This window comes from Phyllobates terribilis, unplaced genomic scaffold, assembly GCF_046119375.1.
Source record: "Phyllobates terribilis strain yellow unplaced genomic scaffold, ASM4611937v1 Scaffold_9__5_contigs__length_417890890, whole genome shotgun sequence".
Classification (NCBI taxonomy): domain Eukaryota; kingdom Metazoa; phylum Chordata; class Amphibia; order Anura; family Dendrobatidae; genus Phyllobates; species Phyllobates terribilis.
In genome coordinates this window covers 281924214-282212571 of record NW_027362769.1, presented here as the reverse complement: position 1 = coordinate 282212571, position 288358 = coordinate 281924214, and the positions used below count along the sequence as shown (strand labels likewise).

The window sequence follows — 288358 nt, the reverse complement described above, 5'->3', positions numbered from 1 at the left end:
TACTGACCTCCATCAGGTTGCAAATTAAAAATAATTTTTTTCTGCATCTAGCTCTGAAAAAATAGTTGGGCTTCTAGCAGTGTGTGGGACTTGGTCTATTAGTCCATCTATACTGACCTCCATCAGGTTGCAAATTAAAAATAATTTTTTTCTGCATCTAGCTCTGAAAAAATATTTGGGCTTCTAGCGGTGTGTGGGACTTGGTCTATTAGTCCATCTATACTGACCTCCATCAGGTTGCAAATTAAAAATAATTTTTTTCTGCATCTAGCTCTGAAAAAATATTTGGGCTTCTAGCAGTGTGTGGGACTTGGTCTATTAGTCCATCTATACTGACCTCCATCAGGTTGCAAATTAAAAATAATTTTTTTCTTCATTTAGCTCTGAAAAAATATTTGGGCTTCTAGCAGTGTGTGGGACTTGTTCTATTAGTCCTTCTATACTGACCTCCAGCAGGTTGCAAATTGAATATAATTTTTTTCTGCATCTAGCTCTGAAAAAATAGTTGGGCTTCTAGCGGTGTGTGGGACTTGGTCTATTAGTCCATCTATACTGACCTCCATCAGGTTGCAAATTAAAAATAATTTTTTTCTGCATCTAGCTCTGAAAAAATATTTGGGCTTCTAGCAGTGTGTGGGGCTTGGTCTATTAGTCCATCTATACTGACCTCCATCAGGTTGCAAATTAAAAATAATTTTTATCTGCATCTACAGTACCTCTGAAAAAATATTTGGGCTTCTAGCAGTGTGTGGGACTATTTGTATTAGTCCATCTATACTGACCTCCATCAGGTTGCAAATTCAAAATAATTTTTTTCTGCATCTAACCCAGCCAATAGTTTTGGCCTAATACCACAGTTTGGCCACTCAGCTCTGCTCGGTTACCATCCATTGTTTTTTTGTGCAAACAACTCCAGAGTTGTGAATTAGTTAACCACCAAAATGAGTGGAAAAAGGCCTGCTGCTGGTGGAAAGGGGAATAGGCGTGTTGGGAAGGGGAAAAAAGGTTGTGTCCGTGGGGTAGGTGTTAAAGCAACAGTAACATCTGCAGAAGAAAGACCATCTTCCAGCCAAACTAAAATGTCTACTTCTTTTAGCGGACAATGTGATAAGATCCCTTTCTTACGGCCACGCCAATCGCTACAAATTCCAGATGAGGCACAAAAACAGCAGGTGCTTCAACGGATATCAAGTGCTCCTTTAAGTGGGCTCTCCTCCACATCAACTTCAACATCACAAATACTCCAGTCCTCAAAGGTGTCACCCAAATCGCACTTGCTTCCTCACAGCTCCCAAATCTCCAGCTGCCCGTCTGAGTATGAGGTAGAACAGATGGTTGAGTCTGCAGAGCTGTTTACTCATACTATAGCCTGGGAATCAGAGGTCGACTCCAGCGCTTCTGTGAATCCAGACGAGGAAATGATCTGCACTGATGCCCAGAATCTTTATGAGTCGGATCCAGGACCAGACGCAGAAGGTTCTGACCATAATGTAGACCCTCATTCCCAAACTGTAACTCCTGTTGGTGGAGACAATGAGGAAGACGATGATAAGACTCAAATACCTGATTGGAGCGACAACTTTAGTTTTTTGTCAGGGCAGGAACAGGTTGGCTCTGAGGACGACGGGTGTGACAACGCACAGGGTGATGATGATGAGGTCGGAGATCCCACTTACTGTCAACCCACAGTCAGCCAAGAGATGAGGTCAGCAGAGGAGGTGGAGGAAGATGCTAGTGACGACGAGGTCAGGTTGCGCCTTCCTGGACAGAGACGTAGTACTGGAAGCACGTCAACAACTGCATCCTCAAACACAACTCTGCCTCTCACCACAAGTCGTGGTGGCTCTTCAGGTCGCATGGGTGCTAAGCCTTGCATAGCCTGGGCATTTTTTCAGATCGATAAAGATGACCCAACTCGTGTTATCTGTAACATTTGTCAGCAAAAGCTAAGTAGAGGCCAAAAAATACATAGTTTGAGTACTTCATGCATGAACCGGCACATGGACATGAAGCATAAGTTGCAGTGGGAAGCTCAGTGTGCTACAATGCGGCCTAGCCGGCCGGGCCAATCACCGTCTGCCATATCTTGTGCATCCGCGGCCTCTTCATCCTCTGTGACTGGGGGGACAGCAGTCACACCTGTTTTGGGGCGCAGACCTGCCACCTCTTTACCCGCAACAGCCAGCGTGATTGGCAGGTCATCATTTTCTTTGGAGGTGGTAACACCAGCTGGTGTTGAGCGCTGTCCGACATCGATAGCACCACCTTTGGATCAAGGCAACCTAACATGTCCGCCTGCATCTTCCTCACAGACCGGCAGTTTGCCGGGGACACCCTTATCAACCCCGTCTAAGCACAATAGCCAGCCCTCGGTCCCTCAGATGTGGACAAGTAAAAGACCATTTCCTCCTAGCCATGACAAAGCTAAGAAGTTGAATTTCACCATCTGCAAGCTCTTGGCTACAGAAATGCTGCCTTTCCGCCTGGTGGACACAGAGGATTTTCGAGACCTTATGTCCGTCGCAGTGCCCCAGTACCAGATGCCCAGTCGGCACTACTTCTCAAAGAAAGGTGTGCCTGCGCTCCACCAGCATGTCGCACACAACATCACCGCTTCTTTGAGAAACTCTGTGTGTGACAGGGTGCATTTCACCACAGACACTTGGACGAGTAGGCATGGACAGGGGCGTTACATGTCGCTGACTGGGCACCGGGTAACTATGGTGACAGCAGGACAAGGGGCTGCTGTCCAAGTCTTGCCGTCCCCACGAGTTGTGCGTCAATCCTCTTTATGTCAAAGTTCCTCCACTGCTTCTGCCTCCTCAACCTCCTCTCGGTCTTCCACCTGCACCCAAAGCCTGTCTGGTCATGCCACAAGCTTTCTAACTGCGCAGAAGGGATCCTGCACACCTCCTTACTATGCTGGCAGTAGGGCTCAACGTCATCAGGCGGTTTTTACATTGAAATGTCTGGGAAATGTGAGTCACACAGCTGAGGAGTTGTGGTCAGCTCTGGAGAACCAATTTCATGAATGGTTGTCTCCACTGGACCTGAAACCAGGGAAGGCCGTGTGCGACAATGCTGCAAACCTGGGTGCGGCCCTTCGCCGGGGCAATGTCACACACGTGCCTTGTATGGCTCACGTGTTGAACCTGGTTGTCCAGCAATTTTTAGCCCACTATCCCAGACTAGATGGCCTTCTGCAGAGGGCACGGTCGCTGTGTGCTCACTTCCGCCGTTCGCATCCCGCAGCTCAGCGACTTACATCTCTACAGAAGTCGTTGGGCCTGCCACTTCACTGGCTAAAATGCGATGTGCCTACCCGGTGGAATTCAACTCTGCACATGTTGCAGCGACTGTGGCAGCACCGACAAGCCCTGGTGCAATACGTTCTGACGTATAGCCTGGGCCAACGAGATTCAGAGGTGGGGCAAATCACGCTGGAGGAGTGGTCTCAGATCAGGGACCTATGCACCCTTCTGCACAGTTTTGAAATGGCGACGAAGATGTTTAGTGCTGACGATGCCATTATCAGCATGACTATTCCGGTGATTTACATGCTGGAGCACATGTTAAACAGAATTCGGAGTCAGGTGGTGGCACAAGAGGAGGTGGAGGAAGTAGAGGAGGAGGAGTTGTATGCGGAAGGGCTAACATCTGCAAGGTCCAGACGGTCGGCAGCACCAAGGCGGCAGGCATGTGAGGGTGGGGGAGATGGTTTTACCAGGGCGCATGGTAGCAGCCAAACTAGTGAGGAAGGTGCAGGAGCCCAGGAAGAAGTGGAGGACGAACTGATGGAAGACTCATCAGATGAGGGAGACCTTGATCACATTTCTGTTGTGCGAGGTTGGGGGGAGAGGACAGAGGAAGGAAGCATGATTGTTACCTCGCCACCAACACAACAGGGACTTGGTGCTCCTGGATGCGCAACACACATGAGTGCCTTCTTGCTGCACTACCTGCAACATGACCCTCGAATTGTGAGAATTAGAAATAATCCTGACTAATGGGTTGCCACACTGTTAGATCCCCGGTACAAAAGTAAATTTGCAGAAATTATTCCTGCCATAGAAAGGGATGCACGCATGCAGGAGTATCAGCAGAGACTGTTGCAGAATCTTACATGTGCTTTTCCACAAAATACCAGTGGTGCACGTAGTGAATCTCACAGTTCCAACTTGCCAACCGTGGGACCGTCAAGTGTTCAGCACTCAAACCGTAACAGAACCACAGTATCTGCTGGTAACATCAATTTTGCGGAATCATTTCACCACTTTTTTAGCCCATCCTTTGCAAGGCCACAGGAGACAAGAAGTCTGACACATAGTCAACGCCTAGAGACGATGGTACAGGAGTATCTCCAAGTAAACATTGAAGCCACGACTGTGTCACTGGACCCTTGCTCTTTTTGGGCTTCCAATCTGGATAAATGGCCGGAGCTAGCCACTTACGCCTTGGAGATCTTGTCATGCCCCGCAGCCAGCGTTCTGTCTGAACGTGTGTTCAGCGCTGCTGGTGGTGTGCTGACAGATAAGCGCACGCGGCTCTCCACTGATAATGTAGACAGACTCACGTTCATAAAGATGAACAAATCATGGATCCGAAACGACTTTTCTACCCCTGTGTCATCCTGGGGAGAGTAAAAGCTTGATGATTAGTTAAAATCACCCTACCAACCGTTTTAAGCTTTCAAATTACTAATCATGTTTATCTGTATCTTGACTGGAAAATAATTTGGGCTTTGTAGCAGTGTGCAGCACTGATCCTATTAGGCCATCTATACTAAAGCTTCACCAGATTTAAAATTAAAAATAATTTTTAGCTGCATCTAGCCCGGAAAATAATTTTGGGGCTCCGAGATGCTCAAGGCACATAAGTGCCTTCTTGCTGCACTACCTGCAGCATGACCCTCATATTGTCAGAATTCGAAGTAATCATGACTACTGGGTTGCCACACTCTTAGATCCCCCAAACTTTTCGATCAACCTTTTCATTTTAATAAAGACCAAAAAAATGGTCATTTTTGAAATTATAAGCATTAGCAGGTTGTTAGAAACTGAAATCAAACAGTTTTCAACTCAAAACTTTATTCTAGGTGATGTTACATTTTCACATAGGACCCCTTGTTCGAAAGGAGCTTCTGAACTCTCTCGTCCATTGAATTTGTCAGGTTTTGGATGGTTTCTGCTTCAATTGTTTTGCATGAGGACAGAATACCCTCCCAGAGCTGTTGCTTAGATGTGAACTGCCTCCCGCCATCATAGACACTCCTTTTAATGATGCTCCAAAGGTTCTGAATGGGGTAGAGGTCAGGGGAGCATGGGGGTCACACCATAAGTTTGTCCCCTTTTATGCCCATATCAGCCAGAGATGCAGATGTTTTATGTGCAGCATGAGATGGTGCATTATCATGCAGAAAAATGATCTTGCTGTGAAATACACGGTTCTTCTTCTTGAACCATGGCAGGAAGTGCTGTTTGAGAAAATCCACATACATTATGGAGTTCATCTTTAGCGCCTTCAGGGATCCTAAAGGGGCCGACAATCTCTCTCCCCATGATTCCAGCCCAAAACATTACTCCACCTCCTCCTTGTTGGCGCTGTAGCCGTGTTTGCGTGGGGTGTCCATCAACCAGCCATCCTCCACTCCATCCATCTGGACCATCGAGCGCTGCACGGCACTCATCCGTGAACAAAACAGTTTTGAAATCAGTCTTCATGTAATGTTTGGCCCACTGGAGCCATTTCTGCTTGTGTGAAGTGGATAGAGGAGGTCGACAGGATGGCGCATGCACAGCTGCAAACCTCTGAAGGACCCTGCATCTTGTTGTTCGGGGGACGTTGGAGGCACAAGCAGCTTCAAAAACTTGTCTGCTGCTATGACAAGGCTTTTTTGCCGCTGCTCTTTCAACCTGACGTAATTGCCTGTAGGAAAGAGTCCTCAATTTGCCCTTATCAGCACGCACACGTGTGTACTGTGAATCAGCTACATACTTCTTGATTGCCAAGACACTTCATCCTGATCATCGCACAATGTTGATTGTAGTCATGCCTTGACCTAAACACTCCACAATTTGTTGCTTCTCAGCAGCCGACACATCCTTTTTCTTTCCCATTTTGGCAGAAAATGTAGGCTGCTTAATAACGTGAGAGAGCCTTCTTAAGTAGTCTTGCCTTTCATTGGACACACCTGCCAAACTAATTAGCACAGGTGTCTGCAATTGCTTACAGTGATATAAAGAGCCCTGACACACATCACCATCAATGAGTTTAACTGACAAACAAACAAATTCTTCCCTTATCACTCCTAAACACTTTTTGTATAATAATTTGGAACGCAGTGTACATGTGCTTTTCCACAAAACACCAGTGGTTCACGTAGTGAATCTTACAGTTCTAACTTGCCAACCGTGGTCTGTATGGAGTTGTTCAATAAAGGGCCCAAAATTAAGATAACATAGATGGGAGAGGTCTCTATGAATAGGAATTCCTAAGTATTTGATACCCTGTGAGGGCCAGGCAAAGGGAAAGTTGGACTGGATGGAATCCTATATGGATTTGGGGAGGGAGACATCGAGGGCCTCAGACTTCGCTGCATTGATTTTAAAATTTTACCATGTAACAAAGTGATCTATTTCAGCCATAACAGCATGGATGGATATATGTGATTGAGTGATATATACTAGGACATCATCAGCAAATAGAGAGCACTTGTATTCGGTGCCTCCCACCTCAATCCACCTAATATTGGGGTTATGGCGAATTGATGAGAGCAGGTGCTCCGTCACTAGGATGTATAAGAGAGGGGACAGAGGACATCACTGCCTTGTCCCATTGGTGATTGTGAAAGGTGATGAAAATGTTCTGACGCACCCCCTGGGCCTTGGGACACCCGGAGCAGGACCCTTTTTGGTGGATGCTGGTGGTTGTAGTCTTCGTGGCGGCGACCCAGTTCCGTGGCTCAGGGCGGTCAAACCAGTGGCGGAACTATTTATGTGGTTTTCATGTTTAAATGTCCGACTACGCCACCCGTGGATTGCGGTCAGAGTGAACCGCCGCTACAGGGCAGACCACTGAGGCTGGTGTTGTGGGTGCAGCAGAGCGTAGCATAACTCCCCACGGGAGGAGTATAGCCTCAGGGCAGTGTATGCGGAGGATGGGGGTGATGGTGCAGGGCAGCAGCAGTAACGACACGGAGTCAGTGATGCAGTTCAGGTCCTTTACTCACAGTTCTTATTATCCAGACCACGTCTGCAGGTAACGGCTGCCCACGTCGTACTGTGCTCACCAGGTGAGGGGCTCAGACAACTCCCAGATAACTTTGGAGCACTTCACAGGACCCCCTTTGTGTGTCCTTTGTCTGGCCTTTCTTACCAGCACTTCTGTCCGGCTGCCTCGGGCCTCCTCTTGGTAAACTTGGCGCCAGTTTCCCTGACCCTATGTGGTGCCTTCCTAGCGGGTGTAGCGAGGGGCTGCGCCACATAAAATGTCAGAGCTTCCGGTTTCTAGCTGAGGGTCGTTTCCTGCCTCCACTAGTTCGGGGACCGGTCTCCCCCTTTGGCCTGACCCCTCCACGCAGGTGGATTCGGGCGTGCGGTGGCGACTCGCCCGTCCGCACCCCTGGGATCCCTTCATTCCTCGTTCCTGGAGCCTTCTCCGCTCCTCTTCCTTCCTTCTCCCTCTTCCAGGCCTGGGCCTCTGTTACTAGGCCCGCCTCCGGAGCAGAGCTCATGCAGAGCCCCTGCTCCCTGCCACTTCTGCTCAGACTTCTCTGCACTGAACTAAGATGGTGCCCACCTTTTATACTCCCTTCTCAATGCACCCAGGAACTGCTTCCTCCCTGCTCCTGCACTACAGGGTTCCCCTTCCTCAGTGTTCCCTCCTCCCACTCCAGCCAGGGACAGGGACTGTCGTGCCCATCTCAGGGGCATATTGGTCGCCCTGCCCCACGGCAATGTGGTGTAATGCATGCAGGTGTCGGGTCCTGATCCACACTCCATCCTTACCTGAGAGTGAGATATCACACCTCTGGGTGAGGTGCAATACGTCTGTAGCAACCGAGCCCTCAGGGTGCTACAGTTCCATTTATCTTCAGCCTAGGTGACGTATTGCGATACAGGGCCGTGATTTTGGCTATAAAAGGGTCCCCTAGACCCCTACCCCAAGCTTTTTAAGAGAATCATATATGGCGTGCCAGGAGATTCTATGGAATGCTTTCTCAGCATCCAACGAGAGTATCTAATTACAAATTTTTAACTGCATCTAGCCCAGGAAATACTTTGTGCCTAGTAGCAGTGTCTGCTAGTGAGCGGATTATCCCGGCTGTTAAGCAAGCTGCACCACCTGTAGTTTAGACACTTAATTTTTTCAAAGGAAATGCTTCGGGACCATGGGATACTTAGTGAAGAGCATCAGGAGGCACCCCAAGGCATAGGGGCTGGGACTGGCAGTAGGATGCCTTGCGGTGGACAGCCGAGCTCGATCCTTATAAAAGCTTTTTAACTGCAGCAGCTTTAGTGGACGCTACTGGAGCTGGAATTACCGCGGCTGCTGGCATGAGACTTGCCCTCCAATAGATCCTTGTAAATGGATTTAAAGTGTATTCATTCAAATTAGAGAGACAATTTAAATTAAAAAGCTTAGAGCTGCCTCCACCACAGGGGGGCTCGCTCGACCCACCAGCGGACAGGCACCAGTATTGGGAGAGGGGGGCTGGCCATCAGGGTTCACCGCGGCTCTGGCACAAACCCGGCGACACGGAGGTGGCACGGGCAGGAGCGGACTGGCCGTGTCGGCTTCTCACTTTTTGGATTTTAGAAGGGCATGACATGCCTATATCTGTGTCTCCCCCTCCTTTTACTCCTCCACCTCTTTTATTTTCGCATGACTATATGTACTTGTCACTTTTCCATGTGTTAGTTATGTCTTCTGAGCAGTTTGTCAGCTTTTGGACACCTTTGAAGGTGTTTTCTATGTGTTTCTATGTGTTTTTGTTTGCCTGCCATTGGTTTTAACGGTGTTCGAAGGTGTTCGACGAACAGTTCGACGAACAGTTCGGCGAACACACGGGTGTTCGACGAACCGAACCGAACTCGAACACTACGGGGGTGGCTCAACACTATTTGTAACCAGCGGTGTAACGACCGTGGTCACAGTGTTCGCCTCTGTGACCAGACCCAGTGAGTCAGGGGCAGGCCGACGCTAGCAAAATCTTCAACTAGATGTGCGTCTGAGGATGCACATACAGTTGAAGTGTATTGCGGCGCTACAATACACGGCAAAGAATACATGCCACAATACACGCTTAGGGCCAATCAGAGGCCAGCAGCTGATGCTGGCGTGCACATGACGAGGGGCATGTCATTGACGTCACACGCTCCTGTCGCACGCTGAAATCAACTGCTGGCTTCACAAGAGGATGCACGTGGAGTGGTAATGAAGGAACAGTGAATATTTATTTATTTTTTTAAAATCAGTGGCCATACTAGTATGGATGACTATGAGGGTGCATTATACTTTATAGGATGACTATGAGGGTGCATTATACTTTAGAAAATGACTATGGGGGTGCATTGTACTTTATAGGATGATTATGGGGTGCACTATACTTTATAGGATGACTATGGGGTGCATTATACTTTATGGATGGCTATGGGCTGTGCATTATACTATATGGAGGACTATGGGCTGTGCATTATACTACATGGATGACTATGAACTGTGCAGTATATTATATGGATGACTATATGGGTGCATTATACTACTATGGATGACTATGGTGGTGCATTATAAAGCTATGGATGACTATGGGGTCCATTATACTACCATGTATGACTAAGGTGGTGCATTATACTTTACAGGATGACTATGGGGGTGCATTATACTTTATAGAATGACTATGGGGGTGCATTATACTACTATGGATGACTATGGGATGCATTATACTTGATAGGATGACTATGGGTGAGCATTATACTTTATAGGATGACTATGAGGGTGCATTATACTTTATATGATGACTATTGGGGTGCACTATACTTTATAGGATGACTATGGGGTGCATTATACTTTATGGATGACTATAGGCTGTGCATTATATTTTATGGATGACTGTGGGCTGTGCATTATACTTTATGGATGACTATGATGGTGCATTATACTACTATGGATGACTATGGGCTGCAGTATAATACTATGGATGACTATGGGGGTCCATTATACTTTATAGAATGACTAAGGGGTGCATGATACTTTATAGGATGACTATGGGGTGCATTGTATTTCATAGGATGACTATGGGGCTGCATTATACTTTATAGAATGATTGTAATAATAATCCTTTTTTTTATTTATATAGTGCCAACATATTCCACAGCACTTTACAATTCAGACAATTTACAGGCATTATTGGCACTGTCTCCATTGAGGCTCACAATCTACATTCCCTATCAGTATGTCTTTGGAGAGTGGGAGGAAACCGGAGAACCTGGAAGAAACCCATGCAAACACGGGGAGAACATACAAACTCCTTGCTTATGTTGTTCTTGGTGGGCTTTGAACCCACGACCCCAGCACTGCAAGGCTGCAGTGCTAGTCACTGAGCCACCATGCAAAGGGGGTGCATTATACTTTATAGGATGACTATGAGGTTCATTATACTACTATGGATGACTATGGGGTGCATTAAACTTTATGGATGACTATGGGATGCATTATACTTTATGAATGACTATGGGGTGCATTATAATTTATAGGATGACTATGGGGATGCATTATACTTTATGGATGACTATGGGGGTGCACTATACTTTATAGGATGGCTATGGGATGCATTATACTACTATGGATGACCATAGGGGTGCATTATACTTTATAGAATGACTATGGGGTGCATTATACTTTATAGGATGACTATGGGATGCATTATGCTTTATAGAATGACTATAGAGTGTATTATATTCTATGGATGACTATGGGGGTGCATTCACATACATTTTGGCAAACTGCAGTCTAGCTTTTTTTATATCTCTGTGTCAGCAGTGGGATCCTCCTGGGTCTCCTGCCATATCATTTTAATTTCATTCAAATGTCGACGGATAGTTCGCGGTGACACTGATGCACCCTGAGCCTGCAGGACAGCTTGAATTTCTTTGGAACTTGATTGGGGCTTCTTATCCACCATCTGGACTATCCTGCGTGGCATCCTTTGTTCTCTACAGTCCATGTCCAGGGAGATTAGCTACAGTGCCATGGATTGTAAACTTCTTGATTATGTAGCGCATCGTGGACAAAGGAATATTAAGATCTCTGGAGATGGACTTGTAACCAGCGGTGTAACGACCGCGGTCACAGCGGCCGCCTCTGTGACCGGACCCAGTGAGTAAGGGGCAGGCCGACGCTAGCAAAATCTTCAACTAGATGTCAGAGGATGCACATACAGTTGAAGTGTATTGCGGTGCCACAATACACGGCAAAGAATACATGCCACAATACACGCTGCAGGCCAATCAGAGGCCAGCAGCTGATGTTGGCGTGCACATTACGGGGGGCATATCAGTGACGTCACACGCTCTTGCATGCTGAAATCAGCTACTGGCTTCACAAGAGGATGCACATGGAGTGGTAGTAAAGGAACAGTGAGTATTTTTTTTTTATTAAATAGTAGCCATGCTAGGATGGATGACTATGGGGTGCATTATACTTTATAAAATGACTATGGGGGTGCATTATACTGTTAAGGGAGGGCAATAATCCTGTTTATTTTGCTTAGCATTTTATATTGTTTTGAGTTTATTAATGTCCACTCATCTACTCCCATACTACAGGCTTGAACCAATGTTAGTACAATTATTACGGAAATACACATATGGTCATATTATCGTTAGTTCGGTGCATGGTGGAAATGTACAAGGTCAATCCTGGCCTAGACTAATTAGATAACAGGAGCGGATGTCTGATAAAATGTTCTTGTGAGAAAATGATTAGTGTGGGAAAGTTTCATGGGAAGAGAAATAAAGAATGTATGTTATGCAAGGAGTGATAATAACATGACCCGCCCGTTCCCCAGACCTGAATCCGATTGAGCACATCTGGGACATCATGTCTCGCTCCATCCACCAACGTCTCGTTGCACCACAGACTGTCCAGGAGTTGGCGAATGCTTTAGTCCAGGTCTGGGAGGAGATCCCACAGGAGACCATCCGCAACCTCATCAGGAGCATGCCCAGGCATTGTAGGGAGGTCATACAGGCACGTAGAGGCCACACACAATACTGAGCCTCATTTTGACTTGTTTTAAGGACATTACATCAAAGTTCGATCAGCCTGTACTGTGTTTTTCCACTTTAATTTTGGGGGTGACTCCAAATCCAGGCCTCCAGTGTTTAATAAATTTGATTTCCATTGATGGTTTTTGGGTGATTTTGTTGTCAGCACATTCAACTTTGTACAGAACAAAGTATTCAATGAGAATATTTCATTCATTCAGATCTAGGATGTGTTATTTGAGTGTTCCCTTTATTTTTTTGAGCAGTGTATATATATATATATATATATATATACATATATATATATACAGTACAGATATGTGTCACAGATATGGCTGTCATCTGTGATGTAATCCTGGAATGTTGCTCAAGTGCACGTAAGCAATAAGATAATTGTTTTGTGCATCCGGGACCAGGCTTTACGGGCAACTTGAGAGACGGGCGGGTCGAGTTACCCACATCACCTCACTTCTGGGTGTGGTTAAGGGGTTAAAATGGAGTCCATTGTTTGGCACATGGTCTGTATATGGAAGGAGAAGGCCTCCTGTGTATTGTTACCTCCAGACTGAGCCAGTGTACTGGAAGCTATCCAGTCTGTGTGACCACAGGACTGGCTAACCAGATATTTTGCCTAAAGGACTGTTTACTTTGTTTTGCCTGCACTAAAGGCTGTTTGTTTTGCTTTTGCTTATGGACGGTTGAAAATGCTTCTTGTTTGCCTCCCGACTCACCCAAGTGAGTAGAAACCCTACAATATATATAATTTATTCAAGATGGGGGGGCCCTGGTTCAAATCTTGCACTGGGGCCCATTAGACTCTAGTTACACCACTGCTTGTAACCTTCAGATTGTTATTGCTGTCCACAATAGACTACCTCAAAAGGCGTAAGCTGAAGGTTTTACAATGGCCCTCACAGTCCCCTGATCTGAACATCATTGAAAATCTGTGGCTAGACCTCAAAATAACAGTGCATGCAAGACGACCCTGGAATCTCACAGAACTCGAAGAATTTTCCAAGGAAGAAGAATGGATGAAAATCCCTCAAACAAGAACTGAAAGACTCTTGGCTGGCTACAAAGAGCGTTTTCAAGCTATGATACTTTCAAAAGGGGGTGCTACTAGGTACTAACTATGCAGGGAGCCCAAACTTTTGCATCGGTCCATTTTCCTTTTTGTAATTTTTAAAATGAAAAAAAAGACAATATATTTTTTTTGCGTAAAATACAAAGGAAATGTGTCATCTTTAATTTTATGCCTTTAGAGATAATTTAATTCCTTTCTGGCCCAGGGCGTACTAATACATATCTGTGCCCTGAGCCTTATGGGCCTGATACGCATTAGTACGCCTTGGCGATTTCGCCGCACACAAGCGGTGCGGGCGAGATCGCAACGGGTGTCAGCTGATTGTCGCACCGAAGTCGATCGCAGCATTGCGGGGGCAAGGGGGAGGTGACCGTTATACTCACCTTTCCTGCCGGCGTCCAGAGATGTCTGCGGCGGCTTCTGGATGTTGTCATGACGACCCGATCTCGTCATGACAACTTCCGGGTCACCAGGAGGCAGGAAGTTACTTTGGTCATGCGCAGTACATGACCAAAGTAATGTCTCCCGTGTGTGCAGCGCTGACAGGCTGCATAGCATAGGGAGCTGCAGCTGATCAGGCTGCAAAAAGTGAAAGTTCCATAGTGGGACCATGTGTAAGAGTAAAAAAAAGTAGAAAAGTGAAGAAAAAAATGTAAAAATATAAAAAAAATAATCCCCGAAAAATAAAAATATATTGAACCCATAATATTTATTTATTCTGAAAAAAAAAAAAAAATAAATAAAAGTACACATATTTGGTATCGCTGCGTCCGGAATGACCTGACCTATAAAACTGTCCCCCTAATTAACCCCTTTAGTGAACACGGTAAAAAAACAACAAAAAAAACGAAGCAAAAACCTATGCTTTATCATCATACTGCGAAACAAAAATGGAATAACACGCGATCAAAAAGACAAATGTAATAAAAATGGTACCGCTGAAAATGTCATCTTGTCCCGCAAAAAACAAGCCGCCATACAGCTCCAACGGCCGAAAAATATAAAAGTTATAGCTCTCAGAATAAAGCGATGCAAAAACAATTATTTTTTCTATAAAATAGTTTTTATTGTGTAAAAATGCCAAAACATAAAAAAACAATATATATGTGGTACCGCTGTAAACGTACTGACCCGAAGAATAAAGCTGCCTTATCAATTTTACGACACGCAGAACGGCATTAAAAAAAACAAAAAAAAAATTCCTGAATTGTTGGTTTTTGTTTATTCTGCCTCCCAAAAATCGGAATAGAACGCGATCAAAAAATGTCACGTGCCCGAAAATGGTACAAATAAAAACATCAACTTGTCCAACAAAAAAACAAGCCATCACATGACTCTGTCGGCTGAAATATGGAAAAATTATAGCTCTCAAAATATGGCGATGCAAAAACTAGTCTTTGCAAAAAAAAGGGTTTTTAGTGTGTGACAGCTGTCAATCATAAACACCCAATATGAATCTAGTATCGCTGTAATTGCACCGACACGAAGAATAAAGTCGTCTAATCACTTATACCGCACGAGGAACGGCGTAAAAAATAAACTAAAAAAGGGTTAGGTTTGTGCTAGGGTTAGGGTTGTGCTAGGGTTAGGGTAGTGCTAGGGTTAGGGTAGTGCTAGGGTTAGGGTTGTGCTAGGGTTAGGGTTGGGCTAGGTTTAGGGTTGGGCTAGGGTTGAGCTAGAGCTAGGGTTAGGGTTGGGCTAGGGTTAGGGTTGTGCTAGGGTTGAGCTAGGGTTAAGGCTAAGGTTAAGGCTAGGGTTGTACTAGGGTTAGGGCTAGGGTTGTGCTAGGGTTAGGGTTGGGCTAGGGTTAGGGCTAGGGTTGGGGTTAGGCTTGTGTTGGTTTTTTTTCAGAAGTAAAGAAAAAAAAATGAGGACGATATGGCGACTAATGTTGAGCGCAAGTGCTCGCTACTTGAGTTTGCATCGGGTGCTCGGGTATACAACAAGTATAGCGGGGGCTCGAGTGACATGCTTGAATCTCCGCCCAAATGTTTTGCAGCTGTTATACAGCCAAAAAAACCTTGCGGGGATTGCCTGCCATGCACGAGCGATCCCCGCATGTTTTTTTTGGTTGTTAAATAACCGTGAAACATGTGGGGCGGGGACTCGAGCATGTCACTTGAGCACCCGCGATACTTGGTGCATACCCGAGTACCCAATGCAAACTCAAGTAGCGAGCACTTGCGCTCAAGGCTAATGACAACTTATTCAATATGATGACCTAATGTTATCAAATTATGTGTCGTACCGCTGGGTTCAAAATGCTAACTATACCCCTTGATAAAATCCTTGAGGGGTCTAGTTTCCAAAATGGAGTCACTTGAGGGGGGTTTCCACTGTTTAGGCACATCAGGGGCTCCCCAAACGCAACATGGCGTCCGCTAATTATTCAAGCAAATTTTACATTCAAAAAGTCAAATGGCGCTCCTTCCCTTCCGAACCCTGCCGTGCGCCCAAACAGTGGTTTTCCCCCACATATGGGGTATCGACTTACTCGGGAGAAATTCCACAACAAATTGCATGGTGCAATTTCTCCTGTTACCCTTATGAAAATGCAAAATTAGGGGCTGAAAAACATTTTTGTTGATAAAATCCTTGAGGGGTCTAGTTTCTAAATTGGGGTATCAGCGTACTCAGGAGAAATTGCACAACAAATTTTGTGGTTCATTTTTAATGATACCCTTGCGAAAATAAAAAAATTGGGGTCTAAAGTAACATTTTTGTGAAAAAAATTTTTTTTTTCTTCCACATTCCAAAAATTCCTGTGAAGCACCTGAAGGGTTAATAAACTTCTTGAATGTGGTTTTGAGCACCTTGAGGGGTGCAGTTTTTAGAATGGTGTCATTTTTGGGTATTTTCTGTCATAAAGTCCCCTTAAAATCACATCAAATGTGATGTGGTCCCTAAAAAAAATGGTTTTGTAAATTTTGTTCTAAAGGGTAACGTCCCCTTTTTTCTGAAGAGGCAATTTGCATAGTAAATTTTGTTGTAAAAATGAGAAATCGGTGGTCAATTTTTAACCCTTATAGCTCGCTAACAAAAAAAAATGTTGGTTACAAAATTGTGCTGATGTAAATTAGACATGTAGGAAATGTTATTTATTAATTAATTATTTTGTGTGACATATCTCTCTGATTTAACGGCATGGCAATTCAAAGTTTGAAAATTGCAACATTTTCAAAATTCTCGCCAAATTTCCATTTTTTTCACAAATAAACACAAGTGATGTCGAAGAAATTTTACCACTACCATGAAGTACAATATGTCACGAAAAAACAATCTCAGAATCAGTGGGATCCGTTGAAGCGTTCAAGAGTAATTACCTCATAAAGTGACAGTGGTCATAATTGTAAAAATTGGCCTGGTCATTAACATGCAAACCACTCGCGGGAGTAAAGGGGTTATTCTTCAACTTGCTTAACTGTTCACAATCACAATAATTTTGACCAGGGGTGCCCAAACTTTTACATGCCAGTGTATGTGGGGGCTCATACTATATACACATTTGGTCAAAATTGTTGGTACCCCTCGTTTAATGAAAGAAAAACCCACAATGGTCACAGAAATAACTTGAATCTGACAAAAGTAATAATAAATTAAAAATCTATGAAAATTAACAAATGAAAGTCAGACATTGCTTTCAACCCCGCTTCCACAGAATTAAAAAAAAAATTAAACTCGTAAAATAGGCCTGGACAGAAATGATGGTACCCCTGAAAATAATGTGACAAAAGGGACATGTTAAATCAAGTTGTGTCCACTAATTAGCATCACAGGTGTCTACGATCTTGTAATCAGTCAGTGGGCCTGTATATAGGGCTATAGATACTCACTGTGCTGTTTGGTGACATGGTGTGTACCACACTCAACATGGACCAGAGGAAGCAAAGGAAAGAGTTGTCTCAGGAGATTAGAAAGAAAATTATAGACAAGCATGTTAAAGGTAAAGGTTGCCGTGACAAGTAACAAGACTTGTCTCTCTATATACGCTGATTGTATACCAAGGTTCCGCGGATGGTAACAAGATAATGTCTCTTTGTATAAACTACTCGTACACCATGGATGAAACCATGGCTGATAATAAGATGCCATCTCTCTTTATATACTGCTTGTAAACCATGGAACGATGACTGGTAACAAGATGACATCTTCCTCTATACACTGGTTGTACACCACCAAACCACATCAGATAACAAGATAACATCTGCCTCTATAGACTGCTTGTACACCACAGAACCACAAATGAAAATAAAATGTCAGCCTCTATGCAACGCTGATACACTAGGGAACCATGGCTGAGAATAAGACAATATTTCCCCCTATAGAGTGCTTCAACACAATGGAACTACAGTGTGTTGATCACAAGACGACACTGCTCATACATAATAGGGCTCAATAATATATTATTAATTATAATATTATTATTAATATATTATACAAATCTAAGGTCCAGTAACAAGATCAGGAAATCAGACACAGAGCAAAGAACATACATCACTGAGCAAAGCTACAGCTTTGTTCATAGCTAGCTGGAGGAAAGCCTCAGGCTAGGCCAGATTAAGCAGCAGGGCTGTCAATAAAAATGCTGACAGTATGGGCTGTCACTCACTATACTGACAGCACACACCAGATCCTATAGGGCAACTTAGCCGTCACTCACAGCATCCCTAAGCCATAGTGAGTGATGAAACCGTGACAGTCAGGTTCAATTATGAAATGAGCCATTTCTTAATGATTTTGACCTGCTGAATTCAAATCTAACAATGAAAATGTTTTTTTTTTAATCAAGTAAATTTTTATTAATTTTATAACAGTTGCATATATACAAATAACATTCTCAACCAATGTGTTTAATCCCCTCCCCTATACCCTGACCTCCCCCCCAACATATGTTATTCAGAATAACATATTATAGGTATATGTCCACACAAAACAGAATAAATTAGGCCGATCAATACCAGCCAAGTCGAAAGGCACAGAGCCGTTTGGCATTTGTTAACACCATGTGTAGTGATTATCAATGAAAATGTTTAGTTGGCTCTTGTTTCTATGATATAAAAGAGTTTTCCTTTTACTGCTACATATAATTAATACATAAAAGTTTCAACACTTTGAAAAATTTTGTTATGACAATTTCTGATATTTATTTAGAGGAAACTTAGCAACAATTCAAACAACTAAAACATGTCTAAACACTATTGTGAATTATAAACAGTTACAGATATTGCACTTGGTCCTCATTCAGTGACAACTCTTTTTTGCTTGTCTCTTGTACTCCTGCATCGGATCATCTCTTACAATTGTAACAACAGTAATCTGCAAGCATTGATGGATTCCATTTTCCTTGATTTCTTTTATCCATAGCCGCAATATCTTGGTGAAATCTCACCGTGCTCTTCGCTCACTGCTCTGCAGTTTGGTGGAAAAAAGTCTAGATGTAAATGTAAGAAATTAATCTTTAGGGACATGTTACAGCCAAGATCCTTATATGTTTTGAGGAGATTTTCCACCAACACTTCATAGTTATCTGCTCTTGAGTTTCCCAAAAAATTAGTTACCACTAATGCGAATACAGCCTTTTCTTGCACTGCAAAAAAAGAAACTCCTCATCTTGAAGAAGCTTATACGAATCTGAGGTCCAATAAGTACTCCTTTCTTTATCTTTAATTCACTCAACCTTGGAAATTTATCAATGAGATACTTGAATGCTTTTGCATTTTTATCCATTGCATCTAAAAAGTTCTTTATTCGGCCCAACTTGATATGCAATGGTGGTAACAAAACCTTATCAAGTGCTGGACACAGGACATTTTTACTCCCTGCCTGAAGTGAATGTTGGAGAGGCCAGTCCATTTTAATGTAATGATATTCTTTTGCACGACTATCCCACGCACAGAGAAAGCAGCTGTACTTTGTGTATCCGCCATGGAGACCAAGTAAGAGGACAACTAGCTTTAAGTCACCACAGAGGGGCCACAAATGTTGGTCATAGTTCATGCACCTCAACAACTGTTTCATATTTTCATAGGTTTCTTTCATGTGCACTGCATAACCAACTGGAATTGATGGTAGCGCATTGCCATTATGCAACAAGGCGGCTTTTAGGCTTGTTTTGGATAAATCGATGAAGAGTCTCCATTTCTCTGCATTATGACTTATCTTCAGAGCTTCCAAGATCACCCTACATTAAGAAGTATTGGACAAGATCTTTATCACGGTTGTGGAATGAAATCCAAACATAAACCGCTAGGAGATTCCACTGTTGTAGCCTTGAACCTAAGGGCTCAGCCTTACTCTTGGGCACAGGTTCGGACTGGGCGGGGATTTCGCCAGTGGGCCCCGCCCCCTGCTGCAAAGGAGAAGGGGAAGAAGAGAAGGTGGAAAAAAAAAGAAAAAAAACAAAACTGCGGTTTAAGGCTATGTGCCCACGATGCAGAAATGCTCAGGATTTTTCCCTGAGCGTTTCTGCATCTCCCTGGCAGAAAAAAACGCATGCGGATTGTACATGCGTTTTCCTGTCAGGGTCATGCGGAAGTCAAACGTTCTTCACTTGCATTTCCGCATGCGGGTTGACAAGCGTTTTCCAAGTGATTTTAGCATCACTTGGAAAGTGCTTGTCAACTTGGTCACACTATATAAATCCATGCAACCGGCGTTGATTTATATAGTGTGACCGTAAAAGAATGGTAAAAAATAAAAAACAAATATATACTTACCCTCTGATGGCCCCCGGTGTCCTGCTTCCCTCCGTTCTCCCTTGCCGGCAGCGGTACACTGAAGGACCTGCCGACGTCAGCGTCGCGTGACCCGTCACATGGCTATGACGTCAGCGCACGTCCTTCAGTCCATCGCTAGCTGCCGGCATGAAAGGAGAGTGCAGCGGGGGCCGACAGAAGGTAAATATAATCTTTTTATTTATTTATTTTATTTTTTTTACAGTTTCTATGGTACCCGGGTCCGGAGGAGAGTCTTCTCTCCTCTAGACCTGGGTACCATCCGCACATTGGAACGCGTTCATTCCGCATGTCCTTATCTAGTGAAGCGGAATGCACGCGTTCTAATGCAAGTCAATGGCGGCGAAAACACAGCACTTCCGCAAAATAATTGGTAGTGCTGCGTTTTTTTCCGCAATAATAATCCCTAGCGGAAATTTCCGCACCATGTGCACAGCACATGCGGATTATCATTGGGGAACATGGCAGGCCTTCTACCATGCATTTTTTAAGCGTTTCTACAGCGTTTTTGCTGCTGCGGAAACGCTTAAAAAACGCAACATGGGCACACAGCCTTAAGTGGCACAGGCCCTTTAAAAGAGCAGGCAGAATGTATGCAGGGACAAGCACACGCGGCGTTCATTACCTGAACTGCCGCGGCGCACATCGTGGAGAAGCAGCTGAAGCTGTGCGTCTCCCTTCGCTGGCCGGCGTATGACGTCATCGTCATGCGCCTGCTGCGAAGGAAGTGCACAACTCAACCGCCAGCCTCTGCTACCAGTGCGCTGGATCTCAGCAGAGGAGGACACCACACGGCCCCGGGAGCGCAGGAAGATAAGAGGAACCTTTTTTTTTTTTAGCGTGTGTGAATGCAGAATGGAATGGAGGTCTGGCTGGACACATAAGGGCGGGCCTGGCTGGACACATGGGAGGGAGGCCTGGATGGACATATAAGGGGGGCCTGGCTGGACACATACGAGGGGATCTGGCTGGACACATAAGGGGGGCCTGGCTGGACACATAAGTGGGGGCCTGGCAGGACACATAACGGGGGGCCTGGCAGGACACATATGGGGGGGCCTGGCTGGACACATGGGAGAGGGGCCTGGCTGGACACATGGCTGGAGAGCTTGGCTGGACACATGGGTGGGGGGGCCTGGCTGGACACATATGGGGGGGCAGGATGGGTATATGGGAGGGGCAGGCTGGACACATGGGGCCTGGATGGATATATGGGGAGGCAGGCTGGACACATGGACCAGTAAGGAAATATGGGTGGGCAGGCTGGACACATGGGGGCCTGGATGGATATATGGGAGGCAGGCTGGACACATGGGGGTCTGAATGGATATATGGGGGAGCAGGTTGGACACATGGGGGCTAAGATGGATATATGGGGGGGGACAGGCTGAATACATGGGGGGCAGGCTGGTCACATGGGGGCCGGCATGGATATATATGGGGGGACAGGATGGATATATGAAGGTGGGCAGGCTGGACACATGGGGGCCAGGTTGGATATATGGGGGTTAGGCTGGACACATGGAGTCCAAGATGGATATATGAAGGGGGCGGGTTGGACACATGGGGGCCAGGATGGATATATGGGGGGCAGGCTGGACACATGGAGTCCAAGATGGATATATGAAGGGGAGCGGGCTGGACACATGGGGGCCAGGATGGATATATGGGGGTACGTCAAATGTCATCTACTATGCTACCTGCAGCTGCTCACTTATTTATGTCGGTTTGACATCAAGAGAGCAGCGAGTATGCATAAGAGAGCATGTAAGAGACATTGTGGCGGCCAGTTCAGCAAATGACCCAAGTCAACTTAAGACGATACCACGCCATTTTAAAGCCAAACATGATTGCAATCCCCGCTCTTTTATGGTGCGTGGCATTGATGTAATACACATGGGTATCCGGGGGGGCAATGTCAGGAAGACACTTGCCCAAAAAGAGTCACAATGGATCATGCGCTTGAACACAGTGACACCCAATGGCTTGAACGAGTCTCTAAGTTTCTCTCCTTTCCTATAGCCGCAATTTTATCCTGTACACCTCCATTCCCACATGTATGTATTTACACATGTGGGTTGGGTGATTTTAAGAGGATTAATCCATATGTGGTTTTAATTGGTTTTATTTGGTGTTCATTTTTTCCTAAAGCCTAGACGGGGGTTATGATTACTAGGAGTGTTCGCCAGTCACGCATATATGATCTTTTGGATATATATATTTATAATTGTACTGGTACTGTTTTGAAAATGATTCTGTTATTCAGTATTTATATACCTGGCTTCTCTTTGAATATGTCTTATCTGGCTTGCTTCCTTTCCTGCTGGTATCCCCCCGTTATATCCAACCTTTCACAAGCAGTGATTTATGCTGTTCTTTGACGTGGTTGATCGCGCGCCTGCGGTGTGGGTGGCGTCGCTCGCGTGCCTGGCCGTCTGCTGGCCGCCCTGCGCCTGTGTGGGATTTTCGTTCTCGCGCATGCGCGGTTGGTGGTCTGACGGCCGGGGAGCGCGAGCGGTGCGTTCCCTGGGCCGCGCGCGTGCGCCGTACATGGCATACCGGCCCCACGTCATGTGATCCACGAGGCAAGCCCCCGGCACAGCTGGCCACTTCCGGGTACGTGCCTCGCCGATCAGCTGTTTGCACTCCGGACATTTAGGGATTTGACATGTAAATATATGCATCCTGGGATAGTGTAAGGACATTACTCTTTGCCCTTGATAAAGCGGCCTGGGACGCCGCGAAACGTGCGTTGGGCTTTCACCTTAACCACTTCCTCTCCTCCATTTGTGCTGTCTCTTTCTTCCAGGTAACTAGTTTGTAAGAATAATTTGATCCTTTGGCATATGGGTTGGGACATAGAATCCCATATCTATTAGACTGTTCCACCTTCACTTTTGTTTATCTAATAAGCCAGTGGGACTATGTTATATGTGCCTATTTTGTGATTGTCATTCACCCGCTTTAATTTACTAGTTTTCTACTGCTTGAATTTTAATTACTAGAGTGGGTGATAATTTATGAATTTATTATAGGTACATTATATATACTTACCTGACTTGTCAGCACTTTTTCATCTGATTACCTCATTGTCTCTATTTTTCATGTGTTTTATCGTGCACTATTGAATAAATACACTTTTGCAATTTATGCTGAATTCTTCTCCTTTATTTATGCTGTTTCAGCATGCAGGTGGACAGACATCTGTATTACAGATTGTTGCCCACTTTCTCTGTATATTAGATGGCATTTTTGGTATTCTGGATATATGGGGGGCAGGCTGGACACATGGAGGCCAGGATGGATATATGGGAGGGCAGGCTGGACACATGAGGGCCAGGATGGATATATGGGAGGGCAGGCTGGACACATGGAGGCCAGGATGGATATATGGGGGGACAGGCTGGACACATGGAGGCCAGGATGGATATATGGGAGGGAAGGCTGGGCACATGGAGGCCAGGATGGATATATGGGAGGAGGCAGGCTGGACACATGGAGGCCAAGACGGATATATGGGGCTGGACATTATATGGGGGGGGGCAGGATGGACACATGGAGGCCAGGATGGATATATGGGGCAGGCTGGATACACGTGGGCCAGAATAAATATATGGAGGGGCAAGATGGATATATGCAGGGGGAAGCCAGGCTGGACAAGGGACTTAATTATTGTTTGGGGGCCAGATTTAGGAACATACTTTATTAGTTTATGGTGGGAAACATTATTACTTTAGAGTCCAATTAGGGACATTATTACTTCTGTAATATAATTTACTTTTAAGGAAACTGTTTTCCATGGGAGGGGACAAAAGGGGGGTCCTGTTACTGTGCAGTGCAGCACTATGTTGCTTTTTTTCTTCAACTGGTGTAGTGTAGAAGTCGGGGGGGGAGTGGGAATGTGCTCTAGAAGAGATCAGTTATTGATAACTGTGTGTTATTTTCTTCAGAGATGAGTCCTGGCTGGAAGAAGTGATGGTGGTCTGTGCCAGATGAAGAAGAAAAGCAAAGATGAAGGACTTCACCTAGAGACGTCACTGGTGAGTCAGTGTGTTACATGTACACTTACACTATATAGTATATACAGAGCTCCTATGTATGTCACTGGTGACCACTGTGTTATCTATACACTATATACAGAGCTCCTGTGTATAATGTCACCGGTGATCACTGTATTACCTGTACACTATATACCGTGTTCTTGTTTATAATGTCACTGATAATTACTGTATTACCTGTACACTGACACGATATACAGAGCTCCTGTTTATAATGTCACTAGTGATCACTGTATTACCTGTTGTAATGTACACGCCCGGACTGGCTGGCGTGTGCGTGTTTAGTGGTTCCACTGTGCCATGAACTGGAGAGTGCCTGGAGGGGCGTAACTAAGTATCTGCCTGATCCGACCAAGGTCACACGACGGCATACGACGCCAGTGCACCAGGGAGGAACCGAGCAGAGGGACCAGGGTCTACTCCAGGTCAGACTCCGGACATGGCTGTTGACCCACACCGGGGAATACAGGAACAGGCAGACTAGAGCGCAGGCTGGGTAGGGTCCAGTACAGACTGGGAGACAAATTCAGAGCCGCAGATGCGGTAAACAAACAAAGTAAAGCGAAACCGCAGGTGCGGTAGACAAGGCTGAGCAGAGCAGAGCAGAACCGCAGACGCGGTAGACAAGGCTGAGCAGAGCAGAATCGCAGACGCGGTAGACAAGGCTGAGCAGAGCAAAACTGCAGAAGCGGTAGACAAAGCTGAGCAAAGCGAAACCGCAGACGCGGTGGACAGGGCTGAGCAAAGCGAAACCGCAGACGCGGTGGACAGGGCTGAGCAAAGCGAAACCGCAGACGCGGTGGACAGGGCTGAGCAAAGCGAAATCGCAGACGCGGTGGACAGGGCTGAGCAAAGCGAAACCGCAGACGCGGTGGACAGGACTGAGCAAAGCGAAACCGCAGACGCGGTGGACAGGGCTGAGCAAAGCGAAACCGCAGACGTGGTGGACAGATCTGAGCAAAGCGAAACCGCAGAGGCGGTGGACAGGGCAGAGCGGGCAAGAACCGCCGGAGCGGTAAGCAAGGCAGAGCAGAGGGGACAGGGCTCTGTTCACACGGAACAGACTGGAAGGGAAAGGCAGAACCAGGTACACACAGGATACTTGCAATGAAGTAGCGAGTGGACTCTAAACTCACAAACGGGAGTACAGAGGCAACGAGTAGGAGATAGGTACGGGATCAGATTCTGCAGGAAAAGGGAAGGTACGGACATAGAGAAAAACAGGAAACAGGCTAGGAGAGTATTCAGACAAGAACAGACACAGCAGCAAGATACAGGAGAGGGTCTAGGTATGCGGCCCCTAGAAGGCGGAACGAACAGGCTAGGAGCGTGTACACACAGGCCTGGAAATACAGCCTCCAGGATAGGCAGAAGACAACAGGCTAGAAGATAATACAGATAGGACACAGTTCAGACACGGGAACTGATACCGAAGGCAGGAAACATAAACAGGACCTGGCATATCAGTGACCAGAAGCCAACTGAAAGAACACAATGCTCAGGCAGGGTTTCTTGGGAGGAGCTGGGTTAAATACCAGGTGACAGACAGCAATAGGCTGAGGACGCACAAGGGGTGTGTCTGCAGCAGGTACAAGAAACAGGAAGTGATCGGGCGCTGCCCTTAAGCATCAGAAACAGAGGCAAGCAGACAGCATGGAGGGAAGCCAGGCTAGCAGACTGGACTGGAGATCAAGTGCGCGCTCTTGCACAGTGGAAGATGGACCACTATGCAAGGACGCCACCAGGTATGTTACAGTACCCCCCCTTACGCCCCCTCTTCTTCAGGCCTGCCAGAATGTTCCGCAGGGAATTCGAGGGCCAATCCTTCACTTCAAGGAGATCACTTCCACTGTCCACAGGAAAAACTGGTCTCATCTGGGTAGCTAGGTTGCTACCTCCTATCCAGCCATCCTCAGCAACAGACGAAACGGGTGGAGTACCAGGAACAGCACACAAGGAAGTCTCTCTCCACTTATTATCAGGTAGCACCCCAGAGGGTTCAGGAGACAACTGGAAGTCCTCCGCCGGGTAGGAGGGGTGCAGAGACTCGGGGGTAACCTCTGCTTCGGGGTAAATCTTGTCAAGCTCACAGGATGAAATGGGCGAGGTATCAGGTACAAGGTGTAAAAAAGTCACTGTCTCTTGGTTATCTGGTGGTACCCCGGAGGATTCAGGAAACAACTGGGGGTCCTCCGCCGGGTCGGAAGAGTGCAGAGACTCGGGGGCAACCTCTGCTTCGGAGTACACTAGGTCGCGCTCGCTGGAAGAAGCGGGCGAGGTATCAGGTACCGAGTATAGGAGAGTCCCTGTCCATTTGCTATCAGGTAGCACCCCGAAGGGTTCAGGAGACAACTGGAGGTCCTCCGCCTGGTTGGAGGGGTGTAGAGACTCGGGGATAACCTCTGCTTCAGAGTACACTAGGTCGGACTCACTGGACGAAGCGGGCGAGGTATCAGGTACAGAGTATAGGGAAGACTCTGTCCATTCGCTGCCAGGTAGCACCCCGAAGGGTTCTGGAGACAACAGGAGGTCCTCCGCCTGGTCGGAGGGGTCTAGAGACTCAGGGTTAACTACCGCTTTGATGTACCCATTGTCAGGCTCACAGGACGGAGCGGACGAAGTATCGGGTACCGGGTGTAGGGAAGTCTCTCTCCATTTGTCATTAGGTGGTATCCCGCCAGGTAGTATAGATGCACAGACTCGGAGGTAATCACTGCTTCGGAGTACCCTTGGACAGGCTCACCGGTTAAAGTGGGTGAAGCATCAGATATCGGGTGCAGGAAGTCCTCCTGTGTGGATTCTAGGTGGGCAGAAGTCTCTTCGGGCAGGAGAACTGGTGCGCTACCCACGCACATTACCCGTCGGGGCTGCTCCGGGATACAGGGAAGTGAAGCTTCAGCAGGGACTTCAAGGTTGGGGTCAGGAGGTCTTTGGGAGGACAGACCCTGGCGTGACGGCTTGCCTCTACGCCTAGCACGTCTGGACTGCCTCTTGAGGTTGGGAGAAGTATTCCGGAGAGCGTAGTCATCCTGTGTGGATTCTGGGTGGGCAGTAGTCTCTTCGGGCAGGAGGACTAGTGCGCTACACACACACATTACCCAACGGGGCTGCTCCGGGTTATTGGGAAGTGAAGCTTCAGCAGGAGCCTCTGGATTAGGGTCATCGAAGACCATTAGAAAGGCCACCAGGAAGGCCTGAAGGTCCAGGAGGATAGGATCCTGTGCTTCCCATAGGGGGTTGACCCATTCCAAGGCATCACCCATTAGGTAAGACATCATGAATCCCACCTTAACCCGATCGGTGGGAAAACAAAGAGGGTAGAACTTGAAGTGTAGCATGCATTGCTCCACAAATGCACGACTCAGTCTTGGATCCCCATAGTACCGTGGCAGATCCGCAGGAACAAGTGCTGATAGATCCATCTGGACGGGTGCGTAATACGCCTGAAACTCAGCTGGTAGCAAAAAAAAAAAAAAATTTCTTCTAGAAGCACGTATTCGCTGGAAAACGTCTCAGAGAGCGAAGGCCGTGGGGCTCAACGGGAACCATGGCCTGAGCATGCTGTAATGCGCACGCCCGGACTGGCTGGCGTGTGCGTGTTTAGTGGTTCCACTGTGCCATGAACCGGAGAGTGCCTGGAGGGGAGTAACTAAGTATCTGCCCGATCCGACCAAGGTCGCACGACGGCTTTCGACGCCAGTGCACCAGGGAGGAACCAAGCAGAGGGACCAGGGTCTACTCCAGGTCAGACTCCGGACACGGCTGTTGACCCACACCGGGGAATACAGGAACAGGCAGACTAGAGCGCAGGCTGGGTAGGGTCCAGTACAGACTGGGAGACAAATTCAGAGCCGCAGATGCGGTAAACAAACAAAGTAAAGCGAAACCGCAGGTGCGGTAGACAAGGCTGAGCAGAGCAGAACCGCAGACGTGGTAGACAAGGCTGAGCAGAGCAAAACCGCAGACGCGGTAGACAAGGCTGAGCAGAGCAAAACCGCAGACGCGGTAGACAAAGCTGAGCAAAGCGAAACCGCATACGCGGTGGACAGGGCTGAGCAAAGCGAAACCGCAGACGCGGTGGACAGGGCTGAGCAAAGCGAAACCGCAGACGCGGTGGACAGGGCTGAGCAAAGCGAAACCGCAGACGCGGTGGACAGGGCTGAGCAAAGCGAAACCGCAGACGCGGTGGACAGGGCTGAGCAAAGCGAAACCGCAGACGCGGTGGACAGGGCTGAGCAAAGCGAAACCGCAGACGCGGTGGACAGGGCTGAGCAAAGCGAAACCGCAGACGCGGTGGACAGGGCTGAGCAAAGCGAAACCGCAGACGCGGTGGACAGGGCTGAGCAAAGCGAAACCGCAGACGCGATGGACAGGGCTGAGCAAAGCGAAACCGCAGACGCGGTGGACAGGGCTGAGCAAAGCGAAACCGCAGACGCGGTGGACAGGACTGCGCAAAGCGAAACCGCAGACGCGGTGGACAGGACTGAGCAAAGCAAAACCGCAGACGCGGTGGACAGGGCAGAGCGGGCAAGAACCGCCGGAGCGGTAAGCAAGGCAGAGCAGAGGGTACAGGGCTCTGTTCACACGGAACAAACTGGAAGGGAAAGACAGAACCAGGTACACACAGGATACTTGCAATGAAGTAGCGAGTGGACTCTAAACTCACAAACGGGAGTACAGAGACAACGAGTAGGAGATAGGTACGGGATCAGATTCTGCAGGAAAAGGGAAGGTACGGACATAGAGAAAAACAGGAAACAGGCTAGGAGAGTATTCAGACAAGAACAGACACAGCAGCAAGATACAGGAGCGGGTCTAGGTATGCGGCCCCTAGAAGGCGGAACGAACAGGCTAGGAGCGTGTACACACAGGCCTGGAAATACAGCCTCCAGGATAGGCAGAAGACAGCAGGCTAGAAGATAATACAGACAGGACACAGTTCAGACACAGGAACTGATACCGGAGGCAGGAAACAGAAACAGGACCTGGCATATCAGTGACCAGAAGCCAACTGAAAGAACACAATGCTCAGGCAGGGTTTCTTGGGAGGAGCTGGGTTAAATACCAGGTGACAGACAGCAATAGGCTGAGGATGCACAAGGGGTGTGTCTGCAGCAGGTACAAGAAACAGGAAGTGATCGGGCGCCACCCTTAAGCAGCAGAAACAGAGGCAAGCAGACAGCATGGAGGGAAGCCAGGCTAGCAGACTGGACTGGAGATCAAGTGCGCGCTCTTGCACAGTGGGAGATGGACCACTATGCAAGGACACAGCCAGGTATGTTACACCTGTGCACTGACACTATATACAGCGCTCCTGTGTATAATGTCGCTGGTTATAATAACAGTGTTGTTAGTATTGTGCTTTGTATTCATGATCAGTATGGTAGTATTTGGTCACTATGTGGTGGTAATATGTGGTCCAGTCATGGTGTGGCAGTATTTGTTCCTTGTATGTGGTATTGTTCGGTCACTTTGTGGTGGTAATATGTGGTCCGGTCATGGTGTGGCAGTATTTGTTCCTTGTATGTGGTATTATTCGGTCACTTTGTGGTGGTAATATGTGATCTAGTCACTGTGTGGCGGTATTTGTCCCTTTTGTATGTGGTATCATTGGTGCTGGTATAGTGGATTGTGTTGTGTATGGCGGTCATTTGTTCTCGCTGATATTAACTAGGAGAAAAATTTTTTCCATTAGGACACAGCCCGAATATCAATATTTGATCACTATTCAGTCAGTATTTTTTCTCAGGAGTGGGTGATAAATGCAGAATTGGTGACTTGTTTCTATTATACCTTTTATCTGATTGTTCCTCACCTGGTCTTGGCTCCCACTTCTGAGAAAAAATACTGACCGAATACTGATTATGGGGCCGTGGCCTTACAGATTAAATACTTGGACCAGAGCGGCAGAGATGCACTTACAAGGGTTCTCCGGTGAAAACAAGTAATCACCTCTCCATAGGATAAGTGATTTTATTTATTGGTGGGGGCCTGACAGCTGGGACCCACTCGGAAGAATGTGGCACTTTTCTCCCCATTAGACTGAAGCTCATGTGCGACTCGACCACTGATCCGTTCATTCCCTCAATGGCCGTGAGTGCTGCTCTTTTTTGGAAGCCCCAAAGAGAATGAATGGAGCTGCGATCAGATGTCCAACCTGTCGATGCATTTTAAAATGGAGATAAGTGTCCTGTCAGGGATAAAACTTCCCCATTCTTCCAATCGGTGCGGTTTGCAATGTTCAGACCCAAACTATCAATAAGTGAACACCTATCCTGTGGAGCCCATGGATCGGTGATAACTTGTTTTAACCAAAGAAGCTCTTTAATACAAACTACCGTAATTGTACATCACAGTTATGGTATGTGCACAGTAGATGTGCAGGAGCCGTCAGTCAATTCTTCATTATAACAGGGATAACGGATAACAGATATTTGCATATTGCTGTAGGCGGGCCCCTAGAGTCAATTCCCCCTGTGGGCCCCAGATGCCCCAGTCCGACCCTGCTTGGGCAGGTCCAAATCTCTAACAAGATTGTTCAGCTCACTTTCTGTTATAAGATGTGGTTCAGTTTAGATTGCTGACCGAAAGTCTGGGTCGTGAGAGGAAGATACTTCATGACACCAAGTGTCATCTTCTTCCTTACTTGACTCAACTGAAAATGTTTCTGGTGAATTTGGAACTGGCAGTTCTTCTGTATCTGGTACTGGGTGTATTGCAGATGTAATGTTTGGATACTGTAAAGTCCACTTCTTTTTCCTTGAAACTCCTTTCCTAATGGGGGGCATCATGCAGAAATAACAATTGGTAGTGTTGATTGGTTGGCTCTCTCCAGATCATTGGGACTGCAAAAGGCATAGATTGCCTCTTCCCATGCAACCACTGGGTAAGGTGTGGTGCACATCTATTGCAGCATATGTGTGGAGCCCAACTCTTGTCCTGATATCCTATTCTGTAGCCAAAATACAGGTTGTATGCTTTCCTTATCATGGTAGTCACTTTTCGCCATTGTGACGCAAAAATGACTTCTCCGCATATGTAGCAATATGTAGCAAAAACTATCCACTTTGTTAATGCAAGAACGAGGCATATCTGAAATAAACATATAGAAACATGTCAATATGCTCCGAAACTAAGCTAAGAAATCCAAAAACTGTATACCTTGCACAGAGAGGCTTTATGAAAGTTGAGTTGGCGTTTTTTGATTGGTCACTCTAAGTTGATAGAATACTGAAGGCTCAATACCGTATTTTTCGGACTATAAAACGCACATTTTTACTCTAAAATTTTGGAGGAAAGTAGGTGGGTGTCTTATAGTCCAGATGTATGGTGGATAATCAGGCTTTAGATGGGGGGGGCAGCGGCGGAAGAGTGGGTCACTCTAGGCAGGAGCCGCCTGCTGCAGCTAACACTGTGTCTGCTGCTAAAGAGAATGAATATTCACTGCTACTATGGGTGTGGAGAGCAGTGAATGTTAATTTTCCATAATAGTGGACACACTGTTAGCCGCGGCCGCCGCTCCTGGAACTGCTCGGCAATCACATGTGCCAGCTATTAAAGAACATGAATATTCACTGCTTTCCACTCCCATGGGCATGGGGAGCAAAGAATATTCACTCTCTTTAATAGCGGGCACATGTGAACGCCCAGCAGCTGCGGCTAACAGTGTGTCTGCTATTAAAAGGGTTGTCCACTAGTATTGAAAATAGCCCAATGTATTTTTATGATGAATAGAAGCTTCTTTGTAAATACGTTTCTCTGCTGTTTCTGCCTGTGAGTGACGCTATCACTGGCCGCTCACAGGCATCACGTGACCCCCGGCTGCAGCCAGCTCTGACATTCGCTGATATCACGTCATGGTTCCAGATGCAGCCAGGGGTCTCTCTCTTCTGCACTCCACGGTGGATGCTGAGTTGTGGGAGGGGTTACCCCGTGCATCACACCTTGGATCCACCGCACGCTCTCTCTCTCCCCATTCATTGGGAAAGCGAGCGGTGGATGCTGGATGTGACACGGGGGGTAACCCCGTCCACAACCCAGCAGCCACCGAGGAAACCCCAGCGCTGAGTCATGCCTCACTTGACGTGACGTCAGCGGGGGTTCACGTGCTGCCTGCGAGCAGCCAGTGATAGCGCCGCTCAAAGGCAGAAATAGCAGAGGATACTTCTATTCATCATACAAATACATTGGGCTATTTTCAATAGTAGTGGACAACCTCTTTAAGGAAAATAAATATTCACTGCTCCCCACGCCCATAGTTCCGGGCGTGGGGAGAAGTGAATACTCCGGCAGCTGACCTCAGCGTGTCAGGGCGCATGTCAGAGACGTCATGCACTGCTTACATGCTGATGTCAGCTGCCGGCATCAGAACGGGATGCCACTGGAGCAGAGGTAAGGTGAGTAGAATAATTTATTTTTTATGTGTGTGGCGTGATGGACCCATTTATACAAGGATAGGGATGGGGGGGGCAATGTATATCAGGATGGGAGGCCATATATAACAGAATGGAGGGCCATGTATACCAAGATGGACATGGGGGCCACGTTTACCAGGGTGGGGATGGTAGCCATGTATACCATGATGGTAAGCCATGTATACCAGGATGGGGATGGGGGGCCATGTATACCAGGATGGGGTCCATGTGTACCATGATGGAGGACCATGTATATCAGGATTGGGGGCCATGTATATCAGGATGGGGGGCCATGTGTGACATGCAGAAGTAGTGCTGTTGCTTCAAAAGCATCCTGCAACAGTTGCAAATAACACAAGCACAGGAGACAGGAAGTGTTGTGCTTCAGAAGCATCCAGCAACTAGATGGGTTAACACAGTCACAGGAGACAGGGAGTGTTTTAGCAGAGCCCCAAGGGGATTGTGGGGAACTTGTTATTGTAGTCTGGCTGAAGCCGAAGAGAAAGGTGGTGTGTTATCTGGATCTGACAAAAGGCAACTGAACAGGATTCAGATCAGGAGAGAAACTAAACAAAGGTCAGATAAACTCCCTGAACTAACAGTGCAGAATATTATCAGGCAGGAAGATAAGGACTGGAAGGAATTGTGTCACAGGGATCATCTCCCTCATCAAACCATCCCCACCTCATCTCCATGCAGGATAAAGAATGTTGTGTACTATTGTGTCCTTGTGAAGGAAAAGCCTGTGGTTGTGTATGCATAGAAGTGTGCTGCTAAGAGATCTAATCTATGCTGAATTATGCTACTGAAGGGACTGTAATACTGTGCCTTGTGAAGAAACTACTGTATTGTCACTGGAGCTGGTTGCTCAAGAAACTCAGACTGTATTGTAATGAAGATTGTTGTTGTAATATCCCTGAATTGCACTGGCCATGCTTCAGATTAAATTCCACTGTTAAACTGTTGAAAAAGACTCTTGTCAGATGTGTCTGGTCAGCAAGTGAGTTCATCGTGTGTCTGAGAGAAGCTACAGCCTATGGTTGCCCTGAGTAACTGTTCCCCCAGGATTCCAAAGAATTCATGAAACCCGTCTCGCCCTATCTGAACCTAGCGGCGTGCATGTAACACATGTATACCATGATGGAGAACCTTACCAGGATGGGGATGGGGGGCCATGTATATCAGGGTGGGGATGGGTGTCATGTATACCAGGATGGAGATGGAAGCCATGTATACCAGGATGGGGATGGGGGGCCATGTTTGCCAGAGTGGGGATGAGGGGCCCTGTATACCAGAATGGTGGCCATGTATACCAGGATGGGGGGGGGGCATGTATACCATGATGGAGGACCATGTATACCAGGATGGATGGCCATATATATCAGGATGGGGGGCCATGTATACCAGGGTGGGGAAGGGGGCCATGTATATCAGGATGGGGATGGGGGCTATGTATACCAGGATGGGGATGGGGGCCAAGTATCAGGATAGGGGTTCATATATACCAGGATAGGGACATATACAGGGTGGTCAAAAAGTAGGTAGACAGAAAATAATAACATTTATTTTGATTTATATATACAATTATATTTACTAACACAAGCATAACATTGACAATTAAATTTTATTCTGAACAATAATACAAAAGCCCTTAAATTTTATCAACGCAGGTGCTCAAACTGTTTTGAATTACAATTTGCACAGCTTTGAAGTCTGCCTTTTACGCTTCGATAAACTTTTTTGCACAAGTCTCTTTGGGTATTAATTTCTTGAAATGCATCTGTTATGTAATTTTTCAAATCACTGACACTTTTGGGTTTTCGACTATAAACTTTGTCCTTGAGTACACTCCAAAAGAAAAAATCCATTGGGGTCAAGTCTGGTGAACGTGCCGGCGAATCAAGTGGGCCTCTTCGGCCAATCCATTTATTAGGAAATGTTTCATCAAGATACTCGCGGACTACTCTTGAATAATGTGGAGGGGCCCATCTTGTTGGAAATAAAGGTCATTTGAATTAGGCTGTTGCTGTAACTGGGGAACAAATTGATTCATTAGAATTTCGAGATACTTATCTCCTGTGACTGTTCCATCAAAAAATATTGGTCCTAAAACACCAAAACTTGAAATACCACCCAAACATTGACACCAGGCTCATTTAGTTGTTGCTCTAATGTTAAATGCATGTTCTCATTATACCAGTAAATACAATTATATCTGTTAATATGGCCGGATAATTTGAAAGAAGCTTCATGACTCCACATAATGTTATCCAAAATTACTGGATTTTGTTTGATAAATCTCCCCCTTCATAACCTTATTACACTTTCTGTCCACCTACTTTTGGACCACCCTGAATATATACCAGGATGGGGGATATTAGCACAGAATTGGGGTACATTACCCCTATTACAGTGTTAGCAGCAGACCCCCCATAACAGTGCCAGCAGCAGACCCCCCATAACAGTGCATCATGACCACATTTTTAGCTGCAATTTGTTTTTCTATTTTCCTCCTCTAAAACCTAGGTGCGTCTTATGGTCCGGTGCGTCTTATAGTCCAAAAAATATGGTAGATGATGTAATAGACTAGCTACTAACAATGTAATAATGCTGATGAAATAATAAAGATGCAATTTTTCTATAAGCCTGCATGACAGGTGTCATACGTAATTTCAACCTCCTCTGGATCTTGAAAATTAGAGCCAATCAGCAAATTTAAACATCATATTCGTTTTCAGAACCACAAAACTAGTTGAGCGCAAATGTTTTTGTCTGTGAACCAATTTAGCTGTAGAACAATGTTATCATCCATAGTTCCATGGTGTACAAGCATTGTATTGAGGGAGATGTCTTATCAGCCATAGTTTCATGGTGTATGTACAGCATGTATAGGAAGTCGTCGTCTAGTTACTGTGATTTCATGGTGTACAAGAATTGTAAAGAGTATGCATTTCTCTTGTTATAAGCCGTAGTTGTTAGAACCCTCCTATTTGTTTTTTCCATCTTGTGTTTTGCGGTCACGTGACCATCTGCCTTTATATTCCAGCTCCGCCCTTGTGGCTGCGCTGGACTTCAGTGTTTGACTGTTTCTCTAGCCTGGTGCTTTGGTGCCTTTCCTTGTCAAGTTCGCTTGGTCCTCTTGGACCTCTAGTACATTTTTGTCAGTTTGTCTTTTTGTGTTCTGCAACAACTTCTCTGTTTAGGAGGTGTCCCATTTTTGTCCCAGTCCTTAGTTCTTTTAGGGACCCTCCCTTAATTCTATAGGTCTTCGTTCAGACTAGCCGAGGACTAAGGCGGGTCTGTTCATTAGGAACAGGCTGCCCGCTACATCGTAGGGATTCAGCTTAGTCTTACTTTATGGACAGCTTTCCCCTATCTTTCCTTAGTACTTGTTGCAGATCATAACAGTAAGTCCAGACCAAAAAACTAAAAGGAAACAAATTCGGGGATCAGCATGGTTTCCGTCCAGGATTTGGCTCAACGCCTGCAGGGATTGTCTCTGGAGGTGGCCGAGCTTCAGCAACACGTGAGTAGCTGTTCTGGAGCATTTTGTCGAACCCAAGGTAGGACTGCCTGATGTTTTTTTATGGTAAACAGCAAGATTTTTTTCCTTTAAAACTGCTTGTTTTTTATATTTTCGTTTAAGACCAAGGTCCTCTGGGAATGAATCACAGCGCATTGGTTTTATTATGTCACCTTTGCGCAAAGAACCACAGGGGTGGGCCTTTTCTCTCCAGCCTAATGATCCGTGTTTAATGTCTGCTGAAGAATTTTTTTCTGCTATGGGGCTATTATATGACGATCCTGATCGAATCTCATCTGCTGAATCAAAACTCAGTCGCTTGAATCAGGGGTCAGATGATGTTGAAAATTATTGCACACACTTCAGGAGATGGGCTTCAGAAGTTAAGTGGAATGATCCTGCGCTGAGATGTTTATTTCTTGCTGGTCTGAGTGAAAGGGTTAAGGATTTGCTAATTGCATTCCCTGCACCTGAGACTCTGCAGGATGCTATGTAGTTAGCTGTTCGTATAGACAGGAGACTGAGGTGCAGGCTCAATGAGGTAAAGACTCCTGTAATGTCAGTTCCTAGTCCCCAGAAAATCTGGTCTGACGGCGGAGAACCGATGGAGGTTGGGGCGATGTCACTCCACTCTCAGGAAAGAGACCAGAGGTTCGCCGAGGGATTGTGTCTTTATTGTGGTAAAGCTGACCATTTCATTAAGTATTGTGAGAGTCGTTTAAGTAAAGAAAAAAAAGGTCAGTTACGCCCGTATAGCTTGTTTACGCTCTGCAGGAGTATTTCTTTCTGGGAGTACTACTTTGCAGGGAGATTTGAATGAATTTCAGGTATTTGTGGATTGTGGTTCAACACTTAATGTGATTGATAAAGGGTTTTGGGAAAACCTTAAATTGAAATCCAAACCTTTGTCACCACCTATTTCTGTGATTGCAATTGATAACACTCCTTTGAAATGTATTACTCACAAGACTGCTGCATTTCCCCTCACTATCAATGGAGTTCACCAAGAAATTTTGGATAATTTACCCTCTCCAGTTGTTCTAGGATTGCCTTGGTTAAAACTGCACAATCCTTTATTGGACTGGTCTACTAATGTGATTAAGTCTTGGAGTCCGAAGTGCATTGATAAATGTTGTAATGGTCGCATTGCGGCTGTGAAAAAAGGGGAATTACCGGTACCTATTCAAGATTTTTGGAGGGTTTTTTTCAGAGGAGAAGTCACAAGTTTTACCTCCTCATAGGGATTATGATTGCGCCATTGAGTTTGTTCCGGGAGCTACTCTTCCCAAAAGTCGCTTGTTTAATCTGACTATCCCTGAAAGAAAGGCCTTGGAGGAGTACATAGAGACTAGCCTGGCTGCTGGTCACATTAGACCTTCTAAGTCGCCTGTGGCAGTTGGATTTTTCTTTGTTAAAAAAAAGGACGGCGGTTTACGTCCATGTCTCGATTTTCGTGAAATTAATAAGATTACTGTACGCAATTCCTACCCATTGCCATTAATTCCTGACTTGTTTAACCAGTTAGTGGGGGCCAAGTGGTTCTCCAAAATTGATCTCCGGGGGGCATACAATTTGTTAAGAGTGAAAGAGGGTGATGAATGGAAAACTGCTTTTAACACTCCAGTAGGTCATTTTGAGAATCTGGTGATGCCTTTTGGTCTTACCAATGCACCTGCATTTTTTCAGAACCTTATTAATGACATCCTGAGACCTTTGATTGGTAAGAATGTGGTTGTGTATTTGGATGACATTTTGATTTACTCACCAGATCTAGAGTCCCATTGGCAGAGTGTACGTGAAGTTTTGCAGTTATTGAGTGATAATTCACTCTTTGCTAAGCTGGAGAAATGTGAGTTCGCTGTGCAGAAAATTAGTTTTTTGGGCTACATTGTCTCCAGCGAGGGCTTTGAGATGGACCCTGTGAAGGTTCAGGCTGTGCAGGAATGGCCTAGGCCTATTGGTTTGAAATCTATACAGAGATTTTTGGTTTTGCCAATTATTAGAGGAAATTCATTAAGAATTTTTCTGTAATTGTTAAACCTCTAACCGATCTCACCAGGAAAGGTGTGAATACGTCCCAGTGGACTACTGAGGCCATTGAAGCGTTTGAGTATCTCAAAGAGAGGTTCAGTTCTGCCCCTATCCCTATGCAGCCTGATGAGACCAAGCCTTTTTTGGTCGAGGTCGATGCTTTATCGGTGGGGGTCGGAGCAGTTTTGTCTCAGGAGAAAAAGGGTGGAGTACATCCTTGTGCCTTCTTTTCGAAAAAATTTTCGGTAACCGAACTGAATTATGATGTTGGAAATCGGGAGTTTCTGGCTATTAAACTTGCGTTTGAACATTGGCGTCATTTTTTGCAAGGCGCTAGATTTCCTATTCAGGTTTTCACAGATCATAAGAATTTGATCTGTCTGGATGCTGCCAAGCGCTTGAATGCCCGTCAAGGTAGGTGGGCACTTTTTTTTTCTCGGTTTCATTTTTCTGTTACCTATATCCCTGGTACTAAGAATGTTAAAGCCGATGCTTTATCTCGCAGCTTCTCTCCTATGGTCGGCGCCGAGGAGGAGGAGAGCATTTTACAGAAAGGAGTTGTGGTGGCGGCATTGGACTCCATTTTGGAGAATGGGATTCTGAAAGCTCAAGATGATGCTCCATCTAACACTCCCCATGGGAGGTTGTTCATGCGTAGAGCCTTTAGGAGAGATTTGTTTGTGGAGTGTCATGAGTCTCGGTTGGCAGGTCATCCAGGAATTTCGGAGACTAAGAGACTTATCAGTCGCAGTTTCTGGTGGCCTGGATGGCAGAAGGAAGTCATCAAGTGGGTGCGTCAGTGTACTGTGTGTGATAGGTCAAAGGCTTCACATACTCCTGCTGCGGGGTTGCTTTGCCCTCTGGAGGTTCCTAGTGTGCCTTGGACGCATCTCATAATGAATTTTATTACTGATCTTCCTGTGTCCGAGGGTTTTACTGTCATCTGGGTGGTCGTGGACCGTTTTAGCAAGATGTGTCATTTGGTTCCATTAATTAAGTTGCCCTGCGCCAAGACACTTGCTAAGGCGTTTGTTAAGGAGATTGTCAAGCTCCATGGTGTTCCCACGGATATTGTTTCTGATAGAGGACCTCAGTTTGTGGCTCTCTTTTGGCGAGCTTTTTGTGACAGGGTTGGAGTCCATTTGTCATTTTCTTCTGGTTTTCATCCTGAGTCTAATGGACAGACTGAAAGAAAGAACCAGGATGTTGAACAGTTTTTGCGTTGTTTTGTGGCGGACAATCAAGAGGTGTGGTCTGAGTTTCTGCCTCTCGCAGAATTTGCTCTTAACAATCATACATCCTCCTCTGCTGGGTGTTCTCCTTTTTTTTGTTGTACTGGGAGACATCCGTCTTCTGGTTTGTTCTCCAAATTGGGGTCGGCGGTGCCGGAGGAGGAGAATTTTTCCGGTGATTTGGAGAGAGTTTGGACTAATGTACGTTGCAACCTTCAAGAGGCTAACAAGAAGTCCAAGAAGTATTTTGACAGGAAACGTAAGAAGGTTCTGTTTACTGTGGGTGACATGGTTTGGTTGTCCTCGAAGAACCTGCTGTTGAGGATTCCCTCTAAAAAACTGGGTCCTAAGTTTGTGGGTCCATTCAAAGTGCTTCAGGATGTTAACCCATCTGCTGTTAGGTTGGATGTCCCTACTTCCTGGAAGATTAATCCTGTGTTTCATGTTTCCTTGTCGAAAAAGGCTGATGTATCTGATAGGGATGCCACTGTCACAGTTCCTCCTGTTGTGGAAGACGGCGAATATGAAATTTCTCGTATCTTGAATTCTGGAAGGGTTTCGGTCCCGAAGACAACTCCTGGGTAAGGACGGATGATGTCTCTGTTCCTAGGTTTGTTAAAGCTTTCCACAGGAGGTTTCCGGATAGGCCTGGGCCTGGAGGATCCGGAGGATCCTCATAAAAGAGGGGGTACTGTTAGAACCCTCCTGTTTGCTTTTTCCATCTTGTGTTTTGCGGTCACATGACCATCTGCCTTTATATTCCTGCTCCGCCCTTGTGGCTGTGCTGGACTTCAGTGTTTGACTGTTTCTCTAGCCTGGTGCTTTGGTGCCTTCCTCTGTCAAGTTCACTTGGTCCTCTGGGACCTCTAGTACATTTTTGTCAGTTTGTCTTTTTGTGTTCTGCAACAACTTCTCTGTTTAGGAGGTGTCCCATTTTTGTCCCAGTCCTTAGTTCTTTTAGGGACCCCTCCCTTAATTCTATAGGTCTTTGTTCAGACTAGCCGAGGACTAAGGTGGGTCTGTTCATTAGGAACAGGCTGCCCGCTACATCGTAGGGATTCAGCTTAGTCTTACTTTAGGGACAGCTTTCCCCTATCTTTCCTTAGTACTTGTTGCAGATCATAACAGTAGTTCCATGATGTACGAGCAGTGTATAAAGGGAAAGTTTGTCTTATCAGCTGTGGTTCCATGGTTTAGGAACAATGTATGGAGAGAAACATCTCCTTTTTATCATCCGTGGTTCTGTGGTATCAACGGAGTATATAGAAAGATGTGTTGTTAGTAGCTGTGGTTCTATGGTGCATGATCTGTCTATAGTGAAAGACTTTGTCTCGTTATCAGCTGTGTTTCCATAGTGTACAAGCAGTGTATAGAGAGAGACATCATGTCATCATATGACGACATCTTTCTTTAAGCACCATTCTTACACTACAGAACTAAGGTCGATAATAAGACATCTCTGTCTATACACCACGGAAACCTGGCTAGTAACAAGATAACCTCTCCATATACTGCTCTACATCATGGAACTGTGGCTGATAACAAGACGACATCTCTCTCTATACACTGCTCATACACCACAGAACCATGGCTGATAAAAAGAAGTTATCTTTCTCAATAGAATGTTCGGAAACCATGGAACCACGGCTGATAAGACAAAGTCTCCTTCTATACTCCGCTCGTACATCATGGAACTATGGCTAATAAGATGACATCTCTCTCTGTACATTGCTTGTATACCACAGAACCATGGCTAGTAACAAAACAACGTCTTTCAGTTTGAAATTGTTAGAATCTATGTTGTTTTTACTTTTGGCCATCTTGTTGTGGTTTGCTTGTTTCTAGTCTTTTCCTCTGGTGTGGGGTTTCTTGGTCACGTGATGTCTGGACTCTTTATTACCCAGGACCTGGCCCCCATTCCCTGCTGGACATCAGTGTTGTATTGCTCGTGCTCTGCCTAAGTAGCCTTGTTTGGTTCTTCTTGCTTTTGACTATAGTTATCCTGGGACTTCTAGTTCTACCAGTTTTGTTTTCTTTTATTTTCGTTTCTGCAACTAGCTTTCCTGTCAGGAGGTCTCCTGCTTTTGCTCTCAGTCCTTAGATCTTTTAGGGACCCCAATCCCCTTCCTACAGGTCTTCTTTTGAGTTCAGTGCAGGAGTTTCGGTGGGGCTATTCAAAAGGAATAGGGCACCCACCTCAGTGTAGGGTTAAGCTTAGTCTCAGTGCAGGGACAGCTTTTCCCTCCTATTCCTTAGTTTTAAGTTGCAGAACATCACAGCAATGTTCACACACTGTAGAATCACGGCTAGTAACAAGACAGTGTCTCTGTGTATGCTGCTCGCATACCACGGCTAGTAACAAGATAACATCTCTATATACACTGCTCGTACACCATAGAACCACAGCTGATAAAGATGACATCTACCTCTATACACTGATCGCACACAATGGTACGGCTAGTAATAAGACGTCTCTCTCTATTATTATTATTTTATTATTATTTATTAGTGATGAGCGAGCACTAAAATGCTCGAGTACTCGTTGCTTGGGTCGAGCAAATTGGAATACTCGGGTGCTCGACCCAAGCAATGAGTCCAATGTAAGTCTATGGTAAACTCGAGCATTTTTCAGGCGGCTCCCCCCGGCGGTCTGCAGAGGGCCTAAAAATTGCCCAAATCGATGGGAACAGTGCTCAAATGACATGGGAACAGTGTGGGGAAGACCCCTGGAAGCATTTCTGACTCCCAGGTCACTGCTGTTAACAACGTTGTCAGAGTATTACGTCACTTTTACGGACTCACAATAAAACATACAAAAGCTAAACCAAAATGGATTTTCCTGGGAAATATGTTAAGGAACATCCTTTGCATGGTAATGACTTATATATAAGGCAAAATAAATAAACAAAACCAAAAATACTCCTCCACACCTTGGGCTATGTTCACACGTAGCGTTTTTGATGCGTTTTTGCACTTTTGCATTGCTTTCAACCAAGACAAATGTATTCACTGGGAAATGTCATTTTAACATTTTACAACCTTATCTGGCCATGTGGTATGTGCGATATCATCAGACACATGCATACAGTGCTAAAAAGACATGGGAACAGCATTGGGAAGACCTCTGGAAGCATTTCTGACTCCCAGGTCACTGCCTAAAAGTGTGCCCATCATAAGTGATCCTTGGCGCTTGCGAAGATGCCTCCCACCATGCACCTGTTATTGCAGACTTGCAACAATCACCGTCCACGTCCTTTTCCCAGTGCAGCGTTCAGTTGTCTCTACCCCATTCCTTGGAATGCAAGCACAAGTATGCAGCCAGCCACCCACCCACCCACCCACAGGCTGCAATACTAAATTGCCAAATTTTTGACAGCTGCTTGCATTTGAAATGTGGCCTTTTAGGCTTGTGGAGGCAGAAGCTTTTCATAACATCATGCCGGCAGCGGCCAGGTGTCCATACTCGGTCCCCAGCCGCCACTATTTCTCCCAGTATCGCCTCCGCCTTCCACAAGCACGGGTCCCACAACATTACCTGTGCCCTCCCCAGTGCACTTACTGGGAAGGACCGCCTAACCACAAACACGTGGCCAGGGACGGTACAGAGCCAGTCCACAGCTTTTTTTGCTGAGAGTTGTATTTAGCTCAGTGAAAGGACGGGCATAAAGGGAAACCGTATCTACTCTGGGTGTCATTTCTCCTAGGAAGTCCTCTAATGCAGCTTGTTGCAGAAGCAATGGCAGCACGTCCAACATCAACTCGCACTTGTCGGTGGTGCTTTGACACACAAACATCTTTCTTTGCGCATTTAATTTCATGACTACAGAGTTGGGCAATGGCCTGACCTTCAATGCGGTTTGAGAAATAACATGCATAAGCACGTCCAATCCACATTAAAAAAGCAGCCATAGAGTGTCCGTGAACCTTCCACCACACTTTTCTTAGCCAGGGCTGCTTCTCGGCAGGGTTGGACGGGCCCACCAGAGAACCGGAGACTCCTCCCGTGGGCCATGGCTTCTCCTTCAGGAAAGTTCATAGTGCCGAGGTAAGGCCATGATGATGATAGAGACCACCATCTGCTTAGTTTTCTGTTACTTGGAGTGCAAGCGCAAGTATGCAGCCAGCCACCCACGCACCCGCCACAGGCTGCAATACTAAACTGCCAGATTTCTGGGAAGCTGCTTGGACTTGAAATGTGGCCTTTTAGGCTTGTGGATCTGGAAGCTTTTCGCAACCTCATGCCTCGTGTCCATGCTCCCGGTGTTGTCTCTGAACATTACTGCTGGTACTTTTCTGTAGGAATTTGCTTGCATCCTACAAGCCTGGAATATTTCCAGTAAACTATGGTACGACGCCATGGTATTAGCACTGCCCCCAGTACCAGGAGAGAAGCCATCCCCAATTTCCTTCTCAGGAATATTATTTGGTAGACTGAGTGGCTGCCCAAATACATTAGTTTCTCACAAAGGAGCTGAAGATAAAGTGGCAGTAGGTGCAAGTTTCTCCAGCCTGTTAGATATTAGAGGGTGAACGGCAGCAAATTGGATCAGTGGTTAGCACTGAAGCCTTGCAGCGCTGGGATCCTGGGTTCAAATTCCAGCAAGGACAATATCTGCAAGGACTTTGTATGTTCTCCCCGTGTTTGCCTGTGTTTCCTCCTCAGTAAAAAAAGCAGCCATAGAGTGTCCGGGAACCTTCCCTTACACTTTTCTTAGCCAGGACTGCTTCTCGGCAGGGTTGGACGGTACCACCAGAGAATCCTCTGATGTGCCCTAGCTTCTACCTCAGGAGAGTTCATGATAGTGCTAACTTTGCAGCTGCTATGGGGCTCTTGAGCGGGGGAGAGAGGTGAGCCCTCAGAATCAAATCCTCTGGCTGGCGCAATGTTTTTCAATCTGAAATAGATTCTCAGTGGAAGTTGTATTTCACCACAGCCATATTCTTTAGCTCGGTGAAAGGACTGGCATAGAGGGAAACCGTATATACTCCGGCTGTCATTTATCCGTCACCAGGTTCCGCCCATTGTCACACAGGACCATGCCTGGCTGTATGTTCAGCAGTGAGAGCCACAGATCAGGCTGCTGTGTTACAGCTTTCAACAACTATGCAGCGCTGGGCGGTTTGTCACTTAAGCATTAAGCATGTTATCTTAAGCACAGCCTGTTGCTGCTTGGCCGAGGCAGTGCTGTCAGCTTGTGACTGATGTGGTCATTTCGGAGATGGAGGAGGAGGTGCAGGAGCTGAACAATGTGATTACATTGAGGTTAAATTAGCGACACTGTTTTTATACTAAAGAAAGATCCTAATGTTTTGGGGTTTTTTGCGTTATTTTTTAAGACAAATGCATTCACCGGGAAATGTAATTTTAACATTTTACAACCTTATCTGGCAATGTGGTGTGTGACACATCATCAGACACATTCTGTTTCATTTATGATGGAGGGACTCTGAAAGTCATAAAGCCTATTTTTATAGGGCCATCAGACGGCCCTTACTATTCTTAAAAGGCCAGCAGTCAGCCCTCGCTATTGTTAGAGAGCCATCAGCCGACTATGCTTTGTTGTTCCCATTATTAACAAGTGGGTCTCTTATACTGTTATTGCGTATGCAGTGACTGCAACGGCTGCCAAAAATTTGGACGCAACCCAATCCCCCTTTGAAGAGACATAGAGGAGGGTCTCAGTAAAAAAAAAATGTTCCCATTATAAAGGAGCAGGTCTCCTATAGTGGTAATGCCCATGCTGTGACTGCAAGGGCTGCCAAAATTTGGGAAAAACCCCACTAAGAATTTAAAGACACACAGAGCAGGGCCACAATAACGACAAATTCCCATTAGAAAGGAAAGAGTCTGTTATACAGTTATAGGGTATGCAGTGAGTCCAACGGCTCACCAATTTTAGGAAAAACCCCACTAAAAATTTAAAGACACATAGAGCAGGGCCACAGTAACAAGTACGACATGTTCCCATTAGAAAGGAGAGTGTCTGCTATACAGTTATAGGGTATGCAGTGAATCCAATGGCTGACCAATTTTAGGAAAAACCCCACTAAGAATTTAAAGACACATAGAGCAGGGCCACAGTAACGACAAATTCCCATTAGAAAGGAGAGAGTCTGCTATACAGTTATAGGGTATGCAGTGAGTTCAACGGCTGACCAATTTTAGGAAAAACCCCACTAAGAATTTAAAGACACATAGAGCAGGGCCACAGTAATGACAAATTCCCATTAGAAAGCAGAGAGTCTTCGATAGTCTTGGCCAATGCAGTGAATGCAAGGGCTGCCAAAAATTGGGAGGCACTCCAATGCCCCTTGGAAGAGACTTAGAGGGCCTCATAAAAAAAATGTTCCCATTAGAAAGGAGCGGGTCTCCTATATTTGTAATGCCCATGCACTAAGTATATGGGTTGTCAAACATTTACCTCTGGGTGGTATACATGAACATACTGTATAAAAACATTTTTTTACGGGCATCATAAACACCCTTTAAAAAAATTCTGTGGGTGTTGCATCACGGACCATGGTCAGCCTGGTGATATGGAGGTGGAGGATGAGGATGAGAAGGAGGCGGACAAGAGCAAATAGCCAAAATCAGGAAGCGTATACCCATGTGTGGGTGTGAAGAGGTGCATGGGAATACACCTCCCAAAAAAAGACACTGGATTTGAGTTTATGTTACGCTGCTATCATTCGGTGGTGTTAAGAAGTCTTGCCCAATCCAGCCTTTGTTCATTTTTTTGTAAGTGTCAGCCTGTCAGCATTTTCAGTTGACAGGCGGATGTGCTTATCAGTTATAATTCCACCAGCGGCAATAAAAACCTGCTCTGATAAAACGCTAGCGGCAGGGCAGGCCAGGACCCCCAAGGCGTAGAGAGTCAGTTCATTCCTTGTATCCAGCTTGGATACCCAATAATTAAAAGGCACAGAGAAATTACGGAGGACGTTGGTACGGTCGGCAAGGTACTCTCTCAGCATCTTCCCAAACTTTGCACTCCTTGTGGGAGTACCCCGCACCTCTGGGCCTGTGCAATGGGAGGGTCTGAGAAAACTGTCCCAGAACTTTGACAGTATTCCCCAGCCTCTGCTGGATTGCATTTGTGTCTCTCTTGCCTGTACTCATTGGTTGTCCAACGAACTGTGACCTCTGCCGCCAGCGTTTTCAGATGGGAATTTTTTTAATAGTTTTGCAACAAGGGCCTTCTGGTACTGCCCCATTTTTGTAGACCTGTCCGCCTCAGGAACAAGAGATATAAAGTTCTCCTTGTAGTGTGGGTCTAGAAGTGTCACAAACCAGTAATGACTGTCACCCAAAATTTTGAGAACGCGAGGGTCATGGGAAAGGCAGTGTAACGTAAACTCAGCCATGCGTGTCAGACTGCTGACAGGCAAGACTTCCGTGTCCTCACCAAGAGGATGACTGACCATGCTCTCCTCCTCCTCTCTGTCATCTGGCCATCCACGCTGAACAGACGGTATGACAGTTGTGCAGGTAGTACTGTCTACAGCGCATGAAACTAGCTCCTGTTCTTCCTCTTCCTCATTGTCACCCAATCCATGTTGGGATGAGATGAGGCTGGGCTTTGTTTAATCACCCTGTATGGTTCCTTGCTCCATCTGATCGTGCTCTGCTTGCAATGCATCCTCTTTGATTGTTAGCAGAGAGTGTTTCAGGAGACAGAGAAGCAGGATGGTGACGCTAATTATGGCGTCATCGCCGCTCACCATCTTGGTGGAATCCTCAAAGTTTTGGTGGATGGTGCAAATGTCTGACATCCATGTCCACTCCTGAGGTCTTACGTGTGGAGTCTGAACTGAATACCGACGGCCTTGTTGATGCTGGTACTCAACAACTGCCCTCTTCTGCTCACAAATCCTTCCCAACATCTGCAGTGTAGAGTTCCAAAGCGTGGGGACATCACATACCAGTCTGTGAGCCGGAAGGTGCAAACGCTGCTGAAACACGGCAAGGGCGGCGGAAGCTGTAGGTAACTTTCTAAAATGGGTACACAGGCGGCGTACTTTAACAAGCAGATCTAGCAGCTCCGGGTAGGATTTGAGAAACCGCTGAACCACGAGGTTAAGCACATGGGCCAGGCATGGTACGCGTGTGAGGTTGCCTTGCCTCAGAGCCGCCACCAGGTTCCGACCCTGGTCACACACGACCATGCCTGGCTGTAGGTTCAGCGGTGTGAGCCACAGATCTGCCTGCTCTTTCAGAGCTGTCCACAACTCTTCAGCGTTGTGCAGTTTGTCACCTAAGCATATTAGCTTCAGCACAGCCTGTGCTGCAGTGCTTCCAGCTTGTGACTGATGTGGTAATTTCAGAGATGGAGGCTGAAGAGGAGGAGGGGGCTGAGGAGGATGAGGTGCAGGAGCTGTAGACTGTGGGTGCAACCCTGATTGACCTAGAGCTTGCAATCCTTGGCGTCGGGAGAGCGTGTTCCACCCCAAGCTCCAACTGGGTCCCGTCTTACACTATGATAACCCAGTATGCCGTCAGCGAGATGTACCGTCCCTGCCCACAAGCACTTGTCCACGTATTCGTGGTTAGGTGGACTTTCCCGGTAACTGCGTTGTTGAGGGCATGGCTAATGTTTTGGGATACGTGCTTGTGAAATGCGGGGACGACACACCGGGAGAAATAGTGGCGGTTGGGGACCGAGTACCGAAGGACGGCTGCCATCAAGTTGCGGAATGCTTCCGTCTCCATGAGCCTAAAAGGCAACATTTCGAGCACAAGCAGTTGTGAAATGTGGGAATTTAGTACTGTGGCCTGTGGGGCGTTGGCTGCGTATTTGCACTTGCATTCCTAGAACTGGGGTATGGATAACTGAACGCTGCACTGGGACAAGGACGTGGACGTGCTTCCTGATGCTGCTACTTGAAAGTGTGCAACGACAGGTGCAGGGCAGGAGGCATCTTCGCATGCACCATGGACAGGGGGTTGGCTTGCATGCACAACAGTGGAAGAAGCAATGGTGCCACCTGCAGACACTGTTCCTGGACCCTGGGGTTCGGCCCACAAAGTCGGGTGCTTTGCTGCCATGTGCCTGATCATGCTGGTGGTGGTCAGGCTGGTCGTTTTGCCACCCCTGCTGATGCTGGCCTGGCAGGTGGTGCAAACTGCCTTTTTGGGGTTTAGTGTTGAGCCACCCCCGTAGTGTTCGAGTTCGGTTCGGTTCGTCGAACACCCGTGTGTTCGCCGAACTGTTCGTCGAACTGTTCGTCGAACACCTTCGAACACAGTTAAAAACAAAGGCAGGCAAACAAAAACACATAGAAACGCATAGAAAACACCTTCAAAGGTGTCCAAAAGCTGACAAACTGCTCAGAAGACATAACTAACACATGGAAAAGTGACAAGTACATATAGTCATGCGAAAAGAAAAGAGGTGGAGGAGTAAAAGGAGGGGGAGACACAGATATAGGCATGTCATGCCCTTCTAAAATCCAAAAAGTGAGAAGCCGACACGGCCAGTCCGTTCCTGCCCATGCCACCTCCGTGTCGCCGGGTTTGTGCCAGAGCCGCGGTGGACCCTGACGGCCAGCCCCCCTCTCCCAATACTGGTGCCTGTCCGCTGGTGGGTCGAGTGAGCCCCCCTGTGGTGGAGGCAGCTCTAAGCTTTTTAATTTAAATTGTCTCTCTAATTTGAATGAATACACTTTAAATCCTTTTACAAGGATCTATTGGAGGGCAAGTCTCATGCCAGCAGCCGCGTAATTCCAGCTCCAGTAGCGTCCACTAAAGCTGCTACAGTTAAAAAGCTTTTATAAGGATCGAGCTCGGCTGTCCACCACAAGGCATCCTACCGCCAGTCCCAGCCCCTATGCCTTGGAGTGCCTCCTGATGCTCTTCACTGAGTATCCCGTGGTCCCGAAGCATTTCCATTGAAAAAATTAAGTGTCCAAACTACAGGTGGTGTAGCTTGCTTAACAGCCGGGATAATCCGCTGACTAGCAGACACTGCTACTAGGCACAAAGTATTTCCTGGGCTAGAAGCAGTTAAAAATTTGTAATTAGATACTCTCGTTGGATGCTCAGAAAGCATTCCATAGAGTCTCCTGGCACGCCATATATTATTCTCTTAAAAAGCTTGGGGTAGGGGTCTAGGGGACCCTTTTATAGCCCAAATCACGGCCCTGTATCGCAATACGTCACCTAGGCTGAAGATAAATGGAACTGTAGCACCCTGAGGGCTCGGTTGCTACAGAGGTATTGCACCTCACCCAGAGGTGTGATATCTCACTCTCAGGTAAGGATGGAGTGTGGATCAGGACCCGACACCTGCATGCATTACACCACATTGCCGTGGGGCAGGGTGACCAATATGCCCCTGAGATGGGCAAGACAGTCCCTGTCCCTGGCTGGAGAGGGGGGAGGGAACACTGAGGAAGGGGAACCCTGTAGTGCGGGAGCAGGGAGGAAGCAGTTCCTGGGTGCATTGAGAAGGGAGTATAAAAGGTGGGCATCATCTTAGTTCAGTGCAGAGAAGTCTGAGCAGAAGTGACAGGGAGCAGGGGCTCTGCATGAGCTCTGCTCCGGAGGCGGGCCTAGTAACAGAGGCCCAGGCCTGGAAGAGGGAGAAGGAAGGAGGAGGAGCGGAGAAGGCTCCAGGAACGAGGAACGAAGGGATCCCAGGGGTACGGATGGGCGAGTCGCCACCGCACGCCCGAAAAAACCTGCGTGGAGGGGTCAGGCCAAAGGGGGAGACCGGTCCCCGAAACTAGTGGAGGCGGGAAACGACCCTCAGCTAGAAACCGGAGGCTGTGACATTTTATGTGGCGCAGCCCCTCGCTACACCCGCTAGGAAGGCACCACATAGGGTCAGGGAAACTGGCGCCAAGTTTACCAAGAGGAGGCCCGAGTCAGCCGGACAGAAGGGTTGGTAAGAAAGGCCAGACAAAGGACACACAAAGGGGGTCCTGTAAAGCGCTCCAAAGTTATCTGGGAGTTGTCTGAGCCCCTCACCTGGTGAACACAGTACGACGTGGGCAGCCGTTACCTGCAGAAGTGGTCTGGATAATAAGAACTGTGAGTAAAGGCCCTGAACTGCATCACTGACTCCGTGTCGTTACTGCTGCTGCCCTGCACCATCACCCCCATCCTCTGCATACACTGCCCTGAGGCTATACTCCTCCCATGGGGAGTTATGCTGCGCTCTGCTGCACCCACAACACCAGCCTCAGCGGTCTGCCCTGTTCACTCTGACCGCAATCCACGGGTGGCGTAGTCGGACATTTAAACATCAAAACCACATAAATAGTTCCGCCACTGGTTTAACCGCCCTGAGCCACGGAACCGGGTCGCCGCCACGGAGACTACAACCACCAGCATCCACCAAAAAGGGTCCGGCTCCGGGTGTCCCAAGGCCCAGGGGGCGCGTCAGAACATTTTCATCACATTTCATAATCACCAATGGGACAAGGCAGGGATGTCCTCTGTCCCCTCTCTTATACATCCTAGTGACGGAGCACCTGCTCTCATCAATTCGCCATAACCCCAATATTAGGTGGATTGAGGTGGGAGGCACGGAGTACAAGTGCTCTCTATTTGCTGATGATGTCCTAGTATATATCACTCAATCACATATATCCATCCCTGCTGTTATGGCTGAAATAGATCACTTTGTTACATGGTCAAATTTTAAAATCAATGCAGCGAAGTTTGAGGCCCTCGATGTCTCCCTCCCAAAATCCATACAGGATTCCATCCAGTCCAACTTTCCCTTTGCCTGGCCCTCACAGGGTATCAAATACTTAGGAATTCCTATTCATAGAGACCTCTCCCGTCTATGTTATCTTAATTTTGGGCCCTTTATTGAACAACTCCATACAGACCACGGTTGGCAAGTTAGAACTGTAAGATTCACTACGTGAACCACCGGTGTTTTGTGGAAAAGCACATGTACACTGTGTTCCAAATTATTATGCAAAAAGTGTTTAGGAGTGATAAGGGAAGAATTTGTTTGTTTGTCAGTTAAACTCATTGATGGTGATGTGTGTCAGGGCTCTTTATATCACTGTAAGCAATTGCAGACACCTGTGCTAATTAGTTTGGCAGGTGTGTCCAATGAAAGGCAAGACTACTTAAGAAGGCTGTCCCACATTATTAAGCAGCCTACATTTTCTGCCAAAATGGGAAAGAAAAAGGATGTGTCGGCTGCTGAGAAGCAACAAATTGTGGAGTGTTTAGGTCAAGGCATGACTACAATCAACATTGTGCGATGATCAGGATGAAGTGTCTTGGCAATCAAGAAGTATGTAGCTGATTCACAGTACACACGTGTGCGTGCTGATAAGGGAAATTGAGGACTCTTTCCTACAGGCAATTACGTCAGGTTAAAAGAGCAGCGGCAAAAAAGCCTTGTCATAGCAGCAGACAGGTTTTTGAAGCTGCTGGTGCCTCCAACGTCCCCCGAAAAACAAGATGCAGGGTCCTTCAGAGGTTTGCAGCTGTGCGTAAGCCATCCTGTCGACCTCCTCTATCCACTGCACACAAGCAGAAAAGGCTCCAGTGGGCCAAACAATACATGAAGACTGACTTCAAAACTGTTTTGTTCACGGATGAGTGCCGTGCAACGCTCGATGGTCCAGATGGATGGAGTGGAGGATGGCTGGTTGATGGACACCCCACGCAAACACGGCTACAGCGCCAACAAGGAGGAGGTGGAGTAATGTTTTTGGCTGGAATCATGGAAAGAGAGATTGTCGGCCCCTTTAGGATCCCTGAAGGGGTAATGATGAACTCCATAATGTATGTGGAGTTTCTCAAACAGCACTTCCTGCCATGGTTCAAGAAGAAGAACCGTGTATTCAACAGCAAGATCATTTTCATGCATGATAATGCACCGTCTCATGCTGCACATAACACATCTGCATCTCTGGCTGATATGGGCATAAAAGGGAACAAACTTATGGTGTGACCCCCATGCTCCCCTGACCTCTACCCCATTCAGAACCTCTGAAGCATCATCAAAAGGAGTGTCTATGATGGCGGGAGGCAGTTCACATCTAAGCAACAGCTCTGGGAGGGTATTGTGTCCTCATGCAAAACAATTGAAGCAGAAACCATCCAAAACCTGACAAATTCAATGGACGAGAGAGTTCAGAAGCTCCTTTCGAACAAGGGGTCCTATGTGCAAATGTAACATCACCTAGAATAAAGTTTTGAGTTGAAAACTGTTTGATTTCAGTTTCTAATAACCTGCTAATGCTTATAATTTCAAAAATGACCATTTTTTTGTTCTTTATTAAAATGAAAAGGTTGATCGAAGAGTGTGGGGGATCTAAGAGTGTGGCAACCCAGTAGTCAGGATTACTTCGAATTCTGACAATCTGAGGGTCATGTTGCAGGTAGTGCAGCAAGAAGGCACTTATATGTCTTGCGCATCTCGGAGCCCCAAAATTATTTTCCGGGCTAGATGCAGCTAAAAATTATTATTAATTTTAAATCTGGTGGAGCTTAGTATAGATGGCCTAATAGAATCAGTACTGCACACTGCTACAAAGCCCAAACTATTTTCCAGCCAAGATACAGATAAACGTGATTAGTAAATTGAAATCTGGCAGAGCTTAGTATAGATGGCCTAATAGAATCAGTGCTGCACACTGCTACAAAGCCCAAATTATTTTCCAGCCAAGATACAGATAAACATGATTAGTAATTTTATATCTGGTGGAGCTTAGCATAGATGGCCTAATAGAATCAGTACTGCACACTGCTACAAAGCCCAAATTATTTTCCAGCCAAGATACAGATAAACATGATTAGTAATTTTAAATCTGGTGGAGCTTAGTATAGATGGCCTAATAAAATCAGTACTGCACACTGCTACAAAGCCCAAATTATTTTCCAGCCAAGATACAGATAAACATGATTAGTAATTTGAAAGCTTAAAACGGTTGGTGAGGTGATTTTAACCAATCATCAAGCTTTTACTCTCCCCAGGATGACACAGGGGTAGAAAAGTCGTTTTGGATCCATGATTTGTTCATCTTTATGAACGTGAGTCTGTCTACATTATCAGTGGAGAGCCGTGTGCGCTTATCTGTCAGCACACCACCAGCAGTGCTGAACACACGTTCAGACAGAACGCTGGCTGCGGGGCATGACAAGATCTCCAATGCGTAAGTGGCTAGCTCCGGCCATTTATCCAGATTGGAAGCCCAAAAAGAGCAAGGGTCCAGTGACACAGTCATGGCTTCAATGTTTACTTGGAGATACTCCTGTACCATCGTCTCTAGGCGTTGACTATGTGTCAGACCTCTTGTCTCCTGTGGCCTTGCAAAGGATGGGCTAAAAAAGTGGTGAAATGATTCCGAAAAATTGATGTTACCAGCAGATGCTGCGTTTCTGTTACGGTTTGAGTGCTGAACACTCGACGGTCCCACGGTTGGCAAGTTGGAACTGTGAGATTCACTATGTGCACCATTGGTGTTTTGTGGAAAAGCACATGTAAGATTCTGCAACAGTCTCTGCTGATACTCCTGCATACGTGCATCCCTTTCTATGGCAGGAATAATTTCTGCAAATTTACTTTTGTACCGGGGATCTAACAGTGTGGCAACCCAGTAGTCAGGATTATTTCTAATTCTCACAATTCGAGGGTCATGTTGCAGGTAGTGCAGCAAGAAGGCACTCATGTGTCTTGCGCATCCAGGAGCACCAAGTCCCTGTTGTGTTGGTGGCGAGGTAACAATCATGCTTCCTTCCTCTGTCCTCTCCCCCCAACCTCGCACAACAGAAATGTGATCAAGGTCTCCCTCATCTGATGAGTCTTCCATCAGTTCGTCCTCCACTTCTTCCTGGGCTCCTGCACCTTCCTCACTAGTTTGGCTGCTACCATGCGCCCTGGTAAAACCATCTCCCCCACCCTCACATGCCTGCCGCCTTGGTGCTGCCGACCATCTGGACCTTGCAGATGTTAGCCCTTCCGCATACAACTCCTCCTCCTCTACTTCCTCCACCTCCTCTTGTGCCACCACCTGACTCCGAATTCTGTTTAACATGTGCTCCAGCATGTAAATCACCGGAATAGTCATGCTGATAATGGCATCGTCAGCACTAAACATCTTCGTCGCCATTTCAAAACTGTGCAGAAGGGTGCATAGGTCCCTGATCTGAGAGCACTCCTCCAGCGTGATTTGCCCCACCTCTGGATCTCGTTGGCCCAGGCTATACGTCAGAATGTATTGCACAAGGGCTTGTCGGTGCTGCCACAGTTGCTGCAACATGTGCAGAGTTGAATTCCACCGGGTAGGCACATCGCATTTTAGCCGGTGAAGTGGCAGGCCCAACGACTTCTGTAGAGATGTAAGTCGCTGAGCTGCAGGATGCGAATGGCGGAAGTGAGCACACAGCGACCGTGCCCTCTGCAGAAGGCCATCTAGTCCGGGATAGTGGGCTAAAAATTGCTGGACAACCAGGTTCAACACGTGAGCCATACAAGGCACGTGTGTGACATTGCCCTGGCGAAGGGCCGCACCCAGGTTTACAGCATTGTCGCACACGGCCTTCCCTGGTTTCAGGTCCAGTGGAGACAACCATTCATGAAATTGGTTCTCCAGAGCTGACCACAACTCCTCAGCTGTGTGACTCACATTTCCCAGACATTTCAAAGTAAAAACCGCCTGATGACGTTGAGCCCTACTGCCAGCATAGTAAGGAGGTGTGCAGGATCCCTTCTGCGCAGTTAGAAAGCTTGTGGCATGACCAGACAGGCTTTGGGTGCAGGTGGAGGACCGAGAGGAGGTTGAGGAGGCAGAAGCAGTGGAGGAACTTTGAGATAAAGAGGATTGACGCACAACTCGTGGGGACGGCAAGACTTGGACAGCAGCCACTTGTCCTGCTGTCACCATAGTTACCCAGTGCCCAGTCAGCGACATGTAACGCCCCTGTCCATGCCTACCCGTCCAAGTGTCTGTGGTGAAATGCACCCTGTCGCACACAGAGTTTCTCAAAGAAGCGGTGATGTTGTGTGCGACATGCTGGTGGAGCGCAGGCACACCTTTCTTTGAGAAGTAGTGCCGACTGGGCATCTGGTACTGGGGCACTGCGACGGACATAAGGTCTCGAAAATCCTCTGTGTCCACCAGGCGGAAAGGCAGCATTTCTGTAGCCAAGAGCTTGCAGATGGTGAGATTCAACCTCCTAGCTTTCTCATGGCTAGGAGGAAATGGTCTTTTCCTTGTCCACATCTCAGGGACCAAGGGCTGGCTGTTGTGCTCAGACGGGGTTGATAAGGGTGTCCCGGCAAACTGCAGGTCTGTGAGGAAGATGCAGGCGGACATGTTAGGTTGCCTTGATCCAAAGGTGGTGCTATCGATGTCGGACAGCGCTCAACACCAGCTGGTGTTACCACCTTCAAAGAAAATGATGACCTGCCAATCACGCTGGCTGTTGCGGGTAAAGAGGTGGCAGGTCTGCATCCCAAAACAGGTGTGACTGCTGTCCCCCCAGTCACAGAGGATGAAGAGGCCGCGGATGCACAAAATGTGGCAGACGGTGGTTGGCCCGGCCGGCTAGGCCGCATTGTAGCACAGTGAGCTTCCCACTGCAACTTATGCTTCATGTCCATGTGCCGGTTCATGCATGAAGTACTCAAACTATGTATTTTTTGGCCTCTACTTAGCTTTTGCTGACAAATGTTACAGATAACACGAGTTGGGTCATCTTTATCGATCTGAAAAAATGCCCAGGCTATGCAAGGCTTAGCACCCATGCGACCTGAAGAGCCACCACGACTTGTGGTGAGAGGCAGAGTTGTGTTTGAGGATGCAGTTGTTGACATGCTTCCAGTACTACGTCTCTGTCCAGGAAGGCGCAACCTGACCTCGTCGTCACTAGCATCCTCCTCCACCTCCTCTGATGACCTCATCGACTGGCTGACTGTGGGTTGACAGTAAGTGGGATCACCAACCTCATCATCATCACCCTGTGTGTTATCACACCCGTCGTCCTCAGAGCCAACCTGTTCCTGCCCTGACAAAAAACTAAAGTTGTCGCTCCAATCAGGTATTTGAGTCTCATCATCGTCTTCCTCATTGTCTCCACCAACAAGAGTTACAGTTTGGGAATGAGGATCTACATTATGGTCAGAACCTTCTGCGTCTGGTCCTGGATCCGACTCATAAAGATTCTGGGCATCAGTGCAGATCATTTCCTCGTCTGGATTCACAGAAGCGCTGGAGCCGACCTCTGATTCCCAGGCTATAGTATGAGTAAACAGCTCTGCAGACTCAACCATCTGTTCTACCTCATACTCAGATGGGCAGCTGGAGATTTGGGAGCTGTGAGGAAGCAAGTGCGATTGGGGTGACACCTCTGAGGACTGGAGTATTTGTGATGTTGAAATTGATGTGGAGGAGAGCCCACTTAAAGGAGCACTTGATATCCGTTGAAGCACCTGCTGTTTTTATGCCTCATCTGGAATTTGTAGCGATTGGCGTGGCCATAAGAAAGGGATCTTATCACATTGTCCGCTTAAAGAAGTAGACATTTTAGTTTGGCTGGAAGATGGTCTTTCTTCTGCAGATGTTACTGTTGCTTTAACACCTACCCCACGGACACAACCTTTTTTCCCCTTCCCAACACGCCTATTCCCCTTTCCACCAGCAGCAGGCCTTTTTCCACTCATTTTGGTGGTTAACTAATTCACAACTCTGGAGTTGTTTGCACAAAAAAACAATGGATGGGAACCGAGCAGAGCTGAGTGGCCAAACTGTGGTATTAGGCCAAACTATTGGCTGGGTTAGATGCAGAAAAAAATTATATTCAATTTGCAACCTGATGGAGGTCAGTATAGATGAACTAATAGACCAAGTCCCACACACTGCTAGAAGCCCAAATATTTTTTCAGAGCTAGATGCAGAAAAAAATTATATTCAATTTGCAACCTGATGGAGGTTGTGGTGTTGTTATGCAGACGAAAGGAACTCCAGAAGGCCACACAGAGATGCTGGATGGTAGGTTTAAACAGCCATACTTTTATTCTCCTGCTTCCGTTCCCCTCTCTCCCCGTTACCCACGCGCTACCCTCCTTCCGCCTTGTCCCCTCCTCCCCATTACATCATCGTTACTAGGCAGAAACTGAAACAAGGATAACAGCCAACCAATCACAGATGTAGTAACAACATCACATCTCTCCTCTTCTCACAAAACAAAACAACAATAGAACTGGATAACGGTTCAAAAATTCACATTAGTACAAAGGTTTTTTTTTTTTTTTCTTTTTTTTCTTTTTACTGCAGAACATAGTCCAAGAGGTGGGCTGGCGGTCTTCGATTTGCCCTCGCTGGATAGCGGTGAGACATCTCAGTCCCAGATGAACTTTCCGAGTCCTCTGAGGTATCCTCCCTTGGAACTGCTGAGCTCTGGGGACCCGGCAGGACGTCATCGCCATCTGCCTCGTCTGTTTCTGGGATATAGTCACAAAGTTTTTTAAAATGTGACACGTTTCTTGTGACCTGGCGACCGTGATCTTGAGCAGTGACCATGGTGCCTTTGACTTGTGTGACCTGAAAGGGTTCAGGATAGTATCGTGATGCAAACTTGTCACTAGGTCATAGTTTTTTTACAAGGACCCAATCTCCCACCAAAACTTCCGGCGGCTTGCAACGATGACTGCTCTTATCTGCATACCTCTTCATCTTCTGTTTGGATATGGCATCCTTAGTAGCAATTGGTGTTTGAACAGGACTCAGCGGAACGCTCGGGAGTTTGACACGCATAGGCCTGTTGAACAGCGCAGTGGCGGGTGGTACCCCGGTAGTAGAATGGGGTGTAGCTCTGTACTGTCTAAGAAATCTGTGCAGCTCTTGCTGTAAATCCTTGTGCTCCATGGTAGCGATCCTCAAAGTTTTGTTGATTGATTGCATGAACCGTTCCACTTCACCATTGGCCTGAGGCCAGTAAGGAGTTATTTTCCTGTGAGTGAAACCCAGATAGGTTGCGAATGATCGAAAGTCTGTGCTATTAAAAGGTGGTCCATTGTCGGATTTCACTGTTTCCGGTATGCCATATGCCGAGAAGATCTTGTCTAATTTTGGTATAACAGCCCTGGCAGAGGTTGTCGAAACATGTTCAATGACTGGGAACCTCGAATAGTCATCCATGACAACCAGCAGATAGGAGTGATCCGGTAAAACACAGAAGTCAACACTAACAGCAGTCCACAGGCCCTCTGGCAGGGGTGTCATTTGTAAGGGTGCGCGTCTATGGTCAATTGTAGTTGCTTGGCAAGGTATGCAAGTTTCAATAAGTGCCTCTACTTTTTTGTCTAGTCCTGGAAACCAGACTTTCTCTCTCAGTAATTGCTTTGTTTTCACCACCCCTTGATGAGCCTCGTGGGCCAGATCCAGTACTCTGCTTTGAAGCTTCTGGGGTATCACCAGCCGATTGTTACGCAACAGTAGATTTGAATCAGACACGGAGAGAGCATGTCGTGCATTAAAGAAAGCTGTCAAGTAGGTTGTTTGATCTGGTGTTTGGAGGCGGGCTTCAGCAAGAAAATTGCTCTAATTTTTAGATCGAACAGTCTCTATAACTAACTGAAGTTGGTGATCGGAATCCACCGTTTGTTGTATTTCCTCCATAGTCATGGCTTTTGGCACAGAATGTGCAACGATAAAATTGATATGTTCCTCTGCAAGGATAGTTGCTGGGATGTCGTCCTTGGTAGTTTGTGGTGTTGGGTGTCTCGAGAAGTAGTCTGCCGGATTACCAGCTCCTGCCTCGTATCTCAACCGAAACTGGTAGTTCTGTAGGCGCAGCAACCAGCGTTCAAGTCGTGGGGGAGGCTTTGAAGAATGTTTGTTGAAAAGCGGAATGAGCGGTTTGTGGTCACTTATCACTGTGAATTTATGTCCCATAAGGTACAGATGAAAATGAAGGCATCCCCATACAACCGCAAGAGCTTCCCTTTCAGTTTGTGAATAGCGTTGTTCTGTCTCTGTTAAGGCTTTGCTTGTATAGGAAATGGTAGAGACGTTGCCTGCTTTGGACACTTGTGTGAGAATTGCACCCAGGCCCACCGGACTTGCGTCCACGATAAGCTCGGTGGACTTTAGAGGGTCAAAATAGGCCATGACGGTGTCGCCAGTTAGACTGGACTTCATGGAGTCGAATGCTGCTTGGTGTTCAGTAGTCCATGTCCAAGGAGTGTCTTTTTTCGTGAGTAGTCGCAGGGGTTCGGAGACCGTGGCCAGATCAGGTATAAATCGTCCACAGTACGTGACTAGTCCTAGAAAACTGCGAACATCTGACACATTTTGAGGTTGGCTAGCTGACTTTATGGCAGAAATTTTCTGAGGATCTACTGAAACTCCTTGCTCAGAAAAGATATATCCAAAGAAGCTTAATGACTTTTGGTTAAACTCACATTTTGACGGATTGACAGTTAGATTGCAGGCTTGCAGTCTCTGAAACACTTGCTCTAAGTGACTGTCATGCTCCTCTTGGGTTGTACCATATATAAGAATGTCATCACTGACGTTTAGGACTCCTGCTATTCCAGATAGAACCTGACTGATAACGTTCTGAAATATTTCTGCCGCAGATGAGATACCAAAGTTCAACCTCTTGAATCGTCGTAAACCCACGTGGGTACTAAAAGTTGTAATGTATCTGGAATCTGGATGCAACTCAAGTTGATGATAACCTGATTTTAAATCAATTTTAGAGAATACTTTTGCACCATTCAGGTCTGCGAGAATGTCATCAATAGTGGGCGTGATGTGCCTTTCTCTTTGAATAGCCAGATTGGCATGCCGTATATCCACACATAGCCGGATTTTACCAGGCTGCTTTGGTTTTGGTGCAACAACAATGGGCGATACCCAAGGGGTCGGGCCTTCAACTCGTTCAACAACATCAGACGCTTCCAGATCTTGCAGTTCTTGCTCCACAAGTTTGCGGACATGAAATGGGATGCGCCTGTGAGGTTGAACAGACGGCTGTATTGACTGGTCAATATGCAATTTTATCTGAACGTCTTTTAGCTTACCGAGACCTTTAAAGAGATTGGGGTACCTCTGCATGATGTGTTGGGCCGAAGGACCCGTGACGCTATTGACCAGGTTGACCAGACCCAGAGATATAGCAGTACTGCAGCTGAGAAGCGTGTCTGCGGAGCACTCTACTACATATACAGTGTCGGTGATGGACTTCTCGTCAGCTGCAAGTTCTGACTGAAATTTGCCGCACAGGGGTAGTTCCGATGCTGAACCATAAGGAAAAATCTTTAGGCAAGTGCTTTGTAGAGCAGGTCTGTTCGGGAGTCGGCTATAGACTGCACGGCTGATGACGTTTACTGACGCCCCCGTGTCTACTAGGGCTTCCACCGGACTGCCATTTATCAGGATAAGTCGCCTTGGACTGGTAAGTGCGTGCAGTGTTTGAGATCCCTCTGCAGTTACTGAGAATAGATAAGTACTGTGAGGCTCGTCAGTAAGCTGCAGCGTTTGGACTTTTTGTGACCTGGGTTGTACTGTGGGATGAGGGGATTGTGGTTTGGATCTACACACTTTTGCAAAATGGTTTTATTTTCTACAATTATGGCAGGTCCCCCCTTTTGCTGGGCAGACATTCTGGTGAGGATACGACCCTCCGCAGTTGTAGCAAGTTGCCCCCTGCGTACGAGGCACAGGCGGTCTCTGTGTTAGCTTTGCTATACAAGATGGTGCTTCCGCCTCGCACTCAATGTTCTCTATGAGTTTAGCTTGTTTTTCGGCGGTATCATTTACACGTGCTGTTTCAAGCAATTTTGCTAAAGTCATGGTGGGATCTCTGAGTGCTTGTCTCCGTAATTTAGAGGAGATGCAGCCTTGTAAAATCTGCATTTGGATCTCTTTGTCGACATCTGCAAATTCACAGTAAGCTGCAAGGTGCCGTAGTCGGACATGATATTCATCAATATTTTCTGTTGCTGACTGCTTTAATTGTCTAAACTTGAAGATTTCAAATGCCGCATTTCTGTGTGGGGAGAAGTATTTGCTTAATGCTGCCTTGCTGAGCTCATAGTCTTTGTCTTCTCCAGTATTAGGCAGAGTAGTGAAGATATCATAGACTTGTTCCCCTGCATAATGTAATAGCATGGCTTTCTTCCTGGTATCATCTGATATGTTCATGGCTTGTAGGAATATATCAAAACGCTTCAGCCATTTCTCCCAACATGCTGCTAGGTTAGCTGGGGACTGATGTACATCAAAAGCAGGGAAGGCAGGTAAACAGGCCATTGTTGTAGAGCTGAAATACCTTTAGTTGATGATGAACGCTTCCTCGTCGGCAGTTGTGGTGTTGTTATGCAGACGAAAGGAACTCCAGAAGGCCACACAGAGATGCTGGATGGTAGGTTTAAACAGCCATACTTTTATTCTCCTGCTTCCGTTCCCCTCTCTCCCCGTTACCCGCGCGCTACCCTCCTTCCGCCTTGTCCCCTCCTCCCCATTACATCATCGTTACTAGGCAGAAACTGAAACAAGGATAACAGCCAACTAATCACAGATGTAGTAACAACATCACAGAGGTCAGTATAGATGGACTGATAGACCAAGTCCCACACACTGCTAGAAGCCCAAATATTTTTTCAGAGCTAGATGCAGAAAAAAATTATATTCAATTTGCAACCTGATGGAGGTCAGTATAGATGGACTAATAGACCAAGTCCCACACACTGCTAGAAGCCCAAATATTTTTTCAGAGCTAGATGCAGATAAAAATTATTTTTAATTTGCAACCTGATGGAGGTCAGTATATATGGACTAATAGAACAAGTCCCACACACTGCTAGAAGCCCAAATATTTTTTCAGAGCTAGATGCAGAAAAAAATTATATTCAATTTGCAACCTGATGGAGGTCAGTATAGATGGACTAATAGAACAAGTCCCACACACTGCTAGAAGCCCAAATATTTTTTCAGAGCTAGATGCAGATAACAATTATTTTTAATTTGCAACCTGATGAAGGTCAGTATAGATGGACTAATAGAACAAGTCCCACACACTGCTAGAAGGCCAAATATTTTTTCAGAGCTAGATGCAGAAAAAAATTATATTCAATTTGCAACCTGGTGGAGGTCAGTATAGATGGACTAATAGAACAAGTCCCACACACTGCTAGAAGGCCAAATATTTTTTCAGAACTAGATGCAGAAAAAAATTATATTCAATTTGCAACCTGATGGAGGTCAGTATAGATGGACTAATAGAGAAAGTCCCACACACTGCTAGAAGCCAAAATATTTTTTCAGAGCTAGATGCAGATAAAAATTATTTTTAATTTGCAACCTGATGGAGGTCAGTATAGATAGACTAATAGACCAAGTCCCACACACTGCTAGAAGCCCAAATATTTTTTCAGAGCTAGATGCAGATAAAAATTATTTTTAATTTGCAACCTGATGGAGGTCAGTATAGATGGACTAATAGAACAAGTCCCACACACTGCTAGAAGCCCAAATATTTTTTCAGAGCTAGATGCAGAAAAAAATTATATTCAATTTGCAACCTGGTGGAGGTCAGTATAGATGGACTAATAGAACAAGTCCCACACACTGCTAGAAGCCCAAATATTTTTTCAGAGCTAGATGCAGAAAAAAATTATATTCAATTTGCAACCTGATGGAGGTCAGTATAGATGGACTAATAGAATGATGCTATGCCCAAAAGGTTTTACTTCACTAGGTGCAGTAAAATAATTGGTATTCTATACACAGGTGGTGTAGCTTGCATCACAGATAGGCTACTCCACTGAGTAACACATTCTGCAATAGGTCAAAAAGGATTAGCTTTGCTAGATTTAGCCAAATGCTGTGAAAAAAAACTTGCACAGCACTGGCACAGACCTGCCTGGCAAAAACTGATAGGAACTGATGTAACTTAGTCCTGAAAAGGACTGCAATTACAATTAGTCTTTACTCCCAACCTATCTATTTAAGAGCACAGACCTGCCTGATAAAAGTCGTAGGAAATGCTGTAACCTAGTCCTTAAAAGGACTGAAATCACAACTATTCCCTACTCCCAAGCTATCTGTAGATTTATGCGAAAATTGGCTTGAAATTAACAAGGTATAGCGCACACAGCAACAGCGGTGCCGTCTAACACGCAGCTGCAGCAGTGAGAAAATGGTGGCGACGGGGAAAATGGCTGGGTCTTATAGGGCAAGGACATGTGACATACACTGCCAATGACACATGCCCTTGCTTGTGTGAAAAAAAGCAGTTCGCTCCGTGTGTGCGCTGCTGATAGGCTGACAGATTGCACCTCCCCACTGTAAATGCGGGAAAGAGAAAAAAAAATGGAGATCTTCATTAGTCCTGCAGAGATCCATCCCCTGCCCCTCCCCCCGCCCCGCTGTACACTCAAACTGCGTATTAACATTAATTTTCAGCATTACTGAGAAAAAATCCAGTTATGATTTTGGTGCACGAACAGTTATCGAACATAACCTCGAACAGCCGAATTTTTTTCAAATCGTTCGTGTTCGCCGAACGGCTCGAACACCGCCCAAAACAGCTCGAATTTGAAATTGGCGAACAGTTCGAGTCGAACAACGCTCATCTCTATTGGGGTTATCGGCAGAGTCTTTAAAAAACAACCAGACTGGCAGCTTCCTTCATGTTTGTGTTACGGGGAACGGTTGCCTGCCTTCTTTCTTTGGCCACCACACTGCTTATTCCTGCCTGTTTGGGTGCTCTGCCTCCCTCCCCCAGTGTGCTCCTCTCCTCGCTCCGCATGTCCCCCTGCCAGGTTGGGTCAGTTACTATATCATCCACCACCTCATCTTCCACTTCCGCATTCTGGTCCTCCTCCTGACTTTCTGGCAATTGTGTCTCATCATCGTCCACGTCTTGTGACACTTTCTCACCGTCGCCTTCGTGTGACTGTGGCTGCATAAATATTTGGGCATTGCTACATGAGATCTCCTCTTGCCCCGCTTCAAGTGGACCGGGTGAGAGGCCAGAATCTATAAATGGAAAAGCGAACAGCTGTTCGGAGTGTCCAAGCATGGGCTCAGTTGTCTCTGGGCACTCGGCATGGTAGGAGGAAGGAGGAGGTTCAGGGTGAGGAATATGTGGTCCAGACTCACAGCTACTGAGACTTGACCGTGGTGGTGGTGGTGGCTAAGTGACTACAAGAATTATCTGCTATCCAACCAATAACCTTTTCACACTGCTCTGTGTTCAATTGTGGTGTTCTGCGGTCCCCTATTAATTGGGACAGGAAGGTCGAGCGAGAAGATGTGGGTGTTTGTTGTGGCACAATTTCAGCTTGCCCACTGCCTCGGCCTCTGCATGCACCATAACCATCACGTCCAGTTCCCCATCCCTTGCCACATGCCTTGCCAATTTTAAATGTAGGAGAATATCTTCCACCCTCACAACAAATAACTGAATTTGGAGCGAACTTATATGTGATCCGTGTGACGGACAAACCACAGTTTTAAATACCTGACCTGTAGGTAACTATTTTGAACAGCAAACTGGTGTCAATTGCTTCGCTGACACACTGAAACAAATTTTTAACGGAGGTCAGAAATGGCAGTATTTTCTGAAAATGTATATGTGATCCGTGTGACGGACAAACCTCAGTTTTAAATACCTGGCCTATAGGTAACTATTTTGAACAGCAAACTGGTGTCAATTGCTTCACTGACACACTGAAACAAATTTTTAATGGAGCTCAGAAATGGCAGTATTTTCAGTGCAATTATATGTGATCCTTGTGACGGACAAACCACAGGTTTAAATAGATGGATTTTTAGCGCTGCAATATGAAAAGGATCTGGCTGTATTCTGCAGTGCCAACAAGCAAATGGCGCAAAAAAACTGTGTTCCCTGGATTGCTTTTTAATCAAATAATGACGATTAAGATCCCCAAAAAAAATTATTCCTGGCCCCTGAGACCTGGGCCTATTTCTAGAAATATCTAACTGCAGCAGCAGACAAAACTGGAATGCAGCCTCTTGTTCTATGTGCACTGCAGTCAGCTATATACCCTGCCTGCCTATATATACTGCCTGCTATCTCTGCAGATGGATTAGTCATCAGAAGGACTGTTTGTTGAGATGGATATGTGTCTCTAATATAGTTTGATACACCTACACTAACTAGAAACAAGCAAAACTCTCCCTAGCTCAGCTGCACCTCTCCCTACACTGTCTGATTCTAGAGTGACTGTGATGAGCATGGCGGCGCCAGGTCTGATATAGACCTGATGACGCTGTGCGGCCAGCCAATCACTGTAATGCCACAACAAACATGGCTACGGCATTACAGTGAGTGGCAGGCAATCCCTGCATGTTCATTGGCTCTGTAAAGAGCGGCAAACATGCAGGGAGGAGACCCGAGGGATACCCCAGCTGCGGAAGAGGAGTAGGAGGGGTGTGCCATGGTGGGGGGCAGAGGAGGAGCGTGCCAGTTGGAGGAGTTTGGCAGAGAGCCCATGTGCAGGCACGGAGGCCGGCGGTCTGCAATTCGAGGTCTCGCCCCTTGTCCCGCCTTGCGCCCGGCCCACCGCTGCTACTGTGCTTTCTGGGGTTGGAGGGGAGGAAAGGAGGGGGCGGGTCTCAGCAGAAGGCAGCAGGGAGGATGTGACTCGCCCCCTGGGCCGTGGGGCACTCGGATCCGGGCAACAGGGCAATAATGGGGGTAGTAGTGGCAACCCGGTCCGTGGCTCAGGGTGGTCAGACCAGTGGCAGTCTTCTATATGTTTTGCAATGTCCGACTACGCCACCCGTGGATTGCGGTCAGGGCTAACCGCCGCTGCAGTGCAGACCGCTGGGGCAGATGTGAATGTGCAGCACTGAATAGTACAACTCCCCACGGGAGGAGTATGGCCCCAGGGCAGTATATAATGGATGATGGAGGGGATGATTCCGACCGCGATAGCCAGGAAACGGAGGCCTCTTAAACAGTTCAGGGTCTTTATTAGAACAGGTGAAATGACCCAAAAACAGGCCCGGCTAGGAAGGGGGCCTGGATGTCTGAGAACAAGTGGGAAGCTGGCCCTGATCAGGGTGAGGGTGTAGGCCTACCGTGCTCTCTGCGCTCTCTCTGGCTATTTCCCTCCTCGTGGTGTAATAGCCCACGTTCCTGAGCTCACCGTGTCTTCTTGCCCGTATGGCTGGCGACTTGGGTCCCTTTTTACTCTTGGCCTGGTGTGGCTTCACTGGTCCCTTCTGCTGTGGCGGAACCTCCGGGCTTCTTAGGCCAAAGGACATACAGTCCCCTGCGGACTGGTTATTTGCTGTAGGACTTGGAATCCTAACAGCCTCGGACAACAGAGTCTGGTGGATTAGCTTCTCTATCTGCCAGGACAGGCTCGCTTCGCCTCTTGTCCCTGGCTCGTGGCTCTCCTACTGCCACACGGCCTCTTAGGCTGCAACACAACTGTCTGTCCCTGCTCTGGGACACCTCTCAATCCAGAGACAGGTTGTCCTGTTCTCTCTAACCCTGCCCCCAGTTCCAGCTTTTATAGGGGCAGCCTGCTCCCCCTACTGGCCTGGGACAGGAGGCATTGCATGCTAATGGTCCTTGACCAGAGAACCTCCCCCTTGCTCTCAGACACAGCTTTATTATACATTTGTGGCATCCAGGCCAGGGTGACACAGATGCATCCAGCAATTGTGGTGGTACCACAGGGCCCAGCGGTCCATGTGCCGGCGCCCCGTCCCTTGTCCCGCCCACCGCAGCGCTCGGCACTGCTCAGAGAGACCTGGCAGGTGGGATAGGAGCGCTGAAGGCAGGTGAAGCTATGGATTTGGGAAGCATGTCCCAAGAAGTGGAAGTGACCCCAGTGGAGCAGCCTGCCAGCACTGCCCAGGAAGAAATAACATACTCTGGTCTGCGTCCTTAGCAGGTGGCGCAGCCTTCCTCAAGTACATCGGAGGAGGAAGACATGGAGGAGTCCTCGGGGTCCGGGGGGCTCATGGCGGCCATCAGGTTGCAGGAGTCTCCTGTTGACCTACAGCATTTCTGCTCCACAGATGAGGATACGGGACCCGGGAAAGAGAGGAAGAGACACAAGAAGAAGGCACAGGTGGCGGTAAGTATGCATTATGTATTTAATAATGATGCTGATGCGGCTGCCGCCTCCTGTGTAACCCCCGTCGGGCAGGGGTGCCTGGATCATGAAGTTAGTCTGCGGTGCAGGTCCGGTGGGGAGAGTAAAGGCAAACAAGTGAGAGGCGATGGTGTGGTGATCCCTACGGATAACAGTGGGGATGGCAAAGGGTCGATGCAGGTGGTGGTGCCAAACTTATCCAGTGTGACGGAATTCCCATCCCTGTCTCCCATGGTCTCCGGGTCACGGGCAGACGGGGGTGGGGGGTCTTAGCGGTGGCATAGGCTGTGTGGCATTTGCGGAAGTCCTGGCTGAAGTGAGGAAGATGGTGAGGGAAGAAAGAGCCACTACTTCCGTACCTAGTAATGCTGCTGGTGGTGAAAAGAATACGGCTAAGCAAAAGGTTGAGGGGCTGTATGCTGGGGATAAGGGTGTCGGGGGTGAGCAGGATGGTGGGCCTGTGTCCAAGGAGTCTGCGAAGCCTGGCACTCAGAATCCCGGCCCCAGTGACACCCAGGCCAAAAATGTTGGAGGGTCCAAAGTGGCGGAGGGGAGTAGGGACAATACTACGGCTTCTGTAATGACAGTCCTGAAACCCCCCCCCAGTGATGCCGGGACCGTAGATAAAACTGTTGGTAGTACCCCACCTACTTTGACTTGCGAGGGTGGGGTGCATGAGGACACTTTTTTCAGAGGTAGTCAGAGTAGGTCTAGAATAGATAGGTTTTATTTGAAGGAGGAGGCAGTCTCTTCACTTTTATTAGTGGTAGAGGTTGAATTCTCTGATCACTGTCTGATTATGTTTTCTATGAATGTTCCCCTCGGATGGGAAGAGGTCTTTGAAAGCTGAATTCGTCACTCCTGAAGGAAGCAGCTATAAGACGGTCCTTTGAGGATTTCTTTCAAAGTCAGGTACCATTGCTGGGTCTTAGTAACACTAAGTCGGAGTGGTGGGAGATCTTAAAACATTGGGTGGCGAGATTCTTCCGCCAGCTTTCTAACCTCAGAAGCCTGAACAGGGATAACCTGTATCAGAGCCTGAGGAGGAAACTCACGCAGTTTGTCTCGACTGGGGGTGGCTGAGAGGACATCACCAGGGTGAAAACCTTGCTCAAGAGATGCCAATATGATAGGCACACATCTATGGTTTTTGAAAGGGATTTCAGGAAGTACCGCTCGCCCAACCCCTACAGAAGCTGTAAGATGTCAGTGAGGAGTAAGGTAGTGGTGGGTCTGAAGGACAGCACAGAATCCCTGATTAGGTCCAGATCAGGAATCTTGGAGTTCATCAGATCCTTTTACTAGCATCTCTTGGGGAGGAAGGAACTGGACTGAGATGAGACGTCGGCTTTCCTGGCTGAGGCCATTCCTGAACCAGGGGTAGACCCCTCGCTTGGCATTTTGGTGGATGTGATCAAAGAAGAGGAAGTGAGACTGGTGATTGAGGGGCTTCAGCTCAAAAAATCGCCAGGTCCGGATGGCTTAACGTCTGAGTTCTACAAGACCTTTAAGGACCTTTTAGTCCCCTTATTGACTCAGGTTTTTAATGAGTGTCTTTCCTCGGGCACTCTTCCGAGATCAATGAGGAGGTCAGCTTTGATCCTTCTTTCAAAGGAGAAAGATCGGTCGCACAATGAGAGCTGGAGGCCCATAGCACTTCTCAATGTGGACAGGAAGATTCTGGCTAACTTACTCTTCAACAGGTTGGTGTAGATAGACTAATAGAACAAGTCCCACACACTGCTAGAAGGCCAAATATTTTTTCAGAACTAGATGCAGAAAAAAATTATATTCAATTTGCAACCTGATGGAGGTCAGTATAGATGGACTAATAGAGAAAGTCCCACACACTGCTAGAAGCCAAAATATTTTTTCAGAGCTAGATGCAGATAAAAATTATTTTTAATTTGCAACCTGATGGAGGTCAGTATAGATGGACTAATAGACCAAGTCCCACACACTGCTAGAAGCCCAAATATTTTTTCAGAGCTAGATGCAGATAAAAATTATTTTTAATTTGCAACCTGATGGAGGTCAGTATAGATGGACTAATAGAACAAGTCCCACACACTGCTAGAAGCCCAAATATTTTTTCAGAGCTAGATGCAGAAAAAAATTATATTCAATTTGCAACCTGGTGGAGGTCAGTATAGATGGACTAATAGAACAAGTCCCACACACTGCTAGAAGCCCAAATATTTTTTCAGAGCTAGATGCAGAAAAAAATTATATTAAATTTGCAACCTGATGGAGGTCAGTATAGATGGACTAATAGAATGATGCTATGCCCAAAAGGTTTTACATCACTAGGTGCAGTAAAAAAATTGGTATTCTATACACAGGTGGTGTAGCTTGCAACACAGATAGGCTACTCCACTGAGTAACACATTCTGCAATAGGCCAAAAAGGATTAGCTTTGCTAGATTTAGCCAAATGCTGTGAAAAAAAACTTGCACAGCACTGGCACAGACCTGCCTGGCAAAAACTGATAGGAACTGATGTAACTTAGTCCTGAAAAGGACTGCAATTACAATTAGTCTTTACTCCCAACCTATCTATTTAAGAGCACAGACCTGCCTGATAAAAGTCGTAGGAAATGCTGTAACCTAGTCCTTAAAAGGACTGAAATCACAACTATTCCCTACTCCCAAGCTATCTGTAGATTTATGCGAAAATTGGCTTGAAATTAACAAGGTATAGCGCACACAGCAACAGCGGTGCCGTCTAACACGCAGCTGCAGCAGTGAGAAAATGGTGGCGACGGGGAAAATGGCTGGGTCTTATAGGGCAAGGACATGTGACATACACTGCCAATGACACATGCCCTTGCTTGTGTGAAAAAAAGCAGTTTGCTCCGTGTGTGCGCTGCTGATAGGCTGACAGATTGCACCTCCCCACTGTAAATGCGGGAAAGAGAAAAAAAAATGGAGATCTTCATTAGTCCTGCAGAGATCCATCCCCTGCCCCTCCCCCCGCCCCGCTGTACACTCAAACTGCGTATTAACATTAATTTTCAGCATTACTGAGAAAAAATCCAGTTATGATTTTGGTGCACGAACAGTTATCGACCCATTTTCAAAAACCATTGGCCCTCAGGGATTGCCCAAGTTGGGATCTGGAGGTGGGGTTGCGTCTTTTAAATTCAAAATGGATCCCTTCGAAGTATTGGGACTTGACTTGGCGCTGCTTTCAGGGTAAGCTGTATGTGAGAGACAACTTGAAGTACAGGAACTTCAAGGATAGGAATTGTCCTCGTGAGAGTTGTGCTGACATGCTTGAGAGCATGGAGCACTTTCTGCTTCAGTGTCCCTTTAATGCAGAGGTATACAACAGGGTGGGCGCTTCCATTGGCTGGCCTAGGTTGGCGGGCGTCTCCTACTCTGAGTGGGCCTATGGGGCGTTCAGAAACCTTGGTGGACGGAACCAGTGTTAGCCTAGTGGTTAGGTTTTCGACCTGGAATGCACGGTGTCTAGTATCGACGAGTAGTAAAATCCTCCCAGTGGGTGAGGTGTGTAGTAACATCCTTGGTGACCTGGTGAAGGTACGCTCCTTGGAGTATGGAAGGCTAGGCGCGTCGGGGGCCTCTCATCTCTGGAGAGGTTTCTCCTTTCAGGAGCCCTAGTTCTGGATTGCTCCAAACTTCCTGGTGGTGGGCTAAGTTCCCACTGTAGCTTTTTGTTTTGGAAAAGCAGAATATCATGAAAAGGGTTTGCAAGCACTGAACCGATGCAGTGGATATGGTTAAGGGCATAATTTGTCCTTTTTGTTATTATTATCCTTGTTATTATTGTTATTGTCCTATTATTGTTTCTTTTACTTGGGGGTTAGTTAGGTGGGGTGCGAGTTTCATGTGGGGTGGGGGTTGATGTAGGCATGGACATGAACTTGGACTGGCCCAGGCCCAAAATTGTTGGGGCCGCCCGAAGTCCAGAAGGACTTTTTCGGAACTTGGAGGCCGGTTCGGGTTGGGGGGTGTGTAGTTAGAGTTGGGGTAGTGTATGTGTTATTTATGTGGTATTTATGATTTATGTGTTATGCGTTATTCTATGTGGTTTCATACCTTGTTGCTATATGTATATGAAAAGTAATATATATATATATGTATTGTTTACATTTTTGGTTTATGTTGGCAGCGGAACCAGGAGTAAGTTTGGGGTATGTTTGTTTAGGCTATGGTTGTATGGTTGTTCGGTATAGTTGTCAGGCAGGTGGGGTCCTTTGTATATACAGTTAGGTCCATATATATTTGGACAGAGACAACATTTTTCTAATTTTGATTCTAGACATTACCACAATGAATTTTAAACAAAACAATTCAGATGCAGTTGAAGTTCAGACTTTCAGCTTTAATTTGAGAGTATCCACATTAAAATTGGATGAAGGGTTTAGGAGTTTCAGCTCCTAAACATGTGCCACCCTGTTTTTAAAGGGACCAAAAGTAATTGGACAATTGACTCCAATGCTATTTCATGGACAGGTGTGGGCAATCCCTTCGTTATGTCATTCTCAATTAAGCAGATAAAAGGCCTGGAGTTGATTTGAGGTGTGGTGCTTGCATTTGGAAGGTTTTGCTGTGAAGTAAACATGCGGTCAATGGAGCTCTCCATGCAGGTGAAACAAGCCATCCTTAAGCTGCAAAAACAGAAAAAAAAACATCAGAGAAATTGCTACAATATTAGGAGTGGCAAAATCTACAGTTTGGTACATCCTGAGAAAGAAAGAAAGCACTGGTGAACTCATCAATGCAAAAAGACCTGGGTGCCCACGGAAGACAACAGTGGTGGATGATCGCAGAATTATCTCCATGGTGAAGAGAAACCCCTTCACAACAGCCAACCAAGTGAACAACACTCTCCAGGAGGTAGGCGTATCAATATCCAAATCTACCATAAAGAGAAGACTGCATGAGAGTAAATACAGAGGGTTTACTGCACGGTGCAAGCCACTCATAACCATCAAGAATAAAAAGGCTAGACTGGACTTTGCTAAAAAACATCTAAAAAAGCCAGCACAGTTCTGGAAGAACATTCTTTGGACAGATGAAACCAAGATCAACCTCTACTAGAATGATGGAAAGAGAAAAGTATGGCGAAGGCGTGGTACAGCTGATGATCCAAAGCATACCACATCATCTGTAAAACACAGCGGAGGCAGTGTGATGGCTTGGGCATGCATGGCTGCCAGTGGCACTGGGTCACTAGTGTTTATTGATGATGTGACACAGGACAGAAGCAGCCAAATGAATTCTGATGTATTCAGAGCCATACTGTGTGCTCAGATCCAGCCAAATGCAGCCAAACTGATTGGTCGTCGTTTCATACTACAGATGGACTATGACTCAAAACATAAAGCCAAAGCAACCCAGGAGTTTATTAAAGCAAAGAAGTGGAACATTCTTGAATGGCCAAGTCAGTCACCTGATCTCAACCCAATTGAGCATGCATTTCACTTGTTAAAGACTAAACTTCAGACAAAAAGGCCCACAAACAAACAGCAACTGAAAACCACTGCAGTGAAGGCCTGGCAGAGCATCAAAAAGAAGGAAACACAGCGTCTGGTGATGTCCATGAGTTCAAGACTTCAGGCAGTCATTGCCAACAAAGGGTTTTCAACCAAGTACTAGAAATGAACATTTTATTTACAATTATTTAATCTGTCCAATTACTTTTGGTCCCTTTAAAAACAGGGTGGCACATGTTAAGGAGCTGAAACTCTTAAACCCTTCATCCAATTTTAATGTGGATACCCTCAAATGAAAGCTGAAAGTCTGAACTTCAACTGCATCTGAATTGTTTTGTTTAAAATTCATTGTGGTAATGTCTAGAACCAAAATTAGAAAAATGTTGTCTCTGTCCAAATATATATGGACCTAACTGTATTGTTTGTATAGATTGTCCTGTATATTGCTGGAAATTGGTTTGTTATTGGCTTGTCTTTGGAAGTGTTTTTATCTTTATAATAAAATAGAGTTCCAGTTCTGTCTGCTGGTGCTTTTACAGATATTTCTAGAAATAGCCCCAGGTATCAGGGGCCAGGAATAATTTTTTTTGGATCTTGATTCTGATTATTTGCTTCAAAAGCAATCCAGAGAACACAGTTTTTATGCTCCATTTGCTTGTTGGCACTGCAGAATACAGCCAGATCCTTTTCATATTGCAGCGCTAAAAATCCATCTATTTAAAACTGTGGTTTGTCCGTCACACGGATCATATATAATTGCGCTGTCAGCAAAGTTATTGACACGAGGTCGCTGTTAAAAATAGTTACCTACAGGCCAACTATTTAACCCCTTCGTGACCAGAGCATTTTCCGTTTTTGCGTTTTCATTTTTTGCTCCCCTTCTTTCCAGAGCCATAGGCTTTTTATTTTTTGTTCAATATGGCCATGTGAGGGCTTATTTTTTGCGGGACAAGTTGTACTTTTAAACGCCATCACTGGTTTTATCATATCGTGTACTGGAAAACGGGAAAAAAGTTCCAAGTTCGGTGAAATTGCAAAAAAAAATGCAATTCCACGGTTGTTGTTTTTTTTTTTTACCACGTTCACTGAATGCTAAAACTGACCTGCCATTATTATTCTCCAGCTCATTACGAGTTCGTAGACACCAAACAAGTATAGGTTCTTTTTTATTTAAGTGGTAAAAAAAAATCCAAAGTTTGCTACAAAAAAAAAAAGATGGCGCCATTTTCAGAGACCCGTAGTCTCTCCATTTTTCAGGATCTGGGGTCAAGTGAGGGCTTATTTTTTGCGTGTCGAGCTGACATTTTTATCGACACTATTTTGGGGCAGATGTGATGTTTTGATCGCCTGTTATTGCATTTTATTTCAGTGTTGCGTCGACCAAAAAAACGTAAATCTGGGGTTTAGAATTTTTTTCTCGTTACGCCGTTTACCGATCGGATTAATTATTGTTTTATATTGATAGATCGGGCGATTCTGATCGCGGTGATACCAAATATGTGTTCTTGTTTTTTATTATTTTATTTTGAATGGGGCGAAAGGGGGGTAATTTAAACTTTTATATTTTTTTTTATTTTTCTCATATTTTTTTAAAATTTTTTTTTCCACTTTCTGCATGCTTCTATAGTCTCCATAGGAGACTAGAAGCTGCAGTTGTCTGATCGGCTCTGTGTAGCAGAAATGCTCATGTGCTATGAGTGCCGCTCATAGCAAGTGAGACATGACAACCACAGGAGTCTGCTGCAGACCCTGGGTTGTCATGCCAACCCATCGGTGACCTGCGATCACGTGACGGGGTCACCAATGGGCGGGGCTATTGCAGTTCTTCCGGCGCAGCGATGTTAAATGCCGATGTCAGAGATTGATTATCGCGATTCCATCCGCGGCTGTTGCGGGCACATATCAGCTGTAAGAATCAGCGGGCTCAGCGCCGGAGCCCCTGCTGAACCGGGGGTGATGGCCTGGGGCGTATTAATACGCCCCAGTCCAGTAAGGGGTTAAAACAGAGGTTTGTCCGTCACATGGATCACATATAATTGCGCTGAAAATTCTGCCATTTCTGGCCTCCACTGAAATTTTGTTTCAGTGTGACAGTGAAGTTATTGACACAAGGTCGCTGTTAAAAGTAGTTACCTACAGGCCAACTGTTTCAAAACTGTGGTTTGTCCGTCACACGGATCACATATAATTGAGCTGAAAATTCTGCCATTTCTGGCCTCCATTGAAATTTTGTTGCAGTGTGTCAGCGAAGTTTTTGACACGGATCGCTGTTAAAAATAGCTACCTCCAGGCCAGCTATTTAAAACAGTGGTTTGTCCGTCACACGGATCACATATAATTGCGCTGAAAATTCTGCCATTTCTGGCCTCCATTGAAATTTTGTTGCAGTGTGACAGTGAAGTTATTGACACAAGGTCGCTGTTAAAAATATTTACCTACAGGCCAGCTATTTAAAACTGTGTTTTTCCGTCACACGGATCACATATCACTGCGGTTCAAATCCAGCCATTTGTACTGAATGTGGAAAATATTGTCCTCCATTTAAAATGGGCAAGGCGCGTGGCAAGGGATGGGGAAGTGGACGTGATGGTGATGATGGTGCATGCAGAGGACGAGGCCGAGGTCGTGGGCAAGCTGAAATTGTGCCACAACAAACACCCACATCTTCTCGCTTGACCTTCCTGTCCCAATTAATAGGGGACCGCAGAACACCACTATTGAACATAGAGCAGTGTGAAAAGGTTATTGGTTGAATAGTAGATAATGCTTCCAGTCACTTAGCCACCACCACCACCCTGTGTTCCACACGGTCAAGTCTCAGTAGCCGTGAGTCTGGACTGCATATTCCTCACCCTGATCCTCCCACCATGATGACTTCCTGTAGACAACTGCCCGGAGACAACTGATCCCACACTTGGACACCCCGAAGAGCTGTTCACTTTTCCATTTATAGATTCAGGCCTCTCGCCCAGTTCACTTGAAGTGGAGCAAGAGGAGATCGCATGTAGCAATGCCCAAATATTTGAGCAGCCACAGTCACACAAAGGCGACGGTGGGAAACTGTCACAAAAGGTGGACGATGATGAGACACAATTGCCAGAAAGTCAGGAGGAGGACCAGGGTGCGGAAGTGGAAGACGAGGTGGTGGATGATATAGTAACTGACCCAACCTGGCAGGGGGACATACAGAGTGAGGACAGCAGCACACAGGGGGAGGGAGGCGTAGCACCACCACAGGCAGGAAGAAGCAGTGTGGTGGCCGCAGAAAGAAGGCGGGCAACTGTTCCCAGTAACACCAACACGACAGAAGTTGCCAGTACAACTGTTAGGTCTTCCCGAGTCTGGTTGTTTTTTAAAGACTCTGCCAATAACCCCAAAAAGGCCATTTGCACCACCTGCCAGGCCAGCATCTGCGTGATAAGGCACATGGCAACAAAGCACCCGACTAAGTGGGCCGAACCCTAGGGTCCAGGAACAGTGTTTGCGGGTAGCAACACTGCTTCTTCCGCTGTTGTGCGTGCAAGCCAATCCTCTGTCCATGGCGCATGTGAAGATGCCTCCTGTCCTACACCTGTCATTGCACACTCTCAAGTAGCAACATCAGCAAGCATGTCCACGTCCTTGTCCTAGCACAGCAATCAGTTGTCCCTACCCCAGTCCTTGGAGTGCAAGCGCAAATACTCAGCCACCACAGGCCTCACTACTAAATTCACACATTTTGTGACTGCTTGCGCTCGAAATGTTGCCTTTTTGGCTCGTGGAGATGGAAGCTTTCCACAACATGATAGCGGTGGCCGTCCCACGGTACTCAGTCCCCAGCCGCCACTATTTCTCCCGGTGTGCCGTCACCGCATTACACGAGCAAGTGTCCCTCAACATTAGCTGTGCCCTGAACAACTCAGTTACCGGAAAAGTCCACCTAACAACGGACATGTGGACAAGTGCTTGGGGGTAGGGATGGTACATCTCGCTGACGGCACACTGGGTTAACATAGTGGAAGCCGGGACCAAGTCGGACCTTGGGACGGAATACGTCCTCGCGACACCAAGTATTGCGGGCCCTGGATCAATCAGGGTTGCCCCCACATTCTACAGCTCCTGCACCTCCTCCTCCTCTTCAGCATCCATCTCCAAAATTACCACATCAGTCGCAAGCAGGAAGCACTGCAGCACTGCCTCGGCCAAGCGGCAACAGACTGTGCTGAAGTTAATATGCATAGGTGACAAACCACACAACGCTGAAGAGTTGTGGACAGCTCTGAAAGAGCAGGCAGATCTGTGGCTGACACCGGTGAACCTACAGCCAGGCATGGTCGTGAGTGACAATGGTCGGAACCTGGTGGCGGCTCTGAGGCGAGCTCACACACGTACCATGCCTGGCCCATGTGCTTAACCTCGTGGTTCAGCCGTATCTGCTTGTCAAAGTACGCCGCCTGTGTGACCATGTCAGCTACAGCTTCTTGCCATGTTTCAGCAGCGTTTGTAGCTTCCGGCTCACCAACAGGTGTGTGATGTCCCCACGCGTTGGAACTCTACATTGCAGATGTTGGGAAGGATTTGTGAGCAGAAGAGGGCAGTTGTTGACTACCAGCATTAACAAGGCCATCGGTATTCAGTTCAGACTCCAAACAGGAGTGGACATGGATGTCAGACATATGTATCATCCTCCAAAAGGACTGAGGACTCCACCAAGATGGTGAGCGGCGATGACGCCATAATTAGCGTCACCATCCCGCTTCTCTGTCTTCTGAAATGCTCTCTGCTCACAATCAAAGAGTATGCATTGCAGGCGGAGCACGATGAGATGGAGCAAGGAACCATACAGGGTGATTACACACAGCCCAGCCTCATCTCATCCCAACATGGATTGGGTGACAATGAGGAAGAGGAGGAGCTAGTTTCATGCACTATAGACGGTATTACCTGCACAACTGTCATACCATCTGTTCTGCGTGGATGGCCTGAGGACAGGGAGAAGGAGGAGGAGTGCATGGTCAGTTGTCCTCTTGGTGAGGACATGGAAGTCTTGCCTGTTAGCAGTCTGGCACGCTTGGCTGAGTTTATGTTACGCTGCCTTTCCCGTGACTCTCACGTTCTCCAAATTTTGGGTGACAGTCATTACTGGTTGGTGACACTTCTAGACCCATGCTACAAGGAGAACTTTCTATCGCTTATTTCTAAGGCGGACAGGTCTACTAAAATGGGGCAGTACCAGAAGGCCCTTGTTGCGGAATTGTTAAAGAAAAATCCCATCTGAAAACACTGGCGGCAGAGGTCACAGTTCGTTGGACAACCAAGGAGTACAGGCGAGAGACACAAAACTCCAATCGGGCCAGACTTCTCAACACCACCGCATGATAGGAGCGTAACCTAAACTCAAAAACAGTGTCTTTTTTTGGGAGGTCTAATTCTATTCCCATGCACCTTTGTCTTCACACCCAGACATGGGTATAAACTTCCTGATTTTGTCTATTTGCTCTTGTCCTCCTCTTTCTCCTCATCCTCCATCACCATATCATTCACCACCATATCTACCATATCACCTCCTCTACGTGTCTTGCAAGGGGCATTGGAGCTTTTGCATTCACTGCATAGGCAAACACCATGGGAGACCCATTTTCTAATAATGGGAACATTGTTTTTAGTAGGCTCTCTGATCTCTACGTCTCTTGCAATGGGCATTGGAGTTCCTCCAAATTTTTGGCAGCCGTTGCTTCACTGCATAGGCAAACACTATGAGAGACCCACTTCCTAATAATGGGAATATGTCGTTACCGTGGCCCTGCTCTAAGTGTCTTTAAATTGTTAGTGGGGTTTTTCCTAAATTTTGTCAGCCGTTGGACTCACTGCATACCCTATAACTGTATAGCACACCCGCTTCTTTGTAACGGAAACATGTCATTACTGTGGCCCTGCTCTATGTGTCTTTAAATTGTTAGTGGGGCTTTTCCCAAATTTTGGCAGCCCTTGCAGTCCTAGCATGAGCATACCTCTATAATAGACCCGCTCCTTTTATAATGGGAACATTATTTTTTACTGAGACCCTCCTCTATGTCAAAGGGGTATTGGGTTCCGTCCGATTTTTTGGCAGCCCTTGCAGTCACTGCATATGAAATATGGAACAGGCTGGAGAAACTTGCACCTACTGCCACTCTATCTTCAGCTCCTTTGTGAGAAGCTAATGTATTTGGGCAGCCACTCAGTCTACCAAATAGAATTCCTGAGAAGGAAATTGTGGGTGGCTTCGCTACTGGTACTGGAGGCAGTGCTAATACCATGGCGTCGTACCATAGTTCACTAGAAATAATACAGGCTGGTAGGAGGCAAGCAGATTCCCACAGAAAAGTACCAACACTAATGTTCAGGGACCCTTGCTTGTGGAAGGCGGAGACGATACTGGAAGAAATAGTGGCAGCTGGGGACCAAGTATGGACATCCGGCTGCTGCCGGCATGAGGTTACGAAAAGCTTCCGCCTCCACGAGCCTAAAAGGTCAAATTTCAAGTGCAAGCAGCTTTAGAAGAGTTCCTGGGAGAAATGACAGCTGGAGTAGATACGTTTCCCTTCACTGAGCTAAAAAATATGGCTGTGGTGAAATACAACTCACCGACAAGCTGTGGACTGGATCCGTCCCGTCCCTTGCCACATTCACTTGATCACGTGTTTGTGGTTAGGCGGTCCTTCCCAGTAAGTGCACTGGGGAAGGCACGAATAATGTTGTGGGCAGGGTTGGATTAAGGGTAGTCAGGGCCCCGGGCAGTCTAGAAGGCGTGGGCGCCCCCACCCCACTCCAGGGAGAGCACCGCACGCCACGCAAATTTTTTCCTTACGAACAGAACTAAACATAACAGAGCAGGGGTCGGAGATTAATTTTCCCAAGGGGCTGAAATTAATTCTGCTCAATATTAAAGGGATATATACATATATCTACTATATAATTGGCTTATCCCGTCTGTCTGTCTGTCCAGGTAATCCCCTGTCGCTGACTGGTCCGGCCGCGGCCAATCAGCGACGTGGGATTTCAGAACAAGATGGCGGCCGTTAGCGGCTCATCTGCCACACGGAGGTCAGCGGCGATGCAGCCGGGAGATGACCGGCGCTAGCCCGTCATCTCCCGGTTGCTCGCAGCAGAAGTACCCTGATCGGCGGCCTAGGCGGCGCCGCTCCCCTCTTCACACTTGCCTTTGGGAGATCAGCGGCCCTAGCGCTGATCTCCCGACGGTAGCCGGATGGAGGTCAGCGGCGATGCAGCCGGAAGATGACCGGCGCTAGCCGGTCATGTCCCGGCTGCTCGCAGCGGAAGTACCTGCGCAGGCAGCGCCGCTCCCCACTAACACCAATCAGCGATATTGGCGCCAAATTTAAACACTGCTCTGCTGATTGGTCGTGATGTAAGTGGAAGCAAGAGCCGGCTGCAGCCGGGGTATTACGTGCTGACTATGCGTGGTCAGCGATGTTGTCACAAGCAGTATTGACAACATGACGTAATTAAAAAATTCATTAGGGGCCCCGGGGGTATACATTGGGGGGTTAATTTAAAGTAGTACACAACCCATTTAAATACTGCTTTGCTGATTAGTCGTGCCCGGTCGGCCGCATACATATTCTAGAATACCTGATGAGTTTTTGAGTTTTTGCTCTTCCCCTTTTATGCAAGTCATTACCCTAGAAAGAATGTTCCTTCACATATTTCCCAGGAAAATCCATTTTGGTTTAGTTTTTGTATGTTTTATTCTGAATCCGTAAAAGTGGCGTAATACCTCTGACAACATTGTTGACAGCAGTGACCTGGGAGTCAGAAATGCTTACAGGGGTTATCCCCATGCTGTTCCCATGTCATTTGAGCACTGTTCCCATTGATTTGGGCAATTTTTAGGCCCTCTGCAGACCGCTGGGGGGGAGCCGCCTGAAAAATGCTCGAGTTTCCCATAGACTTACATTGGGCTCGTTGCTCGGGTCGAGCACCCGAGTATTCGACCCGAGCATTTTAGTGCTCGCCCATCACTAGAGGGGAGTAGAGAAGGAGATTTTGTGAAGATCGGAGGTTGCATGTAGGTAAGTATCGGGAGACTAGGTCACAGATGTATGGGAGAGACAGGTTGTGGATCGCTTTGTATGCCAGGGTTAGGGTCTTGAAATTGAGCCTCTGGGCAATGGGGAGCCAGTGAAGGGATTGACAGAGGGGATAGGCTGGGGAATAGCGGGGGGACAGGTGGATTAGTCGGGCAGCAGAGTTTAGGATAGATTGGAGGGGGGCGAGAATGTTAGAAGGGAGGACACAGAGTAGGAGTTTGCAGTAGTCAAGGCGGGAGATGATGAGGGCATGCACTAGTGTTTTTGCAGAGTCTTTGCTTTGAGGAATGAGCGGATCTGGGAGATATTTTTGTCGACAGGAAGTTGAGAGGGTTTGGATATGAGGCTTGAAGGAGAGATCAGTCAAGAGTTAACACAAGGCAGCGAGCTTGTGGGACTGGGGAGAGTGGGCGGCTATTAACTTTGATGGATAGGTCAGATGGGGGGGTTGAGTGAGGTAGGGGAAAGGTGATGAATTCAGTTTTATACGTGTTAAGTTTTAGAAATCTAGCAGAGAAGAAGGATGAAATAGCGGACAGACATTGTGGGATTCTGGTTAGTAAAAAGTTGATATCAGGTCCAGTGAGGTAGATCTGTGTGTCATCAGCATAGTTGTGATATTGAAAGCCGTGAGATTCTATAAGCTGTCCCAGGCCAAAGGTGTAGATGAAGAAGAGCAGGGGCCCTAGAACTGAACCCTTGGGGGACACCGACAGAGAGGGGGCGAGATGAGGAGGTAGTATGTGAGTGGGAGACACTGAATGTCTGGTCTGTTAGGTATGAAGAGATCCAAGATAGGGCCAAGTCCATAATGCCAAAAGATGAGAGAGTCAGTAGTAAGAGTGAATGGTCCACTATGTCGAAGGCTGATGAGTGAATGGTCCACTATGTCGAAGGCTGATGACAGGTCCAGGAGTAGGGGGACGGAGCAGTGTCGCTAGGATTTGGCAGTTAGTAGGTCATTGGTGACTTTAATCAGGGCAGTTTCAGTGGAGTGATGCGGTCGAAGAGGGAGCATGAGGAGAGGTGGGAGGACAGTTCAAGGTGGACGCGTTGTTCCAGTAGTTTTGAGGCATAGGGGAGATAGCCAGTCAGAGGATGAGTCGAAGGAGGGCTTTTTGAAAGATGGGTGTGATTGAGGCATGTTTGAAACATGAAGGAAGACACTGGTTGTTAGTGACAGGTTGAAGAGGTGGGTTAGGGTTAGAGATGAGGTAGGATGGGATTGGGTCAGTTCACAGGTGGTTAGGTGTGATTTGGAGAGTAAAGAGGAAACTTGATCTCTAATGATGTAGAAGTTAGTTTTGGTGGAGGAGGGTTGAGTAGATATGAGGAGGGGCTGAGGGGACTTTAGGCAAAAGCTTTGTCTGATGTTGTCGATCTTCTGTTTGAAGAATGAGGCAAACTCTTCAGCTGAGATGAGAGGAGAGGGAGGAGGCGCTGGAGAGAATTGAAAGTGTTGAATAGCTGTTTGGGGTTGTGGGACAGGGAGGATATGAGAGATGAGAAGTAGTTTTGTTTTGCTGTAGTGACTTGAAAATAGTGAGGGATTGTTTGAATGCAATGAAGTGCTGGTTTGAGTGAGACCTTTTCCATCTCCGCTCAGCAACCCTGGAGGCCCTTCACAGTTCTTTAGTCAGGTTGATGTGCCAGGGTTGCCTATTGAATGTGTGACCTTTGGTATGTGTGAGAGGAGCGACTGAATCAAGAGCTGCAGCTGTTGTGGCGTTATATAAAAGCAACAACATCTGCGTCCTGTAAGGAATTTATGTCTGTAACAGGGAGGAGGGATTCAGAGAGTGAGTGTAGGTCAAGGTGTTTGAGATTTCTGCGAGGGTGTGAAAGTTTGTGGAGTGGGGATTGTGGACCTGGAGAGGAGAGGGCAGAGAATGTAAGTAGGTTGTGGTCAGAAAGACGGAGAGGAGAGTTAGAGAGGTCAGATACGGAACAGAGACAGGTGAAGATGAGGTCTAGTGTGTGGCCATCTTTGTGACTGGCAAAAACAGACTATTGAGCAAGGCTGAAGGAGGAAGTGGGGAAAAGGAGCTAAGAGACAGATGAATGGGGAGTGTCAATGGGGATGTTGAAGTCACCCATGATGATTGTGGGGATGTCAGTGGAAAGGAAGTGAAGCAGCCAGATGGTGAAGTCGTTGAAGAATGTGGTGGTTGGCCCTGGGGGGAGGTAGATGACGGCTAGTTGGAGGTTGGAGGGGGAGTAGATGCGCACACAGTGCACCTCAATAGAAGGGAGAGTAACGGAGGGCGGTAGTGGGATTTGGGTGAAGGCGCAGGTATCTGAAAAGAGAAAACCTATGTCTCCACCATGTTTGCCGCTGGGGCGGGGGGTGTGGGAAAGGGGGAAAATGCCATACAAAAGTGCGGCTGGAGAGGCCTTGTCAGAGGGGGTGAGCCAGGTTTCGGTGATGGCGAGGAAGGAAAGTTTGTTAGTAATGAAAAGATCATGAATGTAGGAAAGTTTGTTGCAGATGGAGCGAGCATTCCATAGAGCTCCTGTTAGGGCAACTTGGGAAGCAGGGACTGGGTGGATGGGTATGAGGTTAGAAAGGTTGTGAGAGTTTGTGGTAGAACGTGGATAGGAGGTAGAAGTGACTATGGGAATGTGGTGAGGAGGACCATGATTTGGAGAGATGTCGTCAGCAGTGAGGAGGCGCAGAGAAAGTGTTAGTAGGTGGGAGTAGGAGAGGGCATGAGGTGGCTGTCTGTGTTTGGAGACACAGGATTGAATGTTGAGGAATAGTTCTGAAAAGGAGGTCAGAGGATGGGGAGGATGGAGGGAAAGATGAAAAGTTCATTACTAGGTGTAGGAATTAAGGGGGTTAGTAGAAGTGGAGGACTATAGGGGAAAGAGTGGAAACTAACAAAAACATAGTTAAATGAGAGAAAGCATTCAAAGTGTGGTTTACCTGAATCTTGCCCTGACTAACTGCCTCTGAAATAACTGCCACTTATCGCCGAAGACACTTTGCGCAAGAGGACGCGTGCAACTAACACACATGCGTGCACCCCATAGGCAGCTTCTGTTTTTTTAGGGAAGTCTGTAGCATTAGGTGAGGGGTATTGTGGGAGCTGCTTGTGGCTAAATTAGCAGCTGATCAGCACACCAGGAGATGGCTCAATGATCAAAGACAGAGCAAAGACCATGTAGGCTACACAGAGTAACACCTTCTGCCATCAGATAATGTCTGCAATGAGGGAGGTACAGACATGTATCAGTGAGTATTGAATGGAATGTAACAGATGGCATGGCTTAAATACAGCAGAGGAATTTTGCAGCAAGCAGAAATTGTACCATTAAGCTGTTTCAGGGAAGCAGAGCAATAGATGACACATACAGCAAGCAGAGGAATTTTGCAGCAAGCAGAGATTGTACCGGTGACGTCTCTAGTTGAAGTCTTTCATCTTCGCTTTTCCTCTTCATCCAGCGCACACCGCCATCACTTCTTCCAGCTAGGACTCGTCTCTTTATTATATGCAAAACCGAAAGGTCCATATACAATCCACCACACAGATGATAAAATAGTCCAGAAGCATGAATGTAGTCCGGTAAAGGGACAAATGCCCCGGGAGATGAGGGTCCAACAATCCAGCAGACATAGGATAACATAGTCCATATACTTCTCATTATATATCCCTCCAGCAGTAGTTCCAAGCTAATCCAGGTTTCTCCAATTCTCTCTGAAGTGCTGTCCTCACCTCATCACCCCACACAGAATCACTCAGTCTCTATACATCCTTTGTACGCTGTGGAGAAACAGCTGATAACATGACGACATCTGCTTCTATACACTACTCATACACCATGGAACTAAAAATGATAACAATGTCTCTTTCTATACATCTATACACTGCTTTTACACCACAAAACAGCAACTGATAACATGATGACATCTCTCTATATACACTGTTCGTATGCCACGGAACCATGGCTTTTAACAAAAAGACACCCGTCTCTATACACTGCTCGTGAACCATGGAACCAAGGCTGATAGATAACAAGAAAACGTCTCGCTCTATAAACTACGGAACCACAACAGGTAAGAAGATGAAGTCTCTCTCTATACATTGATCATGTCATAATTTCAACATTAACTGTGGCCAAGGAATGCTGTGAGTGACAGCTCAACCGTCCTCTGGGATCTGGAGTGTGCTGGACTGTCAGTTTTTGGGAGTGACAGTGAAGTCATCCAATCTGATCCAGGAGCATGCTGGGTTGTCAACATTTTGATTGACTTGACAGCCCTGCTGATCAATCTGGTCTAGTCTGCGGGCGGTTCCCCAGGTGCCTCCCATCCTTAATCATTTGCAAGGTATTTAGGTGACTAGCTGTCAGTAGTCAGTGTCAGTTGCAGCTTTGCTTAAGTTAAGTGTGTTTGCTTAGCTTGTAGATTATCCCTCCTACTATTGACGCTCCCTGACTTCAGGTATCTGAACCCTGGACTTGGCCTCTGACTATTCGTTTGTTTTTCTCCCTTGTCTTGACATACCCTTCGGCTTTTGACCCCGGACTGTTACTTGACCATGCCTTTGTCTTACTACGAGCCCTCCTGGTATCTGACCTCGGACCTCGTGACGTCCCTCAGTAGAATAGAAGGACAGCATCCAAACTTGAGTGAAGTAAAAAATCTTCCTTTTATTCTTTATCAAGCACTGGTATTGTCGAAATGTTGCACTGTATTTGGCAGAATAAAAAGATTTTTTACTTTACTCAAGTTTGGATGCTGTCCTTTCAATCCAAGTGAGTTCCTTGAAGATCGGGACGCTACATCTGTGTGGGTATGATGACCTGGTTCCTGGAAGTTCTTATAGAGTGCTGTGGTTAACTTTCTATTTTCTCTTGACTACCCTGCCTCACGGTTTGTCCGTCAGTAGAGACTCAACGTCACAGATCATACATCATGGAACCAAGGCTGAAAGAGAACATCTGCCTTTATACACTGCTCATACACCATGAAACAACAGCTGATAACAAAATCACATCTTCCTCTATACACTGCTAGTACACTAGGGAACCACTGCTAGAAACAAGAAGATGTCTCTCTCTATACACTGGTCATACACCATGGAACAACATCTGATAACAAGATGACATTTCTATGTATACACCGTTGTACACCACGGAACCACGGCTAGGATCAGGATGATATTTCTCTGTATATACTGCCCATACGCCGTGGAACCACGGCTTGAAACAAGACAAAATTTATCTGTATACACTGACTGTACGCCACGGCTAGTAACAAGACAATTTTTCTCGGTATACATCTCCCGTACACCATGGAACCATGGCTAGAAACAAGTTGACAATTCTCTGTATACACCGCCCATACACCACGGAACCACAGATAGTAACAAGACAATATTTCTCTGTATACACTGCCCGTACACCATGAAACCATGGTTAATAACAAGATAACATTTCGCTGTTTACACCACCAGTACAACACCATGGTACCACGGGTAGTAACAAGATGACATTTCTCTGTATACACAGCCTGTACTCTACGGCTAGTAACAATACATTTCTGTATACACTACCCATGAAGCATATTACCATGACTAGTAACAAGACAAAATTTCTCTGTGTACACTGCCAGTACACCATGGCTAATAAGAAGACAACATTTCTCTGTATACACTGCCTTTACACCACAGAACCACAGCTAGTAACACAACTATATTTATCTGTATACACTGCCCGTTTACCACAGCTAGTAACAACACATTTCTCTGTATAAACCGCCCGTACACCATGGAACCACAGCTAGTAACAAGGCTAAATTTCTATGTATACACTATCCGTACACCATGGCTAGTAACAAGACAACATTTCTCTGTTTACAATACCTGTACACCATGGAACCACGGCTAGTAACAAGATGACATTTCTCTGTATAGACTGCCCATACACAATGGAACCACGGCTACTGTAGTAACAAGACTACATTCCTCTGTATATATTACCAATAGTGTTGAGCATTCCGATACTGAAATATCGGGTATCGGCCGATATTCGCGGTATCGGAATTCCGATACTTAATTCCGATACTTTTACAATATCGAATACCGGAATCGGAAGTTCCCATAATGCCTGCGCTGTGCAGTGTCTCTGAAGGATGACAAGCTGAATGGCAGCGCTCAGCTGCGATCCAGCCTGTCATCAGAATGCCATCCCAGCGTGAGAGAATTCTCCTGATTGTTTAAAAGCCGGCGGGCGGTAAAAAGCCGCCGGCTTTTAAACAATCACACAGCCCCATACTGCTTCCCCGCAGCCTCCCACCCCGATCCTCAGCTCCCCTCGCCACCTCCCATCCCGATCGTAAGTTAGGACCGGGCGGGGAGCGCAGCACCAAGGAGCGGGGAGCGAAGGACCCGGGCGGGGAAGCCGGCAGTGAAAAGACTTCACCGCCGGCTTTCCCGTTCTGTGCTGCGCTTTCCCGCCGGTTATTTCAAATGAACAGCTGAGGTATCAGGTGATGCCGATCAGCTGTTCATTTGAAGTAGCCGCGGTGCCCTCGGAGGGTTCATGTGAGTTCATGCTTGACTGCATTGCATGAACTCACATGAACTTTCCCACGGTCGCACAGGTCAGCCTCACCTCCCAGACCCGTCATGATTAGTGTGTGTGGGTGTCTGTGCGATGTGTGCGGGTGTGCGCGGTGTCTGTGCGATGTCTGCGGGTGTGTGCGGTGTCTGTGCGATGTCTGCGGGTGTGTGCGGTGTCTGTGCGATGTCTGCCGGTGTGTGCGGTGTCTGTGCGATGTCTGCCGGTGTCTGCGTGCAGGCAAACATAGGCCGATGTGACACTACTACTCCCATCGGCCTATGTCTGTCCCCCGTCCACTCGTGCCAGCAGGATCAGCTCGATGGGAGCAGTAGTTCCCATCAGCCTGATCCTGCTATTTAAACTGCCCCATGGTCCCCAATAAATTTTAAATACATGTCATTGGTGGCCAGTGGTTACCTACAATAAATTAGTTTATACATTACCTGTCCCCGCCGATCGCCACCTAAAATAAAGTAAAAAATAAAAAACTACACCTATACTCACCTAGACACCTAATTCCCCGAAGCTATCGATCTCCTGTAATAAAATATAAAATAATAAACCACAACCTTATCCTTACCCCTCCGTAGTAGTCCACGAGTGTCCCACGAAGATCTCCAGTTTAGAGCAGCCACATAGAATGTGACCGCTCTGAACCGCTGCCACCGCTAGAGTGATGGGGCCGTAAAGCAGCACCGTCACTGCATAAGCGGGTTCGCCGGAGTTCAGGCAGCGCTGCTCCGGTTAGCTGCTTTACGGTCCCGCTGTACCGTGAGAAATTCCCTCGGTACAGCAGTGCCGTAAAGGAGGTCTCCGGAGCTGCGCTGACTGAATGCACTCCGGTGACCTCAGTCAGTGGCTCCCGCTGCCGGGAGCGGACGTGTTCCCGGCAGTGTGAGCTTACAGCAGCAATGACAGCTGTCACATCTCCAGATGTGACAGCTGTGCATGGGAGATCAGCGCAGGAACGTGGACATGACGCGCCCCCTGGGCCAGTGCTGTAGTGCGGCGCACGTGTGCGCGGGGTAATACCCGGAGCCAGATCCGATGGGGGTAGTGGTCTCCGAGTGGCGGGGACCCGGTCCGTGCCCAGGGTGGTCAAACTAAGTGTGTGGCAGTCTTTGTAGATGTTGTTTAAGTGTCGACTACGCCACCCGTTGATTTGCGGTCACAAGGCCGCCGCTGCAGAACAGTCCGCTGAGGCCGGTGGTATGTGTGCAGCAATGGTGGTATAACCCCCAACGGGAGAGGTATGGCCTCAGGGCAGCTGGTGCGGGTGAAGGGGGTGATAGAAAGGGCGTCCCGGTACCTTTAGTGCTGGTAGTGCGATGGAACACAGAGACTGATTGCAGTTTTCAATGCTTTACTCACAGATGTTATCAGTGTCAGTCCTGCAGGTGATGACGACCCGAGCCGTGCTGCGTCCACCAGGTACGGGGCTCGACCAACCCCCAGGCAGTTCCAGAGTGTGACCTTGAACTCCTTTCTCCGTTCCTTTCTCTGGCCGTCCCCACTAGGGACCCACCCATGTCCAGCTTCCTCGGGCCTTCTGGTGGCGAAACCTATCTCCGGTTTCCCTGACCCTATGTGGCGTGCCTTCGTGGTGAGTGTAGTGAGTGGTCGCGCCAAGACGTGGCCACGACCTCCGGTTCCTGGCTGAGGATAAGTGGCCTCTACCAGTTCGGGATCCGGTACCCTGATCTGCCAACCCTTCACCCGCTGACTCCTAGCATGTTCGGGTTCCCTCTTCCTTCATGTCTCTGGGCCTTTCCTCTTGTCTTTCTCTCTCTTGCTCCCTTCAGGAGCAGCACCCAGACAGGGCTGCTGCTCCCTGTCACTACTCTTCTCCTCTTCTTCTGTCTGACTGAACTGAACTCCTAAGATGGTGCCCACCTTTTATACTCCCTCTGACACCCGAGCCCAGGTGACTAGCACCCAATGGGCTCGTTCCTATGCCCAGAGTCCCTCCCCTCTCTGCTCCTGCACCACTGGGATATTCCTCCCCCCCTCCCACTCCAGCCAGGGACAGACGCTGTCGTACCTGCACATCTATCTGGTGGGAGTACCGTTGATCTGTCCCCCGGAAATGGGATGTATGTGGTGCATGCAGCTAACTGAGTTCTAGTCCACACTCCATCCTTACCCGGGAGTGGAATACCACACCTCTGGTTCGAGGTGCAATACCCCTGTAGCAGCCGAGCCCTCGGGGTGCTACATTCCCCCCTGGTAAACCACAGCACGTCCTCGGGCTGAAATAGAGTAAAAACAATTTTTAAAGTGTACGTACACATAAAACACATCAACTTTCATCCATCCCTTTATGGGAGGTTTTCTCAACAGCTGGCTAATGCCACCGGAACTCTTTTACAAAAACACTATGTAAAACTTTGGCATCATATCAAATTTCACATTAAGGCATTCTCAAATAAAACATTCTTGAATTCTCGGGTTCTTGGGATCTGGCCGCTCTCAGTCTTCGGCCAGGTAGAGGGAAGGGATGACCGCTCTCAGTCCTCGGTCAGGTTAGGGATTAGGGCAAAAATAGGCAACAGTTCTCTTTCTGTCCCAACGGGGACCACACTCTTAGTGGAAACAGTCCCACAACAGTCCTTATACCCGGTCGGGTAACTATTTACATCTCCTCTTTTACCGTTTACGATTAACGGTGTGCTCCACACGCTCCTTTCTCTTCCTCAGGTTCAGACCCGTCCGGGCCCTCTTTCTCCTCCTCCTCCTGGTACGATTGCTCCTCTTCTTCCTTGACCCGGTGGACATGAAGGGCGTACCACCCCTTCACTCCCTTATGCCTGGTATAGGTGACGGTATCTCCAGGCACCAGGTCCCGTCCACTGTGCCCCTCCGGTAGGTGGGACTCTACGTCGCTCCTGTTTACAAACACCTGGCTTATGGTCTTCAGGTCTTGAATGATGCCCCAGCCACATGCCATGTGAAACTTAACAACAGTCCCGGTGACTCGGGGACCGTGAGCTGTACGGGGGGGTCCTGGCGGGTCCTTGTCTTCTGCTCCACGTTTTTAATGTGGAGCCACTCCTCCTTCACTTTCCTCTCTCTCCGCTCCCGCTCAAACGTTGCCAGTTGTTGGCGGCAGGTCTCATAGCGCCGGGCGGCGCCCGCCCGGGTCTCCTGAGTGAACCCCATCAGGTCTTCTCCAGTGGGGTCCCCCTCGAATTGGGCGTCCTCCAGCGGGGTGAAGAGAGGTCCACGGGCTCCGGAGCTGGGATTAGCGGTTCATCTGGGGCCCTTGCTCCTACGGGATGACTCTTCCTGGAGCGGGGGTTGGTGTACTCAGGCGGCCAGACGAATGGTGTCCCATCCGGGCAGGTGTGCTGCTTATACAGGTCTTTCCCCAATGATGGCACGACTGGGGGCCCCGGCTGGGGTGCAGCGCCCGCGGGCACTCGGCCTTTTAACCAGGCCGGTGACTTTCTGATCGTGCCCGGTGTTGGGGAGCACGGTTCAGGGCGAGGCTCCGCTGCAGAGCTTGCTGCTGGAGGGCTGACTACTGGTGGTGGAGGTACGGTGGGCGGTGCGGCACCCAGAGCTTCGGGTCCCGCGGCGGGAGGTAGGGGCAGGTCCGCGGCCTCAGGGCCCGGAGTAACGGCGTTCCCCTTACTTGTCGTTGCGGCCTCCCCCGCGGCGTCGTCCCCGGCCTCCGGTCCGCTTCTGCTGCCTCTCGGGTTCGACGCGGTGCTGGATGGTGGCTGCACCTCCGGTTGGCAGGTCAGCGTGCGCCGGGTCAACTCCTCCTTCCACCCGGCGAGCACGTCTCGTTGCGCCCAGATCATCCTCCTGTTCAGCTCTTCCAGCGCGGCCTGCGCGTACTCCGGTTCTTCCTTCTGGAGCACCGCTAGCAGCTCTGCAATCTGGTATGACGGCTGTGGCGGTGAAGCTCTCCTCCGTATCCGACATCCTCCTCCCCCCTAGTGGACCGTGGCCTACCTTGCGATGATCCTCTTCCGTAGGCCGCGGCTCCGCAGTGGATCGTCAGGGTTGAGGACCTTCCGTCGCGCTCCTGTGACGTCGGCGTCACTGGGCTCCTTCCAGGACCTTACGCAACGTCCGGACGTGAGGCGGGGCTTCAGTTCTCGCGGGCTTTCGGAGTCCACACCCCTCTTCTTCCCGCGCGGCGTCCTCAAGATGGCGCCCAATGGCGGGAAAACTCCACGGATGGCGGGAAGAAGGCAGAAGATGGCGTCGGATGGCGGGAATCGGCTCCGGATGGCGGGAAACGACTCCGGACGGCGGGAAACTTCACCACAGGTAAGTAAAAAGTCTCCTTTTCAGGCACGCAGTACCCGGTGATTACGGGCACGAGATCCTGCCGACTACGCCAAAGTTGACGCGCCCCCTGGGCCAGTGCTGTAGTGCGGCGCACGTGTGCGCGGGGGAATACCCGGAGCCGGATCCGATGGGGGTAGTGGTCTCCGAGTGGCGGGGACCCGGTCCGTGCCCAGGGTGGTCAAACTAAGTGTGTGGCAGTCTTTGTAGATGTTGTTTAAGTGTCGACTACGCCACCCGTTGATTTGCCTCTTCCTTCATGTCTCTGGGCCTTTCCTCTTGTCTTTCTCTCTCTTGCTCCCTTCAGGAGCAGCACCCAGACAGGGCTGCTGCTCCCTGTCACTACTCTTCTCCTCTTCTTCTGTCTGACTGAACTGAACTCCTAAGATGGTGCCCACCTTTTATACTCCCTCTGACACCCGAGCCCAGGTGACTAGCACCCAATGGGCTCCTTCCTATGCCCAGAGTCCCTCCCCTCTCTGCTCCTGCACCACTGGGATATTCCCCCCCCCCCCCTCCCACTCCAGCCAGGGACAGACGCTGTCGTACCTGCACATCTATCTGGTGGGAGTACCGTTGATCTGTCCCCCGGAAATGGGATGTATGTGGTGCATGCAGCTAACTGAGTTCTAGTCCACACTCCATCCTTACCCGGGAGTGGAATACCACACCTCTGGTTCGAGGTGCAATACCCCTGTAGCAGCCGAGCCCTCGGGGTGCTACAGACAGGTAACTATTTTTTTTTTAGTAAGCCAAGAATTAAATAAAATGGTGTGTTTTATTTCAAATAAATTATTTTTTTCTGGGTGTAGTGTGTGTTTTTTATTTTTAACACTTTGTAGGTTAGTGATGGGGGTGTCTTATAGAAGAGCGTGGAAGAGCGAGGCTAAGTGCCAGAATTGGCGCATCCTATGGATGCGCCATTTCTGGGGCGGTTGACGGCTGGGGTTTCTAGCCTGGGAGGGGGCCAATATTCATGGCACCCTTCCTGGGCTATTAATATCAGTCCCCAGCTGTCTGCCTAGCCTTTGCTAGCTATTAAAATAGGGGGGACCCCACGTCATTTTTTGGGGGGGTCTCCCATTTTAATAGCTAGTAAAGGGTAGGTATTCAGCTGGGGGCTGATATTAGTAGCCTGGGAAGCTCCGTGGGTATTACCCCCTTCCCAGGCTTCAAACATCTACCCCAGCCATCTGCTTAACCTCCGCTAGAGACTAAAATTATGGGGGATCCCACGCCAATTTTATTTTTAATAAATCCTTTATTTTAACACTAAATGATACTTGAGGGGTTAATAAAGATGCAGTCCCTAAATTATTATTTATTTTTTAATTAATTTTTCCCAAAAATTTTGATGTGGGCTTTGCCATATTTTTGTATGCCAGCCAGGTACAGCAGGCAGGAACGGGCTGCCCCCAACTCCCAGCTGCCTATTTGTACCTGGCCGGACACAACAATATAGGGAAGCCCTTTTTTTTTAATTATTTCATTAAATAATTAAAAAAAAATTGACGTGGGGCTTCGCACTATATTTGTGTCCAGCCAGCTACAGCAGGCAGGAACGGGCTGCCCCCAACCACCAGCTGCCTATTTGTACCTGGCCGGACACAAAAATATAGGGAAGCCCTTTTTTTTTAAATTATTTCATGAAATAATTTTAAAAAAATTGACGTGGGGCTTCGCCCTGTTTTTGTGTCCAACCAGGTACAACTAGGGAGCTGGGGGCTGGAATTCGCAGCGCTGGGAGGCCAAAGCTTTCTGGGCCACCCGCGCTGCAAATTGCAGCCCGCAGCCACCCCGGAAAATGGCGCATTCATAGAAGCGTCATCTTCTGGCGCTGTACCCAACTCATCCAGGGCCCTGGTGCGGTGGCTCACTGGGTAATAAAGGGGTTAGGGCCAGCTAGGCATTATCAGCTGGCCCTAAGCCCGAAATTCATGGGGTCACGCCAATATTAGACATGACCACCATGAATTTCTAGTAAAGTATTTAAAAAAAACACAACACCCAGAAAAAAGTCCTTTAATTGAAATAAACACACAATTCTTTATTGTTCTAAATTAAACTATACTTACCATCACGCCCATTCCAGCTGAAGCCAATGATCTCCTGCAATAAAAGAAAAATAATAAAGCAACCTCATCCTTACCTTTCCATGGTTCCCACGACAGCTTCAGCTCTGCTACATCGAGATGACAGGCTGGACCGCAGCAGAACGCTGCCATCCAGCCTGTCATCCCGCAGACACTGAGAAGCGCAGGCATGCTTGCGCTCCTCAGTGTCTCGCTGTGACGGCATAAAGATGAGCCGAGGTCATGTCCAAAGAACTCGGCTCACCTCATGCACGTCACTGACAGCGTGGGAAAATTCTCCTGCACTCAGCGCTTCAGTGTGAGAATTCTCCCACGCTGTCAGTGACGTGCATGAGGTCAGCTGAGTTCATTGTCGGCTCATCTTTATGCCGTCACAGCGAGACACTGAGGAGCGCAAGCATGCCTGCGCTTCTCAGTGTCTGCGGGATGACAGGCTGGATGGCAGGAGATCGTTGGCTTCAGCTGGAATGGGCGTGATGGTAAGTATGGTTTAATTTAGAACAATAAAGAATTGTGTCTTTATTTCAATTAAAGGACTTTATTCTGGGTGTTTGTGTTTTTTTTTTTACTTTGACTATGGGGTTAGTAATGGGGGTGTCTTATAGACGCCTCTCCACTACTAACCTGGGCTTGATGTCAGCTGGCATTATAAGCTGACATCAACCCCAGCCCTATTACCCCATTGCCACCGCTACAGGGCAGTGGGAAGAGCGAGGCTAAGTGCCAGAATTGGCGCATCCTATGGATGCGCCATTTCTGGGGCGGCTGACGGCTGGTGTTTCTAGCCTGGGAGGGGGCCAATATTCATGGCACCCTTCCTGGGCTATTAATATCAGCCCCCAGCTGTCTGCCTAGCCTTTGCTAGCTATTAAATTAGGGGGGACCCCACGTCATTTTTTTGGGGGGGGTCCTCCATTTTAATGGCTAGTAAAGGCTAGGTATTCCGCTGGGGGCTGATATTAGTAGCCTGGGAAGCTCCGTGGGTATTACCCCCTTCCCAGGCTTCAAACATCTGCCCCAGCTGTCTGCTTAACCTCCGCTAGAGCCTAAAATTACGGGGAACCCTACGCCAATTTTTTTTTAAATAAATCCTTTATTTTAACACTAAATTACAAGTACAGTAATCAACACTATCACTGTACTTCATATATATGTGACTGACATGTTTCTATCTATCTAATCTTTGTGTGATTCTCTATTCTAAATTGTCGGGTACCGCTGCTGAATTGCCGGCTGGCTTTTTTAAAGAGACAGTGCACGAAAACACTATTATTTTTTTTTATAAATCCTTTACACTAAATGACAAGTACAGTAAGCAACACTATCACTGTACTTCTTATATATGTGACTGACATGTTTCTATCTATCTAATCTATGTGTGATTCTCTATTCTTTCTATTCTAAATTGTCGGGTACCGCTGCTGAATTGCCGGCCGGCTTTTTTAAAGAGACGGTGCATGAAAACACTATTATTTTTTTAAATAAATCCTTTACACTAAATGACAAGTACAGTAAGCAACACTGTCACTGTACTTCATATATATGTGCCTGACATGTTTCTATCTATCTAATCTATGTGTGAAGCTCTATTCTTTCTGTTGTAAATTGTTGGGTACCGGTGTATGCCGCTGATGCCGGTGTATGCCGGTGTATGCCGCTGATGAATTGCCGGCTTTTCGCGTAATACATTCTACATTATTCTTAGTTGTTTTACTTCATGTAGAATTAACCTACAAGGAAAGAAAGGGTTTATTTTCATTCCGATATTTGTGTCCCATTGACTTGCATTGGTTTCCGGTATCGGAATCGGCGATATCCGATATTTTTTGGGTATCGGTCCGATCCAATCCGATACGATATTTCCTGATATCGGAAGGTATCGCTCAACACTAATTACCAATACAGAATGGAACCATAGCTAGTAACAAGATAACATTTATCTGTATACACAGTCCGAATATGAAGGAATCGTGGCTAGTGATGACTAAATTTCTCTGTATATACATTGCCTGCACACGATGGCTAGTAACAAGATGACATTTCTCTGTATACACCCCCGCACACCATGGAACCACGACTAGTAACAAGACTAAATTTCTGTCATGGAGATACCGCGACAAAGAGGGGCCAGAAAATCACACTGTCTGGTCAAACGAAATCCTGCATTGATAAGAACTGCTTCACCATCCTATTAAACAATGCAAGTTTTTCCCTTGCTCTGTTATGGCAAGGGTTAATCAGTTCAGTTGATCTCCTGGAGCTCTCCATCCTGAATTGTCTCAGCTATTCTGTATTGGCCACTTCCCTCTGCTATATATGCTGGCCACTGGCACTTGGGAATTTCTTCCTAGTTAGGTGTTGGAGGAGAAATTCAGTGTTTGGAGTAGGCGGTTGGAGAGTTATTCAAGAGATTTCTGCTTAGAATTGGTTTGCATGCTTATCCCCATCCTATCCTATTTGGTTTATCCTACGTATCCCTCTCCTGTGTTCCAACCTGTTGTTTGATTTTTGTATGATTTGTAGTTTTCTTTCATCCCTGTCTGTCTTCCCTTGTCTGTAAGGTTAGTGTAATCCTATACACTTAAGCCTCACACCTCCCTGGGTGGGGGAGGGAACAGATAAGGTTTAAGATAGGAGCATATTAAGGTACGTGACTCCGGCGTCTCCACCTTCAGGGGTAATCCGGGTGACAAGAATAGACTAGGGCCCCACCTAGTTTGCAGGATAAGGTAGGCGCCCACCATCCCTAGTCAATACGTAACAATTTTGCCGTATACACTGCCTGTACACCACGGCTAGTAAGAAGACAATATTTCTCTGTATACACAACCAGTAAACCATGTAATCACGGCTAGTAACAAGACTAAACTTCTCAGTATACACCGCCCGGAGAGCATGGAACCACGGCTAGTAGCAAGACAACATTTCTCTGTATATACTGCGCATACACTATGGAACCATGCTAGTATCTTTAGCTATGTTACTTATGTCTGTTGTATATGAACCTCTGAATTGTAAAGCGCTGCGGAATATGTTGGCGCTATATAAATAAAGATTATTATTATTATTAACAAGATGACATTTCTCTGTATACACAGTCCATACACCATGGAACCAAGACTAGTAACATGACATTTCTCTGTTTACACTGCTTGTACACCATGGAACCATTGCTAGTAACAAGACTAAATGTCTCTGTTTAGAGTACACATACACTACGTCTATTATTAAAACAACATTTCTCTGTATAGACCACCTGTACACCACAGAGCCAAGGTTAGCAACAAGGCAACATTTCTATGTACTGTATATACCGCTCGTACACCATTTCTCTGTATACACCACCTGTACACCATTTCTCTGTATATACCGCCCATGCACCATGTCTTTATATACACTGCCCATACACCATTTCTCTGTATACACCACCTGTACACCATTTCTCTGTATATACCGCCCGTGCACCATGTCTTTATATACACTGCCCATACACCATGACTCTGTATACACCACAGGTACACCATTTTATTGTATACACCGCCCGTACACCATTTCTCTGTATAAACTGCTAGTACACCAGTTCTCTGTATACACCACCCATACACCAGTTCTCTGTATACACCGCCCGTACACCAGTTCTCTGTATACAATGCCCGTTAGGGCTGTGGAGTCGGAGTCGAGGAGTCGGTGTCCATTTTGGTGGAGTCGGTATAAAATTGACAGATTCCAACTCCTAAAATATACACTGCTCAAAAAAATAAAGGAAACACTCAAATAACACATCCTAGATCTGAATGCCCTCCATTTGCTCGCCAGAGGTAGCCTGTCTGCCATTAGGTACCGAGATGAGATCCTCAGACCCCTTGTGAGACCATATGCTGGTGCGGTTGGCCCTGGGTTCCTCCCAATGCAGGACAATGCCAGACCTCATGTGGCTGGAGTGTGTCAGCAGTTCCTGAAGGCATTGAAGCTATGGACTGGCCCGCCCGTTCCCCAGACCTGAATCCGATTGAGCACATCTGGGACATCATGTCTCGCTCCATCCACCAACGTCACGTTGCACCACAGACTGTCCAGGAGTTGGCGGATGCTTTAGTCCAGGTCTGGGAGGAGATCCCACAGGAGACCATCCGCAACCTCATCAGGAGCATGCCCAGGCGTTGTAGGGAGGTCATACAGGCACGTGGAGGCCACACACAATACTGAGCCTCATTTTGACTTGTTTTAAGGACATTACATCAAATTTGGATTAGCCTGTAGTGTGTTTTCCACTTTAATTTTGGCGGTGACTCCAAATCCAGGCCTCCATTGGTTAATAAATTTGATTTCCATTGATGATTTTTGTGTGATTTTGTTGTCGGCACATTCAACTTTGTACAGAACAAAGTATTCAATGAGAATATTTCATTCATTCAGATCTAGGATGTGTTATTTCAGTGTTCCCTTTATTTTTTTGAGCAGTGTATGTATATCGTCCGGACACCAGTTCTCTGTATACACTGCCCGGACACCATTCCTCTGTATACACCGCCCGCACACCATTCCTCTGTATACACCGCCCGGACACCATTCCTCTGTATACACCGCCCGCACACCATTCCTCTGTATACACCGCCCGCACACCATTCCTCTGTATACACCGCCCGCACACCATTCCTCTGTATACACCGCCCGCACACCATTCCTCTGTATACACCGCCCGCACACCATTCCTCTGTATACACCGCCCGCACACCATTCCTCTGTATACATCGCCCGGACACCATTCCTCTGTATACACCGCCCGGACACCATTCCTCTGTATACACCGCCCGGACACCATTCCTCTGTATACACCGCCCGCACACCATTCCTCTGTATACACCGCCCGCACACCATTCCTCTGTATACACCGCCCGGACACCATTCCTCTGTATACACCGCCCGCACACCATTCCTCTGTATACACCGCCCGCACACCATTCCTCTGTATACACCGCCCGCACACCATTCCTCTGTATACACCGCCCGGACACCATTCCTCTGTATACACCGCCCGGACACCATTCCTCTGTATACACCGCCCGGACACCATTCCTCTGTATACACCGCCCGCACACCATTCCTCTGTATACACCGCCCGGACACCATTCCTCTGTATACACCGCCCGGACACCATTCCTCTGTATACACCGCCCGCACACCATTCCTCTGTATACACCGCCCGCACACCATTCCTCTGTATACACCGCCCGCACACCATTCCTCTGTATACATCGCCCGGACACCATTCCTCTGTATACACCGCCCGGACACCATTCCTATGTATACACCGCCCGCACACCATTCCTCTGTATACACCGCCCGGACACCATTCCTCTGTATACACCGCCCGGACACCATTCCTCTGTATACACCGCCCGCGCACCATTCCTCTGTATACACCGCCCGCGCACCATTCCTCTGTATACACCGCCCGGGCACCATTCCTCTGTATACACCGCCCGGGCACCATTCCTCTGTATACACCGCCCGGACACCATTCCTCTGTATACACCGCCCGGACACCATTCCTCTGTATACACCGCCCGGACACCATTCCTCTGTATACACCGCCCGGACACCATTCCTCTGTATACACCGCCCGGACACCATTCCTCTGTATACACCGCCCGGACACCAGCTCTCTGTATACACCGCCCGGACACCATTCCTCTGTATACACCGCCCGGACACCATTCCTCTGTATACACCGCCCGGACACCATTCCTCTGTATACACCGCCCGGACACCATTCCTCTGTATACACCGCCCGCACACCATTCCTCTGTATACACCGCCCGGACACCATTCCTCTGTATACACCGCCCGGACACCATTCCTCTGTATACACCGCCCGGACACCATTCCTCTGTATACACCGCCCGCACACCATTCCTCTGTATACACCGCCCGCACACCATTCCTCTGTATACACCGCCCGCACACCATTCCTCTGTATACACCGCCCGCACACCATTCCTCTGTATACATCGCCCGGACACCATTCCTCTGTATACACCGCCCGGACACCATTCCTATGTATACACCGCCCGCACACCATTCCTCTGTATACACCGCCCGGACACCATTCCTCTGTATACACCGCCCGGACACCATTCCTCTGTATACACCGCCCGGACACCATTCCTCTGTATACACCGCCCGAGCACCATTCCTCTGTATACACCGCCCGGGCACCATTCCTCTGTATACACCGCCCGGACACCATTCCTCTGTATACACCGCCCGGACACCATTCCTCTGTATACACCGCCCGGACACCATTCCTCTGTATACACCGCCCGGACACCATTCCTCTGTATACACCGCCCGGACACCATTCCTCTGTATACACCGCCCGGACACCATTCCTCTGTATACACCGCCCGGACACCAGCTCTCTGTATACACCGCCCGGACACCATTCCTCTGTATACACCGCCCGGACACCATTCCTCTGTATACACCGCCCGGACACCATTCCTCTGTATACACCGCCCGGACACCATTCCTCTGTATACACCGCCCGCACACCATTCCTCTGTATACACCGCCCGGACACCATTCCTCTGTATACACCGCCCGGACACCATTCCTCTGTATACACCGCCCGCACACCATTCCTCTGTATACACCGCCCGCACACCATTCCTCTGTATACACCGCCCGCACACCATTCCTCTGTATACATCGCCCGGACACCATTCCTCTGTATACACCGCCCGGACACCATTCCTATGTATACACCGCCCGCACACCATTCCTCTGTATACACCGCCCGGACACCATTCCTCTGTATACACCGCCCGGACACCATTCCTCTGTATACACCGCCCGGACACCATTCCTCTGTATACACCGCCCGCGCACCATTCCTCTGTATACACCGCCCGGGCACCATTCCTCTGTATACACCGCCCGGACACCATTCCTCTGTATACACCGCCCGGACACCATTCCTCTGTATACACCGCCCGGACACCATTCCTCTGTATACACCGCCCGGACACCATTCCTCTGTATACACCGCCCGGACACCATTCCTCTGTATACACCGCCCGGACACCATTCCTCTGTATACACCGCCCGGACACCAGCTCTCTGTATACACCGCCCGGACACCATTCCTCTGTATACACCGCCCGCACACCATTCCTCTGTATACACCGCCCGCACACCATTCCTCTGTATACAGCGCCCGCACACCATTCCTCTGTATACAGCGCCCGGACACCATTCCTCTGTATACACCGCTCGGACACCATTCCTCTGTATACACCGCCCGGACACCATTCCTCTGTATACACCGCCCGGACACCATTCCTCTGTATACACCGCCCGGACACCATTCCTCTGTATACACCGCCCGCACACCATTCCTCTGTATACACCGCCCGGACACCATTCCTCTGTATACACCGCCCGCACACCATTTCTCTGTATACACCGCCCGCACACCATTCCTCTGTATACACCGCCCGGACACCATTCCTCTGTATACACCGCCCGCACACCATTCCTCTGTATACACCGCCCGGCCACCATTCCTCTGTATACACCGCCCGGACACCATTTCTCTGGACACCACGGAACAACAGCTGATAACAAGACGGCGTCTCCCAGGTCACATGACGTGCTTTGCACTCACTACAGTTCGTACAGTGCTATGCGGGGCGGCTCGAAGAGGGCGGAGCTATGCAGATATCTAGAGGCCCATTGGCTGCCGCTCTCGCCGTGTGCAGCCGTTCTTCGGTAGCTCGGCTGATTCTATAAAAGACTGGACAGGAAAGCTGGAAACAAAACAGCGGAGGTCGCGGTTTAGGTGTCCGTGAGGGGAGCGCTGCAGAGGGTCGCGGATTCCGGTTCTCCGGTTTCCCTTCTTTTCACACTTTCTATACGGCCATCACTTTCCAACTTCAGCTACAGTGATAGCTAAGTTTGGAAAGAAAGAAGAAAGGAATTCGCTTCTTGTCAACCTTGGATTTGACGTTAATCGGAGCCGGTCACTGGTCCTGGACATGGCAGATTCCCGGGATGCGAAGTGTGCTGGATGTGGTGAGCGGGGCGGGCGGCTGTCACTGTCATGTCTGCAGCCGGGCGCTGTCAGTGACACCGAGTCTTCTCTTGCAGGGTCTTGTGGCAGCTACTTCACCTCTGCGCGGTTCCTCCTGTACCTCGGCCACTCGCTGTCCACTTGGGTGAGTAGCCGGTCTCCATCCCTCTCACTACATGATGTCTCACCGACTTTTTGCCTCTTTGCTATCTGTTAAACCGGCTTCATCTCCTCCGTTTTATTTGTCATCTGTACTTGTTTCCGCCCATTCTGGTCATGTTTACAGGGGTTCTCAGGTGTAAACACTCCATCCCCTGTTAGTCGAGGGTCCTGACACCGGCCAGGGGCTCTTCTCTCTCTAGTCAGTGTCCGGCTGCAGCGCTGCTCTGCTCCTTCCCTGTTGGCTCCTTCGCTGCTCTGCTCCTTCCCTGTGCGGCTCCTGCGCTGCTCTGCTCCTTCCCTGTGCGGCTCCTGCGCTGCTCTGCTCCTTCCCTGTGCGGCTCCTGCGCTGCTCCTGCCCTGTGCGGCTCCTGCGCTGCTCTGCTCCTGCCCTGTGCGGCTCCTGCGCTGCTCTGCTCCTTCCCTGTGCGGCTCCAGCTCTGCTCCTGCCCTGTGCGGCTCCTGCGCTGCTCTGCTCCTGCCCTGTGCGGCTCCTGCGCTGCTCTGCTCCTGCCCTGTGTGACTGGAGCTCTGCTCTGCTCCTGCCCTGTGTGGCTGAAGCTCTGCTCTGCTCCTGCCCTGTGTGGCCCCTGCCCTGCTCTGCCCCTGCCTTGTGCGGCTCCTGCCTTTTGAGGCTGCAGCTCTGCTCCTGCCCTGCGGCTCCTGCCCTGTGCGGCTGCAGCGCTGCTCTGCTCCTGCCCTGTGCGGACCCTTCCCTGCGCGGCCCCTGGCTGCTCTGCTCCTGCCCTGTGCGGACCCTTCCCTGCGCGGCCCCTGGCTGCTCTGCTCCTGCCCTGTGCGGACCCTTCCCTGCGCGGCCCCTGGCTGCTCGGCTCCTGCCCTGTGCGGACCCTTCCCTGCGCGGCTCCTGGCTGCTCGGCTCCTGCTCTGTGCGACCCCTGCCCTGCACGGCTCCTGGCTACTCTGCTCCTGCCCTGTCTGGCTCCTGCGCTGCTCTGCTCCTGCCCTGTCTGGCTCCTGCGCTGCTCTGCTCCTGCCCTGTCTGGCTCCTGCGCTATGCGGCCCCTGCCCTGCACGGCTCCTATGCTGCCCTTCTGCCCTGTACGACCCCTGCTCGGCTCCTGGCTCCTGCGCTGTACGGCCCCTGCCCTGCGTGGCTCCTATGCTGCCCTTCTGCCCTGTACGACTCCTGCCCTGCGCGGCTCCTGGCTGCTCTGCTCCTGCCCTGTCTGGCTCCTGCGCTGTGCGGCCCCTGTCCTGTGCGGCTCCTGCGCTGCTCTTCTCCTGCTCTGTGCGGCCCCTGCGCTGTTTTGCTCCTGCTCTGTGCGGTCCCTGCTCTGTGCGGTCCCTGCTCTGTGCGGTCCCTGTCCTGTGCGGTCCCTGTCCTGTGCGGTCCCTGTCCTGTGCGGTCCCTGTCCTGTGTGGCTCCTGCTCTGTGCGGCTCCTGCTCTGTGCGGCTCCTGCTCTGTGCGGCCCCTGCGCTGTTCTGCTCCTGCGCTGTTCTGCTCCTGCGCTGTTCTGCTCCTGCGCTGTTCTGCTCCTGCGCTGTTCTGCTCCTGCTCTGTTCTGCTCCTGCTCTGTTCTGCTCCTGCTCTGTTCTGCTCCTGCTCTGTTCTGCTCCTGCTCTGTGCGGCTCCTGCTCTGTGCGGCCCCTGCTCTGTGCGGCCCCTGCTCTGTGCGGCCCCTGCTCTGTGCGGCCCCTGATCTGTGCGGCTCCTGCGCTGATCTTCTCCTGCCCTGTGCGGCTCCTGCGCTGATCTTCTCCTGCCCTGTGCGGCTCCTGCGCTGATCTTCTCCTGCCCTGTGCGGCTCCTGCGCTGATCTTCTCCTGCCCTGTGCGGCTCCTGCGCTGATCTTCTCCTGCCCTGTGCGGCTCCTGCGCTGATCTTCTCCTGCCCTGTGCGGCTCCGGCGCTGATCGTCTCCTGCCCTGTGCGTCTCCTGCCCTGCGCGTCTCCTGCCCTGCGCGTCTCCTGCCCTGCGCGTCTCCTGCCCTGCGCGTCTCCTGCCCTGCGCGTCTCCTGCCCTGCGCGTCTCCTGCCCTGCGCGTCTCCTGCGCTGTTCTGTTCCTGCCCTGTGCGTCTCCTGCGCTGTTCTGCTCCTGTCCTATGCGGCTCCTGAGCTCAGCCCCATAACATAATGCACTAGTTTGTAACATTGGTTAAAGTTCTCCGTTCGGTCCCAGCGCTTCGACCCCCACAGATCAGCAGGTGAACGCCTGCACTATGGATGGATAACATGTAATCAGGCAACCCCTGTAAGAGCATCAGACACAGGCGACATACGGGGAGTGACAGGCGACATATGGGGAGTGAAGGGCTGTGTCTTATGTCTTTTCATTTTATTGACAAGAATAAGTGGCCCAGTTTCTCATCCTGACGAGCGTATAATCGGTCCACATGTGCCACGGCTCGCATACCAACCCATTAGGCTGTGCGCCCACCATGATCTTTTGGTGTGTTTTTGACGCTGTGTATTTTTGCGGTGTCATAAACGCAGCGTCTTACAATCCCAGCACAGTAGATGGGATGTATAGAGATCTCCTGCCCACTGGGCTTTCGTTACTCAGTGTACACTGCGCTGTGCTGCATGCCTCACATCCTCAACATGTCAATTTCTCTTGTGGGTGCGCTGAGTTTTCTGTGCAGATTTTCCCATAGACTTATATTAGATGTGGAAAATCCGCAGTTAAAAATGCACATGCGCTTTTAGTGCGTCTCCACGGCAGAAACACATAAGCATGTTATGCCAAAAAGAGACAAAAACCACAACGTCAAAAACGTGATGAATACGTATGTAAAACAAAAAGCACAACCAAAAGCTGGTAACGTAGCCTCAGTCAGTGAACTAATGCACATGGCCGACTTTCTACACAGACTATTTGTCTGCATGGAAAAAAAATTGCAGCTTGCACTATTCTGGTCTGTGTGCAGAGGAGCAAACTGAGGCAGTCACGTGTGCAATTTGCAGACATGAGGGGCCGGTTCTCAGTACGGCAGTGTGAACCCGACCAAACTCTTCTCTTGTCTGTTCATTTGTTAAGTCCGTAAATTAGGTCTGTGCAGTCAGATCAATCTTTGTAAGAAAGATTTCCTGATCTGAAGTCAACAATTTTTTAAGCACCTTTGAAAGGACAGGAGCGTCTGGAGTGTGGGATTTTTCTTGCTGACCTTGTGTTTCATATATCCGTGTGCAGACTTCAGCAAGTTCTGGATCTGCTCTACGCTACACATGGAATAGAAACCACAAATGGTGTAAGGGAACGAACACAGAAAGAACATTCTTTTGCACATTTACATCTGTTCCGTATACAGCACAGACTTCATCCTATCCCCTGTGAAAGTCCACAGAATATATGACGTGTTGGGAACCCTCAATCAGTTTGCCGTTTTTCAAAGCGATTTGGTAAAACCTCATCTACTTTCCTACTCTAATATGCAGCCGATATTCCACCCTTGATTCTAGTGGGAAAATATGCAGCTTATTTGTGTGTGTGAAATCTAATGGTATTTTTATATAGGAAAAAAGAATATTTGATTTATAGGGGAAAAACAATTCTAGATTGGCTTATTAGGTTTTTGTCTGTTTTTATTTTGTTTGTCTATTTTTGCCTCTTAGGCATTCATCTATGTATTGTAAGGAGATTAATCTTTTTAGGAGACTAATTTTTTACTAATTAACCCATTTTCAGGGGGATATATGAGGTGCCATTTACTAAAATTGCACAAGGGGAAAAAAAAATACACTAATGATGCAGACTCCTAAATAAAAACAACTTTTATTGGTGTACAAGCATAAAAATATATAAAATATCAATGAAATAACTAAACGCACATAGTCAGGTGCTAACATGGGCCAAAGTGACATACCAAAAGGTAGACATAACAGCATAATAATGCACCGTTTGTTATAAATATTGCTAGCAATGGTACATAGAATTAGTATAAGCCATGCATGATGCTTATAGAGGACACCAAATAATATCCCAATAATCCTAAAGAATAAAGAACTCTATCCCTCATAAGTGACACCAAAGCATACTGGAGATGAGCTACAGAAAGATTGAAATATACTATAAGGTGCAATATGTAACCAATGTAATAAATCTCAGATAATATAATAATTAATAGTAAACTCAACTAGCTGTAGCCAAATGTATCCACTTGTCCAACAATAAATAGACACAGGAAAAGCCTGTAGCAGGTATATAGAGAGGCTTATAAGGTTATTATAGCCACATATGAAAAATGCTCATAGATGCGTATCGCTGTAGGTTACAGCTTCATCAGGTAAACTTTCCACTTTCCCTGATGAAACAACCTACAGCAATACATGTGGGGTGTCTGGCCATGGGCCTCTATGGGTGACATATTTTCTGTTGCTTAGCATATTTTGGATAGCATGGGGTACCTTATTTAGCACTAGGCACTTTAGCTATTGCAGCTTTGGCTAGGAATAGTCTGAGTGTTTTTCATATGTGGCTATAATAACCTTATAAGCATCTCTATATACCTGCTACCGGCCTTTCCTGTGTCTATTTATTGTTGGATAACTGGATACATTTGACTACAGCTATTTGAGATTACCATGAATTATTATATTATCTGAGATTTATTACATTGGTTACATATTGCACCTTATAGTATATTTCAATCTTTCAGTAGCTCATTTCCAGTATGCCTTGGTTTCCCTGGTGTGGGATATAGCATACCATTTATTTATTCTTTAGGATTATTGGGGTATGATATGGTGTCCTCTATAAGCATCATGCATGGCTTATACTAAATCTACAGTGCCTACAAGTAGTATTCAACCCCCTGCAGATTTAGCTGGTTGACACATGCGGAATTAACTTGGCATTGTGACATTTGTACTGTAGATCAGCCTGGAAGTGGGAAATGCACTGCAGCAAATTTTGTTTTTGTTTTTTTTTAAAAAACGTTAAAAGTTAATTCAGAGTGTCATTTATTATTCAACCCCTCAAACCACAAGAATTCTGTTTGGTCCCCCAAAAGTATTAAGAAGTAGTTCAGGCACCAAGAATAATGAGCTTCACATGTGTGGATTAAAGATCTCTTTTGCCAGCCTTTTCTGACTATTTAAGACCCTCCCCAAACTTGTGAACAGCACTCAGACATGGTCAACATGGGAAAGACAAAGGAGCATTCCAAGGCCATCAGAGACAAGATCGTGGAGGGTCACAAGGCTGGCAAGGGGTACAAAACCCTTTCCAAGGAGTTGGGCCTACCTGTCTCCAATGTTGGGAGCATCATCCGTAAGTGGAAGGCTTAAGGAACTACTGTTAGCCTTCCACGGCCAGGACAGCCTTTGAAAGTGTCCTCCCGTGCCGAGGCCAGGCTTGTCCGAAGAGTCAAGGCTAACCCAAGGACAACAAGGAAGGAGCTCCGGGAAGATCTCATGGCAGTGGGGACATTGGTTTCAGTCAATACCATAAGTAACGTACTCCACCGCAATGGTCTCCGTTCCAGACGAGCCCATAAGGTACCTTTACTTTCAAAGCGTCATGTCAAGGCTCGTCTACAGTTTGCTCATGATCACTTGGAGGACTCTGAGACAGACTGGTTCAAGGTTCTATGGTCTGATGAGACCAAGATCGAGATCTTTGGTGCCAACCACACACGTGACGTTTGGAGACTGGATGGCACTGCATACGACCCCAAGAATACCATCCCTACAGTCAAGCATGATAGTGGCAGCATCATGCTGTGGGGCTGTTTCTCTGCCAAGGGGCCTGGCCATCTGGTCCGCATCCATGGGAAGATGGATAGCACGGCCTACCTGGAGATTTTGGCCAAGAACCTCCGCTCCTCCATCAAGGATCTTAAGATGGGTCGTAATTTCATCTTCCAACAAGACAACGACCCAAAGCACACAGCCAAGAAAACCAAGGCCTGGTTCAAGAGGGAAAAAGTCAAGGTGTTGGAGTGGCCTAGTCAGTCTCCTGACCTTAACCCAATTGAAAACTTGTGGAAGGAGCTCAAGAATAAAGTCCACATGAGACACCCAAAGAACCTAGATAACTTGGAGAAGATCTGCATGGAGGAGTGGGCCAAGATAACTCCACAGACCTGTGCCGGCCTGATCAGGTCTTATAAAAGACGATTATTAGCTGTAATTGCAAACAAGGGTTATTCCACAAAATATTAAACATATTGGTTGTATAATAATTGACCCACACTTTTATGTTTAAAATTTAATAAAATTCAACTGAGCAACATAACTTTTTGGTTTGTAAGATTTATGCTTCTGTTCATAAAACCTACTCTCGTTTGCAGTTTGAAGGCTCTAACTTATTTGCATCTTATCAAACCAGCTAAATCTGCAGGGGGTTGAATACTACTTGTAGGCACTGTATGTACCATTGCTAGCAATTTTTATAAAAGATGGTGTACTATTATGCTGTTATGTCTACCTTTTTGGTATGTCACCTTGGCCCATGTTCGTACCTGACTTTGTGTGGTTCAGGTTGTTTCATTGTTATTTTATATTTTTATGCTTGTACACCAATAAAAGTTGTTTTTATTTAGGAGTGTGCATCATTAGTGTATTTCTTTTTTTTTTTTCTCCTTGTGTCGTATACTCTTTGATACACGAAGCAGCACTCTATAGTGGTTATTTAGGCGGCGTACCCATTTTTTTATGTTTTTACACTTACTAAAATTGCAATACTAAGGTAGATCAGACAAGTCACTGAGCTCAATGATTGGCTGTAGTGGTGATGTGTGCTGTAGAAGTAATGTCACCGCTGCAGCCAAAACACAGAGACCTGAGTTGCAGCGGGTAGTCGGTGCTGGACCTAAAAGGGTGATTACTTGCTCTATTTGTTATTTTTGATATTTTAGATTGTTCGGGGTCCACTTTCCTGAAAGTGGTAAACACCTTTAATAAAGATTGTGATATAAAAACAAAACATTGCCAAACAAGAAAGAATTCATATTAAAGAAGCACTCCCATCAAAATTTTGATCCTATTATTATGTTGCAGTCATCATATTATATAACACTGTTTACATACAATTGCTCATTTTGCCTTTCTACCCAGCTAATTCTTCTCTTTTCCATTAGGTCTATGACATCACACGATTAAAAATGGACTAGCTGAATCCTTCTAAGCTCTATGTAGAAACAGGGGGTCAGTTTTCTCTGTATGAGTAATTAGACACTGCAAAAGTCCCTGGTAGGGGGAGGAGGGAGCAGGGAGCATCTGGGTCAGAAGTTGAAGGGGGAATGAAAATTGCAGGGAAAAGAGACTTCCTGTTTCTACATACAGCAGGGAAAATAGAAGAATTAACTGGGTAGAAAGGAAAAATGAGCACTTGTAAGTACACAGCGCTGTATAATATGATGACTGCAATATATTAAGAGGATAAAAACTTTGATGGGATCAGTGCTTCTTTGACCCAAAACCTTGATTTAAACCAATAGATCATTTTCTGTTCACACATTCCCTAAATAAAACCATCTATTGCCAAGTTCCTTTTTATCTTCGCAAAATGAGCTTGTATACAATCCTGCAGATCTCATATATTCTACTACCTTATATACATAAAACATTAAACTTTATCGTACTGCTCCGTGGAATGTAAAGCATTATACGGTGTCCCTGAAGTCATGAACTTGTAAAAGCTCCTTCAAAAATTGCTGCATGGTATAGTGTTAGGGTATGTACACGACATCATATAACCGCTGACTAACACCACCCCCACCCTCAAAGATGGCTCTTCAGGAAATAATGGCATCTTTTGTGTCATTTCTGTGAGCTTTCCCGTTGACTTGTATTGTAAAGAATAAACGTCCTCCGAGTGGCGTATGCCAGAAGAATGGACCGGTCACTCTTTTTACCGCTTGGCATTTGTAGACATCTGACGTTAAAAAGTCTGCATATAAGAACAGAAAGTCGGTTTTATGTAGCAATGCATACACACGTGGTCAAAATTGTTGGTACTCCTCGTTTAATGAAAGAAAAACCTACAATGGTCACATAAATAACTTGAATCTGACAAAATGAATAATAAATTAAAAATCTATGAAAATGAACAAATGAAAGTCAGACATTGCTTTTCAACCCCGCTTCCACAGAAATTAAAAAAAAAAATTAAACTCATGAAATAGGCCTGGACAGAAATGATGGTACCCCTGAAAATAATGTGACAAAAGGGACATGTTAAATCAAGTTGTGTCCACTAATTAGCATCACAGGTGTCTACAATCTTGTAATCAGTCAGTGGGCCTGTATATAGGGCTACAGATACTCACTGTGCTGTTTGGTGACATGGTGTGTACCACACTCAACATGGACCAGAGGAAGCAAAGGAAAGAGTGGTGGAGGCTCTGTTATGTTCTCGGGCTGCTTTGCTGCATCTGGCACAGGGTGTCTTGAATCTGTGCAGGGTACAATGAAATCTCAAGACTATCAAGGGATTCTAGAGAGAAATGTGCTGCCCAGTGTCAGAAAGCTTGGTCTCTGTTGCAGGTCATGGGTCTTGCAACAGGATAATGACCCAAAACACACAGCTAAAAACACCCAAGAATGGCTAAGAGGAGAACATTGGACTGTTCTGAAGTGGCCTTCTATGAGCCCTGTCCTAAATCCTATTGAACATCTTTGGAAAGAGCTGAAACATGCCGTCTGGAAAAGGCAACCTTCAAACACGAGACAACTGGAGCAGTTTGCTCATGAGGAGTGGGCCAAAATACCTGTCGAGAGCCGCAGAAGTCTCATTGACAGTTACAGGAATCGTTTGATTGCAGTGATTGCCTCAAAAGGTTGTTCAGCAAAATATTAAGCTAAGAGTACCATCATTTCTGTCCAGGCCTATTTCATGAGTTTATTTATTTTTTTTAAATTCTGTGGAAGCAGGGTTGAAAAGCAATGTCTGACTTTTATTTGTTCATTTTCATAGATTTTTAATTTATTGTTACTTTTGTCAGATTCAAGTTATTTCTGTGACCATTGTGAGTTTTTCTTTCATTAACCCCTTAACAACATTAGACGTACTAATACGCGTCTGTGCCCTGGGACTTAAGAGCCAGACCCGTATTAGTACGTCATCGCGATCGCGCGCGCACACAGACCGTGCGGGCGCGATTGCTGCCGGGTGTCAGCTGATTGTCACAGCTGACACCCAGTACTATGTGCAGGGAGCGGTCCTGCACCGCTCCCAGCACATTAACCCCCGAAATGCTGCGATCGAAGTTGATCGCAGCATTGCGGTGGCAAGGGGAGGTGATCGCAGATACTCACCTCCTCTTCCGGCCTCCAGCGCTGTCTGCTGTGGCTTCCAGGATGTTGCCATGACGACCCGATGTCGTCATGACAACATCCGGGTCACCAGACAGCAGGAAGATTTTTTTGGACATGCGCAGTGCATCTCCAAACTATCTTCTCCCTGTCCAGCACTGACAGCCTGCACGGCACAGGGATGGTGCTCCATTCCTATGCCATGCAGGCGATCAGAATAAAAAAAGTGAAAGTCCCAGAATGGGACAGAGTAAAAAAGTGTAAAAACTGTCAGAAAGTGAAAAAAAAATTGGAAAAATATTTAAAAAAAAAATAATCCACCAAAAATCAAAATATAATGTACCCATCAATAAATATTATTATAAAAAAGCAAAACGATAAAAGTACACATATTTGGTATCGCCGCGTCCGGAACAACCTGACCTATAAAACTGTCCCACTAGTTAACCCGTTCAGTGAACACGGTAAAAAAAAAAAAAAAAAAAAAAAAAAAAAAAAAAAAACGAAGCAAAAAAACAATGCTTTATCACCATACCGCCAAGCAAAAAATGGAATAACACGCGATCAAAAAGACGTATATAAATAAAAATGGTACCGCTGAAAACGTCATCTCGTCCCGCAAAAAACAAGCCGCCATACTGCTCCATCAGCCGAAAAATAAAAAAGTTATAGCTCTCAGAATAAAGCTATGCTAAAAAATAATTTTTTCTATAAAATTGCTTTTATGTAAAAGTGCAAAACATAGAAAAACTATATAAATGTGGTACCGCTGTAAACGTACTGACCCAAAGAATAAAGCTACCTTATCAATTTTACCGCACGCAGAGCAGAATAAAAATAAAACAAAAAAAACAATTCCTGAATTGTTGTTTTTGGTTTATTCTGCCTCCCAAAAATTGGAATAGAAGGCGATCAAAAAATGTCACGTGCCTGAAAATGGCATCAATAACAACGTCAACTCATCGCGCAAAAAACAAGCCGTCACATGACTGTCTGCCAAAATCTGGAAAAATTATAGCTCTCAAAATATGGCGATGCAAAAACTAGATTTTACAAAAAATGTGTCTTTTAGTGTGTGACAGCTGTTAGTCATAAAACCCCATATGATTCTGGTATCACTGTAATCGCACCGACCCGAAGAATAAAGTCGTCTAATCACATATACCGCACGAGGAACGGCGTAAAAAATAAACTCTCGGGTTAGGGTTGGGCTAGGGTTAGGGCTGGGTTTGGGGTTAGGGTTGTGATGGGGTTGGGATTTTTTTCAAAAGTAAGAAAAAAAGATGACAATATGGCGACTAGTGTTGAGCGCAAGTGCTCGCTACTTGAGTTTGCATCGGGTGCTCGGGTATGCATTGAGTATCGTGGGTATTTGAGTGACATGCTCGAGTCTCCGCCCCATATGCTTCGCGGCCAAAAAACTTTGCTGGGATTGCCTGCCATGCACGAGCGATCCCCGCATGTTTTTTTTTGGGTGTCTAATAACCGTGAAACATGCGGGGCAGGGACTCGAGCATGTCACTCGAGCACACGCAGTACATGGTGCATACCTGAGTACCCGATGCAAACTTAAGTAGCGAGCACTTGCGCTCAAGACTAATGACAACTTATTCAATATGATGACCTAATGTTATCAAATTCTGTGTCGTACCTCTGGGTTCAAAATGTTCACTATACACCTTAATAAAATCCTTGAGGGGTATAGTTTCCAAAATGGGGTCACTTGTGGGGGAGCTCCACTGTTTAGGCACATCAGGGGCTCTCCAAATGCGACATGGTGTCCGCTAACAAATTGAATGGAAAATCTGCTCAAATTGTTAGCGGACGCCGTGTTGCGTTTGGAGAGCCCCTGTGTGCCTAAACATTGGAGTTCCCCCACAAGTGACCCCATTTTGGAAACTAGACCCCCCAATGCACCTATCTAGATGCATAGTGAGCACTTGGAACCCCCAGGTGCTTCACAAATTGATTCGTAAAAATGAAAAAGTGGAAAAAAAAATACTTTTTCATTTTTACGAATCAATTTGTGAAGCACCTGGGGGTTCCAAGTGCTCACTATGCATCTAGATAGGTGCCTTGGGGGGTCTAGTTTCCAAAATAAAGAGGTCACTTATGGGGGAGCTCCAATGTTTAGGCACATCAGGGGCTCTCCAAACGCAACATGGCGTCCGCTAATTATTCAAGCAAATTTTACAATCAAAAAGTCAAATGGCGCTCCTTCCCTTCCGAGCCCTGCCGTGCGCCCAAACAGTGGTTTTTCCCCACATATGGGGTATCTGCGTGCCCAGGGGAAATTGCACAACAAATTTTGGGGTCCATTTTTTCTTGTTACCCCTGTGAAAATAAGAAAAATTGGGTCTAAAGTAACCTTTTTGTGAAAAGTTAAATGTTCATTTTTTTTCTTCCACATTCAAAAAATTCCTGTGAAGCACCTGAAGGGTTACTAAAGTTCTTGAATGTGGTTTTGAGCACCTTGAGGGGTGCAGTTTTTAGAATGGTGTCACTTTGGGGTATTTTCTGTCATAAAGACCTCTCAAAGTGATTTCAAATGTGATGTGGTCCCTAAAAAAAAATGGTTTTGTAAATTTTGTTGGAAAAATGAGAAATCGCTGATCAACTTTTAACCCTTATAGCTCCCTAACAAAAAAGCATTTTGGTTCCAAAATTGTGCTGATGTAAAGTACACATGTGGAAAATGTTATTTATTAAGTTTTTTGTGTGACATATCTCTCTGATTTAAGGGCATAAAAATTTTGAAAATTGCAAAATTTTCAAAATTTTCGCCAAATTTCCGTTTTTTTCACAAATAAACGCAAGTGATATCTAAGAAATTTTACCAAAATCATGAAGTGCAATATGTCACGAAAAAACATTCTCAGAATCAGGGGGATCCGTTGAAGCGTTCCAGAGTAATTACCTCATAAAGTGACAGTGGTCAGAATTGTAAAAATTGGCCTGGTCATTAACGTGCAAACCACCCTCGGGGGTTAAGGGGTTAAACGAGGGGTACCAACAATTTTGACCATGTGTGTATATATGTATTTTAGGTGGTTTCCACAGTGGACTCTGAAAGAGCGGTGCTATGCAGATACCAATATTAGAAATGTGGGGGGGTTTTTTTTCATTGGTACAAAGACGTGCTGTCCATACCTTTTTCCATAGCGTTTTTTCTCCACCCTATTTAAATATGGAGTTCCTCATACTGAAATTAGGAATGAGTATCTGGAAGAGTGAGCGCGCTTATTCACTGGCCCTCTGCTTAATAGGTGGATGAGCACATCGATGTACACTTAGATCAGCACGTGGCACTCTACAATGTAAGCCAAGGCTATTACTGTACTCTTTTTAGTGGATCATTTTTAGATATTTTTAACATATAAATGGCAAATAATTATTATTTTATTTCGCCATACATGTACGGTATTGTTCTAAACTGTCACCGCACTAAATTGCTACTGACAGACCAATCACATTGAGGCAAGCTACTGTAGCCTGCTTTTCCAGGTCTAATCTTATCGGTGTTGTCAGAGAAGATCAGAGGCGGCTGTTAGGTACTGATCATACACCCTTCTGCCCGGTCATGATCGGTGTTATCACCAAACATGGTCTTTTTACCTCCTAAATGCTGCTGTCAACTGCGACAGTGGTATCTATTGTTTGGACACACGGCAGGGCTCAGTAAGGGAGGAGCACTATTTGATTTTCGGAGCTCAAATTTGACTGGAGTAGACTGCAGACACCATGTCGCATTTGCAGAGGCACCAATGTGCCAAAAAAAAGCAGAAACCCTCCTAAAGTGACCTCATTTTAGAAATTTCACATATAAAGGAATTTATGTAGGGTTGTGATGATCAACTTGAACCCAATGTTTCTTTACAGAACTTTATAATATTGGACTGTGAAAATGAAATATTACGTTTTTTTCCATGAAGATCTTATTTTAGCCTCAAATTTCTCATTTTCACTAGTGTAACGGGAGAATACGGACCCCACAATTTAGTGTGCAATTTCTCTTTAGTACACCAATACCCCACATATAATCCGAAACTACTATATGGACACACAGCAGCCGGCAGGGCTCGAAAGGGAAGGAGCGCTATCTGTGCTACCAGTAAAGTGGAAAGTCCCTATATTTCCATTAACAGATGATGGACCTGAGTGAGGACTTGTCTTTTGTTTGTTGAGATGAAGTTTTTATTACTGGCATTTTGGTGTACATAATATTTTGGATCCATTTTGAGGCAAGGCTCACAGTTATCCTGTGCTCTACACTGAGCACTTACAGCTGAAACCAGAAGTTTACATACACTATATAAAAAGACACATATGCATGTTTTTCTCAATATCTGACATGAAATCAGAATAAACCTTTCTCATTTTAGCTCAATTAGGATAACCATAATTTTTAATATTTGCCAAATGCCAGAATAATGAGAGAGAGAGAATGCTTTAAGACATTTTTATTACTTACTGCAAAGTCAAAAGTTTACATACATTTCATTAGTATTTGGTGCCATTGCCCTTAAACTGAATGACATGGGTCAAAAGTTTGAGATATCCTTCCACAAGCTCACAATAGTTGGTCGGAATTTGGGCCAATTCCACCTGACAAAACTGATGTAACTGATCCAGGTTTGTAGGTCACCTTGCTCGCACTTGCCTTTTCAGCTTTGCCCATAAATTTTCAATAGGATTGAGATCAGGGCTTTGTGATAGCCACTTGAAAACATTGACTTTGTTATCCTTAAGCCACTTTGTTACCATTTTGGCAGTATGCTTCGGGTAATTGTCCATTTAGAAGACCCATTTCCGCAAAGCTTTAACTTCCTGGCTGATGTCTTGAGATGTTGCTTCAGTATTGCCACATAATCTTATTTTCTCATGACGCCATCTATTTTGTGAAGTGCACCAGTCCTTCCTGCAGCAAAACAACCCCACAACATGATGCTGCCACCCCCATCTTTCACAGTTGGGATGGTGTTTTTAGGCTTCCAATCTTCTCCCTTTTTCCTCCAAACGTAACGATGGTCATTATGCCCTAAAAGTTCAATTTTAGTTTCATCAGACCACAGGACATGTCTCCAAAAATTAAGACTTTGTTCCTGTGTGCTTCTTGACAGAGTGGCTTTTCAGCCCTTGTTGATACAGTGTTCGTTTCACTGTGAATATTGACACAATCTTACCAGCTTCCACCATCATGTTCACAAGGTCTTTTGTTTTTATCCTTGGGTTGATATGCACTTGTCGGACCAAAGCACGTTCATCTCTGGGACACAAAACCTGTCTTCCTTCCTGAGCGGTATGATGTCTGGACATTCTCATCTTGTTTGTACTTGCGTATATTTGTTTGTGGAGATGAACGAGGCACCTTCTGGTATCTTGAAATTGTACCCAAGGATGAGCCAGACTTGTGCAAGTCCACAATTCTCTTCCTGATATGTTGGCTGATTTCTTTAGACTTTCCCATGATGCTACACAAAGAAGCAGTGTGTTTCAGGTGTGCATTAAAGTACATCCACAAGTGTGTCTAATTAACTCAGATGTTGCCAAAAAAAACTATCAGAAGCTTCCAAACACTTGACATCATCATATGGGCAGTCCAGTATTGTTTAAAGGCATAATAATCTTAGTGTATTGTGACAGAGTCACTAGCAGGTTACTGGGGAGAGAGATGTATAGCACTGATATTGATAGCTGCATTGATTGTGCATAGTGAAAAGTTTACACGAGTAGGTTAAACCACCATCTTGGTTCTAGGGTGATTAAAGCACCTGTAGAAAGGGAGGAACTAGGAGGATAGAAAAACACAACCTTGCAGAGCATTTTAGTGTGTGCTGGGCTGGAGGAGGGAGCTCTGAGCTGATTGTGGCACAAATCCTGGATATATGGAGATTGCAGGTCTCCTGATGTGAATTCCTTTGTCAAAGGACATGGACGCTTGATTCTAAGCCAGGTGGGCTAAACAGCACTATTGTATGGACTTGTTATTTTATGTTTTACCTTTTCCCGGACAAAGGCTGTATTTTCGTTTTCTGGTGACATGATTTATGAGGACTGCAATAAATCAGCCGCACTTTAAACAGAAACGGTTCCTGTGTCTGCCTGTTTAAGAAGCCGAATGAGTCGATCTACTACAGTTAGTGGAGAATGCGGGCAAGATCCCCAGGAAGCAAGTGTGACTGCTGTGGACAGACTGCATGTCCTGGGTGAAGGCGGCTATGAGCACTGAACAGCGTTCAGAAAAAATGGATTTGCTGATCAAGCACCTGGTCCAAAGCCAACACCAGCAGCACCTGCAACAGCTGCAGCAGCATCGGGAGCAGCATCAGCTCCAACATCAGCAACAGCACCAGCAGCCGCTCCGACAACAGCAGCAGCAGATTGATTTACTCACGGAGGCGGTTCGTGGCACAGCAGTGGCTCTGTCTCCAATGTCAGCTGATGATTTCTCTGTCCGGAAGGCGGTGAGGAGAGTCTTGCAGAAAATGACCCCGGGTAATGACAGAGGCCTTTTTAACCGTTTTTGAAAGGGTCGCCGATAGAGAGAAACTCTCGCCAGAGCAGTGGGCGGAAGTCCTGGCGCCGTACTTAACGGGGGAGCCACAAAAGACCTACTATGATTTGGCCTTACAAGACGCCAAAGAATATGAAAAATAGAAAACAGAAATTTGACGCGCTTGGGGGTGACAATGTCTGTCAGGGCACAACTGGTCCATCGCTGGGTATATCACCGTGACAAACCCTCTCGCTCCCAAATGTTTGATCTGCTGCATCTCGTCCAAAAGTAGTTACAGCCGGAGTCCTCAACCCCAGCGCAGATAGTGGAGCGAGTTGTAATGGACCACTTTGTGCACTCCCTTCCGAGCTCGATGCAGACTTGGGTTGCCCAGGGAGATCCCCGATGACTTGGTCGAAAGGTATCAGGGTGTCGAAGGGTCCCTGGGGAGGCAACCCATTCCATACTGGGGGGCGGAGGTAAAAAAAAGGGGTGGCCCGTCCAAAATCCAAGGGGGCGACGGAGGTCATGCCAAGACCCTCTTGGGGGGATGGAATTTGCTGGAGAGGTCACGGTCCAGGTCATATAGCAGCCCATTGTCCCCTGACCACCGAGCAAATGGACTGTAGCATGGGATGCCAATGTTCCTTCTACGCATATCCAGCTTGCAGTGTGGACTGTCCATACAGCAAGGGGCACCAAGCTTGTCCTGAAACAGTGAATGGCCTGCAAATGACTGGACTACTGGACTCAAGAAGTTTGGTGACCCTCATGAGGGACACACTTCCTCTCCAATTGATCCCTGGAAAGAAGGTTGGCGTCCGCAGCATTCACAGGGATGCTAAAGACTATCCGGTGGCCAGAGTGGTCATTGAGACTGCCCGAGGTACGGAGTCCCATGAGGTCGGCGTGGTCCCGGATTTGTTGCACCCAATCATCATAGGCCGAGACTTTGTGTTGTTTTGGGACTTGTGGGGGAAGGGTGGAGACCTGCATTACTCTGGTAAGAAAATGGTTCGCCCTAAAAAAGTCTCACCAACCCCAGAGTCTGACGGGTTTTCCTTCTGTGTAATGGGAAATGAGGAGAAAGTAGTATTCCCTGAGGCAGACATTCCTGAGATAGGGGTGACCAGACAAAAATTGGGGCTCACCCAACATAGAGACCTTTCACTAAAAGACGCGTTCAATAAGTTAACCGTCATAAACGGCATAGCACAGATGTCAGGGGCTGACACAAGGTTTCCCTATTTTATTTTGAGTGGAGACTTATTGTACCGAGTTACTAATGTGAGGGAGGAGATGGTGGAGCAATTATTGGTACCAGTACCCTATAGACAAAGGGTGTTGGACAGATCCCATTTACATGTTTTGGGTGGTCATCTGGGGGTGGCAAAAACTCAAGAACGGGTCATGCAGAGGTACTATTGGCCCAGTTCTCACCGTGAAATCCTAAAATATTGGAAGTCCTGTCCCACCTGCTAGTTAACTGCAACCAATTACTTCTCTATTCCAAAATCCTCTCATGCCACTATCCGTCAAGGCAGGGCAACAAAGAAACCAAGTTGAAACTCCATGTGGGTTGGACAGACCAGAAGGTGACATTAATGGCATCCCTGTGGCAGAAACACTGTCACCAGCCCAAAAACACCAGTGCCGAGAACTTCTTCAGTGGAACCGGGACCTGTTTTCGGAGCTACCAAGACGTACGCAGGTTGGTGAGCAAGAAATCCTGATGGAATCACATGTGCAGGTGAACCAAAAGCCGTACAGAACTTCCGAAGACCGTCGCAAGGTGATTTTGAAGGAAGGGGCTAAAATTTATGCGTATCCGATACCCTGCGACGTTGAACTCAGATCGAAGCTAGGTTCAGCTAGGTACATCACCTCCCTGGACCTGACGAAGGGTTGCTGGCAAATCTTCTATCAAAGTGCCAAGAAGAAGACAACCTCCTTTTCACCTGATGGTTGCTTCAAGTATACCAGAAGCCCATTGGGCCTGTAACAGTCCCAGTTACCTTCTGGAGGGCCATAGACTGGATCTTGGCCCCTCACAAAAAGTACGCCACCGCCTACCTCGATGATATTGTAGTATTCAGCCCGGATTGGGGAAGTCATCTGCTGAGGGTCCAGGCCATGCTGGATGCGCTGAGGAAAGTGGGGTTTACCATAAACCCAAAGAAGAGTGCCATTGGGAAAAAGATGGGAAAATTTCATGCTTCATGTGAACACAGGCCTGGGAAGCTGCATAGTAACCCAGATGCCAGTTTAGACTCCCCTGTTTGGTGACTGAAGGTGCCAAAGCCAATGACTTTGTGCAGAGGGGGGGAATATGTGACTGAGTCACTAGCATGTTACTGGGGAGAGAGATGTATAGCACTAATATTGATGGCTGCATTGATTGTGCATAGTGAAAAGTTTCCAGCACACAAGTAGGTTAAACCACCATCTTGGTTCGAGGGTGATTAAGGCACCTGTAGAAAGGGAGGAACTGGGAGGATAGAAAAACGCAACCTTGCAGAACATTTTAGTACAGTGGTGGCCAAAAGTATTGGCACCCCTGCAATTTTGTCAGATAATACTCAGTTTCTTCCTGAAAATGATTGCAATCACAAATTCTTTGATATTATTATCTTCATTTAATTTGCTTGCAAGGAAAAAACACAAAAGAGAATGAAGCAACAATCAAATCATTGATCATTTCACACAAAACTCCAAAAATGGGCCAGACAAAAGTATTGGCACCCTCAGCCTAATACTTGGTTGCACAACCTTTAGCCAAAATAACTGCGAACAACCGCTTCCGGTAACCATCAATGAGTTTCTTACAATGCTCTGCTGGAATTGTAGACCATTCTTCTTTGGCAAACTGCTCCAGGTCCCTGATATTTGAAGGGTGCCTTCTCCAAACTGCCATTTTGAGATCTCTCCACAGGTGTTCTATGGGATTCAGGTCTGGACTCATTGCTGGCCACCTTAGAAATCTCCAGTGCTTTCTCTCAAACCATTTTATAGTGCTGCTGGAAGACCCATGACCTCTGAGGGAGACCTAGCTTTCTCACACTGGGCCCTACATTATGCTGTAAAATTTGTTGGTAGTCTTCAGACTTCATAATGACATGCACACGGTCAAGCAGTCCAGTGCCAGAGGCAGCAAAGCAACCCCAAAACATCAGGGAACCTCCGCCATGTTTGACTATAGGGACCGTGTTCTTTTCTTTGAATGCCTCTTTTTTTTCCTGTACACTCTATGTTGAAGCTTTTTGCCAAAAAGCTCTACTTTTGTCTCATCTGACCAGAGAACATTCTTCCAAAACGTTTTAGGCTTTCTCAGGTAAGTTTTGGCAAACTCCAGCCTGGCTTTTTTATGTCTCGGAGTAAGAAGTGGGGTCTTCCTGGGTATCCTACCATACAGTCCCTTTTCATTCAGACGCCGACAGATAGTACGGGTTGACATTGTTGTACCCTCGGACTGCAGGGCAGCTTGAACTTGTTTGCGTGTTAGTCGAGGTTTTTTATCCACCATCCGCACAATCTTGCGTTGAAATCTCTCGTCAATTTTTCTTTTCCTTCCACATCTAGGGAGGTTAGCCACAGTGCCATGGGCTTTAAACTTCTTGATGACACTGCGCAGGGAAGACACAGGAACATTCAGGTCTTTGGAGATGGACTTGTAGCCTTGAGATTGCTCACGCTTCCTCACAATTTTGTTTCTCAAGTCCTCAGACAGTTCTTTGGTCTTCTTTCTTTTCTCCATGCTCAATGTGGTACACACAAGGACACAGGACAGAGGTTGAGTCAACTTTAATCCATGTTAACTGGCTGCAAGTGTGATTTAGTTATTGCCAACACCTGTTAGGTGCCACAGGTAAGTTACAGGTGCTGTTAATTACACGAATTAGAGAAGCATCACATGATTTTTCAAACAGTGCCAATACTTTTGTCCACTCCCTTTTTTAGGTTTGGTGTGGAATTACATCCAATTTGGCTTTAGGACAATTCTTTTTGTGTTTTTTCATTGAAGACAAATTAAATGAAGATCATAATACCAAAGAATTTGTGATTGCAATCATTTTCAGGAAGAAACTGAGTATTATCTGACAGAATTGCAGGGGTGCCAATACTTTTGGCCACCACTGTATGTGCTGGGCTGGAGAAGGGAGCTCTGAGCTGTTTGTGGCAAAAATGCTGGCTATATGGAGATTGCAGGTCTCCTGATGTGAATTCCTTTGTTAAAGGATGTGGATGCTGGATTCTAAGCTAGGTGGGCTAAACAGAACTATTGTATGCACTGTTATTTTATGTTTTACCTTCTGGCGGACAAAAGTAAATTTGGAGGAAAATACTTAGTATTATACAACCCCTGGCAAAAATTATGGAATCACCGGGCTCGGAGGATGTTCATTCAGTTGTTTAATGTTGTTGAAAAAAAAGCAGATCACAGACATGGCACAAAACTAATGTCATTTCAAATGGCAACTTTAGGGCTTTAAAAAACACTAAAAGAAATCAAGATAAAAAATGTGGTACTCGGTAAGGGTAATTTTTTTCAGACCAAGCAGAGGGATAAAATTATGGAATCACTCAATTCTGAGGAAAAAAAATTTGGAATCATGAAAAACAAACACACAAAAGAACACTCCAATACATCACTAGTATTTTGTTGCACCAGCTCTGGCTTTAATAACAGCTTGCAGTCTCTGAGGCATGGATTTAATGAGTGACTAACAGTACTCTTCATCAATCTGGCTCCAACTTTCTCTGATTGCTGTTGCCAGATCAGCTTTGCAGGTGGGAGCCCTGTCATGGACCATTTTCTTCAACTTCCACCAAAGATTTTCAATTGGATTGAGATCCGGACTATTTGCAGGCCATGACATTGACCTTATGTGTCTTCTTTCAAGGAATGTTTTCAGTTTTTGCTCTATGGCAGGATGCATTATCATCTTGAAAAAATGATGTCATCATCTCCAAACATCCTTTCAATTGATGGGATAAGAAAACTGTCCAAAATATCAATGAAAACTTGGGCATTTATTGAAGATGTAATGACAGCCATCTCCCCAGTGCCTTTACCTGACATGCAGCCCCATATCAATGACTGTGGAAATTTGCATGTTCTCTTCGTGCAGTCATCTTTATAAATCTCATTGGAACGGCACCAAACAAAAGTTCCAGCATCATCACCTTGCCCAATGCAGATTCGCGATTCATCACTGAATATGACTTTCATCCAGTCATCCACAGTCCACGATTGCTTTTCCTTAGCCCATTGTAACCTTGTTTTTTTCTGTTTAGGTGTTAATGATGGCTTATGTTTAGCTTTTCTGTATGTAAATCCCATTTCCTTTAGGCGGTCTCTTACAGTTCGGTCACAGATATTGACTCCAGTTTCCTCCCATTCGTTCCTCATTTGTTTTGTTGTGCATTTCCTGTTTTGGAGACCTATTGCTTTAAGTTTCCGGTCTTGACGCTTTGATGTCTTCCTTGGTCTACCAGTATGTTTGCCTTTAATAACCTTCCCATGCTGTTTGTATTTGGTCCAGATTTTAGACACAGCTGACTGTGAACAACCAACATCTTTTGCAACATTGCGTGATGATTTACCTTCTTTTAAGAGTTTGATAATCCTCTCCTTGGTTTCAATTGACATCTCTGGTGTTGGAGCCATGATTCATGTCAGTCCACTTGGTGCAACAGCTCTCCAAGGTGTGATCACTCCTTTTTAGATGCAGACTAATTAGCAGATCTAATTTGATGCAGGTGTTAGTTTTGGAAATGAAAACTAACACTAACAATAAATTTGTAAAGTTGTGTGCTGCCCTAGGTATCACCATATAACAAGTCTAATGGAGTCCCACCAAACCTGTAGTAGACAGTTAAGGTACAAAATATAATGCCAAAGTGGAGGGCAGAGCCATGGATAACAATTTCCCAAACTTGGGATAGTAAAGCATAATGACTCAGCCTCTATCTCTCACACAATAAGCAAGAAAAATCAATAGGTAAATGCATTTACATTGTATCAATCAAGTGATATGTTCGCAACCTACCCAGGTAGCAGGACAGCCTAAAGTATGGGAGGCTGACACACAAGATTCCCCTAAGAGACCCCAGGAGCCGCTGCAGGTTTTGATGCTGCGTGTTTATACAGCGTCAAACCCAGATGTTACAGCATAGTGGATGGGATCTCTAGAAATCCCATGTCCACTATACATGCATCAGAGGCTGCGAATCACCCGTGGACAGTGACATGCGGTGCGTCTTTCAGGACCGCAGCATGTCTAATTCTCTTGTGGAGTCGCTAGTCTCCGCAACAGAAATTTGACCACTAGAAAGTATTGAATGTGGTAAATCCATATGGTTCAGTGAACACATGTGAATTTACCTGCATTCAATAGAATGCAACGTTTTGGATGCAGAAAAAAAATTGCGTCCAAAGCGCTGCTTTGTCGGAATTATGGGCACAGAGCTTAAAATTTAAAATAAAAAATGACGTGGGCTCCCGCGTCATTTTTATAACCAGCAGAGGGAAAGCCGGCCTCTGGGGGCTCATATTAGTAGCCGGGGAAGGGGCCATTAGCCAACAATGTTCCCTGGTTATTAATATCAGCCCACAGCTGTTTGTTTAGCCTTTACTGGCTAGATTGCAGAAATTGACGTGGGGTCCCCCTATAAAATCTAACCTGCAAAGGCTAAACTAGACAGCTGCGGGCTGATATTAATAGCCAGGGAAGGGGCCATGGATACTAGCCCCCTCCGCGCCTATTAATATCACCCCTCAGCAGTCCCAGAAATGGCGCATCCATAAGATGTGCCAAATTTGGCACTTAGCCTCGCTTTTCCCACTGCCCTGTAGCGGTGGCGAGTGGGGTAATGTGGTTGGGGTCCACGTCAGCCTTGTATTGGCGGCTGACGTGAAGCCCAGGTTCGTAATAGAGGACGTCTATAAGACGCCCCCATTACTAACTGCGTAGTAAAATGGTTGCTGCTTTTTCAATAAAAGAGACAGCCAGTATAAAGTATTTTAATGAAATAAAACACACACACGGTTCTACAATTTTTTTTATTACCCTCCATCCGTGAAGCCCTCGATCTCCTGAAAAAATAAGTTAAAAAACAAAACCATATTCCTCACCTGTCTTCCGTCAACGACGCAGTCCACGATTACGCGGTGTGTCCCATGGTGATCTGGGTCACTTCTACAGCAGTGACATCAGGCATCACTGTTGTCACTGCTGTAGAAGACAGCACTGTATACGGACAGGGGTGTAAAATCACTCCTGTCAGTATACATGCTGCAGAAGGTCACTAGGGTTGATCAGCTGATGAGCCCCAGTGAGCTTACCACCCTGGGAACATTCTTGCCCAATGTTCCCAGGGTGAGCATCAGCTGATGGTCATGTGACTATCAGCTGATCACTGCCGGCACTGATCAGCTGATGGTCGATTGACAGCATCGCGGGGGACCAGGAGGACACCGGGGGCTGCCGGACAGGTGAGTATAAAGGTTTATTTTTTTATTTTCACCTTAGGTACCCATGGTTATGTCCACTGATAAAGTGATAGTTAGTTAGCTACAGTAGCTGCTAGTGGTCATAACCATGGATACCTAAGGTCCCCCAATGCCTGCACAAGAGGAAAGAGATGGCGAATCAGAAAAACTATTCTACATTTCTAATTGGAGGTATTTGCTAATATTACTATTACTACACATACTATATATTGGGACAGGATCTTTGAGATGGGAATACCCCTTTAAGTTCTAGCTCTCAGCATATGGTGATGCAAAAAAAATATATATATATTTTTGTAAACTGTTTTGTTGCAAAAATAGCAAATTATAAAATTACCAAATAACTGGCATCACGCCAATCATACAGAGCAGAGGAATAAAGTTGTCTTAATCCTTTATCATATGATGTACAACATAAAACATCGTAAGATAAAAAAGACCAATCCTTAATTGCTGTTTATTTGTTTATTTTGTCTCCCCAAAAAATGGAATAAAAAGTGATTTACGCCATCAGTAGCCTCTTTCTTTCGAAAAAAAAAGGCCTAACAAGGATGCTGTGGCCTAGAACAACTAACATATTTATATTTTATTTATTTATTACAACACAAAAGTGGCACTGTGACAGAAATGTGATCTAGTCCATGTTTTTCTTAGCGCAGTTCTTTTTTCATATTTGGATTGCATAAGTACGGTAAATACGAGAGGAGATAAGAAATTAGCTTACTGCAATACCTAGACATTTATTTTTGCAAAATTACTTTGTAACTACCCCCCTTCCATGTTTATAACACTATTACTTTTACTTTTTATTATCGTCAATTTCACTAGAGCATATAATGTTTTAAAAAATGTTGTTAATGACGTCAGCTAAGGCCATTTTGACCTTTTCCACACATCCTTGTCTAAGTACTGTAGTCAGCTCCTCTGTTTGTGCAGAATGATTTAAACCCCCTACCGCAAGAGGTGCACAGCTCAGGAGACAGGTGCACGTAGCCCAGAGTCTGGATTCACTAGAAATCAAAGGTTTTAACTAGTAATGAGCGAGCATGCTCGTCACTACTCGTTAATTGTCCGTGTATCACCATGCTCGAGATGCTCGTTACTCGGCGAGTATTTTTTGAATGTTCGGGCGTGAGCTCAAGTCCCCGCCCCACATGTTTGGCTCATATTAGGCAGCCAATTACCATGCAGGGATTGCCTGACGGTCACTGTAATGCTGTAGCCATGTTGGTTGTGGCATTACAGTGATTGGCTGGCCGCATAGCTTCATCGGGTCTATATAAGACCTGGGACCCTATGCTCGTCACAGTCTGCCGGTCAAACAGGCAGAGTAGGGAGAGCTGCAGCTGAGCGAGGGAGAGAATTGGCGCTTATTTTAAACAGGGATTCCACACCACTATTATTAATCTCCACTAACTGTCCTTGTAAGGGCTCATTCATGAATATTAATCCTTCTGATGGCACTAGTTACTCAGAGTTTGTGGAGACCTAGTATATTACAGAATAGGGTCCATTGCACGTTCTTTCTGCTGCTGGAACTCGTGTATCAATAACCTTAGATATCAGGGCTAATAATATTCTTTTTCTCTGATAATTTTGGTGAAAAGCAATATAATACACCATTTTTACTGCTCCATTGCTTTTTAACAGCATACAGCCATATTTAGTTGATTTGAATAGAATTGCTGTATTGTGCAAGCAGAGAAACTTGTTCATCATCTCAGGTGGTGAAATATTACAGCAGTATTAATCCAGTATTTTTTTTGGAACAGATATTATTTTCCATTTAAAGTGTGGCAGTTGTGCGTTGAAAACCTATCCACACTTGTTCACTGACCAATAGCATCGCTATACCGGCACTGCATAAAAAAATTGGTCATCAGACGTGATCAAATATTACTGCTGTTATACACCGGACATTTTTTGAAAGCTACAAAATATTCTACTCTATTTAAAATCTACAAGTTGTGTGTCCAAAACATACAGTGGTGGCAAAAAGTATTGGCACCCCTGCAATTCTGTCAGATAATACTCAGTTTCTTCCTGAAAATGATTGCAATCACTAATTCTTTGGTATTATTATCTTCATTTAATTTGTCTTCAATGAAAAAACACAAAAGAGAATGAAGCAAAAATCAAATCCTTGATCATTTCACACAAAACTCCAAAAATGGGCCAGACAAAAGTATTGGCACCCTCAGCCTAATACTTGGTTGCACAACCGTTAGCCAAAATAACTGCGAACAACCGCTTCCGGTAACCATCAATGAGTTTCTTACAATGCTCTGCTGGAATTGTAGACCATTCTTCTTTGGCAAACTGCTCCAGGTCCCTGATATTTGAAGGGTGCCTTCTCCAAACTGCCATGTTGAGATCTCTCCACAGGTGTTCTATGGGATTCAGGTCTGGACTCATTGCTGGCCACCTTAGAAATCTCCAGTGCTTTCTCTCAAACCATTTTATAATGCTTTTGGAAGTGTGTTTTGGGTCATTGTCCTGCTGGAAGACCCATGACCTCTGAGGGAGACCCAGCTTTCTCACACTGGGCCCTACATTATGCCCCAAAATTTGTTGGTAGTCTTCAGACTTCATAATGCCATGCACACGGTCAAGCAGTCCAGTGCCAGAGGCAGCAAAGCAACCCCAAAACATCAGGGAACCTCCGCCATGTTTGACTGTAGGGACCGTGTTCTTCTCTTTGAATGCCTCTTTTTTTTCCTGTACACTCTATGTTGATGCTTTTTGCCAAAAAGCTCTACTTTTGTCTCATCTGACCAGAGAACATTCTTCCAAAACGTTTTAGGCTTTCTCAGGTAAGTTTTGGCAAACTCCAGCCTGGCTTTATGTCTCAGGGTAAGAAGTGGGGTCTTCCTGGGTTATCCTACCATACAGTCCCTTTTCATTCAGACGCCGACAGATAGTACGGGTTGACACTGTTGTACCCTCGGACTGCAGGGCAGCTTGAACTTGTTTGGATGTTAGTCGAGGTTCTTTATCCACCATCCGCACAATCTTGCATTGAAATCTCTCGTCAATTTTTCTTTTCCGTCCACATCTAGGGAGGTTAGTCACAGTGCCATGGGCTTTAAACTTCTTGATGACACTGCGCACGGAAGACACAGGAACATTCAGGTCTTTGGAGATGGACTTGTAGCCTTGAGATTGCTCATGCTTCCTCACAATTTGGTTTCTCAAGTCCTCAGACAGTTCTTTGGTCTTCTTTCTTTTCTCCATGCTCAATGTGGTACACACAAGGACACAGGACAGAGGTTGAGTCAACTTTAATCCATGTTAACTGGCTGCAAGTGTGATTTAGTTATTGCCAACACCTGATAGGTGCCACGGGTAAGTTACAGGTGCTGTTAATTACACGAATTAGAGAAGCATCACATTTTTCAAACAGTGCCAATACTTTTGTCCACCCCCTTTTTTAGGTTTGGTGTGGAATTATATCCAATTTGGCTTTAGGACAATTTTTTTTGTGTGTTTTCATTGAAGACAAATTAAATGAAGCTAATAATACCAAAGAATTTTTGATTGCAGTCATTTTCAGGAAGAAACTGAGTATTATCTGACAGAATTGCAGGGGTGCCAATACTTTTGGCCACCACTGTATCCACACTTGGTCGCTGACCAATAGCATCGCTATACCGGCACTGCATAAAAAAATTGGTCATCACATGTGATCAAATATTACTGTGATAATAATCTTGACATTTTTTTGCCAGCTGCAAAATATTATACTCCATTTAAAGGGAGCCTGTCATGTCCTGTGTAGTATCTAAACTGACACCCTTTTTTCATTAAAATCTGTGCTAATCTCGTGTAAAAAACACTTTATATACTTATATCATACCTGCTCTATTAGTTATAGTTTGAATTCTGCCCCCGGCTTGCGCCAACGTCGGCGCTTGCTCAGTATATCATGGCCAGACGCGCTTTTAGCTCTGAGAGCCGCGCATGCGCTGTGATGAGTGGCTCCCCACGTGTGCGCAGTGAGGCTGTGTATAGTTCCCAGCTTCACTGTGTGCGGATGGAGCCGCTTATCACAGCACATGCGCGGCTCACAGGGCTACAAGCGCGGCTGGCCATGATATACTGCGCAAGCGCCCCATAGTGACGTTGGCGCTAGCCGGGAGCAGAATTCAAATGGCGTGGGCGGCGCCAACCCTAACTAAATGCAATGAATCACACCCCTATGACTAAAAGCGCAGGTAGGATATAAACATATAAAGTGTTTTTTACACATGAGATTAGTGCGGATTTTAATGAAAAAAAAGCATGTTAGTGATGCACATTGCATCACTAACAATGCAGTGGGGGCAGTTTAGATACTACACAGGACATGACAGGTTCCCTTTAAAGTCTGCCAGTTGTGTGTCCAAAACATACCCACACTTCTGAGCAATAGCATCGCTATACCGGCACTACATAAAAAAATTGGTCATCAGACATGATCAAATATTACTGCGGTAATAATCCTGACATTTTTTGCAAGCTACAAAATATTAAACTCCATTTAAAATGGGAAAGGTGCTTGGTAAGGGACGGGGAAGTGGACGTGATGGTGCATGCAGAGGCCGAGGTCATGGGCAAGATAAAACTGTGCCTGTTAAGGGAGCACAACAAGCACCCATATCATGTCGACCTAGCTTCCTGTCCCGCTTTCTAGGGGGCTGTGGAACGCCACTCTTGAAGCCAGACCAGTGTGAAAGGGTTGTTGGTTGGATAGCAGATAATGCTTCCGTCATTTTGCCACCACCACCACCTTGTCTTCTACACGGTCCAGTCTAAGTAGCCGTGAGTCTGGACCACATATTCCTCACCCTAATCTTTCTTCCTTCCATCAGGCCGAGTACCCGGAGAAAAGTGATCCCACACTTGGACACACCGAAATTCTGTTCACATTTCCATTTATAGATTCTGGCCTCTCACTCTGCCCGCTTCAAGCGGGGCATGAGGAGATCGCATGTAGCAATGCACAAATATCTGAGCCGCCAAGGTTATACGAAGGCGACGGTGGGAGAGTGCAATTACTGTCACAACAGGTGGATGAGGAAGAGAGACAATTGCCAGCAAGTCAATAGGAGGCCCAGAGTGCATACGTGGAAGACGAGGTGGTGAACGATGAAGTCACTGACCCAACCTGGGAAGGTGACATGCATAGCGAGGACAGCAGCACAGAGTGGGAGGGAGGCGTAGCACCACAACTGGCAGGATGAAGCAGTGGGTTGGTCACAGACACAAGGTCGGCAACTGTTCCCCCAAACACCAATATGAGGGAAATTGCCAGTCCAACTGTTAAGTCTTCCCAAGTCTGGCGCTAAAGACTGTCCAGTTAACCCAAAAAAGGCCATTTGCAAGATCTGCCATGCTAGCATCAGCTGGGACAACAAAACTACCAGCCTAACCACCACCAGCATGCTCAGGCACATGATGGCAAAGCACCCGACTAGTTGGGCCAAAGGCCAGGGTCCAGAGACTGTGTCCGGGTGTGACACCACTGCCTGTTCCGCTGTTGTGCGTGCATGCCAATCCCCTGTCCATGACGCAGGCGATGATGCCTCCCTCCTTGCTTCTGTCGTTGCACACTTGCAACCACCACCGCCAGCAACCACGTGCACGTCCTTGTCCCAGCGCAGCGTTCAGTTGTCCCTACCCTAGTCCTTGGAATGCAAGTGCAAATACGCAGCCGCCCACCCACAGGCCACAATACTACATTGTCACATTTCTCGACTGCTTGCACTGGAAATGTTGCCTTTTAGGCTCGTGGAGATGGAAGCTTTCCATAACCTCATGGCGGCGGTCCCCAGCCACCACTATTTCTCCGGTGTGCCGTCCCCACCTTACACAAGCACATGTCCCAGAACATTACCCGTGCCCTCACCAACGCAGTTCCTGGGAAGGTCCACCTAACCACGGACACGCGGACAAGTGCTTGTGGCCAAGGACTGTACATTTCTCTGACGGCACACTGGGTAAATATTGTGGAAGCCGGGACCCAGTCAGACCCTGGGGTATTATAACTGATAGGCGCATCCACCTTTGAATTGAAAATGCTGACTCTTATAAAAAATGAACAAGCGCTGAATTGGGTAAGACTACTCCACACCACCGGATGATAGCAGCGGAACATAAAGTCAAATCCAGTGTTTTTCTTTGGAGGGTCTATTCCCACGCACCCCTTCACACCCAGAAATGAGTATACGCTTCAGGATTTTGTCTATTTTATCTCGTCCTTCTCCTCATCGTCCACCACCATATCACCAGGTGACCATCATGCAAAATCCACATCATTTTTTTATGGGTGTTTATGATGCTCGTAGGAACTATTTTTAGAGCCTACCTCTGACATTCTATAAAATATATATGTATACACCCCAGGAGTAAATGTTTTTCAGTCCATGCACTTAGTGCATGGGCATTACCAGTCTAGGAGACCCACTCCTTAATAATGGCAAAAAAAATTTTGACTGAGGCCCTCCACTACGTCTCTTCAAAGAGGGATTGTAGTGCGTCCTAATTTTTGGCAGCCCTTGCACTTACTGCATACACTAACAGTATAGCAGACCCACTCCCTTGATAATTTTTAATACGATTCTTCTGAGGCCCTTTACTATGTCTCTTCAAATTGGTATTTGAGTGCCTCCTAAATTTTGGCAGCCCTTACACTTACTGCATAAGCAATAACAGTATAGGAGACCCACTCCTTAATAATGGGAAGGCCAATTCAAATCGATTCTATATTCTACAATATTACTTCTCTTATCTGCAATTCGTGTATGGGTGAGCTATCGCACTATGGATAGCGTGTTACACGCATCCAGACAGGGATTATTGCCTTATACTCTTGCTGCTGCAAGAAAAAAAAAATTCTATTCCTTATTAATACCGCTGTTACCTAGCACCTGTCCCTATTCTAAATGCTGCTATCATCAGCTGTAAACGAGTGTTCATTCTGTTCGCACACATCTCTTACACTGTCTGTAACTTGATTGCTTTTTTCCAAAAATCATTGACAGATTCAAGTTTTTTAATATAGTCTGCACTCAAATTCATCAAAGCAGGCATGGTTGCTTGCGTTTCTCCATAGTTTGGTGCTGCCATGTACCAAAAAAAAAAAACCCTTCAGGGCTAGTTAAAATGTATTGTCTATTGTACAATATTACCTCTCTTATCTGCGATTCTTGTACGGGTGAGCTATAGCAGTAGAGATAGCGTCTTACAGGCATCTAGTCAGGAATTATTGCACTTTACTCCGTGCTGCAAAAAAATAAAAAATTATATTCCCTATTGATACCGCTGTTGCCTAGTAAATGTCCCTATTCGAAATGCAGCTATCATCAGCTGGAAATGAGTGGTCATTCTGGTCGCATACATCTCTATAACAATCCATAACTTGATTGCTTTTTTCAAAACATCATTTACGGATTCATGTTTTTTTTTAATATACTCTGCACTCAGAAATTCATAAAAACAGGCAGGGTTGCGTGCGTTCCTCCATCGTTTGGTGCTGCCACGTACCCCAAAAAAAAAACCTTCGGGCTGGTTAAAATCAATTATTTATTGTACAATATTACCTCTTTTATCTGTGATTCATGTACGGGTGAGCTATAGCAATAGCGATAGCGTCTTACAGGCATCTAGTCAAGGATTATTGTCTTATACTCCGTGCTGCAAAAAAAAAAAATCTATTCTATTCTTTATTGACACCACTGTTAGCTGCATTTACAACAGGGACAGGTGCAAGGTATCATCAGCTGGAAATGAGTGTTCATTGTCGTCACATACATCTCTTCCACAGTGCATTACTTGATTGATATTTTCCATGCACTCATTGACCGTTTCATATTTTTTAACGGTGATCTTTACTCACGAATTCATGAAAGCAGGCAGGGTTGCTTGCGTTCCTTCACAGTTTGTTGCTGCCACGTCCAAAAAAAACTCTTCAGGGCCGGTTAAAATCTATTTTATATTCTACAATATTACCTCTCTTATCTGAAATTCGTGTATGGGTGAGCTATCGCACTATGGATAGCGTATTGCACACATCCATCCAGGGATAATTGCCTTATACTCCGTAATCTTCCTGCATAAAAAAAATCTATTCTATTCCCTATTAATACAGTTGTTGGCTGCATTTACAATAGGGACAGGTGCTAGGTATCATCAGCTCAAATTAAGTGTTCATTCTGGTCACATACATACATTATCTTCCACAGTACATAACTTGATTGATTTTTCCATGCTCTCAGTGACTGATTCATAATTTTTACAGTGATCTGTACTCAGAAATTAATCAAAGTTGACAGAAATGTATCATAGTTGATAAAAATTCATCAAAGTTGCCAGAAGCTTTTCAAATTTGACAGAAATTAATCAAAGTTAAAAAAATTACTGATTTAATGTGTTCATTCGCAGTTTCTCTGAAGCTTCTGAATGTAAGAAGTGGTGGGAGACTTGACGATACTGGAGCTGGAATTACTACTTCAGAACTCCCCAGTCCTGTGTTTCCATCCATTTCTGGGTGCTTCTTAAAGTATGTTTGGAGTCATTGTCCTGCTGGAAGCCCATGACCTTGGATGCAAACTCAGCTTTATGACACTGGGCTCTACATTGCGACTCAAAATCCTTTGGGAATCTTCACATTTCATGATGCCTTGCACACAGTCAAAGCACCCTGTGCCAGAGGCAGCAAAACAACCCCTAAATATCTTTGAACCTCTACCACAGTTGACTAAGTACTGTGTTCTTTTAATTGTAGGCCTCATTCCATTTACAGTAACCAATTGAATGATGTGCGTTACCAAAAAGCTCTATCTTGGTCTCCTCTGTCCCCAAGACGCCTGCTGGCCCTCTAAAAGTAATGGAGGCTGCCTGCTGGAGCTCTACAAATTGTGAGGGCCACCTGCTGGGCATCCAAGTTTCAAACTTTACAGAATATATACGAAAAAGAAAATTCAAGCACCTCAGATGGATGCTTTATATTGCAGTAGCAATATACGGCTGATGGCCCTCTAACAATAGTGAGGGCCGACTGCTGGCCCTTTAACTGATGGCCCTGTAAAAATAGGCTTTGTGACTTTTGGAGTCCCTCCTTCATAAATGAAACTGGATATGTCTGATCATGTCTCACACATTACATGGCCAGATAATGTAGTTAAATGTTAAAATTACATTTACTGGTGAATGTATTTTTCATCGTTGAAAGCAATGCAGAAGTGCAAAAACGCATCAAAAACACTACGTGTGAACATAGCCCAAGGTGTGGAGGAGCATTTTTCTTTTTGGTTATTTATTTTGCCTTATACAGTGGGTACGGAAAGTATTCAGACCCCTTTAATTTTTTCACTGTGTGTTTCGTTGCAGCCATTTGGTAAATTCTAAAAGTTCATTTTTTTCTCATTAATGTACACTCTGCACCCCATCTTGACTGAAAAAAAAAACAGAAATGTAGAAATTTTTGCAAATTTATTAAAAAAGAAAAACTGAAATATCACATGATCATAAGTATTCCGACCCTTTGCTCAGTATTGAGTAGAAGCACCCTTTTGAGCTAGTACAGCCATGAGTCTTCTTGGGAATGATGCAACAAGTTTTTCACATCTGGATTTGGGGATCCTCTGCCATTCTTCCTTGCAGATCCTCTCCAGTTCCATCAGGTTGGATGGTGAACGTTGGTGGACAGCCATTTTCAGGTCTCTCCAGAGATGCTCAATTGGGTTCAGGTCAGGGCTCTGGCTGGGCTAGTCAAGAATGGTCACAGAGTTGTTCTGAAGCCACTTCTTTGTTTTAGCTGTGTGCTTAGGGTCATTGTCTTGTTGGAAGGTGAACCTTCGGCCAAGTCTGAGGTCCAGAGCACTCTTGAAGAGGTTTTCATCCAGGATATCTCTGTACTTGGCCGCATTCATGTTTCCTTCAATTGCAGCCAGTCGTCCTGTCCCTGCAGCTGAAAAATACTCCCATAGCATGATGCTGCCACCAACATGTTTCACTGTTGGGATTGTATTGGGCAGGTGATAAACAGTGCCTGGTTTTCTTCACACATACTGCTTAGAATTATCACCAAAAAGTTCTATCTTCGTCTCATCAGACCAGAGAATCTTATTTCTCATAGTCTGGGAGTCCTTCATGTGTTTTTGAGCAAACTCTATGCAGGCTTTCATATGTCTTGCACTGAGGAGAGGCTTCCGTTGGGCCACTCTGCCATAAAGGCCCGACTGGTGGAGGGCTGCAGTGATAGTTGACTTTGTGGAACTTTCTCCCATCTCCCTACTGTGAGGTCTTATATAGACAGGTATGTGCCTTTCCAAATCAAGTCATATCAGTTTAATTAAACACAGCTGGACTCCAATGAAGGAGTAGAACCATCTCAAGGAGGATTACAAGGAAATTGACAGCATGTGACTTAAATATGAGTGTCTGAGCAAAGGGTCTGAATACTTATGACCATGTGATATTTCAGTTTTTCTTTTTTAATAAATTTGCTAAAATTTTACATTTCTGTTTTTTTTCAGTCAAGATGGTGTGCAGAGTGTACATTAATGAGAAAAAAATGAACTTTTAGAATTTACCAAATGGCTGCAACGAAACACAGTGAAAAAATTAAAGGGGTCTGAATACTTTCCGTACCCACTGTATACAAGTCATTACCCAGGAAAGAATGTTTCTTAAGATATTTTCCAGGAAAATCCATTTTAGGTTTGTTTTATTGTCAGTCCGTAAAACTGGCGTAATACTCTGACAACATTGTTCACAGCAGTGACCTGGGATTCAGAGATGCTTCCAGGGGTCTTCCCCATGCTGTTGCCATGTCATTTCAGCACTGTTTTCATCCATTTGACCAATTTTTAGGCTTCTCCAGACCTCCGGAGGAAGCCACCGGAAAAATGCTTGAGTTTCCCATTGACTTACATTGTACTGGCTACTCGAGTCGAGCACCCGAGCATTACGATTTACTCGACCCGAGTAACGAGTACCCGAGCATTTTAGTGCTCGCTCATCACTAGTTTTAACTCCTTCCTGACATATGATGTACCAATACTTCATATTTTGCAGTGACTTGCCGACATATGACGAACTGATACGCACAATTACCGCCGGGATTTCGGCTTAAGTGACAGCTGAGCTCCAGCTGTAACAGCCATGACGATACCAGCACCTCCCCTGGCTGTTTAACTCTCTAGATGCCACAATCAATAGCGATCGCAGCATTTAGAAGGTTGAGATGTGATCTCAGGGCCCTGATGTTGGTAATGGCAGCCTGAGGTCAAATAATGACCTCTAAGTCTGCCAGAGACGATGGCCTGTTAGACCATGCCAAGAGCAGGGTCTAAAAGGCGTTTTACTAGTGTAGCACTGACCGGTCCAATGCATGGTAATGCATTAGATCAGTGATCAGACTAATAAAAGTTAGAGTCCCTTAGAGCATGTGAAGGATCCCCACCCGCCTGACATTGCTATTCCGTCAGAGGGATCACGTGATATGGGTCCGCACATTTGCACCAACGTGATGTTCCGCACCCCTTGGAGACATTTAAGGTCAGATTGGTACAGTTTTTTACACAGACACCCCCTGTCCACACGGGTTCAGGAAGGTACTGCGAGTGAGAAGAGGTGGCCCACTCAGTTAGTGACGTGGCACCACACACACACCTGAGAGGCCCCTTTCACTGACTCCAGTGAAACAGCCTTATCAGCTCGGTAGAGCCGCCACCAGTTCCTGTTCAATATAAGCCCCGGTCCGTTAACGGGAATTATATCAGGCCAGAATCCAGTAGCATCATACGTAGCCAAACAGATGTGTGGATTCGTTTATCGAGCTAAAAGAGCAGCCCAAGGTTAAATTATATATTTAATTGCCTTAAGGGCACACTAGACAATACACTATATACACAAGGGTTATACATATATAAAGGTCAGAGATGCAAATACAATAGTAGTGGTACAAAGGTATGCAGATATTAAAAGTCAGCTACCATTCAGATGAAAGGTCTGGTTTGCGGGAGAGGGGCTGCCACATGGGAGGTTTGTGGTCCCCTCTGTTGCGTGACTTCTCCAATACGATGTGACGTCGTGACCTCCCTGAGAAAAAGCACTAGGCCGATATCTGCAGGAGCATTTAACCCCTCTCGGTTACTCCCCTCCTGCCCCTGGGCTGGACCTAAACCTCCACCCCTGGCCTCTAGCAGCTAGAAACTGCAGAACATAAGATGGGTCAGAACTCCTTAATGGATGGTCCTAGGGGGGCAGTTCTGGTGCCATCGGATCCGGCCGGGCCCCTGCTACGCGTGAAAACTAAATACCGCTGTATTATCGGTTTCTGACTACCTGTGCTATATATTTCCCTATTCCTATGTGCTAGACTGGGTCGAGACCCAGGCGGACATTCACCATGTCCTGGGGATCTCGGAAATCTATTAGATGTATGGCTATAATGCATAGCATTTCCATAACTCGATATGGAATTATAGCTGTCTGAAACAAAGGAGACCGCATGGCTTGGATCCACAGGGGATCTTCCTGTAGTAGCTTACCTGCTAGCTTGTGGGGCTGTAACTCCTGTGTTTGAAGCTGGCCAGGTGTCTAGCCACAACTCCACATGCTTACATGATGATTTTAAGCTGCCATTACATCCCACCATCCTTCACAGAGGGACTAAGTGAAAAAGTAAAAAGAAAAGTTTAAAAGAAATTGTAGAAAAAACAAAAACAAAACCCCACAAAATAAAGAACAAAAAACCTATGGCAATAAATACACACATTTATTCAAGAACTAAAATAAACAAAAAAAATATTACACTAATTTGGTATTGTCGCATCCAAAACAACACAATCTATAAAACTGTTACAATTTTTAACCTCTTGAGTGAACACCATAAAAAAAATTGGAAAAAATTATGCTTTTTCATTACACCACATTACGATATAGAGTTGCAAAACCCTTTTTTTTTTTTAGAAAATTGTTTTTATTGTATAAAGGAGGCTAAATATATAAAAAACGCATAAATATGTTACCAATGTATTTGTACAGACACAAGGAAAAAAAAGTGTATATTTTTATTAATATTTTTATTGAAAGTTTTTTTTAAACAATAAAATCAACATTATCAGCATAGTAGATTGTATCCAGTGTGTAGACTAGCTGAATAAGGTTATTGAATACAACATATTTATCATTTTACTTAAGATCTCTTCATAAAATAGTAAAGAACTCATGCAACAAAAAAAGAAAAGAACAATTGAAGTTAACATTCTGATAAACCATAATATAAGCCTTCGTAGAAGAGGAATATAGGAGCGAAGATTCCCTATTCACTAGCCCAGTCAAGCTCTCTTATCTCTCAAATATTAATGGGGAGTTGACCTAGGTTGTCTTTTAGGTCCTTTAGGATGGTACCAGGTAGTTGAGACCGTACAGTAATAAACTTTACACTTCAAGAGGAATTTAACTGCTTGTGACTCTTTATTTATAATTGGGTACAAAATAGGGGACAAATAGAAGGCTTGGAAGGGATACAGTTAAGAAAATAAGTATTTGATACACTGCCGCTTTTGCAAGTTGTCTCAACTACAAAGAATGGAGAGGTCTATAATTTTTATCGTAGGTACACTTCAACTGTGAGAGACAGAATCTAAAAATGAAATCCAGAAAATCACATTGTATGATTTTTACATAATTTAATTGCATTTTATTGCATGAAATAAGTATTTGATCACCTACCAACCAGCAAGAATTCAGGCTCTCACAGACCTGTTAGTTTTGCTTTAAAGCGCACCTGTCAGCAGGATTGTGCTTAGTAAACCACATACACTGTCAGGTGGGCTCCGTTACACTGAGTAAAATAATAGCAAGTACGAGCGGCGGGGGCCATATTTCTGCAGGTAAATTTATTTTTCCTCCAGCAACATGGCCGCTGGTGCAGTAGCATCTATAGCCAAGCGATAGATGCCACTGCGCACGCGCGGGTGCCATTTTGCTAGAGGAAAAAAAATTGCCTGCAGCAACATGGTCCCCGCTGCCCGTGCTTGCGCAGTTGCATTTCTCGGTTGCCGAGAGATGCTACTGCGCATGAGCGGCGCCATATTGCTGCAGGCTAATTTTTTTTCCTCCAGCGAAATGGCGCCCGCGCGTGCAGTAGCATCTCTCGGCAACCATAAGATGCTACTGCGCACTCATGGGCTGCGGGGGCCATTTTGGTGCACGTAAATTTCACATTTGTCACAGAAATTACACAGGCAGCATTTAAAATAGTAGGCAGGTCACTGAAAGCACAGTGACCTGTCAGAAGGCAGAGATATGAATACATAGCAGTGCACCAGTTAAAGCCCCTCCCCAAAGGCCCGCCCCGAAGCACAAGCATATCATTATGACAGAAATGAAAATAAAGATTATAAAAGAAACCACTGGACAGATTTCATCAACAAAGGTATCATTTTACTCAGTGTAACAGTGCCCCCCTGACAGTGTATGTGGTTTACTAAGCACAATCCTGCTGACAGGTGCGCTTTAAGAAGCCCTCCTACTCTGCACTGATTACCTGTATTAATTACACCTTTTTGAACTCATTACCTGTATAAAAGACATCTGTCCACACAATCAATCACACTCTAACCTCTCTACCATGGCCAAGGACAAAGAGCTGTCTGAGGACACCAGGGACAAAATTGTAGACCTAAACAAGGCTGGGATGGGCTACAGGACAATTGGGAAGCAGCTTGGTAAGAAGGCAACAACTGTTGGCACAATAATTAAAAAAATGGAAGAAACACAAGATGACTCAATCTTCCTCGGTCTGGGGCTCCATGCGACATCTCGCCTTGTGGGGTAAGGATTAGTGATGCGCTAACGTGCTTGGATAAGGGGTTATCCGAGCACGTTCAAGTCCTAACCGAGTTTCCTCGGCATGCTCGGAAAACATGTTCACGTCGCCGTGTCATGCAGCCACGGCAACGTGAACATATTTTCCGAGCTCGCTAAAAATACTCAGGACTCAAGCGTGCTCGGATAACCCCTTATCCGAGTACGTTCGCGCATTACTAGTAAGGATAATTCTGATAAAGGTCATGAATCAGCCCAGAACTACACGGGAGGACCTGGTCAATGACCTGAAGAGAGCTGGGACCACAGTCTCAAACATTACCATTAGTAACACACTTCGCCATCATGGATTAAAATCCTGCAGGACATGCAAGGTCCCTTTGCTCACACCAGCACATGTCCAGGCCCGTTTGAAGTTTGCCAGTGACCCTTATATACACTGCTTAAAAAAATAAAGGGAACACTCAAATAACACATCCTAGATCTGAATGAATGAAATGTTGTCATTGAATACTTTGTTCTGTACAAAGTTGAATGTGCTGACAACAAAATCACACAAAAATAATCAATGGAAATCAAATTTATTAACCAATGGCTGCCTGGATTTGGAGTCACCCCCAAAATTAAAGTGGAAAAACACACTACAGGCTGATCCAACTTTGATGTAATGTCCTTAAAGCAAGTCAAAATGAGGCTCAGTATTGTGTGTGTCCTCCACGTGCCTGTATGACCTCCCTACAACGCCTGGGCATGCTCCTGATGAGGTTGCGGATGGTCTCCTGTGGGATCTCCTCCCAGACCTGGACTAAAGCATCCGCCAACTCCTGGATAGTCTGTAGTGCAACGTGACGTTGGTGGATGGAGCGAGACATGATGTCCCAGATGTGCTCAATCGGATTCAGGTCTGAGGAACGGGCTGGCCATTCCATAGCTTCAGTGCCTTCATCTTGCAGGAACTGCTGACACACTCAACCCACATGAGGTCTGTCATTGTCCTGCATTAGGAGGAACCCAGGGCCAACCGCACCAGCATATGGTCTCACAAGGGGTCTGAGGATCTCATCTCGGTACCTAATGGCAGTCAGGCTACCTCTGGTGAGCACATGGAGGGCTGTACAGCAATACAAAGAAATGCCACCCCACACCATTACTGACCCACTGCCAAACCGGTCATGCTGAAGGATGTTGCAGGCAGCAGATCGCTCTTCACGGCATCTCCAGACTCTGTTACGTCTGTCAAGATGTGCTCAGTGTGAACCTGCTTTCATCTGTGAAGAGCACAGGGCGCCAGTGGGGACTTTGCCAATTCTGGTGTTCTGTGGCAAATGCCAAGCATCCTGCATGGTGTTGGGCCGTGAGCACAACCCCCATCTCTGGATGTCGGGCCCTCATACCACCCTCATGTAGTCGGTTTCTAACCGTTTGTGCAGACACATGCACATTTATGGCCTGCTGGAGGTCATTTTGCAGGGCTCTGGCAGTGCTCCTCCTGTTCCTCCTTGCACAAAGGCGGAGGTAGCGGTCCTGCTGCTGTGTTGTTGCCATCCTATGGCCCCCTCCACGTCTCCTGGTGTACTGGCCTGTCTCCTGGTAGCGCCTCCACACACTACGCTGACAGACACAGCAAACCTTCTTGCCACAGCTCGCATTGATGTGCCATCCTGGATGAGCTGCACTACCTGAGCAACTTCTGTGGGTTGTACGGTTGGTCTCATGCCACCACGAGTGTGAAACCACAACCAACATTCAAAAGTGACCAAAACATCAGCCATAAAGCATTGGTACTGAGATGTGGTCTGTGGTCTCCACCTACAGAACCACTCCTTTATTGAGTGTGTTTTGATAATTTCCAATAATTTCCATCTATTGTCTATTCCATTTGCACAACAGCTTGTGAAATTGATTGTCAATCAGTGTTGCTTCCTAAGTGGACAGTTTGATTTCACAGAAGTTTAATTTACTTGGAGTTATATTCTGTTGTTTAAGTGTTCCCTTTATTTTTTTGAGCAGTGTATATCCTTCACTTTTATATTGAGCACTTACATGAAGGTTTCTGTGTAAATCTCTGAAAAATGTGATTCAGACAAAACTCCTGACAGAATATTCATTATAATGAGGCAGGTGGAGTCACTTTGACCTATGACCTGGCAGTGTCCGTCTTTTTAGGCATGCACAAAAGCATGGTCAATAATTGTTTTAAGCACCACTAAAAAGATTGTCACTGCTGAACAGAAGGCAGACAGAGTCCAGAATAACTCCTCATAGTAAGTGTATCCATCAGGACTTCTGTCTGAATTACGTACTTTGGATATTTAAATACAAAGCCCGATGTAAGTGCTCAGAGTGGAGCACAGGATAAATGTGAATCGAGCTTTAAAAATGATTCAAAATGTCACATACCCCAAAATTCTACCAATAAAAGCTTCAACTCAACCCACAAAAACAAGTCCCCATTAAGGTCCATCATCTATTAACGTTACTGGTAGCACAAAGACTCTGGAAAAATGACATAGCTCCACCCAAAAGAAATTCCCCTCTCCCTTCTCAGCTCCAGACTGTGCATAAATTGCAATTATCATCCACATGTTCGTATTGGGCACTACATTGGCATATTTGCAATTTTCGCTCTGTAACATCCACTGCCCTTGTTTCTGGAATACACCTAATCAGTCAAAATCATTGTTGGACGTGCGAACGAATTCCCAGATGAATGGGGTCACGTGAGGGGATTTTCTGCTGTTCTGACACTTAGGGGCTGGGTCATTCCATTTCAAGTGATCCAAATCTGAATATTTTTTTTACCTGACATCTTAGGATATTTATTTTCTTTGGTATTTTTGTAGTGCTACTTTAGTGAATTAAAAATATTAAGTTTTGAATTTTTATCTTCATTAGTTAATTTTTTATAGATTTCTAAAGTTTTTAAAAATCCTGAATTTTGGGCTTGTATGACCTTACATTTTTTTTTATCATATCTCAGGCTAGAATAAAGATAAAGATATGGGAGGGGGCAACATCTTGTTCAGAATTGTACAGGCTTTAATTTGATATGTCACAAGACTATTTCTGTTGATATTTTGTTTTTGGGGAGTCAAATTCTAAATTTTGTTGGGCGTTTTCTTGAAAACGCCATGTTATAATTTTTTTTAAAAAATGCGTATGTATCAATAGCTATCAAAGATAGATTGAGAGCTCAACTAAAGGACACCAAATAGTATCTCCTTAAATGCATTGAAGGTTGTGTCCGGATTCCATAATTTCTAGCTTTTTTGGGTAGGACGCAGAGGGGAGTGAGAGGGAGGGGGGATGGGGAATATAGAATAAGTAAAGTTTGAATAAGATTCTGGTTGTACTAAGTTATATGCATATCAACATGGAATGTAATTGACCAAAAGACATAAAATTCATGATATGCTATTGGATTAAGCTGTATTGCTTGAAAACAATAAAAAAAAAGTTTGAAAAAAAAAATGTGTATGTGTTAGTTGTGTTCTTGGTTACATTTGTTCAGGGATTCAATTTAAGATCATATTTCGAAGCATGAGTTTCTAAATATAGTCTCATCGTAATGATATATGTTTAATACTAAATTAAAAGAATCAATATTTTTAACACCTTTTTAAATATACATGTAACAATTTTTTTATTATTACATCACTAGACTTGTCCTTTTTCAATTTTTTTAAAAGAATAGTACAGTAGTTAAATCATCAAGCTATAAAATGAAATATTAGTCTTAACCATTAATAGTAAGTCTTTACACTGAGCTTTTATCATCAATTTGTCCCTTTTACCGAGTGAAATGTAATCTTGTCCACAATCTCTTACTAACAATGGCCTTGTGTCAGTTTGTACAGCTGTTATAAGGTTTGCGTCCATCTGAGTTAATATCTGATTTTTGTTTAATTTTATAATGTTTGGTTTTCTTGGATACACAAAGGCCGATGATGAACCAGAAGAATGCAAAAAAGTCACTTCTACTTCTTCATTACCATAATCTTTTTAGAGTATATTAGCCAGCCATGTCATATTCACAAGTCAGTTAACCAGTTATGTCATCCATTGCCAATCTTGTGCCACCTTCAATCACTTCATGGACTTCACTGTTGTTGCCGAATGAAAAAATTCTTGTTTTTATTTCTTTTTCCCTACATGGAATGAAAGTGTGGCAGCTGAGTCCCTTTGAAGGGTTCTGCTTCCTGTAAACAATGTTTTAACAAACTCTCCTCTTCATAGTCCTGTTTTGTACAGAACATGAACTGGATGTTAGGAATATTTTTCTCACTCCAGTTGAAAAGTTGCATGGGTGTAAAGATTTGGTGTGAATATGGTCTCTTGAGACTAGCTCGAGCTGCAAGACACTTCACAGTGCCTCCTAAACCTAAAGTGCCATTCAGCTTCCACTCCAAAGTCTTTCTTGTGATGGCATACATTTATAAAGTTTCTCTTGATTTTATACTGTGCAGAAGAGCCATCTGAGAAGTTGCTTGGTAGGATGTCAGTTTTTATCACTGAAATCAATTTTTTTGGGAACAAATGAACAGATATTGAATCATGAAGTAAGCACTCGTATCATGACTACACTTTTGTCTTTTATTTCTGACTGTGCTTCATCCTGAACAACAAAGGAACAGTTCCCTGAAAAGTCTAAGCTTATTATTTGTTACACTCCCCTTGCTTTGTTTGCCCCCCTGAAACGAAGTGTCACCAGTAAGGCTGTGTGCCCACTATGCATTATTTTAAGTGGAAACGCTTAAAAACCGCTTGGTAGAAGGTCTGCAATGCTCCCCAATGATAATCCGCATGTGCTGTGCACATGCTGCGGAAATTTCCTCTGTGGATTATCATTGCGGGAAAATTCGCAGCACTACCAATTATTTTGCGGAATCGCGGCGTTTTAGCCGCCATTGACTTGCATTGGACCGCATGACATCCGCATGACTACACGTGCACATGCGGATATCATGCGGTTCAATGCGCGGATGGTACCCGGGTCTGGAGAAGAGGAGACTGCAAGGACCTTCCGTGACGTCATTTAGTCATGTGACGGTCACACGACCGCTGATGTCAGCAGTCAGGTGATGGTCGCGTGACCATCACATGACTAAATGACATCATGGAAGGTCCTTTTTAGAGCACCAGGAGCCGCCGAAGATACCGGATGCATCTCTAAGGAGACCGGGGGCCATCAGAAGGTGAGTATAATGGTTTTTTTTTTTAGTTTTTTTTTACTATTGATGCTGTATTTGCAGCATCGTAACTTGGTCACACTGTATAAATCCATGCCGGTTGCAAGGATTTATACAGTGTGACCAAGTTGTCAAGCACTTTTTCAAGTGATGCTAAAATCGCTTGGAAAAGCGCTTGACAACCTGCATGCGAAATCGCATGTTAAAAACGGTTCACTTACACTTCTACCTGGCAGAAAAACTGCATGTAAAATCAGCATGCATTTTTTCTGCCAGGGAGATGCGGAAACGCTTAGGAAAAATCCGGAGCATTTCTGCATTGTGGGCACATAACCTAACACTCGTTTCAGGGGCTCGGCCTGCTCTGTCCCTGCGATGTCTTCTTTGTGCAGTATCTCCCCCATGCGCAGTCTCCCCCTGTGTCCTGGGCAATGAGCATAGTGTCCGTGCTGTTGTCTGCTTAGATGAATAAGCTGGAAGCTGAGCGACAAGAGACCAGTGACGTCACCTGTGGGGACGGCGCAGTAGTTCTCCTGCACACCGGGTATAGTGACACTGCTCTGCTGCCGGCTTATTACCATTCAGGTAAGCAGACAACAGACCGGATGCCTAGCTCATCACACAGGGTGGCGGTGGAGACATTGCGCAAGGGAGACAGCGCAAGGATCAGCCCCTGAAACGAGCGTCACTGATGATGCTTCGTTTCAGGGCGGCCAACAAAGCAAGGGGACTGTTGGGATGTCCCAGTCAACCCCCCTCCCGATGACGCTTTGTTTCAGAGAGGAAAGGGGAGTGACAGCAGTTTGTGCCAGCAGATAGCGATTTGTTTGAGTATCCCATCATGCACTGGGATTCTCAAGCGAATCGTTATAGGAAGTGGGTAATATAGACAGAACCCTAAATTGTAGTACAGAGTGAATGGTAGGGAATTTTACCATGACTTTAAAAACGAATAACTCCTGTAATTTAAAGGGAATCTGTCACTACTTTGGAGTTATCAGACCTCTACTATGGGCATACAGGGTATAGAAAAGTAAATCTATACATACCTGTATGGCCCATAGTAGAGGTCTGAATGCTGAGAAATGTAGTTTTATCTCCTTGGTTTTTCACAGGCTTGGCATCCCCTGGATGCCAAGCTATCCCCACCCATCTGCTTATTATTCCACCAATTCCCCTCCAATGTCCACGCTTACCATATTCCCCCCCCCCTCCCCACACGTCACAGGTCCCTGTGACGTGCGCTTTTTTCCCTCACGTCTCGGCGCATGTTCAAAGCGCGGCTCACAGGGAGCGCGCTTTGTTTCCTCCCAGGCCCGTTTGGCTGAGCACAGTGCTGTATCGCGCAGGCACCGGGGAGTGTCACTGTGGACTCCCCGGCGCCTGCGCAATAGAGCACTGTGGCACTGTGCTCAGCCAAACGGGCACGGGAGGAAACAAAGCTCGCTCCCTGTGAGCCGCGCTTTGCGCATGCGCCGGGAGGTGAGGGAAAAATTTAATAATTGAAATTTATTTTTGGGTTACGGACTAACCCTAGGACTATTAGCTAGCCACAAAAATGTTCTACACAGTCTAATGCACTTTTAGAAACTGTCAAAAGTACATCTGTCAACAGATATCCACTGTTTAGAAGTTATACCAGTGATGGCGAACCTTTTACGGACCGAGTGCCCAAACTGCAATCCAAAACCCACTTATTTATCGCAACTGCCAACATCAAATTAACCCGAATACTGAGGTTTTAGTTTAGAAAAAACAACTCCTACAGAGAGCAGACAAGGGTAGCATAGAGCAGCCACAGAAAGGAGCCGGGGTATGAGACTGCAGAAATAAAGAATGTGCTCAGCCCCATCTTGTTATATGCCCCCATCCATGTATATATGCCGCCCTCCCCCAATCCATGTATATATGGCTGCCCTCCCCCAATCCATGTATATATGGCTACCCTCCCCAATCCATGTATTTATGCTGCCCCCCCATTCCATGTATATATGCTGTTTCCCCCCATTCCATGTATATACGCTGTTCCCCCCATTCCATGTATACATGCTGTTTCCCCCCCCATTCTATGTATATATGCTGTTCCCCCCCATTCCATGTATATATGCTCCCCCCCATTCCATGTATATATGCGGTTTCCCCCCATTCCATGTATATATGCTGTTCCCCCCCATTTCATGTATATATTCTGTTCCCCCCCCATTAAATGTATATATGCTGTTTCCCTCCCCCCTCTCATTCCTTGTATATATGCTCTTTCCCTCCCCCTCCCATTCCATATATATATGCTCCTTCCCTCCCCCCTCCCATTCCATGTATATATGCTCTTTCCCTCCCCCCTCCCATTCCATGTACAGTACAGACCAAAACTTTGGACACACCTTCTCATTTAAAGATTTTTCTGTATTTTCATGACTATGAAAATTGTACATTCACACTGAAGGCATCAAAACTATGAATTAACACATGTGGAATTATATACTTAACAAAAAAGCGTGAAACAACTGAAAATATGTCTTATATTCTAGGTTCTTCAAAGTAGCCACCTTTTGCTTTGATGACTGCTTTGCACACTCTTGGCATTCTCTTGATGAGCTTCAAGAGGTAGTCACCGGAAATGGTTTTCACTTCACAGGTGTGCCCTGTCAGGTTTAATAAGTGGGATTTCTTGCCTTATAAATGGGGTTGGGACCATCAGTTGTGTTGTGCAGAAGTTTGGTGGATACACAGATGATAGTCCTACTGAATAGACTGTTAGAATTTGTATTATGGCAAGAAAAAAGCAGCTAAGTAAAGAAAAACGAGTGCCCATCATTACTTTAAGAAATCAAGGTCAGTCAGTCCAAAAAATTGGGAAAACTTTGAAAGTGTCCCCAAGTGCAGTTGCAAAAACCATCAAGCGCTACAAAGAAACTGGCTCACATGAGGACCGCCCCAGGAAAGGAAGACCAAGAGTCACCTCTGCTTCTGAGGATAAGTTTATCCGAGTCACCAGCCTCAGAAATCGCAGGTTAACAGCAGCTCAGATTAGAGACCAGGTCAATGCCACACAGAGCTCTAGCAGCAGACACATCTCTACAACAGCTGTTAAGAGGAGACTTTGTGCAGCAGGCCTTCATGGTAAAATAGCTTCTAGGAAACCACTGCTAAGGACAGGCAACAAGCAGAAGAGACTTGTTTGGGCTAAAGAACACAAGGAATGGACATTAGACCAGTGGAAATCTGTGCTTTGGTCTGATGAGTCAAAATGTGAGATCTTTGGTTCCAACCACCGTGTCTTTGTGCGACGCAGAAAAGGTGAACGGATGGACTCTACATGCCTGGTTCCCACTGTGAAGCATGGAGGAAGAGGTGTTATGGTGTGGGGGTGCTTTGCTGGTGACACTGTTGGGGATTTATTCAAAATTGAAGGCATACTGAACCAGCATGGCTACCACACATCTTGCAGCAGCATGCTATTCCATCCGGTTTGTGTTTAGTTGGACCATCATTTATTTTTCAACAGGACAATGACCCCAAACACACCTCCAGGCTGTCTAAGGGCTATTTGACCAAGCAGGAGAGTGATGGGGTGCTATGCCAGATGACCTGGCCTCCACAGTCACCAGACCTGAACCCAATCGAGATGGTTTGGGGTGAGCTGGACTGCAGAATGAAGGCAAAAGGGCCAACAAGTGCTAAGCATCTCTGGGAACTCCTTCAAGATTGTTGGAAGACCATTTCTGGTGACTACCTCTTGAAGCTCATCAAGAGAATGCCAAGAGTGTGCAAAGCAGTCATCAAAGCAAAAAGTGGCTACTTTGAAGAACCTAGAATATAAGACATATTTTCAGTTGTTTCACACTTTTTGTTAAGTATATAATTCCACATGTGTTAATTCATAGTTTTGATGCCTTCAGTGTGAATGTGCAATTTTCATAGTCAAGAAAATACTGAAAAAGCTTTAAATGAGAAGGTATGTCCAAACTTTTGGTCTGTACTGTATATATGCTCTTTCCCTCCCCCTCCCATTCCATGTATATATGCTCTTTCCCTCCCCCCTCCCATTCCATGTATATATGCTCTTTCCCTCCCCCCTCCCATTCCATGTATATATGCTCTTTCCCTCCCCCCTCCCATTCCATGTATATATGCTCTTTCCTTCCCCCTCCCATTCCATGTATATACAGTACAGACCAAAAGTTTGGACACACCTTTTCATTTAAAGATTTTTCTGTATTTTCATGACTATGAAAATTGTACATTCATACTGAAGGCATCAAAACTATGAATTAACACATGCGGAATTATATACTTAACAAAAAAGTGTGAAACAACTGAAAATATGTCTTATATTCTAGGTTCTTCAAAGTAGCCACCTTGTGCTTAGATGACTCCTTTGCACACTCTTGGCATTCAATTGATGAGCTTCAAGAGGTAGTCACCGGAAATGGTCTTCCAACAATCTTGAAGGAGTTTCCAGAGATGCTTAGCACTTGTTGGCCCTTTTGCCTTCACTCTGCGGTCCAGCTCACCCCAAACCATCTCGATTGGGTTCAGGTCTGGTGACTGTGGAGGCCAGGTCATCTGGCGTAGCACCCCATCACTCTCCCTCTTGGTCAAATAGCCCTTACACAGCCTGGAGGTGTGTTTGGGGTCATTGTCCTGTTGAAAAATAAATGATGGTCCAACTAAACGCAATCCGGATGGAATAGCATGCCGCTGCAAGATGCTGTAGTAGCCATGATGGTTCAGTATGCCTTCAATTTTGAATAAATCCCCAACAGTGTCACCAGCAAAGCACCCCCACACCATCACACCTCCTCCTCCATGCTTCACGGTGGGAACCAGGCATGTAGAGTCCATCCGTTCACCTTTTCTGCGTCACACAAAGACACGGTGGTTGGAACCAAAGATCTCAAATCTGGACTCCTCAAACAAAAGCACAGATTTCCACTGGTCTAATGTCCATTCCTTGTGTTTTTTAGCCTAAGCAAGTCTCTTCTGTTTGTTGCCTGTCCTTAGCAATGGTTTCCTAGCAGCTATTTTACCATGAAGGGCTGCTGCACAAAGTCTCCTCTTAACAGTTGCTGTAGAGATGTGTCTGCTGCTAGAACTCTGTGTGGCATTGACCTGGTCTCTAATCTGAGCTGCTGTTAACCTGTGATTTCTGAGGCTGGTGACTCGGATAAACTTATCCTCAGAAGCAGAGGTGACTCTTGGTCTTCCTTTCCTGGGGCGGTCCTCAGGTGAGCCAGTTTCTTTGTAGCACTTGATGGTTTTTGCAACTGCACTTGGGGACACTTTCAAAGTTTTCCCAATTTTTCACATGACTGACCTTCATTTCTTAAAGTAATGATGGCCACTCGTTTTTCTTTACTTAGCTGCTTTTTTCTTGCCATAATACAAATTCTAACAGTCTATTCAGTAGGACTATCAGCTGTGTATCCACAAGACTTCTGCATAACACAACTGATGGTCCCAACCCCATTTATAAGGCAAGAAATCCCACTTATTAAACCTGACAGGGCACACCTGTGAAGTGAAAACCATTTCGGGTGACTACCTCTTGAAGCTCATCAAGAGAATGCCAAGAGTGTGCAAAGCAGTCATCAAAGCAAAAAGTGGCTACTTTGAAGAACCTAGAATATAAGACATATTTTCAGTTGTTTCACACTTTTTTGTTAAGTATATAATTCCACATGTGTTAATTCATAGTTTTGATTCATTCAGTGTGAATGTACAATTTTCATAGTCATGAAAATACAGAAAAATCTTTAAATGAGCAGGTGTGTCCAAACTTTTGGTCTGTACTGTATGGGGTATTGCCACGTTCAGTAGAAATTGTGTAACACATTTTACTGCAATTGATACCTATTTCCCCTTGTGTGAATGTTAAATCTGGGACTAAAACAACATTTTAGTGGTAAAAATGTAATTAGTTTTTTCTTCACCGCCCAATGATGTTAAAGGGAATCTGTCACCCCCTGGGACATATCAGACTGCTAATATGGGCATACAGGTAATATAAATGTGAATCTATGCTTACCTGTATGTCCCATTAGCAGTCTTGTGGCTCTTTATTTCATGTTAGTTACGCTGTGTTCCCATCCGGGGGACGGGAAGAAATCCCGCCTACTTGTTTAATTAAAATATTTCTCCCCTACCCTGCATGTTGCAGGGCCCTGTGACGTGCAGTCTTTATGGCCTTATCCCGCAATCTGTTCCAGCCAAAAATTCAAATAGTGCTCTCTCCCATCCGAGCCCTGGCGTGTGGTAGTTTCCAACCCATGTGAGGTATCAGCTTAGTCAGGAGAAATTGCACAACAAATCATGTGGTCCATATGTTCCTCTTGTGAAAATGAAATACTTGGGGCTAAAGCAACATATTTGTGGAAGATAAAAAAATTTCATGTTTAGTTTATACTTTGTTAAATCTCATATGCTTCACAGGAATTAAAACAAAGTTCCTAAATAAGTTTTTAAATACATTAGAAGGGTGTAGTTTTAAAAATGGGTTTACTTTAAGGCACTTTTCTGACATATTGGCCCCTACGGCTATATGCCCATGATGAATTTTTGGTTACAACGCTGCATACTTTTGCTTCATCAAACTGCCACATTCACGTTTACACGTTCAGGAGTGGAACAATCAGAGGAAAAGATTATGCCAAAAAGCTCATATGGAAGCCAGCCCAGTTCTAGAAAAACTTTTCTTGGACCGATGAAAATAAGATCAACCAGAATGATGGGAAGAAGTAAGTATGCAGAAGACTTGGAACGGCTCATGATGCAAAGCACACCACATCCTTTGTAAAACATGGTGGCATGGGCATGCATGGCTTCCAATGGCACTGGGTCACTAGTGTTTACTGATGATGTGACTGAAAACAGAAGCAGCCGGATAAATTCTGAAGTGTACAGGGCGATACTTTCAACCAAATGCGGCAAGGCTGATTGGTTAGCACTTCACAGTACAGGTAGACAATGACCCAAAACATACTGCAACAGCAACCCAGTAGTTTTTAAAGGCAAAGAAGTGGAATATTATGCAATGGCAGAGTTAATCACCAGATCTTACCCCCATGAGCAGCATTTCACATGCTTAAGACAAAACTTAAAGGGGTATTCCCATCTTCAAGATCCTATCCCAATATGTAGTAGGTGTAATAACATTAGCAAATACCTACAATGAGAAATGTAGTGTAGTATTTTTGATTCGCTATGTCTCTTTCCTCATGTGCAGGCATTGCAGGACCTTAGGTATCCATGGTTACGTCAATTATGGTAATTCTAATTGACCTAAAAGTGGGAAAGGTTTATTCTGATTTCATGTCAGATATTGAGAAAAACATGCATGTGTGTCTTTTTATATAGTGTATGGAAACTTCTGGTTTCAACTGTACCTAAAAAGTGCAGAAAATCTGCAACATCAAAAACTCACCAAAAGTTCATTGTAGGAACTTAAAAAAAAAGTCACTTCAGATGTGAAGTGGTCCCTAATAAAATAGGTTTTGTACATTTTGTTGGAAAAATGAAAAATTGTTGATAAACTTTTAACCCTTCAGCATTTCTAAGAAAAAATGATGCTGATGTAAAGCAGACATGTGGAAAGTGTTACTTATTAATATTTTTAGTGGCATAACTATTGTTTTAAGGGCATAAAAATTCAAAGTTTGAAAATTGCTACATTTTGCAAAATTTTCATCAAATTTTAATTTTTTCCCATAAATGAACACTAATCATATCAACCTAAATTTACCACTAACATAAAGTATAATCTGTTATACAAAAAAAAAAAAATAATCTCAGAATCACTGGGATTTGTTCAAGCGTTCCAGAGTTATTAGGTTAAATGTATAATTGGTGCATTTGTTTCTATTATACCTTTCCTCTGATTGTTCCTCACCTGATTTTGGCTACCACTCCTGAGAAAAAATACTGACCGAATACTGACCAAACACTGATAGTGGTGCCATGGCTTTACAGTATTGCATGTGGATGTGAACATGTGTGACTTTGTACCCCTTTAACTTCATCATCATTTAAAAAGGTCTTCTGTAGATCAAAGTTATAGTTATATTATTCTGGCTTTCAGGAAATGTATGTACCCTGATACATGAAAGCAAATAGGCCAGATTTCTGGCATAAATTGTTTAAAAAACTCATAAAGTGTTTGCGCAACACATAGTTGTGCAAAAATGTAGCAACTTTTGGCGTTTCACACCAATTTCTGTAAGCACTACCAAAATGGGAGGAGCTGGCGTGGGACTGGGCCGTGATGCCATAGCTCGTCTAATTCACGACTAATTATGACCATCCTTATGCCAGAAATCTTACTCCAGTCAGGGATTAGAGTAAGATTTGTTGGGAGGCGCACGCCACTCGTCAGACAGTCCCGACTCATTAAAGAAGTTGTACAGTACTTTATATTACCCCCCCCAATGTATCCCCCCGGGGCCCCTAAGACTTTTTGTAATTACCTTACGTTGCTGATAATGCCTGTTAGCTATCGGTGGCCACTCACAGGCATCACGTGACCCCGTGCTGACGTCACAACAAGTGAGGCGTGACTCAGTGCTGGAGTCCCCACGGTGGCTGCTGGGTTGTGGGCGGGGTTACCCCCCCGTATCACACCCAGCATCCACTGCGCGCTTTCCCAATAAATGGGGAGAGGCAGAGCACGCGGTGGATACCGGGTGTGATGCGGGGGGTAACCCCGCCCACAGCCTGGCATCCACCTGGAATGTGGAAGACAAAGACCCCCAGCTACTGCCAGCACTTGTCGTGACATCAGCGGATGTCAGAGCCGGCTGCAGCCGGGGGTCACGTGATGCCTGTGAGCGGCCAGTGATAGCTCCCCCTCAAGACCAGCCTGAACAACGCTGGTACAACAGTTTTTGTCCTCAGGAGCTTAAAGGTCGGGTTACAGGAACAATATGCATTAAAAAAAACGCTTTCATTTGCCATAAATGTGAAAATATCTTTTGTAGAAAGGAAAAGAACTGGACTCTTAGGGTATGTGCACACGTTGAGTGTTTGATTGCAGAAATTTCTGCAATCAAATACTGCATCTCTTGGCAGGAAAACACAGCCACAAAAACGTTGCAGTTTTGGCGCGATTTTAGCCGTGTTTTTTACCTGCGTTTTTTCAGTGCATTCAATGGGGAAAAATGCACAAAGAATTGACATGCTGCAGATTATTTTCTATACCAAATCTGCAAGTCAAAAATACTCAACGTGTGCATGACATTTCAGGTTTCTCATTCACTTTGCTGGCATCAGGTTTTGCTTAAGGTTTTGTCACAAATCCGAGCAAAAAAAATGACGCACCAAATCTGCAACGTGCGCACACAGCCTTAGTTTCACCTATTGGATGTAGCAATCCTAATTGTCAACATCAACTGTTCACCCCTTCACAACGTATGATATATAGGTACGTCATAGGTTGTTTCCCTTCCTTTGTTGCGGATTTCAGTGCTGAGCCCTCATCTTTCCAGGCACATGATTTCTGATTTGATGTGCAGCACAAGCAGATCAGATGAACTTCAGCTTTAAGTCTTTTAAGGGGACTGTTGAAGCAAGTAAAAAGTAAAAGAAAATGTTTTAAAAAATCAAAACATTTTTTTATAAAATATAAAAGTTTAAATCCCCCTCTTTTCTCCCCATTCAAAATAAAAGAATTAAAAAATACACCTATTTGGTATCTCTTTCAGAAACTCCCGATTCATCAAAATATAAGCTAAATTAATCCGATCGGTAAACTATGTAACGAGAAAAAGAATCAAAACGTCAGAATTACGTTTTTTTGGTCTTTGCAATAAAATGCAATAATAGGCAATAAAAACATTGTATCTAACCCAAAAGGGTATCAATACAAACATCAGCGTGGCGGACAAAAATGAACCCTTACACAGCCACAGATTGCAAAAAATGGAGACTCTAAGTGTCTCAGAAAATGGCAATTTTTAAAAAAAAATTTTTACCACTTAAATAAAAAAGAACCTATGCATGTTTGGTATCTGAGAACTCATAATGACCTGGAGAATAATAATGGCAGGTCAATTTTAGCATTTAGTGAACATGGTAAACAAAACCCCAAAAAACAAGTGTGGAAGTGCACTTTTTTTGCAGTTTCTAAGGACTTGGAATTTTTTCCCCGTTTTCCAGTACACTATATGGTAAAATCAATGGTGTCATTAAAAAGTACAACTCGTCTCGCAAAAAAACAAACCCTCACATGGCCATATTGATGGAAAAAAAAATAAAATATGGCTCTGGAGAGAAGGGGAGCAAAAAACAAAAATGCAAAAATGGAAAATCCCATGATAGTGGTTAACAAGCCTTGCCACATGACTCTGGATAAGACGCTAAACCTGAAACTCTATTTGTATACATATAATTTTCCCATCGCCATGGAACCACCATAAGAGAGGGTCCTCAGTAGTTTCCTGTCCTAGGACACGAGACCTGTAGGACCCTGGTGTTACCTGGGCATGGAAGTGGGGGATAGTTTTTCCTTTGGTTTTGTTTTCTGTGGTCCCTTATCAGGGTATAGAGCAGTTGTTTAATCTGCCCTCATTCATGCAGCCCTTCTGAGGAGGCGGGGAAGCCTACCTTGATAGATGGGTGTCGTCACAGGATGTGATGTCTTAGAGGTCGTAGAGAGGGCCACACTGACCGGAAGTGTGTCACCAGATGCGGCCGGAAGTATATGGAGCGTGGCGATGCTGGAGATCGCCATTTTCAAACACTCACTCTTTTACTGATGGGACGAGGAGGGAAAATTAAAACCAGCCAACCTGGTGATCAACTATGCTTTAAAAAGGCAGATACAGTTTTTTGGTGCGGCACAGTCACAAATGGAGATAAATGGTTTTTGGGGGATGGTTGAGTGACTTAGGCCAGGGTCATTTTAATCCATTTTTTTCTAATTCTAGCCTCATTGTCTTTGTGTTAACTTGCAGTATAGACCTAGAAAGGCCACTGCAAAAATGTAAAATAAGGAATGTGCTGTATGTAAAGCTAACTAGCCTCATGTTATTTTAAATTTCTTTTAAAAAAAATGTATTTATAACTCTGTGCTTCGTTTGACCATCCCAGCATGCACTGGGATTCTCAAACAAAGCGGCATATGAAAGGAAGTAGGGAAAAATATAAAAGAACAGTTGGATAGTGTAGTTAGGGAAGGATAGTGAATTTTTAGTCTGAGTATATTACAAAATAGTTTTGATTATGTCATCAAATAGTTAGGGATTTAGAATGAATATTACTTTGCCTTCGAACCCCCCCTTAAGTCCCCATGACTCATATTTTAGTCCTTCTTCAGTTGGGGTTGGGAAAGGGGCTAGCTGTCACTACCTTTAAGTGCAGATGTCAGCCCTTGGCTCTCTATTTCAAACTTAAAGAGGTTGTCCACAACAATTAACATTGCCCGCATGGATTTAAATTGTGGCAACAAGTCTTTTTGTAAATACCTTGCGTGTTCTTTATTACCTATGAGCGGCGCTATCGCTGGCCGCTCACCAGGCATCGCATAACCTCGGCTGCAGCCGACTCCGACATCCGCTGATGTCACTTCAAGTTCCGGCTGCAGCTGGGCGTGACCCAGTGACGTGCTTCCCCCTGATTGATGGGCTGTGGGCAGGGAGTTTCACCTCGCATCACAGCCCATCATCCACCACGCGCTTTCCCAACTAAAGCACAGGAGAGGGAAAGCGCGCGGTGGATGATAAGATATCCTATCCTGATGAAGAAGTTGGAGAAAACTTTGAAACGCGTTGATTTTAATTTGTAAAATAACATGAAATAAAAAATCCTTTATTGGAATATTTGGATCTCAGGCGGCCTTTCCACGTGGTTGACCAGCAGCGCAGAAAAAATGTTTGTACTCCACATCATATAGATTTCCCCCATGGGATCTGAATTTGTTTTTGAATACTGTTACTAAAACCCATTAACAAAATTCCCATTAAGTTCCTTGCGCTTAAATGCATTTTATTGGTTGCAATCAAGTCTGCCAGAAGACTAGGAGAACTGCTGGCTATATCCATCAAACCTCTGTCATGCCGGCATCTTCACGCCTTCTCAGCGCTAGCCTACTCACGACGTTCACCACTCTGCTTCCGCAGTGTTAGACTTACCTAGCTGACTTATGCTCACTGCCAGCTCTGCTCCTAGCGAGTCTCCATCTGACTATAAGGAGGCGCAGCCAGATCCTGCAGGTTTTGGCTTCTCCAGCCTTTCCTTAGGCAGCAGGGGCTGTATTAGGCAGCTCCTCCCACCACTCATTGCCCAATCGTTGGTTCCCAGTTGCTTGTCTCAGGATCCAGTGGGTGCTTGTTTGTTCTGTCTCTCCCATTATCTACCCGGCTCGTATACCCGTCCTGTCTGACCTCTTTGATCCTGACCTCGGCTTTATATTCTCATCCTGTGCTGCCTTCCCTGACTCCGTATTGTCTGACCACGTCTTTGCCCTCGTCCTCCTGTAACTCGTACCCATGTCTCTAACCCCCAGTCAGCTGCTGCAGACCCTAGGACTGCTCTAGAGTGGTACTTGGTGACTACCTGCGGCCAAGCCTATCCTCACCATCTGAGGCTCTAGTGAATACCAGGTAGTCACTTAGTTACGCCCCTCCTGGGTAAGCCCGGCCCATGGCATAGTGGGTCCACACCCACCAGCGTTACAGTACGATCGGGCCTTGGACCCCGCTGATAAAATCAAGACCCAGTGACCCCAAGTCTCTAGTACAAGACTTGTATGAGGAGGTCCATTCCAGCTGCCACTTCTGTCCCACTTCAATGGAGATCCCAAGGAGAGCCACGGCTTTATTAACCATTGCCAAATCCACTTCACTCTCCACGCCCATCTCTTTTCTTCAGACCAAGCCAAGATAGTGTTCATTGTCTCTGCTGTCTGAACAAGCCCTGACTTGGGCAAACCCCATTTGGGAGCGTGGTGGACCAGAGACCCGTGACATAGAGAGATTCCTTGAGATGTTCAGAGCAGTATTCGAGGAACCTGGCCTCACCTTGTGTGCTGCCTCATCTCTGCTGACTCTAAGACAGGACATGGATAACATGGCTCATTATGCTTTATGGTTCCATACTATGACGGTGGAGCTGGCCTGGAATTAAGAAACCCTGGTGTCTACCTTCTGGCAGGGCAGTCTGGTCGCATTAGATCCGCTACCAACCTCATCCACCTGGACCTAGTTCGTCAGCTTCCTATGCAACAGCTAGATCATCCCCTGGTTGTTTCCTCCATAGACGGACAACCCCTGGCGGAACCTATTCGTCATGTCACCCTGCCAGTCACCCTGCTGATTGGAACCCAGCCCTCTGAAAGAATCTCTTTTTAAGTGCTACCTAGCTCTGTAAACTCTGTTCTTCTGGGTCTTCCATGTGTCAGTTTCATAACTGGCTGTGGCCTGGGGAATCTGGAGTGTGTTGGACTGGGTTTTGTGGCATTTCCCAAGGTGCCTCCCATCCTCAGATGCTTTGCTACGTATTTAGCTGGCTTGCTGTGAGCAGCAGGTTGTCAGCTGTAGCTTTACTTTAAGTAAGAGTGTGTGCTTAGCCCTGTGTCTTGACTTCTGATCTTGTTTTTGACCTTGGATCTGTTGTGACAATTCTCATGGATTATTCCTTCTGCTTTTGACGCTCTCTGACTTCAGGTATCTGACCCCGGACTTGGCCTCTGACTATCCGTTTGTTGTACTCCCTGGTTTTGATGTACCCTTCTGACATTTGAGGTGCTTCAATGGGGTCAGGTGCTTCAATGGGGATCCTCATGTTCTAACAACTGCCTTGCCAAGTGCCCAAGTCACCGCCTTCCATGCCTTCGGACCTGCCTTCACTGCCTGAGACTCGTGTCTTGTCTCAATCCTTTAACGCATCTGATTCTGAGGGGGTATCACAGCACATCTGTAAGCCAGCTAGGATTGTTGAAGCGACTCCTATTGTAAAAGAAGTCCCTCCGGATAAGACCTTTGCTTCGACTAGAAGGAGAATTCTGTCCTGGAGACATGAATCCAAGGATGCTCGGGACTTTGCAACCGCCTGTACACAGATTTCTAGTAATAAGTCCTCCAGGATTAAGCCTGCCGAAAACATCTGCTCCCCTTCCATTCATAGAAGGTTTTCTCGGCAGTCTGGCCTAAAAAGGGGGGGGCATGAAGGGAGTACTGTCAACCTGGCGTCTTGCAAGCCATCTCAGTGCTGCTTTACTTACTGCGTTCACCGCTCTTCTTCCCCAGCGTCAGACTATCTCCCTGAGCTGCCTTGTGCTTACTTCCAGCTATGCTCCTAAAGCGTCTCCACCTGTCTGACCTCTCCTCTCCTGATCTTGGCTTTATTCTTTGATCCTTAGCTACCTGCCCTGACGCTGGATTGTCTGACCACATCTTTGCCCTAGTCCTCCTGTACCTCTTACCTGTGTTTCTAATTTTCCGGTCAGCAGCTGCAGACTCTGGGACTGCCCTGGAGTGGAACCTGGTGTCTACATGTGACCAAGCCTGTCCTCACCATCTGAGGTTTTAGTGAATACCAGTTTACCCTCCAGGGTAAGCCCAGCCCATGGGTTCACACCCACCAATGTTTCACCATCCCTATACCTTTATCCTTGAAGACAGGATAGAGATCAAGCCTGACTTAGCCTTCCTCCCTAAGGTAGCATTAGAATTCCATCAATATCAAGATTGTTCACCATCCTTTGGCAGTAGTGTTGAGCGAGCGTGTTTTGTTAACCCTTTTAGCGAGCACGCTCGGGTGGTCGCCGAGTATTTTTGGCGTGCTCGACAACTATGTTAGTCCCGCTGCGGCTGCATGTCTCAGGGCTGTTTGACAGCTGTGACACATGCAGGTATTGCCTAACAAACAGGCACATGCAGCTGCGGCAGCACTAACATAGATGCCAAGCATGCCGAAAATACTTGGCGAGCTCCCGAGCGTGCTCGCCGAAAGGGTTAAAAACACACGCTCGTTCAACACTAAGTCTGACGGGCAGTTTTATTGCCGAGATGTTAGGAGATGTGTGGTGGAATACTTATCTGCTTCTTGAAGGTTTAGAATAGATCCCTGTTTGTATAGTTTGAGGTGATGAATAAAGGGAAATCAGCTAGCACACTGTCCCTAGCTAAGTGGATTAGATACGCTATTTTTCCACCTATGAGTCTTGCACTTTCCAAGTACCTGGAGGTGTCAAGGCCCATTCCACTGGAGCTATTTCCCCCCCATCAGCTGAGAGCCAATGCCTCTATAAAATTAATTTGTAAGGCTGCAACCTGGTCCATACTTTCAACCTTTTTCAGACACTATTGGCTGGACCTGCCCTCTTACAGTGGCTTGTGAAAGTATTCACCCCCTTCTCTTTTTCTTGTTTTGCTACCTCACAACCTAGAATTTCAGTTTGTTTCTTTGAGGGTTTGCATCAGTTCATGTAAAGAACATGCCTACAACTGTGAACATTTGGTTTTCATTTTATTGTGAATCAAGCAACAAATAGGACAAATTAACTGAAAACTTCAGTGCTCATAACTATTCACCCCCCTAAAGCCAGTGCTTTGTAGAACCTCTTTTATGGCAATTACAGCTGCAAGTCACTTTGAATAAGTCTCTATGAGTTTTCCACATCTTGCCACTGGGATTTTTGCCCATTCCTCAAGACAAAACTGCTCCAGCTTCTTCAAGATAGATTATTTCCTCTGGTGAACAGCAATTTTCAAGTCTGACCAGAGATTCTTAATTGGATTAAGGTCTGGGCTACTCCAATACATTTACACATTTCCCCTTAAACCACTCAAGTGTTGCTTTAGCATTATTCTTCAGGTAATTGTCTTGTTCGAAGGTGAACTTCCGTCCCAGTCTTTAAATCACTGACAGACTGAAACAGGTTTTGCTCAAGGTTATCACTGTATTTCGCACCATCCATCTTCTTCTTGACTCGGACCATTTTCCCTGTCCCTGCTGTCGAAAAACATCCCCACATCATGATGCTGCTACCACCATGTTTCACTGTGGGGATGGTGTTCTTGGGGTGATGACTGTGATGGTTTGGCACCAGACATAGTGTTTACCTTGGTGGCCATAAAGTTCAATTTTGGTCTCATCTCACCACAGCACCTTCCTCCATACATTTCCACATGTCTTTTGGCGAACTCAAAACGAGCCTTAAAATTTTTGTGCATAAGTAAAGCTTTTTCTCTGCCTACTCCTCTATAAAGCCTACATCTATCGAGTGTACTGCTTATTGTGGACGTATGGACAGATACTCCAGTCTCTGCTTGGGAACTCTACGGCTCCTTCAGGGTTACCTTTGGTCTCTGTGATGCCTCTCTGATTAATGCCCTCCTTGCACAGGCTGAGAGTTTTTGTGGGCGGCCCTTTCTTGGCAGGTTTGTTGTGGTACCATGTTCTTTCCATTTGACGATAATGGGTTTGATGGTGCTCCAGGAGATTATCGAAGATTGGGATTTTTTTAATAACCCAACCCTGATGTGTACTTCCCAACAGCTTTATCCCTGACTTGTTTGGAGATCTCCTTGGTCTTCATGGTGTTGTTTGGTTAGTGGTGCCTCTTGCTTAATGGTGTTGCAGCCTCTGTGGCCTTTCAGAAAAGGTGTGTATATACTGACAGACCTTGTGACACTTAGATTGCACACCGGTGGACTTCCTTTCACTAAGCATATGAATTATGAAGGTAATTTCTTGTACCAGAAATTTTTAGGGGCTTCATAGCAAAAGGGTGAATACATAAGCACATGCCAATTTTTAGTTATTTGATCCCATAAATTAAATTTATGACTATATTTTTCTCACTTCACCAACTTAAGACTATTTAGTGCTGATGCATCACACACAAATCAGGTTACAAAAATATTTAAACACAGGTTGTAATGTAACAAAATAGGTAAAAAGCCAAGGGGGTGAATACTTTCGCAAGACATTGTACTCTGATCTTTCCTTTAGGCGTAAAGTCTTACAGGCTGTGGTCCTGCACTAACATTGCACTAACTGGTAATTTGATTTTCTGGAGACCATGACAGCACCCTTTTTCTTTCCTCCCTTTTATATCCACTTCTAGGTTTTGGGTGTCTTCCATAGTGGTAAAAAATTTTTTTAACAATGTGAAATGCAGCTATATATATAACTTCATAGGAGACTGCAGTTTACACTATATACTGCAATACTGGGGTATTGCATTAGATATGATAAGTGATAGGACTATTTCATGTTCAGTTCCTGTAAGTGGACTAGAAAATGTAGAAAAAAGAAAAAAAAAGAAAATTAAAATAAATCGAATCACTCATACCTTCATACATTTAAAATAAAGAAATTAAAAAAATAAACGTGTTATCATAATATAAAAGTAATTAACTTGTATGGTAAATGCGATAAAGAGAAAAAAAACCTAAAAATGGCAGTAAAAAAAGAAAAAAATATCTATTGGTCGTGGGCACCAATTTAATAGGGGTTTACTTTGAAGTTTGTAAAGTCAGTTAGGGGTAAACCTTGCATGCCATAAGACTCTGTTTGAACTTGTTTGTCGTGTTTGGCCAGTGTTTAGCCAGTAAATTACCGGCACACACTGTTTGAATGACCCTTTCTTAGTGGGTTACTTTCCAAAAGACTAAAAATACATATAGTGAAGCAAAAGCATTTTTGCCCCCAGCAAAAGAAAAAAAAAAAAAGTAGCTTTAGATCAGGGATGTCAAACTCAAATACACAGAAGACCAAATTTAAAAGCTTGGACAAAGTCATGGGCCAACCTTGATATTTATTACAAAAATGTCTACAATTGAGGAAGTTTTTCCTTATCATCAAATATAACAATGAACTTTTTCATATGTAAACCAACTTAAAGAGGTTGTCCAACGAAAAAAGTACAGTACATTTTAATTGATCTTAGAATAAAATATTGAAATAGTATAATATGTTATGTAAGAGCAGTAAAAAGCATATGGTCCAATGACCTAATGTAAATATGTAATAAGAAAGGATAAAAAACTTTGAATAATGCAGATAATAAAGTATGATGCAAACAAAAGTGCCCCGAAGCACAATATGTTACCCCCATAGTAAATTCCTCCACATGCACTGTATGGAGATCCCATCACAGTATGATTCTTTCGGCAACAAAAGTTCTCCATACAGTACAATGGGCCACACATAGTCCTCCATTCAGTATAATGGCGACAAAAAGTGTTCAATACAGTACAATGGCGACAAAAAGTGCTCCATACAATATAATGGCCCCACATAGTCCTCCATACAGTATAATGGCCCCGCATAGTCCTCCATACAGTATAATTGGGCCCTACATTGCCTTCCATACAGTATAATGGCCCCACATAGTCCTCCATTCAGTATAATGGCCCCACATAGTCCTCCATTCAGCATAATGGCCTCAAAAAGTGCTCCATACAGTATAATGGTCACAAAAAGTGCTCCCTACACTATAATGGGCCCCACATAGTCCTCCATACAGTATAACTGGGCCCTGCATTGCCTTCTATACAGTACAATGGCCACAAAAAGTGCTCCATACAGTATAATGGTCCCCATAGTTCTCCATACAGTATAATGGCCCCACATAATGCTCCATACAGTATAATGGCCCCACATAGTGCTCCATACAGTATAATGGGCCCCACATAGTGCTCTATACAGTATAGTTGAGCCCTGCATTGCCTTCCATATAGTATAATGGCCTCAGTTAGTGCTCCACACAGTATAATGGGCACCTTGTAGTGCTCCATACAGTATAATGGCCCCACATAGTGCTCCATACAGTATAATGGCCCCACATAGTGCTCCATACAGTATAATGGCCACCACATAGTGCTCCATACAATATAATGGCTTCATATAGTGCTCCTACTGTATGGAGCACTATATGAAGCCATTATATTGTATGGAGCACTATGTGGTGCCTATTACACTATATGGAGCACTATGTGGTGCCCATTATAATGGGACCCACATAGTCCTCCATACAGTATCATGGCTCCACATAGTGCACCATACAGTATAATGGCCACAAAAAGTGCTCTATACAGTATAATGGTCCCACATAGTCCCCCATACAGTATAATGGGCCCAACATAGTGCTCCATACAGTATATTGGCCCCACATAGTGCTCTATGCAGTATAATAGTTACCACGTAGTGCTCCATACAGTATAATGGCCCCACATAGTGCTTTACACAGTACGGTCACTGCCAGCTTCACGATACCCCAATTATGATTATTCGCTGCCACCACCGATCAGTTTTAAAATACTGATCTGACGTCTGCTTGCCTGCTTTCTCGTAGCTTATGGCTTCGGGGAAGGAACAATTACAGGACAGAAGAAGCAGAACTATTAAATTTTATATTTAATCCAAAAGGGAGGCAGTGTTAATGAAAAATATACAAAGGTTTTACAAAGGGAGACGATACAGTACAGAATATACAGTTACACAAAATGAAATGGGATTAAAGAAGAGCTTACTATACAGATCGCAGAGACGATTCAGTTTAGCTGGAGGGGAGGCACTCCAATTCTTGCCGTTATCGAACGGGACCCCTGCTATAAAATATATATTTCCGGCATGAGTATGGACCCATCTTCAGCTGGATCTTTTATGCCAAAGGGGGGACCTGCCCACACACTCCCCTGCGATGATCTCACGTGGGTTGATCTCCGCCCTTCATGATTTTATTAAAATCTCTAACTTCTCGCTGGTTGATTGCAGAAGTTCGCAAGTGACACTATATTTTTTATTGCGAATTTACCTTTCTGTAGAGACCAGACATGACATGGCTGCTGTCCGTTATTTTGGTACTTTTGCGCCACAGCTCACCAGAAGGGCTCACACATCCGGAAAAATATGTGTATTGTTCCTTCGCTGACCCTGCCGCTAAAAATGTGTCCCATTATTATCGGAAGCATAGAACTTCCGATATTGCATATTTTGTGTCGGTGCCTATGAGACTGGTGAGCAAAGGAGTTTGCAAATGATGATGACCCTGCCATTGTATGGAGTGTGATAGAATTTCTTTGAAGCTTAATGAGCTGTTTCCTCTTTTTATCACAGGTCTATGCTACTACAAGCTACATTCTTATGTTAATTAGAATGGACAATTGAGTTTGCCACCTCTCCTGTAAACTGCTAATTTGCATAGCAGCAACTGGTTAGAGCATTAGCTCTTGCTCCTTTGACAAATAGTATAGGGGAGGGATGATGAGGGGTTTGGAGAGAGAGATTCTTCCTATTTTCTATGACAATGATCATTTTACTTTGCCTGCAAAGAAGCTTTACAATGACATATGGTATAGTATAGTTGTCGTATCAGTCCAGCATTTCGGCAAATTATTTTTATTAAGGGAATTTTTAAAATAATCAGAGAAACAGGAAAAGAAGAAAAATGCAAATCACAAAGTCCAGCATTTCAATACAACAAATTGTATGAAAACATATCTAGTGAGACCAAACCTCTGGTGCAACCTGGGCAGCTGCACTGGGGCCAAAGAGGCAAGGGGGGTCATTTCCACCTCCAAAGCAGGTGGAATTGTACATTATGATGAGCTACTGGACTGTTAAGGGCCCATATACTGCTCTTACACAGGAGCCTCTTCTGTCTGTCCACCACTGAAGATATTTGGTTACAGAATTTGTTTGGATCTGTGAAAAATAAAACCTAAAACATGTACTAGATTTTTCCTTGATTAAAAAAATGTAATATAAAATTTATATATAAATATATGTTTTAGACGTTGTAATAATTTTATTTCTGTTTGTTACAGGGAGATCGTATGTGGCATTTTGCAGTCTCTCTGTTCTTGGTAGAACTGTATGGGAACAGCTTACTCCTCACTGCTGTTTATGGACTTGTGGTTGCAGGCTCTGTCCTTTTTCTTGGAGCTATAATTGGAGACTGGGTTGATAAAAATCCACGTCTGAAAGGTAATATATCTTCATTAAATACAAGTGTGTTTGCATTATATGTTATTTTACCAATTTTGGTTCAGTCAGAGCAAGATCGCAGATCTGTGAAACCTGGACCGTGATCAGATCGCTTTGTCTCCTGGGCGTAAATAAGATGCCTCATGTAAGGAGACCGGCTATTGAATGGGTGTGTGAAACTGGGCTAAATGTGTGTTTTAGGTGGCCAGTTAATCTGCATTTCATCTGTACTTTCAGATATCAGATATACTGTTCAATCAGGGTATTATCAGTGGAAGGCAGGTTTCAGACATCTGTATAACACAACTGTGCTCAGATTGCCATACCTGGCCCCGGAGGTCGCAATGACTCTTCTACAAGTGTCTATGATGTCAGTAAATCCATTTTTACGCTTTTACATCCGCCTCATGCGTACACATGCAACTGAATGTGACTCGCACCCTGGGCCGTGGGGCACTCGGAACCGGGCAGTAGGGAGACGATGGGGGTAGTAGTGGCGACCCGGTCCCATGGCTCAGGGTGGTCAGACCAGTGGTAGTCTTTTAGATGTTTTAAGTGATGTCCGACTACGCCACCCGTGGATTTGCGGTCATTAGGAACCGCCGCTGCAGGGCAGACCGCTGGGGCTGATGGTGGGTGCAGCTGGGGTGGTGTGACTCCCCACGGGAAGAGTGCAGCCCCAGGGCAGTGTAGTGAATGGTGGGAGTGATGGTGGTGAGAGTCCCAGTACCGGTAGTGCTGGAGGCGCGAAGGAGCACACAGACAACAAGTTACAGTCCAGGGTCTTTACTCACAGTTCATTTGTTCCGGGTCACTTCTGTCAGCAGTGACCGCCCGAGCCGTGCTGCGTCCACCAGGTGTGGGGCTCGGTCAACTCCCAGGCAGCTCAGAAGTATGGCTCAGGACCCCCTTCAATCCTTCCTCTGGCCTGCCTCACCAGTGACCCACTTTTGTCCAGCTGCCGCGGATCTGCGCGGGTAAACGTGGGCCCCGTTCCCCGCTGTCCTTTATGGTGCCTTCCTAGCAGGTTTGATGAGGTGCTGCACCAATAAATGGTCACAGCCTCCGGTCTTTGGCTGAGGGTTGTTTCTCCTCCTCCAACTTGGGATCCGGTACCCTTAATCTGCCTGACCCTTCACCCTGTATTCTCGTGGGTTCTTAGGGTCCCTTCCACCTTCTTGTTCCTGAGCCCCTCTGTTCATCTGTCTCTTCTTCTCCTCTTTTCTGTTCCTCCTTCTTCTCCTTTCCCGTGGAGCTGGGCTGAGAAGTAATCCCAGCTCCCCTTCACCTCCTCTCTCTCTCCACTCTCCTCCTCGGCCTTTCTCTAGGCCCACTCTGGAGTAGAGCTCCTACAGAGCCTCTACTCCCTGTCTTCTCCTCTCTCTGCACAGACTGTCTGAACTCCACCCAGAGCTAAGATGGTGCCCACCTTTTATACCTCCCTCTAGCCATGAGCCCAGGTGACCAGCAACCAATGGGCTCCTACCTACGCTTAGGAACCAACCCCTATCTGCTCCTACATCACTGGGTATTCCTCCCCCCTCCCCACTCCAGCCAGGGACATGGTCTGGCGTACCTGCATTTCTGTCTAGTGGGAGCACCGTTGAGCTGTCCCCCGGAAATGGGGTGAATGTGCTGTATGCAGCTAACTGAGCCCTGGTCCACACTCCATCCTTACCCGGGAGTGGAATATCACACCTCTGGCAGAGGTGCAATACCCCTGTAGCAGCCGAGCCCTCGGGGCGCTACAAATGCGGAGCAGAAGCTGAGTGAGGAGCTGAACACCGGTGTGTGCCCACCGGCAGGAGAGACTGACAAGTGTTAGGCCACGTGCACACGCTGAATAGTTGCTCAGTATTTTACCTCAGTAGTTGTAAGCCAGAACCAGCAGTGGATGAAAACTGCAGACGTGGTGACGTGTTACTATTATACTTTTCCTGGTTTGGACTTACAAATACTGAGGTAAAAAACTCACTAAATTCTCAACGTGGCCCTTACTGTGGAACGGATGCAGCAGTGTGAAAAGTGCCATCTGCCGCACCGTATGCCGGGTTTCCTGTGTCTGATATGTTGTCATTAATACTACAGAGCCCGGGAAGTGGAAACGATGTGCCGGGAAGTCAGCAGCTCTATAGTATGGCTGATCATAAGTCCATCAGGGCACAGTGGGGGGAGTGATCAGTGAGGGAGGGGGGATTATTACGGCATTTGTTACTGAGCATGGCTGCACATACAGGAGAAGCAGCACTCCATGCTGGCTGCAGAGCTGGTCCGCACACTGAGTGACTCCTTGTGATCACTGCCACACATCTGAGACCTGTGCTTTTTCACTCTGTGCTGCTTTTTCCATGCTGTGCATAGATAATACATTTCATATACCTAAGGCTGCATTCAAATGTTTGTTTTACATGTGTTGTATGTACAGTATGTATAATACCCCTTATGGTCAATGGAGCTATTCACAAGTCCACGTTTTATTTTTTATTTTTATTACAGACGACGTGTGCACAAAAAATCACAGAGACTTGATCTGTGATGAGGATAAGAAATGAACATAAGTACCCATACAAGTCTATGGGTCCGTGAAAATCGCAGACAGTACACAGATGTCATCAGTGTACAATCCATGTCCTGTCCACAGTCCCATATTTGCCACTAGGCATCGGAGGTCCAGTGCCTAGGGCGGCAAGTTGCAGGGATCAAAATTAAAAAAAATATCATTTATTTTTAAATCAACCTTCCTTTCCCAGACTCTAAGAATACTGGCATCTTTCTGGAGGAGGGAGGCAGCACTCTGCATTCATTTGTATTTGCATCTTTAAGACGTGAATACAAATGATCCTCCGTCCACTTCCGGGGTCAGTGCTGCTCTAATCAGCTCCACTGACTCCTCGTGCAGTGGTGTGCGCACACTGCTGACGTCACGGCAGCCCGATAAGGTGACCTCATCATGCTGCCGACATCAATGCAGAGTGACGCGGAGGAGTACAAGCTGGAGACTGGAGCAGGTAAGCACTCACAGAGCCAAAGATACGAGGGAGGGATGGGGGGCACTGTATGGAGAACATGAGGGAGTCAGTGGAGGACTATGGATGGAGTATATAGGTGGGGGGAAGCTTTGTATGGTGAACATTGGGAGGAAGGGGGGATTGCGCTGTATGGAGAACTTGGTGGGGGGTTCAGGGGAGAACTCTGTATAGAGAACATGGGGGGAAGAAAGGGGGATTGCACTGACTGTCCGTGATTAACCTAGTAATATGTAGAAGTTGCGCAAATTAATTTTATTTATTTTTTTCCATACCTGAAAATCACTGCTAAAACTTCAATGGTAAAGACTGATACTGGGACCGTGTTTATTTTGTCTCTGCATACATGAAAAAATAGCATACATGACAAATTACTGATGTCTGAATGAGGCCTTAACTGTTATGATCTGCAACATGTACTAAGGAAAGATAGGGGAAAGCTGTCCCTACAGTAAAACTAAGCTGAATCACTACGATGTAGCGGGCTGCCTGTTCCTAGTGAACAGACCCGCCTTAGTCCTCGGCTAGTCTGAACGAAGACCTATAGAATTAAGGGAGGGGTCCCTAAAAGGACTAAGGACTGGGACAAAAATGGGACACCTCCTAAACAGAAGTTGTTGCAGAACGCAAAAGACTAACTGACAAAAAGTACTAGAGGCCCCAGAGGACCAAGCGAACTTGACAGAGAAAGGCACAGAAGCACCTGGCTAGAGAGACAGTCAAACACTGAAGTCCAGCACAGCCAGAAGGGCGGAGCTGGAATATAAAGGCAGATGGTCACATGACCGCAAACCACAAGATAGAAAAAACAAACAGGAGGGTTCTAACATTAACTTCATATGCAGCATATAGCCTCTCTCCAGCTGAGTGACACTAATTGTGCATTGTTTTTATTGTCTTAAGGGGTATCTGAAACATTGTGACCCCACATTTCTGCTGCGATGCCTACATGCAGGATGCTTACGCATGTGTGGTCAGCAGGTATGTGGAGGTCATAATGTCATCAGCACCCTTCACCACAGATGCAGAAATGAGAAGGACCAGAATTTCACTTTTAACCCCTTAGTGACTTAGCCAATTTTAACCTTAACTCCTTCACCCCCCCCAAGCCTGTGTACTCTTTCGTGACCTGGCCAAATTTTACAATTCTGATCAGTGTCACTATATGTAGTAATAAGGCTGGGTGCCCACGTAGCGTTTTTCAAGCGTTTATGCTGCGGAATTTCCGCAGCGTAAACACTTGTTAAACGCTAGGTAATCCGCTCCCCATGGTCCCCAAGGGGATTCCGCATGTTCTATGCACATGCTGCGGATTTTTCCGCAGCGTTTATGCTGCGTACAAAAATCCGTAGCATGTCATTTAATTTTGCGGAAGCGCAGCGGAACTCCCGCCATTGACTTGCATTGAAACGCATAGAAACCGCGACTGTACATTTTTACAAGCGGCTTCTATGCGTCTCTATGTGCGGATGGTACCCAGTTCTCTAGGAGAGGAGACTCTCATCCAGACCTGGGTACCATTGTACCTGTAAAAAAAAACTAAAATAACAAATAAAGTTATATTCACCTGTCCGGCGGCTTCTCTCTGAATGCCGGCATCGCTTGAGGACCTGCGGTGACGTCACAGTCATGTGACTGCAGGCCCTTCACCGCTCTGTCTCGCGATATGCCGGCAGCCGGGAACCAGACGGGAACGAGCGCTGCTGCACACACCAGGGCCTCGGGGGTGAGTATAGCTTTATTTGTTTTAATTTTTACGGTTCACACTGTATAAATCCATGCCGTTTGCATGGATTTATACAGTGTGACCTAGTTGTCAAGCACTTTCCAAGTGATGCTATCGCCTGGAAAGCGCTTGTCAATCTGCATGCGGAAACGCATGTGGATCCGCATGTATTCTGCAGGAAGATGCAGAAATGCTGCAGAAATTTTCTGCTTCATTTCTGCATCGTGGGCACATAGCCTAACTCTGGAACACTTCAACAAATCCCACTGATTCCGAGATTGTTTTTTTTCGTGACATATTGTACTTCATGATAGTGGTAAAATTCGTACGATATGACTCATTTATTTGTGAAAAAATCTGAAATTTGGCAACAATTTTGCAATTTTTAAACTTTTAATTTTATGCCCTTAAACCAGAGAATTATGTCACGCAAAATAGTTAATAAATAACATTTCTCACATGTATACTTTACATCAGCACAATTTTTTAAACATATTTTTTTGTTTGTTAGGAAGTTAGAAGGGTTAACAGTTGACCAGCAATTTCCCCAACAAAATTTACAAAACCATTTTGTTTAGGAACCACATCACATTTGAAGTGACTTTGAGGGACCTATGTGACAGAAAATACCCCAAATTGATACCATTCTAAAAATGTCACCCCTCAAGATGCTCAAAACTACATTCAAGACGTTTATTAAACCTTCAGGTGCTTCACAGGAATTAATGAAATGTGGAAGCAAAAAATTAACATTTAATTTTTTTTCACAAAAATTTTACTTTAGAGCCAATTTTTTTTTATTTTCACAAGGGTAACAGGTGCAAATGGACCTCAAAATTTGTTGTGCAATTTCTCCTTGGTATGCCAATACTCCATATGTGGGGGAAAGCTACTGTTTGGGCTCATGGCAGGGCTCGGAAGAGAAGGAGCACCGTTTGACTTTTTGAACGCAAAATTGTCTGAAATCGAGAGCAGAGGCCATGTCGCGTTTGGAGAGCCCCTGATGTGCCTAAATAGTTGAAAACCACCACAAGTGACCCCATTTTCGAAACTAGACCCCTCAAGGAACTTATTTAGATGTGTGATGAGCACCTTGAACCTCCGGGTGTTTCACAGAAGTTTATAACTTAGAGCCATGAAAATAAAGAAAATCACATTTTTTCCCACAAAAATATTATTTTAGCCCCAAATATTGCATCTTCACAAGGGTAACAGGAGAAAATGCGCTGTACAATTTATTGTGCAATTTCTCCTGAGTGCGCCAATACCCCATATGTGGGGGAAAACTATTGTTTGGGCGCACGGAAGGAGCTCCATTTCACTTTTTGAATGCAAAATTTGCTGGAATCACTAGCGAACAGCATGCCGTATTTGGAGAGTGATGTGCCTAAACAGTGGAAACCTCCCACAAGTGACTCCATCATTTTTTAAACTAGACCCCTCAAGGAATGTATCTAGATGTGTGGTGAGCACCTTGAACCCCCAGGTGCTTCACAGAATGTTATAATGTAGAGCCATGAAAATAAAATATCTAATTTTTCCAACAAAAATGTTCTTTTAGCCCCAAATGTTTTATTTTCACAAAGTTAACAGGAGAAATTGAAACCCATTTTTTTGTGCAATTTCTCCTAAATAAACAGATACCCTATATGTGGGGGAAAACTACTGTTTGGGCGCAGGACTAAGAAAGGAAGGAGTGACGTTTTGGAACTCTTGACATTGATGGAATGGTCTGCGGGTGTCATGTCACGTTAGGAGAGCCCATGATGTGCTTAAACAGTGGAAACCACCCACAAGTGACCCCATTTTGGAAACTTGACCCCTCAAGGAATTTATCTAGACGTGTGGTGAGCACTTTTAACCCCCAGGTGCTTCACAGAATTTTACAGCGTAGAGTCTGGAAAATGAAGAAAAATTATTTTTCCCACAAAAATGTTGTTTTAGCCCCATTTTTTTTATTTTCACAAAGATAGCATGAGAAAATGGACTCCAGAATTTTTGTGCAATTTCTCCTGAGTACACCGATACCCTATATGTGGTCGAAGACTACTTTTGAGGCACAGTGCAAAGCTCAGAAGGGAAGGAGAGCCATATTGGAGTTCAGATTTTGCTGGAATGGCTTGAGGGTGCCATGTCACATTGGCAGAGCCCATGAGGTGCCAGAACAGCAGAGACCCCTCATATGTGAACTCATTTTACAAACTAAACCCCCCAATGAATTCATGCAGGAGCATTGCTATGCTTTGTAATTGTCAGTGCTGCACTGACACAAGTAAGGGCTCGCTCTCACTTGCGATTAAATCAGACGAATGCAATCCAATAAAAATCGGATTGCTTTCGGTTTAGTATTAATCTTTAAGTGTGTGGTCATATGTGGTTTTTCTTTTCCCACTCCAATCGAATCGCGATCGGACTGAAAAAAAATGCAGCATGCTGCAATTGCATGCTGAATTCATATCGCACGCACCCATATAAGTCTATGGGTGCGTGTGAAACATCCCACTGCACTCGGATATCACCCGAGCCGACGCCAGCAACAGAGGAGATGGAGAAATTAATGTCTCCATCTCCTCTGCAGCTTTGCTGTGATCCTCCCATGCGAGAGAATTGGAGCACAGAGCACTGACACTCAGCAATGACTCGCAGCAGAGCTGGAGCCGAGAGTCATTAGCATATCACATCCGATGCTCTCGCGTTGGCTGTGATACGCTAGTGGGACCCCGGCCTTAATTAGATTATGCACTGCACGTGATCTAACTTACTTGCTAGAGCCTGGTGACCCGGATGTCGTCATATTGACATCAGGTCACCATGGCAACGATCGGGCCCACACAATGATGTCACGGGGGCGCCGATTGGAGGCCCTGATCCTTTATGTTCCCTCTCTCTGCCTGCCTTCTAAATGCTGTGATCGATATCGATAGGGTTTTAAACTGCCGGGAGCGGTGCAGGCATTGCTCCTGGCAGTGAGAGTCGGGCGTCAGCTGTGATATCAGCTGAACACCCAACGGCAATCGCGCACCCACAGCTCCTGTGCACGCAAAATCGCCTGGACGTATCCAGTGCATCCAAGGTTGGGAAGGGGTTAATGACCAAGCCAAATTTTTAAAATCTGACCAGTGACACTTCATGTGGTAATAACCCTGGAACGCTTCAATGGATCCCAGTGATTCTGAGACTGTTTTTATGACACATTGTATGTTATGTTAGTGGTAAATTATGTGGCCAGAGACATCTGTTTGGACAAAAGGTAGGGCTCGGAAGGGAAGGAGCACCAATTGAATTATGGAACACAAATTTGTCTGAAATAGATTATGGGCACCATGTCGCATTTGCACGGCCCCTAAGGCATCCAAACAGCAGAAAAGCCCACACGTGACCTTATTTTATCAAGTACACCACTGAAGGGGTCTTGTTTCCAAAATAGAGTCACTTGTGGGAAGTGTCTGACTTTTTGGCACGTAAGAGGCTCTGCAAATGAGACTTTACATTCACAGTCTATTCCAGAGAAATTTATACTCCAAAAATTAAATAGCGCTTTCCTTTCCGAGCACTGTCATGTGCCCAAACAGTACTTTTTGACCACATATGGTTCGTCTTCGGCAGAAATTGAGTAACAAATTACGGCGTCCATTTTTTCCTATTATCCATTGTAAAAACTACAAATTTGGAGCGAAAACTACATTTTAGCCAAAAAAACATAATTTCTGTTTTCACATCCACATTTTAAAAAGTTCTGTGAAGCACCAGTTTCAACAAGCTCAACACACTTCTAGGTTAATTCCTCAAGGAATTCATCTAGGGGTGTCCTGAGCATTTTTAACCTACAGATGATTCACAAAACTATAACATTTAGATGTGAAAACCAAACATTACATTTTTACATTTTTTCCACTAAAATACTGTTTTAGCACCAAATTTATAATTTCCACGAGGGGTAATAGGATAAAATGGACCCCATAATTTGTTATGCAATTTTATTGAACATGGCAGTACCCCATATGGGGTTGCACACTACTGTTTGAGCACACGGCGGGGATCGGATGGGAAGGGAGCGCTACTTGGCTTTTAGAACGCAAATTCCGTTTGAATAGGTTGTCGGCTTCATTGGCAGAAGCCATGAGGGGCCAGGTCAGCAGAAACCACCACAAGTGACTCCATATTGGAAACTTCACTGCTTTTTTGTGTTTTTTTTTTCCTTTTTTGCACATTTTATTTATTTTTTTTTTAACTTTTTCACTTAGTCCCACTGTAGGACATATATATTTTTTTTTACTTTGATTGCTGGTCTCATGCATTGCAGTGCTTGTGTACTGCAGTGCCATAGACCTGTCAGTGATTCACTGACAGAGCCTGCGAGACTGCTAATTGCAGGATCTTACATGTCACTGTGTCTCTGGGGGCATTTAACATCTTGCGTGCCATTTATTCTTTGGGATCAGACTCATTCAAGACTTCTACAGTCCAGTCTTAAACTTGTGGAAGAAACCTCAACCTCCTAAACTCCAAGATTCTTATTCCACAAAATACTCTTCGAGAATTACAATGATGGCAGGATGTAGTGAATGTATTCAAGGGCGGTCCGTGGAAAGTTGTAGACTCTCCTTAGTGATTACTATGGATGTCAGCCTCACGGGGTGTAAGGCTCATACGGGTTCACAAGTCGTGAAGGACAGTTGGGACTGATCCCTCTCTAGGACTTCTTCAAATCTAATAGTACACAGAGCCCTACAGGCTTTCCTCCCCAAAAATGTAGCATTTTAATGTCAGAATTATATCAGACAACATAACATTTGTAGGCATAGGTCACAATTACGTGTGTACAAGTTTCACTGACACCTCTGCCAGCTGCTTTACTCTTTTAGAAAAGTCACATGCATATTACTATGCATGAGTCCTGTGCTGCTTCTCTTCTGTGCCCTTTTCTCTCTTAGGTGTCTCCAAGTGGGCAGCACAATCCTGCAGAGACACGACTCAGCCCAAGGCCACGGCCCCACTATCAGTATTTGGTCAGTATTCGGTCAGTACTTTTTCTCAGGAGTGGGAGCCAAAACCAGGTGAGGAACAATCAGAGAAAAGGTATAATAGAAACAAGTCACCAATTCTGCATTTATCACCCACTCCTGGTTTTGGCTCTCACTCCTGAGAAAAAATACTGACCAAATACTGATAGTGGGGCCGTGGCCTAGGGCAGTGTCTATTTGCACGGTACACAGTGATGCTATGGCTATTGCCATATTTGGCAGCTACAGACGCACTATGTTTTGTGTAAATGGCAGGGACATCACACTCAGCCCTGCATACTCACGTGAGGTCTCCTTCTGGCTCCCCAGTCCTCCTCTACAATGCCAGTAGGGGCTGTGGAGGAGGTTATCCCTCTGTTATCTACCCTGCATCCTGCCTACTATTGCCTTGGGGCAGAATCAGAGAACACTTTGGGCTTATGAAGGGACAGAGACTAAACCATAGCTAGCACCCGTCCCACATTCAGCAGGACTATACTGATTTGAGAGCTCAGTCCTGACTTCTAATATTCACCTATCGAATTTTTGGACCTTCGGTTATTTGGAGAAGAATGAAAAAAACTTTTACATCCAAATTTAGAAGAAAAAAAATCGCAGGTAACAGTATTTTGCATGTGTCCAGTCACCACCCTGCGCTTACAATCAGAGCTATTCTGGTAGGTGCGTTTTCGAGGGCTAGAAGAAATTGTAGTACACAGGATTTGTATGATGGTGAAATAGCTGTTATTGAACAAAGACTCAAAAATAGGGGTTATCAAAAATGGTTGTTCACTAGAGCCAAAAAAATAGTATCCAACAAGCCGAGATTTAAAGTGCCTACTGTTTAAGAAAATAAAATAGATCCCAATATACCACCTTGGTTTTGGAATTGAGTAATCGGTTTTCCATTATCAAAAATATTTTTTTAAAGATCTGTCTATTTTAGAAACATGATAAAACAGCTAAAATATTACAAGAAGGTATCATATAGTGTCATATAGAAGGTATATAGTGTCTCACCGTGCCCCTTCCCTCTGAAAACTATTTATTCTAATATCACCACAAGTACCAATTGGTTAGCTACAAAAGGTTTTTTTTAGCTGCGGTTCTCGCTCATGCAATAGCTGCCCTTTTGTAAAAAAACAAAAGAAAGCATTCTCTGACGACAATAAATTTTATGACATAAAATCTTTTCTCAATTGTTCTTCCACTTTTGTCATTTATATCATAGAATGTACTTACTGCCATCTAAAATATTTGGGATGCTCCTCCATACGTTTTCAAATTCATGGGTCTGTGCACTTGTCAGTGTGTTTCTACAGACCGTGTGTCCGTGTGCAAAACACGTTGACATGTCTGTCTTTTGCTGGCAGCACGGTCTGAAATACGTCCCGCACACTGATGACACACGGATGAGATCACCGTGACCAGGCGACAATGATGAGAGTTGGAGTCAGCACCCTCTGTCTGTGTATAGCGTATATTACATAAATAAATTGTTTAAAAAAACGGCATGGTGTCTTCCTTAATTTTCCTAACCAGCTGAGAGAAAGCAGACAGCTACAGGCTAGTGTTAATACATTGCATTATTAAATTTGGTATTTTTTATTATTTTTCTGGTTATTTGTTGTTTCTGATGCCTTGTTTGTGAATATTATTTGGCTTTCTTAGGTCATTATCACATATTTTGCTATTACATGTGTAGATATATTTGCTGAGGATTATATTTTATTTATGTTTATTGATTATGCTTTATATAAGGTATCTTTGTTTCAGCTCTAATGTTTAGCTTACATGGTTATTTTACTGACAAGAGCTGCTGGTTTGTTACTTGGTATATTTACTAATCAGTTAAACCATTTCTGTGCAGAACTACACACGTTTCATTTACTGACCTTTGTTACTTGGTATACTTACCAACCAAATCTATTACTGTACAGAATCCCACACAGGTCCTATTTACTGACAAGAGCTACTGGTTTGTTACTTGCTAAGAGGTGCCGAGGCAAAAAGAAAACAATCATATGGCCCATTGTAGTGAAAATATGAAAAACTTTATTGTAAATATTGCACAGGAAATTTGGGGGGAAAGAGAGCCAAAAATACATACATTGGCATTAAAAATACTTAAAAACAAACAGGCACCATGTCAGATGCCGGTATAGCACCTCTCTGGAATCATGCTATGCCACAACTATAGTGCAGTAAAGAAAGTGCTGCCAACAAAAAAGAGGTAACATATACACATGATGTATATCATATAATTACATTTCTTATCAATATCAATGTCCCTCATATCCAATATGGCCACCATCTGCCGTCATTACCTTAATAGGAGAAGCGAAACCTGCACTGCATGTGTTTCCCCGACGCGCGTTTCGGCGCTTGTGCTTTTTCCCATGGGACTTATGTAACCTAGTGCTCTGTTCTAATTTCCACCCTTGTGGTTTGTTACTTGGTATACTTACCAACCAAATAATCTTATTATTGTACAGAATCACACACAAGGCCTATTTACTGACAAGAGCTGCTTGTTTGTTACTTGGTATACTTACCAACCAAATAATCTATTATTGTACAGAATCACACATTCTAATCTATTACTTTGAAGTACCACACACAGGTCCTATTTACTGACAAGAGCTGCTTGTTCGTTACATGGTATATTTATCAATTAATTAATCTACTTCTGTGCAGTACCATCAGGCTGGCTATATAAGATTGTCTTATCCCAGTAGTTAGTATCATGAAGGGTGCTATTGCACCAGAAATGCGTTAATACAATGGTTTTAATTTTATTTATTTCTTGCACATTTTTATTATACCTTGCACAGTCTCATAAAATATAACTTTCAATAAGTAATAAATGCACAATAAAAACAGGAATAAAGTATAAAAACAGGGAAAGCCCCAATGGAGGACCACATGAATAAATACATATGCTGTATATTACTATATATCTAAATAATTAGCCTTCCCAGGGCAAAGTGCTAATGAGATGGCTATATATACTGCCAGAGCAAAACAGGACTATACAGAGTACAATATGTAAAGAATGTGAGTGAGAGTATATATGTATAAAAAACCCTCTTTAAAGGTAACAAAGGGATACCAGTATAAGATTACACATATGCCACCTCTAGTGGGGAAATAAAACTGTCTGAGGCAGGGGTGGGCAATAAATTTTCCCGAGAGACTGTGACTGTTGTGGAGGGACGAACCGATAGGCTGAAATTAATTCTGCTCAACATTAATATTAACATATTAGTTATAATTATATTATTAATATATATAATAATAATAATTGTATCACTTAATATTGGGCAAAATTAAGTATGCTGACATCCCCCTATATACCGTTTGAACCCGAATACAGCCCCTTCTATATATTGTATGAGTCCCCACACAGACGCTTATATATCTTGAGAGCCCACACATAGCCTCCCTATATACAGCATGAGCCCCACAAAGCCTCTGAATATGCACCATGAGCTCCACACAGCCTCTCTATATTAAGCATGAGCCCCACACAACCTCCCCATGTCCAGCATGAGCCCCAAACAACCTCCCCATGTCCAGCATGAGAGACCCATAGCATCCCTATCTCCAGCATGAGAACCCCACAGCCTCTCCATGTCCAGCATGAGAACCCCACAGCCTCCCCATGTCCAGCATGAGAGCCCCACAGCCTCCCCATGTCCAGCATGAGAGCCCCACAGTCTCCCCATGGCCACCATGAGAGCCCCACAGTCTCCCCATGGCCACCATGAGAGCCCCACAGTCTCCCCATGGCCACCATGAGAGCCCCACAGTCTCCCCATGGCCACCATGAGAGCCCCACAGTCTCCCCATGGCCACCATGAGAGCCCCACAGCCTCCCCATTGCCACCATGAGAGCCCCACAGCCTCCCCATGTCCAGCATGAGAGCCCCACAGCCTCCCAATGTTCAGCATGAGAGCCCCACAGCCTCCACATGTCCAGCATGAGAGTCCTACAACCTCCTCTTGTCCAGCATTAGAGCCCCATAGCCTCCCCATGTCCAGCATGAGAGTCCCATAGCTTCCCCATGTCCAGCAGGAGCGCCCCATAGCCTCCCCATGTCCAGTATGAGAGCTCCATAGCCTCCCCATTTCCTGAATGAGAGCCCCATAGCCTCCTTATGTCCAGCTTAAGAACCCATAGCCTCCCCATGTCCAGCTTAAGAGCCCATAACCTCCCCATGTCCAGCATGAGAGCCTCTTAGCCTCCCCATGTCCAGCATGGGAGCCCCATAGCCTTACCCATGTCCAGGATGAGAGCCCCATAGCCTCCACATGTTCAGCATGAAAGCCCCATAGCCTCCTCATGTCCAGGATGAGAGCCCCATAGCCTCCCCATGTCTAGCATAAAAACATCAGAGTCTCCCCATGTCCAGCATAAGACCCCTATAGCCTCCCCATGTCCAGCATGAGATCCCCATAGCCTCTTCATGTCCAGGATGAGTCCCTCATAGCCTCCCCATGTCCAGCATAAAGACCCCATAGCCTCCCCATGTCCAGCCAAACATCCCATACACATGAAAAAAAAAAAAAGAACAGCACATACTCACCAATGTAGTTAGCGTGGATGGAGAAAGTGGAGAGAGCAGTTACAGTGGGCAGGCAGGCACGGTGCCACTGTTTTCAAGCCCTTTGGCTGTCTCGGTCCGCAGGCCGGACTGGAACAGCCAGAGGGCCGGATGTGACCCGTGGGCCACACTCTGCCTAGGTCTGGTCTAAGGGATGATGTTAGAAAAGTATTCACAAATAATGATGTGGCAGATGAGCGCATGTGGCGTGGCCCCAAAGACCACATGTTCTCATCCGCCTGCAGCGTCGAGCACACCAGGGACATTATTGGTTGGCAATTGCGTATTCCTGTGTGTAGTGCTTGTACTTGATACTGAATAAATCGAGATATTTTGAAAATTTTGTTTCCATTTTTTTTATAATTTGCGTATTAACATGTCTATCCATCCTGTGATTTTCATAATTTCATGACTTGCAATTCCAATGTGTGTGGAACACAGCAGAAGCAGGCGGCCATAGGAGAAGGGAACCGGGACTGGTTGACACTATCAAGATTCCCTAGTATTTCTGGTATGAGCGGGGAGGTCACGTCAGTATGTATGCAATTTGCATATCTGCAGTCTCGCGCAGACTAGATGTATTTGGCTTTTCTCAATGCACTTCTATTGAGAGAGGCTGAGCACAACTAGGCTGCACATGACCGCAACTAAGTAAATCACATTCATGCAGTAATGTAACCGCCCTCTCATATCGGTAGTACCCGGGAATTTTGACAGTATGCTCACCACACACTGTCACAGAAATCTGCAGTCACATAGACTGACTACAGACTTTTGTGTTAAGACTGGACAAACGCACTACTGCTCTCCATTGGTGATAAAGTGGCAGCGGCGCCGGTCCCGTGCAGGACTTCAGAGTTGGGGTTGTGACATCAGTGCATTGGTCTGCCCGAGCCTCGCCTATGTATATATCAGAATTCTGGATTAGGTTTTTGAATTTTATTAAAACTTGTGGTGTGACTGTGGGGGCATCATAAACAATGGGGGACACTGAAACAATGTGTGGGGGTCCCTCATAAAGTGTGGGGGCCATTATACAGCATGGGAGTTAATGTGTGGGCCATTATACAGTTTGGAGGCTACTCTGGGGCAATTATACAGTTTGGGGCTAATGTGAGGGCCATTTCATAGTTTGGGGGTTAATGCGGGGGGACATTAAATAGTTTGTGGGCTAATACGGGGAACATTATATGGTTTGGGGGCTAATGTGGGGGCCATTATATACAGTAGTTTGGGTGCTAATGCGGGGGGACATTAAACAGTTTTGGGGGTCAATGCAGGGGCCATTATACAGGTTGGAGGCTAATGTGTGGGCCATTACACAGTTTTGGGTCTACTATGGGGGCAGTCGTACAGTGTGAGGACTACTGTGGGGGTCCCTCATACTGTGTGGGGCTCTCATATTGTGGGTAGGCCCCTCATTCATTGTAGGGACATCTGTGGGGGTTTCTCTTAAAGTGTGGGGGACATTATACAGTATGGGAGCTAATGTTGATACCATTATACAGTTTGAGGGCTACTGTAGGGGCCATCATAAAGTGTGGGAACAACTGTGGGGGCCATTATTGCAGTGTGAGGGCTACTGTGGGGGTCGTCATACTGTGTTTTGGGGGAGCAGTGAGAACATCATACTGTATTTATTGAGCTGTGCGGCCATTATACTGTGTATAGGGGAACTATGAGGGCATTATAATGTGTATAGGGTAGCTGTTGGTCAATTATACTGTGTAAAAGGGAGCTTTTGGTCCATCAAACTGTCTATAGGGGAGCTGTGGGCCCATCACTGTGTACAGGGAAGCTGTGGGGGCATTATATTGTGTATAGGGGCGCTATGGGACCATCATATTGTATATAGGGGAGCTGTGGGCCAAGGATACTGTATATAGGGAGCTGTTGACACATCATACTGTATATAGGGGAGCTGTGGGACCATCATACTGTGTATATAGGGTGCTGTGGACCCATAATACTGTGTATAGGGGAGTTGTGGGGAAATTATATTGTCTATAAGGTAGCTGTAGGCCCATCACACTGCATATAGGGGAGTTCTTGGCCCAATATGCTGTGTATACAGTCATGGCCAAAAGTTTTGAGAATGACACCAAAATTATATTTTCACATGATCTGCTGGCCTCTGGTTTTTATTAGTGTTTGTCTGATGTTTATATCACATACAGAAATATAATTGCAATCATATTATGAGTACCAATAGGTTATATTGACAGTTAGAATGAGTTAATGCAGCAAGTCAATATTTGCAGTGTTGCCCCTTCTTCTTCAAGACCTCTGTAATTCTCCCTGGCATGCTCTCAATCAACTTTTGGACCAAATCCTGACTGATAGCAGTCCATTCTTGCATAATCAATGCTTGCATTTTGCCCGAATTTGTTGGTTTTTGTTTGTCCACCCGTCTCTTGATGATTGACCACAAGTTCTCAATGGGATTAAGATCTGGGGAGTTTCCAGGCCTTGGACCCAAAATCTCTATGTTTTGTTCCATGAGCCATTTAGTTATCACCTTTGCTTTATGGCAAGGTGCTCCATCATGCTGGAAAAGGCATTGTTGGGCGCCAAACTGCTCTTGGACGGTTGGGAGAAGTTGCTCTTGGAGGACATTCTGGTACCATTCTTTATTCATGGCTGTGTTTTTAGGCAAGACTGTGAGTGAGCAGATTCCCTTGGCTAAGAAGCAACCCCACACATGAATGGTTTCAGGATGCTTTACAGTTGGCATGAGACAAGACTGGTGGTAGCGCTCACCTCTTCTTCTCCGAATAAGCTGTTTTCCAGATGTCCCAAACAATCGAAAAGGGGATTCATCAGAGAAAATGACTTTGCCCCAGTCCTCAGCAGTCCACTCCCTGTACCTTTTGCAGAATATCAGTCGGTCCCTGATGTTTTTTCTGGAGAGAAGTGGCTTCTTTGCTGCCCTCCTTGAAACCAGCCCTTGCTCAAAGAGTCTCCGCCTCACAGTGCGTGCAGAAGCACTCACACCAGCCTGCTGCCATTCCTGAGCAAGCTCGGCACTGCTGGTAATCCGATCCCGCAGCTGAAACAGTTTTAAGATACGGTCCTGGCGCTTGCTGGTCTTTCTTGGGCGCCCTGGACCCTTTTTGACAACAATGGAAGCTCTCTCCTTGAAGTTCTTGATGATGCGATAGATTGTTGACTGAGGTGCAATCTTTGTAGCTGCGATACTCTTCCCTGTTAGGCCATTTTTGTGCAGTGCAATGATGGCTGCACGTGTTTCTTTAGAGATAACCATGGTTAACTGAAGAGAAACAATGATACCAAGAACCAGCCTCCTTTTAAAGTGTCCAGTGATGTCATTCTTACTTAATCATGACTGACTGATCGCCAGCCCTGTCCTCATCAACACCCACACCTGTGTTAATGGATCAATCACTAAAACAATGTTAGCTGCTCCTTTTAAGGCAGGACTGCAATGATGTTGAAATGTGTTTTGGGGGTTAAAGTTCATTTTCTGGGCAAATATTGACTTTGCAAGTACAGCAATTGCTGTTAAACTGATCACTCTTTGACATTCAGGAGTATATGCAAATTGCCATTACAAAAAATGAAGCAGTAAACTTTGGAAAAATTACTATTTGTCTCATTCTCAATACTTTTGGCCATGACTGTAGGGCAACTGTTGGGGCATTACAACCCCTGGCAAAAATTATGGAATCACCGGGCTCGGAGGATGTTCATTCAGTTGTTTAATGTTGTTGAAAAAAAGAAGATCACAGACATGGCACAAAACTAAAGTTATTTCAAATGGCAACTTTAGGGCTTTAAGAAACACTAAAAGAAATCAAGATTAAAAATGTGGTACTCAGACCAAGCAGAAGGAAAAAATTATGGAATCAGGAAAAACAAACACACAAAAGAACACTCCAATACATCACTACTATTTTGTTGCACCAACTCTGGCATTAATAACAGCTTGCAGTCTCTGAGGCTTGGACTTAATGAGTGACAAACAGCACTCTTCATCAATCTGGCTCCAAATTTCTCTGATTGCTGTTGCCAGATCTGCTTTGCAGGTTGGAGCCTTGTCATGGACCATTTTCTTCAACTTCCACCAAAGATTTTCAATTGGATTGAGATCCGGACTATTTGCAGGCCATAGCATTGACCTTGTGTGTCTTCTTTCAAGGAATGTTTTCACAGTTTTTGCTCTATGGCAGGATGCATTATCATCTTGAAAAATTATGTCATCATCCCCAAACATCCTTTCAATTGATGGGACAAGAAAACTGTCCAAAATATCAATGTAAACTTGGGCATTTATTGAAGATGTAATGACAGCCATCTCCCCAGTGCCTTTACCCGACATGCAGCCCCATATCATCAATGACTGTGGAAATTTGCATGTTCTCTTCATGCAGTCATCTTTATAAATCTCATTGGAACGGCACCAAACAAAAGTTCCAGTATCATCACCTTGCCCAGTGCAGATTCGCGATTCATCACTGAATATGACTTTCATCCCCAGTCCACGATTGCTTTTCCTTAGCCCATTGTAACCTTGTTTTTTTCTGTTTAGGTGTTAATGATGGCTTATGTTTAGCTTTTCTGTATGTAAATCCCATTTCCTTTAGGCGGTTTCTTACAGTTCGGTCACAGACTTTGACTCCAGTTTCCTCCCATTCGTTCCTCATTTGTTTTGTTGTGCATTTCCTGTTTTGCTTTAAGTTTCCGGTCTTGGCGCTTTGATGTCTTCCTTGGTCTACCAGTATGTTTGCCTTTAACAACCTTCCCATGTTGTTTGTATTTGGTCCAGATTTTAGACACAGCTGACTGTGAACAACCAACGTCTTTTGCAACATTGCGTGATGATTTACCTTCTTTTAAGAATTTGATAATCCTCTCCTTTGTTTCAGTTGACATCTCTCATGTTGGAGCCATGATTCATGTCAGTCCACTTGGTGCAACAGCTCTCCAAGGTGTGATCACTCCTTTTTAGATACAGACTAACGAGCAGATCTAATTTGACGCAGGTGTTAGTTTTGGAAATGAAAATTTACAGGGTGATTCCATAATTTTTTCCTCAGAATTGAGTGATTCCATAATTTTTTCCATCTGCTTGGTCTGAAAAAAATTACCCTTACTGGGTACCACATTTTTAATCTTGATTTCTTTTAGTGTTTCTTAAAGCCCTGAAGTTACCATTTGAAATTACTTTAGTTTTGTGCCATGTCTGTGATCTGCTTTTTTTCAACAACATTAAACAACTTGAATGAACATCCTCCGAGCGCAGTGATTCCATAAGTTTTGCCAGGGGTTGTATACTGTGTATAGGAGAGCTGTTGGCCCAATATTTTGTGCATAGGGGAGCTGTTGACCAATACTGTGTATATGGCAGCTGTGGACCCATTATACTATGTATTGGGGAGCTTTGAGCCCGTCATACTGTGTATAAGTGACCTGTGGGTCCATCATACTGTGTATAGGGGAACTGTGATGGCATTATACTGTGTAAAGCGGAGCTTTGGGTCCATGAAACTGTGTATACGGGAGCTCTGGGCCCATCATACTGTGTACAGGGAAGCCCATCATACTATATATAGGGTTTGTGAGGACATCATATTATGTATAGGGGAGCTGTGGGTGCATCATACTGTATACAGGGGAGCTGTATGCCCATCATACTGTGTATAGGGGAGCTGTGGGCCCATCATACTGTGTATAGGGGAGTTGTGGGGAAATTATGCTGTCTGTAAGGGAGCTGTAGGCCCATCCCACTGCGTATAGGGGAGCTCTTGGCCCAATATGCTGTGTATAGGGCAGCTGTGGGGGGGCATTATACTGTGTATAGAGGAGCAGTTGGTCCAATATACTGTGTATATGGGAGCTGTTGGCCGATACTGTGTATATAGCAGCTGTGGGCCCATTATACTGTGTATTAAGGAGCTGTGGGCCCATCATACTTGTGTATAGGGGAGCTGTGGGCTATTCATACTTGTGTATAGGGGAGCTGTTTGCCGAATATACTGTGTGTAGGGAGCTGTGGACCCACCATACTGTGTATAGAGGACCTGTGCATTGGGTGGGAGCGATAAGTGGGCACTTAAAAAGCATTATTGTTATAGGGGAACTCAGATAATTTTGAAATATTGACCATCAAAGATGCACAGGGAGAATTATTATTTTCTATGGGCAAAATGTGGACACTATTTTCTAGGGGGCAATGGCAATTTTACCGTCTAGAGGCCACAAAAGAGGCATTATTACTATGTAAGAGGTTCAGTGGTGGGCATTATTATGTGGAGCAGTAAGAGGAGCGCTGTTATTGTCCCACACAGCAATTGCAATAATAGGGACACATACGACAGCAGCGACTCAGCACTGCGTTGAGTAGTTTGTGAAGGTTCGGAATAGATAGAGACAGTGCAAGAAATGTGAGAAGTCAAATGTGTCTTTGTTGTAAACTCTGCAGACGAGTCGTGGCTGGAAGAAGTCATCATGTTGGTCTGGACCAGATGGAAAAGACGGGAAAAGTGAATGACTCCCATCAGAACGAACATCAGCTATAAGTCACCATCTATAACTGAACTCTAATCACTTGTATCTTCTGTAGGACTGGTGTCTACCACTATATGGTCACCGTATGGTGGTAATATCAGGCTTTGTCTTAGTATAGAGATTTATTTTCAGTTACAGAGCGGTCATCTGCTGAAGTTCCCCTGTACACACAATTAGGATGCACCACCATAGTTGTAATCAGGGTTACTGGTTAGGGGCCCACTCAGATGTTTCACCCCCCTTTGAGTTGAGTCCCTAGCTATTTGTCTGGTGTGGCTGAAGCCCTCTTGCACTGTGACAACCTGCTGACTTCAAGGGAATCTGTCACCAGGTTTTTGCCACCTGATCTGAGCGCAGCATGATATAGACCCTGATTCCAGCGATGTGTCATTTAGTGGGTTGTTTGATGTAATTTTCATAAAATCACTGTTCCATTAGCAGGAAATAGAGGACTAGTAAACCTGCTGCAATGTAGTCCTCCGCATTCATGAGCTCTGTATAACCCCACCAACACCACTGATTGGCAGCTTTCTGTGTTCACTATGCATAGGCAGAAAACTACCAATCAGTAGAGTAGGCGGAATTATACAGAGCTCAGCATTCAGATAACTGCTAGATCTGCAGCAGAGAAAACAGTGATTTTATCAAAACTGCAGCAGTCCAATAAGGCTGCGTGCCCACTATGCATATTTCAAGCGTTTTTGCCATGAAATTTCCGCAGCGAAAACGCTTAAACGCTTGGTAATACGTGCCCCATGGTCCCAAATGATAATCCGCATGTGCTGTGCACATGCTGCAGAAATTTCCGCTGCGGATTATCATTGTGGAAAAATACGCAGCATGTCCATTAATTTTGCGGACACGCAGCGTAATTGCCGCTATTGACTTGCATTGAATCGCTTAATATCCGCATGACTACATGTGCACATGCTTATATTAAGCAATTCAATGTGCGGGATGGTACCCAGGTCTGGAGGAGAGTCTCCTCTTACCATAGCACCTGTTAAAAAAAAGAATTTAAAATAAAAAGATTATACTTACCTTCTGATGTCCCCCGGTCTCCTCAGCGATGCGTCTGGTCTCTTGTACGGCTCGCGATGGTCTAAAAGGACCTTTCATGACGTCATTTAGTCATGTGACAGGTCACGCGACCGCTGACGTTGGCGGTCACGTGACCTATCACATGACTAAATGACGTCATGAAAAGTCCTTTCACACCACCGCGAGCCGTACAACAGACCGGAAGCAGTGGAGAAAACACCGGGGGCCATCAGAAGGTAAGTATAATCTTTATCTTTTACCATTTTTATTCTTTTTTTTTTTAACGATTAACTTGGTCACACTTTAAAAATCCATGCCGGTTACATGGATTTATATAGTGTGACCAAGTTGTCAAGCACTTTTCCAAGTGATGCTAAAATCGCTTGGAAAGCGCTTGAGTACTGTTACTTTTATTTTGTGTGTGAGGAAAGGGTGTGTAAATGAGTGTGGTCTGCAAAATATGGGGTCGAGGTGGCGTATGGTTTCCAAAAAAATGGGTGATGGTTTATGTCCATATAAAAGTGGTCCATTTATGATTTTTAGATTTACTTATCAGGAAATCTAAATAAATAGTATGTTGGCATCTTTGGCCACAGTGTCCATGTTCTATGTGAGCAGCCACTTGTTCAACAACCATTCAGTTGGCTCCCCTTGATGCTGCTGGCATTACAATCAAGTACAGGGGTGTGCAATTAATTTTCCAGAGGGGCCACATGAGAGACCGTGACTGTTGTGGAGGGCCGAACCAATAGGCTGAAATTAACTCTGCTCAGTATTAAAATTACCATATTAATTATAATTACTTTATATTAATATTAATATAATCACTTAATATTGCGCAGAATTAAGTATGCAGACATCCCCCTATATACCGGTTGAGCGAACACACACACAGCCCCCTATATACCTTAAAGGCCTCCACACAGCCTTCCCATGATCAGCATGAGACCCCCATAGCCTCCGCATGTCCATCAACAGACCCCCAATGTCCAGCAAGAGACCCCCATAGGCTCCCCATGCCCAGCAACTGACCCCCATAGGCTCCCCATATCCAGCAACAGACCGCCATGTCCAGCAACAGACCCCCATAGGCTCCCCATGTCCAGCAACTGACCTCCATAGGCTCCCCATGTCCAGCAACAGACCCCCATCGACTCCCCGTGTCCTGCAACAGACCCCCATAGGCTTCCCATGTTCAGCAACAGACCCCCATAATCTCCCCATGTCTAGTAACAGAACCCCATAGGCTCCCCATGTCTAGTAACAGACCCCCATAATCTCCCCATGTCTAGTGACAGACCCCCATAATCTCCCCATGTCCAGCCACAGACCCCCATAGGCTTCCCATGTCCAGCCACTGTTTTCTGCCCTCGGCTGTCTCGGTCCGCAGGCCGGACGGGGACAGCCACAAGGCCAGATGTGGCCTGCGGGCCGCACTTTGCCCAGGCCTGATCTAGCAGGTTACAGAGCACATTTGCACACATTGCACATCTGCTCAAGACTCATCCTATTTCCTGTCAGGCTTGTGTGCTCGTGACTACACACCGCCTGTGGGAGAAGAGCTATCTGCTATTGTGTGAATTTGTCACCACCATTACTGAGATGGGATATTAATGTCTGTCTGCAATGTGGTATGTTGTGAATGTAAATTCAGACCTTACTAATTTACTAATGTGGGAGACCCTCAAATAATTCATTTTTACAGATTCGGGAGAGAGATAATTACTGCACACATCATTGATAATGATATTTTAATAATGATCTTTTTCTTGACTGGGGTGGGACACATTGTTAGGGGATGAGGGGAGGTGGGCACCATTTCAATGATCGCCTCAGGCAGCAGAAAATCTAGAATCATCCTTACTTGTCCCACATGCAATACACACAAACATCAAGGATTCTTGCTCTCCTGTCTCTAAATAACACATATTCAGAAGCAGCATATAGAGCTTATACAGCAGTACTCAGTAGTGTAGCTGTGACTGCAGTATAGTGTGTGATTCACTAGTAAGCAGTAGCATTGGTCTGTATATGTCTGTGTCTTTCACTTGCACTTTGCTCCTTCAAACCCCTCTACTATCCATAGACTGTATGGAGAGTCATCTGATGCCTCAGTGTGCTGTCAGTCTGCCTTGTCTTGAGCAGGACGGATTTTAGCTTTTTTTTCCTAGTGAATGATGTTCAAGAGGAAAGGATGTGGCTCAAAAGTGGAGAAAGAAGCATATTTCTCTGATAAGATATACTACAAAGCTTCTAATATTCACTTGTACTATTGATTTATGCACATTTTGTTGAGACACTAACCATTTAAGATGTTGTGACAATGTCTAACTTAACTTTCTCACTTTTTTTTCTCCCCTTTACAGTGGCACAGACTTCCTTAATTGTGCAAAATGTTTGCGTCATAATTTGTGGAATAATCCTGATGGTGGTTTTCTTATACCAGACTGAACTTATGTCTATGTATCAAGGATGGCTCTTGGTTAGTACCTAATACTGACAATATTACTATTCTATAGCTGTAAAATTTCTATAAATTTCTATAATTATTTAAATATATTTATATTTGTGCTGTCATGCTACCTGATACCTCAGTCCAAAGTGTCACCCAGGCGGTTGCATTTTGCCGCCCCTTGGAGAGAGATTTGGCCATTCTCAGAGCCGGCTGTCACAGAATGCATTTATTATCGTGGGAAATCCACTTTAAGGGCTCGCTCACACTGGTGAGTAGCTTCCAACAAGTCTCTCATGCTCGAGAATCAGATGCTATATGCATATGTCAAACTCTGCTGCGAGCGTGAGCCGAGCATCATTTTACTGTGATTTGTCCATCTTCTCCATTCTGTGAGTCGGCGTATATCGGACTGCACTGAGATGACATCCTAGTGCAGTCCTATGTTTTGCACGCATCCATAACTTCCGACTCTGCAAGAGAAAATAAACGCTAGTCAGCACTGCTCCAATGTTATACTATCACTTACAGTTGAAACCCGAAGTTTACATACACTATATAAAAAGACACATATGCATGTTTTTCTCAATATCTGACATGAAATCAGAATAAACCTTTCCCGTTTTAGGTCAATTAGGATTACCATAATTTTTAATATTTGCCAAATGCCAGAATAATGAGAGAGAGAATGTATTAAGGCATTTTTATTACTTACTGCAAAGTCAACAGTTTCCATACATTTCATTAGTATATGGTACCATTGCCCTTAAACTGAATGACATGGGTCAAACGTTTGGGATATCCTTCCACAAGCTTCTCACAATAGTTGGTTGGAATTTGGGCCCATTCCTCCTGACAAAACTGGTGTAACTGATCCAGGTTTGTAGGTCGTCTTGCTCTCACCTGCCTTTTCAGCTTTGCCCATAAATTTTCAATAGGATTGAGATCAGGGCTTTTGATGGCTACTCCAAAACATTGACTTTGTTATCCTTAAGTCACTTTGTTACCATTTTGGCAGTATGCTTTGGGTCATTGTCCATTTGGAAGACCCATTTCCGCCCAAACTTTAACTTCCTGGCTTATGTCTTGAGATGTTGCTTCAGTATTGCCACATAATCTTCTTTTCTCATGATGCCATCTATTTTGTGAAGTGCACCAATCCCTCCTGTACCGAAACAACCCCACAACATGATGCTGCCACCCCTGTGTTTCACAGTTGGGATGGTGTTCTTAGGCTCCCAAGCTTCTCCCTTTTTCCTCCAAACGTAGCGATGGTTATTATGCCCAAAAAGTTACATTTTGGTTTCATCAGACCACAGGACATGTCTCAAAAAATTAAGGTATTTTTTCCTGTGTGCATTTGCAAACATTAATCTGGCTTTTTTATGTTTCATTTGGAGTAATGGCTTCTTCCTGGCAGAGTGGCCTTTCAGCCCATGTTGATACAGTACTCGTTTCACTGTATATATTGACACAATCTTACCAGCTTCCGTCATCATCTTCACAAGGTCTTTTGCTTTTGTCCTTGGGTTGATATGCACCTGTCCGACCAAAGCACGTTCATCTCTGGAACACAGAACCCTTCTCCTTCCTGAGCAGTATGATAGCTGGACATTCCCATCTTGTTTGTACTTACATATAATTGTTTGTACAGATGAACGAGGCACCTTCAGGTATCTTGAAATTGTACCCAAGGATGAGCCAGACTTGTGCAAGTCCACAATTCTCTTCCTGATATCTCGGCTGATTTCTTTAGACTTTCCCATGATGCTACACAAAGAAGCAGTGTGTTTGAGGTGTGCATTAAAATACATCCACAGGTGTGTCTCTAATTAACTCAAATGTTGCCAAGAAACCTATGAGAAGCTTCCAAACACATGACATCATCATATGGGCAGTCAATTGTTTAAAGGCATAGTAATCTTAGTGTATGTAAACTTTTGACTTTGCAGTAAGTAATAAAAATGCCTTAAAACATCCTCTCTCTCATTATTCTGGCATTTGGCAAATATTAAAAATTATGGTAATCCTAATGGACCTAAAACGGGAAAAGTTTGTTCTGATTTCATGTCAGATATTGAGAAAAACATGCACATGTGTCTTTTTAGTTATCCTTGGCAGGAGAAGATAGAAGGAGGAAAAAAAACAGAGAGCGCTGTCTGAGCGTAATTAAGTGTAACACTATGGAGAGGTGACGTGTATGTAATGAACTCACCCAAAATGGTTGTGCTGGACAGGCACAACACTGGCAAAGAATTTAGAAGAGGACTGGAGTTTCTCCTCCGGTATGCTGATCATCCCATTCCGTGGTAGTGTGCTTTTCCTGGCCCTGAAGCCACTCCACGTGGAGGTATACAAGGAGAAAAGAACTTGGGATGGTGCTTCCATTTGAATGTGGAGATCACAGTCCATATATCCATATTAGATTTATTGGTTTTAAAAACAGATTTTGCTGTCAAACCACATTTACCATAAAAAACTTTTAAAAACACAACGCGTTTCAACTTCTATGAGTCTTCATCAGGTGTAAAAGAAATAGTGACATATAGAAACTTTGATATCTTATACTTAATTAGTGGTGGGTGGAGTGTTCCCTCTCACAAATCCCAGTCATCAGTATCTAAAATGGCATCTGATACAAGGAACCAGGTATATATACTCCCCAGACAATGTTATTAAACCGGAACGATACTGGTACAAATATAAAATGCATAAATACATTAATCAAAACAAAAAAACACATATTAAAATTAAAAGAAAAAAAAAAAAACTACCTATGTTGGATTCTCCATTTGAGTATTAAAAATATAAATATCATGAGCATTTTACAATGACAACATAGACATACAGTGACCTAACTCAATTATTAAACACGGTAACTCTTATATTATATTATAACAACAATTTTTTTTTTTTAAAAATGTATTCATTTTTTTTTTTTTCTACTATTTGTTACATGCTATACTAGGTGAGGTGTATGGTCTGTCAATGGATTTCTCTGAATATTCGTTTTGTGTATGAACATTTGCAAGGAGACCCTCTCAAATTCCATCTCACGTTCACATCGGGTGTGGCTCAGGCAAAAAAACAGTCTCACCGAACCAGTGTAAATGTGAACTGAGGGGAATTAAGTCCAAAGGGTTCTCATGCTCACATCGAATGTGGTTCAGGGGAAAAAAAAAGACAGTCACATCAGACCAAGATGAATGTGAACAGAGGGGAATTAAGTTCAAAGAGTTCTCAGATGGATTCTAATACCTCATTGAGTGCCTCTGGATGTAAACTGCCCAAACGATAGATCCAATAGGACTCTTTGGTATTAAGAACTGATCTCCTATTGAGAACAGTCATAGGAATTTGCTCTAAAAGGGTAACCCTTATAGAATTAAAATTTTTATTATGACTCAGTGATATGCTTGGACAAGCTCTGTTTTAAAAAAAACTATTTTCATGTTGTGTCTGTGACTGTTTTTACAGCGGTTTGGGACCATGATGGGGACTCGGGTCGTCCCAAGTATTGCAAATTTGTTCATGGGGCGATTCGAGTCCCTGTCGCCAATCCTGTCCGACAAATATGCTGATTAAGTGTTTTTTTACCGTCGTTATATAGACGACTTATTTATCATATGCAAGTGTACAAAAACGGGGCAATGCTATTTGTAAACAAATTAAATAAAAATGTCCTCACTATCCTAAATGGAAAAAGAATATTCCGCCCAGCCAATTTCGCCGAATCAGGCAAAATTGTATGTCTGTGACAGACTATATAAAGCAATCTGAAATACTGCTATCCAGATTTAATGAGAAGGGGTATCCAAGGAAACTTGTATAAGAGAAATAAAACGATCCGAAGTATACTTAATAAATACTGCTATCTGTTAAAGAAAGATCCAATATTAAAAGAACTAATTCCTCTGAAACCCAATATTGTGTTTCGTAGAGGAAAAACTATTAAAACAATATAGCGCCCAGTTTATTAAAGAGCAAACTAAAATCTACCCTGAATACCCCTAATAGTATTAAAACCAAAAGAGTGGGAGCATATAGATGTGGAAATTCACATTGTGACCTGTGATTGTGGACTCAATTATGTGGGATTTACCGCACAAACATTACATAGCCGCATGAACGGTCACAGACACAACGTGAAAATATATTTTTTTTAAACAGAGCTTGTCGAAGCATATCACTGAGTTGACGCGCCCCTGGGCCGCGTGTGAAGGGGAAATACCCGGAGGCGGGTCTCTGTATAATGCTGGGGGTTGTAGTCTCCGTGGCGGCGACCCGGTCCCGTGGCTCAGGGTGGCCAAACCAGTGGCAGTCTATTTATGTGTTTTTTATGATTAAATGTCCGACTACGGCACCCGTGGATTGCGGTCACTAAGAACCGCCGCGGGCAGACCGCTGAGGCTGATGTTGTGTGCGCAGCAGGGGGTAGTATAACTCCCCACGGGAGGAGTATAGCCTCAGGGCAGTGAGTGCAGATGATGGGGGTGATGGTGCGCGGGAGCAGCAGTAATGACTCAGAGTCCAGTGATGCAGTCCAGGGTCTTTACTCACAGTTTTACACTCCAAGCCACTTCTGCAGATTATGCCTGCCCACGTCATGCTGTGCTCACCAGGTGAGGGGCTCGGCCAACTCCCAGGTACCTTTTGGAGTGCTTTTCAGGACCCCCTTCGTGTGTCCTTTCTCTGGCCTGTCGTACCCCACAAGTGACCATGTTTCTGTCCAGCTGCCTCGGGCCTTGGCGGGCAAACATATGTTCCGTTTCCCTGGGTCCTATGTAGTGCCTTCCTAACGGGTGTAGTGAGGGTCCGTGCACGTACAATGCCACGGCCTCCGGTTACTAGCTGAGGGTAGTTGCTCTCCTCCACTAGATGAGGCATCCGGTTCCCTTTTCTTGGCCTGACCCCCCTACTCTGGTAGCGGCGGGCGTGCGGTGGCAACTGGCCGGTCCGCACCCCTGGGGTCCCTTCAATCTTCTCCTAGAGCTTCCTCCATTCTTCTCCCTTCCTTCCTTCTCCTCCAGGCCTTAAGATTTGGCCTGCCTGCGGAGCAGAGACTGTGCAGAGCCTCTGCTCCCCGCCTCCTTCTCTCTCTGCTCTCTCTTCTCTTCTACTACTTTCTCCCCTGACTCTAAGATGGTGCCCACCTTATATACTCCTCTATACAGTGCACCCGGGATCTACTCTCCCCACCCACACACTACCGGGTTCCCTCTTTCTAGGTGTTCCCTCCAGCCAGGGACAGTTGTGCTCATTCTTGGGAGCATTGTCGCCCTGTCCCCCGGATATGTGGTGTAGTGCATGTGGGTGTTAGGGTCCTGAGCCACACTCCATCCTTACCCGGAAGTGAGATATCACACCTCTGGGTGAGATGCAATACCTCTGTAGCAACCGAAAACTCGGGGCGCTACAGAGTCATAATAAAAATTTTAATTCTATAAGGGTTACCCCTTTAGAGCAAATTCCTATGACTGTTCTCAATTTGAGATCAGTTCTTAATACCAAAGAGTCCTATTGGATCTATCGTTTGGGCAGTTTACATCCAGAGGCACTCAATGAGGTATTAGAATCCATCTGAGAACTCTTTGAACTTAATTCCCCTCCGTTCACATTTACCCTGGTTCGGTGCGGCTGGTTTTTTGCCTTAGCCACACCCGATGTGAACGTGAGATGGAATTTGAGAGGGTCTCCTTGCAAATGTTCATACACAATACGAATATTCAGGGAAATCCATTAACAGACCATACACCTCACCTAGGCTAGAATGTAGCAAATAGCAGAAAAAAATAAATAAATTCAGATTTTTTTTTAAAACAATTTGTTATAATATAAGAGTTACCGTGTTTAATAATTGAGTTAGGTCACCGCATGCCTATGTTGTCATTGTAAAATGCTCATGATATTTATATTTTTAATACTCAAATGGAGAATCCAACATAGGTAGTTTTTTTGGGTTTTTTTATTTAATTTGTGGGTTTTTTTTGTTTGTTTTGTTTTGATTCATGTATTTATGCATTTTATATTTGTACCAGTATCGTTCTGGTTTAATAACATTGTCTGGGGAGTATATATACCTGGTTCCTTGTATCTGATGCCATTTTAGATACTGATGATTGGGATCTGTGAGAGGGAATACCTATGTGATCCACCAGAGCTGTGCTGCGCCTACCCCGACGCGCGTTTCGGCGTAACTCGCGTTTCGACGAAGGTGTATGCCAGTGGAAGGCAGCACATTTCCCCAATGTACATCATTGTTGTGTGAGCGTCTCTCTATGCAGTGCCACCTAATGGCCTAACCATGATTCATTAAAGGTTTTTTAAGGAATATTGTCTACTTTTTGATCTTTTTTGTTCGGTTGCTCTCTATTGGTTAGCTTATGTTTCCCGAATTGATTTAGTCCGATGCATACTTACTTGTATGGGCATTAGTGATGCATACAACAAATCTGATAAATTCAGTTTTTGTGCCAAGTATAATAATCTGTACATTGTGGGACAGTGTAGAGAGAACACAGGACATGACAGGTTCCCTTTAAGGTATCGGACAACCCCTTTAAGTAATTTTAGTGATGTTTAATGCAATCTAAACATCAGCAGAAGAAATTGACTCCATAGTATGTGCATCCAAGTATAAATGTCGGCATTATTTCTAATGTTTATGTTAGTTTATTAGAGCTTATTTTCGCAGGGAAAAAAAGTAATATGTAAGTAATGGCTGTAATTTCTAAACAGTTATTCTAATCCACCAATCAGTGTAATGCTCACTTAGTACTGCAGAGGAGGGCAAGGAATATATATATTTTTCCCTCTTTCTGTCTGCTCAATGCACAGGGACTATACCTAACCCTCCAACCCAAAAGCTGCCAGTTTTTCTATCAAGTCTTCTAAAGGCAGCAAAGTGTGTTACATTAATTTATTAATTCTTTTATAGTTGGTGCCGCCCCTCTGTAAGGTGCCACCACAGAAAATATGACCCTGGTTAATAAATTATACATAGACAACTGATAACACAAGATCATCCATCACAATAGGTGACGTCACATCTGACTCTGCTCCCCCTCACTTCGCTCAGCTGACCCTGCTCCCCCTCACTTCACACAGCTGACCCTGCTCCCCCTCACTTTATACAGCTGACCCTGCTTCCCCTCACTTCACACAGCTGACCCTGCCCCCCTCACTTCACAGTGATCTTTGCACAAGCTCATTAGATGCTCCAGAACAAAGAAAGGATCAGAGTCTGTTCATTGTAGCTAATGTCCATGTGGATTTCCTAAAACAGGAGGTTAGAGTCTAAAAAATTCCAATGGTCAGTGTGAAAATTGCAAGATTTAAATTTTTTTAAAATACATTTCACACAGTTTTCTGATGACACATTCCCTTTAACCCCTTCCTACTTAAGCCAGTTTTCATCTTCCTGGCCAGATAAAATTTTTCATAACTGACATGTCACTTTATGTGGTAATTCTGAGGCTGTTTTTTGTGACCCACTGCAGTTTGTTACTGGTAATGTAGATATGATTTGCATTTATTTCTTAAAATATCTCAGATTTGAAGAAAAATTAGCAATTTTCAACCTTTATAGAATTAATACAATTTCAATGTCTTTAAAACTGTAATTCAGCTTAAAAAATGTAAAAAAAATTACCATATGCCTTCTTTATATCTGCATCATTTTTGAAATTTTTTGTTTGTTAGGATGTTAAAAGACTTTAAGGCGTTATATGGGATTTTTTTTTTCTTCATCAGTTGCCGGGGTGGGCAATTCATTTTCTCGAGGGACCACATAAGAGACCATGACTATTGTGCAGGGCCACACCAATAGGCTGAAATTAATTATACTCACTATTAATATTAACATATTAATTACAATTAACATTAAAATAAAATAATTATATCACTTAAGCAGAATTAAATATGTTGTCATCCCCCTATACGTATACCATATGACCCCTCACACAGTCCCCTTATGTACCGTATGGGCCCACACACAGCCCCCTATATACAGTATGTGCCCCTACATACAGTATGAGCCTCCACATAGCCCCTCTATATACAGTGAAAGTAAAAAATAGTTTTCCAGCACACGATATAGAAAAATTAAAAAAAGCCTTTATTTAATCCTTCATTAAAAAATACAATTCCAACAGAGATAAAAGCATGTGTAGGCTTATGCGTTTCGGATCATATTTGACCCTTAGTCATAGCATAAAGTACTGAATAAATGTTGCGTCAAATATGATCCAAAACGCGTAAGCCTACACATGCTTTTATTTCTGTTGGAATTGTATTTTTTAACGATGGATTAAATAAAGGCTTTTTTTAATTTTTCTACATCGTGTGCTGGAAAACTATTTTTTACTTTCACTGAGGATTTTTCTCCCAGATGGGGATGGATTAATTCCGAGCACCGAGATCATGGAAAGGAGGACTGGGCAGGCTGGGCCAGGTGAGCTGAAGATCTTTTTCCCCTCTATATACAGTATGAACACCCACATAGCCTCCTATATACAGTATGAGCCCACACATAGCCTCCTATATACCGTATGAGCCACCACATAGCCTCCTATATACTGTATGAGCCATCACATAGCCCCTTATATACAGTATGAGCCCCCATATAGCCCCCAATATACAGTATGAGCCCCACAGAGCCTCCTATATACAGTATGAGTTACCACATAGCCTCCTATATACAGTATAAGCCATCATATAGCCCCCTATATACTGTACATAGCAGTTCCTTCCTTTCCACCTTGCACTGTCGATTGAGTATCATTGACAATGTCTGGCTGACAGCCAGCTCCTCATTGTATAACTCAGCACACGAGCCCTGAGTTAATACAATTGATGTTGAACTGCTGATTTGCCAGCTCATGCAAAAAGTTCTGCAAGTGACCCTGATTTTCAAGACCTAAGCTGGGTATCAGTGTCACTAAAAAACTTATTTCACTACACTGCTCATAGAATGTAAATCACACTAACTCAGCACGCCTTTGCGCAGTTAGGCTATGTGCCCACGTTGCATTTATGAAGCAGAAAATTTCTGCTGCATAAATGCAAGTCCTCTCCCGGAAAAACGCATGCGGAATTCCGCACGCGTTTATCGCGCTTTTTTCGCGCGTTTATCACGCGTTTTCCACATGCGGAATTGCCTTGCGTTTTTTATGCATTGAACAAAGGCAATTCTGCTTGCGGAAACGCAAAATTAAATGACATGCTGCGGATTTTTGAACGCAGCATAAACGCTGCGGAAAAATCCGCAGCATGTGCATAGAACTTGCGGAATCCCATTGGGGACCATGGGGTGCGTGTTACCAAGCGTTTTACAAGCGTTTCCGCTGCGGAAATTCCGCATCAAAAACGCTTGAAAAATGCTACGTGGGCACACAGCCTTAAACAGCAGGGAGCCAGTAGTCAATCAGCATGACATCATCAGTGACTGCCTGTCCATATAGAGCAGAGTGTAAGAGAGTTCTGTTGATGTGACGTCCCAGAAAGCAAAAGAATTGCCGCCAGGAGCGGTTCTGTGACTGTTCTGAGCTGAGAAAGTGCTCTTATGGTGAATTAGGCAGCAGGGAGCCAGCTGCCAACAATTACTTCACTTTATATATTACTGGTTCACTTTATACACTTCCAGAAGCGGCATTACCAAATATTTGTACTCTTCCTATTATTGTGTCTTCAGAATTAATGCAAAAACAAAATTTTGGGGAGGACTTTTTTTTTTACACTTAATTTTTTTTTTTTTTCATTTTTAGAATTTTTAAAAACTTTTGTTTAGTTAGTCTCACTTACAGTTAATCTGAAAGGAGGCCTGTTGGGCCTTGCTTAATAGACCATCATACTTGACAGACCCAGAGGTCATTGTTTACCTCTTGTTGCCATGGTGACCATCGACACTCAAGCGATTGTGTTGCAGGTGTGCTGATGGAGCCGCCGCCATCCCACCTGTATCCAGTGCAAGTGGCTCTGGGGTCTGCACAAGACAGAAAGTGGTGATGTCACTGCGTCGCTGGACCGCTGTGACCTGTGATTGACTGAAGAGGTAAGATGACTTGAGCAGTGCATTGTAACATGTTTTTTTATTATGTACTGCCCAAAGTCACCTGACCGCTGTAGCCAATCACAGGCCACAGCAGTCTGGCAGCTAGTGGAATGGTGTCATCACCACCTCCAGTCTCTGCATGGACACTGGTAGGTGAGTATGATTGAGTCTATTTATTTTTTACATATGCCGTCCTGTGGGCCAAGTTTTATTTTGTCTGGACAACCCCTTTAAACTTTTAATCCAAGCATTCCTTTTAGTAAAATAATTAAATAATAGATTTTTCAAAATGCAATTACATTTTTCTAAAAACATGACAAGATTCACACGATTTCTGTGAGAAACAAAAGAAGGCACACAATCCAGTGATAAATGATAACGAATCTGACTATAATCAACAATTGAAAAAGTAACCTCTTTCATTTTGATAATCTACAATCTACAATAAATTTGCAGTCCCCCAAAACTGTCAAAACAAGATTCCTTGTCTGCCATTCGCAAGAGCAGCTGGACTCTTTCTTTCCAAATCTAAATTGTTTTGTACGATTCTAAAACATGTGAATTGTGTCTGCTTCTCGTGTGTTACATTTATCACTAACTGAACAAATTGGTGAACATGATTTATTGAAATTTTGTGGAATTCCTTGTATATGGCCACCAGTGCCTATCATCCACATTCCCAACATCAACTCTCCTCATAGCCTTTATTTTGTGTACAGTTTCCTTAACCATCCAGGCAACTCTTTAATGACTTCAGAATTTCAGAACTAAAAATTCTAAATCAATATTTTTCAGAAGTACTCAAATATGCATGCTTCGACTTGAAACATGTGAAAAGTGCGGAATGAGGTAAATTATTAATCATTTATAACTCATCAAAAGTTAAAGGGGTATAACCCATCTTCAAGATCCTATCCCAATATGTAATAAGTGTAATAATGATATTATCAAATACCTCCAATTAGAAATGTAGTATAGTTCTTCTGATAAACTATGTCGCTTAACCCATGTGCAGGACATTGCAGTAGCTTAGGTATCCATAGTTATAACCACTCATATAGTGACAGTTAATTGTTAGTAACCATGGATATCTAAGCTACTGCAATGCCCTGCACATTGGGTAAGCGAACATTGCTAATCAGAAAAACGTTACATTTTTAATTTGAGGTATTTGGTAGTATTATTAGTATTATTATTACACCTACAACATATTGGGATAGGATTTTGGGAATATCCCTTTAACAAAGAGCCACATAGAAACAAATATGATTGTCTAACTGTAGCGCCGGCGTCCCTGCCCTCTGCTAGGCAGGAACGCTGTTCCCCTCACCCCTCTGCTCCGAGCCCGGCGTCCTCCTCCCGCTCTGCTGGCAGCGCGCGCTCCTTCCCGGCCACTGTGCTTAGGGCGCGCGCGCGCGCTCCCTCCCTCTTAGAGGGGCCGCGCGCGCCGTCCTAAGGAGTCCCCGGCCAATGGCCGGAGGACTTCACCATATATAAGGCACCTCCTCCAAAATGGAGGTGCCCGAGCAATGTTGTTGCACTGTTCACTACTCTGCTTCAGCCCTCAGGTCCCGTTGCCAGTTACCTGCCATTTACCTGCCAGAAACCTGCCAGTTTGCTGTCTGTTTCCTGCCTGACATTCCTCCTACCTGCTTGCTAGCCTGAGGTCCGACGGTCTGCCTTCCTACTCCTGTCAGTCTGTCTATGGACCAGCTTGCCCGCTCACCTGGGAGCGCACATCTGCTACCTGCCTGCTAGCCTACCTGGAGGCTCCGCCGTCACGTGCTGTGACCACCTGCCATTCCAGAGACTCCTGCCCGCTCACCTGAGAGCGCACATCTGCTACCTGCCTGCTAGCCTACCTGGAGGCTCCGCCGTCACGTGCTGTGACCACCTGCCATTCCAGAGACTCCTGCCCGCTCACCTGGGAGCGCTCATCTGCTGCCTGTCTGTTGGGCTACCTGGAGGCTCCGCCGTCACGTGCTGTGACCACCTGCCATTCCAGAGACTCCTGCCCGCTCACCTGGGAGCGCTCATCTGCTGCCTGTCTGTTGGCCTACCTGGAGGCTCCGCCGTCACATGCTGTGACCACCCGTTTCTCCAGAGACTCTCGCTTGCTCACCTGGGAGCACACATCTACCATCTGCCTGCTAGCCTACCTGGAGGCTCAGCCATCACAGGTCGTACCTACCCTTTACCCAGAGACTGCCCCGGTCACTTGCCGTGACCTCCTGCCCGTTCATCCAGAGACTGCCCCGGTCACTTGCCGTGACCCCCTGCCCGTTCATCCAGAGACTGCCCCGGTCACTTGCCGTGACCCCTGCCCGTTCATCCAGAGACTACCCCGGTCACTTGCCGTGACCTCCAGCCCGTTCACCCAGACACTGTCCCGGTCACCTGCTGTGACTGCCTGCCCGTCTTCCCTGGTCGCCACCCGCTCCCTTACAAGGACCGCCCCCTTGTATAGTAGCTCAGAGGTTCCGCCTCCCAGACCCGTTACACTAACTATATTACAGTTATATCAAAAATGTACTATTATCTTATCAACTTATCTTAAATACATAATTATTCATAGGAACTGCAATCCAAAAACATGTCAATCCCTTGTAAAACCTTTAACATGTAATATGGGAAAAAGTAGACTTTATAAATGACCCAGTCCCTGCTCTTATTTACATGAAAGGAACCAACCTTTAAACCATAGTAAATATTTCCCTGCTTACCAAATCCACCAACTTAGAAAATACTTATGTGCCGCCAATTCCCCCACCTTATAAAATGTTGTAATAGAGTAGCCAAAAAATACAAAATATTTGGGCTCTCCACATCCCCCTTCTTCTGTAGGTCTTGTGAGCGTATTTATTTCTTACCCTTTTTTGTATTTACTCCAAATCAAGTGATTAAAAATCTAATCAACAACACCCCAACTTTTTGGGGTCTCCACACTGGGCAATTTAGAAACAATGTCTTGGGGAGCAGAACTATCTTATTGAGAAGCACTGTGGCAGGACTGGACAGCAGCATCCCACTCCATACTCCTACCTTTGCCGTCAGTAATTGAGAAATACGTTGTTTAAAATATGCCTGTGGGTTTTTTAAGATCTCAACACCTAAGTATGATGAAGTCCAAACTATTTCAATTCCTTTTTACATTTTAAATTGCATATGCTAACGCACCCTAAAGCAATATTGATTTTGACTAGTTGATTTTTAAGCCAGACCAACATCGTGTTACGCTCACGGCCGGACTGACTGGCGTGAGCATGGTTAGTGGTTCCACTGGGCCACGAACCGAGGAGTGCCTGGAGGGGCGTGACTAGGGGCCTCGCCAGATCTGACCACGAACGCACGGCGGCTTAATCGACTCCGTGGTCTGAGGAGGGATGTGGGAGGTGGCCCTGGTGCTACTCCAGATCAGACCCCGGTCACAGCTGTTGACCCACCCCGGGGAATGCAGGAACGGGCAGGCACGGCTGGTATGCAGACAGGCGGGTACTGGCTGGCACAGCTGGAATGCAGACAGACGGGTACTGGCAGCTATGCAGACAGGCGGGTACAGGCTGGCACGGCTGGTATGCAGACAGGCTGGATAGGGACCAGTACAGACTGGGATACAGGAACAAACCGCAGGTGCGGAGGACAAGCAGAGCAAAGCGAAAACCGCAGGTGCGGAGGACCAGCAGAGCAGAGCGAAAACCGCAGGTGCGGAGGACAAGCAGAGCAGAGCGAAAACCGCAGTTGCGGAGGACAAGCAGAGCAGAGCGAAAACCGCAGGTGCGGAGCACAAGCAGAGCAGAGTGAAAACTGCAGTTGCGGAGGACGAGCAGAGCGAAAACCGCAGTTGCGGAGGACAAGCAGAGCAGAGCGAAAACCGCAGGTGCGGAGAACAAGCAGAGCGAAAACCGCAGGTGCGGAGGACAAGCAGAACAGAGCAGAGCGAAACCGCAGGTGCAGAGGACAAGTGAGGCAGAGCGAAACAGCATGTGCGGAGGACAGGCGAGGCAGAACAGAGCAGAGCGAAACCGCAAGTGCGGAGGAACAAGCAAGGCAGAACAGAGCAGAGTGAAACCGCAAGTGCGGAGGAACAAGCGGAGCAGAACAGAGCAGAGCGAAACCGCAGAGCAGAAGGGGCAGGCAGACAAGACAGGGCACTTTTCACATGGAACAGACTGGGAAACACAGGAAGATAGTTAGAACACAGGAGGTAGATACGGAGGCAGGGAAACGGGACAAGTAGAACCAGATACACACAAGGTACTTACAATGAAGTAGCGAGTGGACACCAAACTCACAAACAGAAGTACAGAGACAACGAGTTGGAGTTAGGTGCAGGTTCAGACACTGCAGGAAAAGGGAAGGTACAGACATAGAGACAAACAGGTAAGGGGCTAGGACACAGTTCAGACAGGAACTGAACCAGGAACAAGATACAGGAACGAGCCTGGGAACTCAGCCCCCAGGGTGGCAGAAACAGACTAGAAGTCACAGATACAGGTAACGGGCCTGGGTATACAGCCCACAGGGTGGCGGAAACAGACTAGAAGTCACAGATACAGGTAACGGGCCTGGGTATACAGCCCCCAGGGTGGCAGAAACAGACAAGATACAGGACAGGACCTGGCAACTCAGTTGCACAGAACACACTGAAAGAAAGTGTTGCTCAGGCACCTCCTACTGGGTGGAGGAGGTTTAAGTATCCAGTGACTCACAGCAATAGGCTGGGGAGGCATCAAGACTGTGCACACTGTAACTTTAAGAATCAGGAAGTAACAGGGCCGCCGCCCTAAGCAATCAGACAAGAGACATGCACACAGCAAGTAATGGAGTAAAGTGTGCAGTCTGGACTGATAGGTAAGTTGGCGGTCTTTCATGGTGGGAGATGTAAAGCCATGCCAGCACACCGCCAGGGATGTTACACATCCAAACGAATGCTGCATATTCTGAGCCTATCAGAGTTAATGAGGATATAAAAAAAAACAGAATATCATCAGCATACAATGAAATCTTGTCTTCATATTTACCAAATCTGAAGTCACCAATAGCTGGATTTTCTTTAATTCTAAATGCAAGCACCAGGTGAAAGGGGATAACCCTAATATGTACACCTAGTCAATGCAAAAGAATCTGAGATTCACCTCCACCCTCTTCTTGAGACCTGTTTGCAACAGCATTCCCGTATCCCCAAATCTCTTTAACGTTTTCACAAAAAATGCCACTCAACCGTGTCAAAGTATTTTTTTAATATCCAAAGACAGTATATCACCCTGATTTATATAAAAAAATGTTTGCGTATGGCTTACTCCCAAATACCCTATGAATTTATAGGAGAGAGAATTTTTGGGGTAGGTTGGTTGGGAGATAAATCTTGCTTGGTCAGTGTAACATCTGTGCCATTTCCTGTCCTGTGCTTCTATGTTTTGTCCTGATTGTTCCCATTCTTTGACCTCAGCTTGACATTTGACTACCCACTTGTTTTATGATTCTATTCCTGATGCGACCTCTTTGCTTTAACCCTGCTTGATGACTATTCCTATCTCTGGTTCGCACTTTCAGACAGCAGCTTTTTCGTGGTAGCAATCCACTGGATCCTGTTGTAAAACCAGATCCCTGTATAGGGGTTAAAGAGTATCGGGGCTCCTATGAAATCTTCCAGACTGAGTGGCTTGTGCCAAGTCTGTCTAAGGTTGCCTTTTTGAGCCAGTGGCTTTAGGCAGACGTGACAGTCAGGATGTCCAACTGACATTCTCCTTTGCTAGATGATTTGCAAGAAACTCAGCCAGGACTTTTATATCTGTATTCAAGAAGATGGGAATATTTGAATTCAACTTTTTTTGGGAAATACAAAAATGAATGCCTCGATCGCCAAGTCTAGTATCTTCTCATTAATTGGGGCCTCATTTCAAGTATTTAACCCCTTCCTGACCTTGGACGTACCCAGTACCGATCATAAGCTGGAATCTAGCAACGCTAGCATCACCAGGGCCAGCTCTGATTGATGCCATCAGACGATGATGGCGATCTTATCATCCTAGCTTCGGACGTGTGCTGAGCGGTCATAGTGCTGTTCTGCCGCGCTGTGCTGCGCCTTGTGGTGCAACAGACTTTTTGAAGTCATCACTGCCGGTGTTGCTGCTGCGGTTTTAGAAAGAAGAAAGCAGATGTTCCTGATCCCTAGCTTTTTCATAATACACCCCAATCCCCATCTTCCCCTCTCCTCCTCTCCCTAACCCCCTCCCCCACTTCTGTGTTTTATTTTACCAAATTTTTATATTCTGTTTATTTTATTTTTAGCTTTTTCTTTCTAGATTCTTTTTTTTTTCTCTTCTAAATAAAAAAAGTTTACACCAAGCACCCACACAAACATCTGAATAAAATTTGGTCTGGTCATGAAGGTGATAACAGGCTTGGGTGATAAAGGGGTTAAAGGGAACCTGTCACCAGGAAAACCGCTATTAACTTGCAGATATGGGGTTAATCTGCAGGTTAATAGCATTATTAACCTGCCCACACTTAGCCGAACACTGCTGGGAGAAAATGAACGTTATTCTCCCTGGCAGCATTTGTTATCAGTCACGGGGGCAGCACCAATGCTGGTTCAGTCATCGCTCTTAGTATAGGAGAAGTTGATCCAACTCCCAAGACGCCAAATAATTAAAAGTTTGAATTTTTATTAGTCAAATCGAAAATCCATCCTTATAAGTGCAAATCATGTGTAGTAACAGGGGAGACATGGGATAAAGTGCTAATTACCAGATGCTTTTCGAACAACATATGTTCTTAGACTTGGAATAGATTTCTGCTGGGAACAGGTGTTTAACTCTGCTAATGGACTTGGTATATATAGGGTTCCTCCCTACTTCCCAGCAGAAATGCTGGTGACAGGTTCCCTTTAACAATGAAGGCATGAAAATCTCCCCATGCTCTTTATAAAGTTTGATGTAAATGTCATCCAATCCAAGAACTTTGTCCCTAAGGGACTCCTGCAAAGCCATCATCACTTTCCCCAGGGACAGTGGACCATCGATAAATTCTTGATGAGCATCAACAAAATATGGAAATCACACATTTTTAATAAAAAACATCACTCTTTGTGAGAATTTTTCCAGTGTGTAGAGCATAGCATCTAAATACCTGCATAATAGTATCAGAAACAACTGACCGGCTAGAGACTGTATAGCAACAATTGGTTCAGATGCCTCCTGATTGAAAATAATTGTAGCTAAAAACTTTCTGGCCTTTACTTCCTCCAAAAAATAATGTTTTCAAATTAGGTTTGTACTGTAGGGCATGGATTTATAATAAATTCTAATATCCTATCTGCACCTATTGACAAACCTTTTACAGAACAGTTGAAGCGTCAGCGATAAAAGCAGATTCAGTATCAACAACCTGGGAGGCCGCTGTACTTAATTTAATTGCACCCTTTTCCCGTTCACGGCACAAAAAAATTAATTATATCTCCAAAAAATAAACTTAAAAATATATTCACTAATCCAATGGGAGTAAATATTAAAATTAAAATTTTATTGTAGATAGTTAAAATCAAATAATAATCAATTGAATAAAAGATTATTCATATCTTAGTATCAAAATCAAAAATAGGGGACAGTTAGGGTCTTGAAGAATATATCCCATTCACATATTGGTATATATCAGCATATAGTGTTTATAACAACTATAGCTGCAATTTTAAAAAACACATAATCCTAGCACTCTCTTATTTAATATTACGTGCTGTATTAACAACTTTAAGGTCCAAAAGACCCAGACATTTGAATGGGAATTTTCAATTAAATTTTTTAAGAATTTTACAATCCTTTATTTACACACGTGGTCAAAATTGTTGGTACCCCTCGTTTAATGAAAGAAAACATATTAATGGTCACAGAAATAACTTGAATCTAACAAAAGTAATAATAAATTAAAAATCTATGAAAGTGAACAAATGAAAGTTAGACATTGCTTTTCAACCCTGCTGCCACAGAATTTTCAAAAAAATTAAACTCATGAAATAGGTCTGGACAGAAATGATGGTACCCCTGAAAATAATGTGACAAAAGGGACATGTTAAATCAAGTTGTGTTCACTAATTAGCATCACAGGTGTCTACAATCTTGTAATCAGTCAGTGGGCCTGTATATAGGGCTACACATACTCTCTGTGCTGTTTGGTGACATGGTGTGTACCACACTCAACATGGACCAGACGAAGAAAAGGAAAGAGTTGTTTCAGGAGATTAGAAAGAAAATTATAGACAAGTATGTTAAAGGTAAAGGTTATAAGACCATCTTCAAGCCGCTTGATGTTCCTGTGACTACAGTTGCACTTATTATTCAGAAATGTAAGATCCATGGGACTGTAGCCAACCTCCCTGGACGTGGCCGCAGAAAGAAAATTGATGACAAATCAGAGACGGATAATACGAATGGTAACAAAAGAGCCCAGGAAAACTTCTAAAGAGATTAAAGGTGAACTTCAAGCTCAAGGAACATCAGTGTCAGATCGCACCTTCCGTCGTTGTTTGATCCAAAGTGGACTTCATGGGAGACGACCAAGGAGAACACCATTGTTGAAAAAAAATCATAAAAAAGCCAGACTGGAATTTGCCAAACTACATGTTGACAAGCCACAAAGCTTCTGGGAGAATGTCCTATGGACAGATGAGACAAAAATGGAAGTTTTTGGCAAGGGACATCAGCTCTATGTTCACAGACAGAAAAATGAAGCATATCAAGAAAAGAACACTGTCCCTACTGTGAAACATGGAGGAGGCTCTGTTATGTTCTGGGGCTGCCATGCTGCATCTGGTACAGGGTGTCTTGAATCTGTGCAGGGTACAATGAAATCGCAAGACTGTCAAGGGATTCTAGAAATGTACTGCCCAGTGTCAGAAAGATTGGTCTTAGTCGCAGGTCATGGGTCTTGCAACAGGATAATGACCCAAAACACACAGCTGAAAACACCCAAGAATGGCTAAGAGGAAAATATTGGACTATTGTGAAGTGGCCTTCTCTGAGCCCTGACCTAAATCCTATTGAGCATCTTTGGAAAGAGCTGAAACATGCCATCTGGAAAAGGCTACCTTCAAAAACACGAGACAACTGGAGCAGTTTGTTCATGAGATGTGGGCCAAAATACCTGTCGAGAGGTGCCGAAGTCTCATTTACAGTTACAGGAATCGTTTGATTGCAGTGATTGCCTCAAAAGGTTGTACAACAAAATATTAAGTTAAGAGTACCATCATTTCTGTCCATGCCTATTTCATGAGTTTAATTTTTTTTTTAATTCTGTGGATGCAGGGTTGAAAAGCAATGTCTGACTTTCATTTGTTAATTTTCATAGATTTTTTATTTATTATTACTTTTGCCAGATCCAAGTTATTTCTGTGACCATTGTGGGTTTTTCTTTCATTAAACGAGGGGTACCAACAATTTTGACCACGTGTGTATAAACTAACTATGTGCTTCCCCACAAGTGGTATTCAACCAGCTATACGGACTAAGGCTGCTTTTTTTTCTGCCAGGGAGATGTAGAAACGCTCAGGAAAAATCCGGAACATTTCTGCATCGTGGGCACTTAGCCTAAATGTTTGTCTGGCCACACTACTCACTGATGGAATGAGGGCACCGTAGCCAGAGACTATCCACAAATTCCATATATTTTATCAGTGCTGGTTGACAACTGCACTGATTTTATTCAGTTAAATTCAATTGTAACGATGGCACAATGACTGTCCAGCATTACGATGTACTATCCTCAGTGTTAGTTCACATCTGCCCTGCTTTTGTGAACTCAATTAGGTCAGTACTATAGCACAACGGCTATCTAACTGTTTTTTCTACTCGCAAGTGTGATTAGCGAAAACCCTCAGAGCAAATCACACCTGTAATCAATTAAATGGATTAATATCAGTTTATATAGTATACTAGTATCTATTAGGTTACTTTATTCACCCCCAACAGCTCATAGGTGTAGCGGCAGTTAACATCAGCGCTTTATGGTAGCACAATGGCTATCAAACTGCTTATCTTAGCTCCACACAGCTAGTATCTGCAATGCTGATTTGCATATAAGTTCAATGCTATAAATTCACTGCCCTATCCTACATTAAGTCCCAACTAGTTTGCCAGACTCCTAACTCTTAGGCTATGTGCACACGAAGCAATTTAAATGCGTTTTTGCAGCGTATTGTCAATGCGAAAACGCATTAAAATAGCTTCTAATAGGTCTGCCATTTACTGCAATGCAAATCCGCGACGCTGGGAGCAGACCGAGGCCGCCAGAAAGGTGAGTATAAGGTTATTTTTTATTTTTTACGTTCTAATTCTTTTTTTTTAACACTATGTTGGTCACACAATATAAATCCATGCCGGTTGCATGGATTTATATCGTGTGACCAACTTTCAAGCACGTTTCCAAGTGATGCTAAAATCGCTTGGAAAGCGCTTGACAAAAGCATGTGAAATCGCATGCTAAAAATGCTTCACAAATACTTGTCCCTGGCAGAAAAAACGCATATAAAATCCGCATGCTTTTTTTCTGCCAGGGAGATGCCGAAACGCTCAGGAGAAATCCGGAGGATTTCTGCATCGTGGGCACATAGCCTTTTTCCTTACTTCACATGATATTTGTTTTATAAACACTACAGGTGCATCTCACAAATTTAGAATATCATCAAAAAGTTCATTTATTTCAGTTCTTCAATACAAAAAGTGAAACTCATATATTATACAGTCATTACATACAGAGTGATCTATTTCAAGTGTTTATTTCTGTTAATGTTGATGATTATGGCTTACAGCCAATGAAAACGCACAAGTCATTATCTCAGTAAATTTAAATAATTAACAAAAACACCTGCAAAGGCTTCCTAAGCGCTTAAAAAGGCCCCTTAGTCTGTTTCCGTAGGCTCCACAATCATGGGGAAGACTGCTGACTTGACAGATGTCCAGAAGGCAGTCATTGACACCCTCCACAAGGTCCCAGAGTTCCAATTTACATTTGGAAATCAAGGTCCCAGAGTCTGGAGGAAGAGTGGAGAGGCCACAATCCAAGCTGCTTGAGGTCTAGTGTGAAGTTTCCACAATCAGTGATGGTTTGGGGAGCCATGTCATCTGCTAGTGTAGGTCCACTGTGTTTTATCAAGACCAAAGTCAGCGCAGCCGTCTACCAGGAAATTTTAGAGCACTTCATGTTTCCCTCTGCCGACAAGCTTTTGGGAGATAGAAATTTCATTCTCCAGCAGGACTTGGCACCTGTCCACACTGCCAAAAGTACCAATACCTGGTTTAAAAACAACAGTTTCACTGTGCTTGATTGGCCAGAAAACTCGCCTGACCTTAACCCCATAGAGAATCTATGGGGTATTGTCAAGAGGAAGATAAGAGACACCAGACCCAGCAATGCAGACGAGCTGAAGGCTGCTATCAAAGCAACCTGGGCTTCCATAACACCTCAGCAGTGCCACAGGCTGATCGCCTTCATGTCACGCCGAATTGATGCAGTAATTGATGCAAAAGGAGCCCTGACCAAGTATTGAGTGCATTTACTGAACATACATTTCATTAGGCCAACATTTCGGATTTTAAAAACATTTTTCAAGCTGTTGTTATAAAGTATTCTAATTTACTGAGTTAATGACTTTTGTGTTTTCATTGGCTGTAAGCCATCATCATCAACATTAACAGAAATAAACACTTGAAATAGATCACTCTGTTTGTAATGACTCTATATAGTATATCAGTTTCACTTTTTGTATTGAAGAACTGAAATAAATTAACTTTTTGATGATATTCTAATTTTGTGAGATGCACCTGTATATGCTGATATATACCAATATGTGAATCTATATGGAACAAAAACCATATAATTTCCGGAAATGCATTCAGATCTTTTAGAGCAGCGGTGGGAAACCTTTTTTCTGTGTAGGTCTATTTGGTAATTCATATCATCATTCAAGGGCCATATAAAATTAGCAACTTAACAATTATACTGGTCATACATTTAATTAACTCAACCTTATGTGATGACTGGAACTGTTTCTCTTTGGTGAGACATATGATGTTAGGTGGTATTAACCCCTTTCCAATCCATGACGTCTTAGTACGCACATTTGCGTACCCCCGGTTCAGTGAGGGCTGCTGCGCTGAGCCCTCACTGAACCGAGCACATGTCAGCTGATTCTTACAGCTGACATGTGCCCGCAACAGCCGCAGGTGGAATCGCGATCCACCCGCGGCTGTTAACATTTTAAATGCCGCTGTCAATCTCCGACAGCGGCATTTAACGCGCGCTTCCGGGTTGCGCGTCATAAGCCCCGCCCATCGGCGACCCCGTCACGTGATCGCGGGTCGCCGATGGGCGTGCATGACAACCCAAGGTCTGCAGCAGACGCCTTTGGTTGTCATGATCTGGTCGCTATGAGCGCCACCTAGTGGTCGGCGCTCATAGCACAGGACCATTTCTGCTGCATGCAGGGGATCTGCTCGTCCCCTGTATGTAGCAGAGACGATCAGACAACTGCTGCTTCTAGTCTCCTATGGAGACTATTGAAGCATGCAGTAAGTGAAAAAAAAATGTTTTTAAAAATATAAAAAAAATATAAAAGTTTAAATCACCCCCCTTTCGCCCCATTCAAAATAAAATATAAAAAAAAAAAAACACATACACATATTTGGTATCGCCACGTTCAGAATCGCCCGATCTATCAATATAAAAAAAGAATTAATCCGATCGGTAAACGGTGTAACGAGAAAAAAATTCTAAACGCCAGAATTACGTTTTTTGGTCGCCGCAAAATTGCAATAAAATGCAATAACGGGCGATCAAAACATCGGATCTACCCCAAAATGTTATCAATAAAAACGTCAGCCCGGAGCGCAAAAAATAAGCCCTCACCCAGCCCCAGATCACGAAAAATGGAGACGCTACAGGTCACGGAAAATGGCGCTATTTTTTTTTTTTTACCAAATTTTGGAATTTTTTTTCACCACTTAAATATAAAATAACCTATACATGTTTGGTGTCTACGAACTCGTAATGACCTGGAGAATAAGAATGGCAGGTCAGTTTTAGCATTCAGTGAACGTGGTAAATAATAAATAAAAAACAACTGTGGTATTGCACTTTTTTTGCAATTTTACCGCACTTGGAATTTTTTTCCCGTTTTCCCGTACACGATATGGTAATACTAGTAATGGCGTTGAAAAGTACAACTTGTCCCGCAAAAAATAAGCCCTCACATGGCCATATTGTCCAAAAAATAAAAACGCTATGGCTCTGGGAACAAGGGGAGCAAAAAACGACAAAACCCAAGGTTGCGAAGGGGTTAATGATGTTGCTCTTTGCAACTACTTTTCCAGGTTTCTGTCAGTCTGGAGCGCAGTGGACTATTTACAATGGTAAATTTAGAAAAGACCTGCTTGCAGCAGTAAGTTTTTCCTAATACAAATGCATATGTACAGTTGAAACCAGAAGTTTACATACACTATACATATAAAAAGACACATGTGCATGTTTTTCTCAATATCTGACATGAAATCAAAATAAACCTTTCCCTTTTTAGGTCAATTAGCATTACCATAATTTTTAATATTTGCCAAATGCCAGAATAATGAGAGAGAGAATGTTTTAAGGCATATTTATTGCTTACTGTAATGTCAAAAGTTTACATACACTAAGATTACTATGCCTTTAAACAATTCTGGTCTGCCCATATGATGATGTCATGTGTTTGGAAGCTTCTGATACCGCTCAGGAAGGAGAAGGGTTCTGTGTCCCAGAGATGAACGTGCTTTGGTCCGACATGTGCATATCAACCCAAGGACAAAAGCAAAAGACCTTGTGAAGATTATCGCGGAAGCTGGTGAGATTGTGTCAATATCCACAGTGAAACGAGTACTGTATCAACATGGACTGAAAGGCCACTCTGCTAGGAAGACGCCATTACTCCAAAAGAAACTTAAAAAAGCCAGATTAATGTTTGCAAATGCACACAGGAACACAGACCTTAATTTTTGGAGACATGTCCAGTAGTCTGATGAAGCTAAAATTGAAGTTTTTGGGCATAATGACTATCGTTATGTTTGGAGGAAAAAGGGAGAAGCTTTGAAGCCTTAAAACACCATCCCAACTGTGAAACACACGGGAGTGGCAGCATCATGTTGTGGGGTTATTTTCTTGCAGGAGGGACTGGTGCACTTCACAAAAAATAGATGGCATCATGAGACCCGAAGCATACTTCCAAAATGGTAACAAAGTGGTTTAAGGATAACAAAGTCAATGTTTTGGAGTGGCCATCACAAAGCCCTGAACTCAATCCTATTGAAAATTTATAGGCAAAGCTGAAAAGGCAGGTGCGAGCAAGGCGACCTACAAACCTGGATCAGTTACACCAGTTTTGTCAGGAGTAATGGGCCCAAATTCCGACCAACTATTGTGAGAAGCTTGTGGAAGGATATCCCACATGTTTGACCCAAGTCATTCAGTTTAAGGGCAATGGTACCAAATACTAATGAAATGTATGTAATCTTTTGACTTTGCAGTAAGTAATAAAAATGCCTTAAACCATTCTCTCTCTCGTTAGTCTGGCATTTGGCAAATACTAAAAAATATGGTAATCCTAATTGACCTAAAACGGGAAAGGTTTATTATGATTTCATGTCCGATATTGAGAAAAACATGCATATATGTCTTTTTATTTAGTGTATGTAAAGTCCGGGTTTCAACTGTATGTCTCCTATTCAAAGTGGGAATTTCATCACTTCTCACGTAATGTTTATACAATTCAAGCAGTGAGAGGTCTGCTGTATACATCACATAGGAGACACCAAGATGGCTTTATATACATCACCTAGTGTCTCCTATGTGATGTACAGTACAGACCAAAAGTTTGGACACACCTTCTCATTTATAGATTTTTCTGTATTTTCATGACTATGAAAATTGTACATTCACACTGAAGGCATCAAAACTATGAATTAACACATGCGGAATTATATACTTAACAAAAAAGTGTGAAACAACTGAAAATATGTCTTATATTCTAGGTTCTTCAAAGTAGCCACCTTTTGCTTTGATGACTGCTTTGCACACTCTTGCCATTCTCTTGATGAGCTTCAAGAGGTAGTCACCGGAAATGGTTTTCACTTTACAGGTGTGCCCTGTCAGGTTTAATAAGTGGGATTTCTTGCCTTATAAATGGGGTTGGGACCATCAGTTGTGTTGTGCAGAAGTATGGTGGATACACAGCTGATAGTCATAGTGAATAGACTGTTAGCTGCTTTTTTCTTGCCATAATACAAATTCTAAGTAAAGAAAAACGAGTGGCCATCTTTACTTTAAGAAATGAAGGTCAGTCAGTCTGAAAAATTGGGAAAACTTTGAATGTGTCCCCAAGTGCAGTTGCAAAAACCATCAAGCGCTACAAAGAAACTGGCTCACATGAGGACCGCCCCAGGAAAGGAAGACCAAGAGTCACCTCTGCTTCTGAGGAAAAGTTTATCCGAGTCACCAGCGTCAGAAATCGCAGGTTAACAGCAGCTCAGATTAGAGACCAGGTCAATGCCACACAGAGTTCTAGCAGCAGACACATCTCTACAGCAACTGTTAAGAGGAGACTTTGAGCAGCAGGCCTTCATGGTAAAATAGCTGCTAGGAAACCACTGCTAAGGACAGGCAACAAGCAGAAGAGACTTGTTTGGGCTAAAGAACACAAGGAATGGACATTATACCAGTGGAAATCTGTGCTTTGGTCTGATGAGTCCAAATTTGAGGTCTTTGGTTCCAACCACTGTGTCTTTGCGCGACACAGAAAAGGTGAATGGATGGACTCTACATGCCTGGTTCCCACCGTGAAGCATGGAGGAGGAGGTGTGATGGTGTGGGGGTCCATTGCTGGTGACACTGTTGGGGATTTATTCAAAATTGAAGGCATACTGAACCAGCATGGCTACCACAGCATCTTGCAGCGGCAAGCTATTCCATCCGGTTTGCATTTAGTTGGGCCATCATTTATTTTTCAACAGGACAATGACCCCAAACACACCTCCCGGCTGTGTAAGGGCTATTTGACCAAGAAGGAGAGTGATGGGGTGCTACGCCAGATGACCTGGCCTCCACAGTCACCAGACCTGAACCCAATCGAGATGGTTTGGGGTGAGCTGGACCGCAGAGTGAAGGCAAAAGGGCCAACAAGTGCTAAGCATCTCTGGGAACTCCTTCAAGATTGTTGGAAGACCATTTCCGGTGACTACCTCTTGAAGCTCATCAAGAGAATGCCAAGAGTGTGCAAAGCAGTCATCAAAGCAAAAGGTGGCTACTTTGAAGAACCTAGAATATAAGACATATTTTCCGTTGTTTCACACTTTTTTGTTAAGTATATAATTCCACATGTGTTAATTCATAGTTTTGATTCCTTCAGTGTGAATGTACAATTTTCATAGTCAAGAAAATACAGAAAAATCTTTAAATAAGGAGGTGTGTCCAAACTTTTGGTCTGTACTATATATATGTATATCACATAGTATACACAGACTACTGTATGTACATCACATACGATACACTGAGACTGCTGTAAATACATGACATACGATACATTAAGAATAAAGTAAACATAAAATACACTAAGACTACTGTATACATCACATGAACAGCAAGACTGCTGTATGTACATCACATAGGAGACACTAAGACTGCTGTATGTACATCACATAGGAGACACTGAGACTGCTGCATAGGAGTCAGTAGCGGGGCAGGAGAGCAGTGCGCAACCAACCATGGCCACAAAGCACGTCCTAGCACTGGCCAGTGTCGGACATCCCAGATTTGCGTGCGCCACAGTGGCATTCAGTAGTGAATTCTGGGTGTGTGTGTGCACACTCTGTAGGAAAATTAAAGGCCTGAAAAACTGGAATGGTGGCCTAAGCAATGCGGCCCATAAGGAGTCTGCCGGAGGGCCAGACCAAATGACATCTGCCTGCTTTAGAATAACAAGAGAGTTATTTTTCATAAAGGTGTTGAAGCCTCCATTTGTCCCGAAGACCCAACTTTCCCAACACCTTACCATTTGTTTTTCCTGTGCAGAAACGCACATCATTAATTTTGTCCTATTTTTCTGACATCACCATATTGAAATTGCGCTAGATAATAACTGGCCAATTTTGTTTATTTGTTTGTTATTTTGGTTGGTATAATATAGCTTTTTTACTCCAGGAGAAGGGCTTAATTGCATATATTTACTCTTTTAGCATTGCTTATAAAAAGGTCTTCATACACTGTGTCCAATTCATCAAAGCTTTCACGCCAGAATTCTGGTGGAAAAGCTTTGAAAAGTCGCACAATTCGAAGCTGCGCCTAAATGTTATGATTTCTGGCATCTTCACGCCAATTTCTCATGGCTCCGGAAAAATGAGTGGATGGGGGCAAGGCGCCCACCGCTCTTCAAATTCATGATGACCGGTGTGGTTCATTAAGCTACAAATTTTACTCCAGCAGAGATTGGAGTAGGATTTGGGGCAAGGCGCATCCAAAGGTGTACGCCACTTGTCTGATGCCTTTTCATGAATCAGGAGCGTCTGACTCCAGCACAACCTCTCATCAAGACTGGTGTGAACAACGCCGGCCTTGATGGATCAAGCCCCCATGTCTCTTCAATGAGAGACAGTTTTCTTTTTAAAAAGTTGTTTTAGAAAGTATATTTTAAAGCTCTGTTGAAGTTTGTCATATTTCTTTCACAAAAATAATAATCTTCTTTATTATTTATATGCAAGATATAAGTGGCATCTAACTCTTCATTTATGTTGTGTTTCTAATGCAGACCGTCTGCTACATCCTGGTTATTACTATAGCAAACATTGCAAATCTGGCCAGCACAGCTACAGCAATCACTATACAGAGGGACTGGATTGTTGTTGTTGCTGGAGATGACAGGAGCAAATTAGCAGGTAAGATTTAATACTATTCAAGTATGATATAAAATATAAAGAACTGTGTAACATACAGTCTAAATTGATCTTCGCAGTCAACAACAGGCAGTGTAAAACAAGCAACAAAACCAATAGAAATCCTAAAAAATTAAGAATAATAAGAATGATCTTATAACAATAGAAAAAAATTGAAAACATAAGTGGGTGTGTGGTGGTAGAAGACAGGTGTACACACAGTACATAAAACCAATAAAGTATCTGTGGCACCCCAGGGGTCTGGTTTCCACAGTAACAGCAATGTTATGTCTGAGAGCAGGTGGGAGGTCTCTTGGTCAGGGATCCTATGCATGCCACACCTCCTGCCCAGTCCTGGGAGGGGAAGAACTTCCCCTATATAAACCTAGGGCTGAGGCAGGGTTAGGGAGTAGAGAAGAAGTAGAGACAGAGAAGAGCAGCAGATATAGGAGAAGAACATCAGGAGCTCTGTGGGAGCAGTGCTATAAGGAGTCAGGGGCTGGCAGCTGCAGAGCTCGCCCTGACTGAGAAGCTATCACCGGACCCGGAGTCCGAGGCTGTGGGGACTAATCTTTACCCAGCAGCAGAAACCGCCCGGCAGGGGATTTCAGGTCCTCTGGCCAAGAAACCCGAAGGCACGGTCACACGCGTGGGACCAGCACCGCCGTCGTGGAGCGGACGCCACTAGAAGGCCCCGAGTCACCGGCCATACGGGTGAGCACCACACGGTACACTCAGGGACGTGGGCTACTTATACCCGCCTCTAGCAAGGTAGCCAGAAGAGTACAGTCAGTTTGGGAGGCCTACAACTCCGCCTGGCCAGGGGAGATCCCATCTGCTCAAGGACTGACCAGGCCCCGATCGCTAGCCAGTACTCCGGGAGGGTCTATCTTTATCACCAGTAAAGACCCTGAACTACACCGCATCGTCTCTGAGTGATTCCTGCTACCCCCATCATCCACGTCGGCTGCCCTGAGGCCATACCCCTCCCGTTGGAGGTGATACTACCACGCTGCACAATCCTACCACCGGCCTCAGCGGTCTGCCCTGCAGCGGCAGCTCCTTTGCTGCATTCAACGGGTGGCGTAGTCGTCCAACATCTACCGCTAATACAACGCCACTTAGTCTGACTCCCTGGGCACGGACCGGGTCACCGCCACGAGACTACAACCCTCAACAGATCCGGCTCCGGGTAAGCTCCTGCATGCGCAACGCTGTGCGACACAGGCCCAGGGGTGCGTCAACTTTTGGCGTAGTCGGCAGGATTTCGTGCCCGCAACCACCGGGTACTGCGTGCCTGAAAAAGACTGTTCAAACTTACCAGTGGTGAAGATTCCCGCCATCCGTGGAGGTTTCCCGCCATCCGGCGCCATCTTCTACCTTCTTCCCGCCATCCGCGAAGTTTTCCCGCCATCCGGCGCCATCTTCTGCCTTCTTCCCGCCATCCGTGGAGTTTTCCCGCCGTTGGACGCAATCTTGAAGACGCCGCGCGGGAAGAAGGGGGGCGTGGACTCCGAAAGCGCGCGAGAACTGAAGCCCCGCCTCACGTCCGGACGTTGCGTAAGGTCCTGGAAGGAGCCCAGCAGACGCCGACGTCACAGGAGCGCGACGGAAGGTCCTCAACCCTGACGATCCACTGCGGAGCCGCGGCCTACGGAAGAGGATCATCGCAAGGTAGGCCACGGTCCACTAGGGGGGAGGAAGATGTCGGATACGGAGGAGAGCTTCACTGCCTCAACCCCCGCCAGCGCCACCGCTGCTGCAGTCATGCCTTTCACCATGCCCTATATCCCGGGAGCGGCCTGGCTACCCCAGTACTCAGGGGAGTCACATACCCTGCATGACTTTAGAGAAAAGCTGGATAGCCTCTTCCAGGTGTACCCCCTCACAGAAGAGCAAAAAGTGAGCATCCTGGTGGCCCAATTAACCGGGGCAGCCCAAAGGGAGGTAAAGTCCTGGCCACCTGGGGGGAGGACTGTTGCAGGGATACTAACCCGGCTGAGGGACACCTTTGATACCCGCACCTCAGCCGAGATCAAGCTTAGATTCTATGGGTGCAAGCAGCGAGCACACGAGAGTATAAGGGACTATGCCCTGAACCTACAAGAGGCCCTGAGAGCCATTAAGCAGACCGACCCTGACGGCGTGGGAGACGAGGACAGGCTGTTGACTGAACAATTTATAGAGGGTTTATATTGCAATGCCCACCGAACCCAGTTGCGGGCAATGGCCTTACAGGACCCTCATCTGGGATTTGCACAGTTCAAGGACAGAGCCATCCGGGTGCTCCGAGAACCGGCACCAGGTGGCGTTGTGACCCACAGACGCCCCACTACCACTTACCACCAGGAGGCGGCGCCCTTGTCGGCAGGGCCTGTGGGAGCTGATGCACAGGCTTTGAACAATGACCCGGCTCCAGACCTGCACCATCAGGTCCAAGAGCTAGCTAAAAGCGTTGCCGCGCTAACCCGAACTGTGCAGTCTTTACAGGTTTCCACTCCAGGGAAGATCCAGCTGGCATCCGGACCGGAGGACATCCCGTGGCGTCGACCAAGGAGGACCCCACCGGCCAGAGGAAGACCCAGCGACCGATACAACGAGGACGGACAACCCATCTGCCGCCGCTGCAATCAACCCGGACATATGGCAAGGTACTGTCCTTTAAACTGGCACAACCTGGGGTAGAGGGCCAAACCCCAGGAAAAAGATCATCAGGCCCATCGAACTGGCGCGACAAATATATGGGAGGACGTCCAGTCTTGCCTGTGGTACTGGATGGCATCCCTATGAGTGCCCTACTGGACACCGGGTCACAGGTTACCACTATCCCGTACGTGCTCTTCAAGCAGTACTGGAATGACTCGGATATCACCCGCTACCCTGACGACGATTTGAGTATCATCGCCAGCAATGGTCAGCCCGTGCCACAGATTGGATTTAAAGAGGTGACCATTAAAATCGGTAGAGTTGAACTGGCGGCACAGGGACTGATCATTGTAGACATTGACAAGCACGAGAGTCACCCAAAGATAACTCTAGGAACTAATGTAATTGAAAATTGTCTTGCAGAGGTGATTTTCCTTTTACAGCAGGTTGCCAAGAACGCCAGCTCCGGCCAGCAGCGAGTGCTCCAGAAAGAGATCCGGGCACTGATGCGACGGCAACAGATAGAACTCTCCGGTGGTGAGATTGGTAGCGTAAGAATGTGTGACCCTTTCTCTATTGCCATGCCCCCAAAAAGTGAAATGATGATTTGGTGCCGGGCAGCTATTGGTCTGAGAGGTAGAGATTACCAGGCAATGGTAGAACCAGTTTACTCAGACAGTAGGCCCACCATTTTGACAGCACGGGGGGTGGTCAATGTACGCCATGGGAGGGTGCCCGTTCGCATAATAAATATCGGGAAGAGGGAAGTGTACCTGCCCTGGTATGCCACGCTAGCCAAATTGTATACCATCAATCAAAATTCCATACAGTCCGTAGAACCCTTGCCTCCATCTTCCCCGGAGGAAAGTAACGGCTCTAAGGAAACAATGGAGGACTGGTGTCAGCAACTACATTTGGGTACTGACTCCACTCCCTCACACCAGAGACAGGGAGTCTATCGGGTGGTTCAAGAGTACGAGAGAATGTTTAGTAAACACCCGTTAGACTTCGGGCGAGTCAAGGGGGTAGAACACCGCATCCCCACGGGAGACCATCTTCCCATAAAAGAGAGGTATCGACCCGTACCCCCTGCACACTACCAACACGCCAAGGGGATGCTTAGGGACATGAAGGAGGCTGGGGTGATCAGGGATAGCTGTAGCCCCTGGGCAGCTCCACTAGTCTTAGTCAAAAAGAAAGACAACACCATGAGGATGTGTGTAGATTACCGGAAAATCAACCGTATCACACACAAGGATGCGTACCCCTTACCAAGAATAGAGGAGTCTTTGGCTTCTTTAAGATCTGCTAACTTCTTCTCTACCTTGGATCTCACTAGTGGGTACTGGCAGGTTCCTGTAGCAGAGGCGGACCGGGAGAAGACCGCATTCACCACCCCGATGGGACTTAGCGAGTTTACCTGCATGCCGTTCGGACTCTGTAACGCACCAGGAACCTTTCAACGATTAATGGAGTGCTGTCTGGGCCACAAAAACTTCGAGACGGTCCTGTTGTACCTGGACGATGTCATCGTATATTCCAAGACTTATGAGGACCACCTGAAACACTTGGCGGAAGTGTTCGAAGCTCTGGCAAACTACGGCCTAAAGGTAAAACCCTCCAAGTGTCACCTCCTAAAACCAAAGGTGCAGTACCTGGGACACGTGGTGAGCGCTGACGGAGTGGCTCCCGACCCTGATAAGATCACCGCAATTAAGGAATGGCCAAGTCCCTCCAGTGTAAAGGAAGTGCGGCAGTTCCTCGGGTTGGTAGGCTATTACCGCAGATTCATCCCCGGTTTCACCAAAAAGGCAGCTCCTATGCAGGACCTCCTGATAGGCCAGTCCCGGAAGGCCAAGAACCAGAAGCCGCCCTTCAAATGGGAGAAGTTAGAAGAAGAGTCCTTCCGCCAGCTGAAGATGGCCCTCACGGGGGATGAAATCCTGGCGTACCCTGATTACAGCCAGCCCTTTATCCTCTACACCGACGCAAGTAACATCGGGCTAGGAGCCGTACTGTCCCAGATCCAGCAGGGGAAAGAACGAGTAATCGCTTACGCCAGTCGAAAACTGCGACCCACCGAAAGAAACCCTGAGAATTACAGCTCATTTAAGCTAGAGTTCCTGGCAGTGGTGTGGGCAGTCACCGAACGCTTTAAGCACTACCTCGCTTCTTCCCGGTTCACCGTGTACACGGATAACAACCCGTTGACACACCTGGACACGGCAAGACTCGGTGCCCTAGAGCAGAGATGGATGGCCCGTCTGTCCAACTACGAGTTCACAATCAAATACCGGGCAGGACGCTCCAATACCAACGCGGACGCCCTGTCCAGGATGCCAAACCTACCGGACGTAGGAGAAGATCCAGAGGGACTGGAAGAAGTCGAACTCCCCGCGTTCCACCGTCATGGGACTATCCAGTATTCCCATCGGGTAAGGAGTAAGCAAGCCGCTACGTTTAACCCCTTGCCTCACTACAACTGGGAGGAAACGCAAGACAGTGACCCTGCCGTCCGACTGGTGAAGGAGATGCTGACTCGGCCAGAGGCTCGCCTTGACCCAGACGCTCCGGAGGAAGCCAAACAACTGTGGGCTGAGAAGAGTCGACTGTTCCTTTACAAGGGGAAGTTGTGCCGCAGAATGGTTAACTCCCGGACGCATGAACTAATCTGGCAAGTAGTGGTGCCACGAAGAGATGCAGCCATGGTGATGGAGGCATACCACGACGGGGCTGGACACTTCGGATGGAAGAAGCTGGAGTTCCTGCTGCGTGGGCGGTTCCACTGGGTAGGCATGAGGGGAACCATCGAGAGGTGGTGCAGAGACTGTGGCCCGTGCAACCTAAGAAGGAAGGACCGTGCCAGCCAGAAGACCCCCCTTCAGTCCATCGTCACCAAGCAGCCGTTGGAACTGGTAGCCTTGGATCATGTAAAACTGACCCCAAGCAGAAGTGGCTACGTCTACGCGTTAACCATTGTGGATCATTACTTCCGGTTCTTGGTTGTCGTCCCCGTTAAGGACTTAACAGCTCAAACAGCAGCTAGAGCCTTCCAGCAGCACTTCTGCCGTCCACACGGGTACCCGAACCAAGTGCTGACGGACCAGGGACCTGCCTTTGAAGCGGAGGTCTTCCGGGAATTCTGCAATCTGTATGGCTGCCGGAAGATAAGGACGACACCCTATCATCCGCAAACTAATGGACTTTGTGAGAAAATGAACCAGGTGGTAATGGATCTTCTGAAAACGTTGCCCCTGGAAGAACGCAGTCTGTGGCCTGAGAAGCTGCCCGACCTGGTGGACCTATACAACTACATCCCTGTAGGTTCCACCAACTGTACCCCGGCTTACCTAATGAGGGCACGGCCTGGTAAGCTACCTGTTGACCTGGAGATGGGAGTCCTGACACCCGAGGACACTTCACCGGAAGCAGACTGGGACACAGAGAGGCAGCAGCAGTACCGGAAAGTACAGGAGAGCGTGGAGCGAAGTCTATGTCTCGCTAGGGAAAGACAAGAGAAAACTTACAACCAGTATGCTCCCGCTGTTCCCCTGGTACCCGGAGAGCAGGTCTTGAAGAGGAAGAGACGGCTCCACAAGTTGGACGACCAGTGGGAGAAGGACCCGTACACCGTACTGCCCTCAAGCCACGACAACCCAAAGGTTTGTACCATCAGTAAAGACGGAGGGGAAACCACAGCCATTGTATCCCGGGATCACCTGAAGAAGTGTCCCGAACAGCTACGGAACCCAGAAGGAGAGCAAGAAGACCCTCGACCCGTAGAGGAAAGGGAAGATATGGTTAGTACTGTGCTCGGAGACTTCCCTCGGTCCTGGACTCATGTCAATGGTGCAGTTGTGGTACCCGTCCTCACGTTCCTCCAACCAGCATCCCAAGTGCCTACGGAGCAACAGGTAGAGCTGGAAGAGCAGCCGGTCCAGGAGGCAGCAGACTCCACACAAGCAGAACAGGAGGATCAACCCTCTGCTCATAGTGAGCCTGCCGTACCCCTAGTGAGCCAAAGAGCCCGTAAACAGCTGCCCAGTTTACCCTTGACAGCTCCTACACCCTGTAGTTCAGGGCCAGACAGTCAGCTCCGTAGGTCCACTAGGGCCACTAGAGGCCAGTTACCCGCACGTTGGAGGATTTGAAATGTATAAATTGTTTTATTGAGGTCACCTGTCTGTTACTTGTAAATAATTATGTGTTTCTAGTTATTTTTAGGAGTCCTTGGTGGGTTTACCGGGAATCCTTGTACAATTGGTTGGAGCGTAACCTAGGAATGGACTAAAGACTGTTAAGGACTCGGGGCAGGACAGACCCCTACCTGGTTACGTCTCCCTGTTTTGGTGAAATGGACACCTTGCTTTTCTTCAAAATTGCACCCGGTTGCGGACACGCCGTAACCATCTTTATGTGTTTTTCTTATTGTATTATTATTGTTTATACCTTGTTATGTTTTTCTAAAAATATGTTTAGTCCCGGAGTACTAAATTTCACTAGGGGGGAATGTGGCACCCCAGGGGTCTGGTTTCCACAGTAACAGCAATGTTATGTCTGAGAGCAGGTGGGAGGTCTCTTGGTCAGGGATCCTATGCATGCCACACCTCCTGCCCAGTCCTGGGAGGGGAAGAACTTCCCCTATATAAACCTAGGGCTGAGGCAGGGTTAGGGAGTAGAGAAGAAGTAGAGACAGAGAAGAGCAGCAGATATAGGAGAAGAACATCAGGAGCTCTGTGGGAGCAGTGCTATAAGGAGTCAGGGGCTGGCAGCTGCAGAGCTCGCCCTGACTGAGAAGCTATCACCGGACCCGGAGTCCGAGGCTGTGGGGACTAATCTTTACCCAGCAGCAGAAACCGCCCGGCAGGGGATTTCAGGTCCTCTGGCCAAGAATCCAGAAGGCACGGTCACACGCGTGGGACCAGCACCGCCGTCGTGGAGCGGACGCCACTAGAAGGCCCCGAGTCACCGGCCATACGGGTGAGCACCACACGGTACACTCAGGGACGTGGGCTACTTATACCCGCCTCTAGCAAGGTAGCCAGAAGAGTACAGTCAGTTTGGGAGGCATACAACTCCGCCTGGCCAGGGGAGATCCCATCTGCTCAAGGACTGACCAGGCCCCGATCGCTAGCCAGTACTCCGGGAGGGTCTATCTTTATCACCAGTAAAGACCCTGAACTACACCGCATCGTCTCTGAGTGATTCCTGCTACCCCCATCATCCACGTCGGCTGCCCTGAGGCCATACCCCTCCCGTTGGAGGTGATACTACCACGCTGCACAATCCTACCACCGGCCTCAGCGGTCTGCCCTGCAGCGGCAGCTCCTTTGCTGCATTCAACGGGTGGCGTAGTCGTCCAACATCTACCGCTAATACAACGCCACTTAGTCTGACTCCCTGGGCACGGACCGGGTCACCGCCACGAGACTACAACCCTCAACAGATCCGGCTCCGGGTAAGCTCCTGCATGCGCAACGCTGTGCGACACAGGCCCAGGGGTGCGTCATATCTACCCTCTGACGAAGGTATGTATTGAAACGCACGTTGGGGTGGGCGCCACACTTATCTCTGCGATCCTCCTAAGGCTATGTCCTCACGATCAGGACTGGCAGCGCATTGGATGCAGCGTATTTTCGCTGCATCCAAAACGCTGCGTTCTAATTGCCGTACTTGTTTGTCAGTACATGTGACTGAATAGATATATATACATACATATTGTATGATGTGCACTTTCAGCATTTTATCTTATCTTATCTTATCTTACTAGCTATTTTGCTACAATAGATTTTTTTTTTATATATGCGACTTTACAGTCAGTAAAAATATTGTACCTATTCATTTATACTATACAGGTTCCCTTTGCACGTGTCACTTTTTGTATTGGTTATTTTATTGTTTATATATACTGTGTGTGCGGCGCGCCTGTCTCCTATGTTACCACCACATACCCACTTATGTTTTCAATAGAGTTTTTTCTACCTTTATAATATCATTCTTATTATTGACCGTTTTTTTTTTGTTTTTTTTTATTGGTTTCGTATATTTATACCAATTGGTCTGGATACCGTCTCCAGCAGATATATATGTATGTGTTATTTTGGGTTCCACTCTGTTTCATATATGCACTGATATACTGTACATATTTTCTTTATAAATATGTATACACATATATCATCTTCTTGTTTCTTATCTATTTTGTATATTCAAAATCAAGGGCAGGCTCCCTTGTAGATATCAATGTCATACTGTGATGACATGTCAATGTTTCAGAATTACTGTCCATGGTTCAGGCAGCATTAAATAGGTTTTCCCACAAACAAAAGTACATTTTAATCCATAGATCTTGGAATTATAATAAGTTACACTATTGGATGTGTAAATAAAATGTTCCTGTGCTGCGATAATCTTATAAATGTGCCCCTGCTGTGTACTGTGTAATAGCTGTGTCTCACCGTACAGGGACATGGTCTGATCATACCACAGCTCCTGGGCAGGGGAGGAAGCAAAATAGAGTATAGAAATAGGGGAACATGGGATCACAGCTGATTATTTCTCTGAGGTAAAACATTTCCTTGCCTGTTTTATCATATGAGCAAGTGTTTTTGCCTTGTCTCCAGTCCCCTGAGCTCATCCTAAATGTTAGTGCGTGCTCTCATCATCTCCTGCCTCGACTACTGCAATATCCTCCTTTGTGGTCTCCCTGGTAACGCTCTCGCACCTCTCCAGTCTGTCAGTAACTCTGCTGCCCGACTAATCCACCTCTCTCCATGCTACTCCTCTGCTTTTCCCCTCTGCAAATCCCTTCATTGGCTCCCAATTCCCCAACATATCCACTTCAAACTACAAAGGCGTCCTTTAAGCTCTCTCCTCTGTATATCTCTAAACTAACCTCTCAATATTTTTCAACACGTAACCTCCAGTCCTCCCAAGACCTCCCTTTCTCCTCCAAACTCATACGTTCCTCACCCAATCGCGTCCAAGACTTTTCCCTAGTATCCCCCACCTCTGGAATTCTGTTCTCCAACATGTCCGATAATCCACTACACTCAGACCCTTCAGACAACGCTTAAAACCCATCTTTTAAAGAAAGCTTACAGCCTGCAATGACCCCGCTGTCACCTCACCACTACCAGAACTGTCGCAACCACCCCGCCCAACCTACTGTCTCCTTCCCCATTATCCTGTAGACTGTAAGCCCTCAAGGGCAGAGACCTCTCCTTTCTGTACCAGTCTGTAATTGTTAAGTTTGTTCACAGTATTTTATATTTGTATCTTGTATGTAACCCCTTCTCATGTACTGCACCATGGAATCTGTGGTGCTCTAAAAATAAATACCGGAATTTTCAGACTAGAAGACGTACTTTTTTCCTCCAAAATTTTGGAGGAAAGTGGGGGGTGCGTCTTATAGTCCGAATACTATATTTACTGTATGGCCATGCATGGTTGTGGGTGTGGGGGAGCGGCAGCGTGAGATCAGCGGGGCACAGGAGGCAGCAGCTGCTACTACCCATGGGCGTGGAGAGCAATGAATATTCATTTTCCTTAATAGTCGGCACACTGTACCCACAGTGCTGCTATTAAAGCTCATGAATATTCCCTACAACCTACTCCCATGGATTGTAGTGAATATTCATGGTCTTTAATAGCAGGCACATGTGACCGCAGAGCGGCAGCAGGAGCCGCGCTGCGGTACAGTGAGCCGGCTATTGAAGAGACTGAATGGTCACTGCTCCCCACGCACAGAGTCCCGGCGTGGGGAGCAGTGGCTATTCCAGCACAGCATTTCACACTGTGTGAGGGCGCATGGCAGGGATTCCATGCACGCCATGCCATGCACGGCTCACACAGTGAGAGTCTTGGCAGCAGAGCGGGACAGCGCTGGAGGAGAGAGGAGATGAGTATGATTGTTTATTTTTTTGGGGGGCAGCGTGATGGGGGCTCAAGGGGTGCCATACATACCAGGATGGGTGATCAAAGGGTGCATGCATACCAGGGTGGGGGCTCAAGGGGTGCCATACATACCAGGATGGGGGCTCAAAGGGTGCCATGCATACCAGGATGGGTGATCAAGGGGTGCCATGAATACCAGGATGGGGGATAAAGGGGTGCCATGCATACCAGGATGGGGGATCAAGGGGTGCCATGAATACTAGAATGGGGATCAGGGGGTGCCATGCATACCAGGATGGGTGATTAAGGGGTGCCATGCATACCAGGATGGAGGATCAATGGGTGCTATGAATACCAGGATGGGGGATCAAGGGGTGCCATGCCTACCAGGATGGGGGATCAAGGGGTGCCATGAATACTAGGATGGGGATCAGGGGGTGCCATGCATACCAGGATGGGGGATCAAAGGGGTGCCATGAATACCAGGATGGGGAATCAAGGAGTGCCTTGCATACCAGGATGGGGGATCAAAGGGTGCCATGCATACCAGGATGGGGGATCAAGGGGTGCCATGCTTACCAGGATGGGGGATGAAAGGGTGCCATGCATACCAGGATGGGGGATCAAGGGTTACCATACATTCCAGGATGGGGATGAGGGCCACGTATACCAGGATGGGATGGGGGCCACATATACCAGGAGGAGGGGCCATACATACCAGAATGGAGGATATTAACAGAATTGGGGGACATTACCCCAATACCAGTGTCAGCAGCAGACCCCCTCCTCCATCACAGGGCATCATGACCACATTTTTTGTTTACATATTTTTCTTCCTCTAAAACCAAGGTGCGTCTTATGGTCCGGTGCGTCTTATAGTCCGAAAAATACAGTAATAAGTATTATAAATCAAGTCAGGAGGCAGGAGCTCCGGCTGCCGCTGAGCTCATATGTCACTGACATATCCCCGGCGGGACCTTAGCTGGGCTGTCACAATGTCATCATTGCAACGTCTAGAGGCCAGAGACTACTGATCTAGCCGAAGAACCACCTATCTCTAATTTTAAGTATATTAGTAGTTATGCCAAAAAAGATTCACTTTAGGTAAATGTTTATGTTCAGCCTTATTGAGATAAGTTTATTCTCTATTTTTTATGTTTTACTGACAGACATGAACGCAACAGTGAGACGAATCGATCAACTAACAAACATATTGGCTCCATTGGCAGTTGGACAGATAATGACCTTTGGGTCACCTGTCATAGGATGTGGATTCATTGCTGGTTGGAACTTGATGTCAATGTGTGTAGAATATTTTCTCCTTTGGAAAGTTTACCAAAAGACACCAGCCTTGGCAAATAAATCTTGCCAAAAAGAAGATGATCAGGAATTGAAACAATTAAATATAAAAGGTATCAGTTGATATGTTTCTTTTGAATACCAAAAAAGAGTCTTATACTGAATTTGGGTTTAATAGATGTCCAAATAATGCTTCCTACTGAAATACATAGTACCTACTGTACAATTTGCTGGAGGAGGCAAAGTAATATGCGGATGTTGTTTAGGGGTAGCATTTGAGCCCACTTTTGAGTGAGAGCATACAACGACCACTTCCCTTCAAATAATAACATAAAAACACACAGGCAGCTATACTTATGCAGATGGCAGAAGAAGAAACCGGCCGGACAGTGGACTGTACAGTAGCAGAAAGATGCTTAGGGTCTATTGTAAAGGTGGAATACACTCTGCCAGAGGTGAAGGCACAGGAGAGTTATGCTGGGAGGAAGCCAGCTGAGAGATACTGCCACCCACCCACTCATCTAGGATCACAACTTAGTGGGTAAACTGAACCTACAGGAGCATCCATTGGGGAATGACAGCTGCAGAACGGGGCAGATTTAAAAATGAGTTATATTGGCGCAAATGAATAAATATATGTATACATTATTATAAGACCACATTGTGGGTTTTTTTAAATAACCCTTTAAGGACCAGTTTTTGCACTTGTGTTTTTTCATCACCTTCTTTCAAGAGGCATAACTTTTTTTTATATTTCCATCAGCATACAAGGATTTGTTTTGTGTGGGGCCACTGTAGTTTTGAATGACATCATTCATTTTGCCATACAATATACTGAAAAATGGGGAAAAAAACTCCCAAGCGGGATGAAATTGTGGAAAAAATGCCATTATTTTTGGGGGTTTGTTTTTATGGTGTTCATTGTGCTGTAAAAATGATCTTGAAACATGATTGTCCAGACCAGTGATGCCAAACTTGCATTGATTTAATTATTTTCCTTTTATATGCTAAAAAAAAAAAAAAGTTGTAAAAAAAAAATTTTGAGACCCGTAACATTTTAATGATGCCAAACTTGCATTGATTTGATTTTTTTCCATTCATGTGCTAAAAAAATCTCAATTTTGTAAAAAAAAATAATAAATTTGGAAACCTGTAAAATTTTTAGTTTTTCATTGATGGAGGTGTATGAAGGCTCATTTTTTGTGTGGTAACCTGGCGTTTTTATTTATACAAAGTTTGGGTAAATGCAACATTTTGATCTCCTTTTACTGAATATTTTTAAGGGAGATGAGGTAACTAAACAAAATGAAATTCTGGCATTTTTATTTTCTTCATGGTCTTTACTGCCAGGATTAAATATTTCTATACGTTGACTTGTATGGATGTGGCGATGCCAAATATGTTTTTTCCTTTTCTTTTTAGGCTATATTAACACATTGCAATTTTTTTATGCGTTTTTTTATGCAAATTATCAGCTGCACTTTACAGTACCAGCAAAGTCTATGAGATTTCAGAAATCTCATGTACACAGCTTGTTTTTTTTTTCTGACTGTTTTGTCAAAGAGCTATGTTTTTGCCAAATGCAGCATGTCACTTCTTTCAGTGTTTTTTCAGCGTTTTTCACCCATTGAAAGCAATGGGTTGTGCAAAAATGCAGCAAAATACACCGGTATCAGGTTTTGCTGCGTTTTTGGTGCCAATACCTGAGGAAGTTGAATCAGGTTATTTTTTTGGCATTAAACTTTATCAGCATGCACAAGAGACACATGTATACTAATAAAACCGCAGTAAAAACCACACCAAACACGCAGCAAAAATGCTGCAAAAAAGCAGCTAAATCTTAGGAAAACTTGCTTTTTTGAGGCAGTAACTTCACTGCCAAGAGAGCAGGTTTTGCGGCAGAAAAAAAAAACGCACCAAAAACGCAACGTGTGAACTTATCCTTAAGGTGGAAAAGGAGGGTGATTTGAATTTTTATGGGTTTTTTTTCTATATTTTTTAAAAATATATACATTTTTTACATTATTTTTTAGTCCTCCTCGGAGACTTGAACCTGCGATTGTTCAATTGCATGTACTATGTATTGGAATTCTATGGTATGCAATATTTAGAGAAAATCATAGTCTCCTATTTAGCTTAGCATATGCTTGAAGTTAAAAAGAGTACCAAGATGACAGCGACTGGGGATTTCAGCAGGCCCTCGGTTGTTATAGTAACTCATTGGCCCCCGCGATCATGCCACAGGGAGCCGACGCATGCGAGTGTTAGCGCAGTTAAGTTTAAATTCTGCTGTCAGAAATTGGCAACTAAATGGTTCACAGCCATGGCCCAGTAGACACAAATGCTCACTATGTAATGTAGCCAGCATCAGCCGCATTTGGAGGGAGCTCAGCTCCTAAGCTCCCTGCACACATGCAGACCGCTTCCCAGGACATGCATTCATACCGGTTAATCATGACGCAGTTTTCTCTTGTGTTTGTCTACCTTGAGACTGAATTTATTTATTTTTTTCAAAGTTATAGATGCAAATTCAAATAGCTGTGAAAAACCAACTGAAGATGTACAACTCATGGGTGACAAAAGCGTGGTGACAACTGAAACCTCTACAAAGTCACTATGCAGTGAAAAAATGACAGAGCCCTTTCGCACCTTTCGTGATGGATGGGTTGCCTACTACAATCAATCAGTGTTTTTGGCTGGCATGGGCCTTGCTTTCCTCTACATGACTGTCCTTGGCTTTGACTGCATCACCACTGGATATGCTTACACACAAGGTTTGAGTGGTTCTGTTCTCAGTATCCTTATGGGTGCATCTGCCATTTCTGGAATTATGGGAACTGTTGCATTTACATGGCTTAGAAAAAAATTTGGTCTGGTTCGTACTGGATTCATTTCAGGAATAGCTCAACTCGGCAGCCTTATTCTATGTGTGGTCTCAGTCTTTATGCCTGGAAGTCCATTGGATCTTACAGTTTCTCCATTTCAAGATATTGGTACACGCTATCTTGAAGGAGAGCCCTTGCCTACATTAACTCCAGGTGGTGTTCCTCAGGAATTCATCACAACCAGCATACAAAACCTACTGAATAACTCCAGCTCAACAACCACTGAACCAGATGATTTCATCCCAATAACCTCAGTCAGCTTACTATTTGCTGGCGTTATTGCAGCAAGAATTGGTAAGTACATTCAACTGACTGGTATTTTGGGAACGTTTTAAAACAAGGTTTTATTGGTTTAGGTTAATTTTTTTTTAAATAAATACAGAGAACTGTCCCTAAATGTTTTTGCAAGGGAAATGTATCATTGTTTTTGGCTGCTCAGAATTTCTTTTAGTCTTTAAAGTTAGGGTTTTCCTTTTCTCCTGTTCTCCAAAGTTCCAAAAATTCTTCTGTTGACAAATGGATGATATTAATTAGCCAGTTAGTTGGAAATGATTAGAAGAATTACTAACCTCATACATAATAGCAACACATAACCACACTTTCATTTTCTACCCCTATGCTGCCCCAATTGAGTGGAAAACAGGGCAGAAAAACTATTTGATATAATGGATTCCCAGAAGCTATCAGTCCCTCTGTTTAGCCCCTGGATTCTAGGTAAAAACTGTTTTCTACTGTGTAGCCATTCTTTTGTCCAGCAGATCTGCACTGTCCCTAGTTATATTAGGTGCAGCCCATCCCTACCATAGAGCCCAAAGCTGATAAGTAGTGTTGAGCATTCCGATACTGTAATATCGGGTATCGGCCGATATTCGCGGTATCGGAATTCCGATACTTAATTCCGATACTTTTACAATATCGAATACCGGAATCGGAAGTTCCCATAATGCCTGCGCTCTGCAGTGTCTGTGAAGGATGACAAGTTGGATGGCAGCGCTCCGCTGAGATCCAGCCTGTCATCAGAATGCCATCCCAGCGGGGGAGAATTCTCCTGATTGTTTAAAAGCCGGCGCGCGGTAAAAAGCCGCCGGCTTTTAAACAATCACACAGCCCCATACTGCTTCCCCGCAGCCTCCCACCCCGATCCTCCGCTCTCCCCATCCTGATCGTAAGTTAGGACCGGGCGGGGAGCGCAGCACCAAGGAGCGGGGAGCGAAGGACCCGGGCAGGGAAGCCGGCAGTGAAAAGACTTCACCGCCGGCTTTCCCGTTCTGTGCTGCGCTTTCCCGCCGGTTATTTCAAATGAACAGCTGAGGTATCAGGTGATGCCGATCAGCTGTTCATTTGAAGTCGCCGCGGTGCCCTCTGAGGGTTCATGTGAGTTCATGCTTCACTGCATGAACTCACATGAACTTTCCCACGGCCGCACAGGTCAGCCTCACCTCCCAGACCATCAGACCGGTCATGATTAGTGTGTGTGCGGGTGTGTGTGCGATGTGTGCGGGTGTGTGTGCGGGGTGTGTGTGCGGAGTGTGTGTGCGGGGTGTGTGTGCGGGGTGTGTGTGCGGGGTGTGTGTGCGGGGTGTGTGTGCGGGGTGTGTGTGCGGGGTGTGTGTGCGGGGTGTGTGTACGGGGTGTGTGTACGGGGTATGTGTACGGGGTGTCTGTGCGATGTTTGTGCGGGGTGTGTGTGCGATGTGTGTGCGGGGTGTGTGTGCGGGGTGTGTGTGCGGGGTGTGTGTGCGGGGTGTGTGTGCGGGGTGTGTGTGCGGGGTGTGTGTGTGCGGGTGTGTGTGTGCGGGGTGCGGGTGTGTGTGCGCGGGGTGTGTGTGCGATGTTTGTGCGGGGTGTGTGTGTGCGGGGTGTGTGTGCGGGTGTGTGTGTGTGCGGGGTGTGTGTGCGGGTGTGTGTGTGCGGGGTGTGTGTGCGGGGTGTGTGTGCGGGGTGTGTGTGCGGGGTGTGTGTGCGGGGTGTGTGTGCGGGGTGCGGGTGTGTGTGCGCGGGGTGTGTGTGTGCGGGGTGCGGGTGTGTGTGCGCGGGGTGTGTGTGCGATGTCTGGGGGGTGTGTGCGTGCAGGCAGACATAGGCCGATGTGACACTACTACTCCCATCGGCCTATGTCTGTCCCCCGTCCACTCCTGCCAGCAGGATCAGCTCGATGGGAGCAGTAGTTCCCATCAGCCTGTTCCTGCTATTTAAATTGCCCTACTGTTTCCCCAATAAATGTTAAATACATGTCATTGGTGGCCAGTGGTTGCCTACAATAAATTAGTTCATACATTACCTGTCCCCGCCGATCGCCACCTAAAATAAAGTAAAAAATAAAAAACTACACCTATACTCACCTAGACACCTAATTCTCCGAAGCCATCGATCTCCTGTAATAAAATATAAAATAATAAACCACAACCTTATCCTTACCCCTCCGTAGTAGTCCACGAGTGTCCCACGAAGATCTCCAGTTCAGAGCAGCCACATAGAATGTGACCGCTCTGAACCGCTGCCGCCGCTAGAATGACGGGGCCGTAAAGCAGCCCCGTCACTGCATAAGCGGGTTCACCGGAGTTCAGGCAGCGCTGCTCCGGTTAGCTGCTTTACGGCCCTGCTGTATCGTGAGAAATTCCCACGGTACAGCAGTGCGGTAAAGGAGGTCTCCGGAGCTGCGCTGCCTGAATGCACTCCGGTGACCTCAGTCAGTGGCTCACGCTGCCGGGAGCGGACGTGTTCCCGGCAGCGTGAGCTTACAGCAGCCATGCACAGCTGTCACCATCTCCAGATGTGACAGCTGTGCATGGGAGATCAGCGCAGGAACGTGGACAGGTAACTATTATTTTTAGTAAACTAAGAATTAAATAAAATGGTGTGTTTTATTTCAAATAAATTATTTTTTTCTTGGTGTAGTGTGTTTTTTCTTTTTAACACTTTGTAGGTTAGTAATGGGGGTGTCTTATAGACGCCCATCATTACTAACCTGGGCTTCATGGCAGCTGGCGCTGACATGAACCCCACCACTATTACCCCCTGCCACCGCACCAGGGCAGCGTGGAAGAGCGAGGCTAAGTGCCAGAATTGGCGCATCCTATGGATGCGCCATTTCTGGGGCGGCTGACGGCTGGTGTTTCTAGCCTGGGAGGGGGCCATTATTCATGGCACCCTTCCTGGGCTATTAATATCAGCCCCCAGCTGTCTGCCTAGCCTTTGCTAGCTATTAAAATAGGGGGGACCCCACGTCATTTTTTTGGGGGGGGTCCCCCATTTTAATAGCTAGTAAAGGCTAGGTATTCAGCTGGGGGCTGATATTAGTAGCCTGGGAAGCTCCGTGGGTTTTACCCCCTTCCCAGGCTTCAAACATCTGCCCCAGCCGTCTGCTTAACCTCCGCTAGAGACTAAAATTATGGGGGATCCCACGCCATTTTTTTTTAAATAAATCCTTTATTTTAACACTAAATGACATTTGAGGAGTTAATAAAGATGCAGTCCCTAAATTATTATTTATTTTTTAATTAATTTTTCCCAAAACTTTTGACGTGGGCTTCGCCATATTTTTGTATGCCAGCCAGGTACAGCATCCAGCTGCCTAGTTGTACCTGGCTGGACACAAAAATAGGGCGAAGCTCCACGTATTTTTTTTTTAAATTCATGAAATTCATGAAATAATTAAGAAAAAAAGGTCTTCCCTATATTGTTGTGTCCGGCTAGGTACAAATAGGCAGCTGGTGGTTGGGGGCAGCCCGTTCCTGCCTGCTGTACCTGACTGGACACAAATATAGGGCGAAGCCCCACATCAATTTTTTTTAATTATTTCATGAATTTCCTGAAATGATTTTAAAAAAATTGACGTGGGGCTTCGCACTATATTTGTGTCCAGCCAGGTACAGCAGGCAGGAACGGGCTGCCCCCAACCACCAGCTGCCTATTTGTACCTGGTTGGACACAACAATATAGGGAAGCCCTTTTTTTCTTAATTATTTCATGAATTTCATGAAATAATTAAAAAAAAAAAAAACGTGAAGCTTCTCCCTATTTTTGTGTCCAGCCAGGTACAACTAGGCAGCTGGGGGATGGAATCTGCAGCGCAGGGAGGCCCAAGCTTTCTGCCCCCCCCCCCCCGCTGAAAATTGCAGTCCGCAGCCACCCCGGAAAATGACGCGTTCATAGAAGCTGGATGCTGTACCTGGCTGGCATACAAAAATATGGCGAAGCCCACGTCAAAAGTTTTGGGAAAAATTAATTAAAAAAATAAATAATAATTTAGGGACTGCATCTTTATTAACTCCTCAAATGTCATTTAGTGTTAAAATAAAGGATTTATTTTAAAAAAAATTGATGTGGGGCTTCGCCCTATATTTGTGTCCAGCCAGGTACAGCAGGCAGGAACAGGCTGCCCCCAACCACCAGCTGCCTATTTGTACCTGGCCGGACACAACAATATAGGGAAGCCCTTTTTTTCTTAATTATTCCATGAATTTCATGAAATAATTAAAAAAAAAAATGCGTGGGGCTTCGCCCTATTTTTGTGCCCAGCCAGGTACAACTAGGCAGCTGGGGGCTGGAATCCGCAGCGCAGGGAGACCCAAGCTTTCTGGGCCACCCCCGCTGCAAATTGCAGTCCGTAGCCGCCCCAGAAAATGGCGCGTTCATAGAAGCGCCATCTTCTGGCGCTGTACCCAACTCATCCAGGGCCCTGGTGCGGTGGCTCACTGGGTAATAAAGGGGTTAAGGCCAGCTTGGCATTATCAGCTGGCCCTAAGCCCGAAATTCATGGGGTCACGCCAATATTAGACATGACCACCATGAATTTCTAGTAAAGTATTTAAAAAAACACAAACACCCAGAATAAAGTCCTTTAATTGAAATAAAGACACAATTCTTTATTGTTCTAAATTAAACCATACTTACCATCACGCCCATTCCAGCTGAAGCCAACGATCTCCTGCAATAAAAGTAAAATAATAAAGCAACCTCATCCTTACCTTTCCATGGCTCCCACGACAGCTTCAGCTCTGCTACATCGAGATGACAGGCTGGACCGCAGCAGAACGCTGCCATCCAGCCTGTCATCCCGCAGACACTGAGAAGCGCAGGCATACTTCCACTCCTCAGTGTCTGGCTGTGAGGGCATAAAGATGAGCCGAGGTCATGTCCAATGAACTCAGCTCACCTCATGCACGTCACTGACAGCGTGGGAAAATTCTCCTGCACTCAGCACTTCAGCGTGAGAATTTTCCCACGCTGTCAGTGACGTGCATGAGGTGAGCTGAGTTCATTGGACATGAACTCGGCTCATCTGGATGACATCACAGAGAGACACTGAGGAGCGCAAGCAAGCCTGCGCTTCTCAGTGTCTGCGGGATGACAGGCTGGATGGCAGCGTTCTGCTGCGGTCCAGCCTGTCATCTCGATGTAGCAGAGCTGGAGCCGTCGTGGGAGCCATGGAAAGGTAAGGATGATGTTGCTTTATTATTTTACTTTTATTGCAGGAGATCGTTGGCTTCAGCTGGAATGGGTGTGATGGTAAGTATGGTTTAATTTAGAACAATAAAGAATTGTGTGTTTATTTCAATTAAAGGACTTTATTCTGGGTGTTTGTGTTTTTCTTTAACTTTGACTATGGGGTTAGTAATGGGGGTGTCTTATAGACGCCTCTCCATTACTAACCTGGGCTTGATGTCAGCTGGCATTATAAGCTGACATCAACCCCAGCCCTATTACCCCACTGCCACCGCTACAGGGCAGTGGGAAGAGCGAGGCTAAGTGCCAGAATTGGCGCATCCTATGGATGCGCCATTTCTGGGGCGGCTGACGGCTGGTGTTTCTAGCCTGGGAGGGGGCCAATATTCATGGCACCCTTCCTGGGCTATTAAAATCAGCCCCCAGCTGTCTGCCTAGCCTTTGCTAGCTATTAAATTAGGGGGGACCCCACGTTATTTTTTTTGGGGGGTTCCCCATTTTAATAGCTAGTAAAGGCTAGGTATTCAGCTGGGGGCTGATATTAGTTGCCTGGGAAGCTCCGTGGGTATTACCCCCTTCCCAGGCTTCAAACATCTGCCCCAGCCGTCTGCTTAACCTCCGCTAGAGCCTAAAATTAAGGGGAACCCCTCGCCAATTTTTTTTTAAATAAATCCTTTATTTTAACACTAAATGACAAGTACAGTAATCAACACTGTCACTGTACTTCATATATATGTGACTGACATGTTTCTATCTATCTAATCTATGTGTGATTCTCTATTCTTTCTATTCTAAATTGTCGGGTACAGATGCTGAATTGCCGGCCGGCTTTCTTAAAGAGACGGTGCACGAAAACACTAATATTTTTTTAAATAAATCCTTTACACTAAATGACAAGTACAGTAAGCAACACTGTCACAGTACTTCATATATATGTGACTGACATGTTTCTATCTATCTAATCTATGTGTGAAGCTCTATTCTGTCTGTTATAAATTGTCGGGTACCGCTGCTGAATTGCCGGCCGGCTTTCTTAAAGAGACGGTGCATGAAAACACTATTATTTTTTAAAATAAATCCTTTACACTAAATGACAAGTACAGTAAGCAACACTGTCACTGTACTTCATATATATGTGACTGACATGGTTCTATCTACCTAATCTATGTGTGAAGCTCTATTCTTTCTGTTGTAAATTGTCGGGTACCGGTGAATGCCGCTGATGAATTGCCGGCTTTTCATGTCATTCTACATTATTCTTAGTTGTTTTACTTCATGTAGAATTAACCTACAAGGAAAGAAAGGGTTTATTTTCATTCCGATATTTGTGTCCCATTGACTTGCATTGGTTTCCGGTATCGGAATCGGCGATATCCGATACTTTTTGGGTATCGGCCCGATCCAATCCGATACGATATTTCCTGATATCGGAAGGTATCGCTCAACACTACTGATAAGTAAGCTCAGCTCTCCATGAATCCATCCCTTCTTTCCTGCACTATCTTCCAGACATCTTTAATGCCATAATCCTCCACTATCTTTTTAGTAACACTTCTAACAAACACTGCAAGGACTAAATCTTCTCTTCTAGTTCCTTAAAATCGTATGGCTATGTTCACATGCAGCATTTTTGCATCATTTTTTGCTGCTTTTTATGCAGATTAAAAACTGATTTTTACAGTACCAGCAAAAGCTATGAAATTCCAGAAATCTAATGCACATACTTGTTTTTTTCCTGATTCAACATGAGAAACGCAGCGTTTTTTAATTCTGCCGCATGTCCATTCTTTTAGCATTTTTGCAGTGTTTCTTCACCAATAGAAAGCAATGAGAAAGTGAAAAAACTCTGCAAAAGCACAGCAATATAGAAGTGTTTTTGGTGAATAAAACTAACTTTATTAAGGATGCACCTTAGACAAAGCATACATGTAATCTGCACCCCAAAAAGCTGCAAAAAGGCTGCGTGAAAAACTGCAAAAATGCAAGCAAAGGATGTTTTGAATGCAGCTTTTTTACTGCCAAGAGAGCAAATTTTGGCCACAGAAAAAAACGGTAAAAATGTTACCTTTTTGTGCTTTTGGTTTTTCCTCAATTTTTCCCAATAGCCATAATTTTTTTTGTTTTTCTATCAGTATAATGATATGAAGGCTTTTTTCTTGTGGCATGAATTGTAGCTTTGAATAACATGACACCATTCACTTTTCCTTTTAATATACTGAAACATAGGAAGAAAATTCCAAGTAATGGTGAAATGGTGAAAAAATGCAATTCCAGTATTGTTTTTCTTGGGTGTTGTTTTTATAGCATTTATTCTGTGTTAAAAATGATCTGGCAATATGATTTTCCAATTTAGTGTATGATTGCAAAATTAAACATAAGGTTTTCTAATTATTATTTTAGTGGTAAAAAAAATTCAAAACCTTGTAAAAATAAAACAAAAATCCGTGGCCATTGTTTGTGTGGCCATTTTCTGAGTCTCATGGAGCTGTGGGATTTTTTTTTTTGCGCACTTAGCTGATGTTTTTATTGATACCATTATGAGTTACAAACACTACTCACAAAAAGTTAGGGATATTTGGCTTTCTGGTGAAATTTATGGAAAACGTAAAAAGTACACGCTACAGAGATATTTTATAATGAAAGTAGGGCAATTAAGTAGAAGCATGCAATGATGATTTTCTCATCTCAAATGATTTATTGAAACAAAACCCAAGAACAGTGTTGGGTAACCCCCCCCCCACCAAAAAAAAAAATGTTGAAGTCTCAATAACTTGTCATGTGGCCTTGAGCATCAATTACAGCTTGACAACGATGCCTCATGCCGTTCACAAGTTGAGTTAGGCTGTGTGCCCACGATGCGTTTTTCAAGCGTTTACGCTGTGCAATTTCCGCAGCATAAACGCTTGGTAAACCTTCCCCCATGATCTCCAATGCAATTCCCACTTTCAATGCCCATGCTGCGGATTTTTCCGCAGCGTTTATGCTGCGCTCAAAAATCCGCAGCATGTCCATTAATTTTGCGGAATCGTTGCGTTTTCGCCGCCATTGACTTGCATTAGAACGCGCCAATTCCGCAAGACTGCATCTGTACTTGCGTAATTGGCGCGTTCTAATGTGCGGATGGTACCCGGGTGTGGAGGACAGGAGACTCTCCTCCACACCCAGGTACCATAAAAAAAAGAATAAAATAAAAAATAAAGATTATATTCACCTTCCGACGGCCCCCGAACTCCTTCTCTTCGCTTGCCGACAGATCATGTGACGGCAGGTCTTTCAGTACAGCATACTGCGATCTGCCGGCAGCCAGCACAGGAGCGCAACAAGTCTCGAGGGCCATCAGAAGGTAAGTATTAGTTTATTTTTAACCATTCTCTCGGGTCACACTATATAAATCCATGCCGTTTGCATGGATTTATATAGTGTGACCTAGTTGTCACAAGCACTTTCCAAGTGATGCTAATCGCTTGGAAAGCGCTTCTCGACCCGCATGCGGAAATGCCAGTGAAGAACGCTTCATTTCCGCATGTCCCTGGCAGGAAAACGCATGTACATTTCGCATGCGTTTTTTTTGTGCCAGGGAGATGCAGAAACGCTCAGGAAAAAATCCTGAGCATTTCTGCATCGTGGACACATAGCCTTATTGTCATAGGCAGGGCATCCCACTCTTCTTGCAGGGCGGCCCTCTAGTGATTGAGGTTCTGTGGTACAGAGTTACGAGCCTCTACACAGCGACTCAGCTGGTCCCATGGGTTTTATATGGGATTCAGGTCTGGGGAAAGTGCAGGCCACTCCATTTGAGACACGTCAGTCTTCAGCCATTCCCTAATATTGCAGTCTCGATGAGCTGGAGTATTGTTGTCCATCAAGATAAAATTAGGCCTGTGTTGTTCATACAGAGGCACAATGACTGGATTAATGATGTTATTCAAGTAGTAGGGGCTTGTCACTGTACCATTTACAAAGTGTTGGGAGGTTCTGTATTGACTAGAGACACCTGCCCACACTATAACACCACCACCACAGGCTCGTCTGGTTACAACAGTGGCTAATGCATAGCGCTTTCCTTGACATCTCCATCATCTCTGCTCGGTGTGAATCGACTTTCATCAGTGAACAGCTGGTCCCTCTTCCAGTGTAGATGCTCCCTGGCCCATGCAAGATGACGACGCCTGTGCCTGGAGTTGTGTGGCATTCATCATCCCGTTACAAAGGGCACAATGAAGCTGTCATCAGTGTGGGATGTGTCACATTGGCAGGTGTAGACCTTCAGCATGACGGACCATGCATTCCCCGGAGGGGCGTGGCTCAGTGCCTACCAGGTATTCACCAGCCCTCTGATAGTGAGGTGGGACTTGGCTGCCGGCAGATACCAAGCTCCGCTCCGGGGCAGTTCCTTGATGCCACGCTCCACCAAGGAGCCAGATGGTGTGCAGCAAAACTGATGGGAAGGGAAGCACTACTACTAGGGAAAGATAATAGGGGTAACCCATGAAACTTGCCCTTCACGTCCCTAGATGGGTTCTTTCACCCCCTGTGGCAATCATGTTCCTATACCTGTCTTACCCTTAGCACGGCCCTGGCTAGTGTGCGGGGCAGCAGGAACACTAGTGCTACTCTATGATCTAAACACAAAGAGACACAGACAAGGATGAAAGAAATAACAATCGCTCAATGCGCACCCAGACTACAGAAAGGTATAAAGGGAAAGGAAGGATTAGGCAAACCAAAAGGTGATATAAAGAAAAGGAAGACACCAAACAAACTTCCAAAAAGCAATCTCAGGAGACTTTAGGGGACAAACAGAACTGTTTAACCCTTGCAACAAAAGAACAAGGGAAATCTGCACAGCTAACTGGAAAGCAAAGTTGATCCAACCAGTGCAGGTGTGCGTGTATCCAAATGCTGCGATCTTCTGACCCCTGGAATAGAGGAGACCACTCTCTGTTGCGGTATTGCCGTGACAGGATGTGGCCAAAGGACGTCTACTTCTATGCCTTTCTGTGACTCTTCCAGTCTCTCAGTTGCAACCTACTGATGACACTCTGTGACACTCTAAGTTCAGTGTCTAAATCTAGAAGTGGGAAACGGAGTACACAATAGGGTGATTCCCTAAGGAGGGAGAGTAAGAGAGTGCTGGTTACGCAGCTTCTATGAAGGCATGAAGAAAAACAGCTGCTGCTGTCCTGTGGCTGGTGGATAAATCCTCCAGGAGATATTGGATCCAGTTGTATAAGCACGTATGTGGGCTGCGCTACTGGAGTAAATCAATTCTTCAGAAATGATAAGAAAACGTTTTTTTATTCACAATGCATTTTAACGCAGTACTGGAATCTAAATCAAGTGAAAAAAACAAATGTGACAGCGCAGCCCCCCTACGTGTTCATCCAACTGGATCCGCTCTAAGCTCAGTGGCCACTTACGTCTGAGAAGATCCTGCTTGAAGCCTCGCAATGGCGAGGTACTGTTGATAAATTTTAAGGTGTTGTCTTGGTCTCATGATGTCAAAATGTGAACAGTGCGATGAGGACTGTGTAAATACCAATTCTAATTGAACCCTGAAATGTATTTGGCGATTCATAGATCAAACACCTGTTGTGAATTTTGCCATTAAGCTCATTATTAGAGAACAGCAAGATGTGCAAAAAGCACTGAAATGTTAAACATGTGTATTAAAAAGTTTAGAGACGGTCACATTAAGTTCACCTGAAAAGGTTAGAGTGCATTTTAGGATCATCCTGAAATGTCACCAGAAATCCAAATATCCCTAATTTTTTGTGAGTAGTATATGTAACTTAGTGAATAGTCCTGTATAATTTATTGTAATTTATTTGTACACAAAAATATATATTTTTTTTTCTTATAGGTCTTTGGTCCTTTGATCTAACTGTAACTCAGCTTCTTCAAGAAAATGTCATAGAGTCTGAAAGAGGAATAATAAATGGTGTCCAGAATTCCATGAATTATCTTCTCGATCTTCTACATTTCATCATGGTGATCTTGGGACCCAACCCAGAAGCTTTTGGCTTGCTTGTTCTTATCTCAGTGTCATTTGTTGCTATGGGCCACATCATGTATTTCCGATATGCTTATAAAAATCTTGGAGTACAATTATTTATTTGCTCTACTTCAGACCCAAAAACAGTGGCAAGTGATCAGCAACATGGAGATTCTTCCGTTTAAAAGAGCAATAAAGGGGTTTTCCCCTATTTGGACAACCCCTTATTAATTGTAGTAGTGCCCCATAGAAAAATAAGAATAAAACCTTATACTCGCCTCCTGCACCAACACCATTTAAGCATCCACTTACATGACATTGTTATGACACTTAAGTGCTGCAGCTTGTCAGTGGCTCCTGAAGGGATGCAACGCTCACATTTCCCTTTTATGAAACATTTGTGTATGTGGAAAATGTAAGACTGCAGCGCTCATGGCACAACAGTATCATGCAAGCACCATGATACATGGTCGAGTATAAAGTTTCTTTATATTCAGTGGGGCCTAAAAATATGTATGATCTTGTTTTTGTTGCGGGTTTGTTCTTCATTCCTGATATATGGCTCCTTTTCATTGTATATATAACTAGTATTTTCAGCTAAGTCAACATAGTCCTCAGCTCTTTTCTATGGGAGTCTTTGGAGGATCTAACCAGTTAGCTAAAAAAATTAGATTTATATAAAGGGAGGAGGGGGCCAAAACTCAGCAGGAACAGAAGAAAAACAAAACCAGATTTAAAAGAACGGAGACATTTACACCAGGCAAAACATTACATATTTATGGCAAGTGACAGGTCTTCTTTAAGATGGGATTGTCTAAGTAGTGGACATCCGCTTTAGGTTCACTATCCATGTATTATTTTGTAGTGCTGTGTGCGAGTATTCTCTAGATTTTGTCATAGTGTTTGCTTTACAAGTGTCAATTTCATAGAACCACCAAAGATCTAATAATCTACAGTTTCACAACTGTGTTCTGAGTGGGAATTAGTTTCATAGTTTCATGTTCAATTACAGGAAATCACTAGTAAAAATTGTTCAGCTTTATTTTAGTGTTGGATTCCTTTGGAGCATGTTTAAGCGTTAAGCTCATTTCATAGTTTTATTATAGTAATCTTTTATATATAATATAGTATATGTTGTAGAATGTATTGTAGGAAGATTTACAAATTTTAGCTTTTAAGTATAGGTCTGAATGTATGACTTGAGTTACACAACTGTACCTTCCATACCTTGTAATGCTAATGGCAGAATTGTTTTTCTAGTAAGCAGAGCTCCCGGCTGCAATATTATTTCATATTACTAATGCATTGTGCACCTCAGCGTTCATCTAGGGTTACATGTCAACATTCGGCTATGTGCAAGTTCCAATGATTAGTCAGTGTCATTGATACTCTATGGAAAGAAATATGGAACAGGAAAATCTGATCATATTGTCATTTTTCCATAGTGAGAGTTTGAGCGCCTGTCGGTAATCACGTGACCAAACAACTTGTTACTGTAATCTAAGTGAATGGGCTTCTACAGTGCAGTGAACAACACTATACAAATACGTGAAGACTTACTTATCTGAGTAATGTTTTACATTTTGTAGTGGAACCTAAGAGACAGGCTTTTAAATGGAGCAATGTGCATCGAGGTTTGTATCTGGCCAGTTATGACTTCTGTTGCAATCAGAGAATTGGTTTTGGCTAGATAATATACTATGCTATTTGTTATTTGACTATGCTAACAATTACAGTTTGATTCCAGACATATTAACTTTTTATTTTTGTATGGTAAGCTGTCCAACACCAGGACATCTTCATCTGTCACTCAGAAATGGCACAAACAAATATATGATTTTGTGATAGATCCACTGTGACTTCATGCTGTATCATTTTAGTACTATTGTAAATAAATAATACTACTGGGACACCATATTAGTTTTCCTCTCAAATTTTTAATCACATTTTGAAAAAAACAATTTTATGAACAAACACATCAGTGGCTTCCCAATAATATATATGTGTTACATTTCTAGAGACATTTGTAAGCAGCACTGAACCATTTTGTTATAAAATGTCTATTAGAATGGTTCATCAAAAAGTATTAATATATATATTATTTATTTTTTGTTGTATGGAATAGCTGAGCCTGCTGTGCTAATCTATACAAAGACATCCAGTAAAAAAACGTATAACTACAAGTTGCTCAAAAACTTTGCAGCATTTCAATCAGTTTTACACCAGAAAACTACTTCATGAATTGGCCTGTGTGCATATACCAAAAACTCTAAGGTAATAAGGATGAGTGTGACTTTTATTCCTAAAGAGAAGCCTATATGAGTAAGCCTGAGTAAATCACAAATCTCGAAATCAAAATTCATTTTGAAAAAAAAAAAAATGCTAAGAACCAAAAAGCGTGGAAACCCCCTCTCCCTAGCCCTCTCCTCAAAGAATATATATGCGGGTGTGTGTTTATACATAAATATATACAGGTGCATCTCGCTAAATTAGAATATCAAAAAGTTAATTTATTTCAGTTCTTCAATACAAAAAGTGAAACTCGTATATTATATCGAGTCATTACAAACAGAGTGATCTATTTCAAGGGTTTATTTCTGTTAATGTTGATGATTATGGCTTACAGCCAATGAAAACACAAAAGTCATTATCTCAGTAAATTAGAATACTTTATAACAACAGCTTGAAAAATGTTTTTAAAATCCAAAATGTTGGCCTACTGAAATGTATGTTCAGTAAATGCACTCAATACTTGGTCGGGGCTCCTTTTGCATCAATTACTGCATCAATGCGGCGTGGCATGGAGGCGATCAGCCTGTGGTACTGCTGAGGTGTTATGGAAGCCCAGGTTGCTTTGATAGCAGCCTTCAGCTCGTCTGCATTGCTGGGTCTGGTGTCTCTCATCTTCCTCTTGACAATACCCTATAGATTCTCTATGGGGTTAAGGTCAGGCGAGTTTGCTGGCCAATCAAGCACAGTGATACTGTTGTTTTTAAACCAGGTATTGGTACTTTTGGCAGTGTGGACAGGTTCCAAGTCCTGCTGGAGAATGAAATTTCCATCTCCAAAAAGCTTGTCGGCAGAGGGAAGCATGAAGTGCTCTAAAATTTCCTGGTAGACGGCGGCGCTGACTTTGGTCTTGATAAAACACAGTGGACCTACACCAGCAGATGACATGGCTCCCCAAACCATGACTGATTGTGGAAACTTCACACTAAACCTCAAGCAGCTTGGATTGTGTGTCTCCACTCTTCCTCCAGACTCTGGGACCTTGATTTCCAAATGAAAATTGGAACTCTGGGACCTTGTGGAGTGTGTCAATGACTGCCTTCTGGACATCTGTCAAGTCTGCAGTCTTTCCCATGATTATGGAGCCTACTGAAACAGTCTAAGAGACCTTTTTAAATACTTAGGAAGCCTTTGCAGGTGTTTTTTGTTAATCATTGTAATTTACTAATATAATGACTTTTGTGTTTTCTTTGGCTGTAAGCCATAATCATCAACATTAACAGAAATAAACACTTGAAATAGATCACTCTGTTTGTAATGTGTAGCGCCGGCGTCCCTGCCCTCTGCTAGGCAGGGACGCTGTTCCCCTCACCCCTCTGCTCCGAGCCCGGCGTCCTCCTCCCGCTCTGCTGGCAGCGCACGCTCCTTCCCGGCCACTGTGCTTAGGGCGCGCGCGCTCCCTCCCTCTTAAAGGGGCCGCGCGCGCCGTCCTAAGGAGTCCCCGGCCAATGGCCGGAGGACTTCACCATATATAAGGCACCTCCTCCAAAATGGAGGTGCCCGAGCAATGTTGTTGCACTGTTCACTACTCTGCTTCAGCCCTCAGGTCCCGTTGCCAGTTACCTGCCAGATTCCTGCCAGTTTGCTGTCTGATCCCTGCCTGATATTCTGCTTACCTGCCTGCTAGCCTGAGGTCCGACGGTCTGCCTACCGACTCCTGTCAGTCTGTCTAAGGACCAGCTTGCCCGCTCACCTGGGAGCGCTCCTCTGCTACCTGCCTGCTAGCCTGAGGTCCGACGGTCTGCCCTCCAACTCCTATCAGTCTGTCTATGGACCAGCTTGCCCGCTCACCTGGGAGCGCACACCTGTTACCTGCCTGCTAGCCTACCTGGAGGCTCCGCCGTCACGTGCTGTGACCACCTGCCATTCCAGAGACTCCTGCCCGCTCACCTGGGAGCGCACACCTGTTACCTGCCTGCTAGCCTACCTGGAGGCTCCGCCGTCACGTGCTGTGACCACCTGCCATTCCAGAGACTCTCGCTTGCTCACCTGGGAGCACACATCTACCATCTGCCTGCTAGCCTACCTGGAGGCTCTGCCATCACAGGTTGTACCTACCCTTTACCCAGAGACTGCCCCGGTCACTTGCCGTGACCTCCTGCCCGTTCATCCAGAGACTGCCCCGGTCACTTGCCGTGACCTCCTGCCCGTTCATCCAGAGACTGCCCCGGTCACTTGCCGTGATCTCCTGCCCGTTCATCCAGAGACTGCCCCGGTCACTTGCCGTGACCTCCAGCCCGTTCACTCAGAGACTGTCCCGGTCACCTGCTGTGACTGCCTGCCCGTCTTCCCTGGTCGCCACCCGCTCCCTTACAAGGACTGCCCCCTTGTATAGTAGCTCAGAGGTTCCGCCTCCCAGACCCGTTACAGTTTGCTCGGGCCATGGAACCCGGTGGCACCCAAGCTCCCTCACTCTCGGACCTGTGTCATGAACTGTCCCGTCATAGGTCCCAACAGGAGTCCATCCTGGGTCACCTGCGGAATGTAAATACTCGCCTGGACACTCTGACTGCTCCACCAGCAACCACCGCCAGAGCCATGACTCGCAATCCGGCAGCTCCGCTGCCCACCAATACTATGGTATCCTACCCCGGACCCCGGCTTTCCGCACCTCCTCGCTTCGGAGGCGACTCCGCTCAGGCTCGGGGCTTTATAAATCAGTGCACCCTGCACTTTGAACTCCTGTCCCACCAGTTTAACTCCGACCGGGCCAAAATTGCCTTCATCATGTCCCATCTCACCGGGGAGGCCCTGGCCTGGCTAAATCCTCTATGGGAGAGAGGAGACCCCCTGGTGTCCGACTTGCCTGCCTTTCTCACGGCTTTCCGGAAAGTCTTCGACGAACCTGGACGGAAGACCTCATCGGCATCATCTCTACTACGCCTCCATCAGGGAAGTCTCACCGTGGGCCAATATGCCATACGGTTCCGTACCCTTGCCTCGGAGCTGGCCTGGGATAACGACGCTCTGGTATCTGTCTTCTGGGAGGGTCTGTCCGGCCGTATTAAAGATTAACTTGCCGGTCGAGACATTCCTACCACTCTCGATGACCTAATAACTCTTGCCACCCGGATTGACCTACGGTTCCAGGAGCGTGCCAAAGAAGTCACCCGTGAGAGGAGGTTTCCACATCTAGCTCCTACTTTTCAGAAATCCGTCACTTCCTCCGTTTCTCCCCAGGTACACTCTCCTGAGCCTATGCAGGTCGACCAGACCAAGATGGTCAAAACCCGTCAGGACTTACGCCGTGCCGAGGGGAGCTGCTTCTACTGTGGCAGTAAGGAGCACCGGATCCGTACCTGCCCGGAGAGGTCGGGAAACGCCTGTGTCTAGGTTCGCTCAGAGAGGTCGACCTAGACAAGAATAAATCCTCTCCATCTCTGCTGCTGTCAGTCTCAATTATCTGCGGGGAGAATCGTTATTTCGAACTAGCCCAACTTGACTCTGGAGCGGCCGGGAATCTTATTTCACAGGCCCTGGTAGAAAAATACCGCATTCCCACCAAACCTCTGGCTATACCATTATCTGTCGCTGCTGTGGATGGGGGCCTCTTACCACGTCCCATCCAACTCATCACCGAATCCGTAACTCTGCAGGTGGGAATGCTGCATTCTGAGAGCATCTCTTTTCATGTTCTGCCTGGACTCTCTCACGCCCTCTTACTAGGTCTACCTTGGCTCCAGAGACACGCACCCGTGCTTGACTGGCAGACCGGAGAAGTCCTTCGCTGGGGACAGGACTGTCATAAGACTTGTTTGGTTCCTGTTCATCCCGCCCGTCCTTCTCCTACCCCAACTAATCTACCTGGACTTCCGATTCCCTATTGGTCATTTGCTGATGTCTTTAATAAAAAGGAGGCAGAGACATTACCCCCTCATAGACCATACGACTGTCCTATCGACCTGTTACCCGGTACTACGCCTCCCCGTGGGCGTATTTACCCATTGTCCGCTGCTGAGACCCGGTCGATGTCCGAATATATTGAGGAGAATTTGGCCAGGGGATTCATCCGGAAATCTACCTCCCCGGCGGGAGCAGGCTTCTTTTTCGTAAAAAAGAAGGACGGCTCTCTCCGTCCCTGTATAGACTATAGAGGCCTTAACCAGATCACGGTGAAGAATAAGTACCCCCTTCCGCTCATTCCAGAATTGTTTGATCGTCTGAGGGGGGCTAGAATCTTCACCAAACTGAACCTCCGTGGGGCGTACAACCTGGTCCGTATCCGTCAAGGGGATGAATGGAAGACTGCATTCAACACCCGGGACGGCCACTATGAATATCTGGTAATGCCCTTTGGTCTCTGTAACGCTCCTGCCGTCTTTCAAGAGTTGGTCAATGACATCTTCCGGGACCTTCTCTACTCCTGCGTAGTGGTGTACCTGGACGACATCTTGGTCTTCTCTCCGGATCTCCAGACTCACCGGAGAGACGTTCGTCAGGTCCTGCTCAGGCTCAGGCAGAATCACCTCTTCGCTAAATATGAGAAGTGCCTCTTTGAGCAGACCTCGCTTCCGTTTTTGGGCTACATTATTTCTCAGACCGGCCTTCGAATGGATCCAGAGAAACTGTCTGCCATCGAGAAATGGCCCCGACCGGAGGGGTTGAAGGCCATTCAGCGGTTCCTGGGCTTCGCCAACTACTACCGCCTCTTCATTCCGCACTTCTCTTCCCGGACTGCCCCAATTTCCGCGCTCACCCGTAAGGGCACTAATCCCAGAGAGTGGCCGCCCGAAGCAGAGGAGGCCTTTCTTTCCTTAAAACAGGCCTTCTCTTCCGCCCCGGTGCTGCATCGCCCAGATGGCAACAAGCAGTTCTTCCTGGAGGTTGACGCCTCCTCCTCTGGAGCCGGAGCGGTACTTACCCAAAAATCATCTTCCGGGAGAATGGTAACTTGTGGCTTCTTCTCCAAACTCTTCTCCTCTTCTGAGCGCAACTATTCCATAGGAGATCGAGAGTTATTGGCCATCAAGCTGGCATTGGAGGAGTGGCGTTACCTGCTCGAAGGGGCTCTTCACCCGGTAATAATTTACACTGACCACAAGAACTTGGCTTACCTCCAGCATGCCCAGAGACTTAACCCGCGCCAAGCTCGGTGGTCCTTGTTTTTTGCTCGCTTTGATTTTATTCTTCATTTTCGCCCGGCTGACAAAAACATCAAGGCGGACGCCTTGTCCCGATCCTTTCTGGTGTCTGATCTCGAGGAGGAACCGAAACACATCATCGATCCCGCCAGAGTAATGCAGGTGGCTCCCGTGAGTCTAAATCGTCTCCCTCCCGGTAAGACGTTCGTATCAGTACCTGATCGGGAGAAGATCCTACACTGGGGTCACTCGTCTAAACTAGCTGGCCACGCCGGTCAGAAAAAGACCCTCCAGCTTATTACCCGGCACTACTGGTGGCCTACCCTGCACAAGGACGTAATAGACTTTGTTTCTGCCTGTGTGTCCTGCGCCCGCAACAAGGTTCCGAGACATCTGCCAGCCGGTCGCCTCCTTCCGCTCCCAGTACCTGCTGCCCCCTGGCAGCATATAGCAATGGACTTTATAACTGATCTTCCCGTCTCTGCCGGTTGTACGGTCATTTGGGTGGTCGCTGACCGCTTTTCCAAGATGGCTCATTTCGTTCCCCTGCCAGGCCTCCCGTCTGCACCCGAGCTGGCTAAAGACTTTATCCGCCACATCTTCCGTCTTCATGGCCTGCCCCTCCACATCGTGTTGGATCGTGGGGTACAGTTCACTTCACACTTCTGGAGAGTCACTTGTAAACTGCTAGACGTCACCCTGGACTTCTCCTCCGCTTACCACCCACAGTCTAATGGTCAAGTGGAGCGGATCAATCAGAACCTGACCAGTTACCCCCGGCACTTTGTTAATGCCCACCATTCAGACTGGGTGGATCTCCTGCCATGGGCCGAATTTTCTTACAACAATCACGAGAGCGAATCTTCCTCCAAATCCCCGTTTTTTGTTGTCTTCGGTCAGCATCCTCGGATCCCATTTCCCGTCTCCACCTCGGTGGACAATCCGGCTGCGGAATCTCTTGTTAACAAATTTTCCTCCATATGGGAGAGTACCCGATCCGCACTCCTTCTGTCATCCGAGCGTATGAAAAGACATGCTGACAAAAAACGTCTGGATCCTCCTCAATTCCGTCCAGGGGATAAGGTCTGGCTCTCGTCCAAGTATGTCCGGCTCAAGATTCCTTCCTATAAGTTAGGGCCTCGGTTCATCGGTCCTCTGGAGGTCATCAGTCAGATCAACCCGGTGGCCTATAAGTTGAAACTCCCGGCCAACTTGCGGATCCCTAACTCCTTCCATGTATCTCTCCTCAAACCTGTGGTACTTAACTCTTTTTCCAAGTCTACAGGTACGCCTCCTGCTCCGGTTTCCGCTGAAAACGAATTTGAGGTAGAGAACATTCTGGCCACCAAAAGGGTAAGAGGGAAGACCTTTTTTCTAGTAGATTGGAAGGGGTTTGGTCCTGAAGAGAGAACGTGGGAGCCCCGGGAGAACATCCATGCCCCTCTCATCCTAGCTAAATTTCTCTCTGGCCTAAAAAAGGGGGGGCCTAAAGGGGGGGTACTGTAGCGCCGGCGTCTCTGCCCTCTGCTAGGCAGGGACGCTGTTCTCCTCACCCCTCTGCTCCGAGCCCGGCGTCCTCCTCCCGCTCTGCTGGCAGCGCGCGCTCCTTCCCGGCCATTGTGCTTAGGGCGCGCGCGCTCCCTCCCTCTTGAAGGGGCCGCGCGCGCCGTCCTAAGGAGTCCCCGGCCAATGGCCGGAGGACTTCACCATATATAAGGCACCTCCTCCAAAATGGAGGTGCCCGAGCAATGTTGTTGCACTGTTCACTACTCTGCTTCAGCCCTCAGGTCCCGTTGCCAGTTACCTGCCAGATTCCTGCCAGTTTGCTGTCTGATCCCTGCCTGATATTCTGCTTACCTGCCTGCTAGCCTGAGGTCCGACGGTCTGCCTACCGACTCCTGTCAGTCTGTCTAAGGACCAGCTTGCCCGCTCACCTGGGAGCGCTCCTCTGCTACCTGCCTGCTAGCCTGAGGTCCGACGGTCTGCCCTCCAACTCCTGTCAGTCTGTCTATGGACCAGCTTGCCCGCTCACCTGGGAGCGCACACCTGTTACCTGCCTGCTAGCCTACCTGGAGGCTCCGCCGTCACGTGCTGTGACCACCTGCCATTCCAGAGACTCCTGCCCGCTCACCTGGGAGCGCACACCTGTTACCTGCCTGCTAGCCTACCTGGAGGCTCCGCCGTCACGTGCTGTGACCACCTGCCATTCCAGAGACTCCTGCCCGCTCACCTGGGAGCGCACACCTGTTACCTGCCTGCTAGCCTACCTGGAGGCTCCGCCGTCACGTGCTGTGACCACCTGCCATTCCAGAGACTCCTGCCCGCTCACCTGGGAGCGCACACCTGTTACCTGCCTGCTAGCCTACCTGGAGGCTCCGCCGTCACGTGCTGTGACCACCTGCCATTCCAGAGACTCTCGCTTGCTCACCTGGGAGTACACATCTACCATCTGCCTGCTAGCCTACCTGGGGGCTCTGCCATCACAGGTCGTACCTACCCTTTACCCAGAGACTGCCCCGGTCACTTGCCGTGACCTCCTGCCCGTTCATCCAGAGACTGCCCCGGTCACTTGCCGTGACCTCCTGCCCGTTCATCCAGAGACTGCCCCGGTCACTTGCCGTGATCTCCTGCCCGTTCATCCAGAGACTGCCCCGGTCACTTGCCGTGACCTCCAGCCCGTTCACTCAGAGACTGTCCCGGTCACCTGCTGTGACTGCCTGCCCGTCTTCCCTGGTCGCCACCCGCTCCCTTACAAGGACCGCCCCCTTGTATAGTAGCTCAGAGGTTCCGCCTCCCAGACCCGTTACATAATGACTCTATATAATATATGAGTTTCACTTTTTGTATTGAAGAACTGAAATAAATTAACTTTTTGATGATATTCTAATTTAGTGAGATGCACCTTTACATAATATAACGTATTTTACGTACTGTAAGACGCATTGAACCATAAGACTGGGGAGGAAAATAAGAATGTTTTTTTTTAATAATGGTCTTATAGTTCACTTTTATGGTAGCTTACTGGAGAATGGGGCTGCGATGGAGCGGGATCCCAGGAGGCACCGGTGCTGCAGCAGGAAGCTGACGGCGGTGGCAGGAGTGGGGCGATGCTGCGGGCCCCGGGCTGAGAAGAGGGGGTGAGGCTGCGACGAGAGCAGAGATCTCAATCTGCGCATGCACCGCCTCTAGCAGCCATTTTCCCGAAGTTCACCGCAGTGAAAATGATGGGAAGAGCGGGGACTCCAGACATTTTCTGAAAGCCTGGAACGCGCCGCAGCCTCGCACCGCTGAACACCCCCTCCTCCCAGCCCAGTGCCTGCAGCATCGCCCCACTCGTGTCGCTACCGCCAGCTTCCTGCAGCTGCGACCCTGCCTCCTGGGACCAGGCTCCACCGCAACCGGTCCCCCCTCCCCGATAAGCTACTTTCAGATTATATTATATATTTTAGGGGAAAAAAGTGCGTCTTATAATCCGAAAAATACGGTATATGAAATATAGGGCATTAAAAAGACAAAAACTCTGAAGCTACTATAAAAAAGACCTAGTGTATGGGCATCTTTGACTGCTTTTTTGGTGTCTGCCTCAAATTACTAGATGCTGCCGAAAATGTTGTCCAGAAGAGCACAAAGTGACTCCATTTGTTTCATTAAAGCCAATAACCCCATTTACCGATATATCGTATCCGGTATGTTATGGCTTCAGACATAAACCCTGACACAGACACTGACGTGTGGGCTTAAGCATGATGTGTACATAGTCTAACTTTCCTGTAGTTTAACAGTCACATATGTTTGTATAGATAAGGAGAAAATGAGCAGTCAAGAGGACAGAAAAGGGACTATACTGCATCAGTTCCTGGATATCTGGACTCCCATTGATCTTTGCTGCCATAAAGCGCACACACTCAGGATTGTTTGTAGAGACAATGCAAAAATTAAGAAGGCAATAATAAAAATGTACAGTAAATGCTGCAACATTTTTAAAAGGAAAGTAAAACCTGTAATGGGAAGTGAGCGTGCACAGTGGGAAAACCCTGATGGAGGAGAGTCGATAATTGGTGGTGGAGGAGGTTATATGAATCACACCCACTGTATGAGTATAGCATACCAGCTGCTGCTGCCCCGTGACTGGGGCAGGAAATCTACCAGAAGAACTTAACCAAAGGTGAATAAAAGCATGTTAAAAACAGGCTGCACTGCTGTAAAAAACCTTCTCTTGCCGTAGTTAATGAGAAGGTTTTTATTGTCGCTACGTGTTTCAACTCCGTACTGGTGTCTTTTTCAAGTGAAAAGCCAACCTTTTATTGGGCTGGAAGTAGATTGTAGCGGATATAAAATTAAGAAAAAATTGGATCGTTTGGACTGACTTGTGGTTTTGTGCGTAATCCAGCTATTTAAAAAGTGGTGAAGAATTAAAAAAACTGACTATATGGAGTGACACAGCATGGACAGAAGTTTTTTCCCAAGAAGAATGTGCAATAAAAAAAGATGGGTGTGAAAGGGAAGACTTGAAATGAAAATGTATGAAAACTTTGAAATGAGATTGTATTTTGTACGTGATCTGGACGCCAAAATAGTGGTGAAGAATAAGTTGTGGGTGACATATTCTAGTAAACGAATGGAAGTATTTTACCAGGAAAGAATAAGTGGAAAAAAAGATGTGATCTGTAAAATGAAAGGTTAGGTGAGGAGGAAGGGAAATAAAAATGAATGAAATAGAGGAGTGTGTAAAAAGAGAACCCAAAGAATAAAGTTAGAAAACAAGGATTTGGTAAAATAAGAAGGGGAAGTGTTGAAGAAAGTGCAATTGCAGCTAAAGAAAAAGAGGAACGAAAATTTGTTTTGGAAAAATAGAAAAGTAGACTAAATCTTTGAATTGAAAAAGAGGTAGCGGTAAAAATAGGTAGAAAAAGGGAGTATAATTGTCACGCCAGGTGTGAGTACAACACAGAGAGTCACGCTAGGTTTGAGTGCTACACAGAGGAGAAAGGGAAAGGGAGCCCAGACACTAGGGAAAGGGGGAAGAGGTGACCTCCTAATCTGGACTAGCGTCACCCTGTCTCCCCCTAATGTCCCTATACAGCCTCCGCAGCTGTCGCCGATCACGTGCCTCGCCCTACTATCCCTGGCGTAAGGCTATAGCTGGAGGTGGAAGGAAATGAGCACTAGTCAACCTTCGCTAGCACTCTAAAGACAAAATGGGAACACAACACAGGGGAACAACAACTCAGTTTTAGAAGAACTCCAACAGGGCACACGGCCTCAAGACTCCAGAGAGGATGTGATTCTGCTTCAGCCAAGTTCCAAGTAGAAATGAGTATAACCGGCGACGCCCACCTAGACACACCAGGTATATATACACCCAGACTAAAGGGAGGTAGTCGCTGGGTCCTAAACACAGCCTCCTATCTAGGCAGCTGTCTGCATTGCCAAACATGGAGATCTCCTGCACACCTCAGGGTGACTGTCTGTCACCAATGACACACCCGTGACAATAGTTGATGTAAAGCGTTTGAGGTATACGAATGAGAAAACGGTGTATTGTTACTCAAGGAAGGGGAATAAATCAGGATAAATAAGACAAATAGACATGAAAATAGTAAATAAAATATCAAACAAGTCTTATTAAAACTTGAAGGTGCGGAATAGATCCTTAATTATTGCACCAAGCCTGATGAACCTTAAAGGGGTTGTCCACTACTAGGACAACCCCTTCTTGATCTAAATGTTTGGCCCCAATAAAATAAAAAAGCTTATTCTCACTTCCCGTGTTGGCACCGTTCCAGCGGTGTCAGCACTCGCGGTCCCGGGGCTCCCATGCGGTTGTTGTGACACATGAGCCAGGCTCCCAGTCAGCGCTTGCGTAATTGTCCCGCCTTCTGTGAAATTGAACATGAAGAGGAAGTCTGAGCTTCAGCTACTCACTTACCTTATTTTTTGGACTATAAGACACACCCCAAATTTTGGGGTGGAAAATAGAAAAAAAACATTTTTTTTAAGATGAGCGTCCATCTTATAGCTTGAATAGGTACAGTATATAGGTATCTTACCTGGGGGGCGGTGGAGCGAGGATCACAGGAGGCAGGATCCCTCAGGAAGCCAGCGGCTGCAGCAGAAGTGAGATGCTGTGGATCCTGGGGCCCTTAGCCTGGCTGGTTCCTGTGCTGGGGCCTGTGGCTGATGCCGAGGCCTGGGGCTGAGGTGGGGCCTGTGGCTGATGCCGAGGCCTGGGGCTGAGGTGGGGCCTGTGGCTGATGCCGAGGCTTGGGGCTGAGGCGGGGCCTGTGGCTGATGCCGGGGCCTGTGGCTGATGCCGGGGCCTGTGGCTGAGACCGGGGCCTGTGGCAGATGCCAGGGCCTGTGGCTGGGGCTGAGGCCTCTGGCTGGGGCTGGAGCCCAGGGCGGGGCTTCTGGCTGAGGCTGGGGCCTGTACCGGGCTGTGGTCGGCGTCGCTCGGCGAAGCAGATCGGCCTGCGCAGGTTTCCGTTGTGCGCAGCCATCTTCCTAAAGCTGTGACCTACAGGAATATGGCCGTCGGAACTCCTGGTCTGCACATGCGCCGGCTTGGGTGGCCATTTTCCTGTAGATCACAGCTCTAGGAAGATGGCCGCCCACACCGGAAAGCTGCGCAGTCCGCTCTGCTTCGCCGCTCACAGCCCGACACCAGCCCCAGTACCGGCCAGGCACAGGTCCTGGCCCCAGCCGCTTTGCCTCACTTTTGCTGCCGCTACCACCACCGTGTTCCTGAAGGAGGGAGGACCCTGCAATCCCGCTTCACCACCACCACAGGTAACGTTCAGACCATAAGACGCACCCCCCATTTTCCTCCCAAATTTGGGGGAAAAAAAGTGCGTCTTATGGTCCGAAAAATACAGTACTTCCTCTTCATGTTCAATTTGTACGAAGACGGGGACAGTGACACCAGCACTGACTGGGCTGTCTGGCTCACGTGTCACAACAACCGCACAGGACCGCTGGAATGGCGCAAGCATGGAAGGTGAGTATAATCTTTTTTATATTATCGGGGCCAAGCGTGAGGTATGACAAGGAGTTGTCCAAGTAGTGGACAACTTCTTTAATATAATGAACAACAATATAATAGAATGGCTGGTAACATATAGCAGTTAAATGTGAATCTAAAATGCAAGCATGGTAACAATGCTAAAAGAAATGAAAGAGTGAAATAAATAGATGAATAAATACATATATAGAATACATAATAAAACAGAATAATAAAGTGATTTTATATGAACATTTCTGTTGTTTCCTTTACTCCAAATGGCGTCACCAAATTGATCCTATAAATGTAGGAGAGTTATTGCTTTTAAAATTCTCCAATTTGTTAGGGAGTTCTAAAGACATGGATTCAATAGGGGTAATTGAAGTACATGCTGCATCCTTATTGTTTATTAGTGTGCAGTGTCTAGAGAGGCAATGCTTCATGAATCCGTTGGTGATATTTCCAAGATGGGAGTTCAAACCGCGATGTAGCGTCTGTGTGCTCCTGCCCGTGTATTGCAGATTACAAGAACACTGTATGAGGTGCACCACAAAACGTATATAGCAATCCATATGCGATTAATTGTAAAACTTCCCTAGTGTGAGTAGACTGGAATGTGTGATGCACCTGCAGCAAAGGTATTTTTTTGCTCAACATTTAAGACTTCCAGTTTTCGGTGGACCTAAGACAGCTTGTGCAGTATTCACAGAGGTGCATTTGAGATGGCTAGGGGTCAATATATTCCTTAGTGTCAGTACTTGTCTTAAATGGGAACTTAGGTTGTTTAAGAATGATAAAATTAAGAACAGGGTCCTTTAGTAATATATGCCAATGCTTCTGAAACAATTTTTGGATGAGGTGGTGTGCAGAATTGAAGGTTTTAATACAATTCCACCTGTATTAATCATTTGTTGCTGTTTTTTGTAGTTGGAAAAATACAGTGATGCTGTGGAAGTGTTCTGGTCTTTCGATAAGCTCATTTAACCAGACCTTTTTGGATAATCTTGTTTGCTAAATTGCTCTTTTAGAATCCCGCCTGGGTGGTAAAGTTCTCATCTCGACTGCAATTGCATCTGATACGTTGGTATTGGTTAAACTGTATATTATTTAACCAGTTGTGGTAATAGCCACTAGTGAAATTAATAGAACTTTTCATATCTACATTTTTAAGGAATGTTTTGGTGATAATGCGGACTTCAAAGTGGGAAATAGCTAGATCTAGTAAATCAGTGCTGTCTTTTTCAATAGTGAGGGCAAATAAAATGCTTGGATACCGGTATAATAGTGTTGTATTGTGACTGATTGATATGTGTTATGATTGTGTAGCAACTCAGTCTGGAAAAATAGATAACACAATAAAAAAAAATGCAATGATTCCTGTACAGACTATAGATCCTGACCTCGCAGTCACTAGTGGTTCCTGCGTGAACTGAAATAGCCCTAACCACTGACTAGACGATGGCAACTTGGTCCTATGCTGCCTGAAAGGCCGTCTAGCATTTCACGTTCCTCCTAAAGAACCGGATGGCAGCGCAGAGTGTAAATTACCTACTGAATGGAGAGTGTGCTGAAAAAGAAAGATCCCAGAGTGAGTAAAACAAACCACAAAATACAGACTAAAGGATTAAGTACATGCTGTAGGAAAATATGCCGCCCACTTTCTACAAAGAAACAGAAGATACAGTGGTGTGAAAAAGTGTTTGCCCCTCCTGATTTCTTATTCTTTTGCATGTTTGTCACACTTAAATGTTTCAGATCACAAAACAAATGTAAATATTAGATAAAGATGACACAAATAAACACAAAATACAGTTTTTAAATGGAGGTCTTTATTATTAAGGGAAAAAGAAATCCAAACCTTCAGGACCTTGTGTGAAAAAGGCCCTTAAAACTAATAACTAGTTGGGCCACCCTTAGCAGCAACAACTGCAATCAATCATTTGTGATAACTGGCAATGAGTTTTTTACATCGTTCTGGAGGAATTTTGGCTCACTCATCTTTGCACAATTGATGTAATTCAGCCACATTGGAGGGTTTTTGAGCATGAACCGCATTTTTAAGGTCATGCCACAGCATTTCAATCGGATTAAGGTCAGAACTTTGACTAGGCCACTCCAAAGTATTACTTTTGTTTTTATTAAGCCATTCAGAGGTGGACTTGCTGGTGTATTTTGGATCATTGTCCTGTTGCTCTTTCAAGGATGTATTTTGTTTTCAAAACAGGAAGGGATCATGTGTGGTCCCTGTTTGAATGACTATTCATCCCCTTTTGTCGGCCTACCGAATTACTATATATGGATTGCTTTTTAGTGATTTGAGGTCAGATTTTTCTTTTTTGTTGAAGTCCTGAGAAAGTTATATATTTGATATTATTGAATTCATCCAATGCAAGATCAAGAAAGGTGTTTCAAAAATGTCCCTGACTTTGAAGGTAAAAGTTGGACTTGGGGCAAACATCCACATGTAACCCTGTGTTGCATCCCATAGTATTAGCAAGTTTATCTTTATTTCTTAGGAAGTGTCTTTTAAGTGTTACTTTGAATATGAATGGATGAAGATCCAAAAATGTGGCAAAATTATTCATAAAGTTTGTGGAGCAAAACGAAAGGTCTTTGGAAAGTACAACAGATTCAGTTTCACACAGTTTGTAATAAGAAAGATTGAATATATTGCTAGATGTAGAGTTGTCTATTATTTTTTGGGCTGATTTGGAGAGATCTTTCCCTTTTTTTTTGTTATTTTTTCTTCCTCTGGTGCCCCTTCTCGATGTTTTGGCATAAAATAGTTTTTTAAGGGTATGGAGTTGTTGGAGCAAGAAGGTATAGGGGGTGCACTGTGTGTTATTTGACTATGCCGGAGGAAGAGAAGGAACTGATCAAATATTTCCTGCTTAAGTGTTTTCTAAAACAAATTTGTGTCTGACTGTTGATCCATGTTGGTGGAGGGAGTTCGCAATTTAGGAAGATGGGAGGAAAATCCGTGGAGGTTTTGTGAATGCGTGAATGGAAAAATCAAGCTCATTGTCACTGAGTTTATGTAGAGGAGAAGTATGTGTCTGGGGAATGGGGTGGAAATTCAGTGGCACTGGAGTGAGGGGTGGCATGTCATTTCATCAGGAATATGGGTGGACAGGAGATCTGATGGAATTTGAAATGAAGAAATACCTGATTTGGGAATTTGAATATTGTGTTCAGTGCTCAAACATCATGTTTTTTTCAGCGTTCATTTTCTGCAGCAAAACCTGATCTCTTGCCAGGAGGTTGTTCAGGATTTTTGTTGCTGTTTTCTTGCTTTTTTTTTTGTTCGTTTTTTGGTGCGTTTTTTCAGCATTTTTCTCACTCTCCTTTTGTCTCTGTTATGCATGTACATAAAGGTTAGTGAAAAAAAAATATTCTGGTTTAGGCATAAAAAGCACTGAAAAAAACATGATGCGTGAACATAGCCAAAGTTCAGCTTTGCTTCCACCACAGAAGCATGAACACAGGTCACCAATGCAAGACATATGTGAAACTATATTAACCAGAATTTCAAATGTACAGTAAAGGAAGTGAATTGTTCTGGAATAGTTTACCTAAGACACTGGCAGTGCATTGAGTTTGTAGGACACTATTTACTTTTGCACTATGGTGTGCCATTGAGTTGCTCAGGGCATTGTTCAATATCACACCTGCCTGGACCACGGGTATTGTTCAATCTCACACATAGCTCAGCCAATGGTTACTGTGTACACATCACTAATTTAATTACACTGTACTAATACAAACTACCATCTGAATGACCAAGAAAAGATGGTAAAATCACAAAAATAAATGAGTTTCACATACTGTTGTACTTGCTTATTTTCACCAAAAACGCAGCAAAATCTGATGGCTATGTTCACACTAGGCGTTTCTTCAGCGGTTTTTCACTACCATGGGTGAAAAACGCTGAAAAAACGCTGAAAGAAGTGACATGCTCTATTTTGCAAAAAAATCATTCAAGACACAAAATCCTGAACAAAAAAAAACATGATGTGTGAACTAAGAATTCTGGAATCTCATAGGCTTTGGTGGTATTGCAAAACGTAGCTGAAAATTTACATAAAAAAGCTGAAAAACCGTGATGTGTGAACATAGCCTTAGAATCAATATCTACTGTTTTTATAGAAGGTGAAGCTGGAGATACAGTTAAGGTCAAATTTTGGTTTGGCATAAATGACGATGGTAAATTGCCCAGAGTAGTAACAGGGTTTTCCAGAATTCTCTTTTTTTGTGTGAAGTTTTTTCCGGGAATATTTACTGTTGAGGGTTTTCTGCTAGGATTAGTAGAGGAGGTAGGTTTATATGCTCTGATGGTGGCGTTTTCCTTGCGGTAATCCTGCCTACCACTACCCGATTTTTTTCAAGTTTTTTTTTCTATTGTTACATGTTCTAGTGTCAGAATTTGAGATGTGATATTAGAATTAAATAGTGTGAAAGCCCGCATGAAATGAAAATTGTAACAAGTCATTAGTGATGTCATTAAAACGTAGAGTTGCCTTCAAATCAATCTCTGACCTTTTTTCAGAAAAACAGTACTACCTTTCTTTAGTAATACCTGCATGATAGTAATACCGGCATGAAATAGTAATTTCATGCAGGTATTAAAGAGAGTTTCCCATTTAGTGGTAAATGGAACATCATAAGGAAAGGGGGAGGTATGAGGTATCCTCAACTCCCTGGAACAAAAATTCTCATTTACATAAATGTTATAAAAACATGAGTTAATATTGAAATGCATCTCCTCTCTGAGAGTATTTTCAAATTCCATAAATAAATTCTTCATCTTAATTGTCTCTTCTGTAAGGGTATGTGCCAACGGTCAGGAGCCGCTGCGGGTTTGACTCTGCGTGTCTATGCAGTGTCAAACTCGCAGCGTCCAGATGTTACAGCATAGTGGATGGGGTTTCTAGAAATCCCATGTCCAGTATGCGCATCTGTACACCTGCGGGTCACCCCCTGAAACTTGCATGTGGTCTTTCAGACCCGCAGCATGTCAATTTCTCCTGCGGGTCCGCTAGTGGACTTTCCCCATAGACTAACATCTATGAGAAAAGTCCGCATGTGGAAAAAAAAAAAATTGCGCCGCTCATTTGCATAATGAGGGCAGAAGCCGCACGGCTATCCGGCAGCGTTGGGGCCGCAGGCGTCTCCTGACCGTGGGTACATACCCTAAAAGGTATATGTTTAGCAGAGTTTTAAATAAGATTATCAGAGGTACCAAAAATTGCTGGATATCCCCCTGAAGGATCTGGTTCTTGAAATAGTCCATGCTTGAAGTCCAAAGACGTAAGGGTGCTTACACAGACTACTACGTGTGTGTCCGCCTCCAGTAGGCGTACACACCTGAAAATGATGTACGACAGAGCACACATTCACTCTGTCGGCACCATTATAGTCTCTGGCCCCATCGGCGCATACTTCCTAATCTGTTTTGTGGGTGGTTCGGACATAAGCCTTGACGGAGCCACTGAATGGGTGCCTAAACGCAGTGTGAAAGCACGCTAAGCCTTCTCCTCAGCTGCTATGATCCCTGTAGCTGCTAGTGCAGTGGCCCCTTAGGCTTGGTTAAATTAGATAATGTTATAGGAAGTAAAAACTGTAAAGGGAAGTGAGCACACACATAGGGTATAACTTTTATGGAGGAGAGTAGAGAGCCAATCATTGGTGCTTAAGCTAGGAGGTTATGTGAGACACAACCACTGTATGAGTATAGAAAATACCAACTGCTGCTGCTAGGGGAGGAAATCCGCCAGAAGAACTTGACCAAAGGTGAATAAAAGCATTTTAAAAACCGTCTGCGCTGCTGGAAAAAAACTTTTCTTGCCGTGGTTAATCAAGGTTTTTATTGTCACTGTATTTCAATGCCATATTAGCGTCTTATTCAAGTGAAAAAACGACCGCGCAAATACACAGGATTGTTTATAGAGACAATGCGAAAAATAAGCCAAAAATAAAAATGTAAAAGCTACAACAAAGATCTACTATCACTTTCTGATCAGTGGGATTCCAGGTTCCAGGGCTCCTATCAATCATCAGAGCTGTAATGCATCTTTAGTGCTGCGGCTTCTTCGGTGTTCTTTTTGCATAGCAGTGCTCCTAGTCATCTGCTATGTGGGAAAACTAGAATACAGCCCTATTTACATTAATTAAAGTTTCCTGCACAGTTCTCTACCCGTCGCATACACGGATAGGATGTAATCTTAGGCAGGATAATTAATCAGGGTCAACCAACGTAAAACATTTAAGTATACTCACGAGAAATGTTTAATTTAAACACATAGCATCTGCACTACGATGCTAGTCTAAGACGCTTGATAGGTAAGTGGCAAGCCAGATCCAACTCTCTCTTTGGGTCTACATAAAGTGGATCATCTAAGTCTAGCAGGTTTTACTGGCCGAATCAATGATATTAAACAGGTATTTACGGAAATTAAATTGGTAAATTCAAATAGCTTAGTTTTATTTTTCCCTGTAGTCTTTCCTCAAAGACTAGTGAGCCAATTTCAAGGTGAGCCAATTTCAAGGTGAAAGAGCTCTGTATTATACTTATGAGTAATTGGGTGGGATTCACACTTCTAGCCTCAAACTTATATAAGTTGATCTTAAAGCTGAAGAGGGCAGAATATTTCTAAATTATTGACAAAGTTGGGAAGGGAGGTTTGGGTATGTGAAATAGAGAACAAATCGTCTGCATATACCATTACTTAATGTGCAGATTGATGAATAGCAATGTTAACATTGGACCTTAGCTGCTACATAACCTCATAATACACAATACAGTTGCTGCAGAACCCTATAATACACACATCAGCTGCTGCAGAACCTCATAAATATGCAAATTGTCTCTTCAGAGAGGAAGAGAACTTGAACTCTAGTGCCACCTATTGGAAGTAGTAATCCTACAAGTCAATATCGACTCTTTAATAAGATTTGCAAAGGGTCGATATTGACTTGTAGGATTGCTACTTGCAATAGGTGGCACTAGATTTCAAGTCCTCTTCCTCTCTGAAGAAACAATTTGCATATTTCATTTCCCAGAGGAGCATGCAAGGCGTTTAAGTCTCCTCATACTGGCATGCCTGATCTGGCTTCTCAACCTCTACAGGGAGAAACCGTATCCTGTAGGCTATGTGCACACGTTCAGGATTTGAATGCAGAAAATTCCTTAAGGTTTCTGCATTTCTTGGCAGGAAAAATGCTGCAGAAAAAAAGCGCATTTTGCTGTGATTTTGATGCGTTTTTGATGCATTTTTTGATGCGTTTTTGTACAGCAATGAATGCTTTTTTGGAGCTAAATAAAGATATTTGAAAAGATAAACGTGGGGCATCGCTTTAACCCTTAAATTACCGTCAGACCTGGGGTGAGTATATTGTTTAATTTAAACGATTAAAGAATGTCTGTTGTATTTCAAATAAAGTGTTTTACTCTGTGTGTGTGTTTAATTAACTCTTTACTTTACTTAGGTTTAGTAATGAGAGGGTCTGATTGACACATTTTCATCACTAAACAAAGGGCTAGGTGTCAGCTAATCCCATATTCCTTAATCCCATTAGCATTCCCATTCATCTCATTTCTGGGTCAGTTGAGAGCTGCTATTTTTAGCCTAGGAAGGTACCATTAGGCAAACATATTCCCTGGCTATTAATAACAGCTCACAGCTGTTTGTTTAGCCACTACGTCCCCACGATCAGCAACCAGAAGCGCTTTTGACCCAGCGTATTTTAGCTGCATCCAAAACGCTGTGTTTTAATGCCGCAATTTTCTTGTCAATACATGTGGATCCACCGCATATAATGACATTTCAATCGGTCAAAATCTGCAGCTGAGACTAGCATGTCCGCTACAGAAATTGACATGCTGCGGGTGAGTTTGGGTACGTGCCCATGATCAGGAGTCGCTGCGAGTTTGAAGCTGCGTGTTTATGCAGAGTCAAACCCACAGCATCCAGATGTTACACCTTAGTGGATGGGATTTCTAGAAATCTCATGTCCAGTATGCATTCATCTGAGGCTGCGGATCACCCGCGGACACTGACATGCAGCGCGTCTTTCAGGACCACAGTATGTCAAATTCTCTTGCGGAGTCTCTAGTCTCCGCAACAGAAATTTGACCACTAGAATGTATTGAATGCGATAAATCCGCTTAGTTCAGTGAACACATGTGGATTTACCTGTGTTCAATAGAATGCAGTGTTTTGAGTGCAGCAAAAATATGCTGTGTCCAAAGCGCTGCTATGTCCATATCGTGGGCACATAGCCTAATATTAAAAAAGCATTGGCTCCCGCATCATTTTCATAACCAGCAGAGGGATAGCCAGCCGATGGGAGCTGATATTAGTAGCCGGGGAAGGGGCCATTAGCCAAAAATGTTCCCTGTCTATTAATAATAGCCTACAGTGTAACGGGTCTGGGAGGTGGAACCTCTGAGCTACTATCAAAGGGGCAGTCCTTGTAAGGAAGCGGGTGGCTCCCAGGGAAAGCAGGCAGGCAGTCACGTCAAGTGACAGGGATAGTCTCTGGGTAGAAGGGCAGGAGGTTACGGCGAGTGACGGGGACAGTCTCTTGACAGGCGGGTGGTCACGGCAAGTGACAGCAGGATAAGAGTCTCTAGACAGGCGGGTGGTCACGGCAAGTGACACCAGGGTAAGAGTCTCTGGACAGGCAGGTGGTCACGGCAAGTGACAGCAGGATAAGAGTGTCTGGACAGGCAGGTGGTCACGGCAAGTGACAGCAGGGTAAGAGTCTCTGGACAGGCAGGTGGTCACAGCAAGTGACGGCTAAGCCTCCAGGTAGGCTAGCAGGCGGGTAGTAGGTGAGCGCTCCCAGGTGAGCAGGTAAGAGTCTCTGGACAGGCTGGCAGGCAGGCAGGTAACTGGCAGGTGCTTCCTGGTCCGCGGGCGGACTGATCCATAGACAGACTGGCAGGTGCTGGTAGGCAGACTGTCGGACCGCAGGATTGCAAGCAGGTAGACAGCACTGGAAAACAAGCTGGCAACGGGACCTGAGGGCTGAAGCAGAGTTGAAAGGCTTTGCAACAACATTGCTCGGGCACCTCCATTTTGGAGGAGGTGCCTTATATATGGTGAGATCCTCCGGCCATTGGCCGGGGACTCCTTAGGACGGCGCGCGTCCCCTTTAAGAGAGAGGGAGCGCGCGCGCGCCCTAAGCACAGTGACCGGGAAGCAGCGCGCGCTGCCAGCAGAGCGGAAGGAGGACGCCGGGCACGGAGCGGAGAGGTGAGGGGAACGGCGTCCCTGCCTAGCAGGAGGCAGGGACGCTGACGCTACAGTACCCCCCCCTTTAGGCCCCCCCTTTTTTAGGCCAGAGAGAAATTTATCAAGGATGAGAGGGGCATGGATGTTCTCCCAGGGCTCCCACGTTCTCTCCTCAGGACCAAACCCCATCCAATCCACTAGAAAAAAGGTCTTTCCTCTTACCCTTTTGGTGGCCAGAATGTTCTCTACCTCAATCTCGTTTTCAGCGGAAACCGGAGCAGGAGGCGTACCTGTAGACTTGGAAAAAGAGTTAAGTACAATGGGTTTGAGTAGAGATACATGGAAGGAGTTAGGGATCCGCAAGTTGGCCCAGAGTTTCAATTTATAGGCCACCGGGTTGATTTGTTTGATAACTGCCAGTGGGCCAATGAACCGAGGCCCTAACTTGTAGGAAGGAATCTTGAGCCGGACATATTTGGACGAGAGCCAGACTTTATCTCCAGGACGGAATTGTGGCGGATCCAGACGTCTTTTGTCAGCCTGTTTTTTCATCCGCTCGGATGACTGAAGAAGTGCGGATCTGGTACTTTCCCAAATGGAGGAAAATTCGCTAACAAGAGATTCCGCAGCCGGATTGTCCACCGAGGTGGAGACGGGAAACGGGATCCGAGGATGCTGACCGTAGACCATAAAAAACGGGGATTTGGAGGAAGATTCGCTCTCGTGATTATTGTAGGAAAATTCGGCCCACGGTAAAAGATCCACCCGGTCGGAATGGTGAGCATTAACAAAGTGCCGGAGGTAACTGGTTAAAATTTGGTTGATCCGCTCTACTTGACCATTGGACTGTGGGTGATAAGCAGAAGAGAAGTCCAAGGTGACCCCCAGCAATTTACACATGGCTCGCCAGAAGCGAGAGGTGAACTGAACTCCTCGATCGGATACGATGTGGAGAGGAAGACCATGAAGACGGAAAATATGATGGATAAAGTCTTTAGCCAACTCAGATGCAGACGGGAGGCCCGGCAGGGGAATGAAGTGAGTCATCTTAGAAAAGCGGTCAGCGACCACCCAAAGGACCGTACAACCGGCAGAGACAGGGAGGTCCGTTATAAAGTCCATGGCTATATGCTGCCACGGGGCAGCAGGTACAGGAAGAGGCAGGAGGCGGCCGGCTGGCAGGTGTCTAGGAACCTTGTTGCGGGCGCAGGACGCACAGGCTGAAACAAAGTCTATTACGTCCTTGTGCAGGGTAGGCCACTAGTAATGCCGGGTAATAAGCTGGAGGGTCTTTTTCTGACCAGCATGGCCAGCTAGCTTAGACGAATGTCCCCAGTGTAGGACCTTCTCACGATCAGGTACTGTTACGAACGTCTTACCGGGTGGAAGACGATTTAGATTCACGGGGGCCACCTGCATTACTTTGGCGGGGTCGATGATGTGCTTAGGCTCCTCCTCTAGATCAGAGACCAAAAAGGATCGGGACAAGGCATCAGCTTTGATGTTTTTGTCTGCCGGGCGAAAATGAAGAATGAAATCAAAGCGGGCGAAGAACAAGGACCACCGGGCTTGGCGCGGGTTAAGTCTCTGGGCACTCTGGAGGTAAGCCAAGTTCTTGTGGTCCGTGTAAATTATTACCGGGTGAAGAGCCCCCTCGAGCAGGTAACGCCACTCCTCCAGTGCCAGCTTAATGGCTAATAATTCTCGGTCTCCTATAGAATAATTGCGCTCAGAAGAGGAGAAGAGTTTGGAGAAGAAGCCGCAGGTTACCATTCTTCCAGAAGACGACTTTTGGGTGAGTACCGCTCCGGCTCCGGAGGAGGAAGCGTCTACTTCTAGGAAGAATTGTTTGTTGCCGTCCGGACGATGCAGCACAGGGGCGGAGGAGAAAGCTTGTTTCAAGGAAAGGAAGGCCTCCTCTGCTTCGGGCGGCCATTCTTTGGGATTAGCGCCCTTACGGGTGAGCGCAGAGATAGGGGCAGTCCGGGTAGAGAAGTGCGGAATGAAGAGGCGGTAGTAGTTGGCGAAGCCCAGGAACCGCTGAATAGCCTTCAACCCCTCCGGTCGGGGCCACTTCTGGATGGCAGACAGTTTCTCAGGATCCGTTCGTAGGCCGGTCTGAGAGATTATGTTGCCCAGAAACGGAAGCGAGGTCTGCTCATAGAGGCACTTCTCATATTTTGCGTAGAGGTGGTTCTGCCTGAGCCTGAGCAGGACCTGACGAACGTCCCTCCGGTGTGTGGGAAGATCCGGAGAGAAGACCAAGATGTCGTCCAGGTACACCACCACGCAGGAGTAGAGAAGGTCACGGAAGATGTCATTGACCAACACTTGAAAGACGGCGGGAGCATTACAGAGACCGAAGGGCATTACGAGGTATTCATAGTGGCCGTCCGGGTGTTGAATGCCATCTTCCATTCATCTCCCTGACGGATACGGACCAGGTTATACGCCCCACGGAGATCCAGCTTCGTGAAGATTCTAGCACCCCTCAGACGGTCAAATAATTCAGGAATGAGCGGAAGGGGGTATTTATTTTTCACCGTGATCTGGTTAAGGCCTCTATAGTCTATACAGGGACGGAGTGAGCCGTCTTTCTTTTTGACGAAGAAGAAGCCTGCTCCCGCCGGGGAGGTAGATTTCTGGATAAATCCCCGGGCCAAATTCTCCTCGATATATTCAGACATGGACTGGGTTTCAGCAGCGGACAAAGGGTAAATACTCCCACGGGGAGGAGTAGCGCCGGGTATCAGGTCGATTGGGCAATCGTATGGTCTATGAGGGGGTAATGTCTCTGCTTCTCTTTTGTTAAAGACGTCCGCATAAGACCAATAGGGAACCGGTAGGCCGGGTAGATTGGCTGGGGTAGGAGAAGGACGGGCAGGACGAACGGGAACTAAACAAGTCTTATGGCAGTCCTGTCCCCAGCGAAGGACTTCTCCAGTCTGCCAATCAAGCACGGGTGCATGTCTCTGGAGCCAAGGTAGGCCTAGCAAGAGGGCGTGAGAGAGTCCAGGCAGAACATGGAAGAAGATGCTCTCAGAGTGCAGCATTCCCACCTGAAGAGTTATGGATTCGGTGATGAGTTGGATGGGATGCGGTGAGAGACCCCCATCCACGGAGGCGACAGATAAGGGTACAGCCAGAGGTTTGGTGGGAATGCGGTATTTCTCTACCAGGGACTGAGAAATGAGATTTCCGGCAGCTCCAGAATCAAGTTGAGCAAGTTCAAAGTAACGGTTCTCCCCGCAGATGATAGAGACCGACAGCATCAGAGAAGGAGAGGATTTATTCTTGTCTAGGACGACCTCTCTGAGCGATCCTAGACACAGGCGTTTCCCGACCTCTCCGGGCAGGAATGGATCCGGTGCTCCTTACTACCACAGTAGAAACAGCTCCCCTCGGCACGGCGAGACTCTTGACGGGTTTTGACCATCTTGGTTTGGTCGACCTGCATGGGCTCTGGCGAGTGCGCCCGGGGAGTTACAGAGGAGGAGACGGGATTCAGAAAAGTAGGAGCAAGGCGTGGAAACCTCCTCTCACGGGTGACCTCTTTGGTGCGCTCCTGGAACCGGATGTCAATCCGGGTGGTAAGTGTCACTAAGTCATCGAGAGTGGTAGGAATGTCCCGACCGGCAAGTTCATCTTTAATCCGGCCAGACAGGACCTCCCAGAAGACGGAAACCAGTGCCTCATTATCCCAGGCAAGCTCGGAAGCAAGGGTACAGAACTGTATGGCATATTGGCCCACGGTGAGACTCCCTTGACGGAGGGGTAGCAGAGATGAGTCGGATGAGGTCTTTTGTCCTGGTTCGTCGAAGACTTTCCGGAAGGCCGTGAGAAAGGCTGGCAGGTTGGATACCAGGGGGTCTCCTCTCTCCTATAGAGGATTTAGCCAAGCCAGTGCCTTCCCAGTGAGATGGGACATGATGAAGGCCACCTTGGCTCGGTCAGTGGTGAACTGGTATGCCAAAAGTTCAAAGTGCAGGGTGCACTGGTTAATGAAGCCTCGTGCCAGGCCGGGATCTCCACCAAAACGAGGCGGGGCAGAAAGGCGTGGACCGGGAAGGGATGCCATGGTGTTGATGGGCAGCGGCGCTGCCGGAGTAGTAGTTGTGCGGGTGGAAGCAGCTCCCGATGAGGCGGTCAGTGTGTCCAGGCGGGAGTTAACACTACGCAGGTGGCCCAAGATGGAGTCCTGTTGGGACCGCTGACTGGATAGTTCATGACATAGGTCCGAGAGCGAGGGAGCTTGGGTGCCACCGGGTTCCATGGCCTGAGCAAACTGTAACGGGTCTGGGAGGTGGAACCTCTGAGCTACTATACAAAGGGGCAGTCCTTGTAAAGAAGCGGGTGGCTCCCAGGGAAAGCGGGCAGGCAGTCACGTCAAGTGACAGGGATAGTCTCTGGGTAGAAGGGCAGGAGGCCACGGCGAGTGACGGGGACAGTCTCTTGACAGGCGGGTGGTCACGGCAAGTGACAGCAGGGTAAGAGTCTCTGGACAGGCAGGTGGTCACGGCAAGTGACAGCAGGGTAAAAGTCTCTGGACAGGCAGGTGGTCACAGCAAGTGACGGCTAAGCCTCCAGGTAGGCTAGCAGGCGGGTAGCAGGTGAGCGCTCCCAGGTGAGCGGGTAAGAGTCTCTGGACAGGCAGGCAGGTATCAGGCAGGTATCAGGCAGGAATCTGGCAGGTGCTTCCTGGTCCGCGGGCGGACTGATCCATAGACAGACTGGCAGGTGCTGGTAGGCAGACTGTCGGACCGCAGGATTGCAAGCAGGTAGACAGCACTGGAAAACAAGCTGGCAACAGGACCTGAGGGCTGAAGCAGAGTTGAAAGGCTTTGCAACAACATTGCTCGGGCACCTCCATTTTGGAGGAGGTGCCTTATATATGGTGAGATCCTCCGGCCATTGGCCGGGGACTCCTTAGGACGGCGCGCGCGTCCCCTTTAAGAGAGAGGGAGCGCGCGCGCGCCCTAAGCACAGTGACCGGGAAGCAGCGCGCGCTGCCAGCAGAGCGGGAGGAGGACGCCGGGCACGAAGCGGAGAGGTGAGGGGAACGGCGTCCCTGCCTAGCAGGCGGCAGGGACGCCGACGCTACATACAGCTGTTTGCTTAGCCTTTACTGGTTAGATTACAGGAGGACCCCAGAAAAAAATTGATGTAGGGTCCCCCTATAAAATCTAACTAGCAAAGGCTAAACAGACAGCTGTGAGCTGATATTAATAGCCAGGGAAGAAGCCTTGGATACTAGCCCCATGGGAGGCTAATAATATCAGCTCTCAGCAGCGCCAGAAATGGCGCATCCATAAGATGCGCCAAATCTGTAACTTAGCCTCTGCTTTTCCCACTGCTGTGTAGCGGTAGCGAATGGGGTAATAAGGTTGGGGTTCATGTTATCCTTGTATTGGCAGCTGACATGAAGCCCAGGTTAGTAATGGAGGGCATCTGTGAGACACCCCAATTACTAACCCCATAGTAAGGTTTTTGATGTTTTTCAAATAAAGACATTGCCAGAATAAAGTCTTTTATTTTAAATAAAATTTCACATGGTTTTAATCTTTTACTTAAAGATAGAAAAACACTGTATACTCACCTAATCACTGATGTGACTGCTGTAGAAAACAGCACTGTATACACTGGCAGGAGTGTAATCACTCCAGCCAGTGTACATCACTGTGCTTCTGGGGCTGAGTTCACCAGCTGAAGATCAGCTGATAAGCTCCGGTGCCCTCACTTACTGCATCAGTGTTACGTGGGAAAATTGATCTTCAGCTGATGAACTCCTGTGAACTCAGTCCCAGCAGTGCAGCAATGTACACTGCCGGGAACGATCGCGCTCCCGTCAGTGTATTGTCGGGTGATCGGGTTGCCGTGCGACATCGGCAGGACTGCGGACAGGTGAGAATAAAGTGTTTTTATTTTAATATAGATTTATTTTTACTTTTTTTCTTTTTTTTACACAATGCACAGACACCAGCTGAGGAGACTACTTCTCCCCTCAGCCACGCCTGCCCCCACTGTTATCAGCTGGAGCGGCTTTCTGATGATGGGAGGAGTAGTCTTTCCAGGTATCATTCTTTGTGTGTTTTTGCTGCGTTTTTGACTCATTGACTTGAATTCAGTTATTCAAATATGCATCAAACATCTGCAGCAAATATATTTATACCTGCGTTTTTGCTGCGGATTTGACTGACTCAATTCAAGTCTATGGGTGAAAAACGCTGCAGAAACGCACAAAGAATTGACATGCTGCAGATTTAAACGCAATGACAATCCTGACAGGAAAATTCCTGATCATGTGCACAGCACTTCAGGATAGTCATTGCATTAGCTGGCACATGGATTACCTAGCGTTTTTGGTGCATTTCCGTGTGGAAAAAACTCAGCGAAAACGCACAGTGTGCACATAGCGTTAGAGCCTCATAATACACAGCTGCTTCAGAACCTCATAATACATGTGTCAGCTGCTGTAGAACCTCATGACACACACCTCAGCCACTCTAGGACATACCTAATCTGCAGCAGAACATCACAATATACACCTCAGCTTCTGCAGAACACACCTCAGCCGCTGCAGAATCTCATAATACACACCTCAGCTGCTGCAAACCTCATAATACATGTAAAACATACCTTAGCTACTGCAAAACATTGTAATACACATCTCAGCTGCTACAGAACCTCATAATACATGTGACAGCTGCTGTAGAACATACGGAATCTGCAGCAGAACATCACATACACCTCAGCTGCTGCAGAACATTATCGTACACACCTCAGTTGCTGAAAAACCTCAATATATACATCTCAGCTGTGCAGAACCCCGTTATACACATCTCAACTGCTGCAGAATCTAATAATACACATCTCAGCTGCTGAAGAATCTCATAATACACACCTCAGCTGCTGCAGAACCTCAATTTGTACCTCAACTATGGCAGAACATCCTAATACACCTCAACTGCTGCAGGACCTTATAATAACCACCTCAAGTGCTGTAAACCCTCATAATACACACCTCATCTGTTGCAGAATCTCATAAGACATGCATACCAGGATTGGAGGTGAGGGGACCATGTATACCAGGATTGGGGATGAGGGGTGCCATGCATACCAGGATTGGAGGTGAGGGGTGACATGCATACCAGGATAAGGATGAGGCGTGCAATGCATACCAGGATAGGGATGAGGGGTGCCATGCATACCAGGATTAATGGTGAGAGGTGCCATGCATACCAGGATAGGGATGAGGCGTGCCATGCATACCAGGATAGGGATGAGGGGAGCACATAACAGGATGGGGGCAGCACAAATACCAGGATGGGGCAGCACAAATACCTGGATGGGGGCAGCACAAATACCAGGATGGGGGCAGCACAAATACCAGCATGGGAGACCATATACCAATAAAAATGCTCGCCACCCGGGCATAGAACAGGCTCAATAGCTAGTACTATATAGAGGGCAATGGGGCGCATTATACTATATAACGTGCAATGGGGTGCATTATACTATATGGAGGGCAATGGGGGCGCATTATACTGTATGGAGGACTAAGGGGGGTGCATTATACTATATGGAGGGCAATGGGAACACATTATGCTATATGGAAGGCTATGCATACCAGGATAGGGATGAGGGGTACCATGCATACCAGGATTGGGGGATGAGGGGTGTCATGCATACCAGGATTGGGGGATGAGGGGTACCATGCATACCAGGATTGGGGGATGAGGAGTGCCATGCATACCAAGATTGGGGATGAGAAAGCCATGTATACTAGGATGAGGGATTGGGTACCATACATACCAGGATTTGGGGATGGGGGGTGCCATGCATACCAGGATTGGGCGATGAGGGGTTCCATACATACTAGGATTGGGATGAGGGGTGCCATGTATATCAAATTTGTGATGAGGGGTGCCATGCATACCAGAATGAGAGCTGGGGTGCCAAGCATACCAGGATTGGGATGAGGGGTGCCATGTATACCAGATTTGAAATGAGGGGTGCCATGCATACCAGGATTGGGTGATGAGGGGTGCCATGCATACCAGGATTGGGGAATGAGGGGTACCATTCATACCAGGATAGGGATCTGGGGGGCCATGCATACCAGGATAGGGATGAGGGGTACCATGTATACCAGGATATGGATTAGGGGTACCATGCATACCAGGATGAGGGATGTGGTGCCATGCATACCAGGATAGGGATCTGTGGGGGGCATGCATACCAGGATACGGATGAGGGGCCATGCATACAGGATAGGGATGAGGGGTACCATGTATACCAGGATAGGGATGAGGGGTACTATGTATACCAGGATAGGGATGAGGGGTACCATGCATACCAGGATGAGGGATGGGGTGCCATGCATACCAGGATAGGGATGAGGGATACTATGTATACCAGGATAGGGATGAGGGGTACCATGCATACCAGCATGAGGGATTGGATGCCATGCATACCAGGATAGGGATGAGGGGTACCATGTAAACCAAGATAGGGATGAGGGGTACCATGCACACTGGGATTGGGGGATGATGGGTGTCATGCATACCAGGATTGGGGGATGTGGGTGTCATGATACATAGTTTGCCTGAGTCTGGTCAGCTCTGCCTGTGTGTACTTAACAAGCGACCTGTAGAGGTCCCTCGTACGTACACAAAATTGGAGGGGAAGGAATTGTCATGATACATAGTTTGCCCTGTCCTGCATTTCTGTATAACTTTGTTCCTCCATCATCATTTAACTTAGGCTTATGTCAACACAGCTAGAGGACTCCCCATTGTTCTCCTAAACCGGGGGAGAATTCACAATATACATTCATATAGACATATCGGAGCCATGCAATGGACCAAACCATTGACTAGGAGGTGGGAACCTCTCCTCCCCTACCCTTGGGCTGTTCCCAGTAGCCCAAGACAAGGAACTTATGCGTAACCAGTTTTGTGTTGGGAGATCTCTGGAGAGAAAGGGTGAGGGCTCTTAGCTGCGGCAAGACCTCACGTCTGTCTGTCATTTTGGACTTATTATGGACATCAGGAATAACATGGATATTTGATTTGGTATGCTGCCTGCCTCAATAAATCCCGTTGGATTGTTCTTAGTCCGGTGGTCTCTTCTTGCTCTGCCGCATACCCCGTCACAAACTGGTTGGCAGCGGTGGCATCAGAGCAGAACGAATGGAGGACAACGGCCCATCAACTTCTGGAACCAGAGCCTCAGAGTACAAGAACTGGACTGTGGTGAGCTTACAAACAAAGGCCCGTGAACTGGGGGTCAGCTACAAGGGACTCTCCAAGGAGCAGCTAACTGAGGCTTTGGAAGGAGTTCGACTGCAAGAGGACACTGAGGAAGCACCTCCATGGCAAATGGAGGAAAGGCGGCAGGCAGAGGTAAATACCCAAAAAAGTCAGTGGGCTGTGTGGTACGAGGAGGAGATGGCAATGATGGGAGAGGAGGTCTCCATAGACTATAAGATGGAGGTCATGCGAGGAGCTAAGGAGATGGCATTGCTGGAGAGGCAGATAGCTTTGGAAGCAGCTAGAAGCGCCAGACAGACAGTAACCCCAGCACCCACCATGAGGGAACTCCCCAGAGTGTCCCGCAAAGATTTCAAGCCATTCCAGGAGGCTGCAGGTGACATTGAGGGCTTCTTCCAGGACTTTGAGCTTCAGTGTCGATTAATGGAAGTCCCAGAAAGAGAGCGAGTGCGACATCTCGTGGGGCTCTTAGAGGGTGGAGCTGCCGCAGCCTATAGAGCTATGGACCCTCGGGGGGACTGTGAGTATGCAGACATTAAACGGACTATTCTGGAACACTAAGCTGTGACCCCAGACACTTATAGGACCCAGTTTCGTACTTTGGCCTGTGATGGGGAGGTGTCCTTCAAGATGTATGCCCACAGACTCAAACAAATATGTCATCGCTGGCTGGAGGGAGAGGAGGCCTTAACTTGGGGGGCCTTCCTCCAGGTCATCTTGAAAGAGCAGTTTTACTTCAAGTGCCCTGCTGAGATCCGAGAATGGGTGCGTGAAAGGAGACCAGCCACTGTGGAGGAAGCTGCAGCTCTAGCGGATGAGGCTCCAACCATCAAGCCTCAATGGAAAAAACTATTACTCAGTGAGAAAAGAACTACCAGCCCCCCGACGATGGCGGCCCCTGGTCCTTCGGCCTCCCATATTCACCATCCCAATAGACCATCAACTCATGGTGACCTTCGTGTGACTGGGCCTCGCATTACTCCTGCTCCACCTTCGGGACTACGACGTGGGGGAAGAGTCCCAGAGCGCAGATGTTATAGATGTGGGCAGCCTGGGCATCTGCAATTTCAATGTCCAGGTGTTCGGATACAGGACGGCTACAGACCGCCTTTGCCGGTTCGTTATCTACAGACACTCTCACCAGGAGAAGAGCTGGATTCAGTCACTGATGACTTGCCAAGTGACTCCGATACCCTGGCTCCCATACCAGGAGTCTATGGGGTGCGAGCCCCAGCCACCTGTTCTTCTGACCTTCAGCATCAACATCTACAGGAGGTCGCGCTGGATGGCCAAAAAGTTGTTGGCTTCCGTGACACTGGGGCTTTTCTCACCATAGCCGATCCCCGAGTACTTCAGCCAGAAGCAATTCAAAAGGGACCAGGAATTGCCATTGTATTGGCTGGAGGCACCCAGAGATATATTCCAAGAGCGAGGGTGACCCTGGATTATGGCTTTGGGGCCAAACAATGTGTGGTCGGTGTGATGAGCGGCCTCCCTGCAGACGTTCTTTTAGGAAATGATGTGGGACATCTGCATTGCCACTTTGTTGCTGCGGTAACCAGAAGTCAAGCCAAGAGAGCAGCAAATGAGGATGCCTACAACTCCTCCATGGAAATGAGGCCACCAGAACCGCCGACACAGCCAGTGAGTGATTCTTCTTGTGGGGACAATGTGAGTGATACCTGGGATAGAGTTCAGTTTCGACGAGAGGTCGATACTGACCCCACCCTAGCTAGTTTTAGAGCACGAGCTGAGATAGGGCAGTTAGGGGAGAACGGGGAAAGAATTATCCGAGAAAATGGACTTTTGAAAAGGGTTACCAATGCTGCCTCCCCAGATAAGCCCTGGACTTGTAACAAACAGATGATTGTTCCTCAGAAATACAGAATTCCCCTATTACACCTTGCTCATGATATTCCTACTGCTGGCCATCAAGGCAAAACCCGCACCGAGAGACGATTGACTCAAACCTTCTATTGGCCAGTGATTTCTCAGGCAGTGGCGCATTTCTGCCGAACTTGCGATATATGTCAGCGTAGAGGGCGACCCGGAGATCACCCAAAGGCACCTCTGCAACCACTCCCTATCATAGAAGAACCATTTCAAAGAGTAGCTGTCAATATCGTTGGGCCTCTGGCTAAACCAAGTAGATCAGGAAAGCAGTACATTCTCACTGTTGTGGACTATGCCACCCGATATCCGGAAGCTGTGGCCTTGTCAAGTATTTCTGCAGCCAAGGTGGCCGAGGCCCTGGTTACCATTTTCACCAGAGTAGGATTTCCCAGTGAGATCTTGTCGGACCAAGGCTCCCAGTTCATGTCAGAGCTAGTCCAGTGTCTGTGGCGCACCTGTGGAGTACGAGCGATTCGAACGACACCGTATCATCCACAAACAAATGGACTTTGTGAACGATTTAACGGCACTCTGAAGAATATGCTGAGGGCCTTCACTGACAGAGATTCAGACTGGGAGAAGTACCTACCCCATCTCTTGTTTGCCTATCGGGAAGTTCCTCAGGAGTCCACCGGGTTTTCCCCCTTTGAACTCCTCTATGAGAGAAAGGTCCGAGGACCCTTAACTCTGCTCAATGAATACTGGGCGGGGCAAGTTGAAGATACAGGAGCCCCTGTTGTCCCTTATGTCCTAAAGCTGCGAGAAACCCTGGCTCAACTTGCTAGTTTCGCCCAGAGTCATGTGCGTATGGCTCAAACCTGACAGAAGACCTGGTATGACCATAAGGCACGCTATCGGGAGTTTGTAGAAGGACAACAGGTCTTAATGATTATTCCCCATCCACAAAATAAACTGCAGACCACGTGGGAGGGTCCCTTCCGGGTTCTCCTGAAACTAAATGATACCAATTACCTTCTTGCTTTAGATGATCAGGGACTAAGACAAAAGACTGTTCATGTGAATATGATTAAGGAATACCACGACCGGAACCTTCCAATGATAGCAAACTGTCGGCTAGCTTCAGAAGACGGTCACGAGGAAGAGGACTCCCTACCTGATCTCGTGGAAGCCGCGAGAGCCCCTTCCACTGTGGAACAGGTTCCTCTAGGAGATCACCTGGACCCCTTACAGAAAGACCAGATGCTGGGAGTGCTTCAACAGAGACGGGCTGCTTTCTCATCTCAACCAGGTCGAACCACTGTCACCCAACATCATGTGGATACTCAGGGTATCCGTCCCATACAACAGGCTCCGTACCGGGTACCTGAATCAGTTCGAAACACCATGCAGCACGAACTAGAGGAAATGTTACAGCTTGGGGTAATCCGGGCCTCTCATAGCCCATGGGCCTCTCCTGTGGTGTTAGTACCCAAGAAGGATGGGAGTACTCGATTTTGTGTGGACTACAGACGACTTAATGACCATACTGTCAGTGATCCTTACCCAATGCCCCGTATTGACGAACTTCTAGACCGACTGGCTGGGTCCCGATCACTACCTTAGATCTCAGTAAGGGATACTGGCAAATTCCTCTGACGGAGCAAGGGAGAGAACGGTCCGCTTTTATAACCCCCTTTGGTCTGTATGAATTTCTAAGCATGCCTTTTGGAATGAAAAATGCCCCGGCAACCTTCCAGAGAATGGTAGATCAGATCCTCCGGGGATGTGGGGACTTTGCTTGTGCGTACTTAGATGATATCGCCATCTTCAGCCAGACGTGGGAGGAACATCTGAATCAAGTAGCAGTTGTTCTTGACCGGATTCTTGCAGCCGGCCTAACCATTCGACCCGATAAATGCCAATTGGGGATGGGTGAAGTCCAGTACCTAGGGCATAGAGTAGGAGGAGGGAAGCTCCGTCCGGAACCTGCAAAAATCCAGGCTATTAGAGACTGGCCTGTACCCCAAACTAAGAAACAAGTTATGGCTTTTTTGGGCACTGCCAGCTATTACCGAAAATTTGTTTCTCATTTTAGCACTGTGGCCAAGCCTCTTACCGACCTGACCAAGAAAACAATGCCCAGGCTGGTAATCTGGACTCCAGCCTGTGAGGAGGCTTTTAACCGGCTGAAGGACGCCCTGGTCTGTGACCCTGTTCTGGCTGCTCCAGACTACAAGAGGCGATTCATTGTGCAGACGGACGCCTCTGCTTATGGATTGGGAGCTGTACTCAGCCAGGTGAATGCAGCGGGGGACGAGCACCCCGTCGCCTACCTCAGCAGGAAACTGCTGGACCGAGAAGTGGCCTATGCAACTGTGGAAAAAGAATGTCTGGCTATAGTGTGGGCCCTCCAGAAACTAAAGCCGTATCTGTATGGACGAGAATTCTCTGTGGTTACTGATCACAATCCCCTCACCTGGCTGAACAGAGCTTCTGGGGACAATGGACGCCTACTACGATGGAGCCTGGCTCTGCAGCCCTATAACTTTACCATACAGTATAGAAGAGGCAGCCAACACCAAAATGCAGATGGACTGTCCAGGCAGGAGGAGCCCTGAGTCCGGTCAGCTCTGCCTGTGTGTACTTAACAAGCGACCTGTAGAGGTCCCTCGTACGTACACAAAATTGGAGGGGAAGGAATTGTCATGATACATAGTTTGCCCTGTCCTGCATTTCTGTATAACTTTGTTCCTCCATCATCATTTAACTTAGGCTTATGTCAACACAGCTAGAGGACTCCCCATTGTTCTCCTAAACCGGGGGAGAACTCACAATATACATTCATATAGACATATCGGAGCCATGCAATGGACCAAACCATTGACTAGGAGGTGGGAACCTCTCCTCCCCTACCCTTGGGCTGTTCCCAGTAGCCCAAGACAAGGAACTTATGCGTAACCAGTTTTGTGTTGGGAGATCTCTGGAGAGAAAGGGTGAGGGCTCTTAGCTGCGGCAAGACCTCACGTCTGTCTGTGATTTTGGACTTATTATGGACATCAGGAATAACATGGATATTTGATTTGGTATTCTGCCTGCCTCAATAAATCCCGTTGGATTGTTCTTAGTCCGGTGGTCTCTTCTTGCTCTGCCGCATACCCCGTCACAGTGGGGTATCATGCATACCAGGATTGGGGGATGAGGGGTGCCATGCATACCAGGATTGGGGGATGAGGGGTACCATGCATACCTGGATTGGGGATGAGAAAGCCATGCATACTAGGATGAGGGATTGGGTACCATACATACCAGGATTTGGGGATGGGGGGTGCTATGCATACCAGTATTGGGCAATAAGGGGTTCCCTACATACCAGGATTGGGATGAGGGGTGCCATGTATATCAAATTTGTGATGAGGGGTGCCATGCATACCAGAATGAGAGCTAGGGTGCCAAGCATACCAGGATTGGGATGAGGGGCGCCATGTATACCAGATTTGAAATGAGGGGTGCCATGCATACCAGGATTGGGGATGGGGGGTGCCATGCATACCAGGATTGGGGGATGAGGGGTGCCATGCATACCAGGATTGGGGGATGAGGGGTACCATGCATACCAGGATTGGGGGATGAGGAGTGACATGCATACCAGGATTGGGGGATGAGGGGTACCATGCATACCAGGATAGGGATCTGGGGGGTCATGCATACCAGGATAGTGATGAGGGGTACCATGTATACTAGGATAGGGATAAGGGGTACCATGCATACCATGATGAGGGATGGGGTGCCATGTATACCAGGATAGGGATGAGGGGTACCACACATACCAGAAGGAGGGGTACTATACATACCAGGATATAGATGAGGGATGGGGTACCATGCATACCAGGATTGGGTATGAGGAAGCCATGCATACCAGGATGAGGGGCGCCATGCATACCAGTATTGGAGATGAGGGTTGCCATGCATACCAGGATTGGGGGTGAGGGGTGCCATGCATACCAGGATTGGGAGTGAGGGGTGCCATGCATACCAGGATAGGGATGAGGCATGCCATGCATACCAGGATAGGGATGAGGGGTGCCATGCATACCAGGATAGGGATCTGGGGGGGCCATGCATACCAGGATTCGGATGAGAGGCCATGCATGCCAGGATAGGGATGAGGGGTACCATGTATACCAGGATAGGGATGAGGGGTACTATGTATACCAGGATAGGGATGAGGGGTACAATGCATATCAGGATGAGGGATGGGATGCCATGCATACCATGATAGGGATGAGGGAGCCATGCATGCCAGGATTGGGATGAGGGTTGCCATGCATGCCAGGATTGGGGGTGAGGGGTGCCATGCATACCAGGATTGGGGGTGAGGGGTGGCATACATACCAGGATTGGAGGTGAGAGGACCATGCATACCAGGATTGGAGGTGAGGGGTGCCATGCATACCAGAATAAGGATGAGGCGTGCCATGCATACCAGGAAAGGGATGAGGGGTGCCATGCATACCAGGATTAGTGGTGAGAGGTGCCATGCATACCAGGATTGGGGGTGAGGGGTGCCATGTATACCAGGATAGGGATCTGGGGGGGCCATACATACCAGGATTCGGATGAGGGGCCATGCATACCAGGATAGGGATGAGGGGTACCATGTATACCAGGATAGGGATGAAGGGTACTATGTATACCAGGATAGGGATGAGGGGTACCATGCATATCAGGATGAGGGATGGGGTGCCATGCATACCAGGATAGGGATGAGGGGTACCATGTGTACCAAGATAGGGATGAGGGGTACCATGCATACCAGAATGAGGGATGGGGTGCCATGCATACCATGATAAGGATGAGGGAGCCATGCATGCCAGGATGAGGGGCGCCATGCATGCCAGGATTGGGATGAGGGTTGCCATGCATGCCAGGATTGGGGTGAGGGGTGCCATGCATACCAGGATTGGGGGTGAGGGGTGTCATACATACCAGGATTGGAGGTGAGGGGACCATGCATACCAGGATTGGGGATGAGGGGTGCCATGCATACCAGGATTGGAGGTGAGGGGTGCCATGCATACCAGAATAAGGATGAGGCGTGCCATGCATACTAGGATAGGGATGAGGCGTGCCATGCATACCAGGATAGGGATGAGGGCAGCACATAACAGGATGGAGGAACAGGATGGGGGCAGCACAAATACCAGGATGGGGGCAGCACAAATACCAGCATGGGAGACCATATACCAATAAAAATGCTCGCCACCCGGGCATAGAATGGGCTCAATAGCTAGTACTATATAGAGGGCAATGGGGGCGCATTATACTATATGAAGGGCAATGGGGCGCATTATACTATATGAAGTGCAATGGGGGTGCATTATACTATATGGAGGCGCAATATATTATATGATGTGCAATGGGGCGCATTATACTATATGGAGGGCAATGGGAGCACATTATGCTATATGGAGGGCTATGCATACCAGGATTGGGATGAGGGGCCCTGCATACCAGGATAGGGATGAGGAGTACCATGCATATCAGGATGAGGGATGGGGTGCCATGCATACCAGGATAGGGATGAGGGGTACCATGTATACCAGAATGAGGGATGTGGTGCCATGCATACTATGATAGGGATGAGGGAGCCATGCATACCAGGATGAGGGGCGCCATGCATGCCAGGATTGGGATGAGGGTTACCATGTATGCCAGGATTGGGATGAGGGGTGCCATGCATGCCAGAATTGGGGGTGAGGGGTGCCATGCATACCAGGATTGGGGATGAGGGTTGCCATGCATACCAGGATTGGAGGTGAGGGGTGCCATGCATACCAGGATAAGGATGAGGCGTGCCATGCATAGCAGGATAGGGATGAGGGGTGCCATGCATACCAGGATTAGTGGTGAGAGGTGCCATGCATACAAGGATTGGGGATGAGGTGTGCCATGCATACTAGGATTGGGGGTGAGGGGTGCCATGCATACCAGGATTGGGGGTGAGGAGTGCCATGCATACCAGGATAGGGATGGGGGCAGCACAAATACCAGGATGGGGGCAGCACAAATACCAGGATGGGGGCAGCACAAATACCAGCATGGGAGACCATATACCAATAAAAATGCTCGCAACCCGGGCGTAGAGCGGGCTCAATAGCTAGTACTATATAGAGGGCAATGGGGGAGCATTATACTATATGAAGGGCAATGGGGCGCATTATACTATATGAAGTGCAATGGGCGTGCATTATACTGTGTGGAAGTGCAATATATTATATGATGTGCAATGGGGCGCATTATACTATATGGAGGGCAATGGGGGCGCATTATACTGTATGGAGGACTAAGGGGGGTGCATTATACTATATGGAGGGCTATGAGGGTGCATTATACTATATGGAGTGCAATGGGGTGCATTATACTATGGGGGACTAGGTAGGGGTGCATTATACTATATGGAGGGAAATGGGGCGCATTATATTATATGGAGGATAATGGGGGCACATTATATTTTATGGAGGGCAATGGGAGTGCATTATACTGTATGGAGGGCAATGGGAGCACAGTATACTATATGGAAGGCAATGGGGGCTTATTATACTGTATAGAGGGCGCATTATACTATATGGAGGGCAATGGATGCGCATTATACTACATGGATGGCAATGGCTGCGCATTATACTATATGGAGGAGTATTGGGGGTGCATTATACTATATGGAGGGCAATAAAAACACATTATTTTGGAAACTGACGATCACATGTTAAAAAGGTCCTGCTGGAACGCAGATGTGCTCCACAGCGTGCATCACAGGAACGGTCTGAGCACATATAACCGGAAGTCTTCCGGTCACTTGTAACCCCACCGCACTGGACTGCAAATGCATTCCTTAACAGGCGCATATCTGGATCCAGCACTCAATACAATATCCTGGAACGCAAGTGCGTTCTATTAGGCAGAAAACCGGAAATACAGCCAAAACATACATAGTGCACAATTATTTTACATAACCTCAAAATCCCACAATCAAAATGGAGGTGGTGAAAAACAGTCACAGTTAATGGGAACTTATAATATGGCCATTGGTTGCCCTATTAGATCCTGGACTATAAATGCTCCACAAATAACAACTAAAATTCTACAAACATATTATATTACCATAGTTAATATTACTATGTAAAATATGGCATGGTTGTAAGCCTATATACCTTAGACTGTAACTTTCAAGAACACCTGATCTATAGTATATGGAAGACTATAGGGGGTGCATTATACTATATGAAGGGCAACGGGGGTGCATTATACTATATGGATGGCATTGGGGTGCATTACACTATATGGAGGGCAATGTGAGCACATTATACTAAATGGGGGATGCATTATACTATATGGAGGGCAATGAGGGCGCATTATACTATATGGAGGGCATTGGGGTGCATTATACTATATGGAGAGCAATGGGAGCGCATTATACTAAATGGAGGAATATGGGGGATGCATTATACTATATGGAGGGCATTGGGGTGCATTAAACTATATGGAGGGCAATGGGTGTGCATTGTACTATATGAAGAGGAATTGGGGCGCATTATACTATATGAATGGCAATGAGGTGCATTATACTATATGGAGGTCAAATGGGGTGCATTATTCTATACAGATGGCAATGGGGGTGCATTATACTACATGGAGGGCAATGGGGGCACATTATACTACATAGATGGCAATGGGGGTGCATCATAGTACATGGAGAGCAATGGGGGCTCATCATAGTATATGTAGGACTATGGGGGGTGAATTATACTATATGGAAGGCAATGGAGGTCCATTATACTATATGGAGAACTATGTGGAGGTGCACTATACTATATGGAGGGCAATGGGGGTGCATTATACTCTATGGATGACAATGGAGGCGCATTATATGACATTGAGGGCAATGGGTGCGCATTATACTATATGAAGGATAATGGGGCCGCATTATACTATATGGGAAACTATGTGGGGGTGCATTATACTATATGGAGGGCAATGGGGGTGCATTATACTATATAGATAGCAATGGGGTGCATTATAGTACATGGAGAGCAATGGGAGCGCATTATAATATATGTAGGACTATGGGGGGTGCATTATACTATATGGAAGACAATGGAGGCGCATTATACTATATGGAGAACTATGTGGAAGTGCACTATACTATATGGAGGGCAATGGGTGCGCATTATACTATATGAAGGAAAATGGGGCCGCATTATACTATATGGGGAGCTATGTGGGGGTGCATTATACTATATGGAGGGCAATTGGGGCGCATTATACTATATGGAGGGCAATGGGGGTGCATTATACTACATGCAGGGCAAGGGTACGCATTATACTATATGGAGGTCAATGGGTGCGCATTATACTATATGGAGGTCAATGGGGATGCATTATACTATATAAATCGCAATGGGTTACTATATGGGGAGCTATGTGGGGGTGCATTATACTATATGGAGGGCAATGGGGGCACATTATACTATATGGATGTCAATGGGGCGCATTATACTACATGGAGGGCAAGGGTGCGCATTATACTATAAGGAGATCAATGGGTGCGCATTATACTATATGGATGGCATTGGGGTGCATTACACTAGATGGAGGGCAATGTGAGCACATTATACTAAATGGAGGACTATGGGGGATGCATTATACTATATGGAGGGCATTGAGGGCGCATTATACTATATGGAGGGCATTGGGGTGCATTATACTATATGGAGAGCAATGGGAGCGCATTATACTAAATGGAGGACTATGAGGGA

At 45.8% G+C, this 288358-nt stretch overlaps 1 protein-coding gene across 1 annotated transcript; it reads left to right on the top strand.

The window, feature by feature from the left end:
- The first annotated feature begins 101615 nt into the window (after nt 1-101615).
- On the top strand, nt 101616-246749 carry SLC40A1 (solute carrier family 40 member 1). The gene is made up of 8 exons (XM_073647838.1): nt 101616-101971; nt 102047-102114; nt 166136-166295; nt 190593-190708; nt 218545-218671; nt 230377-230619; nt 233023-233685; nt 244703-246749. Exons 1-8 carry the CDS (start codon nt 101935-101937, stop codon nt 245017-245019), a joined length of 1731 nt encoding a protein of 576 aa, XP_073503939.1. The 5' UTR covers nt 101616-101934; the 3' UTR covers nt 245020-246749.
- The last annotated feature ends 41609 nt before the right edge of the window (nt 246750-288358 follow it).

Bases quoted from the DNA above. Each gene is read 5' to 3' on its own strand.
- SLC40A1 (XM_073647838.1), top strand. From the start codon at position 101,935: ATGGCAGATTCCCGGGATGCGAAGTGTGCTGGATGTG. The intron at 101,972-102,046 runs GTGAGCGGGGCG...CTTCTCTTGCAG, and splicing joins TGCGAAGTGTGCTGGATGTG to GGTCTTGTGGCAGCTACTTC. The intron at 102,115-166,135 runs GTGAGTAGCCGG...TGTTTGTTACAG, and splicing joins GCCACTCGCTGTCCACTTGG to GGAGATCGTATGTGGCATTT.